The sequence below is a fragment of the Dendrobates tinctorius genome, unplaced genomic scaffold (genome assembly GCF_039654945.1).
Source record: "Dendrobates tinctorius isolate UK_male_01 unplaced genomic scaffold, ASM3965494v1 ptg000296l, whole genome shotgun sequence".
In the NCBI taxonomy this organism is placed as follows: Eukaryota; Metazoa; Chordata; class Amphibia; order Anura; family Dendrobatidae; genus Dendrobates; species Dendrobates tinctorius.
In genome coordinates, this window is record NW_027361963.1 from 5,802,280 (window position 1) to 6,086,706 (window position 284,427).

At 49.2% G+C, this 284,427-nt stretch overlaps 2 protein-coding genes across 6 annotated transcripts; one reads left to right on the forward strand and one right to left on the reverse strand.

The window, feature by feature from the left end:
- Nucleotides 1–26,737: 26,737 nt before the first annotated feature.
- LOC141073067 (uncharacterized) lies at nucleotides 26,738–211,375 on the forward strand. Of its 5 annotated transcripts, none has more exons than XM_073560389.1 (9): nucleotides 26,837–26,855; nucleotides 181,888–182,035; nucleotides 182,354–182,533; nucleotides 187,912–188,035; nucleotides 198,392–198,489; nucleotides 198,568–198,646; nucleotides 209,134–209,216; nucleotides 209,368–209,479; nucleotides 209,654–211,375. In XM_073560389.1, the coding sequence occupies exons 2-9, from the start codon at nucleotides 181,958–181,960 to the stop codon at nucleotides 211,231–211,233; spliced, it is 2,334 nt and encodes a 777-aa protein (XP_073416490.1). In that variant the 5' UTR covers nucleotides 26,837–26,855; nucleotides 181,888–181,957; the 3' UTR covers nucleotides 211,234–211,375. The 5 variants fall into 5 exon arrangements, with proteins under 5 accessions (XP_073416493.1, XP_073416490.1, XP_073416491.1 ...); XM_073560387.1 differs by lacking the exon at nucleotides 26,837–26,855 and adding an exon at nucleotides 166,388–166,532; XM_073560388.1 differs by lacking the exon at nucleotides 26,837–26,855 and adding an exon at nucleotides 172,546–172,566.
- A 45,269-nt stretch (nucleotides 211,376–256,644) lies between these two features.
- Nucleotides 256,645–270,440, reverse strand: LOC141073098 (gastrula zinc finger protein XlCGF66.1-like). The gene is made up of 5 exons (XM_073560436.1): nucleotides 270,324–270,440; nucleotides 269,432–269,579; nucleotides 268,934–269,113; nucleotides 266,863–266,986; nucleotides 256,645–259,007 (listed from the first exon to the last, which is right to left on the reverse strand). The coding sequence occupies exons 2-5, from the start codon at nucleotides 269,507–269,509 to the stop codon at nucleotides 258,223–258,225; spliced, it is 1,167 nt and encodes a 388-aa protein (XP_073416537.1). The 5' UTR covers nucleotides 269,510–269,579; nucleotides 270,324–270,440; the 3' UTR covers nucleotides 256,645–258,222.
- Nucleotides 270,441–284,427: the final 13,987 nt, after the last annotated feature.

Sequence of the window (284,427 nt, forward strand, 5' to 3'; positions counted from 1 at the left end):
GGATCCAGTAGGCGAGGATAGAGCTGGTCATGCAGCGGTTTGGTGGATCGGTGGTTACTGCAGGTTGTAGGCTTGTCGGAAGAGGTAGGTCTTCAGGTTCTTTTTGAAGGTTTCCATGGTAGGTGAGAATCTGATATGTTGTGGTAGAGAGTTCCAGAGTAGGGAGGATGCACGGGAGCAGTCTTGTATGTGATTGTAGGAAGAGGAGATAAGAGGGGAGTGTGGCGCCCCCAAGAGTATGGCCGCCACAGTGGCTTTGCCTTCTTCCAGGGGAGGGTAATGCCAGGCTTGGAGGCAATGATGGGTCTCTCTCGCAGTCAATCCATACATGCAACACAGTTCCACTCCTGGCCAGCAGGGGGAACTCTGAACCAGGATTAAGGGGAGGAGTGCTCTCTGAGGGCCAAGAGAAAGGAGTGGTAAGTCTGTGGAGGGTGAAGTGTGCAGACGTGTAGAGAGAAGCTGGAGGTTGAGCTAGGAAAGGAGAGCTCCCTCACAGTGAGAGCGCAAGAACTGGAGCCTGGTCTCCACGACTGTACGAATACTAACGGTCCTACAGCAGATACCAGAGGAGTAGGAGGCTGTAGATGCCCTACTCCTGTCTAAGACTTGAGGCACAACAGCAGCTTGGATAGAGAGCCAGGACTCAAGAGAGGAGTCCCCAAGAGAGGCTACAGCTGTCTGCCGTGCAAGTAAGTTTCTTGGGAACATCTGACAGGAGAAACTTCAGAGTAACTTAGTACTGGAGTACTTCATTCAAACAAGCGCTAGGAAGGAGACTGCACAGCCCATCTGCTGAGGGAGAATCCCTGAATTGCTTCCAGGCTAGCCTGCTCCGTTACCATCTGTAATCAGGACCCTGGACTGCAGTTATCAAGTAAAGGTACAGAAATTGCACCCGCTGTGTCTTGTCTGCTTCCTACCCTTACGGCACTGCTACATCACTGTGTCAACCACCTCTACACTGCCCTAGGACTATAGCTTCACCTGTGGGGAGCTTTTACACCCTTGCTGCACCCTACCATCAGTCCCAGCGGATCTGCATGCAGCGTCGGCTTAACACCTCCCTTGCCGAGCACCACAGGTGGCGTCACGAACTATTCCATTCCATTATCTACATTTCCCCATTACTTTGGCGCCCAGGGCCACGGACCGGGTCACCGCTGCTGTGACACATTCCCCTGACACCGGCCCGGTACCGAGTAACCCGCGGCCCTGGGAGGGCGACCCAATTTGGCATCACGAACAGGACTACGGAGCCCGGTACCCCCGGGTCCTGTGTGCCATAGACTGTGTTTGTGAAATTGGCGCCAATAGCCGCCATTACCGTGCTGCTTGGCGCGCGCGGGGTGAAGAAGGGGCAGGCCTTCATGGGCGGAGCCTGCCACAGAGCGCGAAGAAGTGAAGTGCCGCGCGGGAAGAGAGGACAGCGCGTGAGAGGAGGAGCTGAGGCCTACAGCCTGGAGCGTCGGGCCTGTGAAGCGGCTGCCGGTGAGCTCACCTAACCCCCGGCCCTGGCTAACGTTAACTGGGGGGGAAGAGGATGTCCGCGCCAAACGGCAATGCAGCGACAGGCGCCGTTGCCAACCCCGCAGCACCGCCAGGAGGAGCGCCCGCCACAGCGGTCTCCATAATGCCGCTGTCTATGCCCTACATACCGGGAGCGGCGTGGCTACCGCAGTACTCGGGTGAGTCGCATACCCTGAGTGAATTTAAAGAGAGACTGTGCAGTTTGTTTAAAGTATACCCCCCGTCTGAAAGCCAGGAAGTGAATATCCTGATTGGACAGCTAACAGGTGCAGCGCAGAGAGAAGTGAAAGCCTGGAAGAACACTGATACAGAGACTGTTGCAAAGATCCTGGCCAAGCTGAGAAGCACCTTTGCAACCCGCACTGCAGGTGAAATCAAGACGAGGTTCTTTGGCTGTAAACAGAAGGTGAGGCAAGTATCAGGGATTATGCTCTCAACCTGCAGGAGGCGCTGCGAGCAGTTAAGCAAGTTGATCCTGACAGTGTAAAGGAGGAAGATAAACTGTTAAAGGAGTTCATTGAAGGACTCCTATCCAATACCCACAGAGGACAGTTGCGTATCATAACCCTGATCTGGACTTTGCTGATTTTAAGGACAGGGCTATTTGGGTACTGCACGAATCCACTGACAGCCGTCCAGCTCCCCCTAGGCGCCCAGCGATCACCTACCATCAGGAAGCAACATCTTTCCCTTCCATCCCTGTGGAGGCTGATGCACAGACTCTGGATAAAGATCCAACTGAGGAGCTGCATCTTCAGGTCCAGGAGTTGACCAAAGGGATGGCTGCACTTACCAAAACCGTGCAGTCCCTGCAGGTGTCCTCCAAGGAAAAGATCCAGCTTGCTTCCAGTCCAGAGGATGTCCCGTGGCTCCGGAGGAGGAGAACCCCACCACTTCGAGGGAGGAACAACGATCACTATGACCAGGACGGACGTCCCATCTGTCGCCGCTGCTACAAGGCAGGTCATCTTGCAAGATTTTGTCCTTTAAACGAGCAACCCCCGGGGCAGAGGGACAACCCCCAAGAATTGGATCCCCAGGCCCAAACAACTGGAGAGCCAAGTATGTGGGAGGGAGACCAATCCTTCCTGTGGTGATTGACAGCATCCCCATGAACGCTTTGCTGGACACTGGCTCCCAGGTGACCACGATGTCGTACATTCTGTACAAGAGGTATTGGGCTGATTCAGAACTTACCCGTGGCCCAACTGATGAACTGACAGTAGTTGCTAGTAATGGTCAGTCTTTACCGCAGATAGGATGTAAAGAAATTACTGTCAAAGTGGGGCGGGTAGAGCTAAAGTCTCAAGGTCTGATAGTTGTTGATACTGATCAACGTGAATGTAATCCCATGATGACTCTTGGTACAAATGTAATTGAAAACTGTCTGTCCGAGGTTATTGTCTTGTTGCAACAGGTGGCTGAGACTGCTGGTTCCAGTGAACAATGAGTCCTGCAGAAGGAGATCTGTTGTGAGTTCATTCTCTGGTTCACCAGTTGTGAGTTCCCCTTCTGGACTCCCTCTGATGGTGACGGGAGGTGGTGCGGCTGGTTTGATCGGTGGAGATCTGCCACCTGAGAATAAGGATGACGATTGGATCTCAGGATTCTCAGATTCGATTTAAGACAGCCGACGCCCTATTCAGTTGCTGGTGATTCCTTCTGGCTTGTCAGCTCTTGGCTTTCAGCTCTGATCCAGTCATCTAAAGCTAAGTTTTTCTGCTTGATTTTGTTGGTCTATTCAGTTTTTTTGTGTGGTCTGCCAGCCCCGGCTGGGGGCTGAGCTGAATTTCCACTCTTATTTATCAGTATTTTGCCATTGGCTTTTTGTCCCTTACTAGTTCGATCTCTTTTTGCTCTGTCTCAGAATATTTCAGAGTGCTGATATAGTGGGAGATGTCTAGTGATTTCAGGGTTAATTTTGCTATCAGAAGTGTTGGACATTATTTTTGTAGGGTTTTTTGCAGGTTGCAGACAGTGTCTTCCCTTTCCTTTCCTGTCTAGTTAGTTTGGGCCCCATCATTTGCTCAGCCTATTTTCCTGCCTGTGTTTGTGCCTTCATCTTGTTTCACCGTCAATACATGTGTGGGGGCTATCTATTCCTTTGGGGTCTGCTCTGGGGCAGTTAGTTTTCCCTTTTCTTGCTTTAGGCTTATGTAGTCCTCCGGCCGTGACGAGGCATCTAGGTTCATCGTAGGCACGCTCCACGGCTACTGCTAGTTGTGTGGTAAGATCAGGGATCTGCAATCTGCATAGTTACCAACCACTCTGGTTTTCTGTGGCTTAGCTTGTTTTGCCTTTTTCTCCTCGGTGACCCATTCATAACAGAATCACCAGCCATACCGCAGATTCTAGGGTACTCAAAAGCAGGAAAGAATTGTAAAAAGAAAAAAAAAAGTGTCAATTTTTTTTTTATATGTATATTTTTTCCTCTTTTCTGGGGCCGTAGGAGAATTTTTTTTTTTAATGGAGATTAAGCCATTGTCTGATCGTGTGCAGCAGCTCACTGCTGAAGTGCAGGGAATTTCCACCTATCATGCTGCTGAACCAAGGATCCCTACTCCTGATGTGTTTTTTGGGGATCGGTCTAAATTTCTGAATTTTAAGAATAATTGTAAATTATTTCTGGCCTTGAAGCCTAACTCATCGGGGAGCTCTGTGCAGCAGGTTAAAATTGTCATCTCCTTGCTGCGCGGCGATCCCCAGGATTGGGCGTTTTCTCTGACACCTGAAAATCCTATTCTGACTAATGTGGATGCATTTTTTCAGGCCTTGGGGTTGTTGTATGATGAACCTAATGCCGTTGATCAAGCTGAGAGAACCCTGTTGGCATTAAACCAGGGTCAGGATCCTGCAGAGTTATACTGTCAAAAATTCCGAAAGTGGGCGGTCCTTACTACATGGAATGATAGTGCATTGGCAGCTCTCTTTCGGAACGGTTTATCAGAGACTGTAAAAGATACTATGGTGGGATTTCCTGTTCCCTCTGGTCTGGATGATTCTATGTCATTAGCCATTCAAGTTGATCAGTGTTTACGTGAACGTAAAACTACACGGGAGGCGCTGCCACCTTTTGAACAAATGTCAGAACCTATGCAATGAGATGGGGTTTTGTCTAGGGCGCAACGTCAGGAGTTTAGAAGGCGTAATCAGCTGTGTTTTTTCTGTGGAGACGCCTCTCATACTATTTCTGTCTGCCCTAAACGAGAGAAACGTTTTGCACACACATTTGCTGTGGGCAGTATACAACCTAAGTTTCTTTTGGCAATTACTCTGATCTGCTCCTTGTCCACATTTTCCACTACGGCTTTTGTGGATTCAGAAGCAGCTCTGAATCTGATGGATTTGGACTTTGCTAAACGTTGTGGTTTGTCCATGACGCCTCTGCAGATGCCTATTCCTTTGAGGGGTATTGATGCTACTCCTTTGGCAGAGAATAAACCTCAGTTTTGGACCCAGGTGATAATGCGAGTTGCCCCAGACCACCAAGAAAATTGTAAATTTTTGGTGCTGCATAATTTACATGATACTATTGTTCTGGGTTTCCCCTGGTTGCAAACTCATAACCCAGTTTTGGATTGGAAATCTGGGTCTGTGGTGAGTTGGGGTAGTCAATGTGTTCTTAGGAACACTCCTGTTTTCTCCACCTCTCCTCAGTCTCATGATATTCCTGATTATCTGGCTGATTTCTCTGATGTATTTAGTGAGAGTAAGTCTGCGTCTGTCTCCTCATAGGAGTTATGACTGTGCAATTGAGTTGATGCCTGGGTGTAAATTTCCCAAGGGTCGGCTTTTCAACTTATCTGTACCCGAACATGATGCTATGTGATTCTATATTAAGGAGTCATTGGAGAAGGGTCATATTAGACCATCCTCGTCACCTTTAGGTGCTGGGGGTTTTTTTGTGGCCAAGAAAGATGGTTCATTAAGACCGTGTATTGATTATCGTTCCCTTAACAAGATGACGGTTAAATATCAGTACCCGTTACCTCTGTTGTCTGACTTATTCTCCAGAGTTAAGAATGCCTGTTAGTTTACTAAGCTTGACCTCAGGGGGGCGTATAATCTTATTCTCATCAAGCACGGGGATGAATGGAAGACGTCGTTTAATACTCCGGAGGGACATTTTGAGTACCTGGTGATGCCTTTTGGGCTCTCTAATGCCCCTTCTGTCTTCCAGTCCTTTATGAATATTTTCCGAGACTTTGTGGATAAGTTTTTGATCATCTATCTGGATGATATTTTGATCTTTTCTAGTGATTGGGATTCCCATGTGGAACATGTCCGGACTGTGTTCCGGATTTTGAGGGAGAATTCCCTGTTTGTTAAGGGATCGAAATGCCTCTTTGGTGTACAGAGGATTTCATTTTTGGGATTTATCTTGTCTCCATCGACTATTGAAATGGACCCGGCCAAGGTACAGGCCATTTATGATTGGGTTCAGCCTACTTCTTTGAAGGCTCTCCAGAAGTTTTTGGGTTTTGCTAATTTCTATCGTAAATTTATAGGTAATTTTTCTAATATTGTCAAACCACTGACTGATCTTACCAAGAAGGGAGCTGATGTGCTGAATTGGTCTCCTGAGGCTGTCTCAGCATTTCAGGAGCTTAAGCGGAGATTTACTTCAGCTCCAGTTTTACAGAAACCTGATGTCTCACTTCCATTTCAAGTGGAGGTAGACGCTTCTGAGATTGGTGCTGTCATGGCTCCAGGCTCTGCTTTTTCCCCTGCGAGCTCTGGCCGGCGCGCTCCTGCTTCTCGGCGCGTCCCCGCACCCGGCCTCCGGCTCCCCCGCGTCAGGCACCCAGCGCGCAGCCTCCTGGGTAGTCTGACGCGCTGGTCCCGCCCCCAACATGGCGGTGCCCACCGCTATTTATGCTCAGCGTCTCCTCAGGTAAGACGCCTGGTTATCGTATGCGGTGACGCCTGTCTTGTGCAGTGATCACTGTGTCCTCAGGCCCCTCTCATTATCTCTGTCTGCACTGCCCTTTTTACCTCTGTGCTCCTCGCCCTGGTCCTCTGTCTGCTGCCTTGGTACTCTGCCCTCCGTGCTTCCCTGAGTCTTCCTGCCTCGCTACCCTGTCCCTGCCACCTTTTCTATCACACCGTTCCCTTCCTGCCGTTTGTCTTCCCTTTTTGCCGTGTACTTCATTGTACTTCTTTTTATTGCAGCCTCCAGTCCTGGTCTTCCCCCTGGCTCTCCAGTCCGGTGTCTTGTAAGGTCTCCGTGTGTCTCGGTGTCCAACTAGTCTGATACACCTGTGCCTCCTCACCTGTCTACTACTCCCTGTCGACCCTTTGGTTCCGGCTGTCGCGGTTCTACCCCCTGGGGGTCTGTCCCTAATGCTCCCTGTATAGGGGGCGGTCCTCACCTGGGCACTCGCCCTCGGGGGCTCTGGAGCCGTGACCCAGAGGGTCCACTCTCAGGTAAATCTGTCTTTCCTCTTTTGCACACGTAACATCGCAACAGGTGCAGGAGCTGTTTTGTCCCAAAAAGACCCTGTGACTTCTAAGATGAATCCCTGTGCCTTCTTTTCTCGAAAGTTCTCCCCATCTGAACACAACTATGACGTGGGAAATCGGGAATTGTTGGCCATGAAATGGGCATTTGAGGAGTGGAGACATTGGTTGGAGGGAGCTAGACATCAATTTGTGGTCCTCACCAATCACAAGAATCTGACTTATCTGGAGTCGGCCAAACGCTTGAATCCTAGACAGGCTAGATGGGCCTTGTTTTTCACGCGTTTTAATTTTGTGGTCTCTTTTCTTCCGGGCACTAAGAATGTTAAGGCAGACGCCCTTTCTAGGAGTTTCTTTGCTGATTCTCTTAATGTGACCGAGCCGACTACTATCCTAGGTGAGGGGGTAGTTCTTTCTGCCATTTTGCCCGATTTGAGACGCGCCCTGGAGGAATTTCAGGAGGATAAACTTGAACGTTGCCCTATGGGAAGATTGTATGTTCCTGACCAGTGGAGAAAGAGAGTGATGTCTGAAGTCCATTGCTCCGCATTGGCTGGTCATCCAGGTATTTTTGGTACCAGAGATTTGGTGAGTCGGTCGTTTTGGTGGCCTGCCTTATCTCGTGATGTCAGGAATTTTGTACAGTCCTGTGGGACTTGTTCTCAGTCTAAACCTTGTTCTAGTGGGTTGCTGATGCCCCTGCCGGTACCCAAGAGGCCATGGACCCATATCTCAATGGATTTTATTTCTGATCTTCCTGTCTCTCAGAGAATGACTGTTATCTGGGTGATTTGTGATAGATTTTCGAAGATGGTCCATCTTGTACCACTCCCAAAGTTGCCATCTTCCGCTGAGTTGGTACCCTTGTTTTTACAACAGGTGGTTCGGTTACACGGGATTCCTGAGAACATTGTGTCCGATAGAGGGGTCCAGTTTGTTTCCAGATTTTGGAAAACCTTTTGTTCCAATCTGGGAATTCAGTTATCCTTCTCCTCCGCGTTTCATCCCCAGACCAATGGGCAGACTGAGAGAACAAACCAGACCCTGGAGTCTTATTTAAGATGTTTTATATCTGCTGATCAAGATGATTGGGTCTCATTTTTGCCCTTGGCCGAATTTGCGCTGAACAATAGAGCTAGTTCTGCCACTTTGATGTCACCCTTTTTCTGTAATTTTGGGTTTCATCCTCGATTCTCTTCAGGGCAAGTGGAATCTTCGTCCTGCCCAGGTGTGGACACTGTGGTTGTGAGAATGCAGCAGATATGGGACCAAGTGGTGGATAAATTGTCACTCTCTCAGGAAAAGGCCCAGCGTTTTTCCAACCGGCATAGGACCATTGGTCCCCGGTTTAAAGTGGGTGATATGGTTTGGTTGTCGTCTAAAAATATTCCTATGAAGGTTGCATCTCCAAAATTTAAGCCAAGATTTATTGGACCTTATAGGATTTTGGAGATTCTTAATCCTGTTTCTTTTCGATTGGCTCTTCCAGTTATGTTCAAAATCCATAACGTATTTCACAAATCACTGTTGAAGAGGTTTGTTGAGCAAGTAGTTCCTGTGGCGGCACCTCCTGACCCTGTATTGGTTAAAGGCAATATGGAATATGAGGTAGAGAAAATATTGGATTCTCGTTTGGTTAGACGGAGACTCCAGTATTTGGTCAAATGGAAGGGTTATGGCCAAGAGGATAATTCTTGGGTCTCTGCCTCTGATATTCATGCCAATAAATTGGTTCGTGCTTTTCACCGGGCCCATCCTGATCGGCCTGGTGGCATGGATGAGGGTTCAGTGACCCTCCTCAAGGGGGGGTACTGTTATGAGCTCATTTTCTGCTCCACCAGTTGAGATTTCTCCTTCCGTTCTCCCTCTGGTGGTGACAGGAGGTAGTGAGGTTGGTTTAATTGGTAGTGATCTGCCACCTGGTAAGGAAGATAACGATTGGATCTCTGGAGTATCAGACTGGATATAAGACAGCCGACGCCCTATCCTGGTGCTGGTGATTCAGTCTGCTTCTCATGTCTTGGACTCAGCTCTGTTCCAGTCTTCTCAAGTTAAGTTTGTTTTTGCTAATGTTCACACTAGCTCTTGTTGGTCAATTCAGTTTTTTGTGTGGTCAGCCAGCTCGGCTGGGCTGTGCTGAATTTCCACTCTTATTTATCTGTATTTGCCAATTTGCCTTTTTTTGTCCCTTATTAGATTGGCCTCTTTTTGCTCTGTCTCAGAATATTTCAGAGTGCTGATATAGTGGGAGAAATCTAGTGACTTCAGGGTTAATTTTGCTATCAGTTGTGTTGGACATTATTTTTGGTAGGGTTTTTGGCAGATTGCAGACAGTGGCTTTCCTTTCCTGTCCTTTCTAGTTAGTTTGGCCCCATCGTTTGCTCAGCCTATTTTCCTGCCTTTGTTTGTGTTTTCATCTTGTTTCACCGTCAATACATGTGGGGCGCTGTCTTTCCTTTGGGGTCTGCTCTGGGGCAGTTAGTTTTCCTCTTTTCCTGCTTTAGGCTTATTTAGCTCTCCAGTTGTAATGAGGCGTCTAGGACCACCGTAGGAACGCTCCACGACTGCTGCTAGTTGCGTGTTAGGATCAGGGGTCTGCAGTCTGCATAGTTACCAACCTCTTTGGTTTTCTGAGACTTAGCTTGTGTTGTTTTTTTTATTTCCTCCTCAGTGACCCATTCATAACAGGAGTGGTTAGTTAATCTGCGGAGGGTGAAGTGTGCAGACGTGTAGAGAGAAACTGGAGGTTGAGCTAGGAAAGGAGAGCTCCCTCGCAGTGAGAGCGCAAGAACTGGAGCCTGGTCTCCACGGCTGTACGGATACTAACGGTCCTACAGCAGATACCAGAGGAGTAGGAGGCTGTAGATGTCCTACTCCCATCTAAGACTTGAGGCACAACAGCAGCTTGGATAGAGATCCAGGACTCAAGAGAGGAGTCCCCGAGAGAGGCTACAGCTGTCTGCCATGCAAGTAAGGTTCTTGCGAACATCTGACAGGAGGAACTTCAGAGTAACTTAGTACTGGAGTACTTCATTCAAACAAGTGCTAGGACGGAGAGTGCACAGCCCATCTGCTGAGAGAGAATCCCTGAATTGCTTCCAGGCTAGCCTGCTCCGTTACCATCAGGACCCTGGACTGCAGTTATCAAGTAAAGGTACAGAAATTGCACCCCGCTGTGTCTTGTCTGCTTCCTACCCTTACAGCACTGCTACATCACCGTGTCAACCACCTCTACACTGCCCTGGGACTATAGCTTCACCTGTGGGGAGCTTTTAAACCCTTGCTGCACCCTACCATGAGTCCCAGTGGATCTGCATGCAGCGTCAGCTTAACACCTCCCTTGCCGAGCACCACAGGTGGCGTCACAAACTATTCCATTCCAGTAACTACATTTCCCTATTACTTGGGCGCCCAGGGCCATGGACCGGGTCACCGCTGCTGTGACACATTCCCCTGACACCGGCCCTGTACCGAGTGTTAGGAGTGACGGAAGAGAGTAAATAAAAAATATAAATAAAGTGCCTTCGCCACTCGGGGTCCACCATGCGGTGGATGGAAAAACCGCAGCTAGAAGATGCAGAGCACTATGGCGGTAATGTGCACAGGGTTGGATATCACCAAGGTGCAAATTAGCAGTCTCTGTTATGGGCACAGAGCTGCAATGGCAGACAATGGAACTGAAAACGCTGAGCCTGTTAACAGCACAGGTACTCAGCGGCACACATGCGGTAATCGGTCACCCGAGTAGTTATAAAAATAACGTCACTACATCCGAAAGGACCTACCGTAACTGGACGTGTGCACGGGGTCGCAACTGCGAACGCCGGGCAAGACTGCAAGCGCAGCGCGGCGTAAACTGTGCCGCAGAGATTGCACCGCTATATCACAAGCGCGATGCAGGATGCTAGCTGCTGAGGTAGATGGAGCATAGGCGCGCTGGCGCTAGCGCTGCTACTGGCTGAACCCAAACACTCACTCAATCGTATTATCAGAGGGAAGGGGTTTCTTAATAAGTCAGTCACCAGTCCAAGCATCCATCAACAAACATACAGCAGCAAGTATGAAAAATACTAGCGCATGGCGGAACAGCCATGCGCACTTTTTATAGTGAACGGGACCTTCCGGAAGCCCTGGGCTGAACCAATGGAATCAGGAGCAGGACCTGAGCACCTGACTCCTGGACTCCAATGGGAGCTTATCCCATGAGCATGCTCAGAAGAAGGGACGAAGGACTTAGCCTCCGGAGAGAGTTGCTGTAAAGCAATCTCCTCTGCAATCTCCTTTGCATTAAACACAGAACAGGAGACTGCAGCATGTGAGGGTCTAGATTCCTGCCTGGCAATGGCCGGAATCTGACTCCTAACATTACCCCCCTCCTAGGGCCCCCCTCGCTGAACCCTCCGATCCACCAGCCTGTGCCCGACAGCGGCACAGACCTCAAACTTGCCCAAAAGCGAGTCTGATGTCCTGGTAGGTGAAACAGTGAACCGGGATACACGACAGGCATCAGCGGAGGCCAGATCGCCGGGTTTGAGGAGGGACACCCGAGAGACAATGGGAGCGGGAGTTTCAGGGACATGCCGCTGTGTGTCGACAGCCGTCGCCACACCCCGTCTGGGTAGGCTATCCCGAGCACAAAAAGTGCATGCCCGAATAAACCTCTTCACATCCCGAGCCCTGTGCGGCCACCAATACGAACCGGCCAGAGACTTCATGGTCTGCATATAGCCACGGTGGCCGTCCGTATTGGGCGCATGTTCCCACGTGAGAATTTTAGACCGCTGGCGAGGAGGGACAAAAGTCTCGCCGACTGACTCACAGACCATTGCGGGGCACTGTCATCCTGGGAAGCGAGTAGATGGTGACAACCGCACATGGACTCTTGAGCCGGGCGTGTCTCCGATATGGTGCGAGACACCTCCATGGGCTCGGGGGGTAGAACCTCTGGCTCGGGCAGCTCCAGAGGCTCAAAAAAGTTGGGAGCCGGAGTACTCCTCCGTTTGGAGTGAGCACACTCCATACCACGCTCCAAAAAATGGAGGTTAATACGGGAGGAAATAGAGATTAGCTCCTCCAGAGTGGTAGGGATCTCTCTAGTGGAGAGAGCATCCTTAACGTGCTCCGCTAATCCTCGCCAAAAAACAGGGATCAGTGCCTTGTCAGACCACTCCAACTCGGACGCCAGTGTCCAAAAACGGACGGCGTATTGACTAACTGGGAGTGATCCCTGAGACAAGGCGAGCAATTGGAGAGAGGTATCATGGGTGACCCGTGGACCAAGAAAAACTTGCTTGATGGCAGTTAGCAAGTGAGCAGCAGTCCGAATCTCGGGGTCACCGCGCTCCCACAGAGGCGTAGCCCACTCCAACACCTTACCCGACAGTAGGGAAATGATAAAGGCCACCTTGGCCCATTCTGTAGGGAACTGCGCAGCCACCAGCTCCAGGTGTATCGAGCACTGGCTGATGAAACCCCTGCAGGAGGCGCCATCCCCACAGTATTTTTCGGGCAACGGGAGGCGGGTAACTGTCGGCGCAAGGGCGGACATGTACATACGCCCTACCGCATCTGTGAGTGCCTGAACAGCAGCATCCGTGGCCTGCGCAGCTGCGAGAGCCCTCTCAAGGGTAGCCAAGCGAGCCTCGAGCTGTCGCACACACTGCAATAGTTGCTGCTGATCTGCCATCTCTAGCCAGACCCTGGCGCTAGTATTATGTTATGAGTGGCGGAAGACACTAAATAAAAAATATAAATAAAGTGCCTTCGCCACTCGGGGTCCACCGTGCGGTGGATGGAAAAACCGCAGCTAGAAGATGCAGAGCACTATGGCGGTAATGTGCACAGGGTTGGATATCACCAAGGTGCAAATTAGCAGTCTCTGTTATGGGCACAGAGCTGCAATGGCAGATAATGGAACTGAAAACGCTGAGCCTGTTAACAGCACAGATACTCAGCGGCACATATGCGGTAACCGGTCACCGGAGTAGTTATAAAAATGACGTCACTACATCCGAAAGGACCTACCGTAACTGGACGTGTGCATGGGGTCGCAACTGCGAACGCCGGGCAGGACTGCAAGCGCAGCGCGGCGTAAACTGCCACAGAGATGGCACCGCTATATCGCAAGCGCAATGCAGGACGCTAGCTGCTGAGGTAGATGGAGCATAGGCGCGCTGGCGCTAGTGCTGCTACTGGCTGAACCCAAACACTCACACAATCGTATTATCAGAGGGAAGGGGTTTCTTAATAAGTCAGTCACCAGTCCAAGCATCCATCAGCAAACATACAGCAGCAAGTATGAAAAATACTAGCGCATGGCGGAACAGCCATGCGCACTTTTTATAGTGAACGGGGCCTTCCGGAAATCTCCAGAGCCCTGGGCTGAACCAATGGAATCAGGAGCAGGACCTGAGCACCTGACTCCTGAACTCCAAATGGAGCTTATCCCATGAGCATGCTCAGAAGAAGGGACGAATGACTTAGCCTCTGGAGAGAGTTGCTGTAAAGCAATCTCCTCTGCAATCTCCTTTAAATTAAACACAGAACAGGAGACTGCAGCATGTGAGGGTCTAGATTCCTGCCTTGCAATGGCCGGAATCTGACTCCTAACACCGAGTACCCCGCGGCCCTGGGAGGGCGACCCAGGAGTACAGAAGGAGGTCTTGTGAGGATCGGAGGTTGTGTGCAGGTAAGTACCGGGAGACGAGGTCACAGATGTATGGAGGACTCAGGTTGTGGATGGCTTTGTATGTCATGGTTAGGGTTTTGAACTGGAGTCTTTGGGTAATGGGGAGCCAGTGCAGGGATTGACAGAGGGGAGAGGCCGGGGAATAGCGGGGGGACAGGTGGATTAGTCGGGCAGCAGAGTTTAGAATAGATTGGAGGGCTGTTAGAGGGGAGGCCACAGAGCAGGAGATTGCAGTAGTCAAGGCGGGAGATGATGAGGGCATGGACTAGGGTTTTTGCAGATTCTTGGTTGAGGAATGTACGGATCCGTGAAATATTTCTGAGTTGAAGTCGGCAGGAAGCTGAAAGGGCTTGGATATGTGGTTTGAAAGAGAGACAGTGTCAAGGATAACCCTGAGACAGCGAGCTTGTGGGACTGGAGAGAGTGGGCAGTCATTTACTTTAATGGATAGGTCTGTTGGGGGGGTCACGTGAGATGGGGAAAAGATTATTAATTCTGTTTTGTCCATATTAAGTTTTAGAAATATAGCGGAGAAGGATGAAACAGCAGACAGACATTGTGTGATTCTGATTAGTAGGGAGGTGATATCTGGTCCAGAGATGTACAGTCATGGCCAAAAGTTTTGAGAATGACACAAATATTACATTTTCACATGATCTGCTGGCCTCTGGTTTTTATGTGTTTGTCAGATGTTTTTATCACATACAGAAATATAATTGCAATCATATTATGAGTAACAGAAGGTTATATTGACAGTTAGAATGAGTTAATGCAGCAAGTCAATATTTGCAGTGTTGACCTTTCTTCTTCAGGACCTCAGCAATTCTCCCTGGCACGCTCTCAATCAACTTCTGGATCAAATCCTGACTGATAGCAGTCCATTCTTGCAAAATCAATGCTTTTATTTTGTCTGAATTTGAAGGTTTTTGTTTGTCCACCCGTCTCTTGATGATTGACCACAAGTTCTCAATGGGATTAAGATCTGGGGAGTTTCCAGGCCATGGTCCCAAAATCTCTATGTTTTGTTCCCTGAGCCATTTAGTTATCACCTTTGCTTTATGGCAAGGTGCTCCATCATGTTGAAAAAGGCATTGTTGATCGCCAATCTGCTCTTGGACGGTTGGGAGAAGTTGCTCTTGGAGGACATTCTGGTACCATTCTTTATTCATGGCTGTGCTTTTAGGCAAGACTGAGAGAGAGCCCATTCCCTTGGCTGAGAAGCCACCCCACACATGAATGGTTTCAGGATGCTTGACAGTTGGCATGAGACAAGACTGGTGGTAGCGCTCACCTGGTCTTCTCCGAATAAGCCGTTTTCCAGATGTCCCAAACAATCGAAAAGGGGATTCATCAGAGAAAATGACTTTACCCCAGTCCTCAGCAGTCCACTCCATGTACCTCTTGCAGAATATCAGTCTGTCCATGATGTTTTTTCTGGAGAGAAGTGGCTTCTTTGCTGCCCTCCTTGAGACCAGGCCTTGCTCCAAGAGTCTCCGCCTCACAGTGCGTGCAGATGCACTCACACCTGCCTGCTGCCATTCCTGAGCAAGCTCTGCACTGCTAGTAGCCTGATCCCGCAGCTGAAACACTTTTAAGAGACGGTCCTGGTGCTTGCTGGTCTTTCTTGGGCGCCCTGGAGCCTTTTTGGCAAGAAGGGAACCTCTCCTTGAAGTTCTTGATGATGCGATAGATTGTTGACTGAGGTGCAATCTTTCTAGCTGCGATACTCTTACCTGTTAGGCCATTTTTGTGCAGTGCAATGATGACTGCACGTGTTTCTTTAGAGATAACCATGGTTAACAGAAGAGAAACAATGATGCCAAGCACCAGCCTCCTTTTAAAGTGTCCAGTGGTGTCATTCTTACTTAATCATGACAGATTGATCTCCATCCCTGTCCTCATCAACACCCACACCTGTGTTAATGGAGCAATCACTGAAACGATGTTAGCTGGTCCTTTTAAGGCAGGGCTGCAATGATGTTGAAATGTGTTTTGGGGGATAAAGTTAATTTTCTAGGCAAATATTGACTTTGCAAGTAATTGCTGTTAAGCTGATCACTCTTTATAACATTCTAGAGTATATGCAAATTGACATTAAAAAAAATTAAGCAGTAGACTTTGTAAAAATTAATATTTGTGTCTCTCTCAAAACTTTTGGCCATGACTGTAGATCTGTGTGTCATCAGCATAGAGATGATACTGAAAGCCATGAGATTCTATGAGCTGTCCGAAGCCGAAGGTGTAAATGGAGAAGAGAAGGGGCCCTAGGACTGAACCTTGTGGGACTCCAATGGATAGGGGGGTGCGGTGAGGAGGTGGTGTGTGAGTGGGAGACACTGAATGTCCGGTCTGTTAGGTATGATGCGATCCAAGATAGGGCCAAGTCTGTGATACCAAGAGATGAGAGGGTCTGTAGTAATAGGGAATGGTCCACTGTGTTAAAGGCAGAGGACAGGTTCAGGAGGAGGAGGACAGAGTAGTGTCGCTTGGCCTTGGCGGCTAGTAGGTCATTGGTGACCTTAGTTAGGGCAGTTTCAGTGGAGTGGTGTGGCCGGAAGCCAGATTGTAATTGGTCAAGGAGGGAGCATGAAGAGAGGTGGGAGGATAGTTCAAGATGGACGTGTTGTTCCAGTAGTTTTGAGGCATAGGGGAAAAGTGATATAGGGCGATAGCTAGATACAAAGGATGGGTCTAGAGAGGGCTTTTTGAGGATAGGTGTGACTGAGGCATGTTTAAAGCTTGAGGGGAAAACAGTTGTTAGTGATAGGTTGAAGAGATGGGTTAGGGTTGGGATAAAGACTGTGGTGAGGTTTGGCATGAAGTGGGATGGGATCGGGTCAAGTGCACAGGTAGTGAGATGTGATCTTGAGAGTAGAGTGGAGAGTCGATCTTCTGTGATGGTTGAGAAGTTGGTTTTGGAGGAGGAGGGCAGGGCAGGTAGGAGGAAGGGCTCTGGGGGTTGTTGACCAAAACTGTCTCTGATGTTATCAATCTTCTCCTTGAAAATTGAGGCAAAGTCTTCAGCTGAAATGAGTGGGGAGGGAGGAGGTGCTGGGGGGTGGAGGAGAGAATTGAAGGTGTTGAGTAACTGTCTAGGGTTGGGAGACAGGGAGGATATGAGAGATGAAAAGTAGGTTTGTTTTGCTGCAGCGAGTGTGGCCTAGAAAGTAGTGAGGGACTGTTTAAATGTGATGAAGTCCTCATTGGAGTGGGATCTTTTCCATCTCCGCTCAGCAGCCCTGAAAGCCCGCCTCAGTTCTTTGGTCAGACTGGTGTGCCAGGGCTGTCTGTTGATTTTGCAAGCTTTGGTATGTTTGAGAGGGGCAACGGATTCCAAAGCTACAGCTATTGTGGTGTTATATAGAGCGGCAGCGGCATCCGCATTGGGTAGGGAACTTGCATCTGTAAGAGGGAGGAGGGATTCAGACAGTGAGTGCAGATCAAGGTGTAGATTTCTACTTTACAGTTTTGTGGTCCTGGGTTAAAATCCCACCAAGAACAACAACTGCTAGGAGTTTGCATATTCTTGTCTTGCTTGAGTAGGTTTCTTTTGCATACACCCGCTTCCTTCCACAGTTCAAAGGGCACATATCCATTTGCGACATAAAAAACGGTCCGATTTCCGGACCGAAAAAACGGACGAGTGCTATGCGAGTGTAATGCAATTTCCATGCGATTTTTCCACGTAACATCCGTATGACATGCGTATGCAATCCATATGCAATGCGATTTTAACATAAGCTTTTACATACAGCAGTTCTCTCTATGTAAAAACTCATGTTAAAATAGCATTGTAAAACACAACTCTCTCTCTCTCTCTCTATATATATATATATATAAATACAGTACAGTATAGAGTAGAATAGGTTAGAATAAATATATGCATGTAGAATAGGTATATATACAGTATATATATATATATATATATATATATATACAGTATGTCAGTGACACACACATATTCTGTATATATATCTTTATATTTCACTAGCTGAAGAGCCCGACATTGCCCGGGCATAGTAACTAACTACGGTTATAACAAATTATAATGATTATATCTATATACTGTATATATATAGATATATATATAAAGCTGAATGTAGAGCCCCGCCCACTCCGCACAGCCACATTCACTATAATATCCCACATCATCCCGTCAGCCAGAGCCACCGGACTACTACCTCTAATATCCCACATCATCCCGTCAGCCAGAGCCACCGGACTACTACCCCTAATATCCCACATCCTCCCGTCAGCCAGAGCCACCGGACTACTACCCCTAATATCCCACATCATCACTACTACCCCTAATATCCCACATCATCCCGTCAGCCAGCGCCACCGGACTACTACCCCTAATATCCCACATCATCCCGTCAGCCAGCGCCACCGGACTACTACCCCTAATATCCCACATCATCCCATCAGCCAGAGCCACCGGACTACTACCACTAATATCCCACATCATCCCATCAGCCAGAGCCACCGGACTACTACCCCTAATATCCCACATCATCCCGTCAGCCAGAGCCACCGGACTACTACCACTAATATCCCACATCATCCCATCAGCCAGAGCCACCGGACTACTACCCCTAATATCCCATCAGCCAGAGCCACCGGACTACTACCCCTAATATCCCACATCATCCCGTCAGCCAGAGCCACCGGACTACTACCACTAATATCCCACATCATCCCATCAGCCAGAGCCACCGGACTACTACCCCTAATATCCCACATCATCCCGTCAGCCAGAGCCACCGGACTACTTCCCCCTAATATCCCACATCATCCCATCAGCCAGAGCTACCGGACTACTACCCCTAATATCCCGCATCATCCCGTCAGCCAGAGCCACCGGACTACTACCCCTAATATCCCACATCATCCCGTCAGCCAGAGCCACTGGACTACTTCCCCCTAATATCCCACATCATCCCATCAGCCAGAGCCACCGGACAACTACCACTAATATCCCACATCATCCCGTCAGCCAGAGCCACCGGACTACTACCCCTAATATCCCACATCATCCCGTCAGCCAGAGCCACTGGACTACTTCCCCCTAATATCCCACATCATCCCATCAGCCAGAGCCACCGGACAACTACCACTAATATCCCACATCATCCCGTCAGCCAGAGCCACCGGACTACTACCACTAATATCCCACATCATCCCATCAGTCAGAGCCACCAGACTACTACCCCTAATATCCCACATCATCCCATCAGAGCCACCGGACTACTACCCCTAATATCCCACATCATCCCGTCAGCCAGAGCCACCGGACTACTACCCCTAATATCCCACATCATCCCGTCAGCCAGAGCCACCGGACTACTCCCCCTAATATCCTACATCATTCCGTCAGCCAGAGCCACCAGACTACTCCCCCTAATATCACAAATCATCCCGAGCCACCGGACTACTACCCCTAATATCCCACATCATCCCATCAGCCAGAGCCACCGGACTACTACCCCTAATATCCCACATCATCCCGTCAGCCAGAGCCACTGGACTACTACCCCTAATATCCCACATCATCCCGTCAGCCAGAGCTGCCGGACTACTACCCCTAATATCCCACATCATCCCGTCAGCCAGAGCCACTGGACTACTACCCCTAATATCCCACATAATCCCATCAGCCAGAGCTACCGGACTACTACCCCTAATATCCCACATCATCCCGTCAGCCAGAGCCACGAGACTACTACCCCTAATATCCCACATCATCCCGTCAGCCAGAGCCACCGGACTACTACCCCTAATATCCCACATCATCCCGTCAGCCAGAGCCACTGGACTACTACCCCTAATATCCCACATCATCCCATCAGCCAGAGCCACCGGACTACTACCCCTAATATCCCACATCATCCCATCAGCCAGAGCCACCGGACTACTACACCTTATATCCCACATCATCCCGTCAGCCAGAGCTACCGGACTACTACCCCTTATATCCCACATCATCCCGTCAGCCAGAGCCACCGGACTACTACCCCTAATATCCCACATCATCCCGTCAGCCAGAGCCACCGGACTACTACCCCTAATATCCCACATCATCCCGTCAGCCAGAGCCACCGGACTACTACCCCTAATATCCCACATCATCCCGTCAGCCAGAGCCACCGGACTACTCCCCCTAATATCCCAGATCATCCCATCAGCCAGAGCCACCGGACTACTACCCCTAATATCCCACATCATCCCGTCAGCCAGAGCCACAAGACTACTACCCCTAATATCCCACATCATCCCGTCAGCCAGAGCCACCGGACTACTACCCCTAATATCCCACATCATCCCATCAGCCAGAGCCACCGGACTACTACCCCTAATATCCCACATCATCCCGTCAGCCAGAGCCACTGGACTACTACCCCTAATATCCCACATCATCCCGTCAGCCAGAGCCACCGGACTACTACCACTAATATCCCACATTATCCCGTCAGCCAAAGTCACCGGACTACTACCTCTAATATCCCACATCATCCCGTCAGCCAGAGCCACCGGACTACTACCCCTAATATCCCACATCATCCCGTCAGCCAGAGCCACCGGACTACTACCCCTTATATCCCACATCATCCCGTCAGCCAGAGCCACCGGCCTACTCCCCCTAATATCCCACATCATCCCGTCAGCCAGAGCCACCGGACTACTACCCCTAATATCCCACATCATCCCGTCAGCCAGAGCTACCGGACTACTACCCCTAATATCCCACATCATCCCGTCAGCCAGAGCCACCGGACTACTACCCCTAATATCCCACATCATCCCGTCAGCCTGGGGTCAGAACCAGAGTGCTGAGTGGAACGGTCCTAACTTCCATACCAATGATCCCTTTAATAGAAGGCTGGGGTGAGAATCAGAACGCTGAATGCAGAAAAGGATTTCCAGTTTGTCAAGGAGCGCTTCCAGATGATTCATTAATTACTCCAAATATTTCAAGGAACATCCAATTTATTGTTAGACATAAAAAACAATGCATTTCGGCTATACATAAAAGTAGCCTTCATCAGGTAAAATCATGATGATTTTTGGAAGCTCTCCTTGACAAACTGGAAATCCTTTTCTGCAGTCTCTAACGAATCTCCTACAAGGTAGTTCGTTCCACCTGTTTTGAGCTGCAGGCCAGCAGATTCAGACGATTACTCCAGTACCCAAACACAGGGTTATACGCTGAGCAACAAGACACCAGAAAGGTGAGAATTTTTTATTTCGATCTGATATAATTAAAACTCTGCACTTAGATCTGCACCACCCTTCTTTTTCTGGATATTCCTTGAAATACTCGGAGTAATTAATAATTCAGCCGGCAGCGCTCCTTGACAAACTAGAAATCTTTCTCTGCAATCAGAGCGCTGAGGGATTTACCCTAACTTCCATACCGGCGATCCCTTTAAGAGAGGCCTGGGGTCAGTACTAAAGCGCAGAGTGGATTTGCCCTCACTTCCATACCGGGGATCAATTTAAGAGGGGCTTGGGGTCAGGACCAGAGCACTGAGTGGAATTGCTCTAACTTCCATACCAATGATCCCTTTAAGAGAGACTGGGGTCAGAACCAGAGCCCTGATTGGATTTGCCCTGACTTCCATACCAATGATCCCTTTAATAGAATCCAGGGGTCAGAATCAGAGTGCTGAGGGATTTGCCCTAACTTCCATACATGAGATCCCTTTAAGAGAGCCTGGGGTCAGTACCAGAGCATTTGAAGGCAATTGCCCTGACTTCCATACCGGTGATCCCTTTAAGAGAGCCTGGAGTCAGAACCAGAACGCTGAGTAGAATTGCCCTAATTTCCATACCGGGGATCCCTTTAAGAGACACTGGGGTCAGAACTACAACTGAGTGGAACGGTCCTAACTTCCATACCGTGATCTCTTTAAGAGAGGCCTGGGGTCAGAACCAAAGTGCTGGATGGATTTGCCTTGACTTCCATACCAATGATCCCTTTAATAGAAGCCTGGGGTTAGAATCAGAGCACTGAGGGATTTGCCCTGACTTCCATACCAATGATCCCTTTAAGAGGGAAGATGTACCTATGGGATGGAGGATGTATGATGTGTATATGCGCATGGAGGGAGGGATTCATTGTCATGTGCTCTCTGCTCCTTTCTGGGGGCAGACAATGGCTGGGAGCTTATGTTCCCGGGGATGCTAGATTTCTCCCACCCACTATCTGCTGACGTGTTGTGGAGTGGAAAAACTGTTGCTCATAGCAACCAATCAGCTCAGCTTTTTTTAAACAGCTCTGGTGAAATTAAAGATGCTTTGTGATTGGTTGGTGATACACACATCCATTCAATTTTATATATTTATATAGAGAGTTACATAGAATAGCCGGTAATTCATTTATCGGCTTTTGTAAAATCATTGCAGAAGCCGACAGGATTGGAGACATGGTTTACATACAGTAAACCATTGAAGAAAAGTTAGATCTATATATGTCAGTGACTGATATTGTTAGTAGTGTGTGTAAAATTTGGGACCTGTATGTATTTAATAAAAGAATGTATTCACGGGAAAAAATTGCATGGGCTCCTGCGCAATTTTCTGTGCCAAAGAGGGAAAGTCAGTGACTGAGGGCAGATATTAATAGCCTAGAGAGGGACCATGGTTATTGCCCCCCCGTTTAAAAACATCTGCTCCCAGCCTCCCCAGAAAAGGCACATCTGTAAGATGAGCCAATTCCGCCACTTACCCTCTCTCTTCCCATTGCCCTTTAGCGGTGGCATATGGAGTAATAATGGGTTAATGTCACGTTTGTATTGTAAGGTAACATTAAGCCCGGTTAATAATGGAGGTGTTAATAAGGCACCTGTTACTAATCCTAAAGTTTGTAAAGGGTTAAGTAAACACACACACAGGCATACTGACCTGCCCACGGCGTCCTGGAGCAGGTGCGCATCACCTGGCATCCACTCCTCGGGTCTTGTGGCCGGCTCATGGCTCCCGTCGGGTGCACATGCGCACCTCGTGCCGGGCTCAGCAGCACATGCGCACATCACCTTGCCTGACCACGGCCGCTCCTTCCCGTCCTCTCTATGCCCCGGGAGGACCCTGACCCAGAAGTCCCGTGGCACGCTCTGCATATCAGGCAGCCTCTTCCTCTAGGCTGTGCCTATTTGTGCCTCACTCTTGATTCGTACCCCTTGCTTTCCTGCAGTTCCCTGTGCTCTGGCTACCTGCTCTGTCTTGCGCTGTTGCTACCTTCCCTCAGTCCTCACCCAAGTCTCTCTATGATCTCTCCTAGTGCCCGCCTGCCAGTGTCTCTGTCCTGCCCGTGTCCTTGTGTTTCAGCCGTGCCCGCCTGTCAATGTCTCGGCCGTGCTTCCCTGCCAGTGTCTCAGCCATGCCCGCCTGCCAGTGTCTCAACTGTACCAGCCTCCCTGCTTGTGTCTCCTATTGTCTGTCCCTGGGTACCAGCTGTTGCGGTGATAGTCTCCCCTGGGCCTGCCCCTGATGCTCCTTGTATAGGGGGTGGTTCACTTGGTCAGCTCGCCCGAAGGAGGTTCGTTGTCGCGGCCCAGTGGGTTCACTGTAGGAGCTCCACAAGTCCTCACACTATTTAACCCCCAGATATGGATTACTGTGTGGTCTTTCATTTCATTAAAATACTTTATTCTGCTTGTGTGTGTGTTTTTGCCCTGGGGGGGTCAATAACCATGGTCCCTTTCTAGGCTATGAATATCTGCCCTTAGTCACTGGCTTTCCCTCTCTGGTGCAGAAAATTGTGAGGGAGCCCACGCCAGTTTTTTCCTTAAATACATTCTTTTATTAAATAGTACTAACAGTATTAACATAGTTAGCAAGGCCAAAAAAGCCCTGTGTCCATCCAGTTAAGCCTATATTGCGTCAGAATAGACCCCCAGATCTACGTCCTTCTAAAGAACCTAATCACTGTAAGATACAATATTGTTACGCTCCAGGAAGACAGCCAAACCTCTCTTGAAACCCTCGACTGAGTTCGCCATCCTATCCTGTCGGGTTCTGCATTGATTTTACAGAAGCCGACAAATGAATTAATGGCTATTCTACTATGTATCTCTATGAAATATAAAGAAACACCTGGAAACATCCACAAAAGTTAGTCTAATATGGTGTAGGTCCACCTTTTGCGGCGATTGCAGCCTCGATTCTCCGAGGTATGGATTCATACAAGGTGTGAGTTGTTTCCTAAGGAATTGTAGCCCATTCTTCAGGTACAACACCCTCCAGTTCTTTGAGCGATGATGGCGGTGGAAATCGACGTCTAACTTGAATCTCTGAAATCGGCCATAAATGCTCAATAATGTTGAGGTCTGGGGACTGTGGGGGCCAGATGAGATGCTCAACTTCATTACAATGTTCCTCGTACCATGCTTGAACGATTCTAGCTGTAGGAATTGGTGCATTATCATCCTGAAAGATGGCGCTCCCCTCCCGGACAATCAAAAGCAACATAAGCCAGCTCACCACACTTCCACCGCAGACCTCGGAACTCCGTCTGGACTGACGTGAGACAAGTAGGAGAGAGCAATTAGTTCCAGCTGCGTGTAAAATTCTTTCTTTATTCCTTCAATAAAAATACATAAATCTTCATAATGTGTGCCCCAACATGGACAACGGCAACGCGTTTCGATCTAAAAGATCTTTGTCAAAGCCATGACTTTGACAAAGATCTTTTAGATCGAAACGCGTTGCCGTTGTCCATGTTGGGGCACACATTATGAAGAAAGAATTTTACACGCAGCTGGAACTAATTGCTCTCTCCTGCTCCCCTCCCGGAACAGTGCTTGCACCATAGGATGCACTTGGTCGCCCAAAATGCCTAAATAATCGCAGCTGTTAATTCTTCCATGAAGGGATATCATTGGCCCGGTGGATCTCCATGAAATAGCACCCCAGATCATCACAGAACCTCCGCCATGTTTTACGGTTGGGAGAAGGCAGTCTGGATGGAATGCTTCTTTCGTCTGTCTTCAAGCTTACACTCGGCCGGAGGTCGGAAATAGGGTAAACGATGATTCGTCTGAGAATATCACATGTTTCCACTGCTCGAGGGACCAATTCTGGAGGTTTCTACACCACGCTAAACTCTTGGAAACATTTGTCATTGAGAGCAGCGGTTTTCGAATTGCAGCTTTTCCGTGGAATCCAGATTTGTGCAGCTCCCGACGAAGTTTTCATGGAAACTGTGTTCTGTAGGTGTTCATTGAGCTCAGCAGTGATTTTCGGAGCCGTGGTCTTGCGATCCTCTCTCACAATTCGCTTTAGAGTCCGACGGTCTCTCTCAGTCAACTTCGACTTTTGGTCGGACCTGTGCTTTGCTGCGGTCGTTTTTCCTTCTCTTTCAAACGCAGTCATTACTTTGGAGACAGGACCTCGTGACAGGCCAAGCATTCGGGCACTTTCTGTTACACTAGCGCCTGCCATACCAGCACCAACAATTTGGCCTCTTTGAAAATCCGAGAGGTCTGCCATTGGTATCAGGTTCTCATCAATGTTCTTACAATTCTGCAGAACAGTTAATTTACATACACATAACACATAACACAAATAATCAACTACAAAACATTACCATGTGTCACGGTTTGCATGTTTATAACATGTTCGAAGATTATGATGTCAAAGCGTTAGGTGTTTCCATTATTTTGTCCAACCCCTGTATCTACAGTATATATGTAGTAATTAAAATCCAGAAGGAAAGAATGCAGCACTCTTCAGCTCCGTGTGAGAGCAGGCACGAGGAAGCCTGTGCAGCGCCTGTCAGATCGCTGATCTGACACAAGACAGTTATGTCCCCCCTGGGACAATGTGATAAAGTAAAAAAAAAAAAGTAAAAATTTCGAAAAAAAAAATCACTAGATAAATTTGAAAAAAAACCAAAATAAACAATTCCTAATAAATTCATTTTTTGGAAATAAAAAAACCAAACAATAAAAGAACACATATTTGGTATCGCCGCGTCCGTAACGACCCGCCCTATAAAACTGTCCCACTAGTTAACCCCTTAAAAAACAAAAATGAAAAACAAAGCAAAAAACAATGCGTTATCATCATATCGCCAAACAAAAAGTGCAATAACGCGCGATCAAAAAGACGCATATAAATAATCATGGTACCGCTGAAAACGTCATCTTGTCCCACAAAAAATGAGCCGCCACACAGCGTCATCAGCGAAAAAATAAAAAAGTGACAGCAGCGCTTTATCTCCTGATGGCGGCGCTCCTCCCAGCGCCACACGAGCAGCCGACTTGTCCGCACTGGGTCAGCGCTGAGCTTTAACAGGATTGTTTCTCTGAAGAACGTCCATTACAGCGACCGAAACGCTCCGTCTGTATGGAACGTGCGGATCACTAAGCTGCGAATAATAACAAGGATCCGCTGCTGCTGCTCTTTGCATTTGGGAGCGCGGATGTTTCCTATAAGGACCCGCAGCACAGGGCCACACTGCACCCGCTCCACTGCTGCCGAGGCTGGAGCTTCCCTCAGGATCAACAACGGACAACGTATTCCTGCAGAGAGACCCCGAGCACCACAGCCGCCTCCTCCCCGGGGCCAGAGAGACATCCGGGAGAGCGGCACAGCTAGCGGCGGCACAGCCCCGCCCCGGGTCACATGACGGTGACGTCACCACAGGCCCTTCACCACTTCCCTCCTGAGCCCCGCCCTCTGGTCACATGACGGTGACGTCACCACAGGTCCTTCACCACTGCTCTCCTGAGCCCCGCCCCTGGTCACATGACGGTGACGTCACCACAGGCCCTTCACCACTTCCCTCCTGAGCCCCGCCCTCTGGTCACATGACGGTGACGTCACCACAGGTCCTTCACCACTGCTCTCCTGAGCCCCGCCCCTGGTCACATGACGGTGACGTCACCACATGCACTTCACCACTTCCCTCCTGAGCCCCGCCCTCTAGTCACATGACGGTGACGTCACCACAGGTCCTTCACCTCGTCTCTCCTGAGCCCCGCCCTCTGGTCACATGACGGTGACGTCACCACAGGTCCTTCACCTCTTCTCTCCTGAGCCCCGCCCCCTGGTCACATGACGCTGACGTCACCACAGGTCCTCCCGCGCTCAGTGCAGCCGCTCCGTCCCGGGTGTGCGCAGCTCGTGTTCTCTGGGGTCAGCCAGCAGCAGATTTCCGGTTCCCGCCATTCCGGTGAGATGACAGGAGGGTTTGTGGTGAATCTGTGAGAGGAGAGTGTGGGGGGAGATCAGAGCTGTTCCTGTGGAGGCTCCTGCTCCATGTGACTGCGGCTCCTCAGTGTTGGGGACGGGCAGCATTGTATGGGGGATGTGCAGCGTCTCCTCCTCACCTCACGGCCCCAGCTGGCGGTGTAGTTACCACGGTGACCGTCCCCCGCTGGCGGTGTAGTTACCACGGTGACCGTCCCCCGCTGGCGGTGTAGTTACCACGGTGACCGTCCCCCGCTGGCGGTGTAGTTACCACGGTGACCGTCCCCCGCTGGCGGTGTAGTTACCACGGTGACCGTCCTCCAGATGAGTCACAGCTGTAATATTATTCTATATTCCTCCTCTCGGGTGACAGACAGAAGATGCATACACCCCATATCACTGATATTTCTTCAGCTATGTGCACACGTAGTTTTTTGTCTCTACGGATTTTGGAGAGAAAACCGCAGGTAAATCCACAAGATAAAAGTCCTGCGGTTTATCTGCGGTTTTGCTCTGCGGCTTTACACATCATAATGGATGAGGTGTAAAACTGCAGCGTTTCTGCACCAAACAATTGACATGCTGCGGATTCTAAGGCTGTGTGCACACGCTGCGGATTTTGCTGCGGTGTACAGTAGCATGATTCCCTATGGGAATCAAAAACCGCAGTGCAAACGGTGCGGAATTTTCCGCGCGGATTATCTGCGGTTTTCAATCCGCAGAAAGAATTGACATGTCAATTCTTTCTGCGGATTCTCCTGCAGTTTGCCATCTCCTCCATTGAGGAGATGAAAAACCGCAGGGCAAAACCGCAGAGCAATCCGCAGGTAAAACCGCAGGTCTTTTGACCTGCGGTTTCACCTGCGGATTGTACAAAATCCGCGCGGATGAATCCGCACCTTTTCCGCAGCGTGTGCACACAGCCTTAACTGCAGCAAAACCGTGCGGAAAAATCTGCAGCATGTGCACAGCGTTTTTTTATTTCCATAGGAAATAAAGGTGCTGTACAACGCAGCAGAATCCGCACCGTGTGCATACAGCCTTCTTGTCTGGATGAGAAGGAGGCGCAGTGACAGCCGCGGACGGTCCAGCCTGACAGGCGGCCTCACCCTGTACCCGACCTGCCCTGGTGCTGGTCCGCGCACGGCTGCTCAGCGAGGTGAAGCTGTAAACGTGGTGCTGTCACCACCCGGCCCTGGGAGAGCGTTAGCTCTTCTGCAGAATTTCCGCCTCATAATCCCGCACTAGACTCTTCCAGGTCCCTTCCATTGTAAAGATTCATGTCGCCGTTCACACATTTAGGCTTTTGAGGTTTTTTTTTCCATTTCACGTTTTGAGGATGTGAGAAAAGCAAGTGCCGTGAGTTCTAGGATGCAGCTCCTGACAAAACGCTCCAAACCGTCCTCTCAGAAGGCTGCAAGCGCCGCCCGTGCTCCTCCAGAATCGGCTGCCGGAAGCTGCTTCTTTCTCTTTTCCTTAAACAGTTTTTGAATATTTTTTTCCGTCTTGCAGCCTCCGGATTGGAGCGGTTTCCACCTCTTCTCAGGACTGGCTGCACTTCTTGTTCGGCTTTTATCAAAACTAGAGAATTCTCCAAAGGACGAACAGGGAAGGGACAATCAGTGATTTCACTTTCCTCACGCTGAGGACGGGAAGGCGCGGCGTCACCTAGCCGACATCTGCTGCGTGCCTGCGGAGTCATCGCCGATCGCTGCATTTTAACCATTTAAATTCCACTGTCAATCTCAACAGAGCAATCATTTTAAATAATGACCCTCCAGCGCTCGCCCCGGCTCCCGTCAGCCCCTCATCACCCAATGGGTTACATTGGCACAAGGGGCCTAATGAAGACCCCACACAGCCATCTGAGTCCTGTTCAAGGGAATCTGTCACTGGAAGTTGGAGGCCTATGTAAATGGCCTGTGTCCAGTCCGATGGGCGGTGCTTCTTCTTTCTCCACCCCATCCGTGGACCCCGTCCGCGAGCTTTGCCGATATAAGAGAAGTTCCACTCCATAGTTCGCGCGTGCGCAAAGCAATCCCGGAAGCATTGCGCTGTGTTCCGGGACATAGTGTATCGGCGCATGCGCAGTAATGATTTTCGGCTTTGCCCGCAGTTGAGCAAAGCATACTGCGCATGCGCGAAGCAAACCTTCTTTTGTTCCCCAAAATGGTATCAGTATGGCTGGCAGCGTGACACGCAATGAAACGCACGGCTCCCAGTGACAGAAAAATAAATAAGTCCCATCCACGTCTTTGTTCCAAGACAGAGCCCCTGAGTCCTCCAATTTTTCAAGGTGAAGGAAAACACCTGCAATCTTTTTCCTGCAGCGGCGCCTCTTTTGTAATTTTTCTCTATATTTTACACTATAATAGTCAGCTGCTATCTAGCAAAAGCTGCCCAGAGAGTGAACGCGCTGCTTCCTTTAGCCGCTTCACAGTTTTCAAAACATGAAGTGGTTGAAAGTAGCAACAAAAGACTGAAGCTGTGCACATGGTCGTTTTTACATTTCTATGCCTAGTATTCATTTTTGCACCCCTTTCCCAGGAATCCATTGATAAAGGCGTCATTTACACCTACCCTTTCGGAATTAAGGGAGTATTCTCACGTTTTTAAATTGGTTTAATTTGACAGCATGAAAGTAAGCAAGTTTGAAATGTCCTCCCTTTTTCTGCTGTATTCTCCTGCAATTAGAGCCTTTATGTTCTATAGTGTACAGCTGGTCTCCAGTGACCCTGGCCAGGAGTGCACAGTAGTTAGATCCCAGGAGTTAACTCCTAACATTACAGTCGGCTCTCTCCATTCCTTCGATATCTATACAGCAGTTATCTGCTCACTTCCCTCCTCTTCCTCTCACCTTCTGAAGAGATACATTTATAAATCACCATCCTGGCAGCTTTCTCTATGTCTACGTACAAAAATAACAGTGTACACTCGGATCAGACCACTGACAGCTCAATGTGTTACAGAAGAATTTGTGCTGAGCTTTATAGTTCTACCATGAGTCATAACTCATGGAAGAGAGACCGCCCTGCCAGAAACCTGGAAGTAAGGAGACTGCATGGCTCTCAACTTATTGTCACGTTGTCTCTTGAGTAGCTAAGTGTTTTTGCTGAGTTTTTGGAACACGCAATGTGCAGAAATTCAAAGTATTTTATGAGATTTGTGGATTTTCTGCTGTGTGGCTGTCTGTCTGTTCATATGCGTTTTCGTGCGCATGCGTTTTTTTGTAGTGTGTGCCTAGGCACGCCAGACGCAACCTGTTGCATTTTTGGGTCTGTCCAACTGTGTCAAAAAAACGCTTGCGCACGGAATGCGACAAAATAACACATTACAGTCTATGGGAACGCAGGCATGTGCATGGACAGGCGCACGCCTGTGTTTAAAATCGCATGCGTTATAAGAGTTAACATGGCTAGAAACTGGTTAAAACGCTTGCGCCTAAAAAACGCAATCGCATGCAAAACGCAAGCTGCGTTTTTTTTGCATGCGTTTCTATTGCACAGCGCTAAAAAAACGTTAATGTGAAAGTAGCCTTAAATCACTGGCACAATCGCTTTAGGAATAAAGCTGCCGACCTTGTCCTGAAGCAGCTTCGAGTGGGAAAATTCAATCACTGCGCTGGCGTCAAAAGGTGCAACGTGTGCGCACAGCCACATTCTTCTCCAAAAACTTAGGGATCCCATAACCTTATGAGATGAAAAACGCCTGGTGTAGTAAAAGGGGGCATGTTCCTTCTTTGATGCAGATCCCAAAGGATCCGCTGTCAGCTGCGCACCGTCCAATCAAAAGGCTGTCGAAAAATCTTCAGGGAAAGAAAACCTCCCCCATTGCTCCCCAGAAAAGGAACGTTCCTTAAAGGTTTCTACTTGAAAAACTCATCTTTTTTGGCCTGAGCGTCGCCTTAATTCACCCCACATACCACCTTCTACCAAAATTTAAATTGGGAAATTTAAGTAAGAAAACATTAACCCTTCCCTACAGAGCCAGCTTCCATTTTTTGCATTTTCATTTTTCTTTCTTCCAAGAGCTATAACGTGTTCATGTTTCCATCCACACAGACATACGAGGGCTTGGTTTTTGCAGGACGAGTTGTAGTTTTGATTTTGAATGACACCATTTATGTTATCATATAAAGTACTGGAAAATGGGGGGAAAAATCCAAGTGCAGTAAAAATTTGTAAAAAAAAAAAAAATGCAATTCCGACATTGTTGGTTTTTTTTTTGTTTCGAATTGTTTTACCTACTTACCATTGTCTGGTAAAAATGACCTCGCGATACGATTCTCCTCATCAGTACAATTACTGCAATTTATTTTCTTTAGCAACACAAAAAAGCCCAGTACTTTACACAGCATAAATGGCGGTAACCTAGGATAATAACCCGCCATGGTAGTAAATAGTTCCACTCCATAAGCATATATATATATATATATATATATATATACACATACACGGAGAAGAGAAGAGTGATTGAATCCAAACTAAATTAGAAAAATATCAAACTTTATTGTAACAGATACGCACATTACTCATCCATAGCAAAATTGCACATAAATAATTGACACCAGAAGCCTGGAGGGAAGGCAAGGGGGGTTAACACACAACCCACTGCACCAGAAGCTACACCACACTCTGTATGGAGCCCAAAGGACATGGCGTCACTGCCTATATTGATTATAATTACAACCATAACAGGTATAAACAGACAGAGATCCCGCAAGGCTGGCTAATCATGATGAGGAGGAGTAGCGGTAAACAGTCCCATAAAAGACATTATCGCACCATAACGGCAGAAAGTGAAGCAGAGGGAGAATTTACCTAATGGTGCCCAGGTACCCAAGACAGTAGGACAATCCCCGACGCGCGTTTCGCGCTACCAAGGAGCGCTTTCTCAAGGAGATAAAGCTTAATCAGCCGAAGGACCTTTTTTATCCATGGTAGCGGTCACATGTCTGAACATGTGACATGGATGAATCAATCAGAGTTGCCATAGTGACGCATGCGCCGCTGCCTGGTCCTCCAACATGCAGACAAGCGCCCAGCACTGGAGCGCATGCGCGGGGGTGATTAGCCACAGCACCTGCGTCACAGGCTCAGAGGGCGCCGGCTCCATGGGGAGGACACATGGAGGGCACATACCGCATGCGCACAGCCACTATTAAAGCGCCGATGTTCACAAGAATCCTGATGCATATAAAAGCACAATTGCATATATGAAAGTTTAAAAGACCAACCAATCAGGCGCAATTAGAACCCTATTGTCCAGTATAAAATAGCAGCAAAAACAGGAAAATAATTACATATGCATATATGGCTCGTAAATACAAATCCCCCTCTATGCCCATACTGATAATTATAGGACCATTAATCATCAAACACCTCTCACAAGAAAGGAAGTGGGAAAAGTGGGGAGGAGAATTGTTTTGAATCACATAGAGGAGTCCAGCTCAGAATTAAATCTTCATAGAAATCCTATTCTATTGCCGCTACATGGCTGGAACAAAGGATGGCAGTACTGATGGGAAAAAAAGTGCAATAAAAAATACAATTTGTAATACAGCGGTGTCCACGCTGTGCAGTGATGAGGCAGTGACCCAAGCAAGTTCAAAACAATACGTGTTGAATGTTCAAAAACTCACGCAGTGCACAGCACGCTGTATCCTCCGGATTGCAGCCGGGAAAACAAAAGACAGTCCGGGACCGGTTGCTTCGAGCAACAGCACTGCCGTGTACACAGGGGTGCCAGACCTTTTGGCTCTGCTTGGCCCTGTGTTGCCTCACAGAGGGAGTGCTCTGCAGAAGAACTGCTCTGTCTCCTTGCAAGACCAAAACTGACACACCCAAACTCTTCCTGCAGGGTTTCCCCCACCCCCCCCCCCACCCCCACCCCCTCCCCCCCCACCCCCACCCCCTACTGTGTGGCCATGGGCCACTTTTAAGATCTGGGCTGGAGGAAACGGACCGGACCCCACTACCTTCCTGCAGTCCGTTTAAAAATAAAAGCCCATGCCGGGTTTTCCTGAACAAGCTCCTTGGTCAAAATAACTTGACCAGGTTCACACTCACTTTTATTCTGCCTTGTGTCTCACAGGCTCGCTGCTGTGACCACAAGGCACTCCAGCGGATCTAATACGCTTCTGAGTGCATCCTGGGGGACGCACAGCGACCCTCACATATGACTCCGGTCACTGCCTCCCATTCCTCTCTTTTGCGTTTATCATCCAAATGAGGGGTGAATGGTCCGTTACCAAATGAAACTGACACCCGAGTAAATAATAGCATAGAGACTGCAAGACCCATTTAATCGCCAAGCACTCCTCCACTACACTATAATTTTTCTCTGCCGGGGTCAGTTTCCTGCTCAAGTAGGTGACTGGATGCTGATTCCCGACACCTCTTGTGACAGTACCGCTTCTAGGCCTACTGCTCTGAGGCATCGGTTTGTACAATAAAGGTCTTCTTGAAGTTGGGGCTGATGAGGACCGGCTGTTCACAGACACAACGCCGATTTCAGGGACTGGAATGCTTCCTCCTTTTGAGGATTCCACCGGACCATCACCATCTTCTTCCCTTTTAACAGGTCCGTACTAACTGGCGGTAGTACCCAATGATGCCAAGGAATGCCCTTACCAGTTTGGTATTTAAAGGCTTGGGACAGTTTTGCATGGCCTCGATTTTGTTTACTTGGGGTTTGATCACTCCATGGCCGATCACGTAACCTAAGTACCGAGATTCCGTGAGTCCTATCGCGCATTTCTTTGGGTTTGCTGTTAACCCCGCGATTCTAAGCGACTCTAGCACAGCTTGTACCTGGGACAGGTGGGACTCCCAGTTGGTACTAAAGATGACTATGTCATCTAAATAGGCCGATGCGTATTTCCGATGAGGTTCTAACTCTATGTCTATCAGCCTCTGGAATGTGGCCGGAGCCTCATGTAACGCAAAGGGCAAGACGACATAGTGAAATAGACCCTCTGGTGTGATAAATGCGGTCTTCTCTTTAGCTGATTCTGTCTGGGGGACCTGCCAGTATCCTTTGGTGAGATCGAGCCTTCCCCAGTCTCTTAAGTAGCTCGTCCACCCAAAGTATTGGATTGAGGTCAAATTTTGACACCTCATTTAACTTCCTGAAGTCATTACAGAAGCGTAACTACCCGTCCGGTTTAGGTATTAACACAGTGGGGCTAGCCCACTTATTCCAGGACTCTTCAATGACTCCCAATTGAAGCATTTGCTTCACTTCACCCGCTATGGCTTGCCTCCGGGCTTCTAGCACTCAGTATGGTTTCATCCTTACCCTAACCTGGGGCTCGGTGACAATGTCATGCTGAATCACCGAGGTTCGCCCCGGCAGCTCTGAGAATACATCCGTATTCTGCTGCACCAAAGCACGAGCCTCCCGTCGCTGCTGTTTTGTGAGGGCCTCATTTACTTTTACTTCACACCCAGCTGTGTCCTTGGCCAGTGCCAGAGGAACCCCGTTGGTATGACCGGAGTTGCCTCTGTAACCAAACATTCTCGGTCCTTCCAGGCCTTTAGCAGGTTTACATGGTACAGTTGCTCAGGTTTCCTTTTTCCAGGTTGGTACACTCTATAATTTATTTTCCCCCTCTTTCACCCGTATCTCATAAGGCCCTTGCCACTTAGCCATGAGCTTACTCTCTCAGGTGGGTACTAGTACCAACACCCGGTCTCCTTTTTTAAATGTCCTGACAGTGGCCCTTTTATTATAGGTGCGGCTCTGAGCGGCCTGGGCATCCAACAGATGCTCCTTTACTATGGGCCGCACGACTTTAATCTGATCCTGCATATTTGACGCATACTCGATGACACTGGTATGTGGAGTGGGCTCCTGTTCCCACGTCTCTTTGGCTACATCCAGCAGTCCCCTCGGGTGTCTGCCATATAATAGCTCAAATGGGGAGAACCCCATGGGTGCCTGCGGTACCTCGCGGATGGCGAACATTAGATAGGGCAATAACTTGTCCCAATCCCTCCCATCCTTGGCGACCACCTTTTTTAACAATGCTTTGAGGGTCTTATTAAACCCCTCTACCAACCCGTTGGTTTGTAGATGATACATCGACGTTCATAGCTGTTTAATCTGGAGCAGTTTACATAGCTCCCTGGTCACCTTAGACATAAAAGGGGTTCCCTGATCTGTAAGGATCTCCTTGGACAGCCCAAGGCGACAAAACATGGCAAATAGTTCGTGGGCTATTAGTTTAGCCCAAGTGTGGCGGAGAGGTATCGCCTCTGGGTACCGAGTGGCGTAGTCTACAACTACTAATATGTGCTGGTGGCCCGGAGCGGATTTTACTATGGGTCCTACCAGATCCATCACAGTCCACTTAAAAGGTACCTCTATAATGGGCAGAGGTACCAATGGACTCCGGTAGTTTGTGGTGGGTGAGGTTAGTTGGCACTCTGGACACGTTTCACAGTAACTTTAGACCTCAGTGTAGACACCAGGCCAACAAAAAGCTGCAGTATGCGCTCCAGTGTCTTTTTGGCCCCCAAATGCCCTCCTAACATGTAAGTGTGAGCCATGTCGAGCACCGCCCGACAATAGAATTGGGGCACTACCAGTTGCTCTACCCCCTCACCCCGGATTTTATCAACCCTGTACAATAACTCCTGGTTGGTCATCATCCGGGGAAACTCCTCCGCACTCGGTCGTTGAGCCACCCCATTCACCTTGATTACTCTTTCCCGGGTCAAAGTGGGATCCTGGATCTGGGCAGTCCCAAACTTACCAGGTGACACCTCCAACTCCGAGATCGGTGGAGTCTCTTCAATGTCTCCTGCCAATACCTCTAGGGGAAACCTATTGGGGTTACACTCTGTCCCTATGTTGGCGACCCCTATGGCAGGTATCCCTGATTCGGGATCTTTGGGTTCTGCTCCCGGAATACTATTTACCCTGAGAGGGTTAGCCCTGGACTCCAAGAGGGACCAGAACAGGGGAAAGTCTCTTCCCAAAACAGTCCCATACGGAAAAGTCTTTCTCACTTTCACCACATGTTTTATCTCTCCACACGGGATGGAAAACATAAGATCCGCGGTCGGGTACTCTCGGAGATCCTCATGTATGCACACTATCCCCACCTTCCATCCATTAGGACTGTCCCCAGCAACCAGGGACCCGTGTACCAGGGTCCACCATGCTACCCGAGTCCAAAAGAGCATCCGTCTGGTACCCATTAGTGAGTACCTCGCACAGCTGAGGTTCGGTACCGGCATGGTCTGTAGTGGCAGTGCAGACTGGCTGGGCATACATAGATATGCGGCGGGTATACCCGCAGACCATGGGTTCGGTTGTTAGGGGGCAGTTAGCAACCACATGCCCAGGCTCTTGGCATCGTCAACACTTAACAACTGTGGCACGAGGTAACCTTGGGGCCAATTTAGGGGACACAGGTCTATTATTCTCTTTCTGAGATATCCCCTTGGTACGGGCACGATCTGTATTGGCCCCGGTAGAGGGTCGGGGACTTTTCCCAGGCCCCTGGGCTGGCGGGGCCTTACATGGCAGCCGCAGTGGAGCAGTGTCCCGTTTAAAGTCCTGAGTGGCTGTATACCACTCTATCAGTCCTACTACCTGGTTCAGAGTGCCCAGGTCCCCTTGCCTCACCCAGCACTGTATGGCTGCTGGCAGGGCCCTCACCAGCCCGTTGACCACCACCCTCTCTACCATTTGGAATGGGGTTAAGGTCTCTGGCTGGAGCTATTTTATAACCAGTTGCAAAGGCAGGGCAGGGCGAGACTCTTAAAACCACTGGAACACCCGTTGGGCCCGCATGTATGTATTAACCCCCAGTCTGGCAAGGATCTCGCCTTTCAGCTTCCCATAGTCCAGGCCATCTTCCCGATTGAGGTCCAGACAGGCCTTCTGGGCATCTCCCATCAGAAAGGGGGCCACCACTTCAGCCCACTGGGTCACTGGCAACCTCTTCCGCTACGCAGTTCGTTCGAAGATGGTGAGGAAGGCCTCCATGTCTTCCTCAGGCGCCACCTTCCTCAGTGCTGACCGGACTCCTACCCGGGCATCTGACCGGTACGGGATCGCTGGAGTAGATGCCTCTTGTAGAGTCGCGATCTGCTGCAACAACAGATTATTTGCCTGCTGCCATTGGTTCTGCTCCTGCTGCCATAGCTGCTGCTCCTGCTGCTCTTGCTGCCTTTGCTCATGCTCTTCCTGCTGGAGCTGCAGCAGCTGCTGCTGCGTGAGGGTCAACTGCTTAAGTATTTCCTCCATCTTGTCAGCCGGCTTGAGTTGCAGCGTTGCATGCTTAAAAAAACGACATGCAGCACGTTTTGTGGTATGCCTCAGTTCACACTGCCCGCATTCTCCAACCAAATGTAATTCAGCGGTGTCCACGCTAGGCAGTGACCCAAGCCAGTTCAAAACAAAACGTGTTTAATGTCCAAAAACTGACACAGTGCACAGCATGCTGTATCCTCCGGATCGCAGCCGGGAACACAAAAGACAGTCTGGGACCGGTTGCCCTGAGCCACCGCACTGCCATGTACATGGGTGTCAGACCTTTTGGCTCCGCTTGGCCCTGTGTTGCCTCACACAGAGAGTGCTCTGCAGACCAACTGCTCTGTCTCCTTGCAAGACCAAAACTCTTCCTGCAGGGTCCCCCCCCCGCCCCGTGCCCACTCTGTGGCCATGGACCACTTTTAAGATCTGTGCTGGAGGAAACGGACCAGACCCCACTACTTCCTGCAGTCCCTTTCAAAAATAAAAGCCCATACCTGGTTTTCCTAAACAAGTTCCTTGGTCAAAAATAATTTGACCAGGTTCAAACTTACTTTTATTCCTCCCTGTGAGTCACAGGCACGCTGCTGTGACCACAAGGCACTCCAGCGGATCTAATATGCTTCTGAGCGCATCCTGGGGGACACATAGCGACCCTCACCTATGACTCCGGTCACTGCCTCACAAATTGTAAATAAGAATAGGATTGCTGAAAGCGACATCTTGCCCTGCAAAAACAAAAAAACGAGCCACCATACTGCTCCATCAGTGGAAAAATGAAAGTTACAGCTCTCAGAATAAAGCGATGCAAAAACAAAAAAATTTTTCAATGAAATTGTTTTTCTTGTGCAGAAGTGACAAGACATAAAATAATAATGTAAATGAGGCATCGCTGTAATCGTACTGACCTGAAAATTAAAGCTGTCGTGTCAATTTTACCACAAGCGTAACGGCGTAAAAAAACCTAACAATTCCTGAATTCCTGGTGTTTGCTCATTCTGCCTCCCAAAAATTGGAATAGAAAGCGATCAAAAAATGTCATGTGCCCAAAAATGGCACCAATAAAAACGTCAGCTGCACAAACCCACATTCAAAAAGTTTATTAACCCTTCAGGTGCTTCACTGGAACTAAAGCAACGTGGAAGGAAAAAAATGAATATTTTACGTTTTTCACAAAAATTTTACTTTATCCTCAAATTATTTTTATTTTCGCAAAGATCGTAGGAAAGACTGGACCACAAAATGTGTTGTGCAATGTCTCTTGAGCATGCCGATACCCCATATGTGGGGGAAAACTACTCTTTGAATGGATGGCAGAGCTTAAAAGGAAAGGAAAGGAGCACCGTGTGACTTTTTGAACGCAAAAATAGCTGAAATCGAGAGCGGGTGCCATGGCGAGAATGGACGCCATGTCGCGTTTGGAGAGCCATGATGTGCCTAAACAGCAGAAACCCTCCACAAGGGAACAGGCTGCCACGAGAAGTGGTGAGTTCTCCTTCAATGGAAGTCTTCAAACAGAGGCTGGACAGACATCTGACTGGGATGATTTAGCGAATCCTGCTTTGAGCAGGGTGTTGAACCAGATGGCCCAGGAGGTCCCTTCCAACTCTATGATTCTATGATTCTATGACTCCAAGGAATTTATCTAAATGTGTGGTGAACACCTTAAATACCCCCATGTGCTCCACAGAAATGTATACTTGGTTAATTTCCTGTCCTGGGACATTTTTTCACATGTGGTGTGTGAGTGTTTGGTGTAAACTTTTTTATTTAGAAGACAAAAAAAAGAAAAGAATCTAGAAAGAAAAAGATAAAAATAAAAAGAACATCAAATTTGGTAAAATAAAAAAACAAACTCAATAAATTGACTTCCATAAAAAGAAATTACTGAGTGCACTCAATTATCTGACACTCACCCTGGTGATATTCAGTAAAGACGCCGGTCACTATAGTTTATTTTTACTGTCCCTAATCTAGTCCTATCGACTAATCTAAATAACTTTTTATTCAGTTCTTTTTTCACACAAAAAGCCACCAGATGCCAATCGGTGATTTGTGTCACTGACCAGCACTCAGCAGCTGTAGGATGCATGCACGGAGGTGGTGCAAAAAGGGGATTAATAATAATAATACATTTTATTTTTATAGCGCCGACATATTCCGCAGCACTTTACATTTCAGAGGGGATTTGTACAGACAATAGACATTACAGCATAACAGTAATCACATACAGTAGATTATAACAAATACCAAGAGGAATGAGGGCCCTGCTCGCAAGCTTACAGTCTATGAGGAAAGAGGGAGACACGAAAGGTGGGTGGTAACAGTTGCCCTGATTGTATGGACCAGCCATAATGTTAAGTGTGTAACAGTACAGACGCAGAGGGCTAATGGATGCATAAAGCATGTGGGAGAATGATGCGGGGAGCCTGGTTATGGTAAAACTTTTGGCTCTGCCACACAGGGATAGGTTAGGTTAATGTGTTGAGGCGGTAGGCCAGTCTGAATAAATGCGTTTTCAGGACACGCTTAAAATTGTGGGGATTGGGGACTAATCGTATTGACCTGGGAAGTGCATTCCAAAGAATTGGCGCGGCACGTGTAAAGTCTAGACAATAGGATTAGACAATAGGGATTAGACAATAGGCAGGAAACAATAGAATCCTGGCCAAAAGTGAGCTCCTATGCGTATCGGCGGTGGTCTGTGTTACTAATCGGCGACTGTAATATGCATGCACGGAGGTGGTGCAAAGGCGGGATGGGGGAGAAAAAATAAACAGGGAAAAAAGGTCCTGGAAAAACGCGGCCACAGGGGCCGATCAGTGAAATGTGGCGCTGACTAGTTCTCAACGGCTGAAGCATGCGTGTAGGTGGTGCAAAGGTCAGATGGGGGAGAAAAATAGCTAAAAAAGGACCTGGAAGAAGCAAGCACAGGTGCTGATCAGCGATTCCCATCACTGATCAGTGCTTAGTGGCTTCAGGACGCATGCACAAGAAAAAAACGGCCAATAATCGAATGATCGAGTACTGATCAGCTCTCGGCAGAACGTGGGGTGAGGAAGTGGATTGGGAGAGAGGGAAAAGGAAGGAATGGGGCAAGAAGGGGATATGGGTTGTTTAGGAAAATTCAGGGAACGTGAACAGGACAGGATTGGATCAGGAAAGTCTTCTTACAGGAACAGCAGCAGTGATGGCACAGGCTTGGAAAAGTATGTGGCACCACAAAGCCCAGCACAATAGAACAACCCCGTTACTGCTCTGCAATGTCCGCAAGCTGCACTGAGGGCGTGCAGAGCAGTCTCTGAGATTTCAGACCGCATCTCTGCACACTGGTGCAATGGGCGCCATCGTCTGATCGCACCAGTCAGTGCAGGGTCTGGTGATGCCGGCGTTGCGGGGCTTCAGCCTGGGATCGGTGCGGTTACAGACTGAACATCAGTGTTTCAGACAATGTCATCATCTGAAACACGGAAATCGTTGTGATTGGCTGTTTAGAATTGAACACCCAATCAGAGCGATCACAGTTGCGGGGGAGGGGAGCAATGAAACTCCGCCCCCGTGGCAATGCTGACCTGCTATAAGGAGCAGCAGGCACCCTGATGCGATCACCATGACTCAGGTCGCAGTGCTGTATTTTCACCATGACGTACCTCATACGTGAAAGGTTGAGAAGGGGTTAAGTGCATAAAAATTAAAAGTTTAAAAACCGCTACATTTTCTAATTGTTTGTCAAATGTTTGATATTTTCATAAACGCAAAAAATATCTACCAAAATTTACAACAAACATGAAGCCCAATATGTCACAGAAATCCAATCCCAGAATCACCGGGATCCGTGGAAGTTATAACCTCATAAAGGGGCAGCGCTCAGAAAGGAGGCCGGGTCATTCACCTGCAAAGTGTCTCAGTCCTTAGGGGGTTAAAGATGTGTTTGTATCTCAGACATTTATGACAAAATCTCCCAGAGTGCATCTCACACTTATGAGGGTCGCGCTGCGTCTACCTGGAGAGATGGCAGAGAATGGAGATGATAGAGGGGGCTGCAAAAGTCCACAGCCCCCTCCACTACTACAGCAGATACATCTCAGCACCCGGAGGGAACCACATCTACCCTATAGTTATGGGTTATTCTGTGACCTAAATGTCCCGCCTATAATCCATGTGGTGACGGCTCTGAGGACCTGCTCCTCTCACTGCTCAGTGACTGCGGTTCTGGATCTCACATTATATTGTCCCTTATATTTTCCATCTTCTCCTTTTATCATACAGACGCCGGCAGGACAAGATCCCTCCAGCTGATCCAGTGCTCATCCCTCCTCCTCCTGAATGACCCCCGAGGATGGACGAGGACAGGGATGAGACCACCAGGAGATTATTCCACTGCGCCCTGGAGATCATCTCCCTGCTGAGCGGAGAGGTAACTCCTCTACATTTCTATCAGCTTTATTGTGTGATGTGACGAGTCCGACACCGGGAAGAGGAAATCCAGAATAGGAGGAGAAGGATTCTTTACTGTAAGAGCAGGGATTCTGTGGAGCTCTCTGCCCGGAGGAGTTGTCATGGGGATTCCCTATAAGAGCTGTAGAGGGGCCGGGATGTCTGTCCGGAGTGTAATAATATTCCCGGTTATGGCCCCAGATTACTGGAGACGGTTATTGATCCCGGGATTTCTACTGATTGTCAGATCTGGAGTCGGGAAGGAATTCTTCTCCCTAAGTGTCTCTCTCCATACACAGGATTACACCATAGTGAGGAAGACACCGGGGGACTGTGTGACTCCCATCATCCATCTCCAGGAGTCAGGAGGGCGGAGCCCGGGCCCCATCACAGAGCCTCCCCCGCACTCCCCGATACATGAGAGGAACAAGAAGATCCTGGAGCTCAGCAACAAGATGATCGAGCTGCTGAGCGGAGAGGTGACTGCTGGGACATTATACAGGACGGCACTGGAGGATTCTGGGTGATGAGCGGAGAGGTGACTGCTGGGACATTATACAGAACGGCACTGGAGGATTCTGGGTGATGAGCGGAGAGGTGACTGCTGGGACATTATACAGGACTGGAGGATTCTGGGTGATGAGCGGAGAGGTGACTGCTGGGACATTATACAGGACGGCACTGGAGGATTCTGGGTGATGAGCGGAGAGGTGACTGCTGGGACATTATACAGGACGGCACTGGAGGATTCTGGGTGATGAGCGGAGAGGTGACTGCTGGGACATTATACAGGACGGCACTGGAGGATTCTAGGTGATGAGCGGAGAGGTGACTGCTGGGACATTATACAGGACGGCACTGGAGGATTCTGGGTGATGAGCGGAGAGGTGACTGCTGGGACATTATACAGGACGGCACTGGAGGATTCTGGGTGATGAGCGGAGAGATGACTGCTGGGACATTATACAGGACGGCACTGGAGGATTCTGGGTGATGAGCGGAGAGGTGACTGCTGGGACATTATACAGGACGGCACTGGAGGATTCTGGGTGATGAGCGGAGAGATGACTGCTGGGACATTATACAGGACGGCACTGGAGGATTCTGGGTGATGAGCGGAGAGATGACTGCTGGGACATTATACAGGATGGCACTGGAGGATTCTGGGTGATGAGCGGAGAGATGACTGCTGGGACATTATACAGGACGGCACTGGAGGATTCTGGGTGATGAGCGGAGAGGTGACTGCTGGGACATTATACAGGACGGCACTGGAGGATTCTGGGTGATGAGCGGAGAGGTGACTGCTGGGACATTATACAGGACGGCACTGGAGGATTCTGGGTGATGAGCGGAGAGGTGACTGCTGGGACATTATACAGGACGGCACTGGAGGATTCTGGGTGATGAGCGGAGAGGTGACTGCTGGGACATTATACAGGACGGCACTGGAGGATTCTGGGTGATGAGCGGAGAGGTGACTGCTGGGACATTATACAGGACGGCACTGGAGGATTCTGGGTGATGAGCGGAGAGGTGACTGCTGGGACATTATACAGGACGGCACTGGAGGATTCTGGGTGATGAGCGGAGAGGAGACTGCTGGGACATTATACAGGACAGCACTGGAGGATACTGGGTGATGAGCGGAGAGGTGACTGCTGGGACATTATACAGGACGGCACTGGAGGATTCTGGGTGATGAGCGGAGAGGTGACTGCTGGGACATTATACAGGACGGCTCTGGAGGATTCTGGGTGATGAGAGGAGAGGTGACTGCTGGGACATTATACAGGACGGCACTGGAGGATTCTGGGAGATGAGAGGTGACTGCTGGGACATTATACAGGACGGCACTGGAGGATTCTGGGTGATGAGCGGAGAGGTGACTGCTGGGACATTATACAGGACGGTACTGGAGGATTCTGGGTGATGAGCGGAGAGGTGACTGCTGGGACATTATACAGGAGGGCACTGGAGGATTCTGGGTGATGAGTGGAGAGGTGACTGCTGGGACATTATACAGCACTGGAGGATTCTGGGTGATGAGCGGAGAGGAGACTGCTGGGACATTATACAGGAGGGCACTGGAGGATTCTGGGTGATGAGCGGAGAGGAGACTGCTGGGACATTATACAGGAGGGCTCTGGAGGATTCTGGGTGATGAGCGGAGAGGTGACTGCTGGGACATTATACAGGACGGCACTGGAGGATTCTGGGTGATGAGTGGAGAGGTGACTGCTGGGACATTATACAGGGCGGCACTGGAGGATTCTGGGTGATGAGCGGAGAGGTGACTGCTGGGACATTATACAGGACGGCACTGGAGGATTCTGGGTGATGAGCGGAGAGGTGACTGCTGGGACATTATACAGGACGGCACTGGAGGATTCTGGGTGATGAGCGGAGAGGTGACTGCTGGGACATTATACAGGACGGCACTGGAGGATTCTGGGTGATGAGCGGAGAGGTGACTGCTGGGACATTATACAGGACGGCACTGGAGGATTCTGGGTGATGAGCGGAGAGGTGACTGCTGGGACATTATACAGGACGGCACTGGAGGATTCTGGGTGATGAGCGGAGAGGTGACTGCTGGGACATTATACAGGACGGCACTGGAGGATTCTGGGTGATGAGCGGAGAGGAGACTGTTGGGACATTATACAGGACGGCACTGGAGGATTCTGGGTGATGAGCGGAGAGGTGACTGCTGGGACATTATACAGGACGGCACTGGAGGATTCTGGGTGATGAGCGGAGAGGTGACTGCTGGGACATTATACAGGACGGCACTGGAGGATTCTGGGTGATGAGCGGAGAGGTGACTGCTGGGACATTATACAGGACGGCACTGGAGGATTCTGGGTGATGAGCGGAGAGGTGACTGCTGGGACATTATACAGGACGGCACTGGAGGATTCTGGGTGATGAGCGGAGAGGTGACTGCTGGGACATTATACAGGACGGCACTGGAGGATTCTGGGTGATGAGCGGAGAGGTGACTGCTGGGACATTATACAGGAAGGCTCTGGAGGATTCTGGGTGATGAGCAGAGAGGAGACTGCTGGGACATTATACAGGACTGGAGGATTCTGGGTGATGAGCGGAGAGATGACTGCTGGGACATTATACAGGAGGGCACTGGAGGATTCTGGGTGATGAGCGGAGAGGTGACTGCTGGGACATTATACAGGACGGCACTGGAGGATTCTGGGTGATGAGAGGAGAGGTGACTGCTGGGACATTATACAGGACGGCTCTGGAGGATTCTGGGTGATGAGAGGAGAGATGACTGCTGGGACATTATACAGGAGGGCACTGGAGGATTCTGGGTGATGAGCGGAGAGGTGACTGCTGGGACATTATACAGGACGGCTCTGGAGGATTCTGGGTGATGAGAGGAGAGGTGACTGCTGGGACATTATACAGGACGGCACTGGAGGATTCTGTGTGATGAGCGGAGAGGTGACTGCTGGGACATTATACAGGACTGGAGGATTCTGGGTGATGAGCGGAGAGATGACTGCTGGGACATTATACAGGAGGGCACTGGAGGATTCTGGGTGATGAGCGGAGAGGTGACTGCTGGGACATTATACAGGACTGGAGGATTCTGGGTGATGAGCGGAGAGGTGACTGCTGGGACATTATACAGGACGGCACTGGAGGATTCTGGGTGATGAGCGGAGAGGTGACTGCTGGGACATTATACAGGACGGCACTGGAGGATTCTGGGTGATGAGCGGAGAGGAGACTGCTGGGACATTATACAGGATGGCACTGGAGGATTCTGGGTGATGAGCGGAGAGGTGACTGCTGGGACATTATACAGGACGGCACTGGAGGATTCTGGGTGATGAGAGGAGAGGTGACTGCTGGGACATTATACAGGACTGGAGGATTCTGGGTGATGAGCGGAGAGATGACTGCTGGGACATTATACAGGACGGCACTGGAGGATTCTGGGTGATGAGCGGAGAGGAGACTGCTGGGACATTATACAGGACAGCACTGGAGGATTCTGGGTGATGAGCGGAGAGGTGACTGCTGGGACATTATACAGGACGGCACTGGAGGATTCTGGGTGATGAGAGGAGAGGTGACTGCTGGGACATTATACAGGACGGCACTGGAGGATTCTGGGTGATGAGCGGAGAGGTGACTGCTGGGACATTATACAGGATGGCACTGGAGGATTCTGGGTGATGAGCGGAGAGGTGACTGCTGGGACATTATACAGGACAGCACTGGAGGATTCTGGGTGATGAGCGGAGAGGTGACTGCTGGGACATTATACAGGACGGCTCTGGAGGATTCTGGGTGATGAGAGGAGAGGTGACTGCTGGGACATTATACAGGACGGCACTGGAGGATTCTGGGTGATGAGCGGAGAGGTGACTGCTGGGACATTATACAGGACAGCACTGGAGGATTCTGGGTGATGAGCGGAGAGGTGACTGCTGGGACATTATACAGGACAGCACTGGAGGATTCTGGGTGATGAGCGGAGAGGTGACTGCTGGGACATTATACAGGAGAGCACTGGAGGATTCTGGGTGATGAGCGGAGAGGTGACTGCTGGGACATTATACAGGACGGCACTGGAGGATTCTGGGTGATGAGCGGAGAGGTGACTGCTGGGACATTATACAGGACGGCTCTGGAGGATTCTGGGTGATGAGAGGAGAGGTGACTGCTGGGACATTATACAGGACGGCACTGGAGGATTCTGGGTGATGAGCGGAGAGATGACTGCTGGGACATTATACAGGACTGGAGGATTCTGGGTGATGAGCAGAGAGGTGACTGCTGGGACATTATACAGGACTGGAGGATTCTGGGTGATGAGCGGAGAGGAGACTGCTGGGACATTATACAGGACTGGAGGATTCTGGGTGATGAGAGGAGAGGTGACTGCTGGGACATTATACAGGAGGGCACTGGAGGATTCTGGGTGATGAGCGGAGAGGTGACTGCTGGGACATTATACAGGACGGCACTGGAGGATTCTGGGTGATGAGCGGAGAGGAGACTGCTGGGACATTATACAGGACGGCTCTGGAGGATTCTGTGTCATGAGCGGAGAGGAGACTGCTGGGACATTATACAGGACTGGAGGATTCTGGGTGATGAGAGGAGAGGTGACTGCTGGGACATTATACAGGAGGGCACTGGAGGATTCTGGGTGATGAGCGGGGAGGTGACTGCTGGGACATTATACAGGACTGGAGGATTCTGGGTGATGAGCGGAGAGGTGACTGCTGGGACATTATACAGGACGGCACTGGAGGATTCTGGGTGATGAGCGGGGAGGTGACTGCTGGGACATTATACAGGACTGGAGGATTCTGGGTGATGAGCGGAGAGGTGACTGCTGGGACATTATACAGGACGGCACTGGAGGATTCTGGGTGATGAGAGGAGACTGCTGGGACATTATACAGGACGGCACTGGAGGATTCTGGGAGAAGAGCGGAGAGGTGACTGCTGGGACATTATACAGGACGGCACTGGAGGATTCTGGGTGATGAGCGGAGAGGTGACTGCTGGGACATTATACAGGAGGGCACTGGAGGATTCTGGGTGATGAGAGGAGACTGCTGGGACATTATACAGGACGGCACTGGAGGATTCTGGGTGATGAGCGGAGAGGTTACATTATACATTATACATTATACATTATACATTATCATGGGACATTATACAGGACGGCACTGGAGGATTCTGGGTGATGAGCGGAGAGGTGACTGCTGGGACATTATACAGGACGGCACTGGAGGATTCTGGGTGATGAGCGGAGAGGTGACTGCTGGGACATTATACAGGACGGCACTGGAGGATTCTGGGTGATGAGCGGAGAGGAGACTGCTGGGACATTATACAGGACGGCACTGGAGGATTCTGGGAGAAGAGCGGAGAGGTGACTGCTGGGACATTATACAGGACGGCACTGGAGGATTCTGGGTGATGAGAGGAGACTGCTGGGACATTATACAGGACGGCACTGGAGGATTCTGGGAGAAGAGCGGAGAGGTGACTGCTGGGACATTATACAGGACGGCTCTGGAGGATTCTGGGTGATGAGAGGAGAGTTGACTGCTGGGACATTATACAGGACGGCACTGGAGGATTCTGGGTGATGAGCGGAGAGGTGACTGCTGGGACATTATACAGGACGGCACTGGAGGATTCTGGGTGATGAGCGGAGAGGAGACTGCTGGGACATTATACAGGACGGCACTGGAGGATTCTGGGTGATGAGCGGAGAGGTGACTGCTGGGACATTATACAGGACGGCACTGGAGGATTCTGGGTGATGAGAGGAGAGGTGACTGCTGGGACATTATACAGGACGGCACTGGAGGATTCTGGGTGATGAGCGGAGAGGTGACTGCTGGGACATTATACAGGACGGCACTGGAGGATTCTGGGTGATGAGCGGAGAGGTGACTGCTGGGACATTATACAGGACGGCACTGGAGGATTCTGGGTGATGAGCGGAGAGGTGACTGCTGGGACATTATACAGGACGGCACTGGAGGATTCTGGGTGATGAGGGGAGAGGTGACTGCTGGGACATTATACAGGACTGGAGGATTCTGGGTGATGAGCGGAGAGATGACTGCTGGGACATTATACAGGACTGGAGGATTCTGGGTGATGAGCAGAGAGGTGACTGCTGGGACATTATACAGGACTGGAGGATTCTGGGTGATGAGCGGAGAGGAGACTGCTGGGACATTATACAGGACTGGAGGATTCTGGGTGATGAGAGGAGAGGTGACTGCTGGGACATTATACAGGAGGGCACTGGAGGATTCTGGGTGATGAGCGGAGAGGTGACTGCTGGGACATTATACAGGACGGCACTGGAGGATTCTGGGTGATGAGCGGAGAGGAGACTGCTGGGACATTATACAGGACGGCTCTGGAGGATTCTGTGTCATGAGCGGAGAGGAGACTGCTGGGACATTATACAGGACTGGAGGATTCTGGGTGATGAGAGGAGAGGTGACTGCTGGGACATTATACAGGACTGGAGGATTCTGGGTGATGAGAGGAGAGGTGACTGCTGGGACATTATACAGGAGGGCACTGGAGGATTCTGGGTGATGAGCGGGGAGGTGACTGCTGGGACATTATACAGGACTGGAGGATTCTGGGTGATGAGCGGAGAGGTGACTGCTGGGACATTATACAGGACGGCACTGGAGGATTCTGGGTGATGAGCGGGGAGGTGACTGCTGGGACATTATACAGGACTGGAGGATTCTGGGTGATGAGCGGAGAGGTGACTGCTGGGACATTATACAGGACGGCACTGGAGGATTCTGGGTGATGAGAGGAGACTGCTGGGACATTATACAGGACGGCACTGGAGGATTCTGGGAGAAGAGCGGAGAGGTGACTGCTGGGACATTATACAGGACGGCACTGGAGGATTCTGGGTGATGAGAGGAGACTGCTGGGACATTATACAGGACGGCACTGGAGGATTCTGGGTGATGAGCGGAGAGGTGACTGCTGGGACATTATACAGGACGGCACTGGAGGATTCTGGGTGATGAGCGGAGAGGTGACTGCTGGGACATTATACAGGACGGCACTGAAGGATTCTGGGTGATGAGCGGAGAGGAGACTGCTGGGACATTATACAGGACGGCACTGGAGGATTCTGGGAGAAGAGCGGAGAGGTGACTGCTGGGACATTATACAGGACGGCACTGGAGGATTCTGGGTGATGAGAGGAGACTGCTGGGACATTATACAGGACGGCACTGGAGGATTCTGGGAGAAGAGCGGAGAGGTGACTGCTGGGACATTATACAGGACGGCTCTGGAGGATTCTGGGTGATGAGAGGAGAGTTGACTGCTGGGACATTATACAGGACGGCACTGGAGGATTCTGGGTGATGAGCGGAGAGGTGACTGCTGGGACATTATACAGGACGGCACTGGAGGATTCTGGGTGATGAGCGGAGAGGAGACTGCTGGGACATTATACAGGACGGCACTGGAGGATTCTGGGTGATGAGCGGAGAGGTGACTGCTGGGACATTATACAGGACGGCACTGGAGGATTCTGGGTGATGAGAGGAGAGGTGACTGCTGGGACATTATACAGGACGGCACTGGAGGATTCTGGGTGATGAGCGGAGAGGTGACTGCTGGGACATTATACAGGACGGCACTGGAGGATTCTGGGTGATGAGCGGAGAGGTGACTGCTGGGACATTATACAGGACGGCACTGGAGGATTCTGGGTGATGAGCGGAGAGGTGACTGCTGGGACATTATACAGGACGGCACTGGAGGATTCTGGGTGATGAGGGGAGAGGTGACTGCTGGGACATTATACAGGACTGGAGGATTCTGGGTGATGAGCGGAGAGGAGACTGCTGGGACATTATACAGGAGGGCACTGGAGGATTCTGGGTGATGAGCGGAGAGGTGACTGCTGGGACATTATACAGGAGGGCACTGGAGGATTCTGGGTGATGAGCGGAGAGGTGACTGCTGGGACATTATACAGGACGGCACTGGAGGATTCTGGGTGATGAGCGGGGAGGTGACTGCTGGGACATTATACAGGACTGGAGGATTCTGGGTGATGAGCGGAGAGGTGACTGCTGGGACATTATACAGGACGGCACTGGAGGATTCTGGGAGAAGAGCGGAGAGGTGACTGCTGGGACATTATACAGGACGGCACTGGAGGATTCTGGGTGATGAGCGGAGAGGTGACTGCTGGGACATTATACAGGACGACACTGGAGGATTCTGGGAGAAGAGCGGAGAGGTGACTGCTGGGACATTATACAGGACGGCACTGGAGGATTCTGGGTGATGAGTGGAGAGGTGACTGCTGGGACATTATACAGGAGGGCACTGGAGGATTCTGGGTGATGAGCGGAGAGGTGACTGCTGGGACATTATACAGGAGGGCACTGGAGGATTCTGGATGATGAGCGGAGAGGTGACTGCTGGGACATTATACAGGAGGGCACTGGAGGATTCTGGGTGATGAGCGGAGAGGTGACTGCTGGGACATTATACAGGACGGTACTGGAGTATTCTGGATGATGAGCGGAGAGGTGACTGCTGGGACATTATACAGGACGGCACTGGAGGATTCTGGATGATGAGCGGAGAGGTGACTGCTGGGACATTATACAGGAGGGCACTGGAGGATTCTGGGTGATGAGCGGAGAGGTGACTGCTGGGACATTATACAGGACGGCACTGGAGGATTCTGGATGATGAGCGGAGAGGTGACTGCTGGGACATTATACAGGAGGGCACTGGAGGATTCTGGGTGATGAGCGGAGAGGTGACTGCTGGGACATTATACAGGAGGGCACTGGAGTATTCTGGATGATGAGCGGAGAGGTGACTGCTGGGACATTATACAGGACAGCACTGGAGGATTCTGGATGATGAGCGGAGAGGTGACTGCTGGGACATTATACAGGAGGGCACTGGAGGATTCTGGGTGATGAGCGGAGAGGTGACTGCTGGGACATTATACAGGACGGCACTGGAGGATTCTGGGTGATGAGCGGAGAGGTGACTGCTGGGACATTATACAGGACGGCACTGGAGGATTCTGGATGATGAGCGGAGAGGTGACTGCTGGGACATTATACAGGAAGGCACTGGAGGATTCTGGATGATGAGCGGAGACGTGACTGCTGGGACATTATACAGGACTGGAGGATTCTGGGTGATGAGCGGAGAGGTGACTGCTGGGACATTATACAGGACGGCACTGGAGGATTCTGGGTGATGAGCGGAGAGGTGACTGCTGGGACATTATACAGGACGGCACTGGAGGATTCTGGGTGATGAGCGGAGAGGTGACTGCTGGGACATTATACAGGACTGGAGGATTCTGGGTGATGAGCGGAGAGGTGACTGCTGGGACATTATACAGGACTGGAGGATTCTGGGTGATGAGCGGAGAGGTGACTGCTGGGACATTATACAGGACGGCACTGGAGGATTCTGGGTGATGAGCGGAGAGGTGACTGCTGGGACATTATACAGGACGGCACTGGAGGATTCTGGGTGATGAGCGGAGAGGTGACTGCTGGGACATTATACAGGACGGCACTGGAGGATTCTGGGTGATGAGCGGAGAGGTGACTGCTGGGACATTATACAGGACGGCACTGGAGGATTCTGGGTGATGAGCGGAGAGGTGACTGCTGGGACATTATACAGGACGGCACTGGAGGATTCTGGGTGATGAGCGGAGAGGTGACTGCTGGGACATTATACAGGACGGCACTGGAGGATTCTGGGTGATGAGCGGAGAGGTGACTGCTGGGACATTATACAGGACGGCACTGGAGGATTCTGGGTGATGAGCGGAGAGGTGACTGCTGGGACATTATACAGGACGGCACTGGAGGATTCTGGGTGATGAGCGGAGAGATGACTGCTGGGACATTATACAGGACGGCACTGGAGGATTCTGGGTGATGAGCGGAGAGGTGACTGCTGGGACATTATACAGGACGGCACTGGAGGATTCTGGGTGATGAGCGGAGAGATGACTGCTGGGACATTATACAGGACGGCACTGGAGGATTCTGGGTGATGAGCGGAGAGATGACTGCTGGGACATTATACAGGACGGCACTGGAGGATTCTGGGTGATGAGCGGAGAGATGACTGCTGGGACATTATACAGGACGGCACTGGAGGATTCTGGGTGATGAGCGGAGAGGTGACTGCTGGGACATTATACAGGACGGCACTGGAGGATTCTGGGTGATGAGCGGAGAGGTGACTGCTGGGACATTATACAGGACGGCACTGGAGGATTCTGGGTGATGAGCGGAGAGGTGACTGCTGGGACATTATACAGGACGGCACTGGAGGATTCTGGGTGATGAGCGGAGAGGTGACTGCTGGGACATTATACAGGACGGCACTGGAGGATTCTGGGTGATGAGCGGAGAGGTGACTGCTGGGACATTATACAGGACGGCACTGGAGGATTCTGGGTGATGAGCGGAGAGGTGACTGCTGGGACATTATACAGGACGGCACTGGAGGATTCTGGGTGATGAGCGGAGAGGAGACTGCTGGGACATTATACAGGACAGCACTGGAGGATACTGGGTGATGAGCGGAGAGGTGACTGCTGGGACATTATACAGGACGGCTCTGGAGGATTCTGGGTGATGAGAGGAGAGGTGACTGCTGGGACATTATACAGGACGGCACTGGAGGATTCTGGGAGATGAGAGGTGACTGCTGGGACATTATACAGGACGGCACTGGAGGATTCTGGGTGATGAGCGGAGAGGTGACTGCTGGGACATTATACAGGACGGTACTGGAGGATTCTGGGTGATGAGCGGAGAGGTGACTGCTGGGACATTATACAGGAGGGCACTGGAGGATTCTGGGTGATGAGTGGAGAGGTGACTGCTGGGACATTATACAGCACTGGAGGATTCTGGGTGATGAGCGGAGAGGTGACTGCTGGGACATTATACAGGAGGGCACTGGAGGATTCTGGGTGATGAGCGGAGAGGAGACTGCTGGGACATTATACAGGACGGTACTGGAGGATTCTGGGTGATGAGCGGAGAGGTGACTGCTGGGACATTATACAGGAGGGCACTGGAGGATTCTGGGTGATGAGTGGAGAGGTGACTGCTGGGACATTATACAGGACGGTACTGGAGGATTCTGGGTGATGAGCGGAGAGGTGACTGCTGGGACATTATACAGGAGGGCACTGGAGGATTCTGGGTGATGAGTGGAGAGGTGACTGCTGGGACATTATACAGCACTGGAGGATTCTGGGTGATGAGCGGAGAGGTGACTGCTGGGACATTATACAGGAGGGCTCTGGAGGATTCTGGGTGATGAGCGGAGAGGTGACTGCTGGGACATTATACAGGACGGCACTGGAGGATTCTGGGTGATGAGTGGAGAGGTGACTGCTGGGACATTATACAGGGCGGCACTGGAGGATTCTGGGTGATGAGCGGAGAGGTGACTGCTGGGACATTATACAGGACGGCACTGGAGGATTCTGGGTGATGAGCGGAGAGGTGACTGCTGGGACATTATACAGGACGGCACTGGAGGATTCTGAGTGATGAGCGGAGAGGTGACTGCTGGGACATTATACAGGACGGCACTGGAGGATTCTGGGTGATGAGCGGAGAGGTGACTGCTGGGACATTATACAGGACGGCACTGGAGGATTCTGGGTGATGAGCGGAGAGGTGACTTCTGGGACATTATACAGGATGGCACTGGAGGATTCTGGGTGATGAGCGGAGAGGTGACTGCTGGGACATTATACAGGACGGTACTGGAGGATTCTGGGTGATGAGCGGAGAGGTGACTGCTGGGACATTATACAGGACGGCACTGGAGGATTCTGGGTGATGAGCGGAGAGGTGACTGCTGGGACATTATACAGGACGGCACTGGAGGATTCTGGGTGATGAGCGGAGAGGTGACTGCTGGGACATTATACAGGACGGCACTGGAGGATTCTGGGTGATGAGCGGAGAGGTGACTGCTGGGACATTATACAGGACGGCACTGGAGGATTCTGGGTGATGAGCGGAGAGGTGACTGCTGGGACATTATACAGGACGGCACTGGAGGATTCTGGGTGATGAGCGGAGAGGTGACTTCTGGGACATTATACAGGATGGCACTGGAGGATTCTGGGTGATGAGCGGAGAGGTGACTGCTGGGACATTATACAGGACGGTACTGGAGGATTCTGGGTGATGAGCGGAGAGGAGACTGTTGGGACATTATACAGGACGGCACTGGAGGATTCTGGGTGATGAGCGGAGAGGTGACTGCTGGGACATTATACAGGACGGCACTGGAGGATTCTGGGTGATGAGCGGAGAGGTGACTGCTGGGACATTATACAGGATGGCACTGGAGGATTCTGGGTGATGAGCGGAGAGGTGACTGCTGGGACATTATACAGGACGGCACTGGAGGATTCTGGGTGATGAGCGGAGAGGTGACTGCTGGGACATTATACAGGACGGCACTGGAGGATTCTGGGTGATGAGCGGAGAGGTGACTGCTGGGACATTATACAGGACGGCACTGGAGGATTCTGGGTGATGAGCGGAGAGGTGACTGCTGGGACATTATACAGGACGGCTCTGGAGGATTCTGGGTGATGAGCGGAGAGGAGACTGCTGGGACATTATACAGGACTGGAGGATTCTGGGTGATGAGCGGAGAGATGACTGCTGGGACATTATACAGGAGGGCACTGGAGGATTCTGGGTAATGAGCGGAGAGGTGACTGCTGGGACATTATACAGGACGGCACTGGAGGATTCTGGGTGATGAGAGGAGAGGTGACTGCTGGGACATTATACAGGACGGCTCTGGAGGATTCTGGGTGATGAGAGGAGAGATGACTGCTGGGACATTATACAGGAGGGCACTGGAGGATTCTGGGTGATGAGCGGAGAGGTGACTGCTGGGACATTATACAGGACGGCTCTGGAGGATTCTGGGTGATGAGAGGAGAGGTGACTGCTGGGACATTATACAGGACGGCACTGGAGGATTCTGTGTGATGAGCGGAGAGGTGACTGCTGGGACATTATACAGGACTGGAGGATTCTGGGTGATGAGCGGAGAGATGACTGCTGGGACATTACACAGGAGGGCACTGGAGGATTCTGGGTGATGAGCGGAGAGGTGACTGCTGGGACATTATACAGGACTGGAGGATTCTGGGTGATGAGCGGAGAGGTGACTGCTGGGACATTATACAGGACGGCACTGGAGGATTCTGGGTGATGAGCGGAGAGGTGACTGCTGGGACATTATACAGGACGGCACTGGAGGATTCTGGGTGATGAGCGGAGAGGAGACTGCTGGGACATTATACAGGACGGCACTGGAGGATTCTGGGTGATGAGCGGAGAGGTGACTGCTGGGACATTATACAGGACGGCACTGGAGGATTCTGGGTGATGAGAGGAGAGGTGACTGCTGGGACATTATACAGGACTGGAGGATTCTGGGTGATGAGCGGAGAGATGACTGCTGGGACATTATACAGGACGGCACTGGAGGATTCTGGGTGATGAGCGGAGAGGAGACTGCTGGGACATTATACAGGACAGCACTGGAGGATTCTGGGTGATGAGCGGAGAGGTGACTGCTGGGACATTATACAGGACGGCTCTGGAGGATTCTGGGTGATGAGAGGAGAGGTGACTGCTGGGACATTATACAGGACGGCACTGGAGGATTCTGGGTGATGAGCGGAGAGGTGACTGCTGGGACATTATACAGGATGGCACTGGAGGATTCTGGGTGATGAGCGGAGAGGTGACTGCTGGGACATTATACAGGACAGCACTGGAGGATTCTGGGTGATGAGCGGAGAGGTGACTGCTGGGACATTATACAGGACGGCTCTGGAGGATTCTGGGTGATGAGAGGAGAGGTGACTGCTGGGACATTATACAGGACGGCACTGGAGGATTCTGGGTGATGAGCTGAGAGGAGACTGCTGGGACATTATACAGGACAGCACTGGAGGATTCTGGGTGATGAGCGGAGAGGTGACTGCTGGGACATTATACAGGACGGCACTGGAGGATTCTGGGTGATGAGCGGAGAGGTGACTGCTGGGACATTATACAGGACAGCACTGGAGGATTCTGGGTGATGAGCGGAGAGGTGACTGCTGGGACATTATACAGGACAGCACTGGAGGATTCTGGGTGATGAGCGGAGAGGTGACTGCTGGGACATTATACAGGAGAGCACTGGAGGATTCTGGGTGATGAGCGGAGAGGTGACTGCTGGGACATTATACAGGACGGCACTGGAGGATTCTGGGTGATGAGCGGAGAGGTGACTGCTGGGACATTATACAGGACGGCTCTGGAGGATTCTGGGTGATGAGAGGAGAGGTGACTGCTGGGACATTATACAGGACTGGAGGATTCTGGGTGATGAGCGGAGAGATGACTGCTGGGACATTATACAGGACTGGAGGATTCTGGGTGATGAGCAGAGAGGTGACTGCTGGGACATTATACAGGACTGGAGGATTCTGGGTGATGAGCGGAGAGGTGACTGCTGGGACATTATACAGGAGGGCACTGGAGGATTCTGGGTGATGAGCGGAGAGGTGACTGCTGGGACATTATACAGGACGGCACTGGAGGATTCTGGGTGATGAGCGGAGAGGAGACTGCTGGGACATTATACAGGACGGCTCTGGAGGATTCTGTGTCATGAGCGGAGAGGAGACTGCTGGGACATTATACAGGACTGGAGGATTCTGGGTGATGAGAGGAGAGGTGACTGCTGGGACATTATACAGGAGGGCACTGGAGGATTCTGGGTGATGAGCGGAGAGGTGACTGCTGGGACATTATACAGGACGGCACTGGAGGATTCTGGGTGATGAGCGGAGAGGAGACTGCTGGGACATTATACAGGACGGCTCTGGAGGATTCTGTGTCATGAGCGGAGAGGAGACTGCTGGGACATTATACAGGACTGGAGGATTCTGGGTGATGAGAGGAGAGGTGACTGCTGGGACATTATACAGGAGGGCACTGGAGGATTCTGGGTGATGAGCGGGGAGGTGACTGCTGGGACATTATACAGGACTGGAGGATTCTGGGTGATGAGCGGAGAGGTGACTGCTGGGACATTATACAGGACGGCACTGGAGGATTCTGGGTGATGAGCGGGGAGGTGACTGCTGGGACATTATACAGGACTGGAGGATTCTGGGTGATGAGCGGAGAGGTGACTGCTGGGACATTATACAGGACGGCACTGGAGGATTCTGGGTGATGAGAGGAGACTGCTGGGACATTATACAGGACGGCACTGGAGGATTCTGGGAGAAGAGCGGAGAGGTGACTGCTGGGACATTATACAGGACGGCACTGGAGGATTCTGGGTGATGAGCGGAGAGGTGACTGCTGGGACATTATACAGGAGGGCACTGGAGGATTCTGGGTGATGAGAGGAGACTGCTGGGACATTATACAGGACGGCACTGGAGGATTCTGGGTGATGAGCGGAGAGGTGACTGCTGGGACATTATACAGGACGGCACTGGAGGATTCTGGGTGATGAGCGGAGAGGTGACTGCTGGGACATTATACAGGACGGCACTGGAGGATTCTGGGTGATGAGCGGAGAGGTGACTGCTGGGACATTATACAGGACGGCACTGGAGGATTCTGGGTGATGAGCGGAGAGGAGACTGCTGGGACATTATACAGGACGGCACTGGAGGATTCTGGGAGAAGAGCGGAGAGGTGACTGCTGGGACATTATACAGGACGGCACTGGAGGATTCTGGGTGATGAGAGGAGACTGCTGGGACATTATACAGGACGGCACTGGAGGATTCTGGGAGAAGAGCGGAGAGGTGACTGCTGGGACATTATACAGGACGGCTCTGGAGGATTCTGGGTGATGAGAGGAGAGGTGACTGCTGGGACATTATACAGGACGGCACTGGAGGATTCTGGGTGATGAGCGGAGAGGTGACTGCTGGGACATTATACAGGACGGCACTGGAGGATTCTGGGTGATGAGCGGAGAGGAGACTGCTGGGACATTATACAGGACGGCACTGGAGGATTCTGGGTGATGAGCGGAGAGGTGACTGCTGGGACATTATACAGGACGGCACTGGAGGATTCTGGGTGATGAGAGGAGAGGTGACTGCTGGGACATTATACAGGACGGCACTGGAGGATTCTGGGTGATGAGCGGAGAGGTGACTGCTGGGACATTATACAGGACAGCACTGGAGGATTCTGGGTGATGAGCGGAGAGGTGACTGCTGGGACATTATACAGGACGGCACTGGAGGATTCTGGGTGATGAGCGGAGAGGTGACTGCTGGGACATTATACAGGACGGCACTGGAGGATTCTGGGTGATGAGGGGAGAGGTGACTGCTGGGACATTATACAGGACTGGAGGATTCTGGGTGATGAGCGGAGAGGAGACTGCTGGGACATTATACAGGAGGGCACTGGAGGATTCTGGGTGATGAGCGGAGAGGTGACTGCTGGGACATTATACAGGAGGGCACTGGAGGATTCTGGGTGATGAGCGGAGAGGTGACTGCTGGGACATTATACAGGACGGCACTGGAGGATTCTGGGTGATGAGCGGGGAGGTGACTGCTGGGACATTATACAGGACTGGAGGATTCTGGGTGATGAGCGGAGAGGTGACTGCTGGGACATTATACAGGACGGCACTGGAGGATTCTGGGAGAAGAGCGGAGAGGTGACTGCTGGGACATTATACAGGACGGCACTGGAGGATTCTGGGTGATGAGCGGAGAGGTGACTGCTGGGACATTATACAGGACGGCACTGGAGGATTCTGGGAGAAGAGCGGAGAGGTGACTGCTGGGACATTATACAGGACGGCACTGGAGGATTCTGGGTGATGAGTGGAGAGGTGACTGCTGGGACATTATACAGGAGGGCACTGGAGGATTCTGGGTGATGAGCGGAGAGGTGACTGCTGGGACATTTTACAGGAGGGCACTGGAGGATTCTGGATGATGAGCGGAGAGGTGACTGCTGGGACATTATACAGGAGGGCACTGGAGGATTCTGGATGATGAGCGGAGAGGTGACTGCTGGGACATTATACAGGACGGTACTGGAGTATTCTGGATGATGAGCGGGGAGGTGACTGCTGGGACATTATACAGGAGGGCACTGGAGGATTCTGGATGATGAGCGGAGAGGTGACTGCTGGGACATTATACAGGAGGGCACTGGAGGATTCTGGGTGATGAGAGGAGAGGTGACTGCTGGGATATTATACAGGATGGCACTGGAGGATTCTGGGTGATGAGCGGAGAGGTGACTGCTGGGACATTATACAGGACGGCACTGGAGGATTCTGGATGATGAGCGGAGAGGTGACTGCTGGGACATTATACAGGAGGGCACTGGAGGATTCTGGGTGATGAGCGGAGAGGTGACTGCTGGGACATTATACAGGACGGCACTGGAGGATTCTGGGTGATGAGCGGAGAGGTGACTGCTGGGACATTATACAGGACGGCACTGGAGGATTCTGGATGATGAGCGGAGAGGTGACTGCTGGGACATTATACAGGAAGGCACTGGAAGATTCTGGATGATGAGCGGAGACGTGACTGCTGGGACATTATACAGGACGGCACTGGAGGATTCTGGGTGATGAGCGGAGAGGAGACTGCTGGGACATTATACAGGACGGCACTGGAGGATTCTGGGTGATGAGCGGAGAGGTGACTGCTGGGACATTATACAGGGCGGCACTGGAGGATTCTGGGTGATGAGAGGAGAGGTGACTGCTGGGACATTATACAGGAGGGCACTGGAGGATTCGGGGTGATGAGAGGAGACTGCTGGGACATTATACAGGACGGCACTGGAGGATTCTGGGTGATGAGCGGAGAGGTGACTGCTGGGACATTATACAGGACGGCACTGGAGGATTCTGGGAGAAGAGCGGAGAGGTGACTGCTGGGACATTATACAGGACGGCACTGGAGGATTCTGGGAGAAGAGCAGAGAGGTGACTGCTGGGACATTATACAGGACGGCACTGGAGGATTCTGGGTGATGAGAGGAGAGGTGACTGCTGGGACATTATACAGGACAGCACTGGAGGATTCTGAGTGATGAGCGGAGAGGTGACTGCTGGGACATTATACAGGAGGGCACTGGAGGATTCTGGGAGAAGAGCAGAGAGGTGACTGCTGGGACATTATACAGGACAGCACTGGAGGATTCTGGGTGATGAGAGGAGAGGTGACTGCTGGGACATTATACAGGACAGCACTGGAGGATTCTGAGTGATGAGCGGAGAGGTGACTGCTGGGACATTATACAGGAGGGCACTGGAGGATTCTGGGTGATGAGCGGAGAGGTGACTGCTGGGACATTATACAGGAGGGCACTGGAGGATTCTGGGTGATGAGAGGAGAGGTGACTGCTGGGACATTATACAGGACGGCACTGGAGGATTCTGAGTGATGAGCGGAGAGGTGACTGCTGGGACATTATACAGGAGGGCACTGGAGGATTCTGGGTGATGAGAGGAGACTGCTGGGACATTATACAGGACGGCACTGGAGGATTCTGGGTGATGAGCGGAGAGGTGACTGCTGGGACATTATACAGGACGGCACTGGAGGATTCTGGGTGATGAGTGGAGAGGTGACTGCTGGGACATTATACAGGACGGCACTGGAGGATTCTGGGTGATGAGCGGAGAGGTGACTGCTGGGACATTATACAGGAGGGCACTGGAGGATTCTGGGTGGTGAGAGGAGACTGCTGGGACATTATACAGGACGGCACTGGAGGATTCTGGGTGATGAGCGGAGAGGTGACTGCTGGGACATTATACAGGACGGCACTGGAGGATTCTGGGTGATGAGCGGAGAGGTGACTGCTGGGACATTATACAGGAGGGCACTGGAGGATTCTGGGTGATGAGAGGAGACTGCTGGGACATTATACAGGAGGGCACTGGAGGATTCTGGGTGATGAGCGGAGAGGTGACTGCTGGGACATTATACAGGAGGGCACTGGAGGATTCTGGGTGATGAGCGGAGAGGTGACTGCTGGGACATTATACAGGACGGCACTGGAGGATTCTGGGTGATGAGCGGAGAGGTGACTGCTGGGACATTATACAGGACTGCATTGGAGGATTCTGGGTGATGAGCGGAGAGGTGACTGCTGGGACATTATACAGGACGGCACTGGAGGATTCTGGGAGAAGAGCGGAGAGGTGACTGCTGGGACATTATACAGGATGGCACTGGAGGATTCTGGGTGATGAGCGGAGAGGTGACTGCTGGGACATTATACAGGACTGCACTGGAGGATTCTGGGTGATGAGCGGAAAGGTGACTGCTGGGACATTATACAGGACGGCACTGGAGGATTCTGGGAGAAGAGCGGAGAGGTGACTGCTGGGACATTATACAGGACGGCACTGGAGGATTCTGGGTGATGAGTGGAGAGGTGACTGCTGGGACATTATACAGGACGGCACTGGAGGATTCTGGGTGATGAGTGGAGAGGTGACTGCTGGGACATTATACAGGACGGCACTGGAGGATTCTGGGTGATGAGGGGAGAGGTGACTGCTGGGACATTATACAGGACGGCACTGGAGGATTCTGGGTGATGAGCGGAGAGGAGACTGCTGGGACATTATACAGGACGGCACTGGAGGATTCTGGGTGATGAGGGGAGAGGTGACTGCTGGGACATTATACAGGACGGCACTGGAGGATTCTGGGTGATGAGGGGAGAGGTGACTGCTGGGACATTATACAGGACGGCACTGGAGGATTCTGGGTGATGAGGGGAGAGGTGACTGCTGGGACATTATACAGGACGGCACTGGAGGATTCTGGGTGATGAGCGGAGAGGTGACTGCTGGGACATTATACAGGACAGCACTGGAGGATTCTGGGTGATGAGCGGAGAGGTGACTGCTGGGACATTATACAGGACAGCACTGGAGGATTCTGGGTGATGAGCGGAGAGGTGACTGCTGGGACATTATACAGGAGAGCACTGGAGGATTCTGGGTGATGAGCGGAGAGGTGACTGCTGGGACATTATACAGGACGGCACTGGAGGATTCTGGGTGATGAGCGGAGAGGTGACTGCTGGGACATTATACAGGACGGCTCTGGAGGATTCTGGGTGATGAGAGGAGAGGTGACTGCTGGGACATTATACAGGACTGGAGGATTCTGGGTGATGAGCGGAGAGATGACTGCTGGGACATTATACAGGACTGGAGGATTCTGGGTGATGAGCAGAGAGGTGACTGCTGGGACATTATACAGGACTGGAGGATTCTGGGTGATGAGCGGAGAGGTGACTGCTGGGACATTATACAGGAGGGCACTGGAGGATTCTGGGTGATGAGCGGAGAGGTGACTGCTGGGACATTATACAGGACGGCACTGGAGGATTCTGGGTGATGAGCGGAGAGGAGACTGCTGGGACATTATACAGGACGGCTCTGGAGGATTCTGTGTCATGAGCGGAGAGGAGACTGCTGGGACATTATACAGGACTGGAGGATTCTGGGTGATGAGAGGAGAGGTGACTGCTGGGACATTATACAGGAGGGCACTGGAGGATTCTGGGTGATGAGCGGAGAGGTGACTGCTGGGACATTATACAGGACGGCACTGGAGGATTCTGGGTGATGAGCTGAGAGGAGACTGCTGGGACATTATACAGGACGGCTCTGGAGGATTCTGTGTCATGAGCGGAGAGGAGACTGCTGGGACATTATACAGGACTGGAGGATTCTGGGTGATGAGAGGAGAGGTGACTGCTGGGACATTATACAGGAGGGCACTGGAGGATTCTGGGTGATGAGCGGGGAGGTGACTGCTGGGACATTATACAGGACTGGAGGATTCTGGGTGATGAGCGGAGAGGTGACTGCTGGGACATTATACAGGACGGCACTGGAGGATTCTGGGTGATGAGCGGGGAGGTGACTGCTGGGACATTATACAGGACTGGAGGATTCTGGGTGATGAGCGGAGAGGTGACTGCTGGGACATTATACAGGACGGCACTGGAGGATTCTGGGAGAAGAGCGGAGAGGTGACTGCTGGGACATTATACAGGACGGCACTGGAGGATTCTGGGTGATGAGCGGAGAGGTGACTGCTGGGACATTATACAGGAGGGCACTGGAGGATTCTGGGTGATGAGAGGAGACTGCTGGGACATTATACAGGACGGCACTGGAGGATTCTGGGTGATGAGCGGAGAGGTGACTGCTGGGACATTATACAGGACGGCACTGGAGGATTCTGGGTGATGAGCGGAGAGGTGACTGCTGGGACATTATACAGGACGGCACTGGAGGATTCTGGGTGATGAGCGGAGAGGTGACTGCTGGGACATTATACAGGACGGCACTGGAGGATTCTGGGTGATGAGCGGAGAGGAGACTGCTGGGACATTATACAGGACGGCACTGGAGGATTCTGGGAGAAGAGCGGAGAGGTGACTGCTGGGACATTATACAGGACGGCACTGGAGGATTCTGGGTGATGAGAGGAGACTGCTGGGACATTACAGGACGGCACTGGAGGATTCTGGGAGAAGAGCGGAGAGGTGACTGCTGGGACATTATACAGGACGGCTCTGGAGGATTCTGGGTGATGAGAGGAGAGGTGACTGCTGGGACATTATACAGGACGGCACTGGAGGATTCTGGGTGATGAGCGGAGAGGTGACTGCTGGGACATTATACAGGACGGCACTGGAGGATTCTGGGTGATGAGCGGAGAGGAGACTGCTGGGACATTATACAGGACGGCACTGGAGGATTCTGGGTGATGAGCGGAGAGGTGACTGCTGGGACATTATACAGGACGGCACTGGAGGATTCTGGGTGATGAGAGGAGAGGTGACTGCTGGGACATTATACAGGACGGCACTGGAGGATTCTGGGTGATGAGCGGAGAGGTGACTGCTGGGACATTATACAGGACAGCACTGGAGGATTCTGGGTGATGAGCGGAGAGGTGACTGCTGGGACATTATACAGGACGGCACTGGAGGATTCTGGGTGATGAGCGGAGAGGTGACTGCTGGGACATTATACAGGACGGCACTGGAGGATTCTGGGTGATGAGGGGAGAGGTGACTGCTGGGACATTATACAGGACTGGAGGATTCTGGGTGATGAGCGGAGAGGAGACTGCTGGGACATTATACAGGAGGGCACTGGAGGATTCTGGGTGATGAGCGGAGAGGTGACTGCTGGGACATTATACAGGAGGGCACTGGAGGATTCTGGGTGATGAGCGGAGAGGTGACTGCTGGGACATTATACAGGACGGCACTGGAGGATTCTGGGTGATGAGCGGGGAGGTGACTGCTGGGACATTATACAGGACTGGAGGATTCTGGGTGATGAGCGGAGAGGTGACTGCTGGGACATTATACAGGACGGCACTGGAGGATTCTGGGAGAAGAGCGGAGAGGTGACTGCTGGGACATTATACAGGACGGCACTGGAGGATTCTGGGTGATGAGCGGAGAGGTGACTGCTGGGACATTATACAGGACGGCACTGGAGGATTCTGGGAGAAGAGCGGAGAGGTGACTGCTGGGACATTATACAGGACGGCTCTGGAGGATTCTGGGTGATGAGTGGAGAGGTGACTGCTGGGACATTATACAGGAGGGCACTGGAGGATTCTGGGTGATGAGCGGAGAGGTGACTGCTGGGACATTTTACAGGAGGGCACTGGAGGATTCTGGATGATGAGCGGAGAGGTGACTGCTGGGACATTATACAGGAGGGCACTGGAGGATTCTGGGTGATGAGCGGAGAGGTGACTGCTGGGACATTATACAGGACGGTACTGGAGTATTCTGGATGATGAGCGGAGAGGTGACTGCTGGGACATTATACAGGAGGGCACTGGAGGATTCTGGATGATGAGCGGAGAGGTGACTGCTGGGACATTATACAGGAGGGCACTGGAGGATTCTGGGTGATGAGAGGAGAGGTGACTGCTGGGATATTATACAGGATGGCACTGGAGGATTCTGGGTGATGAGCGGAGAGGTGACTGCTGGGACATTATACAGGACGGCACTGGAGGATTCTGGATGATGAGCGGAGAGGTGACTGCTGGGACATTATACAGGAGGGCACTGGAGGATTCTGGGTGATGAGCGGAGAGGTGACTGCTGGGACATTATACAGGACGGCACTGGAGGATTCTGGGTGATGAGCGGAGAGGTGACTGCTGGGACATTATACAGGACGGCACTGGAGGATTCTGGATGATGAGCGGAGAGGTGACTGCTGGGACATTATACAGGACGGCACTGGAGGATTCTGGGTGATGAGCGGAGAGGTGACTGCTGGGACATTATACAGGATGGCACTGGAGGATTCTGGGTGATGAGCGGAGAGGTGACTGCTGGGACATTATACAGGACGGCACTGGAGGATTCTGGATGATGAGCGGAGAGGTGACTGCTGGGACATTATACAGGAGGGCACTGGAGGATTCTGGGTGATGAGCGGAGAGGTGACTGCTGGGACATTATACAGGACGGCACTGGAGGATTCTGGGTGATGAGCGGAGAGGTGACTGCTGGGACATTATACAGGAAGGCACTGGAGGATTCTGGATGATGAGCGGAGACGTGACTGCTGGGACATTATACAGGACGGCACTGGAGGATTCTGGGTGATGAGCGGAGAGGAGACTGCTGGGACATTATACAGGACGGCACTGGAGGATTCTGGGTGATGAGCGGAGAGGTGACTGCTGGGACATTATACAGGGCGGCACTGGAGGATTCTGGGTGATGAGAGGAGAGGTGACTGCTGGGACATTATACAGGAGGGCACTGGAGGATTCGGGGTGATGAGAGGAGACTGCTGGGACATTATACAGGACGGCACTGGAGGATTCTGGGTGATGAGCGGAGAGGTGACTGCTGGGACATTATACAGGACGGCACTGGAGGATTCTGGGAGAAGAGCGGAGAGGTGACTGCTGGGACATTATACAGGACGGCACTGGAGGATTCTGGGAGAAGAGCAGAGAGGTGACTGCTGGGACATTATACAGGACGGCACTGGAGGATTCTGGGTGATGAGAGGAGAGGTGACTGCTGGGACATTATACAGGACAGCACTGGAGGATTCTGAGTGATGAGCGGAGAGGTGACTGCTGGGACATTATACAGGAGGGCACTGGAGGATTCTGGGAGAAGAGCAGAGAGGTGACTGCTGGGACATTATACAGGACAGCACTGGAGGATTCTGGGTGATGAGAGGAGAGGTGACTGCTGGGACATTATACAGGACAGCACTGGAGGATTCTGAGTGATGAGCGGAGAGGTGACTGCTGGGACATTATACAGGAGGGCACTGGAGGATTCTGGGTGATGAGCGGAGAGGTGACTGCTGGGACATTATACAGGAGGGCACTGGAGGATTCTGGGTGATGAGAGGAGAGGTGACTGCTGGGACATTATACAGGACGGCACTGGAGGATTCTGAGTGATGAGCGGAGAGGTGACTGCTGGGACATTATACAGGAGGGCACTGGAGGATTCTGGGTGATGAGAGGAGACTGCTGGGACATTATACAGGACGGCACTGGAGGATTCTGGGTGATGAGCGGAGAGGTGACTGCTGGGACATTATACAGGACGGCACTGGAGGATTCTGGGTGATGAGTGGAGAGGTGACTGCTGGGACATTATACAGGACGGCACTGGAGGATTCTGGGTGATGAGCGGAGAGGTGACTGCTGGGACATTATACAGGAGGGCACTGGAGGATTCTGGGTGGTGAGAGGAGACTGCTGGGACATTATACAGGACGGCACTGGAGGATTCTGGGTGATGAGCGGAGAGGTGACTGCTGGGACATTATACAGGACGGCACTGGAGGATTCTGGGTGATGAGCGGAGAGGTGACTGCTGGGACATTATACAGGAGGGCACTGGAGGATTCTGGGTGATGAGAGGAGACTGCTGGGACATTATACAGGAGGGCACTGGAGGATTCTGGGTGATGAGCGGAGAGGTGACTGCTGGGACATTATACAGGAGGGCACTGGAGGATTCTGGGTGATGAGCGGAGAGGTGACTGCTGGGACATTATACAGGACGGCACTGGAGGATTCTGGGTGATGAGCGGAGAGGTGACTGCTGGGACATTATACAGGACTGCATTGGAGGATTCTGGGTGATGAGCGGAGAGGTGACTGCTGGGACATTATACAGGACGGCACTGGAGGATTCTGGGTGATGAGGGGAGAGGTGACTGCTGGGACATTATACAGGACGGCACTGGAGGATTCTGGGTGATGAGGGGAGAGGTGACTGCTGGGACATTATACAGGACGGCCCTGGAGGATTCTGGGTGATGAGGGGAGAGGTGACTGCTGGGACATTATACAGGACGGCACTGGAGGATTCTGGGTGATGAGCGGAGAGGTGACTGCTGGGACATTATACAGGACGGCACTGGAGGATTCTGGGTGATGAGGGGAGAGGTGACTGCTGGGACATTATACAGGACGGCACTGGAGGATTCTGAGTGATGAGGGGAGAGGTGACTGCTGGGACATTATACAGGACGGCACTGGAGGATTCTGGGTGATGAGGGGAGAGGTGACTGCTGGGACATTATACAGGAGGGCACTGGAGGATTCTGGGTGATGAGGGGAGAGGTGACTGCTGGGACATTATACAGGACGGCACTGGAGGATTCTGGGTGATGAGCGGAGAGGAGACTGCTGGGATATTATACAGGACGGCACTGAAGGATTCTGGGTGATGAGCGGAGAGGAGACTGCTGGGACATTATACAGGACGGCACTGGAGGATTCTGGGTGATGAGGGGAGAGGTGACTGCTGGGACATTATACAGGACGGCACTGGAGGATTCTGGGTGATGAGTGGAGAGGTGACTGCTGGGACATTATACAGGACAGCACTGGAGGATTCTGGGTGATGAGCGGAGAATTGACTGCTGGGACATTATACAGGACGGCACTGAAGGATTCTGGGTGATGAGCGGAGAGGTGACTGCTGGGACATTATACAGGACGGCACTGGAGGATTCTGGGTGATGAGTGGAGAGGTGACTGCTGGGACATTATACAGGACAGCACTGGAGGATTCTGGGTGATGAGCGGAGAAGTGACTGCTGGGACATTATACAGGACAGCACTGAAGGATTCTGGGTGATGAGTGGAGAGGAGACTGCTGGGACATTATACAGGACAGCACTGGAGGATTCTGGGTGATGAGCGGAGAAGTGACTGCTGGGACATTATACAGGACAGCACTGAAGGATTCTGGGTGATGAGTGGAGAGGAGACTGCTGGGACATTATACAGGACAGCACTGGAGGATTCTGGGTGATGAGCGGAGAGGTGACTGCTGGGACATTATACAGGATAGCACTGGAGCATTCTGGGTGATGAGCGGAGAGGTGACTGCTGGGACATTATACAGGACGGCACTGGAGGATTCTGGGTGATGAGTGGAGAGGTGACTGCTGGGACATTATACAGGACGGCACTGGAGGATTCTGGGTGATGAGCGGAGAGGTGACTGCTGGGACATTATACAGGACGGCACTGGAGGATTCTGGGTGATGAGCGGAGAGGAGACTGCTGGGACATTATAGAGGACGGCACTGGAGGATTCTGGGTGATGAGGGGAGAGGTGACTGCTGGGACATTATACAGGAGGACGGCACTGGAGGATTCTGGGTGATGAGTGGAGAGGAGACTGCTGGGACATTATAGAGGACGGCACTGGAGGATTCTGGGTGATGAGGGGAGAGGTGACTGCTGGGACATTATACAGGATGGCACTGGAGGATTCTGGGTGATGAGTGGAGAGGTGACTGCTGGGACATTATACAGGACGGCACTGGAGGATTCTGGGTGATGAGAGGAGAGGTGACTGCTGGGACATTATACAGGACGGCACTGGAGGATTCTGGGTGATGAGCGGAGAGGAGACTGCTGGGACATTATAGAGGACGGCACTGGAGGATTCTGGGTGATGAGGGGAGAGGTGACTGCTGGGACATTATACAGGATGGCACTGGAGGATTCTGGGTGATGAGTGGAGAGGTGACTGCTGGGACATTATACAGGACGGCACTGGAGGATTCTGGGTGATGAGTGGAGAGGTGACTGCTGGGACATTATACAGGACGGCACTGGAGGATTCTGGGTGATGAGCGGAGAGGTGACTGCTGGGACATTATACAGGACGGCACTGGAGGATTCTGGGTGATGAGAGGAGAGGTGACTGCTGGGACATTATACAGGACGGCACTGGAAGATTCTAGGTGATGAGCGGAGAGGAGACTGCTGGGACATTATACAGGATGGCACTGGAGGATTCTGGGTGATGAGCGGAGAGGAGACTGCTGGGACATTATACAGGATGGCACTGGAGGATTCTGGGTGATGAGCGGAGAGGTGACTGCTGGGACATTATACAGGACGGCACTGGAGGATTCTGGGTGATGAGAGGAGAGGTGACTGCTGGGACATTATACAGGACGGCACTGGAGGATTCTGGGTGATGAGCGGAGAGGAGACTGCTGGGACATTATAGAGGACGGCACTGGAGGATTCTGGGTGATGAGGGGAGAGGTGACTGCTGGGACATTATACAGGACGGCACTGGAGGATTCTGGGTGATGAGCGGAGAGGTGACTGCTGGGACATTATACAGGATGGCACTGGAGGATTCTGGGTGATGAGAGGAGAGGTGACTGCTGGGACATTATACAGGACGGCACTGGAGGATTCTGGGTGATGTGCGGAGAGGTGACTGCTGGGACATTATACAGGACGGCACTGGAGGATTCTGGGTGATGAGTGGAGAGGTGACTGCTGGGACATTATACAGGACGGCACTGGAGGATTCTGGGTGATGAGCGGAGAGGAGACTGCTGGGACATTATACAGCACTGGAGGATTCTGGGTGATGAGTGGAGAGGTGACTGCTGGGACATTATAGAGGACGTCACTGGAGGATTCTGGGTGATGAGGGGAGAGGTGACTGCTGGGACATTATACAGGACGGCACTGGAGGATTCTGGGTGATGAGCGGAGAGGTGACTGCTGGGACATTATACAGGACGGCACTGGAGGATTCTGGGTTATGAGCGGAGAGGTGACTGCTGGGACATTATACAGGGCGGCACTGGAGGATTCTGGGTGATGAGCGGAGAGGTGACTGCTGGGACATTATAAAGGAGGGCACTGGAGGATTCTGGGTGATGAGACGAGAGGTGACTGCTGGGACATTATACAGGGCGGCACTGGAGGATTCTGGGTGATGAGCGGAGAGGTGACTGCTGGGACATTATAAAGGAGGGCACTGGAGGATTCTGGGTGATGAGCGGAGAGGAGACTGCTGGGACATTATACAGTACGGCACTGGAGGATTCTGGGTGATGAGCGGAGAGGTGACTGCTGGGACATTATAGAGGACGGCACTGGAGGATTCTGTGTGATGAGGGGAGAGGTGACTGCTGGGACATTATACAGGAGGGCACTGGAGGATTCTGAGTGATGAGCGGAGAGGTGACTGCTGGGACATTATACAGGACGGCACTGGAGGATTCTGGGTGATGAGCGGAGAGGTGACTGCTGGGACATTATACAGGACGGCACTGGAGGATTCTGGGTGATGAGCGGAGAGGTGACTGCTGGGACATTATACAGGACGGTACTGGAGGATTCTGGGTGATGAGCGGAGAGGTGACTGCTGGGACATTATACAGGGCGGCACTGGAGGATTCTGGGTGATGAGCGGAGAGGTGACTGCTGGGACATTATACAGGACGGTACTGGAGGATTCTGGGTGATGAGCGGAGAGGTGACTGCTGGGACATTATACAGGGCGGCACTGGAGGATTCTGGGTGATGAGCGGAGAGGTGACTGCTGGGACATTATACAGGAGGGCACTGGAGGATTCTGGGTGATGAGTGGAGAGGTGACTGCTGGGACATTATACAGCACTGGAGGATTCTGGGTGATGAGCGGAGAGGAGACTGCTGGGACATTATACAGGAGGGCACTGGAGGATTCTGGGTGATGAGCGGAGAGGTGACTGCTGGGACATTATACAGGACGGCACTGGAGGATTCTGGGTGATGAGCGGAGAGGAGACTGCTGGGACATTATACAGGACGGTACTGGAGGATTCTGGGTGATGAGCGGAGAGGTGACTGCTGGGACATTATACAGGAGGGCACTGGAGGATTCTGGGTGATGAGCGGAGAGGTGACTGCTGGGACATTATACAGGAGGGCACTGGAGGATTCTGGGTGATGAGCGGAGAGGTGACTGCTGGGACATTATACAGGACGGTACTGGAGGATTCTGGGTGATGAGCGGAGAGGTGACTGCTGGGACATTATACAGGACGGCACTGGAGGATTCTGGGTGATGAGCGGATAGGTGACTGCTGGGACATTATACAGGACGGTACTGGAGGATTCTGGGTGATGAGCGGAGAGGTGACTGCTGGGACATTATACAGGGCGGCACTGGAGGATTCTGGGTGATGAGCGGAGAGGTGACTGCTGGGACATTATACAGGAGGGCACTGGAGGATTCTGGGTGATGAGTGGAGAGGTGACTGCTGGGACATTATACAGCACTGGAGGATTCTGGGTGATGAGCGGAGAGGAGACTGCTGGGACATTATACAGGAGGGCACTGGAGGATTCTGGGTGATGAGCGGAGAGGTGACTGCTGGGACATTATACAGGACGGCACTGGAGGATTCTGGGTGATGAGCGGAGAGGAGACTGCTGGGACATTATAGAGGACGGCACTGGAGGATTCTGGGTGATGAGGGGAGAGGTGACTGCTGGGACAATATACAGGACGGCACTGGAGGATTCTGGGTGATGAGAGGAGAGGTGACTGCTGGGACATTATACAGGACGGCACTGGAGGATTCTGGGTGATGAGCGGAGAGGTGACTGCTGGGACATTATACAGGAGGGCACTGGAGGATTCTGGGTGATGAGCGGAGAGGTGACTGCTGGGACATTATACAGGACGGCACTGGAGGATTCTGGGTGATGAGCGGAGAGGTGACTGCTGGGACATTATACAGGAGGGCACTGGAGGATTCTGGGTGATGAGCGGAGAGGTGACTGCTGGGACATTATACAGGACGGCACTGGAGGATTCTGGGTGATGAGCGGAGAGGTGACTGCTGGGACATTATACAGGACGGCACTGGAGGATTCTGGGTGATGAGCGGAGAGGTGACTGCTGGGACATTATACAGGACGGCACTGGAGGATTCTGGGTGATGAGCGGAGAGGTGACTGCTGGGACATTATACAGGAGGGCACTGGAGGATTCTGGGTGATGAGCGGAGAGGTGACTGCTGGGACATTATACAGGACGGCACTGGAGGATTCTGGGTGATGAGCGGAGAGGTGACTGCTGGGACATTATACAGGACGGCACTGGAGGATTCTGGGTGATGAGCGGAGAGATGACTGCTGGGACATTATACAGGACTGCACTGGAGGATTCTGGGTGATGAGCGGAGAGGTGACTGCTGGGACATTATACAGGACGGCACTGGAGGATTCTGGGAGAAGAGCGGAGAGGTGACTGCTGGGACATTATACAGGATGGCACTGGAGGATTCTGGGTGATGAGCGGAGAGGTGACTGCTGGGACATTATACAGGACTGCACTGGAGGATTCTGGGTGATGAGCGGAAAGGTGACTGCTGGGACATTATACAGCACTGGAGGATTCTGGGTGATGAGGGGAGAGGTGACTGCTGGGACATTATACAGGACGGCACTGGAGGATTCTGGGAGAAGAGCGGAGAGGTGACTGCTGGGACATTATACAGGACGGCACTGGAGGATTCTGGGTGATGAGTGGAGAGGTGACTGCTGGGACATTATACAGGACGGCACTGGAGGATTCTGGGTGATGAGTGGAGAGGTGACTGCTGGGACATTATACAGGACGGCACTGGAGGATTCTGGGTGATGAGGGGAGAGGTGACTGCTGGGACATTATACAGGACGGCACTGGAGGATTCTGGGTGATGAGCGGAGAGGAGACTGCTGGGACATTATACAGGACGGCACTGGAGGATTCTGGGTGATGAGTGGAGAGGTGACTGCTGGGACATTATACAGGGCGGCACTGGAGGATTCTGGGTGATGAGCGGAGAGGTGACTGCTGGGTCATTATACAGGACGGCACTGGAGGATTCTGGGTGATGAGCGGTGAGGTGACTGCTGGGACATTATACAGGACGGTACTGGAGGATTCTGGGTGATGAGCGGAGAGGTGACTGCTGGGACATTATACAGGGCGGCACTGGAGGATTCTGGGTGATGAGCGGAGAGGTGACTGCTGGGACATTATACAGGAGGGCACTGGAGGATTCTGGGTGATGAGTGGAGAGGTGACTGCTGGGACATTATACAGGACGGCACTGGAGGATTCTGGGTGATGAGCGGAGAGGTGACTGCTGGGACATTATACAGGAGGGCACTGGAGGATTCTGGGTGATGAGGGGAGAGGTGACTGCTGGGACATTATACAGGACGGCACTGGAGGATTCTGGGTGATGAGCGGAGAGGAGACTGCTGGGACATTATAGAGGACGGCACTGGAGGATTCTGGGTGATGAGGGGAGAGGTGACTGCTGGGACAATATACAGGACGGCACTGGAGGATTCTGGGTGATGAGAGGAGAGGTGACTGCTGGGACATTATACAGGACTGCACTGGAGGATTCTGGGTGATAAGCGGAGAGGTGACTGCTGGGACATTATACAGGACGGCACTGGAGGATTCTGGGTGATGAGCGGAGAGGTGACTGCTGGGACATTATACAGGACGGCACTGGAGGATTCTGGGTGATGAGGGGAGAGGTGACTGCTGGGACATTATACAGGAGGGCACTGGAGGATTCTGGGTGATGAGCGGAGAGGAGACTGCTGGGACATTATAGAGGACGGCACTGGAGGATTCTGGGTGATGAGGGGAGAGGTGACTGCTGGGACATTATACAGGACGGCACTGGAGGATTCTGGGTGATGAGTGGAGAGGTGACTGCTGGGACATTATACAGCACTGGAGGATTCTGGGTGATGAGCGGAGAGGAGACTGCTGGGACATTATACAGGAGGGCACTGGAGGATTCTGGGTGATGAGGGGAGAGGTGACTGCTGGGACATTATACAGGACGGCAGTGGAGGATTCTGGGTGATGAGCGGAGAGGAGACTGCTGGGACATTATAGAGGACGGCACTGGAGGATTCTGGGTGATGAGCGGAGAGGTGACTGCTGGGATATTATACAGGACGGCACTGGAGGATTCTGGGTGATGAGAGGAGAGGTGACTGCTGGGACATTATACAGGACTGCACTGGAGGATTCTGGGTGATAAGCGGAGAGGTGACTGCTGGGACATTATACAGGACGGCACTGGAGGATTCTGGGTGATGAGCGGAGAGGTGACTGCTGGGACATTATACAGGAGGGCACTGGAGGATTCTGGGTGATGAGCGGAGAGGTGACTGCTGGGACATTATACAGGACGGCACTGGAGGATTCTGGGTGATGAGCGGAGAGGTGACTGCTGGGACATTATACAGGACGGCACTGGTGGATTCTGAGTGATGAGCGGAGAGGTGACTGCTGGGACATTATACAGGACGGCACTGGAGGATTCTGGGTGATGAGCGGAGAGGTGACTGCTGGGACATTATACAGGACTGCACTGGAGGATTCTGGGTGATGAGCGGAGAGGTGACTGCTGGGACATTATACAGGACGGCACTGGAGGATTCTGGGAGAAGAGCGGAGAGGTGACTGCTGGGACATTATACAGGATGGCACTGGAGGATTCTGGGTGATGAGCGGAGAGGTGACTGCTGGGACATTATACAGGACTGCACTGGAGGATTCTGGGTGATGAGCGGAAAGGTGACTGCTGGGACATTATACAGGACGGCACTGGAGGATTCTGGGAGAAGAGCGGAGAGGTGACTGCTGGGACATTATACAGGACGGCACTGGAGGATTCTGGGTGATGAGTGGAGAGGTGACTGCTGGGACATTATACAGGACGGCACTGGAGGATTCTGGGTGATGAGTGGAGAGGTGACTGCTGGGACATTATACAGGACGGCACTGGAGGATTCTGGGTGATGAGGGGAGAGGTGACTGCTGGGACATTATACAGGACGGCACTGGAGGATTCTGGGTGATGAGCGGAGAGGTGACTGCTGGGACATTATACAGGAGGGCACTGGAGGATTCTGGGTGATGAGCGGAGAGGTGACTGCTGGGACATTATACAGGACGGCACTGGAGGATTCTGGGTGATGAGCGGAGAGGTGACTGCTGGGACATTATACAGGACGGCACTGGTGGATTCTGAGTGATGAGCGGAGAGGTGACTGCTGGGACATTATACAGGACGGCACTGGAGGATTCTGGGTGATGAGCGGAGAGGTGACTGCTGGGACATTATACAGGACTGCACTGGAGGATTCTGGGTGATGAGCGGAGAGGTGACTGCTGGGACATTATACAGGACGGCACTGGAGGATTCTGGGAGAAGAGCGGAGAGGTGACTGCTGGGACATTATACAGGATGGCACTGGAGGATTCTGGGTGATGAGCGGAGAGGTGACTGCTGGGACATTATACAGGACTGCACTGGAGGATTCTGGGTGATGAGCGGAAAGGTGACTGCTGGGACATTATACAGGACGGCACTGGAGGATTCTGGGAGAAGAGCGGAGAGGTGACTGCTGGGACATTATACAGGACGGCACTGGAGGATTCTGGGTGATGAGTGGAGAGGTGACTGCTGGGACATTATACAGGACGGCACTGGAGGATTCTGGGTGATGAGCGGAGAGGTGACTGCTGGGACATTATACAGGACGGCACTGGAGGATTCTGGGTGATGAGCGGAGAGGTGACTGCTGGGACATTATACAGGACGGCACTGGTGGATTCTGAGTGATGAGCGGAGAGGTGACTGCTGGGACATTATACAGGACGGCACTGGAGGATTCTGGGTGATGAGCGGAGAGGTGACTGCTGGGACATTATACAGGACTGCACTGGAGGATTCTGGGTGATGAGCGGAGAGGTGACTGCTGGGACATTATACAGGACGGCACTGGAGGATTCTGGGAGAAGAGCGGAGAGGTGACTGCTGGGACATTATACAGGATGGCACTGGAGGATTCTGGGTGATGAGCGGAGAGGTGACTGCTGGGACATTATACAGGACTGCACTGGAGGATTCTGGGTGATGAGCGGAAAGGTGACTGCTGGGACATTATACAGGACGGCACTGGAGGATTCTGGGAGAAGAGCGGAGAGGTGACTGCTGGGACATTATACAGGACGGCACTGGAGGATTCTGGGTGATGAGTGGAGAGGTGACTGCTGGGACATTATACAGGACGGCACTGGAGGATTCTGGGTGATGAGTGGAGAGGTGACTGCTGGGACATTATACAGGACGGCACTGGAGGATTCTGGGTGATGAGGGGAGAGGTGACTGCTGGGACATTATACAGGACGGCACTGGAGGATTCTGGGTGATGAGCGGAGAGGAGACTGCTGGGACATTATACAGGACGGCACTGGAGGATTCTGGGTGATGAGTGGAGAGGTGACTGCTGGGACATTATACAGGGCGGCACTGGAGGATTCTGGGTGATGAGCGGAGAGGTGACTGCTGGGACATTATACAGGACGGCACTGGAGGATTCTGGGTGATGAGCGGAGAGGTGACTGCTGGGACATTATACAGGACGGTACTGGAGGATTCTGGGTGATGAGCGGAGAGGTGACTGCTGGGACATTATACAGGGCGGCACTGGAGGATTCTGGGTGATGAGCGGAGAGGTGACTGCTGGGACATTATACAGGAGGGCACTGGAGGATTCTGGGTGATGAGTGGAGAGGTGACTGCTGGGACATTATACAGGACGGCACTGGAGGATTCTGGGTGATGAGCGGAGAGGTGACTGCTGGGACATTATACAGGAGGGCACTGGAGGATTCTGGGTGATGAGGGGAGAGGTGACTGCTGGGACATTATACAGGACGGCACTGGAGGATTCTGGGTGATGAGCGGAGAGGAGACTGCTGGGACATTATAGAGGACGGCACTGGAGGATTCTGGGTGATGAGGGGAGAGGTGACTGCTGGGACAATATACAGGACGGCACTGGAGGATTCTGGGTGATGAGAGGAGAGGTGACTGCTGGGACATTATACAGGACAGCACTGGAGGATTCTGAGTGATGAGCGGAGAGGTGACTGCTGGGACATTATACAGGAGGGCACTGGAGGATTCTGGGAGAAGAGCAGAGAGGTGACTGCTGGGACATTATACAGGACAGCACTGGAGGATTCTGGGTGATGAGAGGAGAGGTGACTGCTGGGACATTATACAGGACAGCACTGGAGGATTCTGAGTGATGAGCGGAGAGGTGACTGCTGGGACATTATACAGGAGGGCACTGGAGGATTCTGGGTGATGAGTGGAGAGGTGACTGCTGGGACATTATACAGGAGGGCACTGGAGGATTCTGGGTGATGAGAGGAGAGGTGACTGCTGGGACATTATACAGGACGGCACTGGAGGATTCTGAGTGATGAGCGGAGAGGTGACTGCTGGGACATTATACAGGAGGGCACTGGAGGATTCTGGGTGATGAGAGGAGACTGCTGGGACATTATACAGGACGGCACTGGAGGATTCTGGGTGATGAGCGGAGAGGTGACTGCTGAGACATTATACAGGAGGGCACTGGAGGATTCTGGGTGATGAGAGGAGACTGCTGGGACATTATACAGGACGGCACTGGAGGATTCTGGGTGATGAGAGGAGAGGAGACTGCTGGGACATTATACAGGAGGGCACTGGAGGATTCTGGGTGATGAGAGGAGACTGTTGGGACATTATACAGGACGGCACTGGAGGATTCTGGGTGATGAGCGGAGAGGTGACTGCTGGGACATTATACAGGACGGCACTGGAGGATTCTGGGTGATGAGTGGAGAGGTGACTGCTGGGACATTATACAGGACGGCACTGGAGGATTCTGGGTGATGAGCGGAGAGGTGACTGCTGGGACATTATACAGGAGGGCACTGGAGGATTCTGGGTGGTGAGAGGAGACTGCTGGGACATTATACAGGACGGCACTGGAGGATTCTGGGTGATGAGCGGAGAGGTGACTGCTGGGACATTATACAGGACGGCACTGGAGGATTCTGGGTGATGAGCGGAGAGGTGACTGCTGGGACATTATACAGGAGGGCACTGGAGGATTCTGGGTGATGAGAGGAGACTGCTGGGACATTATACAGGAGGGCACTGGAGGATTCTGGGTGATGAGCGGAGAGGTGACTGCTGGGACATTATACAGGAGGGCACTGGAGGATTCTGGGTGATGAGTGGAGAGGTGACTGCTGGGACATTATACAGGACGGCACTGGAGGATTCTGGGTGATGAGCGGAGAGGTGACTGCTGGGACATTATACAGGACTGCATTGGAGGATTCTGGGTGATGAGCGGAGAGGTGACTGCTGGGACATTATACAGGACGGCACTGGAGGATTCTGGGAGAAGAGCGGAGAGGTGACTGCTGGGACATTATACAGGATGGCACTGGAGGATTCTGGGTGATGAGCGGAGAGGTGACTGCTGGGACATTATACAGGACTGCACTGGAGGATTCTGGGTGATGAGCGGAAAGGTGACTGCTGGGACATTATACAGGACGGCACTGGAGGATTCTGGGAGAAGAGCGGAGAGGTGACTGCTGGGACATTATACAGGACGGCACTGGAGGATTCTGGGTGATGAGTGGAGAGGTGACTGCTGGGACATTATACAGGACGGCACTGGAGGATTCTGGGTGATGAGTGGAGAGGTGACTGCTGGGACATTATACAGGACGGCACTGGAGGATTCTGGGTGATGAGGGGAGAGGTGACTGCTGGGACATTATACAGGACGGCACTGGAGGATTCTGGGTGATGAGCGGAGAGGAGACTGCTGGGACATTATACAGGACGGCACTGGAGGATTCTGGGTGATGAGGGGAGAGGTGACTGCTGGGACATTATACAGGACGGCACTGGAGGATTCTGGGTGATGAGGGGAGAGGTGACTGCTGGGACATTATACAGGACGGCACTGGAGGATTCTGGGTGATGAGCGGAGAGGAGACTGCTGGGACATTATACAGGACGGCACTGGAGGATTCTGGGTGATGAGGGGAGAGGTGACTGCTGGGACATTATACAGGACGGCACTGGAGGATTCTGGGTGATGAGGGGAGAGGTGACTGCTGGGACATTATACAGGACGGCACTGGAGGATTCTGGGTGATGAGCGGAGAGGTGACTGCTGGGACATTATACAGGACGGCACTGGAGGATTCTGGGTGATGAGGGGAGAGGTGACTGCTGGGACATTATACAGGACGGCACTGGAGGATTCTGGGTGATGAGCGGAGAGGTGACTGCTGGGACATTATACAGGACGGCACTGGAGGATTCTGGGTGATGAGGGGAGAGGTGACTGCTGGGACATTATACAGGACGGCACTGGAGGATTCTGAGTGATGAGGGGAGAGGTGACTGCTGGGACATTATACAGGACGGCACTGGAGGATTCTGGGTGATGAGGGGAGAGGTGACTGCTGGGACATTATACAGGAGGGCACTGGAGGATTCTGGGTGATGAGGGGAGAGGTGACTGCTGGGACATTATACAGGACGGCACTGGAGGATTCTGGGTGATGAGCGGAGAGGAGACTGCTGGGATATTATACAGGACGGCACTGAAGGATTCTGGGTGATGAGCGGAGAGGAGACTGCTGGGACATTATACAGGACAGCACTGGAGGATTCTGGATGATGAGCGGAGAGGTGACTGCTGGGACATTATACAGGACGGCACTGGAGGATTCTGGGTGATGAGTGGAGAGGTGACTGCTGGGACATTATACAGGACAGCACTGGAGGATTCTGGGTGATGAGCGGAGAAGTGACTGCTGGGACATTATACAGGACGGCACTGAAGGATTCTGGGTGATGAGTGGAGAGGAGACTGCTGGGACATTATACAGGACAGCACTGGAGGATTCTGGGTGATGAGCGGAGAGGTGACTGCTGGGACATTATACAGGATAGCACTGGAGGATTCTGGGTGATGAGCGGAGAGGTGACTGCTGGGACATTATACAGGACGGCACTGGAGGATTCTGGGTGATGAGTGGAGAGGTGACTGCTGGGACATTATACAGGACGGCACTGGAGGATTCTGGGTGATGAGCGGAGAGGTGACTGCTGGGACATTATACAGGACGGCACTGGAGGATTCTGGGTGATGAGCGGAGAGGAGACTGCTGGGACATTATAGAGGACGGCACTGGAGGATTCTGGGTGATGAGGGGAGAGGTGACTGCTGGGACATTATACAGGAGGACGGCACTGGAGGATTCTGGGTGATGAGTGGAGAGGAGACTGCTGGGACATTATAGAGGACGGCACTGGAGGATTCTGGGTGATGAGGGGAGAGGTGACTGCTGGGACATTATACAGGATGGCACTGGAGGATTCTGGGTGATGAGTGGAGAGGTGACTGCTGGGACATTATACAGGACGGCACTGGAGGATTCTGGGTGATGAGAGGAGAGGTGACTGCTGGGACATTATACAGGACGGCACTGGAGGATTCTGGGTGATGAGCGGAGAGGAGACTGCTGGGACATTATAGAGGACGGCACTGGAGGATTCTGGGTGATGAGGGGAGAGGTGACTGCTGGGACATTATACAGGATGGCACTGGAGGATTCTGGGTGATGAGTGGAGAGGTGACTGCTGGGACATTATACAGGACGGCACTGGAGGATTCTGGGTGATGAGTGGAGAGGTGACTGCTGGGACATTATACAGGACGGCACTGGAGGATTCTGGGTGATGAGCGGAGAGGTGACTGCTGGGACATTATACAGGACGGCACTGGAGGATTCTGGGTGATGAGAGGAGAGGTGACTGCTGGGACATTATACAGGACGGCACTGGAAGATTCTAGGTGATGAGCGGAGAGGAGACTGCTGGGACATTATACAGGATGGCACTGGAGGATTCTGGGTGATGAGCGGAGAGGTGACTGCTGGGACATTATACAGGACGGCACTGGAGGATTCTGGGTGATGAGCGGAGAGGAGACTGCTGGGACATTATACAGGATGGCACTGGAGGATTCTGGGTGATGAGCGGAGAGGTGACTGCTGGGACATTATACAGGACGGCACTGGAGGATTCTGGGTGATGAGAGGAGAGGTGACTGCTGGGACATTATACAGGACGGCACTGGAGGATTCTGGGTGATGAGCGGAGAGGAGACTGCTGGGACATTATAGAGGACGGCACTGGAGGATTCTGGGTGATGAGGGGAGAGGTGACTGCTGGGACATTATACAGGACGGCACTGGAGGATTCTGGGTGATGAGCGGAGAGGTGACTGCTGGGACATTATACAGGATGGCACTGGAGGATTCTGGGTGATGAGAGGAGAGGTGACTGCTGGGACATTATACAGGATGGCACTGGAGGATTCTGGGTGATGTGCGGAGAGGTGACTGCTGGGACATTATACAGGACGGCACTGGAGGATTCTGGGTGATGAGTGGAGAGGTGACTGCTGGGACATTATACAGGACGGCACTGGAGGATTCTGGGTCATGAGCGGAGAGGAGACTGCTGGGACATTATAGAGGACGGCACTGGAGGATTCTGGGTGATGAGGGGAGAGGTGACTGCTGGGACATTATACAGGACGGCACTGGAGGATTCTGGGTGATGAGCGGAGAGGTGACTGCTGGGACATTATACAGGACGGCACTGGAGGATTCTGGGTGATGAGCGGAGAGGTGACTGCTGGGACATTATACAGGGCGGCACTGGAGGATTCTGGGTGATGAGCGGAGAGGTGACTGCTGGGACATTATAAAGGAGGGCACTGGAGGATTCTGGGTGATGAGAGGAGAGGTGACTGCTGGGACATTATACAGGGCGGCACTGGAGGATTCTGGGTGATGAGCGGAGAGGTGACTGCTGGGACATTATAAAGGAGGGCACTGGAGGATTCTGGGTGATGAGCGGAGAGGAGACTGCTGGGACATTATAGAGGACGGCACTGGAGGATTCTGGGTGATGAGGGGAGAGGTGACTGCTGGGACATTATACAGGACGGCACTGGAGGATTCTGGGTGATGAGCGGAGAGGTGACTGCTGGGACATTATACAGGACGGCACTGGAGGATTCTGGGTGATGAGCGGAGAGGTGACTGCTGGGACATTATACAGGACGGCACTGGAGGATTCTGGGTGATGAGCGGAGAGGTGACTGCTGGGACATTATACAGGGCGGCACTGGAGGATTCTGGGTGATGAGCGGAGAGGTGACTGCTGGGACATTATAAAGGAGGGCACTGGAGGATTCTGGGTGATGAGTGGAGAGGTGACTGCTGGGACATTATACAGGGCGGCACTGGAGGATTCTGGGTGATGAGTGGAGAGGTGACTGCTGGGACATTATACAGGACGGCACTGGAGGATTCTGGGTGATGAGTGGAGAGGTGACTGCTGGGACATTATACAGGGCGGCACTGGAGGATTCTGGGTGATGAGAGGAGAGGTGACTGCTGGGACATTATACAGGACGGCACTGGAGGATTCTGGGTGATGAGCGGAGAGGTGACTGCTGGGACATTATACAGGACGGCACTGGAGGATTCTGGGTGATGAGCGGAGAGGTGACTGCTGGGACATTATACAGGACGGTACTGGAGGATTCTGGGTGATGAGCGGAGAGGTGACTGCTGGGACATTATACAGGGCGGCACTGGAGGATTCTGGGTGATGAGCGGAGAGGTGACTGCTGGGACATTATACAGGGCGGCACTGGAGGATTCTGGGTGATGAGTGGAGAGGTGACTGCTGGGACATTATACAGGACGGCACTGGAGGATTCTGGGTGATGAGTGGAGAGGTGACTGCTGGGACATTATACAGGGCGGCACTGGAGGATTCTGGGTGATGAGAGGAGAGGTGACTGCTGGGACATTATACAGGACGGCACTGGAGGATTCTGGGTGATGAGCGGAGAGGTGACTGCTGGGACATTATACAGGACGGCACTGGAGGATTCTGGGTGATGAGCGGAGAGGTGACTGCTGGGACATTATACAGGACGGTACTGGAGGATTCTGGGTGATGAGCGGAGAGGTGACTGCTGGGACATTATACAGGGCGGCACTGGAGGATTCTGGGTGATGAGAGGAGAGGTGACTGCTGGGACATTATACAGGAGGGCACTGGAGGATTCTGGGTGATGAGTGGAGAGGTGACTGCTGGGACATTATACAGCACTGGAGGATTCTGGGTGATGAGCGGAGAGGAGACTGCTGGGACATTATACAGGAGGGCACTGGAGGATTCTGGGTGATGAGGGGAGAGGTGACTGCTGGGACATTATACAGGACGGCACTGGAGGATTCTGGGTGATGAGCGGAGAGGAGACTGCTGGGACATTATAGAGGACGGCACTGGAGGATTCTGGGTGATGAGAGGAGAGGTGACTGCTGGGACATTATACAGGACGGCACTGGAGGATTCTGGGTGATGAGAGGAGAGGTGACTGCTGGGACATTATACAGGACGGCACTGGAGGATTCTGGGTGATGAGCGGAGAGGTGACTGCTGGGACAATATACAGGACGGCACTGGAGGATTCTGGGTGATGAGAGGAGAGGTGACTGCTGGGACATTATACAGGACGGCACTGGAGGATTCTGGGTGATGAGCGGAGAGGTGACTGCTGGGACATTATACAGGAGGGCACTGGAGGATTCTGGGTGATGAGCGGAGAGGTGACTGCTGGGACATTATACAGGACGGCACTGGAGGATTCTGGGTGATGAGCGGAGAGGTGACTGCTGGGACATTATACAGGAGGGCACTGGAGGATTCTGGGTGATGAGCGGAGAGGTGACTGCTGGGACATTATACAGGACGGCACTGGAGGATTCTGGGTGATGAGCGGAGAGGTGACTGCTGGGACATTATACAGGAGGGCACTGGAGGATTCTGGGTGATGAGCGGAGAGGTGACTGCTGGGACATTATACAGGACGGCACTGGAGGATTCTGGGTGATGAGCGGAGAGGTGACTGCTGGGACATTATACAGGACGGCACTGGAGGATTCTGGGTGATGAGCGGAGAGGTGACTGCTGGGACATTATACAGGACTGCACTGGAGGATTCTGGGTGATGAGCGGAGAGGTGACTGCTGGGACATTATACAGGACGGCACTGGAGGATTCTGGGAGAAGAGCGGAGAGGTGACTGCTGGGACATTATACAGGATGGCACTGGAGGATTCTGGGTGATGAGCGGAGAGGTGACTGCTGGGACATTATACAGGACTGCACTGGAGGATTCTGGGTGATGAGCGGAAAGGTGACTGCTGGGACATTATACAGCACTGGAGGATTCTGGGTGATGAGGGGAGAGGTGACTGCTGGGACATTATACAGCACTGGAGGATTCTGGGTGATGAGCGGAGAGGTGACTGCTGGGACATTATACAGCACTGGAGGATTCTGGGTGATGAGCGGAGAGGTGACTGCTGGGACATTATACAGCACTGGAGGATTCTGGGTGATGAGCGGAGAGGTGACTGCTGGGACATTATACAGGACGGCACTGGAGGATTCTGGGAGAAGAGCGGAGAGGTGACTGCTGGGACATTATACAGGACGGCACTGGAGGATTCTGGGTGATGAGTGGAGAGGTGACTGCTGGGACATTATACAGGACGGCACTGGAGGATTCTGGGTGATGAGTGGAGAGGTGACTGCTGGGACATTATACAGGACGGCACTGGAGGATTCTGGGTGATGAGGGGAGAGGTGACTGCTGGGACATTATACAGGATGGCACTGGAGGATTCTGGGTGATGAGCGGAGAGGAGACTGCTGGGACATTATACAGGACGGCACTGGAGGATTCTGGGTGATGAGTGGAGAGGTGACTGCTGGGACATTATACAGGGCGGCACTGGAGGATTCTGGGTGATGAGCGGAGAGGTGACTGCTGGGACATTATACAGGACGGCACTGGAGGATTCTGGGTGATGAGCGGAGAGGTGACTGCTGGGACATTATACAGGACGGTACTGGAGGATTCTGGGTGATGAGCGGAGAGGTGACTGCTGGGACATTATACAGGGCGGCACTGGAGGATTCTGGGTGATGAGCGGAGAGGTGACTGCTGGGACATTATACAGGAGGGCACTGGAGGATTCTGGGTGATGAGTGGAGAGGTGACTGCTGGGACATTATACAGGACGGCACTGGAGGATTCTGGGTGATGAGCGGAGAGGTGACTGCTGGGACATTATACAGGAGGGCACTGGAGGATTCTGGGTGATGAGGGGAGAGGTGACTGCTGGGACATTATACAGGACGGCACTGGAGGATTCTGGGTGATGAGCGGAGAGGAGACTGCTGGGACATTATAGAGGACGGCACTGGAGGATTCTGGGTGATGAGGGGAGAGGTGACTGCTGGGACAATATACAGGACGGCACTGGAGGATTCTGGGTGATGAGAGGAGAGGTGACTGCTGGGACATTATACAGGACTGCACTGGAGGATTCTGGGTGATAAGCGGAGAGGTGACTGCTGGGACATTATACAGGACGGCACTGGAGGATTCTGGGTGATGAGCGGAGAGGTGACTGCTGGGACATTATACAGGAGGGCACTGGAGGATTCTGGGTGATGAGGGGAGAGGTGACTGCTGGGACATTATACAGGAGGGCACTGGAGGATTCTGGGTGATGAGGGGAGAGGTGACTGCTGGGACATTATACAGGAGGGCACTGGAGGATTCTGGGTGATGAGGGGAGAGGTGACTGCTGGGACATTATACAGGAGAGCACTGGAGGATTCTGGGTGATGAGGGGAGAGGTGACTGCTGGGACATTATACAGGACGGCACTGGAGGATTCTGGGTGATGAGAGGAGAGGTGACTGCTGGGACATTATACAGGAGGGCACTGGAGGATTCTGGGTGATGAGGGGAGAGGTGACTGCTGGGACATTATACAGGACGGCAGTGGAGGATTCTGGGTGATGAGCGGAGAGGAGACTGCTGGGACATTATAGAGGACGGCACTGGAGGATTCTGGGTGATGAGTGGAGAGGTGACTGCTGGGACATTATACAGGAGGGCACTGGAGGATTCTGGGTGATGAGCGGAGAGGTGACTGCTGGGACATTATACAGGACGGCAGTGGAGGATTCTGGGTGATGAGCGGAGAGGAGACTGCTGGGACATTATACAGGGCGGCACTGGAGGATTCTGGGTGATGAGCGGAGAGGTGACTGCTGGGACATTATACAGGAGGGCACTGGAGGATTCTGGGTGATGAGTGGAGAGGTGACTGCTGGGACATTATACAGGACGGCACTGGAGGATTCTGGGTGATGAGCGGAGAGGTGACTGCTGGGACATTATACAGGAGGGCACTGGAGGATTCTGGGTGATGAGGGGAGAGGTGACTGCTGGGACATTATACAGGACGGCACTGGAGGATTCTGGGTGATGAGCGGAGAGGAGACTGCTGGGACATTATAGAGGACGGCACTGGAGGATTCTGGGTGATGAGGGGAGAGGTGACTGCTGGGACAATATACAGGACGGCACTGGAGGATTCTGGGTGATGAGAGGAGAGGTGACTGCTGGGACATTATACAGGACTGCACTGGAGGATTCTGGGTGATAAGCGGAGAGGTGACTGCTGGGACATTATACAGGACGGCACTGGAGGATTCTGGGTGATGAGCGGAGAGGTGACTGCTGGGACATTATACAGGAGGGCACTGGAGGATTCTGGGTGATGAGGGGAGAGGTGACTGCTGGGACATTATACAGGAGGGCACTGGAGGATTCTGGGTGATGAGGGGAGAGGTGACTGCTGGGACATTATACAGGAGGGCACTGGAGGATTCTGGGTGATGAGGGGAGAGGTGACTGCTGGGACATTATACAGGAGAGCACTGGAGGATTCTGGGTGATGAGGGGAGAGGTGACTGCTGGGACATTATACAGGACGGCACTGGAGGATTCTGGGTGATGAGAGGAGAGGTGACTGCTGGGACATTATACAGGAGGGCACTGGAGGATTCTGGGTGATGAGGGGAGAGGTGACTGCTGGGACATTATACAGGACGGCAGTGGAGGATTCTGGGTGATGAGCGGAGAGGAGACTGCTGGGACATTATAGAGGACGGCACTGGAGGATTCTGGGTGATGAGTGGAGAGGTGACTGCTGGGACATTATACAGGAGGGCACTGGAGGATTCTGGGTGATGAGTGGAGAGGTGACTGCTGGGACATTATACAGGAGGGCACTGGAGGATTCTGGGTGATGAGCGGAGAGGTGACTGCTGGGACATTATACAGGACAGCAGTGGAGGATTCTGGGTGATGAGCGGAGAGGAGACTGCTGGGACATTATAGAGGACGGCACTGGAGGATTCTGGGTGATGAGCGGAGAGGTGACTGCTGGGACAATATACAGGACGGCACTGGAGGATTCTGGGTGATGAGAGGAGAGGTGACTGCTGGGACAATATACAGGACGGCACTGGAGGATTCTGGGTGATGAGAGGAGAGGTGACTGCTGGGACATTATACAGGAGGGCACTGGAGGATTCTGGGTGATGAGGGGAGAGGTGACTGCTGGGACATTATACAGGACGGCAGTGGAGGATTCTGGGTGATGAGCGGAGAGGAGACTGCTGGGACATTATAGAGGACGGCACTGGAGGATTCTGGGTGATGAGCGGAGAGGTGACTGCTGGGACAATATACAGGACGGCACTGGAGGATTCTGGGTGATGAGAGGAGAGGTGACTGCTGGGACAATATACAGGACGGCACTGGAGGTTTCTGGGTGATGAGAGGAGAGGTGACTGCTGGGACATTATACAGGACGGCACTGGAGGATTCTGGGTGATGAGCGGAGAGGTGACTGCTGGGACATTATACAGGACTGCACTGGAGGATTCTGGGTGATAAGCGGAGAGGTGACTGCTGGGACATTATACAGGACGGCACTGGAGGATTCTGGGTGATGAGCGGAGAGGTGACTGCTGGGACATTATACAGGAGGGCACTGGAGGATTCTGGGTGATGAGCGGAGAGGTGACTGCTGGGACATTATACAGGACGGCACTGGAGGATTCTGGGTGATGAGCGGAGAGGTGACTGCTGGGACATTATACAGGACGGCACTGGAGGATTCTGGGTGATGAGCGGAGAGGTGACTGCTGGGACATTATACAGGACTGCACTGGAGGATTCTGGGTGATGAGCGGAGAGGTGACTGCTGGGACATTATACAGGACGGCACTGGAGGATTCTGGGAGAAGAGCGGAGAGGTGACTGCTGGGACATTATACAGGATGGCACTGGAGGATTCTGGGTGATGAGCGGAGAGGTGACTGCTGGGACATTATACAGGACTGCACTGGAGGATTCTGGGTGATGAGCGGAAAGGTGACTGCTGGGACATTATACAGGACGGCACTGGAGGATTCTGGGAGAAGAGCGGAGAGGTGACTGCTGGGACATTATACAGGACGGCACTGGAGGATTCTGGGTGATGAGTGGAGAGGTGACTGCTGGGACATTATACAGGACGGCACTGGAGGATTCTGGGTGATGAGTGGAGAGGTGACTGCTGGGACATTATACAGGACGGCACTGGAGGATTCAGGGTGATGAGGGGAGAGGTGACTGCTGGGACATTATACAGGACGGCACTGGAGGATTCTGGGTGATGAGCGGAGAGGAGACTGCTGGGACATTATACAGGACGGCACTGGAGGATTCTGGGTGATGAGCGGAGAGGTGACTGCTGGGACATTATACAGGGCGGCACTGGAGGATTCTGGGTGATGAGCGGAGAGGTGACTGCTGGGACATTATACAGGACGGCACTGGAGGATTCTGGGTGATGAGCGGAGAGGTGACTGCTGGGACATTATACAGGACGGTACTGGAGGATTCTGGGTGATGAGCGGAGAGGTGACTGCTGGGACATTATACAGGGCGGCACTGGAGGATTCTGGGTGATGAGCGGAGAGGTGACTGCTGGGACATTATACAGGACGGCACTGGAGGATTCTGGGTGATGAGAGGAGAGGTGACTGCTGGGACATTATACAGGACGGCACTGGAGGATTCTGGGTGATGAGTGGAGAGGTGACTGCTGGGACATTATACAGGACGGCACTGGAGGATTCTGGGTGATGAGCGGAGAGGTGACTGCTGGGACATTATACAGGAGGGCACTGGAGGATTCTGGGTGATGAGGGGAGAGGAGACTGCTGGGACATTATACAGGACGGCACTGGAGGATTCTGGGTGATGAGCGGAGAGGAGACTGCTGGGACATTATAGAGGACGGCACTGGAGGATTCTGGGTGATGAGGGGAGAGGTGACTGCTGGGACAATATACAGGACGGCACTGGAGGATTCTGGGTGATGAGAGGAGAGGTGACTGCTGGGACATTATACAGGACTGCACTGGAGGATTCTGGGTGATAAGCGGAGAGGTGACTGCTGGGACATTATACAGGACGGCACTGGAGGATTCTGGGTGATGAGCGGAGAGGTGACTGCTGGGACATTATACAGGAGGGCACTGGAGGATTCTGGGTGATGAGGGGAGAGGTGACTGCTGGGACATTATACAGGAGGGCACTGGAGGATTCTGGGTGATGAGCGGAGAGGAGACTGCTGGGACATTATAGAGGACGGCACTGGAGGATTCTGGGTGATGAGGGGAGAGGTGACTGCTGGGACAATATACAGGACGGCACTGGAGGATTCTGGGTGATGAGAGGAGAGGTGACTGCTGGGACATTATACAGGAGGGCACTGGAGGATTCTGGGTGATGAGGGGAGAGGTGACTGCTGGGACATTATACAGGACGGCACTGGAGGATTCTGGGTGATGAGCGGAGAGGAGACTGCTGGGACATTATAGAGGACGGCACTGGAGGATTCTGGGTGATGGGGGGAGAGGTGACTGCTGGGACAATATACAGGACGGCACTGGAGGATTCTGGGTGATGAGCGGAGAGGTGACTGCTGGGACATTATACAGGACGGCACTGGAGGATTCTGGGTGATGAGGGGAGAGGTGACTGCTGGGACAATATACAGGACGGCACTGGAGGATTCTGGGTGATGAGCGGAGAGGTGACTGCTGGGACAATATACAGGACGGCACTGGAGGATTCTGGGTGATGAGGGGAGAGGTGACTGCTGGGACATTATACAGGACGGCACTGGAGGATTCTGGGTGATGAGGGGAGAGGTGACTGCTGGGACATTATACAGGACGGCACTGGAGGATTCTGGGTGATGAGCGGAGAGGTGACTGCTGGGACATTATACAGGACGGCACTGGAGGATTCTGGGTGATGAGGGGAGAGGTGACTGCTGGGACATTATACAGGACGGCACTGGAGGATTCTGGGTGATGAGCGGAGAGGTGACTGCTGGGACAATATACAGGACGGCACTGGAGGATTCTGGGTGATGAGGGGAGAGGTGACTGCTGGGACATTATACAGGACGGCACTGGAGGATTCTGGGTGATGAGGGGAGAGGTGACTGCTGGGACAATATACAGGACGGCACTGGAGGATTCTGGGTGATGAGCGGAGAGGTGACTGCTGGGACATTATACAGGACGGCACTGGAGGATTCTGGGTGATGAGTGGAGAGGTGACTGCTGGGACAATATACAGGACGGCACTGGAGGATTCTGGGTGATGAGGGGAGAGGTGACTGCTGGGACAATATACAGGACGGCACTGGAGGATTCTGGGTGATGAGCGGAGAGGTGACTGCTGGGACAATATACAGGACGGCACTGGAGGATTCTGGGTGATGAGGGGAGAGGTGACTGCTGGGACAATATACAGGACGGCACTGGAGGATTCTGGGTGATGAGGGGAGAGGTGACTGCTGGGACAATATACAGGACGGCACTGGAGGATTCTGGGTGATGAGCGGAGAGGTGACTGCTGGGACATTATACAGGAGGGCACTGGAGGATTCTGGGTGATGAGGGGAGAGGTGACTGCTGGGACATTATACAGGACGGCACTGGAGGATTCTGGGTGATGAGCGGAGAGGAGACTGCTGGGACATTATAGAGGACGGCACTGGAGGATTCTGGGTGATGAGGGGAGAGGTGACTGCTGGGACAATATACAGGACGGCACTGGAGGATTCTGGGTGATGAGAGGAGAGGTGACTGCTGGGACATTATACAGGACTGCACTGGAGGATTCTGGGTGATAAGCGGAGAGGTGACTGCTGGGACATTATACAGGACGGCACTGGAGGATTCTGGGTGATGAGCGGAGAGGTGACTGCTGGGACATTATACAGGAGGGCACTGGAGGATTCTGGGTGATGAGCGGAGAGGTGACTGCTGGGACATTATACAGGACGGCACTGGAGGATTCTGGGTGATGAGCGGAGCGGTGACTGCTGGGACATTATACAGGAGGGCACTGGAGGATTCTGGGTGATGAGCGGAGAGGTGACTGCTGGGACATTATACAGGACTGCACTGGAGGATTCTGGGTGATGAGCGGAGAGGTGACTGCTGGGACATTATACAGGACGGCACTGGAGGATTCTGGGAGAAGAGCGGAGAGGTGACTGCTGGGACATTATACAGGACGACACTGGAGGATTCTGGGTGATGAGCGGAGAGGTGACTGCTGGGACATTATACAGGACTGCACTGGAGGATTCTGGGTGATGAGCGGAAAGGTGACTGCTGGGACATTATACAGGACGGCACTGGAGGATTCTGGGAGAGGAGCGGAGAGGTGACTGCTGGGACATTATACAGGACGGCACTGGAGGATTCTGGGTGATGAGTGGAGAGGTGACTGCTGGGACATTATACAGGACGGCACTGGAGGATTCTGGGTGATGAGTGGAGAGGTGACTGCTGGGACATTATACAGGACGGCACTGGAGGATTCTGGGTGATGAGGGGAGAGGTGACTGCTGGGACGTTATACAGGACGGCACTGGAGGATTCTGGGTGATGAGCGGAGAGGAGACTGCTGGGACATTATACAGGACGGCACTGGAGGATTCTGGGTGATGAGGGGAGAGGTGACTGCTGGGACATTATACAGGACGGCACTGGAGGATTCTGGGTGATGAGGGGAGAGGTGACTGCTGGGACATTATACAGGACGGCACTGGAGGATTCTGGGTGATGAGGGGAGAGGTGACTGCTGGGACATTATACAGGACGGCACTGGAGGATTCTGGGTGATGAGCGGAGAGGTGACTGCTGGGACATTATACAGGACGGCACTGGAGGATTCTGGGTGATGAGGGGAGAGGTGACTGCTGGGACATTATACAGGACGGCACTGGAGGATTCTGGGTGATGAGGGGAGAGGTGACTGCTGGGACATTATACAGGACGGCACTGGAGGATTCTGGGTGATGAGCGGAGAGGTGACTGCTGGGACATTATACAGGACGGCACTGAAGGATTCTGGGTGATGAGCGGAGAGGAGACTGCTGGGACATTATACAGGACAGCACTGGAGGATTCTGGGTGATGAGCGGAGAGGTGACTGCTGGGACATTATACAGGACGGCACTGGAGGATTCTGGGTGATGAGCGGAGAGGTGACTGCTGGGACATTATACAGGACGGCACTGGAGGATTCTGGGTGATGAGCGGAGAGGTGACTGCTGGGACATTATACAGGATAGCACTGGAGGATTCTGGGTGATGAGCGGAGAGGTGACTGCTGGGACATTATACAGGACGGCACTGGAGGATTCTGTGTGATGAGTGGAGAGGTGACTGCTGGGACATTATACAGGACGGCACTGGAGGATTCTGGGTGATGAGCGGAGAGGAGACTGCTGGGACATTATAGAGGACGGCACTGGAGGATTCTGGGTGATGAGGGGAGAGGTGACTGTTGGGACATTATACAGGAGGACGGCACTGGAGGATTCTGGGTGATGAGCGGAGAGGTGACTGCTGGGACATTATACAGGATGGCACTGAAGGATTCTTGGTGATGAGTGGAGAGGTGACTGCTGGACATTATACAGGACGGCACTGTAGGATTCTGGGTGATGAGCGGAGAGGTGACTGCTGGGACATTATACAGGATGGCACTGGAGGATTCTGGGTGATGAGTGGAGAGGTGACTGCTGGGACATTATACAGGACGGCACTGGAGGATTCTGGGTGATGAGTGGAGAGGTGACTGCTGGGACATTATACAGGGCGGCACTGGAGGATTCTGGGTGATGAGTGGAGAGGTGACTGCTGGGACATTATACAGCACTGGAGGATTCTGGGTGATGAGCGGAGAGGTGACTGCTGGGACATTATACAGGAGGGCACTGGAGGATTCTGGGTGATGAGCGGAGAGGAGACTGCTGGGACATTATACAGGAGGGCTCTGGAGGATTCTGGGTGATGAGCGGAGAGGTGACTGCTGGGACATTATACAGGACGGCACTGGAGGATTCTGGGTGATGAGTGGAGAGGTGACTGCTGGGACATTATACAGGGCGGCACTGGAGGATTCTGGGTGATGAGCGGAGAGGTGACTGCTGGGACATTATACAGGACGGCAGTGGAGGATTCTGGGTGATGAGCGGAGAGGTGACTGCTGGGACATTATACAGGACGGCACTGGAGGATTCTGGGTGATGAGCGGAGAGGTGACTGCTGGGACATTATACAGGACGGCACTGGAGGATTCTGGGTGATGAGCGGAGAGGTGACTGCTGGGACATTATACAGGACGGCACTGGAGGATTCTGGGTGATGAGAGGAGAGGTGACTGCTGGGACATTATACAGGACGGCACTGGAGGATTCTGGGTGATGAGCGGAGAGGTGACTGCTGGGACATTATACAGGACGGCACTGGAGGATTCTGGGTGATGAGCGGAGAGGTGACTGCTGGGACATTATACAGGACGGTACTGGAGGATTCTGGGTGATGAGCGGAGAGGAGACTGCTGGGACATTATACAGGACGGCACTGGAGGATTCTGGGTGATGAGCGGAGAGGTGACTGCTGGGACATTATACAGGACGGCACTGGAGGATTCTGGGTGATGAGCGGAGAGGTGACTGCTGGGACATTATACAGGACGGTACTGGAGGATTCTGGGTGATGAGCGGAGAGGAGACTGCTGGGACATTATACAGGACGGCACTGGAGGATTCTGGGTGATGAGCGGAGAGGTGACTGCTGGGACATTATACAGGACGGCACTGGAGGATTCTGGGAGATGAGCGGAGAGGTGACTGCTGGGACATTATACAGGATGGCACTGGAGGATTCTGGGTGATGAGCGGAGAGGTGACTGCTGGGACATTATACAGGACGGCACTGGAGGATTCTGGGTGATGAGCGGAGAGGTGACTGCTGGGACATTATACAGGATGGCACTGGAGGATTCTGGGTGATGAGCGAAGAGGTGACTGCTGGGACATTATACAGGATGGCACTGGAGGATTCTGGGTGATGAGCGAAGAGGTGACTGCTGGGACATTATACAGGACGGCACTGGAGGATTCTGGGTGATGAGCGAAGAGATGACTGCTGGGACATTATACAGGACGGCACTGGAGGATTCTGGGTGATGACCGGAGAGGTGACTGCTGGGACATTATACAGGATGGCACTGGAGGATTCTGGGTGATGAGCGGAGAGGTGACTGCTGGGACATTATACAGGACGGCACTGGAGGATTCTGGGTGATGAGTGGAGAGGTGACTGCTGGGACATTATACAGGATGGCACTGGAGGATTCTGGGTGATGAGCGAAGAGGTGACTGCTGGGACATTATACAGGATGGCACTGGAGGATTCTGGGTGATGACCGGAGAGGTGACTGCTGGGACATTATACAGGACGGCACTGGAGGATTCTGAGTGATGAGCGGAGAGGTGACTGCTGGGACATTATACAGGAGGGCACTGGAGGATTCTGGGTGATGAGCGGAGAGGTGACTGCTGGGACATTATACAGGACGGCACTGGAGGATTCTGGGTGATGAGCGGAGAGGTGACTGCTGGGACATTATACAGGACGGCACTGGAGGATTCTGGGTGATGAGCGGAGAGGTGACTGCTGGGACATTATACAGGACGGCACTGGAGGATTCTGGGTGATGACCGGAGAGGTGACTGCTGGGACATTATACAGGACGGCACTGGAGGATTCTGGGTGATGAGCGGAGAGGTGACTGCTGGGACATTATACAGGAGGGCACTGGAGGATTCTGGGTGATGAGCGGAGAGGTGACTGCTGGGACATTATACAGCACTGGAGGATTCTGGGTGATGAGCGGAGAGGTGACTGCTGGGACATTATACAGGACGGCACTGGAGGATTCTGGGTGATGAGCGGAGAGGTGACTGCTGGGACATTATACAGGACGGCACTGGCGGATTCTGGGTGATGAGAGGAGAGGTGACTGCTGGGACATTATACAGGAGGGGACTGGAGGATTCTGGGTGATGAGCGGAGAGGTGACTGCTGGAACATTATACAGGACGGCACTGGAGGATTCTGGGTGATGAGCGGAGAGGAGACTGCTGGGACATTATACAGGACGGCACTGGAGGATTCTGGGTGATGAGCTGAGAGGTGACTGCTGGGACATTATACAGGACGGCACTGGAGGATTCTGGGTGATGAGCGGAGAGGTGACTGCTGGGACATTTTACAGGACGGCACTGGAGGATTCTGGGTGATGAGAGGAGAGGTGACTGCTGGGACATTATACAGGACGGCACTGGAGGATTCTGGGTGATGAGCGGAGAGGAGACTGCTGGGACATTATACAGGACGGCACTGGAGGATTCTGGGTGATGAGAGGAGAGGTGACTGCTGGGACATTATACAGGACGGCACTGGTGGATTCTGGGTGATGAGCGGAGAGGTGACTGCTTGGACATTATACAGGACGGCACTGGAGGATTCTGGGTGATGAGCGGAGAGGTGACTGCTGGGACATTTTACAGGACGGCACTGGAGGATTCTGGGTGATGAGCGGAGAGGAGACTGCTGGGACATTATACAGGACGGCACTGGAGGATTCTGGGTGATGAGCCGTGAGGAGACTGCTGGGACATTATACAGGACGGCACTGGAGGATTCTGGGTGATGAGCGGAGAGGAGACTGCTGGGACATTATACAGGACGGCACTGGAGGATTCTGGGTGATGAGCGGAGAGGTGACTGCTGGGACATTATACAGGATGGCACTGGAGGATTCTGGGTGATGAGCGGAGAGGAGACTGCTGGGACATTATACAGGACGGCACTGGAGGATTCTGGGTGATGAGCGGAGAGGTGACTGCTGGGACATTATACAGGACGGCACTGGAGAATTCTGGGTGATGACCGGAGAGGTGACTGCTGGGACATTATACAGGACGGCACTGGAGGATTCTGGGTGATGACCGGAGAGGTGACTGCTGGGACATTATACAGGACGGCACTGGAGGATTCTGGGTGATGAGCGAAGAGGTGACTGCTGGGACATTATACAGGATGGCACTGGAGGATTCTGGGTGATGAGCGAAGAGGTGACTGCTGGGACATTATACAGGACGGCACTGGAGGATTCTGGGTGATGAGCGAAGAGGTGACTGCTGGGACATTATACAGGACGGCACTGGAGGATTCTGGGTGATGACCGGAGAGGTGACTGCTGGGACATTATACAGGATGGCACTGGAGGATTCTGGGTGATGACCGGAGAGGTGACTGCTGGGACATTATACAGGACGGCACTGGAGGATTCTGGGTGATGAGCGGAGAGGTGACTGCTGGGACATTATACAGGATGGCACTGGAGGATTCTGGGTGATGAGCGAAGAGGTGACTGCTGGGACATTATACAGGATGGCACTGGAGGATTCTGGGTGATGACCGGAGAGGTGACTGCTGGGACATTATACAGGACGGCACTGGAGGATTCTGAGTGATGAGCGGAGAGGTGACTGCTGGGACATTATACAGGAGGGCACTGGAGGATTCTGGGTGATGAGCGGAGAGGTGACTGCTGGGACATTATACAGGACGGCACTGGAGGATTCTGGGTGATGAGCGGAGAGGTGACTGCTGGGACATTATACAGGACGGCACTGTAGGATTCTGGGTGATGAGCGGAGAGGTGACTGCTGGGACATTATACAGGACGGCACTGGAGGATTCTGGGTGATGACCGGAGAGGTGACTGCTGGGACATTATACAGGACGGCACTGGAGGATTCTGGGTGATGAGCGGAGAGGTGACTGCTGGGACATTATACAGCACTGGAGGATTCTGGGTGATGAGCGGAGAGGTGACTGCTGGGACATTATACAGGACGGCACTGGAGGATTCTGGGTGATGAGCGGAGAGGTGACTGCTGGGACATTATACAGGACGGCACTGGAGGATTCTGGGTGATGAGAGGAGAGGTGACTGCTGGGACATTATACAGGAGGGGACTGGAGGATTCTGGGTGATGAGCGGAGAGGTGACTGCTGGAACATTATACAGGACGGCACTGGAGGATTCTGGGTGATGAGCGGAGAGGAGACTGCTGGGACATTATACAGGACGGCACTGGAGGATTCTGGGTGATGAGCTGAGAGGTGACTGCTGGGACATTATACAGGACGGCACTGGAGGATTCTGGGTGATGAGCTGAGAGGTGACTGCTGGGACATTTTACAGGACGGCACTGGAGGATTCTGGGTGATGAGAGGAGAGGTGACTGCTGGGACATTATACAGGACGGCACTGGTGGATTCTGGGTGATGAGAGGAGAGGTGACTGCTGGGACATTATACAGCACTGGAGGATTCTGGGTGATGAGCGGAGAGGTGACTGCTGGGACATTATACAGGACGGCACTGGAGGATTCTGGGTGATGAGCGGAGAGGTGACTGCTGGGACATTATACAGGACGGCACTGGAGGATTCTGGGTGATGAGAGGAGAGGAGACTGCTGGGACATTATACAGGACGGCACTGGAGGATTCTGGGTGATGAGCTGAGAGGTGACTGCTGGGACATTATACAGGACGGCACTGGAGGATTCTGGGTGATGAGCGGAGAGGTGACTGCTGGGACATTTTACAGGACGGCACTGGAGGATTCTGGGTGATGAGAGGAGAGGTGACTGCTGGGACATTATACAGGACGGCACTGGAGGATTCTGGGTGATGAGCGGAGAGGAGACTGCTGGAACATTATACAGGACGGCACTGGAGGATTCTGGGTGATGAGCGGAGAGGAGACTGCTGGGACATTTTACAGGACGGCACTGGAGGATTCCGGGTGATGAGGGGAGAGGTGACTGCTGGGACATTATACAGGACGGCACTGGAGGATTCCGGGTGATGAGAGGAGAGGTGACTGCTGGGACATTATACAGGAGAGCACTGGAGGATTCTGGGTGATGAGCGGAGAGGTGACTGCTGGGACATTATACAGGACGGCACTGGAGGATTCCGGGTGATGAGGGGAGAGGTGACTGCTGGGACATTATACAGGACGGCACTGGAGGATTCTGGGTGATGAGAGGAGAGGTGACTGCTGGGACATTATACAGGACGGCACTGGTGGATTCTGGGTGATGAGCGGAGAGGTGACTGCTGGTACATTATACAGGACGGCACTGGAGGATTCTGGGTGATGAGCGGAGAGGTGACTGCTGGGACATTTTACAGGACGGCACTGGAGGATTCTGGGTGATGAGCGGAGAGGAGACTGCTGGGACATTATACAGGACGGCACTGGAGGATTCTGGGTGATGAGGGGAGAGGTGACTGCTGGGACATTATACAGGACGGCACTGGAGGATTCTGGGTGATGAGGGGAGAGGTGACTGCTGGGACATTATACAGGACGGCACTGGAGGATTCTGGGTGATGAGGGGAGAGGTGACTGCTGGGACATTATACAGGACGGCACTGGAGGATTCTGAGTGATGAGGGGAGAGGTGACTGCTGGGACATTATACAGGACGGCACTGGAGGATTCTGGGTGATGAGGAGAGAGGTGACTGCTGGGACATTATACAGGAGGGCACTGGAGGATTCTGGGTGATGAGGGGAGAGGTGACTGCTGGGACATTATACAGGACGGCACTGGAGGATTCTGGGTGATGAGCGGAGAGTAGACTGCTGGGATATTATACAGGACGGCACTGAAGGATTCTGGGTGATGAGCGGAGAGGAGACTGCTGGGACATTATACAGGACAGCACTGGAGGATTCTGGATGATGAGCGGAGAGGTGACTGCTGGGACATTATACAGGACGGCACTGGAGGATTCTGGGTGATGAGTGGAGAGGTGACTGCTGGGACATTATACAGGACAGCACTGGAGGAATCTGGGTGATGAGCGGAGAAGTGACTGCTGGGACATTATACAGGACGGCACTGAAGGATTCTGGGTGATGAGTGGAGAGGAGACTGCTGGGACATTATACAGGACAGCACTGGAGGATTCTGGGTGATGAGCGGAGAGGTGACTGCTGGGACATTATACAGGATAGCACTGGAGGATTCTGGGTGATGAGCGGAGAGGTGACTGCTGGGACATTATATAGGACGGCACTGGAGGATTCTGGGTGATGAGTGGAGAGGTGACTGCTGGGACATTATACAGGACGGCACTGGAGGATTCTGGGTGATGAGCGGAGAGGTGACTGCTGGGACATTATACAGGACGGCACTGGAGGATTCTGGGTGATGAGCGGAGAGGAGACTGCTGGGACATTATAGAGGACGGCACTGGAGGATTCTGGGTGATGAGGGGAGAGGTGACTGCTGGGACATTATACAGGAGGACGGCACTGGAGGATTCTGGGTGATGAGTGGAGAGGAGACTGCTGGGACATTATAGAGGACGGCACTGGAGGATTCTGGGTGATGAGGGGAGAGGTGACTGCTGGGACATTATACAGGATGGCACTGGAGGATTCTGGGTGATGAGTGGAGAGGTGACTGCTGGGACATTATACAGGACGGCACTGGAGGATTCTGGGTGATGAGAGGAGAGGTGACTGCTGGGACATTATACAGGACGGCACTGGAGGATTCTGGGTGATGAGCGGAGAGGAGACTGCTGGGACATTATAGAGGACGGCACTGGAGGATTCTGGGTGATGAGGGGAGAGGTGACTGCTGGGACATTATACAGGATGGCACTGGAGGATTCTGGGTGATGAGTGGAGAGGTGACTGCTGGGACATTATACAGGACGGCACTGGAGGATTCTGGGTGATGAGTGGAGAGGTGACTGCTGGGACATTATACAGGACGGCACTGGAGGATTCTGGGTGATGAGCGGAGAGGTGACTGCTGGGACATTATACAGGATGGCACTGGAGGATTCTGGGTGATGAGAGGAGAGGTGACTGCTGGGACATTATACAGGACGGCACTGGAAGATTCTAGGTGATGAGCGGAGAGGAGACTGCTGGGACATTATACAGGATGGCACTGGAGGATTCTGGGTGATGAGCGGAGAGGTGACTGCTGGGACATTATACAGGACGGCACTGGAGGATTCTGGGTGATGAGCGGAGAGGAGACTGCTGGGACATTATACAGGATGGCACTGGAGGATTCTGGGTGATGAGCGGAGAGGTGACTGCTGGGACATTATACAGGACGGCACTGGAGGATTCTGGGTGATGAGAGGAGAGGTGACTGCTGGGACATTATACAGGACGGCACTGGAGGATTCTGGGTGATGAGCGGAGAGGAGACTGCTGGGACATTATAGAGGACGGCACTGGAGGATTCTGGGTGATGAGGGGAGAGGTGACTGCTGGGACATTATACAGGACGGCACTGGAGGATTCTGGGTGATGAGCGGAGAGGTGACTGCTGGGACATTATACAGGATGGCACTGGAGGATTCTGGGTGATGAGAGGAGAGGTGACTGCTGGGACATTATACAGGATGGCACTGGAGGATTCTGGGTGATGTGCGGAGAGGTGACTGCTGGGACATTATACAGGACGGCACTGGAGGATTCTGGGTGATGAGTGGAGAGGTGACTGCTGGGACATTATACAGGACGGCACTGGAGGATTCTGGGTCATGAGCGGAGAGGAGACTGCTGGGACATTATAGAGGACGGCACTGGAGGATTCTGGGTGATGAGGGGAGAGGTGACTGCTGGGACATTATACAGGACGGCACTGGAGGATTCTGGGTGATGAGCGGAGAGGTGACTGCTGGGACATTATACAGGACGGCACTGGAGGATTCTGGGTGATGAGCGGAGAGGTGACTGCTGGGACATTATACAGGGCGGCACTGGAGGATTCTGGGTGATGAGCGGAGAGGTGACTGCTGGGACATTATAAAGGAGGGCACTGGAGGATTCTGGGTGATGAGAGGAGAGGTGACTGCTGGGACATTATACAGGGCGGCACTGGAGGATTCTGGGTGATGAGCGGAGAGGTGACTGCTGGGACATTATAAAGGAGGGCACTGGAGGATTCTGGGTGATGAGCGGAGAGGAGACTGCTGGGACATTATAGAGGACGGCACTGGAGGATTCTGGGTGATGAGGGGAGAGGTGACTGCTGGGACATTATACAGGACGGCACTGGAGGATTCTGGGTGATGAGCGGAGAGGTGACTGCTGGGACATTATACAGGACGGCACTGGAGGATTCTGGGTGATGAGCGGAGAGGTGACTGCTGGGACATTATACAGGACGGCACTGGAGGATTCTGGGTGATGAGCGGAGAGGTGACTGCTGGGACATTATACAGGGCGGCACTGGAGGATTCTGGGTGATGAGCGGAGAGGTGACTGCTGGGACATTATAAAGGAGGGCACTGGAGGATTCTGGGTGATGAGTGGAGAGGTGACTGCTGGGACATTATACAGGGCGGCACTGGAGGATTCTGGGTGATGAGTGGAGAGGTGACTGCTGGGACATTATACAGGACGGCACTGGAGGATTCTGGGTGATGAGTGGAGAGGTGACTGCTGGGACATTATACAGGGCGGCACTGGAGGATTCTGGGTGATGAGAGGAGAGGTGACTGCTGGGACATTATACAGGACGGCACTGGAGGATTCTGGGTGATGAGCGGAGAGGTGACTGCTGGGACATTATACAGGACGGCACTGGAGGATTCTGGGTGATGAGCGGAGAGGTGACTGCTGGGACATTATACAGGACGGTACTGGAGGATTCTGGGTGATGAGCGGAGAGGTGACTGCTGGGACATTATACAGGGCGGCACTGGAGGATTCTGGGTGATGAGCGGAGAGGTGACTGCTGGGACATTATACAGGAGGGCACTGGAGGATTCTGGGTGATGAGTGGAGAGGTGACTGCTGGGACATTATACAGCACTGGAGGATTCTGGGTGATGAGCGGAGAGGAGACTGCTGGGACATTATACAGGAGGGCACTGGAGGATTCTGGGTGATGAGGGGAGAGGTGACTGCTGGGACATTATACAGGACGGCACTGGAGGATTCTGGGTGATGAGCGGAGAGGAGACTGCTGGGACATTATAGAGGACGGCACTGGAGGATTCTGGGTGATGAGGGGAGAGGTGACTGCTGGGACAATATACAGGACGGCACTGGAGGATTCTGGGTGATGAGAGGAGAGGTGACTGCTGGGACATTATACAGGACGGCACTGGAGGATTCTGGGTGATGAGCGGAGAGGTGACTGCTGGGACATTATACAGGAGGGCACTGGAGGATTCTGGGTGATGAGCGGAGAGGTGACTGCTGGGACATTATACAGGACGGCACTGGAGGATTCTGGGTGATGAGCGGAGAGGTGACTGCTGGGACATTATACAGGAGGGCACTGGAGGATTCTGGGTGATGAGCGGAGAGGTGACTGCTGGGACATTATACAGGACGGCACTGGAGGATTCTGGGTGATGAGCGGAGAGGTGACTGCTGGGACATTATACAGGACGGCACTGGAGGATTCTGGGTGATGAGCGGAGAGGTGACTGCTGGGACATTATACAGGAGGGCACTGGAGGATTCTGGGTGATGAGCGGAGAGGTGACTGCTGGGACATTATACAGGACGGCACTGGAGGATTCTGGGTGATGAGCGGAGAGGTGACTGCTGGGACATTATACAGGACGGCACTGGAGGATTCTGGGTGATGAGCGGAGAGGTGACTGCTGGGACATTATACAGGACTGCACTGGAGGATTCTGGGTGATGAGCGGAGAGGTGACTGCTGGGACATTATACAGGACGGCACTGGAGGATTCTGGGAGAAGAGCGGAGAGGTGACTGCTGGGACATTATACAGGATGGCACTGGAGGATTCTGGGTGATGAGCGGAGAGGTGACTGCTGGGACATTATACAGGACTGCACTGGAGGATTCTGGGTGATGAGCGGAAAGGTGACTGCTGGGACATTATACAGCACTGGAGGATTCTGGGTGATGAGGGGAGAGGTGACTGCTGGGACATTATACAGCACTGGAGGATTTTGGGTGATGAGCGGAGAGGTGACTGCTGGGACATTATACAGCACTGGAGGATTCTGGGTGATGAGCGGAGAGGTGACTGCTGGGACATTATACAGCACTGGAGGATTCTGGGTGATGAGCGGAGAGGTGACTGCTGGGACATTATACAGGACGGCACTGGAGGATTCTGGGAGAAGAGCGGAGAGGTGACTGCTGGGACATTATACAGGACGGCACTGGAGGATTCTGGGTGATGAGTGGAGAGGTGACTGCTGGGACATTATACAGGACGGCACTGGAGGATTCTGGGTGATGAGTGGAGAGGTGACTGCTGGGACATTATACAGGACGGCACTGGAGGATTCTGGGTGATGAGGGGAGAGGTGACTGCTGGGACATTATACAGGATGGCACTGGAGGATTCTGGGTGATGAGCGGAGAGGAGACTGCTGGGACATTATACAGGACGGCACTGGAGGATTCTGGGTGATGAGTGGAGAGGTGACTGCTGGGACATTATACAGGGCGGCACTGGAGGATTCTGGGTGATGAGCGGAGAGGTGACTGCTGGGACATTATACAGGACGGCACTGGAGGATTCTGGGTGATGAGCGGAGAGGTGACTGCTGGGACATTATACAGGACGGTACTGGAGGATTCTGGGTGATGAGCGGAGAGGTGACTGCTGGGACATTATACAGGACGGCACTGGAGGATTCTGGGTGATGAGCGGAGAGGTGACTGCTGGGACATTATACAGGACGGTACTGGAGGATTCTGGGTGATGAGCGGAGAGGTGACTGCTGGGACATTATACAGGAGGGCACTGGAGGATTCTGGGTGATGAGTGGAGAGGTGACTGCTGGGACATTATACAGGACGGCACTGGAGGATTCTGGGTGATGAGCGGAGAGGTGACTGCTGGGACATTATACAGGAGGGCACTGGAGGATTCTGGGTGATGAGGGGAGAGGTGACTGCTGGGACATTATACAGGACGGCACTGGAGGATTCTGGGTGATGAGCGGAGAGGAGACTGCTGGGACATTATAGAGGACGGCACTGGAGGATTCTGGGTGATGAGGGGAGAGGTGACTGCTGGGACAATATACAGGACGGCACTGGAGGATTCTGGGTGATGAGAGGAGAGGTGACTGCTGGGACATTATACAGGACTGCACTGGAGGATTCTGGGTGATAAGCGGAGAGGTGACTGCTGGGACATTATACAGGACGGCACTGGAGGATTCTGGGTGATGAGCGGAGAGGTGACTGCTGGGACATTATACAGGAGGGCACTGGAGGATTCTGGGTGATGAGGGGAGAGGTGACTGCTGGGACATTATACAGGAGGGCACTGGAGGATTCTGGGTGATGAGGGGAGAGGTGACTGCTGGGACATTATACAGGAGGGCACTGGAGGATTCTGGGTGATGAGGGGAGAGGTGACTGCTGGGACATTATACAGGAGAGCACTGGAGGATTCTGGGTGATGAGGGGAGAGGTGACTGCTGGGACATTATACAGGACGGCACTGGAGGATTCTGGGTGATGAGTGGAGAGGTGACTGCTGGGACATTATACAGCACTGGAGGATTCTGGGTGATGAGCGGAGAGGAGACTGCTGGGACATTATACAGGAGGGCACTGGAGGATTCTGGGTGATGAGCGGAGAGGTGACTGCTGGGACATTATACAGGACGGCAGTGGAGGATTCTGGGTGATGAGCGGAGAGGAGACTGCTGGGACATTATAGAGGACGGCACTGGAGGATTCTGGGTGATGAGTGGAGAGGTGACTGCTGGGACAATATACAGGACGGCACTGGAGGATTCTGGGTGATGAGAGGAGAGGTGACTGCTGGGACAATATACAGGACGGCACTGGAGGATTCTGGGTGATGAGAGGAGAGGTGACTGCTGGGACATTATACAGGAGGGCACTGGAGGATTCTGGGTGATGAGGGGAGAGGTGACTGCTGGGACATTATACAGGACGGCAGTGGAGGATTCTGGGTGATGAGCGGAGAGGAGACTGCTGGGACATTATAGAGGACGGCACTGGAGGATTCTGGGTGATGAGCGGAGAGGTGACTGCTGGGACAATATACAGGACGGCACTGGAGGATTCTGGGTGATGAGAGGAGAGGTGACTGCTGGGACAATATACAGGACGGCACTGGAGGATTCTGGGTGATGAGAGGAGAGGTGACTGCTGGGACATTATACAGGACTGCACTGGAGGATTCTGGGTGATAAGCGGAGAGGTGACTGCTGGGACATTATACAGGACGGCACTGGAGGATTCTGGGTGATGAGCGGAGAGGTGACTGCTGGGACATTATACAGGAGGGCACTGGAGGATTCTGGGTGATGAGCGGAGAGGTGACTGCTGGGACATTATACAGGACGGCACTGGAGGATTCTGGGTGATGAGCGGAGAGGTGACTGCTGGGACATTATACAGGACGGCACTGGAGGATTCTGGGTGATGAGCGGAGAGGTGACTGCTGGGACATTATACAGGACTGCACTGGAGGATTCTGGGTGATGAGCGGAGAGGTGACTGCTGGGACATTATACAGGACGGCACTGGAGGATTCTGGGAGAAGAGCGGAGAGGTGACTGCTGGGACATTATACAGGATGGCACTGGAGGATTCTGGGTGATGAGCGGAGAGGTGACTGCTGGGACATTATACAGGACTGCACTGGAGGATTCTGGGTGATGAGCGGAAAGGTGACTGCTGGGACATTATACAGGACGGCACTGGAGGATTCTGGGAGAAGAGCGGAGAGGTGACTGCTGGGACATTATACAGGACGGCACTGGAGGATTCTGGGTGATGAGTGGAGAGGTGACTGCTGGGACATTATACAGGACGGCACTGGAGGATTCTGGGTGATGAGTGGAGAGGTGACTGCTGGGACATTATACAGGACGGCACTGGAGGATTCTGGGTGATGAGGGGAGAGGTGACTGCTGGGACATTATACAGGACGGCACTGGAGGATTCTGGGTGATGAGCGGAGAGGAGACTGCTGGGACATTATACAGGACGGCACTGGAGGATTCTGGGTGATGAGTGGAGAGGTGACTGCTGGGACATTATACAGGGCGGCACTGGAGGATTCTGGGTGATGAGCGGAGAGGTGACTGCTGGGACATTATACAGGACGGCACTGGAGGATTCTGGGTGATGAGCGGAGAGGTGACTGCTGGGACATTATACAGGACGGTACTGGAGGATTCTGGGTGATGAGCGGAGAGGTGACTGCTGGGACATTATACAGGAGGGCACTGGAGGATTCTGGGTGATGAGGGGAGAGGTGACTGCTGGGACATTATACAGGAGGGCACTGGAGGATTCTGGGTGATGAGCGGAGAGGAGACTGCTGGGACATTATAGAGGACGGCACTGGAGGATTCTGGGTGATGAGGGGAGAGGTGACTGCTGGGACAATATACAGGACGGCACTGGAGGATTCTGGGTGATGAGAGGAGAGGTGACTGCTGGGACATTATACAGGAGGGCACTGGAGGATTCTGGGTGATGAGGGGAGAGGTGACTGCTGGGACATTATACAGGACGGCACTGGAGGATTCTGGGTGATGAGCGGAGAGGAGACTGCTGGGACATTATAGAGGACGGCACTGGAGGATTCTGGGTGATGAGGGGAGAGGTGACTGCTGGGACAATATACAGGACGGCACTGGAGGATTCTGGGTGATGAGCGGAGAGGTGACTGCTGGGACATTATACAGGACGGCACTGGAGGATTCTGGGTGATGAGGGGAGAGGTGACTGCTGGGACAATATACAGGACGGCACTGGAGGATTCTGGGTGATGAGGGGAGAGGTGACTGCTGGGACATTATACAGGACGGCACTGGAGGATTCTGGGTGATGAGCGGAGAGGTGACTGCTGGGACAATATACAGGACGGCACTGGAGGATTCTGGGTGATGAGGGGAGAGGTGACTGCTGGGACATTATACAGGACGGCACTGGAGGATTCTGGGTGATGAGGGGAGAGGTGACTGCTGGGACAATATACAGGACGGCACTGGAGGATTCTGGGTGATGAGCGGAGAGGTGACTGCTGGGACATTATACAGGACGGCACTGGAGGATTCTGGGTGATGAGTGGAGAGGTGACTGCTGGGACAATATACAGGACGGCACTGGAGGATTCTGGGTGATGAGGGGAGAGGTGACTGCTGGGACAATATACAGGACGGCACTGGAGGATTCTGGGTGATGAGCGGAGAGGTGACTGCTGGGACAATATACAGGACGGCACTGGAGGATTCTGGGTGATGAGGGGAGAGTTGACTGCTGGGACAATATACAGGACGGCACTGGAGGATTCTGGGTGATGAGGGGAGAGGTGACTGCTGGGACAATATACAGGACGGCACTGGAGGATTCTGGGTGATGAGCGGAGAGGTGACTGCTGGGACATTATACAGGAGGGCACTGGAGGATTCTGGGTGATGAGGGGAGAGGTGACTGCTGGGACATTATACAGGACGGCACTGGAGGATTCTGGGTGATGAGCGGAGAGGAGACTGCTGGGACATTATAGAGGACGGCACTGGAGGATTCTGGGTGATGAGGGGAGAGGTGACTGCTGGGACAATATACAGGACGGCACTGGAGGATTCTGGGTGATGAGAGGAGAGGTGACTGCTGGGACATTATACAGGACTGCACTGGAGGATTCTGGGTGATAAGCGGAGAGGTGACTGCTGGGACATTATACAGGACGGCACTGGAGGATTCTGGGTGATGAGCGGAGAGGTGACTGCTGGGACATTATACAGGAGGGCACTGGAGGATTCTGGGTGATGAGCGGAGAGGTGACTGCTGGGACATTATACAGGACGGCACTGGAGGATTCTGGGTGATGAGCGGAGCGGTGACTGCTGGGACATTATACAGGAGGGCACTGGAGGATTCTGGGTGATGAGCGGAGAGGTGACTGCTGGGACATTATACAGGACTGCACTGGAGGATTCTGGGTGATGAGCGGAGAGGTGACTGCTGGGACATTATACAGGACGGCACTGGAGGATTCTGGGAGAAGAGCGGAGAGGTGACTGCTGGGACATTATACAGGACGACACTGGAGGATTCTGGGTGATGAGCGGAGAGGTGACTGCTGGGACATTATACAGGACTGCACTGGAGGATTCTGGGTGATGAGCGGAAAGGTGACTGCTGGGACATTATACAGGACGGCACTGGAGGATTCTGGGAGAGGAGCGGAGAGGTGACTGCTGGGACATTATACAGGACGGCACTGGAGGATTCTGGGTGATGAGTGGAGAGGTGACTGCTGGGACATTATACAGGACGGCACTGGAGGATTCTGGGTGATGAGTGGAGAGGTGACTGCTGGGACATTATACAGGACGGCACTGGAGGATTCTGGGTGATGAGGGGAGAGGTGACTGCTGGGACGTTATACAGGACGGCACTGGAGGATTCTGGGTGATGAGCGGAGAGGAGACTGCTGGGACATTATACAGGACGGCACTGGAGGATTCTGGGTGATGAGGGGAGAGGTGACTGCTGGGACATTATACAGGACGGCACTGGAGGATTCTGGGTGATGAGGGGAGAGGTGACTGCTGGGACATTATACAGGACGGCACTGGAGGATTCTGGGTGATGAGGGGAGAGGTGACTGCTGGGACATTATACAGGACGGCACTGGAGGATTCTGGGTGATGAGCGGAGAGGTGACTGCTGGGACATTATACAGGACGGCACTGGAGGATTCTGGGTGATGAGGGGAGAGGTGACTGCTGGGACATTATACAGGACGGCACTGGAGGATTCTGGGTGATGAGGGGAGAGGTGACTGCTGGGACATTATACAGGACGGCACTGGAGGATTCTGGGTGATGAGCGGAGAGGTGACTGCTGGGACATTATACAGGACGGCACTGAAGGATTCTGGGTGATGAGCGGAGAGGTGACTGCTGGGACATTATACAGGACTGCACTGGAGGATTCTGGGTGATGAGCGGAGAGGTGACTGCTGGGACATTATACAGGACGGCACTGGAGGATTCTGGGTGATGAGCGGAGAGGTGACTGCTGGGACATTATACAGGACGGCACTGGAGGATTCTGGGTGATGAGCGGAGAGGTGACTGCTGGGACATTATACAGGATAGCACTGGAGGATTCTGGGTGATGAGCGGAGAGGTGACTGCTGGGACATTATACAGGACGGCACTGGAGGATTCTGGGTGATGAGTGGAGAGGTGACTGCTGGGACATTATACAGGACGGCACTGGAGGATTCTGGGTGATGAGCGGAGAGGAGACTGCTGGGACATTATAGAGGACGGCACTGGAGGATTCTGGGTGATGAGGGGAGAGGTGACTGTTGGTACATTATACAGGAGGACGGCACTGGAGGATTCTGGGTGATGAGCGGAGAGGTGACTGCTGGGACATTATACAGGATGGCACTGAAGGATTCTTGGTGATGAGTGGAGAGGTGACTGCTGGACATTATACAGGACGGCACTGTAGGATTCTGGGTGATGAGCGGAGAGGTGACTGCTGGGACATTATACAGGATGGCACTGGAGGATTCTGGGTGATGAGTGGAGAGGTGACTGCTGGGACATTATACAGGACGGCACTGGAGGATTCTGGGTGATGAGTGGAGAGGTGACTGCTGGGACATTATACAGGGCGGCACTGGAGGATTCTGGGTGATGAGTGGAGAGGTGACTGCTGGGACATTATACAGCACTGGAGGATTCTGGGTGATGAGCGGAGAGGTGACTGCTGGGACATTATACAGGAGGGCACTGGAGGATTCTGGGTGATGAGCGGAGAGGAGACTGCTGGGACATTATACAGGACGGCACTGGAGGATTCTGGGTGATGAGCGGAGAGGTGACTGCTGGGACATTATACAGGGCGGCACTGGAGGATTCTGGGTGATGAGTGGAGAGGTGACTGCTGGGACATTATACAGCACTGGAGGATTCTGGGTGATGAGCGGAGAGGTGACTGCTGGGACATTATACAGGAGGGCACTGGAGGATTCTGGGTGATGAGCGGAGAGGAGACTGCTGGGACATTATACAGGACGGCACTGGAGGATTCTGGGTGATGAGTGGAGAGGTGACTGCTGGGACATTATACAGGACGGCACTGGAGGATTCTGGGTGATGAGCGGAGAGGTGACTGCTGGGACATTATACAGGACGGCACTGAAGGATTCTGGGTGATGAGCGGAGAGGAGACTGCTGGGACATTATACAGGACAGCACTGGAGGATTCTGGGTGATGAGCGGAGAGGTGACTGCTGGGACATTATACAGGACGGCACTGGAGGATTCTGGGTGATGAGCGGAGAGGTGACTGCTGGGACATTATACAGGACGGCACTGGAGGATTCTGGGTGATGAGTGGAGAGGTGACTGCTGGGACATTATACAGGACGGCACTGGAGGATTCTGGGTGATGAGCGGAGAGGAGACTGCTGGGACATTATAGAGGACGGCACTGGAGGATTCTGGGTGATGAGGGGAGAGGTGACTGTTGGGACATTATACAGGAGGACGGCACTGGAGGATTCTGGGTGATGAGCGGAGAGGTGACTGCTGGGACATTATACAGGATGGCACTGAAGGATTCTTGGTGATGAGTGGAGAGGTGACTGCTGGACATTATACAGGACGGCACGGTAGGATTCTGGGTGATGAGCGGAGAGGTGACTGCTGGGACATTATACAGGATGGCACTGGAGGATTCTGGGTGATGAGTGGAGAGGTGACTGCTGGGACATTATACAGGACGGCACTGGAGGATTCTGGGTGATGAGTGGAGAGGTGACTGCTGGGACATTATACAGGGCGGCACTGGAGGATTCTGGGTGATGAGTGGAGAGGTGACTGCTGGGACATTATACAGCACTGGAGGATTCTGGGTGATGAGCGGAGAGGTGACTGCTGGGACATTATACAGGAGGGCACTGGAGGATTCTGGGTGATGAGCGGAGAGGAGACTGCTGGGACATTATACAGGAGGGCTCTGGAGGATTCTGGGTGATGAGCGGAGAGGTGACTGCTGGGACATTATACAGGACGGCACTGGAGGATTCTGGGTGATGAGTGGAGAGGTGACTGCTGGGACATTATACAGGGCGGCACTGGAGGATTCTGGGTGATGAGCGGAGAGGTGACTGCTGGGACATTATACAGGACGGCACTGGAGGATTCTGGGTGATGAGCGGAGAGGTGACTGCTGGGACATTATACAGGACGGCACTGGAGGATTCTGGGTGATGAGCGGAGAGGTGACTGCTGGGACATTATACAGGACGGCACTGGAGGATTCTGGGTGATGAGCGGAGAGGTGACTGCTGGGACATTATACAGGACGGCACTGGAGGATTCTGGGTGATGAGAGGAGAGGTGACTGCTGGGACATTATACAGGACGGCACTGGAGGATTCTGGGTGATGAGCGGAGAGGTGACTGCTGGGACATTATACAGGACGGCACTGGAGGATTCTGGGTGATGAGCGGAGAGGTGACTGCTGGGACATTATACAGGACGGTACTGGAGGATTCTGGGTGATGAGCGGAGAGGAGACTGCTGGGACATTATACAGGACGGCACTGGAGGATTCTGGGTGATGAGCGGAGAGGTGACTGCTGGGACATTATACAGGACGGCACTGGAGGATTCTGGGTGATGAGCGGAGAGGTGACTGCTGGGACATTATACAGGACGGTACTGGAGGATTCTGGGTGATGAGCGGAGAGGAGACTGCTGGGACATTATACAGGACGGCACTGGAGGATTCTGGGTGATGAGCGGAGAGGTGACTGCTGGGACATTATACAGGACGGCACTGGAGGATTCTGGGAGATGAGCGGAGAGGTGACTGCTGGGACATTATACAGGATGGCACTGGAGGATTCTGGGTGATGAGCGGAGAGGTGACTGCTGGGACATTATACAGGACGGCACTGGAGGATTCTGGGTGATGAGCGGAGAGGTGACTGCTGGGACATTATACAGGATGGCACTGGAGGATTCTGGGTGATGAGCGAAGAGGTGACTGCTGGGACATTATACAGGATGGCACTGGAGGATTCTGGGTGATGAGCGAAGAGGTGACTGCTGGGACATTATACAGGACGGCACTGGAGGATTCTGGGTGATGAGCGAAGAGATGACTGCTGGGACATTATACAGGACGGCACTGGAGGATTCTGGGTGATGACCGGAGAGGTGACTGCTGGGACATTATACAGGATGGCACTGGAGGATTCTGGGTGATGAGCGGAGAGGTGACTGCTGGGACATTATACTGGACGGCACTGGAGGATTCTGGGTGATGAGTGGAGAGGTGACTGCTGGGACATTATACAGGATGGCACTGGAGGATTCTGGGTGATGAGCGAAGAGGTGACTGCTGGGACATTATACAGGATGGCACTGGAGGATTCTGGGTGATGACCGGAGAGGTGACTGCTGGGACATTATACAGGACGGCACTGGAGGATTCTGAGTGATGAGCGGAGAGGTGACTGCTGGGACATTATACAGGAGGGCACTGGAGGATTCTGGGTGATGAGCGGAGAGGTGACTGCTGGGACATTATACAGGACGGCACTGGAGGATTCTGGGTGATGAGCGGAGAGGTGACTGCTGGGACATTATACAGGACGGCACTGGAGGATTCTGGGTGATGAGCGGAGAGGTGACTGCTGGGACATTATACAGGACGGCACTGGAGGATTCTGGGTGATGACCGGAGAGGTGACTGCTGGGACATTATACAGGACGGCACTGGAGGATTCTGGGTGATGAGCGGAGAGGTGACTGCTGGGACATTATACAGCACTGGAGGATTCTGGGTGATGAGCGGAGAGGTGACTGCTGGGACATTATACAGGACGGCACTGGAGGATTCTGGGTGATGAGCGGAGAGGTGACTGCTGGGACATTATACAGGACGGCACTGGAGGATTCTGGGTGATGAGCGGAGAGGTGACTGCTGGGACATTATACAGGACGGCACTGGAGGATTCTGGGTGATGACCGGAGAGGTGACTGCTGGGACATTATACAGGACGGCACTGGAGGATTCTGGGTGATGAGCGGAGAGGTGACTGCTGGGACATTATACAGCACTGGAGGATTCTGGGTGATGAGCGGAGAGGTGACTGCTGGGACATTATACAGGACGGCACTGGAGGATTCTGGGTGATGAGCGGAGAGGTGACTGCTGGGACATTATACAGGACGGCACTGGCGGATTCTGGGTGATGAGAGGAGAGGTGACTGCTGGGACATTATACAGGAGGGGACTGGAGGATTCTGGGTGATGAGCGGAGAGGTGACTGCTGGAACATTATACAGGACGGCACTGGAGGATTCTGGGTGATGAGCGGAGAGGAGACTGCTGGGACATTATACAGGACGGCACTGGAGGATTCTGGGTGATGAGCTGAGAGGTGACTGCTGGGACATTATACAGGACGGCACTGGAGGATTCTGGGTGATGAGCGGAGAGGTGACTGCTGGGACATTTTACAGGACGGCACTGGAGGATTCTGGGTGATGAGAGGAGAGGTGACTGCTGGGACATTATACAGGACGGCACTGGAGGATTCTGGGTGATGAGCGGAGAGGAGACTGCTGGGACATTATACAGGACGGCACTGGAGGATTCTGGGTGATGAGAGGAGAGGTGACTGCTGGGACATTATACAGGACGGCACTGGTGGATTCTGGGTGATGAGCGGAGAGGTGACTGCTGGGACATTATACAGGACGGCACTGGAGGATTCTGGGTGATGAGCGGAGAGGTGACTGCTGGGACATTTTACAGGACGGCACTGGAGGATTCTGGGTGATGAGCGGAGAGGAGACTGCTGGGACATTATACAGGACGGCACTGGAGGATTCTGGGTGATGAGCCGTGAGGAGACTGCTGGGACATTATACAGGACGGCACTGGAGGATTCTGGGTGATGAGCGGAGAGGAGACTGCTGGGACATTATACAGGACGGCACTGGAGGATTCTGGGTGATGAGCGGAGAGGTGACTGCTGGGACATTATACAGGATGGCACTGGAGGATTCTGGGTGATGAGCGGAGAGGAGACTGCTGGGACATTATACAGGACGGCACTGGAGGATTCTGGGTGATGAGCGGAGAGGTGACTGCTGGGACATTATACAGGACGGCACTGGAGAATTCTGGGTGATGACCGGAGAGGTGACTGCTGGGACATTATACAGGACGGCACTGGAGGATTCTGGGTGATGACCGGAGAGGTGACTGCTGGGACATTATACAGGACGGCACTGGAGGATTCTGGGTGATGAGCGAAGAGGTGACTGCTGGGACATTATACAGGATGGCACTGGAGGATTCTGGGTGATGAGCGAAGAGGTGACTGCTGGGACATTATACAGGACGGCACTGGAGGATTCTGGGTGATGAGCGAAGAGGTGACTGCTGGGACATTATACAGGACGGCACTGGAGGATTCTGGGTGATGACCGGAGAGGTGACTGCTGGGACATTATACAGGATGGCACTGGAGGATTCTGGGTGATGACCGGAGAGGTGACTGCTGGGACATTATACAGGACGGCACTGGAGGATTCTGGGTGATGAGCGGAGAGGTGACTGCTGGGACATTATACAGGATGGCACTGGAGGATTCTGGGTGATGAGCGAAGAGGTGACTGCTGGGACATTATACAGGATGGCACTGGAGGATTCTGGGTGATGACCGGAGAGGTGACTGCTGGGACAATATACAGGACGGCACTGGAGGATTCTGAGTGATGAGCGGAGAGGTGACTGCTGGGACATTATACAGGAGGGCACTGGAGGATTCTGGGTGATGAGCGGAGAGGTGACTGCTGGGACATTATACAGGACGGCACTGGAGGATTCTGGGTGATGAGCGGAGAGGTGACTGCTGGGACATTATACAGGACGGCACTGGAGGATTCTGGGTGATGAGCGGAGAGGTGACTGCTGGGACATTATACAGGACGGCACTGGAGGATTCTGGGTGATGACCGGAGAGGTGACTGCTGGGACATTATACAGGACGGCACTGGAGGATTCTGGGTGATGAGCGGAGAGGTGACTGCTGGGACATTATACAGCACTGGAGGATTCTGGGTGATGAGCGGAGAGGTGACTGCTGGGACATTATACAGGACGGCACTGGAGGATTCTGGGTGATGAGCGGAGAGGTGACTGCTGGGACATTATATAGGACGGCACTGGAGGATTCTGGGTGATGAGAGGAGAGGTGACTGCTGGGACATTATACAGGAGGGGACTGGAGGATTCTGGGTGATGAGCGGAGAGGTGACTGCTGGAACATTATACAGGACGGCACTGGAGGATTCTGGGTGATGAGCGGAGAGGAGACTGCTGGGACATTATACAGGACGGCACTGGAGGATTCTGGGTGATGAGCTGAGAGGTGACTGCTGGGACATTATACAGGACGGCACTGGAGGATTCTGGGTGATGAGCTGAGAGGTGACTGCTGGGACATTTTACAGGACGGCACTGGAGGATTCTGGGTGATGAGAGGAGAGGTGACTGCTGGGACATTATACAGGACGGCACTGGTGGATTCTGGGTGATGAGAGGAGAGGTGACTGCTGGGACATTATACAGCACTGGAGGATTCTGGGTGATGAGCGGAGAGGTGACTGCTGGGACATTATACAGGACGGCACTGGAGGATTCTGGGTGATGAGCGGAGAGGTGACTGCTGGGACATTATACAGGACGGCACTGGAGGATTCTGGGTGATGAGAGGAGAGGTGACTGCTAGGACATTATACAGGACGGCACTGGAGGATTCTGGGTGATGAGCGGAGAGGTGACTGCTGGGACATTATACAGGAGGGGACTGGAGGATTCTGGGTGATGAGCGGAGAGGTGACTGCTGGAACATTATACAGGACGGCACTGGAGGATTCTGGGTGATGAGCGGAGAGGAGACTGCTGGGACATTATACAGGACGGCACTGGAGGATTCTGGGTGATGAGCTGAGAGGTGACTGCTGGGACATTATACAGGACGGCACTGGAGGATTCTGGGTGATGAGCGGAGAGGTGACTGCTGGGACATTTTACAGGACGGCACTGGAGGATTCTGGGTGATGAGAGGAGAGGTGACTGCTGGGACATTATACAGGACGGCACTGGAGGATTCTGGGTGATGAGCGGAGAGGAGACTGCTGGGACATTATACAGGACGGCACTGGAGGATTCTGGGTGATGAGCGGAGAGGAGACTGCTGGGACATTTTACAGGACGGCACTGGAGGATTCCGGGTGATGAGGGGAGAGGTGACTGCTGGGACATTATACAGGACGGCACTGGAGGATTCCGGGTGATGAGAGGAGAGGTGACTGCTGGGACATTATACAGGAGAGCACTGGAGGATTCTGGGTGATGAGCGGAGAGGTGACTGCTGGGACATTATACAGGACGGCACTGGAGGATTCCGGGTGATGAGGGGAGAGGTGACTGCTGGGACATTATACAGGACGGCACTGGTGGATTCTGGGTGATGAGCGGAGAGGTGACTGCTGGTACATTATACAGGACGGCACTGGAGGATTCTGGGTGATGAGCGGAGAGGTGACTGCTGGGACATTTTACAGGACGGCACTGGAGGATTCTGGGTGATGAGCGGAGAGGAGACTGCTGGGACATTATACAGGACGGCACTGGAGGATTCTGGGTGATGAGCGGAGAGGTGACTGCTGGGACATTATACAGGACGGCACTGGAGGATTCTGGGTGATGAGCGGAGAGGTGACTGCTGGGACATTATACCGGACGGCACTGGAGGATTCTGGGTGATGAGCGGAGAGGAGACTGCTGGGACATTATACAGGACGGCACTGGAGGATTCTGGGTGATGAGCGGAGAGGTGACTGCTGGGACATTATACCGGACGGCACTGGAGGATTCTGGGTGATGAGCGGAGAGGAGACTGCTGGGACATTATTCAGGACGGCACTGGAGGATTCTGGGTGATGAGCGGAGAGGTGACTGCTGGGACATTATACATCACTGGAGGATTCTGGGTGATGAGCGGAGAGGTGACTGCTGGGACATTATACAGGACGGCACTGGAGGATTCTGGGTGATGAGCGGAGAGGTGACTGCTGGGACATTATTCAGGACGGCACTGGAGGATTCTGGGTGATGAGCGGAGAGGTGACTGCTGGGACATTATACAGGACGGCACTGGAGGATTCTGGGTGATGAGTGGAGAGGTGACTGCTGGGACATTATACAGGACGGCACTGGAGGATTCTGGGTGATGAGCGGAGAGGTGACTGCTGGGACATTATACAGGAGAGCACTGGAGGATTCTGGGTGATGAGAGGAGAGGTGACTGCTGGGACATTATTCAGGACGGCACTGGAGGATTCTGGGTGATGAGAGGAGAGGTGACTGCTGGGACATTATTCAGGACGGCACTGGAGGATTCTGGGTGATGAGCGGAGAGGTGACTGCTGGGACATTATACAGGACGGCACTGAAGGATTCTGGGTGATGAGCGGAGAGGTGACTGCTGGGACATTATACAGGACGGCACTGGAGGATTCTGGGTGATGAGCGGAGAGGTGACTGCTGGGACATTATTCAGGACGGCACTGGAGGATTCTGGGTGATGAGCGGAGAGGTGACTGCTGGGACATTATACAGGACGGCACTGGAAGATTCTGGGTGATGAGCGGAGAGGTGACTGCTGGGACATTATACAGGAGAGCACTGGAGGATTCTGGGTGATGAGAGGAGAGGTGACTGCTGGGACATTATACAGGACGGCACTGGAGGATTCTGGGTGATGAGAGGAGAGGTGACTGCTGGGACATTATTCAGGACGGCACTGGAGGATTCTGGGTGATGAGCGGAGAGGTGACTGCTGGGACATTATACAGGACGGCACTGAAGGATTCTGGGTGATGAGCGGAGAGGTGACTGCTGGGACATTATACAGGACGGCACTGGAGGATTCTGGGTGATGAGCGGAGAGGTGACTGCTGGGACATTATACAGGACGGCACTGGAGGATTCTGGGTGATGAGCGGAGAGGTGACTGCTGGGACATTATACAGGACGGCACTGGAAGATTCTGGGTGATGAGCGGAGAGGTGACTGCTGGGACATTATACAGGACAGCACTGGAAGATTCTGGGTGATGAGGGGAGAGGTGACTGCTGGGACATTATACAGGACGGCACTGGAGGATTCTGGGTGATGAGCGGAGAGGTGACTGCTGGGACATTATACTGGAGGATTCTGGGTGATGAGCGGAGAGGTGACTGCTGGGACATTATACAGCACTGGAGGATTCTGGGTGATGAGCGGAGAGGTGACTGCTGGGATATTATACAGGACTGGAGGATTCTGGGTGATGAGCGGAGAGGTGACTGCTGGGACATTACACAGGACGGCACTGGAGGATTCTGGGTGATGAGAGGAGAGGGGACTGCTGGGACATTATATAGCACTGGAGGATTCTGGGTGATGACGGTGTCGTTGTTGTCAGGTTCCTATAAGGTGTCAGGACGTCGCTGTCTATCTCTCCATGGAGGAGTGGGAGTATCTAGAAGGACACCAGGATCGGTACCTGGAGGTGATGATGGAGGAGTGCCGGCCTCTTACACCACGAGGTGAGTGACACATTTCTATAGATATTTGCTATCTCTGATCTCTGTAGTGTTTCTAAGTATACAATGATCTGGAGTGACATACAATAAACATTTAGAGCAGTGTAAGGAAGGTCAGGTTCGCATCGCGTTATTGCCATCCATTTAATGGATCCAGTAATCAGATGCGCTAACGATGATGCCCAAAATCTATTCTTTTGTATGATCGTGTTAGCGCATGGTAGCAGTGCATCGGCGTGCGTTAGTAATGGAGGTCTATGCACAGTGAACACGTCCGTTTGCTGTGCGTTCGACCTAACGTTCCCGAAAACGCAGTAGAGCGCATTTGAAGGTGCCTCACAAAGTAATGGGCCATCGCTAACACTTGCCGATTTTGACATGCGTTAGGATGTGTTAGGATAATGGATGGGAACGGGTGCGTTACATTGCGTTAGTGCCGCTTAGTAACGGATCCGTGAACCCAGCCCAGCTGCTGGTGGATCTCGCCCTCCCGCTCCTCATTCCTTTCTTATCAGTCTTGGTTTCTACTTCAGAATGGCAACGTAGGTTACTACGTCCCGACCGTCAGCAGGACCCCGCTCCGCTGCCTGTCGGCGCTGCCACATGCACTATTCCTGGCTGCAGTCTGGGCTTATGGACCTTTATGGAGGAGAAGAGGGCGGCTGCCTCTGTTGTCCGATTATTGGTGGATGCAGATTTCTGCCCTTCTCTTCCACTCCTGCTGTCAGCTGAGCCCAGACTCCACTGCTCAGGGCGCTTTACATAAATGATGTCCGATATGTCATCTCAGCAGTGTTAACCCCTGTAAAGAAGCACTCCCATCAAACTTAATATGGAAAAGAGAAGACAACTGGGTAGAAGGTAAAATTAGCAATTATGTAAGTACACAGTGCTAGATAATAATAATTTTGATAGGAGCGTTTCTTTAAAGAGTTTGTCCAAAGTGATTTTTCTCCTAAATCCCTATCTATTTAGTGCCATTTTTTAAAAACTATTTTCTAATATACTTGCATTAAAAGTTCCCTCTCTTTCCCTCCTTACACCATCTAACTTCTTTTTTATGACACTTTGTTTCCTACAGATGGATCCAGGAGGAGAAATCCACCAGAGAGATGTCCCCGTCCTCTGTATCCCCTGGACTGTGCGGAGGAGAATCACAGCATCCCGGAGGATCAACAGGTAGACGGCGCTGAGCCCTGTACCGGATCTGTATATGGGGGGAAATTTCTAATGAGGTAATAGGTTTTGGCGTTTTCTTATTAGTTAGATCTTTCCACCCTAGACCATATTGTGTCTCAGTGATGAGAAGAGCCTCTACGTCTTTCCAGCAGTGACCACATCCAGCGTGGTCTTAGATCCAGCAGTATAATCATAGAATGTTAGCGTTGGAAGGGCCCTACATCGTGTCTGATCTCCAGCTCAATGCGGGATTCACCGAACCATCTCAGACAGATGTCTGTCCAGCCTCTGTTTGAGGACTTCCATTGATGGAGAACTCACCACCTCTCGTGGCCGCCTGTTCCACTCATTGATCACCTTCACTGTCAAAGAGGTTTTCCTAATACCTAACTTGTATCTTCTCCCTTTCAGTTTCATTCCATTGCTTCTCGTGTTTCCATGTGCACATGAGGATAATGATCCCTCTACACTGTGACAGCCCTTCAGCTATTTGTAGACAGCTATTAAGTCTCCTCTTAGTCTTCTTTTTTGCAAGCTAAACATTCCCAGATCCTATAACCGTTCCTCGTACTTTGCAGTCCGCTCAGCATCTTGGTTGCTCTTCTCTGTACTTGCTCCAGGTTTTCAATGTCACGGTGTGACCTGTCCTCTATGCCACGACTCGCAGGACGGCACTAATACCAGGACAAACAAGGGGAACACCGGGGAAATCAGGTACAACGGTGGGCCCTGCACTAGGGAACGGGGACGTGGAGACCTCCTGCACTCCCCTGAGCCAGTGTCCCTGCACTCCTCACGTTCCCTATACAGGCTCTTCACCTGTCGCCGAGCTGGATACCTTAACCCCTAGCTCACCCTGCACCTATCCCTTACTAGTGAGCTGGATGGTGCAGAGACTAATCCCACCGCTGCACTAATACACACACAAGGAAAAATATACAAACAGGGAAAACACCACTTAGCTTTGCTCTGTTGCTATTGCTCCCAGCAACAGAGTCCGGCACTCGAATACAGCTTTCCTCCTGAATCGCTGTTAATCCAAAGCTCTTACTGAGCTGCAAGGAACTCCTCTCTATAACTCCTTTCACCACCCATGGTTGGTTGGGAATAAACAATATCACCAACAGTGATTGCAACCACCTGACACACCTTTATAGGTAGGAGCCAGGGCTATCACACCTGCTAGTAATTCACGTGTAATAACGTTAGCGGCCACCCGGGGGCAAAACTAGAACTAAAACTACAATGTAATAACGCTAGCGGCCACCGGGGGCAAAATTAACTTTAAGCCAAAAGCTTAAAGGAAAAGAAAAGGTTACTTGTGCTAAATCTGTCACAATCCAGCATGGATCGTGACAGTACCGTCCCTCAATGAGGGGCCTCTGGACTCTGAAGACCGCTCCTCATCAGAAAACCACCTACAGTGGGGACGCCCAGGTCCAGAGTTCACTCCAGCAACTACCTGATCTTCAGGTTTATGACAAACGTGCGCCGCTGGTAGTGGCAATGTATGCTCCGGAGGCACCACACATCTCCAAAGTGCCGACCTGGGGAACGAGTTGGGTATGGGCAAGTTTGGAGGTAACTCCAGCTGGTAAGTCTCCGGGCCAAGGATGGCCGACACCAGATATGGCCCAATCACCTGAAAATTCCAGACCCCCGCAACACACTTCCACTGGATGTTTTTGGTGGCCACCCATACATACTCGTTCACACACAGGTCCGGACCTGAACGTTTATTGCCACACATTCGTTTGCCATCAGATGGTGAACTCATTATGGAACTGACAACAGAGGCGTCCCCCTGTATCATCACACTCACACCCCCCGCAATTCACAGAGGGTACCACCACCCTCCGACCCCTCCTACTACGAGGCCTGCGCCTCTCAGGGTTCGCTATTGGCGAGGGTTGAGACTTGACCCTACTCTCCAGCAGCACCTCTGCTGACCTCACTGGAGAGGAAGGGGACATATGCAGAGAGACGGCAGAGACAGTAGCCCCCAGGCAGCAGCTCTAAATAAAGTACAATGTAATAACGCTAGCGGCCACCGGGGGCAAAACTAACTTTAAGCTAAAAGCTTAAAGGAAAAAAAAGGTTACTTGTGCTAAATCTGTCACAATCCAGCATGGATCGTGACATTCAATGTCTTTTTCACAATGTGGTGCCCAGAACTGGACACAGTATTCCAGATGAGGCCTGACCAAGGAGGAGTAGAGGGGGATAATGAGTTCACGTGATCTAGACTCTATGCTTCTCTTAATACATCCTAGAACTGTCTTTGCCTTTTTTGCTGCTGCGTCACGCTGTTGACTCGTGCAGTCTGCGATCTATTAGCATACCCAAGTCTTTTCACATGTGCTGTTGCTTAGTTCTATTCCACCCATCCTATAGATGTAATTTTTGTTTTTCTTGCCAAGATAAAAAAAAAAGCAAACACAAAGATTGAGCTTGACTTGAGTTGGTACACAAAAAAGTGAGCAAAAACCCTGCTGTAACTGAGTAAATAAAAGGCAAAAAGTGCATTTAAATAACAGTTTTTAGTAATACTTTTTTTTATTAAAAATATAGCATAAAAGCCATCCCACCACCTCAAGGTAACTCTGATTGGGACAGTCCTACAGCACTTTTTGTTTTTTATTTACTTAGTTACAGCAGGGCTTTTGCGCACTTTTTCTCTTGTAGGTTTTCTTGCCAAGATGTAGAATCTTGCATTTCTCCATATTAAATACCATTCTATTAGTTGCTGCCTATTGTTCAAGCTTATCTAGATCCTTCTGAATCATTTCTGTCTTCTCTAGTGTACACTATCCCTCCTACCTTTGCATCGTCTACAAATTTGATTAGTTTACCTTCAGTTCCCTTATCTAGATCATTTATAAAAATATTGAACAAGACCAGGGCCAGGACAGAGCCTTGTGGTACCCCACTTTAAATATTCTTTCAATTGGAGGTGCAACTATTTATTACCACTTTTTGCCGATGTCGAGATATACTATAACTACCACATTTCCCTGATCCACCCAGTCAGTGATTTCATCATAGAAGGAAATTAGATTAATCTGGCATGACTTGTTTTCTACAAACCCATGCTGGCTCTGGTTAATTACTGTGTTCTTATCCAGGTACTTACATACATGCTGTTTAATAATTTGTTCACATATCTTTCCTGGTATAGTACTAAGACCCACTAGCCTGTAATGTAATTTCCTGGCTCTATCTTCTTTCCTTTTTTAAAGATGGGGACAACATTTGCCCTTCTCTAATCTTCTGGGACTTCTCCTGTTCTCCAGGATTTTTCAAAGATTCTGGATGGTGGTTCTGCAGTTTCCTCTGCTAACTCAGCACCCTAGGACGTAATTCATCTATACCAGATTTTTATTCATTTAAATTAGCCAAGTGTTCCCTCAGCATCTCTCTAATGTCCATATTTTGTGGAGTTTATGGCTCCAACAGAGTAATACAGGTAAGAGGCAAATATGGACACAATAGTGATATCCACCAATACAAACTATTAAGTGAGGAAGCCATTCTAATCAACATTTTTATGACATTTATGTGTAAGACTTACTCTTGACACGTTCACATTTTGACATCATTCTTTGAGTGAGAAATGGACTAAATATACAGCGATGAGCGTAACAAATAATCAAGTCTCCTACGAAGTAGAAACTGTCAGTGAGCCCTTACTTTTGCCAAAAAAGTGGAGTCTGAGTTAGGAATCCACCTGGAAAGATGGCAGAACGGTAGGCTGCTAATAGAACAAGTTATGTACGTGGCGGCTTCTGAGGATGTTTGTTGCTTGGATTTAGTGACCTTTGAAGATCCTTTGGTGATAGTGGAAGATTCCCTTTGTTCTGGCCAGGCAGTCACTGACCGGTCGGCACACAGCGGTGTTCTTGTATTTGTGGCTGTGTACGATATTTGAGAAATGCGTCTTTTTAATGATCAATGTGAAGGCAGGTCCTCGCGTCTTTACGGACTCATTGGTTCGTCTTTTACTCATCATTTTTTTTCTGTTTTTACACAAAGTAAGTTATTTTCATCAGTGCTACGAATCCGATTTCTTCCTTATTTTTTCCTTGTCTGTTTGTACAATCCGTACGTCGTTCCATTAGCTGGAATGGGCAGTTTCCTAATCTGTGCGTCGTCTTCTGCTCAGTGATAAATATTGCCATTTCAACCAAACTCTCAGATGTCTTAGTTTTTCAGGGGGGTGACGGAAGGTTTCTGACCACTCGTCCCCTAAAGATATGGATAGAACACACGCGTGAAACTCAGACATGTGACTGTGACTTTGCCTCCTTATCTCCATTATTGTACTGAATTGTTACATCTATATATCAAATCAGGAGGAAGAGCTGACGATTATTAAAGTGGAAGAAGTAGAAGTGGAAGACGACGACGAAGAAGAAGAAGAAAGGATGAATGATGGAGAAGAGGAAACTCTAGCAGATGTTGCCACTGGTATGTAATTGTGACGGCGTTTGCGGATGGTGACTGGGCAGTGTGATGATGACCATAGAAAGAAAGGTCAGAGCTTTCTGGAGGAGAGGTTACACGTTGGAGCTTATGTTAAAGTAACGCATTAAAGGGTTTTTGTGTTCTGTAGTGAAGAACCTTAGCTGAATGTAAAAGCCTCAGGTGTTCTGTGTATTCTGTCCTGAAGGATTCTCTGCTAAGTGTTTTCCTCCGAGTAACCAATTCACAGCAATAACCCTTACAGTTATCATAAAATCCAAAAACTTTATTACAAAATATATTTATTTAAAAATTACCCTTAGATACTATTACTATTGCATCACACCACCACCAGCAGATTGATAACCATAGGGAGGTGCCTATCCCTACACTGACCTGCTTTACCCTGCCTAGCATGCGGAGGTTGGCACCCTATGACCTGCGCAGTGGCGCCCCCGGTGCACAGCGGCTCTCCCTGCTATCCCTATAAATCCCTCATAGGCGGGGATGTGAAAAAGGCAGGACAAGTAGAAAGTTGAAGAAGGAATTGAATGTCTTCGTTGTAATAAATTCTAAATGAAAAAATTGTTGGCTTCTTGATACTTAATTTGTATTGGTCACCTGCATAACTCTTTCTATACAGAAGATCCTACTTGGTCTTGAATGGATCTACAGACTATTCTTCCTCTAGGTCTGCTTATATACTGACTATGGACAATGTTACTATAGTTCTTTCTGCTTACTATAACAAAAATATTGCCAGTATACCCTAAATTATCGAGTTCATGTAGCCTCCTGGGACCATAGAGATAGAGGTTTTTCAGTCGATATATATGAGGAAGAGAGAAGCCTACAGGGACCACTATGTTCATATATCCATGTATCGTGGTGTTTTCACAAAATAACCCTGAGTAGATCTGCTGAGGATAGATTAATAATTTCTATTGATTTTTATGATAGATTTATAATCCATAATAAATATATTTTGTAATAAAGTTTTTTGGGTTTTGTGATAACTGTGAGGGTTTTTGCTGTGAATTGGTTACTTAAATTGCCCCTACGATAATACTTTAAAGGGAATCTGTCACCCATATTTAGTGATATCATATATTGTGCGTCCCATAAGGATTCTATGAGGGCGTTTGACTCCCCCCGACCCCGCACCTTTGAGGCATAAATACCTTTTTAGCTGGTTGGAGATGCATGCAAATCGCCACGGTCCGGTCCGATGGGCGTGTATTTTCCAACTCGGCCTATGCCCCGGAAGTCTTCACATGCAGGACACACTTCCGGGGCATAGACCGTGCTGGAAAATACCGGCGCTTGCGCAGTAGCGATTATAGGCATCGCCCACAGTCGGGCAAAGCATACTGCGCAGGCGCCGGGGGCCTTTACCTTGCACAAGCGCGGAAACCAACGGTGTCTGTGGTATTCACAGACAAGGATGACGTGAAGCAAGCCGAGGGGGGGGGGGGGGGGAGACCACTAAGCCACGCCCATCGGACCGGACCGCGGCGATTTGCATGCATCCCCAACAAGCTAAAAAAAAGTATTTATGCCTCAAAGGTGCGGGGTCGGGGGGAGAGTCAAAGGCCTGAATAGAATCCTTATGGGATGCACAATTTAGTGATATCTTTACATGATATCACTAAATATGGGTGACAGATTCCCTTTAAAACTGTGAATAAAGTGTTTGTCTCCGAGGCAGCAGTTGTGGTGAACACTAATAAACGCTACCATTAATGGCTGCGTTCTGAAAAGAAAGTTACCACTGATCGGCAGCTCCCTTACAGTTTTACGCTTCCAGCCATAAAAATGTAAGGAGAAATCCCACCGGCCCCACTCATCAGGGTTCACAGAACCAGGCTCCTCAGATGGCTGGAGGTCATCTACAGCCGCAGGCAGTTTTGCAGTATGTTGTTGTGTGAGTTAAAGAGGTTTTCCAGTTTTAGAAGGCAGCTCTTCCCTACTGGGTTTTACACACCCTTCCCGAGTCCGGAGCGGAACCTCTGCCACTGCTCCCGGTGTCCGGCCAGTAACCGAGCTGAGCAGCTTGTGCCGTCAGGTTGCTGCTGAGCTCAGTTATTGGCTGCAGCGGTATCAGAGTGAAGATGGTGCTACAGACACCAGAGAACCAGCGCTGGGCCCAGGGAGGGTGAGTAAGGCAGAGGCTTTTTGGTGTTGTTTTTTTATAGACAAACTGCTGTTTCCGAAATTGAAAAACCTCTTTAAGATCAGAGACGCGACAGATGGATGATGTCCAGTTCTGAGCTCCTGTTGTGTCGATCTCTCAGCGTATTGTCTGAGAAAGCTCCAAATCCAGAAGTCTGCATTAAACAAATAATCTGAGCAAACCTGTTGGGGTCTGTGCACACGTTACTTGCTGCAGAAATTTCTGCACCAGTTCTGCTTCTCCGGGAAGGAAACGCGTGGCATAAAATCAGCACATTTTTGCAGCAGATTTTTCCCTACTTATTAGTATAAATGAAATCTTGTAGCAAAGATGCTGAAAGAATTGACAATGCAGATCTAAAAGTGCAAGGAAACAATAAGCAATGTGTGCATGAGCCTTCCGGATTCTCATTCATTAGCGGGTTCTAGGAAATCCTTCAGGCTTTGTAATAGTCAGATGTTGGTTCAATGCACGTGCTACATTAGTGTCTAAAGCAAAACTGTATTACACAGTCCAGCCTCTGCCTGCAAGGTAGATCTGATCCTGGCAATTTAACCCCTTAGGTGCCGCTATCAATAACCAACCAATTCTGTGTCTTAGACCACGCCAGATGTCATGTAACTTAGGTGGGCTGTAATGCCTTGCAATGCTCCGTTCCATGGCAACCTTGTAAGCAATCAATCAATGCTTCATTTTTGGGACCATTACAGATTCTGATTGATCCCCTGACTGTCTGATCCGCTCCATCCTTAGGACACTGTATAATAACATGGAGAGCTGGTGGCGGTCTGGTTATGGGTCCTTATGGATTCAGCCGGAGATGTGCGCTTTGCCTCGGATCACATTATCTTGTTCAAAGTAGTCTATGCCCATGATTAATCCAAAATTAATAATTAATTATTTAATATTAATATCGTTAGTGAAAATCTGAAGTGATGGGGCCGCACGAGTTGGCAGAAAATAGACCTGATTGCTATATAGGGTTGTGCTTTTCACATAGTTTAGTTCTGTCAAGTCATGGTGTAGACTAGAGCCATGCTTTTTTTTCCATTTACACATTTTACATTGTTATACAAAGCTTCATAAGTCTGAAATCATACCTGCAGTTTTATTTGTGGTAGCACTTGATGCAGTGTTTTGCAGCAAACAGGAACGGCATGTACATCACCTTCTTGCAGAATCCACTTTTGGTTTAGTTGAAAATAACTCCATAAAATACTGCATGTGTGTTTCCAGCCTAATAAGAACAGTTACAAAAGTGCTTATTCTGTCATTTTTTATTTATAAATTACAATTATTATTTTTTTTTTTTTTTTTTTTTACATTTTTCACAGAAAATTCCAGTAAGAATTCAAAAGGGAATGTAATGTCATTGGCCAATTATATAAGAGAAGATGAAGATGCCATACAAGAAAGCTTCATTACCTTTAATGTACATGCAGGGGAGAAGCCATACTCATGTTCAGAATGTGGGAAATGTTTTAGAGATAAATCAAGTCTTGTTATTCATATACGAATCCATACAGGAGAGAAGCCATTTTCATGTTCACAATGTGAGAAATGCTTTATTTCTAATGCTAGACTTCGGGATCATCACAAAAGTCACACAGGAACAAAGCCTTTCTCCTGTTTAGAATGCGGTAAATGTTTTAGAGATAAATCAAGTCTTCTTATACATAAAAGAATTCACACAGGGGAGAAACCCTTCTCCTGTTCAGAATGTGGGAAATGCTTTACATATAAATCAGCTGTAGTTAAACATAAAAGAACACACACAGGGGAGAAACCGTTTTCCTGTTCATTATGTCAAAAGTCCTTTACAGATCAGTCAGATTTTGTTAAGCATGAGAGAGGTCACACTTCTGCAAAAATTTATTGTTCAGAATGTGGAAAATGTTTTGCACATAAATCAAGCCTTGTTAAACACCAGAGACTTCATACAGGAGATAAGCTGTATTCATGTTCAGAATGTGGAAAACGTTTTATAAGTAAATCGATTCTTCTTAAACATCAGAGATTTCATACAGGCGAGAAGCCATTTTCGTGTTCACATTGTGGGAAATGTTTTGCACAAAAATCAGACCTTGTTAGACACCAGAGAAGTCACACAGGGGAGAAACCATATTCATGTTTAGAATGTGGGAAATGTTTTAGAAACAAGTCAAATCTTGTTATACATGAGAGAATTCACACCGGAAAGAAGCCATATTCATGTTCAGAATGTGGGAAATGTTTTACACAGAAAACAGAACTTGTTACACACCAGAGAATTCACACAGGGGAGAAACCCTATTCATGTACTGAATGTGGGAGTTGTTTTAGCGTTAAATCAGATCTTGTTAAACACCAGAAAATTCACACAGGAGAGAAGATTTATTCATGTTCAGAATGTGGGAAATGTTTTATAAGTAAATCAAATCTTGGTAGACATGAGAGAGTTCACACAGGGGAGAAGCCGTTTCCATGTAAAGAATGTGGGAAGTGTTTTACCAGTAAATCAGATCTCATTACACATCAGAGAATTCACACAGGGGAGAAACCGTACTCATGTTCACAATGTGCAAAGTGTTTTACAGATAAATCATATCTTATTAAACATGAGAGAATTCATACTGGGGAGAAGCCATATTCATGTTCACATTGTGAGAAGTGCTTTACTGTTAAATCAGATCTAGTTAAACACGAGAGAATTCACACAGGAGAGAAGCCATATTCATGTTTAGAATGTGGAAAGTCTTTTAAAGTTAAATCAGATCTTGTGAAACATCAGAGAATTCACACAAGAGAGAAGCCATATTCTTGTTCAGAATGTGGGAAATGTTTTATTTCTAAAGTCAAACTTTTAAATCACGAGAAAAGTCACACACTGAAGTTATTTTAACGTTGTGTAGGGTCTTTTTTTTCAATAAAAATATTTAACATATCAGGTTTTATCAGTTTATCAAATCCTTTTAAAAGTTCAATTCTCCATTGCTCTCGTACCCCACACGTTTGCTGTATCTGCCATCTTGCCGTTTTTCAATTGCATCTTTGTTTCTTATAGCACATTGGCACTTCTATTCTCACCTTTCCTCTTCACCCAACCTTGTCAGCTATGAAATGTACCCACCGATATTTCACTTTTGTAACCGGAATGGTGGAACCACTGTGCCATTGTCTGAGGATAGCCTGGAGGGGTGTGCCTAGGTGAGCACCTGGCTTTTCAGCTTGGCTCTCAATGAACATCAGGTATTACTCCAGGACAGACCACAGACGCACGGCAGCTGACCACCTAGGGACTGACAGCTGGAATGGCCTGGAAATAACAGCTGATGCAGTCAGGCAGTGGCAGGTGCGGACTGGGACGGCTGATATACAGACTGGCACAGCAAGTGCTGGCGGATCTAGCTAATGTACAGAGTGGCACGGCAGGTGCAGGTGGGTCCAGCTGTAATACAAATTGGCATGGCTGGTGCAGGCAGGTCCGGCTTTTGTACAGATTGGCACAGCTGGTGCAGGCGGGTCCAGCTGTTGTACAAGTTGGTACAGCAAATACAGGTGGATAAGGCTGTAATACAGACTGACAAGGCAAGTACTAGCAAGGTGGTTAGGAACAAACAGATACTAGTGGGACTAGCGGACAGGGACCTGAGAAAATTAGCAAGCGTATTTAGGAAGACAACTTTGCATAGGCACCTTCATGCAGGTGGAGGTGCCTTAAATAACAACTGTCTCCCAGCTATTGGCTGGAGACACTTTAGGACGGGGGCAACAGGTGCCCTAAGCACAGTGCCCTTGAATCAACCTACTACGAAGGTGGGGCAGGGGTCTTTTGGGTGAGTGAATGTGCATGTGGTTCCAGGGGTTGGTGTACACATGTTAAAAGTAGTTTTGGGGGGCAAATACAGTAGTGACCAAAAGTTTGGACACACCTTCTCATTCAAAATGTTTTCTTTATTTTCATGACTATGAAAATTGTAGATTCACTCTGAAGGCATCAAAACTATGAATTAACACATGTGGAATTATATAATTAACAAAAAAGTGTGAAACAACTGAAAATATGTCTTATATTCTAGGTTCTTCAAAGTAGCCACCTTTTGCTTTGATTACTGCTTTGCACACTCTTGGCATTCTCTTGATGAGCTTCAAGAGGTAGTCACCGGAAATGGTCTTCCAACAGTCTTGAAGGAGTTCCCAGAGATGCTTAGCACTTGTTGGCCCTTTTGCCTTCACTCTGCGGTCCAGCTCAGCCCAAACCATCTCGATTGGGTTCAGGTCTGGTGACTGTGGAGGCCAGGTCATCTGGCGTAGCACCCCATCACTCTCCTTCTTGGTCAAATAGCCCTAACACAGCCTGGAGGTGTGTTTGAGGTCATTGTCCTGTTGAAAAATAAATGCTGGCCCAACTAAACACAAACCGGATGGAATAGCATGCCGCTGCAAGATGCTGTGGTAGCCATGCTGGTTCAGTATGCCTTCAATTTTGAATAGATCCCCAACAGTGTCACCAGCAAAGCACCCCCACACCATCTCACCTCCTCCATGCTTCACAGTGGGAACCAGGCATGTAGAGTCCATCCGTTCACCTTTTCTGCATCGCACAAAGACATGGTGGTTGGAACCAAAGATCTCAAATTTGGACTCATCAGACCAAAGCACAGATTTCCACTGGTCTAATGTCCATTCCTTGTGTTCTTTAGCCCAAACAAGTCTCTCCTGTCTGTGGCCTGTCCTTAGCAGTGGTTTCATAGCAGCTATTTTACTATGAAGGCCTGCTGCACAAAGTCTCCTCTTAACAGTTGTTGTAGAGATGTGCCTGCTGCTAGAACTCAGTGTGGCATTGACCTGGTCTCTAATCTGAGCTGCTGTTACCTGCGATTTCTGAGGCTGGTGACTCGGATGAACTTATCCTCCGCAGCAGAGGTGACTCTTGGTCTTCCTTTCCTGGGGCGGTCCTCATGTGAGCCAGTTTCTTTGTAGCGCTTGATGGTTTTTGCCACTGCACTTGGGGACACTTTCAAAGTTTTCCCAATTTTTCAGACTGACTGACCTTCATTTCTTAAAGTAATGATGGCCACTCGTTTTTCTTTACTTAGCTGCTTTTATCTTGCCATAACAAAAATTCTAACAGTCTATTCAGTAGGACTATCAGCTGTGTATCCACCAGACTTCTGCACAACACAACTGATGGTCCCAACCCCACTTATAAGGCAAGAAATCCCACATTAAACCTGACGGGGCACACCTGTGAAGTGAAAACCATTTCCGGTGACTACCTCTTGAAGCTCATCAAGAGAATGCCAAGAGTGTGCAAAGCAGTAATCAAATCAAAAGGTGGCTACTGTGAAGAACTTAGAATATAAGACATACAGTATTTTCAGTTGTTTCACCCTTTTTTGTTAATTATATAATTCCACATGTGGTAATTCATAGTTTTGATGCCTTCAGAGTGAATCTACAATTTTCATAGTCATGAAAATAAAGAAAAGTCTTTGAATGAGAAGGTGTGTCCAAACTTTTGGTCTGTACTGTACGTGCGATGAGGGGGCTCTAAGCATGGAAGTGAGTAGCATGTCGAGCAGTTGAGGGTAGTACAGTGTGCTCTCTGACGAGGGGAAGGAGGTTTGAATGCATGTGACTGTGGTCCCTGGCCTGTGGGATTGTGTAATGGTACAGTGGCATGTAAAAGTTTGGGCACCCCTGGTTAAAATGACTTTTATTGTGAACAGTTAAGCAAGCTGAATATTAAATGATCTCTAAAAGGGCTAGAGTTATAGATGACACTACTTTGTATTTTAAGCAAAAATATATATTTTCATATTTTTTACATTTTAAAAATCACAAAAAGGAAAATGGGCAGATGCAAAGGTTTGGGCACCCTGCATGGTTAGTACCTAGTTGCACCATCTTTTTGAAGTATTTCGGCTTGTAATCACTTACTGTAATCAGACAAGAGTCTTTCAATCCCTCTCTGAGGGATTTTCATTCATTCTTCCTTGGATAATCCCTTCAGTGTTGTGAGATTCCTGGGGCGTCTTGCTTCCTCTGCTATTTTGAAGTTTAGCCACAGATTTTCAATGATGTTCTGATCAGGGGACTGTGAGGGCCATTGTAAAACCTTCAGCTTGCGCCTTTTGAGGTCGTCTTGTGGATTTTGACTTGTGTTTAGAATCATTATCCATTTGTAGAAGCCGTCCTCTATTCAGCTTAAGCTTTTTTACAGCTCGTGTTATTTGTGCATCAAGAATTTGCTGAAATTTCATTGAATATATTCTTCCTTCTACCTGTGAAATTTTCCCCGTGCCATTGGCTGCAACACAACCCCAAAGCATGATTGCTCCACCCTCATGCTTAATGGTTGGTGAGATGTTCTTTTCCTGAAATTCTGTGCCCTTTTTAATCCACACATACAAGTGCTTCTCACTAAATTAGAATATCATAGAATCGTAGAGTTGGAAGGGACCTCCTGGGCCATCTGGTCCAACCCCCTGCTCAAAGCAGGATTCACTAAATCATCCCAGTCAGATGTCTGTCCAGCCTCTGTTTGAAGACTTCCAATGAAGGAGAACTCACCACCTCTCGTGGCAGCCTGTTCCACTCATTGATCACTCTAACTGTCAAAAAGTTTTTTCTAATATCTAATCTGTGTCTCCTCCCATTCAGTTTCATCCCATTGCTCCTAGTCTTTCCTTGTGCAAATTAAAATAAAGATTATCCTTCTACAATGTGACAGCCCTTGAGATATTTGTAGGAAACTGGGTATACCCGGTCCACAGGAGCACAAAGGACAGGGATCTGCTTTAAAAAAATAAAATCTTCATTTATTGTAATATTATAGTCCACAACGCGTTTCGACAGATTAGTTTGTCTTCATCAGGTAGATATTGCCACCTGATGAAGACAGACTAATCTGTCGAAACGCGTTGTGGACTATAATATTACAATAAATGAAGATTTTTTTTAAAGCAGATCCCTGTCCTTTGTGTTCCTGTGGATCGGGTATACCCAGTTTCCTACCTTAATCTTTCCTCATCCGAGGTACCCGGCTGGATCAGCATTGGTCTTCTACCCCTCACCTAGAAATGTGCAGCTGGCGCTCCCTCTGACCGTCTCTTCCACAGTCTGCATTGAGATATTTGTAGACAGCTATTTAGTCTCCTCTCAGTCTCCATTTCTGCAAGCTAAACATTCCCAAATCCTGTAACTTCCTCACAGGACATGGTTGCAAACTAGTCACCATTTTGGTAGCTCTTCTCTGAACTTGCTCCAGTTTCTTGATGTCTTTTTTAAAATGTGGTGCCCAGAACTGGACACAGTATTCCAGATGAGGTCTGACCAAAGAGGAGTAGAGGGCAATAATGACTTCACGTGATCTAGACTGTATGCTTCTGTTAATACATCCTAGAATTGCATTTGCCTTTTTTGCTGCTGCATCACACTGTTGACTCATATTCAGTCTGTGATCTATTAGTATACCCAAGTCTTTTTCACATGTGCTGTCACTTGGCCCTATTCCTCCCATTCTGTATATGTTTTTTTCATTTTTATTGCCCAAATGTAGTTCTTTGCATTTTTCCCTGTTAAAAACCATTCTGTTAGTTGCTGCCCACTGCTCCAGTTTATTTATATCTTTTTGAATCCTCTCTTTTCTCTAGTATTAGCTATCCCTCCTAGCTTTGTGTCATCAGCAAATGTAATCAGTTTACCCTCAATTCCTTCCTCGAAATCATTGCTAAAGATTTCGAACAATACAGGGCCCAGGGCAGAGCCCTGTGGTACCCCACTTGAGACATTCTTCCAACTGGATGTGCAGCCATTTACGACCAGTCTTTGGGTCCGATCACTAAGCCAGTTACGAATCCAGCTAACAGTTGCCTTGTCCATTCCATACTTAGTCATTTTTTCAATAAGGATTGTGTGAGATAACTTTGTCAAATGCTTTGCTGAAGTCAAGATATACTATATCTACAGCATTTCCCTCATCCACCCAGTCAGTGATTCTGTCATAGAAGGAAATTAAGTTAGTCTGACATGACCTATCAGTTACATACCCATGCTGACTCTGATTAATCACTTTATTCTTATCCAGGTACTTACATACATGTTTAATAATTTGTTCAAAGATCTTTCCTGGTATAAAAGTCAGACTCACCGGCCTATAGTTGCCTGGGTCCACCTTCTTCCCCTTTTAGAAAATAGGAACATTTGCTCTTCTCCAGTCTTCTGGGACTCCTGTTCTCCAAGAATTTTATGGAGAGTGGTTCAAAAATTTCTTCTGCTATCTCCTTCACTACCCTGGGGTGTAATTCATGTGGACCTGGAGACTTGAATTCATTTAGGTTAGCTAAGTGTTTCCTCACTATCTTTCTGTTTATAGATATCCTGGATTCTTCTATTCCTTTAACAGGACAGTGAAGATTAGTTGATGTTACATTTCCGTTCTGAGAGAAAACGGATGCAAAATAGGAATTTAAAAGTTCGGCCTTCTCAACATCCTTTCTTACCATTTCATCATTTTCATCCTGTAAAAATCCTATAGCATCTTTGACTTTTCTTTTACTTTTGACATATCCCCAAAATCCTTTTTTATTGCTTTCAATGACTTGCAAACCTTAATTCATTGTCAGCTTTAGATAATCTGATGTGTCCCCTGCAGGTTCTGCAGACAGCATTACATTTCTTCCTTTTTAGAACGTGTTTAAGTTTTGTGTTCATCCATCCTGGTTTCCTTAAATGCTTCCTATTCTTCCCTCTTTTCGGAATTGTTAACAATTTTGCTTTGAGAATCTAATTTTTCAAGATTTCCCATCCTTCCCGGACATTTTTGTCCTTAAGGATATTCAGCAATTGGATCCCACCGAGTCTCTTTCTGAGTCCCTTGAAATCTGCCTTTCTGAAATCTAACCTTGACGTCTGAGTCTTCACAGGTCTTCCTCCTCTAGTTATCCAAAATTCTAAAATAGCATGGTCGCTACCTCCTAGGGTCCCAGCCACTTTTACCTCCTCAACCATTTCCTCCCTGTTTATAAGGATTAGATCCAAGGTAGCAGTTCCCCTTGTTTTCTCCTTTACCTTTTGGAAGATAAAGTTGTCAGCAAGAGAGGATAAGAATTTCCTTGACCTGATAGTTTTGTCTGAGAGAGATTCCCAACAAATGTCTGGGTAGTTGAAATCTCCCATGACAACTATGTCATATTTTTTGGAGAACTTGGCCATTTGATGCATAAAGAGTTCATCCATATCTTCAGCTTGCACAGGCGGCCTGTAGTAAATGCCTACAATGGTGTCCTTTCCATTGTTCTGTCCTTGTATTCTTACCCAAACAGTTTCCACAGAACTCCCAGTCTCTGAAGCTTCAATCTCTGTGCAGATATACGCGTTTCTAACATACAATGCGACACCTCCTCCTCGTTTATCAAGTCTGTTTCTTGCAAATAAGTTGTATCCTTCTAGTCTTGTATTCCAATCATGTGTATCGTCCCACCAAGTTTCAGTGATTCCAATGACATCATATTTCTTTTCCTGTGTTAGTAGTTCCAGTTCTCCTTGTTTGTTGCCCATGCTTTGTGCATTAGTATAGAAACATTTTAGTTTGTGATTGGTTTCTCTTTCTCCAATATTTTTATTAATTAGATTCTTTCGTCTTTGTTCTTCCTTTCCACTTCTAATAGCAGAGTTCTCAATAGCATTTGTCAGGTGTATGGCTTTTTCTGGTCTTTTGCTTCCCTTCCCAGGTTGTTCTAGTTTAAAGCTCTCCTTACAAGTGTAGCAATGCGACTTCCAAATACATGCTTTCCAGTCTTCGTAAGGTGCACCCCATCTCTAGCAAGTAGTCCATTCGTAAAGGTAATTCACTCCGTGATCCAGAAATCCAAATCTTTGCTGACGGCACCATCGACGCAGCCAGTTGTTCACCTGCAGAATCTTATTCCACCTCCTTGTTCCATGGCCATCCACTGGGAGGATGGAAGAGAAGACCACCTGCGCTCCCAGTTATTTCACTTTCTTGCCTAAGTCTTCAAAGTCTCTGCAGATGGTTTCCAGGTCGTTTCTTGCGGTGTCATTTGTCCCCACATGTAGTAGCAGGAATGGGTAGTCATCTGTAGGTCTGAAGAGTCCTGATATCCTGTCAGACACATCTTTAATTTTTGCACCTGGAAGACACCACATTTCTCTTGGGGTTATATCCGGTCTGCAGATAGCGGCCTCTGTTCCTCTCAACAGGGAATTCCTCATGACCACCACTCTCCGTTTCTTCTTTATAATTTTCTTTCTCCATCCAGGAGGACTCTGAAGGCGTACAAGGTTGCTGTTTGTGGGCAAAGTCTTATCCTGATGTGTTTCTTCATCGTTCTATGTGAGAGCCTGGTACTGGTTCCTGAGCGGAATGGGCGCTGACCTCCTCCCGATCCTCCTGCTTCTCTGAGTCACATCCATTTCTCTGTTTCTTTAGGTGCACTTCGAATTTCTTCTCTTTCTGTAACAGTTAATTTATTTCAGTTCTTCAATACAAAAATTGAAACTCATATACAGTGAGGAAAAAAAGTATTTAGTCAGCCACCAATTGTGCAAGTTCTCCTACTTAAATAGATGAGAGGCCTGTAATTGACATCATTGGTAGACCACAACTATGAGAGACAAAATGAGAAAACAAATCCAGAAAATCACCTTGTCTGATTTGGGAAGATTTATTTTGTAAATTATGGTGGAAAATAAGTATTTGGTCATTAACAAAAGTTCATCTCATTATTTTGTTATATATCCTTTGTTGGCAATGACAGAGGTCAAATGTTTTCTGTAAGTCTTCACAAGGTTGCCACACACTGTTGGTGGTATGTTGGCCCATTCCTCCATGCAGATCTCCTCTAGAGAAGTCATATTTTGGGCCTGTCGCTGGGCAATATGGACTTTCAAATCCCTCCAAAGGTTTTCTATGGGGTTGAGATCTGGGGACTGGCTAGGCCACTCCAGGACCTTCATATGCTTCTTACAAAGCCACTCCTTCATTGCCCTGGCGGTGTGCTTGGGGTCATTATCATGCTGAAAGACCCATCCACGTTTCATCTTCAATGCCCTTGCTGATGGAAGGAGGTTTGCACTCAAAATCTCACGATACATGGCCCCATTCATTCTTTCATGTACACGGATCAGTCGTCTGGTCCCTTTGCAGAGAAACAGCCCCAAAGCATGATGTTGCCACCCCCATGCTTCACAATACAGTAGGTATGGTGTTCTTTGGACGCAACTCCGCATTCTATTTCCTTCAAACATAACGAGTTTTATTTCTCACAAACAGTTCTACTTTGGTTTCATCAGACCATATGGCATTCTTCCAATACTCTTCTGGATATTCCAAATGCTCTCTAGCAAACTTCAGACGGGCCCGGACATGTACTGGCTTAAGCAGGGGGACATGTCTGGCACTGCAGGATCTGAGTCCTTCCCGGCGTAGTGTTACTGATGGTAGCCTTTGTTACGGTGGTCCCAGCTCTCTGCAGGTCATTCACTAGGTCCCCCCGCGTGGTTCTGGGATTTTTGCTTACCGTTCTTGTTATCATTTTGACCCCACGGGGTGAGATCTTGCGTGGAGCCCCAGATTGAGGGAGATTATCAGTGGTCTTGTATGTCTTCCATTTTCTTATTATTGCTCCCACAGTTGATTTCATCACACCAAGCTGCTTGCCTGTTGCAGATTCAGTCTTCCCAGCCTGATGCAGGGCTACAATTTTGTTTCTGGTGTCCTTCGACAGCTCTTTGGTCTTCACCATAGTGGAGTTTGGAGTGTGACTGTTGGAGGTTGTGGACAGGTGTCTTTTATACTGATAACAAGTTCAAACAGGCGCCATTACTACAGGTAATGAGTGGAGGACAGAGGAGCCTCTTAAAGAAGAAGTTACAGGTCTGTGAGAGCCAGAAATCGTGTATGTTTTTAGGTGACCAAATAATTATTTTCCGCCATAATTTCCAAAATAAATCTTCCCAAATCAGACAAGGTGATTTTCTGGATTTGTTTTCTCATTTTGACTCTCGTAGTTGTGGTCTACCTATGATGTCAATTACAGGCCTCTCTCATCTTTAGAAGTGGGAGAACTTGCACAAACGGTGGCTGACTAAATACATTTTTCCCCCCACTGTATTATAAAGTGATTACACACAGAGTGATCTATTTCAAGTGGTTAATGTTGATGATTATGGCTTACAGCCAATGAAAACCCAAAAGTCATTATCTCAGTAAATTTAGAATAATTAAAAGAACACCCACAAAGGCTTCTAAGTGTTTATAAAGGTCCCTTAGTTTGTCTCAGTAGCTCCACAATCATGGGGAAGACTGCTGACCTGACAGATGTCCACAAGGCAGTTATTGACACACTCCACAAGGAATGGAAGCCACGAAAGGTCATTGTTAAAGAAGCCGGCTGTTCACAGAGTGCTGGATCCAAGAATATTAATGGAAAGTTGAGTGGAAGGAGAAAGTGTGGTATAAAAAATGTGCACAAGCAACCGGGGGTAACCTCAGGATTGAAATGATTGTTAGGAAAAGGCCATTGAAATATTTGGGGGCAGATTCACAAGGAGTGGACTGCTGCTGGAGTCATTGCTTCAAGAGCCACCACATACAGATGTATTCAGGACGTGGGCTACAAGTGTCACATTCCTTGTGTCAGCCACTCATGACCAATAAGCAAACACCAGAAGCGTCTTACCTGGGCCAAGGAGAAACAGAACTGGACTGTTGTCAGTGGTCCAAGGTGTTGTTTTCAGATTAAAGTAAATTTTGCATTTCATTTGGAAATCGCGGTCCCAGAGTCTGAAGGAAGAGTGGAGAAGCCACAATCCAAGCTGCTGGAGGTCTAGTAGTAATAATAATACTACAGTCGGTACGGAAACTATTCAGACCCCTTTACATTTTTCACACTTTGTTTCATTGCAGCCATTTGGTTAATTTCAAAAAGGTTCATTTTTTCCCATTAATGTACACTCTGCACCCCATCTTGACTGAAAAAAACAAATGTAGAAATTTTTGCAAACTTATTAAAAAAGAAAAATCACATGGTCATAAGTAGTGTTGAGCCTTCCGATACCGCAAGTATCGGGTATCGGCCGATATTCACTGTATCGGAATTCCGATACTGAGTTCCGATACTTTTAGCATATCGAATACTGGAATCGGAAGTTCCCATAATGCTATGAGCCAGTTTGATTTGATTCAGCCAATGACAATCCTCAGAAGTGTGGGCACATCCTGTTAGGCATGTAGGCATGTTAACTATTGGCATGGCTGTGATTGGCTCCTGAAATGATGTCATGATGCACTATAAAAGCCACTGCCGCCGCCATTTCGGGTTCACTCTGCTGTGAATTCAGTTAGGGACAGGCTGCTGTTCAAGGCTGTGAGGGACAGTTAGAAATAGCGATTTTCAAAATCATATTGTGCTTTATCCAGGCTACATAATAAACCACCACTGTAGCTTTCTTTTGCCTTGCAGCAGTGTTCACAGCTGTCTGCAAGGGCTGTGTGAGTGCAGCTCACGCTGAGTAGTGTGTCCTGCAGCCACGTCTGGTTGTAGGCAGCTCAGCGTGTGTCACTGCCTCATACATATTTTTCTTTTTTTGCTGCTCATTTTTCATTCTCCTATTAGTGTGCACTGTGCATCCATCCGTATCCATATACGTTGGATGCAAACACTATAGTAGACAGCGGAGCCTCTCTGCAGCCTTTCAGTGCTAGTGCCCAGTTTGCTGCACTGTTCACGGCTGTCTGAGAGGTCTCTGTGTGTGAGTGCAGCTCACGCCGAGTAGTGTGTCCTGCAGCTACGTCTGGTTGTAGGCCGCTCAGCGTGCGTCACTGCCTCACACATTTTTCTTTAATTGCAGCTCATTTTTTATTCTATTAGTGTGCATCCATCCGTATCCATATACGGTGGTTGCAAACACTATAGGAGTAGACAGCGGACCCTCTCTGCGGCCTTTCAGTGCTAGTGCCCACTTATCTGCACTGTTCACGGCTGTCTGAGATGTCTCTGTGTGTGAGTGCAGCTCACGCTGAGTAGTGTGTCCTGCAGCTACATATGCTTGTAGGCCGCTCAGCGTGCGTCACTGCCTCACACATATTTTTCTTTTATTGCAGCTCCTTTTTTTTTCTCCTATTAGTGTGCATCCATCCATATCCATCTACATTGGTTGGTTGCAAACACTATATAGGAGTAGATAGAGGAGCCTTTTTTCTGGCTTGTGCCCTTCAGCTGCAGCCAGGTTAGTATTACCCTATTTTTTGGAGTCACATCTTTTGCATTGTAGGTTACCTTCCTGCATTGTAATAGCTCCAAAAAGGTTGTGATACTATCTCTTTCAAATCTTTGGTCACATCCTTTTAGTTTTTAAAAAAAAACAAAAAAAAACAAAATAAAGTTCACCAAACACTCCATTTGACAGTTGTGCAGGCCACATTAGCTCCTATTAAAGTGTAGTCCACACACACACTTCATAAAATTAGTGTTTCTTATAGCTGTTACCAGCTGTTCAGGAATAAGCACACTAAGCCCCCCCCCCCTTTGTACTTTTCTGCCTATCTTTATCAGTCTACCAAGATGATGAAGGCAGGGAGTAAGGCACGTGGGCGTGGAGTTTCAGCAGGGAGAGGACGTGGGGATTCTGCAGGGAGAGGACGTGGGGATTCTGTGCCTGCTGCGGGCACCAGTGAGTCAGCATCCCCCAGTTTTAGCAGGCAACAGTCCTTTATGCCCAGCTTTGTAGGACCTCGCCGTACCCCACTGCTGCGGGAGGAACAAATTGAAGCCGTTGTCGAATGGATGGCAGCTAACGCATCGACTTCAATGACTTCCACGTCCTCTCAGGCCAGAGCACTGAAGAGCAACCATCTGTCTCTTCACCACCTGCCAAAGTGCCCAGGCAGTCAGAGAGCCCTGGACAGGAGCCATCACAGTCTCTACTTCTGTTCTCTGAATCTATTGGCTTGGAAAGAGGGGGCCAGCCAAGCAGCATTCCAGAATGTGAAGAAGAGGGAGTATGCAGTGATGTGCAACTTCTTTGTCCCTCTGAATCTGAAGAGGTGGGTGGGCCAGTGCCTATGGTCAGAACACCTCAGTACGCATCAGATGATGACGAGACTCAGGTGCCACTTTCTGGTGTGTACGGTGCTGGCGAGACAACCCAGGAGAAGCAGGTGTTTGAAGAGGGGAGTGTAGATGATGAGGTCCTTGTGGTGGGAGCAGCTCTGAGGAAGAGATTCCCCGAACGGCCAAAACAGGAGGGAGAGGGAGGGGGCAGACTTGGTTGCCTGTAGCCTCCACTTCGGCACCCGTTAGGAGCATTCCTCTTTCAAAAGCCAAAACGGGCGCTCCCAAGACTTGCAGTGCATGGTCCTTTTTTTGACACAGTTGCAGATGACATTTGCTCTGTCAAATGCAAGCTGTGTCATCAGAAAGTCAAAAGAGGGAAAAATGTCAGCAACCTCAATACCACAAATATGTGGAAACATGTGCGGACCAAGCACGAGGTGGAGTTACACAGACACACTGAAGACTTAGGCCAACGTACAGCACCACCTACCACCTCTTCAGCTCGTGTTGGGGCCTCTTCCTCCAGCTCACACACAGCTGGTTCGGCTTCCTCACAGGATCGCCAAGGAAGAACCTCTGGCACTGTTGTCCGGAGACCCAGTGACATTCCACCCACAGCACCATGTTCCCAGTCATCCTCACACTCCCATGCCACTCTACAGCCATCGGTAATCGGTAGCACAGGCATGGGATAAAAGGTGGCCATACTCGGCAAACCATCCCCGAGCACAGGCTCTGAATGCTTGCATCGCCAAACTACTGGCCCTTGAAATGCTGTCATTCAGGCTGGTGGAGACTGACACCTTCCGGGACTTCATGGCATTGGCAGTCCCACAATACACTGTGCCCAGCCGCTTTTATTTCAGCAGGCAAGCCGTCCCTGCCCTGCAAAAACATGTGTAGGGAAAAATAAAACATGCGCTACTAAACGCCGTCAGTAGCAAGGTCCACCTGACCACCGATGCGTGGACCAGTAACCATGGACAGTGACGATACCTTTCCCTCACTGCCCATTGGGTCAATGTTGTGGAGCCGGGTACAGATCTGGAGAGTGGCGCTGTACGTGTTCTGCCAACTCCACAGATTGCAAGAATCCAGTCTGTACACATTGACTCCTCCTCCTACTCAAGTTCCTCAGAAACAGCAGAGCAGAAGCCTGTTACGACCGATATGAGCACAGCCTGGCCAAACGTCAACAGGCCGTACTGAAATTAATTTCTTTCGAGAATCGAAGCCATACAGTGCAGGAGCTCTGGAATGCCATCAAGCAGGAGAGCGACGTGTGGTTTGTGCCAGCGAATCTCCAGCCGGGCTTGGTAGTGTGTGACAATGGCCGAAATCTGGTGGCAGCTCTGGGCTTAGGCAACCTCACTCACATCCCATGTCTGGCACATGTGCTGAACTTGGTCGTGCAGAGCTTTCTGAGGGACTATCCGGATATTGATGCACTGCTGCACAAAGTCCGCATAGAGTGCGCTCACTTGCGGCGTTCCAGCACGGCAAAATCGCGCCTTGCTGCTCTGCAGCGTCGATTACGCCTTCCGGAACATCGCATCATATGTGACCTACCCACAAGGTGGAATTCAACGTTACATATGTTAGAGCGGTTGTGTCATGGAGTACCAGCTGCATCAGGCGCAAACAAGTCGCACTGTGCGCCGGTCACACTTCAGCACCACTGAGTGGGCCTCTATGGAGGACATCTGCCTCGTTTTGCGTGCCTTCGATGATTCCACGTGGATGGCGAGTGCAGATGATGCACTAGTCAGCATGACTGTCCCCCTTATCTGCCTGCTTCAAAAACACTGCAAGCACTAAGGGAGGAGGTTTTTCAAGAGGTGGAGGATGAGGAGTCACAAATGCCATCTGCTTCTGGACAGTCTGCGCTACGTGCTTCCTCACAAAGGCCTAGGCAGGGGACACTTTGTGAGGAGGAGTCGATGGAGGAGGAAGACATCTCTCCAGAGGAGGGAGGTACACAAAGCTCTAGTCAGTATGTACAGCGAGGGTGGGGTGATGCAGAGCAGGCAGAGATGACGACTCAAGCAGGGGACAGCGTTTCTTTGGCAGTTGGGAGTCTGCAGCACATGGTTGATTTCATGCTGCAGTGCCTGAGAAACGACCGCCGCATTGCCCACATTCTCAACACGACTGATTATTGGGTGTACACCCTCCTAGATCCCCGCTACCGGGACAACTTACAAAGCCTCATACCACCGTTGAACCGGGAGCGTAAATTGCGGGAGTACCAAGACACACTGGTGCAGTCCATCATGTTCTCCATTCCACCCGACAGCAGTGCTGCTAGTGCTTTACAAAGCAGCTCTGTGCGTCGAGCCAGTGGAGGAAACTCGGCACAAAGAGGGAGCAGAGGCAGCGCCTCAGCACAAGGCAAGACCACTATGGCCCAAATGTGGCAAAGTTTTGTGTGTCCGCACAAATGTCTACACCATCACAGACGGCTCCAGTCAGCAGGAGGCAACGTTTCCGTCAGATGGTGACAGACTACATGTCTTGCCCTGTCAGTGTACTCCCAGATGGCTCTTCCCCCTTCAAGTTTTGGGTCTCAAAGCTGGATACATGGCCAGAGCTTAGCCAGTATGCATTGGAGGTGCTGGCTTGCCCTGCTGCCAGTGTATTATCGGAACGCGTCTTTAGTGCCGCAGGTGGTGTACTAACAGACCGTCGCACGCGACTTTCTTCCGATAACGTTGACCGGCTGACTTTTCTGAAAATGAACAAGGCCTGGATCTCACCAGAATTTGCCAGTCCTCTACCAGAATAAATAATTGGTTGGCAACATTATCCAGGTCTCCTGTTGTGTTCATGTTTCTACCACCTGAACTGTAATCCCTGGGCTTCAACACAGCCAGTTGTCGCTCAGATGTGTCGTCTGCACAGAGAAAAATACTAGCTCCTGTGTTAGTGGGGTTCAGTAACGCCAGCTGATCCCCTGCTGTGTGGACGGCAAAGTCTCCTGCTCCCACCACAATCGAACTACTACTGATTTTTAACCGTGCGCCACTTAGGCCTCTGGCTCCACTGTCTCTAGTATTTCCCCTGGCCTCCAACCCCCCAAGTTGCTGCTCTGAAGTGGCATCTGCACAATCCACACTCGTTCCTGTGTTACTGGGGCTCAGTCTCATCAGTGGATACCCTGATGTGTGTCTGGCAATGTCTCCTGCTCTGTCCACATTCCCATTACTAGTAGTGTGAATGAGGAAAGAGCAGGAGACCTTGCTGGACACACATCAGGGGATCAACTGACGTGACTGAGCCCATGTAACCCAGGAACAAGTGTGTATTGTGCAGACGCCACTTCAGAGCAGCAACTGGCAAGGTTGGAGGCCAGGGGAAATACTAGAGTCAGTAGAGCCAGAGGCCTAAGTGGAGCATGGTTACAATCAGTAGTAGTGTACAACCGATATAAAATTTGCTTCAAGTAGGCCTCTGCCTGCTCCATAATTGATCCTGGGCTTCAACACAGCCAGTTGTTGCTCGTAAGTGCCGTCTGGACAGAGAAAAACACATGCTCCAGTGTTAGTGGGGTTCAGTAACGCCAGCTGCTCCCCTGCTGTGTGGAAGACAAAGTCTCCTGCTGCCTCCAAAATCACACTACATCTTATTTACTACTCGCTCCAAGTAGGCCTCAGCCTGCTGCATGATTGACCCTGGGCTCCAACATCGCCAGTTGCTGCTCAGAAGTGTCTTTGGCACGGGTACTCCCTCCTGCCCAGCCTGGTTCCAGCACGCCTGCTGTTTCCTGGTAGTGTCAACGTCACTTTGCCACCAATACGTTGTCCTGTCATGTTGCGGTCGGGTTAGCCGAGTCTATGGTGCCTGCAGTTTAGGTGCTTCCTATGTGGGCTGCGGGTTCTGGTAATAAAGGCTGGTTCCGTAGTGCCAATAGGACAAGCACCCCCTGTTGGACTGTGGGTTTCGGTAACTGCGTCCTGCTCGCGGCCTTGCAACTTTGTTTATTATGGGTACCTTGTGCTACCCATCCGTGTTCCAGCACCGTCAGCTGGTTCTCGGCAGTGCCTTTGGCCTAGGTGCCTCCTTCTCTGTATCCGAGTTCCAGCAACGTCTGCTGGTCCTTGGTAGTGCTTTGTAGCACAGGTACCTCCTGCTTAGTAACCGTGTTCCAGCACCGTCAGCTGGTCCACGGTTGTGCCATTGGCTCTTGTTCCTTCTGCTGCCCCTCCGGGTTCCAGCACCGTCAGCTGGTCCTCGCTAGTTTCATTTGCTCTTGCAGCTTCTGCTACCCATCCGGGTTCCAGCACCGTCAGCTGGTTCTCGGCAGTGCCTTTGGCCTAGGTGCCTCCTTCTCGGTATCTGAGTTCCAGCAACGTCTGCTGGTCCTTGGTAGTGCTTTGTAGCAAGGTACCTCATGCTTAGTAACCATGTTTCAGCACCGTCAGCTGGTCCACGGTTGTGCCATTGGCTCTTGTTCCTTCTGCTGCCCCTCCGGGTTCCAGCACCGTCAGCTGGTCCTCGCTAGTTTCATTGACTCTTGTAGCTTCTGCTACCCATCCGGGTTCCAGCACCGTCAGCTGGTTCTCGGCAGTGTCTTTGGCACGGGTACTCCCTCCTGCCCAGCCTGGTTCCAGCACGCCTGCTGTTTACGGGTAGTGTCAACGTCACTTTGTCACCAATACGTTGTCCTGTCGTGTTGCGGTCGGGTTAGCAGAGTCTATGGTGCCTGCAGTTTAGGTGCTTCCTATGTGGGCTGCGGGTTCTGGTAATAAAGGCTGGTTCCGTAGTGCCAATAGGACAAGCACCCCCTGTTGGACTGTGGGTTTCGGTAACTGTGTCCTGCTCGCGGCCTTGCAACTTTGTTTATTATGGGTACCTTGTGCTACCCATCTGAGTTCCAGCACCGTCAGCTGGTTCTCGGCAGTGCCTTTGGCCTAGGTGCCTCCTTCTCGGTATCCGAGTTCCAGCAACGTCTGCTGGTCCTTGGTAGTGCTTTGTAGCACAGGTACCTCCTGCTTAGTAACCGTGTTCCAGCACCGTCAGCTGGTCCACGGTTGTGCCATTGGCTCTTGTTCCTTCTGATGCCACTCCGGGTTCCAGCACCGTCAGCTGGTCCACGGTTGTGCCATTGGCTCTTGTTCCTTCTGCTACCCATCCGGGTTCCAGCACCGTCAGCTGGTTCTCGGCAGTGCCTTTGGCCTAGGTGCCTCCTTCTCGGTATCCGAGTTCCAGCAATGTCTGCTGGTCCTTGGTAATGCTTTGTAGCACAGGTACTTCCTGCTTAGTAACCGTGTTCCAGCACCGTCAGCTGGTCCACGGTTGTGCCATTGGCTCTTGTTCCTTCTGCTGCCCCTCCGGGTTCCAGCACCGTCAGCTGGTCCTCGCTAGTTCCATTTGCTCTTGTTCCTTCTGCTACCCATCCGGGTTGTAGTACCGTCAGCTAGTTCTCGGCAGTTCCTCAGCCTTCTTGTACCTTCTGCTACTTTTCCAAGTTCAAGCTTGTGGAAATGGTTTTTGGTTCTCACTCTGGATCTCCCTGACGACGACCCTGAAGACGACGACCCTGAAGACCACACCGAAGAAGACCAAAAAGATGACCCTGAAGAAGATGACCAAGAGGACAAAGAACATGAAGACAACCACCAAGATGCAGAACAACAAGAGACAGAAGACCAAGAAGCAGAAAAACCAAAAGCAGAAGAACATTAAGCATAAGACTAAAAATCAGAGCAAATGATATTATCTAAATTATAAGCAGAAGAAGAGTAAGCAGTGTATGGGGGTGAGTCCGTTCCTCCTCGTGGTGCCCCTGGAAAATGCCTGCTGCTGCAGGCCAAACTGAACGCGGACAAATCCTGTTGTAAATCTTTTGTGACAGGCAGAACGGAAGGTGTAATCTTATAACTTTTATAGATAAATACTACAGGAATGCCTGTCACCATAAGAAAATGATGAAGAAGAATAGGAAGAAGATGAAGAAGTAGAATATGAAGAAGAATAAAAGAAGAAGAAGATGCTGCTGCTGAGGATCATGAAGGAGAAAGTGTGGGAGAAGTAAAAATGAAGGTGAAGAGCATGGAAGTAGTGAAACATACATATCTGACAAAATATAAAAGAGGTTAACATAGTCAATATCTTTGTAACTCCGAGCGTCTTTAAAAAAAATTATATATAATTTCTGCTATTCCATTTGATTGGGCTAAACCTCTGTGGCTTTAATGTCTCCTCCACCTCCCACAATACATTCTACATTATTATTAGTTATTTTTCTTCATGCAGAATTAACCGACAGGGAAAGAAAGGGGTTTATTTATTTCTGATATTTCTGTTCCATTGACTTGAATGGGACTTCCGGGATCGGAATCGGCGATACCCGATACTTTTTTTATATCGGCCGATCCATTACGACATTACGATACGATATTTTTCAATATCGGGTGGTATCGCTCAACACTAGCCATAACGCTAACTGGCTAATTAAAGTCTGAAACCTTCTCCAAGGTTATCTGAGCACACACATCTCCAAGGGTGACCAAACGTTTGCACCGGCTCATTTTCCTTTTTGTAATTTTTAAAATGTTTTGCCTAAAATACAAAGAAAACATGTCATCTTTAAATTTAGGCCTTTTAGAGATTATTTAATCTTCAGCTTGCTTAAATGTTCACAATTACTGTAATTTTGATGAGGAGTGCCAAAACTTTTACATTACACTGTACGTCCTAGAGAAGACATGTGCTAAGGGTCGATCGTCAATATTCTAAACCTTGGATAGAGCATTAATGTTTGCAGGGTAGGAATGACTGATCTACTACCTCACAAAAAGTCTAACTCCGTGCCCCCAAACTCCTGGATGACTCCTGCCCAGACACTTTACACATGGTCTCCATACTGACAACTAATAACACAACAAGAGGCTCCATACTGACAACTACCGACACAATAAGGGCCCTATACTGACAATACTGACACAATAAGGACCTTATACTGACAACTCTCACATATTCTGGACCATTACACCTCCATACTAAAAGATAACTGTAAGGCGTACTGGTTTGTTGCTTAATATTTCCCTATTAGGGACACTTCATCTCTTACAGTCCATCACATCAATGTCTGCCCTGTGTCCTGGTGCTGAACAGCTGATAAGGGCTCATTGTGCACTGTGTGAGAAGCCCACTCCCCCAGACCTGGAGGAACAGCATTAGGACTGACTCCTCTATGTAATAATATGGCACGTGATGAAATGTGAAGATCTACGAGTCGAGGAACTCTCCTGTGTATGTCCAGTGGAGGCCAAGGATGGATATAGTCAGTGTTGTTGCTTTCCTAAGACTCCAATGTGGCCGCCGGCCTGAGGCTTTGATGTGAACGCCAGAAGATCTGATGTGATCGGCCTGAGACTTTGATGTGAACGTCAGAGGGTCCGATGTGATCTAGTGACCTCAGCCTTTTCTCAATTGTCTGAAGTAACAGATGAAAAGTACAAAGATGTCCAGCAGTGAGACAGAGATCGAAACTGGATGGGTTATAGAGCCTTATGGATGCACCCAGGAGACAGATACCACAAATGGCATGTTGCACTCACCTGCTAATAGGTAGTGTCTCCAAAACTTATCTGTGAAACATATAATTCCTATAAAATTAGTAATTTATAAAATATATTTAAAATACGCCGAAAAAACACTGTGCAGCACATAAGAACTCAGATAGTTGGTCTTAGTGAATCTATGATATGATATCGTAGTTCAGAGAAATGTAGATATAGATGGCATGAGCTGTCCCTTTAGGTCTTAGAAGTGTCGTGCTGCCCTGCCGCTAGCGTCTTTACTGCCGCAGATGGGGGAGTCATTAACAGATAGACGTCTTCGCCTGTCAACAGAAAATGCTGACAGGCTCACTCTGATAAAAAATGACAAAGCCCGGTTTAGCCCTGACTTTTCCACACAACCAGATGGCAGCATCACATAAAGCATAAAGTGTTTTTAATGTTCAATATTTGAATGAATCCTGACAATTGTTACATCCAAGGTTCTATGGATGACCCTCCTTATATTTTTTTTTCATGTCTTTGCACTGTGTGAATAGCCTCCATTAATATAGAAGTACCACAACTACACTTTTACCATACACCATACATTTTACCATATAGTGTACTGGAAAACAGGAAAAAAAAATAGCAAGTGTGTTGAAATTGCAAAAAAAGTGCAATTACACATTGTGATGGTGTGATATGTTATGTGGGTACCATTTTGTGTCTATTTATATTTTACAGATTTCCATAGTGTTCTCTTGTTGCCCTGTATCATTCTGTGTATTCCCATATTGTCTAGACTAGTCTCAATTACCTTCCAAAAGTCTGACAATTGAATTAGCTCACTTACTGTCTGTATCTATGCCTCTTGATGAACCCCCTGTAGTGCCTTAATCCCCAAGGCACCTTTGACAGGTCTGGGAAGCCTGAAAACCGCCCCAACCTGTCTGACTACCCCTGGACAGAAGGAGGGGGCTGAGGAGGACAGGAGCTGTACAAGTCAGACCCTGTGTGGTGATGATCGTGTGAAGACAGCACGTCAGAGAGAAGGGGAAGCATATGGACCCATTTTATCCTCTGTCTGCTGGATTATTGGACTCTCATCTCCTTGGACATTCATCCTGTTACTGAACTGCATTCGTGTTCTGGACTATTGTATCCTCAGTGTGGTGGATTGTTTATGGACCTTTTAGTTTTGCCTATAATAAAGGTCTTGGGATTGTTCACACTTCCCTCGCTCTGTTGAATGTGTGATCTCGGAGAAGGACCCCATGACAACTGGTGGCAGCATTGGGATCAGCAGAGTGTAACCCAATGGAGAACCACCCACAGAGTGAGTACAGAAATTGGACTGTATCCAGTTTACAGGAGAGAGCCAGAGACCTGGGCCTGAACTACCAGGGACTGACTAAAGTAGCCTTAATTGACCTACTGGTGGGTGCTAGCCCGGCCACCTCTTTCCAGATGTCTGAAGGACAAGCACTGGAGACAGGGATCCCTACCCCAAAAAGCTAGTGGTTGGTGTGGTGCGAAGAAGAGATGGCGGTTCTGGGTCCAGGAGTCTCTCAGGAGTACGAGGAGGAGGCTGCCCGCCGGGCACAGCAGACAGGAAGCAATGGAGCTTGAAAGTGGGAGTAATGCAATGTGGAGTGTAACCCCAACGATGCGGGAGCCTATACGGATCACCCGGACAGAGTTTAAGCCATTTCATGAGGCTTCCGGAGATGTGGAGGGGTTCTTAAAGGAATTTGAGCAGCAGTGTGCTGTGATGGAGGTGCCCCACTCTAGCTGGATGTGTTTGTTAGTGGGACTCCTGAACGGAAGCATGGCGGAGGCTTGCCGAACCATTGATGCACCGCGGAATCAGGATTATAACATTGTAAAGCGGACTATCCTGGATTACCATGCTATCACCCCAGACTCATATAGGGCCAAGTTCCGAGACCTCCCATGCACCACGGGGGGATCGTTTAGGATGTATGCACATAAGATGTCCGAGGCATGTCGGAGATGGCTGGAAGCAGAAAATGCCTTTACTGTGGAAGATGTTATACAGGCGTTCCTTATAGGACAATTTCTTGCCAAGTGCCACGCAGAGGTACGGGATTGGGTCCGGGAGCGCACGCCGTGTACCGTGGATAGAGCTGCAGCCCTGGCCGATGAAGCCCTTACTATCCGGCCGCAATGGAGGAGGCTTCTGGACAATGAACCACGGCCTGCTCCCGCGCCCCATCCCCCTCCGATTATATCTGCCCTTCCTCCTAGTCGCAAGCCGATGACAATCACGCCTCACAATCCTGGCCCCCAACAGTTCCGACCACGACCCGGGGGTATCACAGAGAGGAGATGTTATGGGTGTGGGCAACCTGGACATTTGCAGTTTGGCTGTCCCTCAAGAATTCGGAGGGAGACCCACACAGCCCCACCTCGTCCAGTGCATCTTGTGCACTCCACCACGCCTGAGGAAGAGCTACCACCACCCCCACCAGAGTGGACCACCGACCACGGCACCATAGATACTCCTCCTGGAGTGTACGGACTCCGGCCTCTGTCCTTTAGCTACTCAGAGCAACGGCAACGCCACCTGCAGGATGTCTTAATTGATGAATACAAAGTGTCAGGATTTAGAGACACGGGGGTATTCCTGACTATCGCTGACCCCCGTGTGGTTTGACCCGAGGCAATTCACCAGGGTCCGGGAATTCCCATTGTCCTGGCGGGGGGTGCCCGCAAATATATAAAGTGAGCTTCTGTGCGTTTGGATTATGGTTGTGGAGAAAAACTGTGTTGGATTGGAGTTATGGGAGGACTTCCTGCAGATATCCTCCTTTGGAACGACATTGGGGAGTTACAGTGCCAATTTGTGGGAGCAGTCACCCGACTACAGGCCCTTCAAGCACTAAGTCATCCGGACCTCACTGGGGATCAACTACCACGAACCGCATCAGAGTTGGTAAGCTATACGTTCACTGCTACCACATTGGGAGAGTCTTGGGACAGAGAGGAGTTTAGGAGAGAAATAGAGGGTGACACCACCGCAGTGAAGGCCTGGCAGAGCATCAAAAAGGAGGAAACGCAGCGTGTGGTGATGTCCATGAGTCCAAGACTTCAGGCAGTCATTGCCAACAAAGGGTTTTCAACCAAGTACTAGAAATGAACATTTTATTTAATCTGTCCAATTACTTTTGGTCCCTTTAAAAACAGGGTGGCACATGTTAAGGAGCTGAAACTCCTAAACCCTTCATCCAATTTTAATGTGGATACCCTCAAATGAAAGCTGAAAGTCTGAACTTCAACTGCATCTGAATTGCTTTGTTTAAAATTCATTGTGGTAATGTCTACAACCAAAATTATAAAACATGTTGTCTCTGACCAAATATATATGGACCTAACTGTAGTTTTTGCCCTGGACTCTAGTGGTCGACGACAGAAACCGTCCACATTAACATGCTGAAAGAATACCACGACCGATGTCTGTCTGTTGTAGCCATCTGCCACCCCCCTAGTGATACCGCCGCAGACGAGTATCTCCCCGATCTTCTCAAGGTCGCCCAAGCGGGAGGGTCACTGGAACAAGTGCCCCATGGCTCCCATTTATCGGATATACAAAAGGACGATACTGTCGCCGTACTAAGGCCGAGGGCTGCTGCTTTCTCCTCAAAGCTGGGGAAGACTACTCTCACCAGCCACCATGTGGAAACCCCTGGACAACGCCCCATCCAGCAGGCTGCCTACCGGGTTCCAGAGACTGTTCAAGGCATGATAAAGGACGAACTGGAGGAGATGAAACGACTGTGAGTTATTCAGCCATCTCACAGTTCTTGGGCCTCTCCTGTCGTCCTGGTCCCCAAGAAGGATGGTACGACATGATTCAGCGTTGATTACAGGCGATTAAATGATGCCACCAAGAGTGATGCCTTACCCCATGCCCAGGATTGATGATCTATTGGATCATCTGGCCAGTGCCCAATTTGTGACCACGTTATACTTGAGCAAGGGGTACTGGCAGATACCCCTAACGGAGGACGCTCGGGAGTGCTCGGCCTTCATTGCTCCATTTGGGCTTTTTTGAGTTCCTGGGAATGCCCTTTGGGATGAAAACTGCCCCCCGCTACTTTCCAGAGACTGGTGGATCGACTGTTACAACAATGTCAGGACTTTGCCTGTGCTTCCTTAGACGACATCGCCATTTAGCACAACCTGGAAGGAACATCTTAAACACTTGGGCATAGTGCTAGACTGTATCCTTACTGCAGGACTGACCATTCACCCTGATAAATGCCAAATAGGGATGGCTGAGGTGCAGTACCTCGGGCATAGAGTAGGGGGTGGGACCCTAAGGCCTGAGCCTGCCAAGGTGGAAGCCATTAGCAACTGGTGTAGACCCCAGACTAAAAAGCAGGTACTTGCATTTTTAGGAACTGCTGGTTACTATCGAAAATTTGTCTCTAATTTCAGCACCTTGGCCAAGCCCCTAACCGACCTGACCCGCAAGAACATGCCTAGGAATGTGACGTGGATGACTGCATGTGAGGATGCCTTTTCAGCGTTAAAGACCGCCCTCGTCACTGCTCCTGTCTTGGCTGCCCCGGATTATAAACGCAGGTTCCTCGTGCAGACGGATGCATCCACCTTTGGGATTGGGGCAGTACTTGGCCAAGTGAACGCCACCGGAGAAGAACATCCTGTTGCTTTTGAAAGTTGGAAACTACTGGATCGGGAAGTTGCCTATGCCACTATTGAAAAGGAGTGCCTTGCCATCGTATGGGCGCTAAAAAATTGCAGCCCTACTTGTATGGCAGAGACTTTACAATTGTTACAGACCACAACCCCCTCACATGGCTGAACCGTGTATCAGGGGACAATGGAAGATTGCTGCGGTGGAGCTTGTCCTTACAACCCTACAGCTTCTCCATCCAATACAAGCGGGGAAGCCAACACCAGAACGCCGATGGTCTGTCTCGACAAGAAGAACCATAGGCTCCCCAGGCCGACCTACCCCTGCCACTGTACAAGGAACTATAAATAACTGAGCAATGTGGACTAAAGTGAGCAGGCCAGAGGCCTGTGTAGACCTCATGCTCACTTATTATGGGGGGGAGAGGTTGTGATGGTGTGATATGTTATGTGGATGTCATTTTGTGTCTATATATATTTTACGGATTTCCATAGTGTTCTCTTGTTGCCCTGTATCATTCTGTGTATTCCCCATATTGTCTAAAGACTCAATTACCTTCCAGCTAACATAGAAAAAAAGTCAACCAAACCCTCCATGGTCTGGTAGGTGTGGGGTGGTTGTTTTTATCAGTAGTTTGCACCTGTGCTGCCCCTTGCCTTTATTAGTGGAGGCCCGCTGCATCCTGCTATATGTGCATTTGTCATCAGACAGGGTTTTGGGAAGGCCATATCTTGTGGTATGAGTTTTTTTCTCAATTACCTTCCACAAGTCTGATAATTGAATTAGCTCACTTACTGTCTGCAGCCTGACTGTATCTATGTCTCTTGATGAACCCCCTGTAGTGCCTTAATCCCCAGGGCATCTTTGTCAGGTCTGGGAGGCCTGAAATCCCCCCCAACCTGTCTGACTACCCCTGGACATAATGAGGGGGCTGGGGAGGACAGGAGCTGCTCAAGTCAGACCCTGTGTGGTGATGATCAGGTGAAGACAGCACGTCAGAGAGAAGGGGAAGCATATGGACCCATTTTATCCTCTGGCTGCTGGATTTTTGGACTCTCATCTCCTTGGACATTCATCCTGTTACTGAACTGAATTCGTGTCCTGGACTATTGTATCCTCAGTATGGTGGATTGTTTATGGATCTTTTAGTTTTGCCTATAATAAAGGTCTTGGGCTTGTTCACACTTCCCTCGCTCTGTTGATTGTGTGGTATCGGAGAAGGACCCCGTGACACACATTTTTTTTTACCATGCTGACTAAATGCTAAATCTGACCTGCCATTATGAATTTCCAGGTGATTACAAGCTTGTAGATTCCAAACATGTATAGGTTCTTTTTAAATCTAGGGAGAGCCATCATCTGAGCGGGACGCCACATCTCGTCCTATAGAGGGCGCCAAACCTCCGCACTAGGCAGTGCCAGCTTAGGCCACCAGATCAGCGACTCTCAGGGTCTTTGGAGTCGCCTGTGGTTTCCCGGTGGATTGCTCTATATCCCATTTCTCTGAAGTACGATATCGCAGGAGCACTAACGCCAACGGTTTTTAGATCTTTCTCTTTACATCTATTTGCTGCACGCTCTTTTTTTGTTGTATTATAAACAGATTTAATAAATTTATCATTTCAGAGGAATTATACGTTTCACGGAATTATATTCCCTCTTGGGTATCAGTTACGCTAAATACTTCTCCAAAGGCTACCAAAATAGAAAATCATCGAACCTCAGCGCTAAGGAGAAAAGAAAACAAAAACCACCAGAAGTGCGATGACTCGGCCTCCGCTGCTCCAGGAGATAGGAGAACAAGCCATGAAAACCTGCAGATAAGGGCGATAAAACCTCAGATCTGAAAAATAAAACCGCAAATCAGGAAAATAAAACCGCAAATCAGGAGAATAAAACCGCAGATCCGGAGAATAAAACCGCAGATCCGGAGAATAAAACCGCAGATCCGGAAAATAAAACCGCAGATCCGGAAAATAAAACCGCAGATCGGGAAAATAAAACCGCAGATAGGGAGAATAAAACCGCAGATCAGGAAAATAAAACCGCAGATCGGGAAAATAAAACCGCAGATCAAGAGAATAAAACCGCAGATCAGGAAAATAAAACCGCAGAGAAGTAAAATAAATCCGCAGACAAGGAGAATAAAACCGCAGATCAGGAAAATAAAACTGCAGACAAGGAGAATAAAACCGCAAATCAGGAAAATAAAACGACAGAGAAGGAAAATAAAACCGCAGACAAGGAGAATAAAACCGCAGACAAGGAGAATAAAACCGCAGATCAGGAGAATAAAACCGCAGACAAGGAGAATAAAACCGCAGATCAGGAGAATAAAATTGCAGATCCGGAAAATAAAACCGCAGATCGGGAGAATAAAACCGCAGATCGGGAAAATAAAACCGCAGATCGGGAAAATAAAACCGCAGATCGGGAGAATAAAACCGCAGATCGGGAGAATAAAACCGCAAATCGGGAGAATAAAACCGCAGATCGGGAGAATAAAACCGCAGATCGGGAGAATAAAACCGCAGATCGGGAGAATAAAACCGCAGATCGGGAGAATAAAACCGCAGATCGGGAGAATAAAACCGCAGATCAGGAAAATAAAACCACAGAGAAGGAAAATAAAACCGCAGATCGGGAAAATAAAACCGCAGATCGGGAGAATAAAACCGCAGATCAGGAAAATAAAACTGCAAATCAGGAAAATAGAACTGCAAATCAGGAAAATAAAACCGCAGGACAGGAGAATAAAACCGCAGACAAGGAGAATAAAACCGCAGATCAGGAGAATAAAACTGCAGACAAGGAAAATAAAACCGCAGATCAGGAGAATAAAACCGCAGACAAGGAGAATAAAACCGCAGATCAGGAGAATAAAACCGCAGATCAGGAGAATAAAACCGCAGATCAGGAGAATAAAACCGCAGATCCGGAAAATAAAACCGCAGATCGGGAAAATAAAACCGCAGATCGGGAGAATAAGGGTACGTGCACACGCTGCGGAATCCGCTGCGTTTCCGCAGCGGTTTTGGCCGCTGCGGACCCGCAGCAGTTTTAGCTGCGGTGTACAGTACCATTCAAATGAATGGGAAAAAAAACCCGCTGTGCCGACGCTGCGGAAAAATCCACGCGGATTTGCTATGGTTTTAAATCCGCAGAAAGAATTGCATGTCAATTCTTTCTGCGGAAACCGCTGTGGGTTCCTATCTCCACCATTGTGGACCAAACCGCAGGCAAAACCGCAGATAATCCGCAGGTCTGCGGTTTTTGCAAAATCCGTGCGGATTAATCCGCAGCGGATTCCGCAGCGTGTGCACGTACCCTAAAACCGCAGATCAGGAAAATAAAACCGCAGATCGGGAAAATAAAACCGCAGATCAAGAGAATAAAACCGCAGATCAAGAGAATAAAACCGCAGAGAAGGAAAATAAATCCACAGACAAGGAGAATAAAACCGCAGATCAGGAAAATAATACTGCAGACAAGGAGAATAAATCCGCAGATCAGGAAAATAAAACCGCAGATCCGGAAAATAAAACCGCAGATCCGGAAAATAAAACCGCAGATCGGGAGAATAAAACCGCAGATCGGGAAAATAAAACCGCAGATCGGGAGAATAAAACCGCAGATCCAGAAAATAAAACCGCAGATCGGGAGAATAAAACCGCAGATCGGGAAAATAAAACCGCAAATCAGGAGAATAAAACCGCAAATCGGGAGAATAAAACCGCAGATTAGGAGAGTAAAACCGCAGATCTGGAAAATAAAACCGCAGATCAGGAGAATAAAACCGCAGATCTGGAAAATAAAACCGCAAATCAGGAGAATAAAACCGCAGATCGGGAAAATAAAACCGCAGATCGGGAGAATAAAACCGCAGATCGGGAGAATAAAACCGCAGATCGGGAGAATAAAACCGCTGATCGGGAAAATAAAACCGCAGATCGGGAAAATAAAACCGCAGATCGGGAAAATAAAACCGCAAATCGGGAGAATAAAACCGCAGATCTGGAAAATAAAACCGCAAATCAGGAGAATAAAATCGCAGACAAGGAAAATAAAACCGCAAATCAGGAAAATAAAACCGCAGAGAAGGAAAATAAATCCGCAGACAAGGAGAATAAAACCGCAGATCAGGAAAATAAAACTGCAGACAAGGAAAATAAAACCGCAGATCGGGAAAGTAAAACCGCAAATCGGGAGAATAAAACCGCAAATCAGGAGAATAAAACCGCAGACAAGGAAAATAAAACCGCAGATCGGGAGAATAAAACCGCAGACAAGGAAAATAAAACCGCAGATCGGGAGAATAAAACCGCAGACAAGGAGAATAAAACCGCAGATCAGGAGAATAAAACCGCAGATCGGGAGAATAAAACCGCAGATCGGGAGAATAAAACCGCAGATCGGGAAAATAAAACCGCAGATCGGGAAAATAAAACCGCAAATCAGGAGAATAAAACCGCAGATCGGGAAAATAAAACCGCAGACAAGGAGAATAAAACCGCAGACAAGGAAAATAAAACCGCAGACAAGGAGAATAAAACAGCAGATCGGGAGAATAAAACCGCAGACAAGGAAAATAAAACCGCAGATCGGGAGAATAAAACCGCAGATCAGGAGAATAAAACCGCAGATCAGGAGAATAAAACCGCAGATCGGGAGAATAAAACCGCAGATCAGGAGAATAAAACCGCAGACAAGGAAAATAAAACCGCAGATCGGGAGAATAAAACCGCAGATCAGGAGAATAAAACCGCAGACAAGGAAAATAAAACCGCAAATAGGGAGTATAAAACCGCAGATCAGGAGAATAAAACCGCAGATCCGGAAAATAAAACCGCAAATCAGGAGAATAAAACCGCAGATCAGGAGAATAAAACCGCAGATCGGGAAAATAAAACCGCAGACAAGGAGAATAAAACCGCAGACAAGGAAAATAAAACCGCAGACAAGGAGAATAAAACAGCAGATCGGGAGAATAAAACCGCAGACAAGGAAAATAAGACCGCAGATCGGGAGAATAAAACCGCAGATCAGGAGAATAAAACCACAGATCAGGAGAATAAAACCGCAGATCGGGAAAATAAAACCGCAGATCAGGAGAATAAAACCGCAGACAAGGAAAATAAAACCGCAGATCGGGAGAATAAAACCGCAGATCAGGAGAATAAAACCGCAGACAAGGAAAATAAAACCGCAAATAGGGAGAATAAAACCGCAGACAAGGAAAATAAAACTGCAAATCAGGAAAATAAAACCGCAGACAAGGAGAATATAACCGCAAATCAGGAGAATAAAACCGCAGACAAGGAAAATAAAACCGCAAATCAGGAAAATAAAACCGCAGAGAAGGAAAATAAATCCGCAGACAAGGAAAATAAAACCGCAAATCAGGAAAATAAAACCGCAGACAAGGAGAATAAAACCGCAGACAAGGAGAATAAAACCGCAGACAAGGAGAATAAAACCGCAGATCAGGAGAATAAAACTGCAGACAAGGAAAATAAAACCGCAAATCAGGAAAATAAAACCGCAGACAAGGAGAATAAAACCGCAGACAAGGAGAATAAAACCGCAGATCAGGAGAATAAAACCGCAGATCAGGAGAATAAAACTGCAGACAAGGAGAATAAAACCGCAGATCAGGAGAATGAAACCGCAGATCCGGAAAATAAAACCGCAGATCCGGAAAATAAAACCGCAGATAGGGAGAATAAGGGTACGTGCACACGCTGCGGAATCCGCTGCGTTTCCGCAGCGGTTTTGGCCGCTGCGGACCCGCAGCAGTTTTAGCTGCGGTGTACAGTACCATTCAAATGAATGGGAAAAAAAACCCGCTGTGCCGACGCTGCGGAAAAATCCACGCGGATTTGCTGCGGTTTTAAATCCGCAGAAAGAATTGCATGTCAATTCTTTCTGCGGAAACCGCTGTGGGTTCCTATCTCCACCATTGTGGAGATAGTGAATCCGCAGGACCAAACCGCAGGCAAAACCGCAGATAATCCGCAGGTCTGCGGTTTTTGCAAAATCCGTGCGGATTAATCCGCAGCGGATTCCGCAGCGTGTGCACGTACCCTAAAACCGCAGATCAGGAAAATAAAACCGCAGATCGGGAAAATAAAACCGCAGATCAAGAGAATAAAACCGCAGATCAAGAGAATAAAACCGCAGAGAAGGAAAATAAATCCACAGACAAGGAGAATAAAACCGCAGATCAGGAAAATAATACTGCAGACAAGGAGAATAAATCCGCAGATCAGGAAAATAAAACCGCAGATCGGGAGAATAAAACCGCAGATCCGGAAAATAAAACCGCAGATCGGGAGAATAAAACCGCAGATCGGGAGAATAAAACCGCAGATCGGGAAAATAAAACCGCAGATCGGGAAAATAAAACCGCAGATCGGGAAAATAAAACCGCAGATCGGGAAAATAAAAACGCAAATCAGGAGAATAAAACCGCAAATCGGGAGAATAAAACCGCAGATTAGGAGAGTAAAACCGCAGATCTGGAAAATAAAACCGCAAATCAGGAGAATAAAACCGCAGATCGGGAGAATAAAACCGCAGATCGGGAGAATAAAACCGCAGATCGGGAGAATAAAACCGCAGATCGACCGCAGATCGGGAAAATAAAACCGCAAATCGGGAGAATAAAACCGCAGATCTGGAAAATAAAACCGCAAATCAGGAGAATAAAATCGCAGACAAGGAAAATAAAACCGCAAATCAGGAAAATAAAACCGCAGAGAAGGAAAATAAATCCGCAGACAAGGAGAATAAAACCGCAGATCAGGAAAATAAAACCGCAGATCAGGAGAATAAAACCGCAGATCAGGAGAATAAAACCGCAGATCAGGAGAATAAAACCGCAGATCAGGAGAATAAAACCGCAGATCAGGAGAATAAAACCGCAGACAAGGAGAATAAAACCGCAGACAAGGAGAATAAAACCGCAGACAAGGAGAATAAAACCGCAGATCGGGAAAATAAAACCGCAAATCAGGAGAATAAAACCGCAGATCGGGAGAATAAAACCGCAGATCGGGAGAATAAAACCGCACATCGGGAGAATAAAACCGCAGATCGGGAGAATAAAACCGCAGATCGGGAGAATAAAACCGCAGATCAGGAGAATAAAACCGCAGATCAGGAGAATAAAACCGCAGATCAGGAGAATAAAACCGCAGATCAGGAGAATGAAACCGCAGATCAGGAGAATAAAACCGCAGATCCGGAGAATAAAACCGCAGACAAGGAGAATATAACCGCAGATCAAGAGAATAAAACCGCAGATCAAGAGAATAAAACCGCAGATCGGGAAAATAAAACCGCAGATCGGGAGAATAAAACCGCAGATCGGGAAAATAAAACCGCAAATCAGGAGAATAAAACCGCAGATCGGGAGAATAAAACCGCAGATCAGGAGAATAAAACCGCAAATCAGGAGAATAAAACCGCAAATCAGGAGAATAAAACCGCAGATCAAGAGAATAAAACCGCAGATCAAGAGAATAAAACCGCAGATCAGGAGAATAAAACCGCAGATCAAGAGAATAAAACCGCAGATCAAGAGAATAAAACCGCAGATCCGGAGAATAAAACCGCAGATCAAGAGAATGAAACCGCAGATCAAGAGAATAAAACCGCAGATCAGGAGAATAAAACCGCAGATCAAGAGAATAAAACCGCAGATCAGGAGAATAAAACCGCAGATCAGGAGAATAAAACCGCAGATCAGGAGAATAAAACCGCAGATCAAGAGAATAAAACCGCAGATCCGGAGAATAAAACCGCAGATCAGGAGAATAAAACCGCAGATCAAGAGAATAAAACCGCAGATCAGGAGAATAAAACCGCAGATCAGGAGAATAAAACCGCAGATCAGGAGAATAAAACCGCAGATCAGGAGAATAAAACTGCAGATCAGGAGAATAAAACCGCAGATCCGGAGAATAAAACCGCAGATCAAGAGAATAAAACCGCAGATCGGGAGAATAAAACCGCAGATCGGGAGAATAAAACCGCAGATCAGGAGAATAAAACCGCAGATCAGGAGAATAAAACCGCAGATCAGGAGAATAAAACCGCAGATCGGGAGAATAAAACCGCAGATCAGGAGAATAAAACTGCAGATCAGGAGAATAAAACCGCAGATCAGGAGAATAAAACCGCAGATCAGGAGAATAAAACCGCAGATCAAGAGAATAAAACCGCAGATCAGGAGAATAAAACCGCAGATCGGGAGAATAAAACCGCAGATCGGGAGAATAAAACCGCAGATCAGGAGAATAAAACCGCAGATCAAGAGAATAAAACCGCAGATCGGGAGAATAAAACCGCAGATCAGGAGAATAAAACCGCAGATCAGGAGAATAAAACCGCAGATCAAGAGAATAAAACCGCAGATCGGGAAAATAAAACCGCAGATCGGGAAAATAAAACCGCAAATCAGGAGAATAAAACCGCAAATCGGGAGAATAAAACCGCAGATTAGGAGAGTAAAACCGCAGATCTGGAAATAAAACCGCAGATCGGGAGAATAAAACCGCAGATCAGGAGAATAAAACCGCAGATCGGGAGAATAAAACCGCAGATCAGGAGAATAAAACCGCAGATCGGGAGAATAAAACCGCAGATCAGGAGAATAAAACCGCAGATCCGGAAAATAAAACCGCAGATCGGGAGAATAAAACCGCAGATCGGGAGAATAAAACCGCAGATCGGGAAAATAAAACCGCAGATCGGGAAAATAAAACCGCAGATCGGGAAAATAAAACCGCAGATCGGGAAAATAAAACCGCAAATCAGGAGAATAAAACCGCAAATCGGGAGAATAAAACCGCAGATTAGGAGAGTAAAACCGCAGATCTGGAAAATAAAACCGCAGATCAGGAGAATAAAACCGCAGATCTGGAAAATAAAACCGCAAATCAGGAGAATAAAACCGCAGATCGGGAGAATAAAACCGCAGATCGGGAGAATAAAACCGCAGATCGGGAGAATAAAACCGCAGATCGACCGCAGATCGGGAAAATAAAACCGCAAATCGGGAGAATAAAACCGCAGATCTGGAAAATAAAACCGCAAATCAGGAGAATAAAATCGCAGACAAGGAAAATAAAACCGCAAATCAGGAAAATAAAACCGCAGAGAAGGAAAATAAATCCGCAGACAAGGAGAATAAAACCGCAGATCAGGAAAATAAAACCGCAGATCAGGAGAATAAAACCGCAGATCAGGAGAATAAAACCGCAGATCAGGAGAATAAAACCGCAGATCAGGAGAATAAAACCGCAGACAAGGAGAATAAAACCGCAGACAAGGAGAATAAAACCGCAGACAAGGAGAATAAAACCGCAGATCGGGAAAATAAAACCGCAAATCAGGAGAATAAAACCGCAGATCGGGAGAATAAAACCGCAGAACGGGAGAATAAAACCGCACATCGGGAGAATAAAACCGCAGATCGGGAGAATAAAACCGCAGATCGGGAGAATAAAACCGCAGATCAGGAGAATAAAACCGCAGATCAGGAGAATAAAACCGCAGATCAGGAGAATGAAACCGCAGATCAGGAGAATAAAACCGCAGATCCGGAGAATAAAACCGCAGACAAGGAGAATATAACCACAGATCAAGAGAATAAAACCGCAGATCAAGAGAATAAAACCGCAGATCGGGAAAATAAAACCGCAGATCGGGAGAATAAAACCGCAGATCGGGAGAATAAAACCGCAGATCGGGAAAATAAAACCGCAAATCAGGAGAATAAAACCGCAAATCAGGAGAATAAAACCGCAGATCAAGAGAATAAAACCGCAGATCAAGAGAATAAAACCGCAGATCAGGAGAATAAAACCGCAGATCAAGAGAATAAAACCGCAGATCAAGAGAATAAAACCGCAGATCCGGAGAATAAAACCGCAGATCAAGAGAATGAAACCGCAGATCAAGAGAATAAAACCGCAGATCCGGAGAATAAAACCGCAGATCCGGAGAATAAAACCGCAGATCAGGAGAATAAAACCGCAGATCAGGAGAATAAAACCGCAGATCAGGAGAATAAAACCGCAGATCAAGAGAATAAAACCGCAGATCCGGAGAATAAAACCGCAGATCAGGAGAATAAAACCGCAGATCAAGAGAATAAAACCGCAGATCAGGAGAATAAAACCGCAGATCAGGAGAATAAAACCGCAGATCAGGAGAATAAAACCGCAGATCAAGAGAATAAAACCGCAGATCAGGAGAATAAAACCGCAGATCCGGAGAATAAAACCGCAGATCAAGAGAATAAAACCGCAGATCGGGAGAATAAAACCGCAGATCGGGAGAATAAAACCGCAGATCGGGAGAATAAAACCGCAGATCAGGAGAATAAAACCGCAGATCAGGAGAATAAAACCGCAGATCGGGAGAATAAAACCGCAGATCAGGAGAATAAAACCGCAGATCAGGAGAATAAAACCGCAGATCAGGAGAATAAAACCGCAGATCAGGAGAATAAAACCGCAGATCAAGAGAATAAAACCGCAGATCAGGAGAATAAAACCGCAGATCGGGAGAATAAAACCGCAGATCAAGAGAATAAAACCGCAGATCAGGAGAATAAAACCGCAGATCCGGAGAATAAAACCGCAGATCCGGAGAATAAAACCGCAGATCGGGAGAATAAAACCGCAGACAAGGAGAATAAAACCGCAGATCAGGAGAATAAAACCGCAGATCAAGAGAATAAAACCGCAGATCAGGAGAATAAAACCGCAGATCAGGAGAATAAAACCGCAGATCCGGAGAATAAAACCGCAGATCGGGAGAATAAAACCGCAGATCCGGAGAATAAAACCGCAGACAAGGAGAATAAAACCGCAGATCAGGAGAATAAAACCGCAGATCAAGAGAATAAAACCGCAGATCAGGAGAATAAAACCGCAGATCAGGAGAATAAAACCGCAGATCCGGAGAATAAAACCGCAGATCAGGAGAATAAAACCGCAGATCCGGAGAATAAAACCGCAGATCAGGAGAATAAAACCGCAGATCAGGAGAATAAAACCGCAGATCAGGAGAATAAAACCGCAGATCAGGAGAATAAAACCGCAGACAAGGAGAATAAAACCGCAGATCAGGAGAATAAAACCGCAGATCAGGAGAATAAAACCGCAGACAAGGAGAATAAAACCGCAGATCAGGAGAATAAAACCGCTGGACCAGAGGACAAAACAGCTCAAAGAACAGAGCCATAACGCGGCATCGGGTGATGACACCGCACCACGGGGGCTGAGAGAACCGCAGTACGGTGGGATGGAGCCGATCACCAACGCTCCTGGTGCGAACGGCGTCACTCAGAACTAAAAACAAGTGAAAGAGAGGAGAGAGGAGGAGGAATGGCTGCTGGAAGAAGAGGAGGAAACACGGAATCTCGCCAGGAGCGGAGCGGGTAATGGGGTCCATGGAAGGGTCGCCCCTCAGACACAGGAGACGCAGAGCAGCAGCCCCTCCCCCGCGGCCTCTGAGGAAGCGACATGTAGTCAGAGCCTGAGGAGCCGCGCTCAGCGCCTCACAGAACCCAACACAAAACTTTATCAACAAATATGCGTCAGACAAAAGCAGGAAACTAATCACAGCAACAACCCGGACAGACTGCACCAAGAACCGCAGGACCTGTGGTGACGTCACCGCCATGTGATCAGGGGGCGTCAGTGTTAAGCTCCGCCTCCTGACACTCTGATCACGTGGTGCGGATGACATCATTGCAGGTCCTGGTTTTATGTGGATACAGCGCTCTGACATCAGCCACAATCCGGGAAATTACAGAGAAAGCAGTAAGGTGAGAGACCAGGAGACGGGGGCGACGTACGGGATCCATCGGTCGTGGTCGGTGACGTCTTGTAGATGTGATCGGAGCCTTAGTTACAGGATCCATCGGTCGTGGTCGGTGACGTCTTGTAGATGTGATCGGAGCCTCAGTTACAGGATCCATCGGTCGTGGTCGGTGACGTCTTGTAGATGTGATCGGAACCTCAGTTACAGGATCCATCGGTCGTGGTCGGTGACGTCTTGTAGATGTGATCGGAGCCTTAGTTACAGGATCCATCGGTCGTGGTCGGTGTCGTCTTGTAGATGTGATCGGAGCCTTAGTTACAGGATCCATCAGTCGTGGTCGGTGACGTCCTGTAGGTGTGATCGGAGCCTTAGTTACAGGATCCATCGGTCGTGGTCGGTGACATCTTGTAGATGTGATCGGAGCCTCAGTTACAGGATCCATCGGTCGTGGTCGGTGACGTCTTGTAGATGTGATCGGAGCCTCAGTTACAGGATCCATCGGTCGTGGTCGGTGACGTCTTGTAGATGTGATCGGAGCCTTAGTTACAGGATCCATCGGTCGTGGTCGGTGTCGTCTTGTAGATGTGATCGGAGCCTTAGTTACAGGATCCATCAGTCGTGGTCGGTGACGTCCTGTAGGTGTGATCGGAGCCTTAGTTACAGGATCCATCGGTCGTGGTCGGTGACGTCTTGTAGATGTGATCGGAGCCTTAGTTACAGGATCCATCGGTCGTGGTCGGTGACGTCTTGTAGATGTGATCGGAGCCTTAGTTACAGGATCCATCGGTCGTGGTCGGTGACATCTTGTAGATGTGATCGGAGCCTTAGTTACAGGATCCATCGGTCGTGGTCGGTGACGTCTTGTAGATGTGATCGGAGCCTTAGTTACAGGATCCATCGGTCGTGGTCGGTGACGTCTTGTAGATGTGATCGGAGCCTTAGTTACAGGATCCATCGGTCGTGGTCGGTGACTCCTTGTAGATGTGATCGGAGCCTTAGTTACAGGATCCATCGGTCGTGGTCGGTGACGTCTTGTAGATGTGATCGGAGCCTCAGTTACAGGATCCATCGATCTTGTAGATGTGATCGGAGCCTTAGTTACAGGATCCATCGGTCGTGGTCGGTGACGTGTTGTAGATGTGATCGGAGCCTTAGTTACAGGATCCATCGGTCGTGGTCGGTGACGTCTTGTAGATGTGATCGGAGCCTTAGTTACAGGATCCATCGGTCGTGGTCGGTGTCGTCTTGTAGATGTGATCGGAGCCTTAGTTACAGGATCCATCGGTCGTGGTCGGTGACGTCTTGTAGATGTGATCGGAGCCTTAGTTACAGGATCCATCGGTCGTGGTCGGTGACATCTTGTAGATGTGATCGGAGCCTTAGTTACAGGATCCATCGGTCGTGGTCGGTGACGTGTTGTAGATGTGATCGGAGCCTTAGTTACAGGATCCATCGGTCGTGGTCGGTGACGTCTTGTAGATGTGATCGGAGCCTTAGTTACAGGATCCATCGGTCGTGGTCGGTGACGTCTTGTAGATGTGATCGGAGCCTTAGTTACAGGATCCATCGGTCGTGGTCGGTGACGTCTTGTAGATGTGATCGGAGCCTCAGTTACAGGATCCATCGGTCGTGGTCGGTGACGTCCTGTAGATGTGATCGGAGCCTTAGTTACAGGATCCATCGGTCGTGGTCGGTGACGTCTTGTAGATGTGATCGGAGCCTTAGTTACAGGATCCATCGGTCGTGGTCGGTGACGTCTTGTAGATGTGATCGGAGCCTTAGTTACAGGATCCATCGGTCGTGGTCGGTGACGTCTTGTAGATGTGATCGGAGCCTCAGTTACAGGATCCATCGGTCGTGGTCGGTGACGTCTTGTAGATGTGATCGGGGCCTTAGTTACAGGATCCATCGGTCGTGGTCGGTGACGTCTTGTAGATGTGATCGGAGACTTAGTCTCAGGATCCATCGGTCGTGGTCTGTGACGTCTTGTAGATGTGATCGGAGCCTTAGTTACAGGATCCATCGGTCGTGGTCGGTGACGTCTTGTAGATGTGATCGGAGCCTTAGTTACAGGATCCATCGGTCGTGGTCGGTGACATCTTGTAGATGTGATCGGAGCCTCAGTTACAGGATCCATCGGTCGTGGTCGGTGACGTCTTGTAGATGTGATCGGGGCCTTAGTTACAGGATCCATCGGTCGTGGTCGGTGACGTCTTGTAGATGTGATTGGGGCCTTAGTCTCAGGATCCATCGGTCGTGGTCGGTGACGTCTTGTAGATGTGATCGGAGCCTTAGTTACAGGATCCATCGGTCGTGGTCGGTGACATCTTGTAGATATGATCGGAGCCTTAGTTACAGGATCCATCGGTCGTGGTCGGTGACGTCTTGTGGATGTGATCGGAGCCTTAGTCTCAGGATCCATCGGTCGTGGTCGGTGACGTCTTGTAGATGTGATCGGAGCCTTAGTTACAGGATCCATCGGTCGTGGTCGGTGACGTCTTGTAGATGTGATCGGGGCCTTAGTTACAGGATTCATCGGTCGTGGTCGGTGACGTCTTGTAGATGTGATTGGGGCCTTAGTCTCAGGATCCATCGGTCGTGGTCGGTGACGTCTTGTAGATGTGATCGGAGCCTTAGTTACAGGATCCATCGGTCGTGATCGGTGACATCTTGTAGATGTGATCGGAGCCTTAGTTACAGGATCCATCGGTCGTGGTCGGTGTCGTCTTGTAGATGTGATCGGAGCCTTAGTTACAGGATCCATCGGTCGTGGTCGGTGACGTCTTGTAGATGTGATCGGAGCCTTAGTTACAGGATCCATCGGTCGTGGTCGGTGACATCTTGTAGATGTGATCGGAGCCTCAGTTACAGGATCCATCGGTCGTCGTCGGTGACGTGTTGTAGATGTGATCGGAGCCTTAGTTACAGGATCCATCGGTCGTGGTCGGTGACATCTTGTAGATGTGATCGGAGCCTTAGTCTCAGGATCCATCGGTCGTGGTCGGTGACGTCTTGTAGATGTGATCGGAGCCTTAGTTACAGGATCCATCGGTCGTGGTCGGTGACATCTTGTAGATGTGATCGGAGCCTTAGTTACTGGATCCATCGGTCGTGGTCGGTGACGTCTTGTGGATGTGATCGGAGCCTTAGTTACAGCATCCATCGGTCGTGGTCGGTGACATCTTGTAGATGTGATCGGAGCCTTAGTTACAGGATCCATCGGTCGTGGTCGGTGACGTCTTGTAGATGTGATCGGAGCCTTAGTTACAGGATCCATCGGTCGTGGTCGGTGTCGTCTTGTAGATGTGATCGGAGCCTTAGTTACAGGATCCATCGGTCGTGGTCGGTGACGTCTTGTAGATGTGATCGGAGCCTTAGTTACAGGATCCATCGGTCGTGGTCGGTGACATCTTGTAGATGTGATCGGAGCCTTAGTTACAGGATCCATCGGTCGTGGTCGGTGACGTGTTGTAGATGTGATCGGAGCCTTAGTTACAGGATCCATCGGTCGTGGTCGGTGACGTCTTGTAGATGTGATCGGAGCCTTAGTTACAGGATCCATCGGTCGTGGTCGGTGACGTCTTGTAGATGTGATCGGAGCCTTAGTTACAGGATCCATCGGTCGTGGTCGGTGACATCTTGTAGATGTGATCGGAGCCTCAGTTACAGGATCCATCGGTCGTGGTCGGTGACGTGTTGTAGATGTGATCGGAGCCTTAGTTACAGGATCCATCGGTCGTGGTCGGTGACATCTTGTAGATGTGATCGGAGCCTTAGTCTCAGGATCCATCGGTCGTGGTCGGTGACGTCTTGTAGATGTGATCGGAGCCTTAGTTACAGGATCCATCGGTCGTGGTCGGTGACATCTTGTAGATGTGATCGGAGCCTTAGTTACTGGATCCATCGGTCGTGGTCGGTGACGTCTTGTGGATGTGATCGGAGCCTTAGTTACAGCATCCATCGGTCGTGGTCGGTGACATCTTGTAGATGTGATCGGAGCCTTAGTTACAGGATCCATCGGTCGTGGTCGGTGACGTCTTGTAGATGTGATTGGGGCCTTAGTCTCAGGATCCATCGGTCGTGGTCGGTGACGTCTTGTAGATGTGATCGGAGCCTTAGTTACAGGATCCATCGGTCGTGATCGGTGACATCTTGTAGATGTGATCGGAGCCTTAGTTACAGGATCCATCGGTCGTGGTCGGTGTCGTCTTGTAGATGTGATCGGAGCCTTAGTTACAGGATCCATCGGTCGTGGTCGGTGACGTCTTGTAGATGTGATCGGAGCCTTAGTTACAGGATCCATCGGTCGTGGTCGGTGACGTCTTGTAGATGTGATCGGAGCCTTAGTTACAGGATCCATCGGTCGTGGTCGGTGACGTCTTGTAGATGTGATCGGAGCCTTAGTTACAGGATCCATCGGTCGTGGTCGGTGACGTCTTGTAGATGTGATCGGAGCCGTAGTTACAGGATCCATCGGTCGTGGTCGGTGACGTCTTGTAGATGTGATCGGAGCCTCAGTTACAGGATCCATCGGTCGTGGTCGGTGACGTCTTGTAGATGTGATCGGAGCCTTAGTTAAAGGATCCATCGGTCGTGGTCGGTGACATCTTGTAGATGTGATCGGAGCCTCAGTTACAGGATCCATCGGTCGTGGTCGGTGACGTGTTCTAGATGTGATCGGAGCCTCAGTTACAGGATCCATCGGTCGTGGTCGGTGACGTCTTGTAGATGTGATCGGAGCCTTAGTTACAGGATCCATCGGTCGTGGTCGGTGACATCTTGTAGATGTGATCGGAGCCTTAGTTACAGGATCCATCGGTCGTGGTCGGTGACGTGTTGTAGATGTGATCGGAGCCTTAGTTACAGCATCCATCGGTCGTGGTCGGTGACGTCTTGTAGATGTGATCGGAGCCTTAGTTACAGGATCCATCGGTCGTGGTCGGTGACATCTTGTAGATGTGATCGGCGCCTCAGTTACAGGATCCATCGGTCGTGGTCGGTGACGTCTTGTAGATGTGATCGGAGCCTTAGTTACAGGATCCATCGGTCGTGGTCGTGACATCTTGTAGATGTGATCGGAGCCTTAGTTACAGGATCCATCGGTCGTGGTCGGTGACGTCCTGTAGATGTGATCGGAGCCTTAGTTACAGGATCCATCGGTCGTGGTCGGTGACGTCTTGTAGATGTGATCGGAGCCTTAGTTACAGGATCCATCGGTCGTGGTCGGTGACGTCTTGTAGATGTGATCGGAGCCTTAGTTACAGGATCCATCGGTCGTGGTCGGTGACGTCGGTGGCGTCTTGTAGATGTGATCTGGGCCTTAGTTACAGGATCCATCGGTCGTGGTCGGTGACGTCTTGTAGATGTTATCGGAGCCTCAGTTACAGGATCCATCGGTCGTGGTCGGTGATGTCTTGTAGATGTGATCGGAGCCTCAGTTACAGGATCCATCGGTCGTGGTCGGTGATGTCTTGTAGATGTGATCGGAGCCTCAGTTACAGGGTCCATCGGTCTTGGTTGTTGTTTGTCTTGTAGCTTGTACATGCAGCATTTTCCTCCTGTCCCTTAGACAATGAAGGGAGTGGATGTATACATCTGCTTCATTTGTGGAAGGCTTTGCAGAGCCCGGGACTTTAGTGATAACTTCATTACTTAGCACAAACCTTTTAATCTCTTAAAGAAGTTGTCCACTATTTGGATAACTTCTTGTCATATCCCTCGCTTGGCCACCATAAAATAAAAAAGCTTATACTCGCTTTCTGCGCTGGTGCCGTTCCCTCAGTGTCGGTACTCACTTTTTCCTGGGGCTCCCATGTTGATGTTTTGACACGTGATGCCGTCACCCAAATTGCTTCGGCATCACTTTCCCCGCCTCCTGTTTAAATTGAACATTAACTGGAAGTCCGAGGTCAGCTGCAGCCCAGGAGGAGACAGTGACGCCATCGCTGATTGGTCTCCAGCATCACGTTTGACAACAATCGCACAGGAGCCCCGTGATAGCGAATGCCGGCACTGCGGGAACGATGTCGATACTGGAGGTGAATATAAACTTTATTATTTTATGGGGGCCAACATTTTGATTAAGAAGTGGTTTTCCTAGTACTGGACAACCCCTGTAATCATGATGCCTATTATTTACGTCCGGACCCAGCCCCATTTTTCAAATCTGACATGTTTCTATATTTGGTGATAACATTTGTATGCTTCTACATATTAGTATTCCCGAGCTTGATTTGTAGGGCACATTGCACTTTATGTTAAAGGGAACCTGTCACCTCGTTTTTCAGCTATGTGCTGCGGCCACTGCCTTCCGGAGCTTATATACAGCACAGATGTACAGATAAGCAGGTCCGGCGCCTCCCATCTTCATGCGATGTCGTCATCTTCCTTGCTTCGTGCCGCTGCTACTGCGCAGGCGTACTGGTCTGTCCTGTTGAGGGCAGAGCAAAGTACTGCAGTGTGCAGGCGCTGGGCCTCTCTGACCTTTCCCTGCGCACTCCAGTACTTGGCTCTTCCCTCAACAGGACAGATCAGTACGCCTGCGCAGTAGCAGCGGCACTAAGCAAGCAGGATGGCGACATCGCATGAAGATGGGAGGCGCCGGAATCTGCGACGCCCATTGGACCTGACCGACCCCGGGTGAGTATAATAAAACTTGTTTTTCTTTCAGGTTAGATCTGGGGCTTATCTAAGCCCTGAAAGGCAGTGGCCACTGTGATGTACAATGTCTGTGAGGTATGGGGTTTTGTCCACAAAATATGATGTTTTCTGTTGTAACTTTCCAGAAAGATCCGGCAGATATGACAATCCAGGCTGCTAGCTCTGCAGCTTCATCCCTCCTCCCTTCACACACACACAGAGCAGTGCCACCCCCCCTCCTCTACAGCCTGTGTTCGCACTAGTAATAGGAGACCCCCCTGCTGTTACAACCATTTGTTTCCTTCTCTCCTCTTCAGAGCGGGAAAAACTTCTTTGTTTGAAACGAATAAAACTATGAGAGACTATACCATAAGAACCAAATACCCTAGAGATATGAAAATCACATTTTTGTAATCCGGGCGGTCACAGCGTCGCTGCCGTGGTTCTGGCGAAGCGTAATCCTTTCAGAACCTGAGATATGTGTTCCAGCTAAACGGTGTATCAGAACTACTGCATATTTGGTCTTGAATTATTGTACTCAACAAATCACAACCAATGATGCCCTATATGTGTCTGTGCGGGCTGCCCCCACGGAGTTATGATTAGTATAAGTTTTCTAGTGTAATTCTACATCCAAAAGAGAGAGGTGGGATTAACCCAGCATGCATCTCTCCGTGATGTCACATAGCAAGTCTATAAAGCATTTCCTGGACAAAACCAGGGCAGAACAGCTCAAGTCGTCGTGCTAGAAAGATCCCCAGATGAGCGGAGAAGTGCAGCTCCGCCTCCACCCACCTTAGCCGCATGGTCTGCCTAAGGAACAATATGGAACTGTGAGTGTAATCTCTTTGTTTTCTCCACTTTTATTTTATACCTGTACTGTATATATTTTATGTCTCAATTTTATAGCAACTTTTATCTGTAATCACTGTCCTCTTTCGGAAAATAAATGAAATAATTATTTAGATCTGTCTCCATGCTCTAAGACTCGAACTATACGCCTTTGATAGATAATCGCTACTAATTCAAGGGGTTTGCCACGGACCCTCTTAATTTAACACTGTGAATTAAGTAACCGTGACTGGTGGCAGCGCGTTGTGTACGGCTATTGCGGCTCGCTGGCAGTCTAGAAGGGTCTTATATTGCTGAATGAGGGGCTGAGGCCACAGCATTAATAATTCCCTTACTGCAGAAGCCTGATTGCCGGTTCACAACAGTCAGCCCGTCCGGCGACCATTTATCCTAGGTGCAGTTCCCTGACTGACCTGAGGGTAAGGGGGGGCGCCGGAGAGCTGCAAGTTCCAAAGTGGAACTGAGAAAGTGGGATATACATAAATCCCCTCAGTACTTGGAAGATTGATAGCAGTGGTGGGGCATCCAAATTAAACTCCCCCTGCGGCAAATTGTAGAGCGAGATTAGCTTGCTGGATATTTTTGGTCACATGGTGCCAGTGTTGGGATAACTAAGATAAGCCCCACTGCGCCTGTGATAGCCGTGTGCCGGCATTGTGTCACGCCCCTCCGTCCGCTGATACACCGGTGTCAGTGGTGGGATTGTGACAGTGGTGACACAGGGTCCGCTGTCCGTCGCGTTTTGGTGGCAGCGGGACCCCCGTTAGTGTCACCCGTAAGTGGACGAACGGCGGTGGGCTGTTCGTCACAGCCACTGCATCGGAGCTTCGATATAGTTAAACTCTGTGGCAGAGCAGGGAGACACAAACTCTGCACTGCCACGTGACCACTACGAGGCCCCTGAGCCGAAGGGGCCAACACCAGACCCCCCGCTCATCATCACAAGTTCAAATGTATCGGCTTGATGCCGATACAGTTGAAAACAGTGATGGCAGAGAGAGCGTCACACTCCCTTTCCCATTATTCCCCCTCTGCATCTGACGTCACTAGATGGCGCCCATTGTGCTGAGATTTGCGGGCGCTCAGAGCTCTCGCCGCAGAGACTGGAGCAGAGGAGGAATGAGGTGAATATTCTATTTTCTTATTTTTTTATGCGGCTGCATTATACTATATAGAGTCTGCCTATGGGGAGTGCTTTATAAAATATGGAGGACTATGGGAGTGCATTATACTATATAGAGGCCTATGGGGGAGTGCATTATACTATATAAAGGCCTATGCGGGAGTGGTTTCTACTATATAGAGTCTGCCTATGGGGAGTGCATTATACAATATAGAGGACTATGGGGAGTGCATTATACTATATAGAGGCCTATGGGGGAGTGCATTATACTATATAAAGGACTATGCGGGAGTGGTTTCTACTATATAGAGTCTGCCTATAGGGGAGTCCATTATACTATATAGTGTCCTATGGGGGAGTGAATTATACTATATAGAGGCCTATGGGGGAGTGCATTATACTACATAAAGGCCTATGTGGGAGTCGTTTATACTATATAGAGGCTTATGGGGGAGTGCATTATACTATCTAGAGGCCTATGCGGGAGTGGTTTATACTATATAGAGCCTTTTGGGAGAGTTCTTTATACTATATAGAGGCCTATGGGGGAGTGCATTATACTATGTAGATGCCTATGGGGGAGTTCATTATACTATACAGAGTCTGCCTATAGGGGAGTCCATTATACTATATAGTGGCCTATGGGGGAGCGCATTATACTATAATAGATGGATGCCCGATGCTATCGCATCGGGAGGGCACAGTGCTCTGCACGCGAGATTTCCGTTACAAACAGAGAGATAAACTCACCTTCCGACGGCCCCCAATCTCCTCTCCACGCTCCCGGCATCTTCCAGTCCCAGTAATACTTAGCGCGAAGGACCGGGGATAACGTCACTCTCGCGAGAGCGCAACGTCATCGGCGGTCTTCGCGTAAAGCATTACTGGGACCAGAAGATGCCGGGCGCGTGGTGAGAGGAGGGAAAGAGTCCGGGGGCCGTCGGAAGGTGAGTATATCACTTTTTTTTTTTATTTTAATTCTATTTTTTACAGGTTTATGGTACCCAGGGCCTGGAGGAGAGTCTCCTCTCCTCCGAACACTGGGTACCATCCGCACATTGAGCGCTGCGCCGGTCATCTCCCGGCTGCGTCGCCGCTGACCTCTGTGCGGCAGGAGATGACCCGCGGCAACCGTCGGGAGATCAGCGGCTAGAGGCGCAGATCTCCCAACGGTATCGGTGGCGTGCATCGTTTGAATGCCATGCCAATTCCGGGCGCGACCAATCAGCGACGCGGGATTTCTGTGACAGACAGAATTAGACGATTATATAGTAGATAGTGGCCTATGGGGGAGTGCATTGTACTATATAGAGGCCTATGAGGAGTGCTTTATACTATATAGTGGCCTATGCGGTAGTGCATTGTACTATATAGAGGCCTATGAGGAGTGCATTATACTATATAGTGGCCTATGGGGTAGAGCATTGTACTATATAGAGGCCTATGAGGAGTGCATTATACTATATGGAGGCCCATGGGCAGAGCATTATACTATATGGAGTACTATGGGGTGCATTATACTTCATGAAGGCTATTTAGGGGACCATCATACAGTGTGGAAGCTGTTGTGGGGTCATTATACAGTGTTGGGACTGTCAAACAGTTTGGGGGCTATTAAGGTGTCAGTATACTGTAATGGAGGTACTATACAGGATCATAATACAGGGGAGCATCATACTTTGTAGAAGGGAGCTGTGATGTCATACTGTGTATAGGGCAGCTGTACAGGGGGAGACTCGGGACATTACTAAATGTTAGCTGGTCACTTATTGTTATAGGGGAACTAAGGTTTTTGTGACTGTCAAAGGGGCCCACAGGCCATTGTAGCTTTCTAGGAGCAAAATGTTGGCACTGTTTTCTAGGGCAGTTGCATAGGGCGTTAATATATTCTAGAGGGTTGTTTTACCATGTAGAGGACATAGAGGACCACACAGCAGGTGCAGTAATAGGGACACATATGTCAGTGGCTCAGTATTATGGTATGTGCAGATTCAGGATAGATGGGGACGGTGCTTGAAGTGTGAGAAGTCAGATATGTCTGTGTTGTAATCTCTGCAGACGAGTACTGGCCGGAGAAGTCGTCATGTCGGTCTGGGCCAGATGGAAAAGGCGAGAAAAGTGAATGACTCCACCAGAAAGACCGTCAGCGGTAAGTCACCAACTATAACTGTGCTGTAATCTGTTATATGTTCTGCAGGACTGGTATCTACCGCCACTGTATTGTCACTAGATGGCGGTAATATCAGTGTTGGTCTTTGTATAGAGATTATTTCTTAATAACAATGCAGTCATCTGCTGAGGTTCTCCTACATCCACTATTAGGGTGCATCACCAAACTGTAATCAGGGTTACATGGTTAGGGGCCCAACCACCAAACACACCCCGAACCAAAGCCCCAGCTGCGCCTCTGGCTGCGATACAAGTCTCCGAAGGATCTCCAATGGATTTTGCACAGATTGTTTTGCAGCACTTTGGCACATTTGTAAAGGCACCGGGGTACAAGTGGAGGTGACCTCATTGTGAGATTTCACACCACGAGGCGTTGACTGTATCTCGGGTGTAGTCCGCTTGTTTGATCCCAGCCTTTCTTCTCCTGACTTTAATGCTTGGTGTCTGGTACAGAGCGAACATTTTTACACCAAAGAGAAAAGTGTTTGGCACAGTGTGAGCCATCTCTAAGTCTTCTTGCTCTCAGCCAGAGGAACAGAAGAGAGAGTTTCCCGTTATTAATCTGCTGCCAGCACATTATATCCATTATATGCCAGGGTAGTACGGTACCTGTCCATCAGACCCCATGGCTCGCCAGGTTGAAGGGGCGCAGAAAACGGATTGTGAGGATCCTCAAATATTGGAGTCTTTATAACTACATGTAAGAGCAACAGAAATGCCTGACTCTAGTGCACAACGATGAATGACGAATGCTCTGTATAATGCCGTCTGTACAATGTTTCTTCTATACCCTGCATTCCACATAGAATCCTAGAATGTTAGAGTTGGACGAGACCTCCTGGGTCATCGTGTCCAACCCCCGGCTCAATGCAGGAGTCCCTAAACCATCCCAGTCAGATGTCTGTCCAGCCTCTGTTTGAGGACTTCCATTGAAGGAGAACTCACCACCTCCCGGGGCAGCCTGTTCCACTCATTGCTCACCCTCACTGTCAAAAAGTGTTTTCTAATGTCTAATCTGTGTCTCCTCCCATTCAGTTGCATTCCATTGCTTCTCGTGTTTCCATGTGCGAATGAGAATAATGATGATCCTTCTACAAGGTGACAGCCCTTCAGATATTTGTAGACAGCTATTAAGTCTCCTCTTAACCTTCTTTTTTGGAAGCTAAACATTCCCAGATCCTTTAACCGTTCCTCGTAGGACACACTTTGCAGTCCACTCACCATCCTGGTAGCTTTTCTCTGAACTTGCTTCAATTTTTCAATGTCTGTTTTTAAAATGTGGTGCCCAGAACTGGACACAGTATTCCAGATGAGGCCTGATCAAGGTGGAGTAGAGGGGGATAATGTCTTCACGTGATCAAGACTGTATGCTTCTGTTATACATCCTAGAACTGTGTTTGCCATTTTTGATGCTGCATCACACTGTTGACTCATATTCAGTCTGTGATCTATTAGTATACCCAAGTCTTTTTCACATGTGCTGCTGCTTAGTTCTATTCCTCCCATTCTCTAGATGTAATTTTCGTTTTTCTTGCCTTATATGGAATCTTGTATTTCTTTCTGTTAAATGCCATTCTGTTAGTCCCTTCCCATTGTTCAAGCTTATCTAAATCCTTCTGATTCCTTTCTCTGTCTTCTCTAGTATTAGCTATCCCTCCTAGCTTTGCATTGTCTGCAAATTTGATTAGTTTACCTTCAGTTCCCTTATCTAGATTATGTATAAAAATGTTGGACAACACTGGTGCCAGGATAGAGCCTTGTGGTCCCCATTTGTAACACTGGTGCCAGGATAGAGCCTTGTGGTCCCCATTTGTAACACTGGGGCTAGGACAGAGCCCTGTGGTACCCCACTTGAAACACTCTTCCAATTGGATGTGCAACCATTTATCACCACTATTTGAGTACGATCACTGAGCCAGTTATGAATCCACCTAGCCGTAGCCTTGTCAGTTACATTCTTGGTCATTGTTTCAATAAGGATAGTATGAGATATTTTATCAAATGCTTTCCTGAAATCGAGGTATACTATATCTACCGTATGTCCCTGATCAACCCAGTCAGTGATTCCATCATAGAAGGAAATTAGATTAGTCTGGCATGACTTGTTTGCTACAAACCCATGCTGACTCTGGTTAATTACATGATGCTGTAGAGCCTCAACATCTGGTTTGACAAATCCACCATTTCCCCAGTTATGGCACATTCTGGCATGAGGGTCTCTGTACTGGTTCCTGCTACTGTGACGCCTCTATGGCCATGTATTGTCAACACAGGGACACGATTCTTGTCCTTCATACTTGCAACTCTCGCATCTTCTGAGTATTTGCCCTAACAGCGACCTAGGGAGGATTCATTCAATCGTTCTCACCATGCCACATGCCGCTGTCTTTATAGAAATAACACACTTAAATATGCTTGTATAAAAATGATCCGGGGCATTCTTGGAGGTCATTTCTAGTGTCCCTCCTTCATCAACCCTGATCTTGTGGGTTTATTGGAGGTCATTTCTAGTGTCCCTCCTTCAGCCACCCTGATCTTGTGGGTTTCTTGGAGGTCATTTCTAGTGTCCCTCCTTCAGCCACCCTGATCTTGTGGGTTTATTGGAGGTCATTTCTAGTGTCCCTCCTTCAGCCACCCTGATCCTGTGGGTTTATTGGAGGTCATTTCTAGTGTCCGTCCCTTCAGCCACCCTGATTTTGTGGATTTATTGGAGGTCATTTCTAGTGTCCATCCCTTTAGCCACCCTGATCCTGTGGGTTTCTTGGAGGTCATTTCTAGTGTCCTTCCCTTCAGCCACCCTGATCTTGTGGGTTTCTTGGAGGTCATTTCTAGTGTCCTTCCCTTCAGCCACCCTGATCCTGTGGGTTTCTTGGAGGTCATTTCTAGTGTCCGTCCCTTCAGCCACCCTGATCCTGTGGGTTTCTTGGAGGTCATTTCTAGTGTCCTTCCCTTCAGCCACCCTGATCCTGTGGGTTTCTTGGAGGTCATTTCTAGTGTCCTTCCCTTGAGCCGCCCTGATCCTGTGGGTTTCTTGGTGGTCATTTCTAGTGTCCTTCCCTTCAGCCACCCTGATCCTGTGGGTTTCTTGGATATCATTTCTAGTGTCCCTTCTTCAGCCACCCTGATCCTGTGGGTTTCTTGGAGGTCTTTTCTAGTGTCCTTCCCTTCAGCCACCCTGATCCTGTGGGTTTCTTGGAGGTCATTTCTAGTGTCCTTCCCTTGAGCCGCCCTGATCCTGTGGGTTTCTTGGAGGTCATTTCTAGTGTCCTTCCCTTCAGCCGCCCTGATCCTGTGGGTTTCTTGGAGGTCATTTCTAGTGTCCTTCCCTTCAGCCGCCCTGATCCTGTGGGTTTCTTGGAGGTCATTTCTAGTGTCCTTCCCTTCAGCCACCCTAATCCTGTGGGTTTCTTGGAGGTCATTTCTAGTGTCCTTCCCTTCAGCCACCCTGATCCTGTGGGTTTCTTGGAGGTCATTTCTAGTGTCCTTCCCTTCAGGTACACTGATCCTGTGGCCCATATATTGCCCTCTTACTTCGCGGGTACTGGATATATAAACGTAACCCTTTAAAAGTACCAAGGCTCGTCTTTGGAAAGGTACTTCTCAGGGGTGCAATCAAGAAACTGGAAAGATCAATGAGAGCCAGAATTTGGTACCATCCATAATATTTGGGGTCATCTCTGGACGGTCACTGTGTGTTATCATCATCATGTAAAAAATCTAAGGATCAACCTTTAAAACGAACCAGGACCATCAGGATATGGTGTCGGACATCCGTGCCCCATTAGGCCTTAATTTCATTGATAAACTGTAATTAATACGAGACACTACGATTTTACAATCCTCACTGCGCCTACTGCGGTGAGAACTTCGCCTCCCCTGCGGAATATTACCTATGAGTTTACTAAGAATTTACTTTTGGAATACCAATTACTTACTTAAAGGGAATCTGTCACAAGGTGTTTACCCCCTAATCAGAGAGCAACAAAATTTAAACGGAGGCCCTGATGCCAGCGATGTGTCACTTGCAGGGCTACTTATTGTAGTTTTGATGAAATAACAGTTTTATCAGCAGAAGATTATCACGGGAGGACTTGTAATCCTGCTGACAGGTAGTCGTTCATATTTATGAGGTCTGTAGAACTCTGCCCCCAACACTGGCAGCGTTCTGCCTGAGCACAGTGTACAGAGGGCTGCCAATCAGTGGTGTGGGCGGGGTTATACAGAGCTCAGCAGTCAGAGAACTGCTAGATCTGCAGCCATAGGGATTTTATCAGAATTGCAGCAAGCAACCCAGTAAGTGACACATCAGGGTCTCGGTCCCAACATCATGCTGCTTTCAGATTCTATAGCAAAAACCTGCCGACACATTCCCTTTAATAGGAAGTACTAGAAAATCTGGACTACTGTTAAGGTTTATGGTGATCACACGACGGCTTTGATCAGCACAAAAACAGCCATGGTCACTGAATGACTCCACGGTCCACCTACTAGACTCCTAGACTTAGAAAAACTACAGATTTAACCCCTTAACGTTTTGTAATGTCTCTGATTTGCATCTTCTCCTTTTATCATACAGACGCCGGCAGGACGAGATCCCTCCAGCTGATCCAGTGCTCATCCCTCCTCCTCCTGAATGACCCCCGAGGATGGACGAGGACAGGAATGAGACCACCAGGAGATTATTCCACTGCGCCCTGGAGATCATCTCCCTGCTGAGCGGAGAGGTAACTCCTCTACATTTCTATCAGCTTTATTGTGTGATGTGACGAGTCCGACACCGGGAGGAGGAAATCCAGAATAGAAGAGAAGGATTCTTTACTGTAAGAGCAGGGATTCTGTGGAGCTCTCTGCCCGGAGGAGTTGTCATGGGGATTCCCTATAAGAGCTGTAGAGGGGCCGGGATGTCTGTCCGGAGTGTAATAATATTCCCGGTTATGGCCCCAGATTACTGGAGACGGTTATTGATCCCGGGATTTCTACTGATTGTCAGATCTGAAGTCGGGAAGGAATTCTTCTCCCTAAGTGTCTCTCTCCATACACAGGATTACACAATAGTGAGGAAGACACCGGGGGACTGTGTGACTCCCATCATCCATCTCCAGGAGTCAGGAGGGCGGAGCCCGGGCCCCATCACAAAGCCTCCCCCGCACTCCCCGATACATGAGAGGAACAAGAAGATCCTGGAGCTCAGCAACAAGATGATCGAGCTGCTGAGCGGAGAGGTGACTGCTGGGACATTATACAGGACGGCACTGGAGGATTCTGGGTGATGAGCGGAGAGGTGACTGCTGGGACATTATACAGGAGGGCACTGGAGGATTCTGGGTGATGAGCGGAGAGGTGACTGCTGGGACATTATACAGGACAGGACTGGAGGATTCTGGGTGATGAGCGGAGAGGTGACTGCTGGGACATTATACAGGACGGCACTGGAGGATTCTGGGTGATGAGCGGAGAGGTGACTGCTGGGACATTATACAGGACAGCACTGGAGGATTCTGGGTGATGAGCGGAGAGGTGACTGCTGGGACATTATACAGGAGGGCACTGGAGGATTCTGGGTGATGAGCGGAGAGGTGACTGCTGGGACATTATACAGGACAGGACTGGAGGATTCTGGGTGATGAGCGGAGAGGTGACTGCTGGGACATTATACAGGACGGCACTGGAGGATTCTGGGTGATGAGCGGAGAGGTGACTGCTGGGACATTATACAGGACAGCACTGGAGGATTCTGGGTGATGAGCGGAGAGGTGACTGCTGGGACATTATACAGGAGGGCACTGGAGGATTCTGGGTGATGAGCGGAGAGGTGACTGCTGGGACATTATACAGGAGGGCACTGGAGGATTCTGGGTGATGAGCGGAGAGGTGACTGCTGGGACATTATACAGGACAGCACTGGAGGATTCTGGGTGATGAGCGGAGAGGTGACTGCTGGGACATTATACAGCACTGGAGGATTCTGGGTGATGAGAGGAGAGGTGACTGCTGGGACATTATACAGGACGGTACTGGAGGACTCTGGGTGATGAGCGGAGAGGTGACAGCTGGGACATTATACAGGACAGGACTGGAGGATTCTGGGTGATGAGCGGAGAGGTGACTGCTGGGACATTATACAGCACTGGAGGATTCTGGGTGATGAGAGGAGAGGTGACTGCTGGGACATTATACAGGACGGTACTGGAGGACTCTGGGTGATGAGCGGAGAGGTGACAGCTGGGACATTATACAGGACAGGACTGGAGGATTCTGGGTGATGAGCGGAGAGGTGACTGCTGGGACATTATACAGGACAGGACTGGAGGATTCTGGGTGATGAGTGGAGAGGTGACTGCTGGGACATTATACAGGACGGCACTGGAGGATTCTGGGTGATGAGCGGAGAGGTGACTGCTGGGACATTATACAGGACAGCACTGGAGGATTCTGGGTGATGAGCGGAGAGGTGACTGCTGGGACATTATACAGGAGGGCACTGGAGGATTCTGGGTGATGAGCGGAGAGGTGACTGCTGGGACATTATACAGGAGGGCACTGGAGGATTCTGGGTGATGAGCGGAGAGGTGACTGCTGGGACATTATACAGGACAGCACTGGAGGATTCTGGGTGATGAGCGGAGAGGTGACTGCTGGGACATTATACAGGACGGCACTGGAGGATTCTGGGTGATGAGCGGAGAGGTGACTGCTGGGACATTATACAGGACGGCACTGGAGGATTCTGGGTGATGAGCGGAGAGGTGACTGCTGGGACATTATACAGGACGGCACTGGAGGATTCTGGGTGATGAGGGGAGAGGTGACTGCTGGGACATTATACAGGACAGCACTGGAGGATTCTGGGTGATGAGCGGAGAGGTGACTGCTGGGACATTATACAGGAGGGCACTGGAGGATTCTGGGTGATGAGCGGAGAGGTGACTGCTGGGACATTATACAGGACAGCACTAGAGGATTCTGGGTGATGAGCGGAGAGGTGACTGCTGGGACATTATACAGGAGGGCACTGGAGGATTCTGGGTGATGAGCGGAGAGGTGACTGCTGGGACATTATACAGGACTGGAGGATTCTGGGTGATGAGAGGAGAGGTGACTGCTGGGACATTATACAGGAAGGCACTGGAGGATTCTGGGTGGTGAGCGGAGAGGTGACTGCTGGGACATTATACAGGACGGCACTGGAGGATTCTGGGTGATGAGCGGAGAGGTGACTGCTGGGACATTATACAGGATGGCACTGGAGGATTCTGGGTGATGAGCGGAGAGGTGACTGCTGGGACATTATACAGGAAGGCACTGGAGGATTCTGGGTGATGAGCGGAGAGGTGACTGCTGGGACATTATACAGGACGGCACTGGAGGATTCTGGGTGATGAGCGGAGAGGTGACTGCTGGGACATTATACAGGACGGCACTGGAGGATTCTGGGTGATGAGCGGAGAGGTGACTGCTGGGACATTATACAGGACGGCACTGGAGGATTCTGGGTGATGAGCGGAGAGGTGACTGCTGGGACATTATACAGGACGGCACTGGAGGATTCTGGGTGATGAGCGGAGAGGTGACTGCTGGGACATTATACAGGACGGCACTGGAGGATTCTGGGTGATGAGCGGAGAGGTGACTGCTGGGACATTATACAGGATGGCACTGGAGGATTCTGGGTGATGAGCGGAGAGGTGACTGCTGGGACATTATACAGGAAGGCACTGGAGGATTCTGGGTGATGAGCGGAGAGGTGACTGCTGGGACATTATACAGGACGGCACTGGAGGATTCTGGGTGATGAGCGGAGAGGTGACTGCTGGGACATTATACAGGACGGCACTGGAGGATTCTGGGTGATGAGCGGAGAGGTGACTGCTGGGACATTATACAGGACGGCACTGGAGGATTCTGGGTGATGAGCGGAGAGGTGACTGCTGGGACATTATACAGGACGGCACTGGAGGATTCTGGGTGATGAGCGGAGAGGTGACTGCTGGGACATTATACAGGACGGCACTGGAGGATTCTGGGTGATGAGCGGAGAGGTGACTGCTGGGACATTATACAGGACGGCACTGGAGGATTCTGGGTGATGAGCGGAGAGGTGACTGCTGGGACATTATACAGGAGGGCACTGGAGGGTTCTGGGTGATGAGCGGAGAGGTGACTGCTGGGACATTATACAGGACGGCACTGGAGGATTCTGGGTGATGAGAGGAGAGGTGACTGCTGGGACATTATACAGCACTGGAGGATTCTGGGTGATGAGCGGAGAGGAGACTGCTGGGACATTATACAGGACGGCACTGGAGGATTCTGGGTGATGAGAGGAGAGGTGACTGCTGGGACATTATACAGGACGGCACTGGAGGATTCTGGGTGATGAGAGGAGAGGTGACTGCTGGGACATTATACAGCACTGGAGGATTCTGGGTGATGAGCGGAGAGGAGACTGCTGGGACATTATACAGGACGGCACTGGAGGATTCTGGGTGATGAGCGGAGAGGTGACTGCTGGGACATTATACAGGACGGCACTGGAGGATTCTGGGTGATGAGAGGAGAGGTGACTGCTGGGACATTATACAGCACTGGAGGATTCTGGGTGATGAGCGGAGAGGAGACTGCTGGGACATTATACAGGACGGCACTGGAGGATTCTGGGTGATGAGCGGAGAGGTGACTGCTGGGACATTATACAGGACGGCACTGGAGGATTCTGGGTGATGAGAGGAGAGGTGACTGCTGGGACATTATACAGCACTGGAGGATTCTGGGTGATGAGTGGAGAGGTGACTGCTGGGACATTATACAGGACTGGAGGATTCTGGGTGATGAGCGGAGAGGTGACTGCTGGGACATTATACAGCACTGGAGGATTCTGGGTGATGAGCGGAGAGGTGACTGCTGGGACATTATACAGGACGGCACTGGAGGATTCTGGGTGATGAGCGGAGAGGTGACTGCTGGGACATTATACAGGACGGCACTGGAGGATTCTGGGTGATGAGCGGAGAGGTGACTGCTGGGACATTATACAGGACGGCACTGGAGGATTCTGGGTGATGAGCGGAGAGGTGACTGCTGGGACATTATACAGGACGGCACTGGAGGATTCTGGGTGATGAGCGGAGAGGTGACTGCTGGGACATTATACAGGACGGCACTGGAGGATTCTGGGTGATGAGCGGAGAGGAGACTGCTGGGACATTATACAGGACGGCACTGGAGGATTCTGGGTGATGAGCGGAGAGGAGACTGCTGGGACATTATACAGGACGGCACTGGAGGATTCTGGGTGATGAGCGGAGAGGAGACTGCTGGGACATTATACAGGACGGCACTGGAGGATTCTGGGTGATGAGCGGAGAGGAGACTGCTGGGACATTATACAGGACGGCACTGGAGGATTCTGGGTGATGAGCGGAGAGGTGACTGCTGGGACATTATACAGGACGGCACTGGAGGATTCTGGGTGATGAGCGGAGAGGAGACTGCTGGGACATTATACAGGACGGCACTGGAGGATTCTGGGTGATGAGCGGAGAGGAGACTGCTGGGACATTATACAGGACGGCACTGGAGGATTCTGGGTGATGAGGGGAGAGGAGACTGCTGGGACATTATACAGGATGGCACTGGAGGATTCTGGGTGATGAGGGGAGAGGTGACTGCTGGGACATTATACAGGACGGCACTGGAGGATTCTGGGTGATGAGCGGAGAGGAGACTGCTGGGACATTATACAGGACGGCACTGGAGGATTCTGGGTGATGAGCGGAGAGGAGACTGCTGGGACATTATACAGGACGGCACTGGAGGATTCTGGGTGATGAGCGGAGAGGAGACTGCTGGGACATTATACAGGACGGCACTGGAGGATTCTGGGTGATGAGCGGAGAGGAGACTGCTGGGACATTATACAGGATGGCACTGGAGGATTCTGGGTGATGAGCGGAGAGGTGACTGCTGGGACATTATACAGGACGGCACTGGAGGGTTCTGGGTGATGAGCGGAGAGGTGACTGCTGGGACATTATACAGGACGGCACTGGAGGATTCTGGGTGATGAGCGGAGAGGAGACTGCTGGGACATTATACAGGATGGCACTGGAGGATTCTGGGTGATGAGCGGAGAGGTGACTGCTGGGACATTATACAGGACGGCACTGGAGGGTTCTGGGTGATGAGCGGAGAGGTGACTGCTGGGACATTATACAGGACGGCACTGGAGGATTCTGGGTGATGAGGGGAGAGGTGACTGCTGGGACATTATACAGGACGGCACTGGAGGATTCTGGGTGATGAGCGGAGAGGAGACTGCTGGGACATTATACAGGACGGCACTGGAGGATTCTGGGTGATGAGCGGAGAGGTGACTGCTGGGACATTATACAGGACGGCACTGGAGGATTCTGGGTGATGAGAGGAGAGGTGACTGCTGGGACATTATACAGGACGGCACTGGAGGATTCTGGGTGATGAGCGGAGAGGTGACTGCTGGGACATTATACAGCACTGGAGGATTCTGGGTGATGAGCGGAGAGGTGACTGCTGGGACATTATACTGGAGGATTCTGGGTGATGACGGTGTCGTTGTTGTCAGGTTCCTATAAGGTGTCAGGACGTCGCTGTCTATCTCTCCATGGAGGAGTGGGAGTATCTAGAAGGACACCAGGATCGGTACCAGGCGGTGATGATGGAGGAGCGCCGGCCTCTTACACCAGGAGGTAAAATAAATAAGGCTTCTCGAATCCCATACTTGGAGTACGGATATAGTAAGGAGCACACTGATGTTGCTTACATACAATAGGAGCGACCTGAAAGGTGTCTAGAACCCTAAACTCATCAGAGATCCCCCATGTGCTGAAGCTGGTGTCGTTATGGCCATAAGGCCGGGGGGGAAGTGTATATCCCGTGAAGGAGATCCAGCCAATCCCAGTCAATTTCTGACAATATCGGCCAGTCCATCTGTCCATAAACAGGGTAATCCTAGCTCCCTGTATTTAGGCTTCACACAGATGTCATAAATTTTGCTCATTATATTTATAAACATGAAACTTATAGTAAGGAAACTAGAACAAAGGCTGCGTGCCGGATGACAAATGTTCTAGATGCAAAATCCATGTTTTCAATTGATCTGCAAAAACAATAAATATTTTTTTTACACCGTATCCTATCAAGAAAGAGGCCTGGCCGAACAAGAAGAATAGCTGAATGGCGTGTAGGTTAAAATCTACATTTAACCCATTAGGCGCTACTGTATTGAGTCTATCTCCCGGTCTCCTCAATGGTGGTATCTGGTTTATATTGCGGAATTTCAATATTTTTTCCGTGTTCACAAAATGTTTAGAGAGCTACATCCATTGCTTTTTCTGATGGTGATTTATTTGTGTTTTAGAATCCCACGTCGCCTCCTCTATACTGTATACCAGAGGTGACAGGGAGACGAACAACTTCATTATCTGATTCACAGGTTAATAATGTTTGGTAAATAATGACCCCGTGATAAGAGGCTCACAGTGGCCGCCTCCTAATATGTTTATTCACTTACCACAAGTCATACACGGAGAACCTCGCCATCTGCGTCTGTTACAGCGGATCGAGTATAGAGCCAGTGTCTGAGTGCACCAATCTATCCTTAATGTTTTAGTCTCGTTTATAGGAAAAGAGGGACGGATTATATTCTAGAAATTCAGGCAAACATTTGTCTAATATCAACCAGTGATGTTTAGTAATGTTGGTAAATTCCGGACGTTCAATCCTATTGGACAACCCAATTTTTTTTGCTTTTACAGAGGAGACGATCTCGCTTCTATACAGTAACTTTCTGTTCACACTTCACCAATAGGTTTTGGGATAATTTCTCCTGAATTTTTCAGTCGTATCTTTAAGGGTTACATTTAAGTAATTTTGTTCCCTGACTATTATTTTTGCCCGTAATAGTTGACTATAGAGCAACAATTCTATCATTTATCTTACGCTGTACAATACAAAATAATATTGTGGTACCGTGTTAGCCAGAAAAATAGATGTAAATTCTTATGTCCCCCCAAAAAAATTGAGAAAAGTATTTAAACAGTGATACCTTAATTGGCTAACCAGAGAAATTATATTTGCAAGCAAGCTTTCAGGGCTCAGGCGGCCCCTTCATCAGGCAAGATTACTAGTGAATTACTCATAAGAGACGGCAACATTTAAATAGCAATTACAACAGGACATGAGGTGATACAGGCCAAGGAAATCAAATTAAGGTTTTTGTTACACATGTAAATGAGGTGGCAGTGTTCTATTAGAGAGCGGAGGACCTTCTTGTGGAGGTGTGAACTGTGTCCATGTAGTGAGTCATGAATCCAGGTGTCACATTGAGTCCTATTGTTAGAGATTGAAACATATTTATAAATTTATACTCCCAAATTTTCCTTTCTCTGTCACTATTAAAATGACCTTTCAATATTAGGACTTTTAGATCTGCCAAGCTGTGTCCAGGTCTAGAGAAGTGTATCCCTACAGGTGTGTCCAGCTCATTTTCTATCGTATGTCTATGCAGATTCATCCTTGTTTGTAGTTTTTGTTTAGTTTCCCCGATGTATGTCCCTGCATTGCACCTTGTACATTGTATCATGTACACTACATTGGAGGATGTACATGAGTCTATGATCTTATAGTCCTGATATGTGTTGGGTATGGGCACTTTATCTGTTGGTGATGTGTGGGTGCAGGTCTTGCATTTCTTACTGTTACAGGGGACTGTGTCCGTCTCTGATGGTGATGCGAGAGCACTTCTGACAAGGACATTCCTTAGGTTGGGAGGCTGTTTGTAGGAGAGCAGTGGCAGTTCTGGGAATATTGCTTTCAGTCTGTGGTCTCTGTGGAATATGGTTTGAGGTCAGTGCCAATTTTCCTTAAAATGTTCATGTGAGGGTTGTACGTGACCACAAGCGGCACTCTGTTGTTATCCTCCTTCTGTCTGTAATCCAGGAGGCTTCTTGGGATCCTTGTAGCTCTGTGGATTTGTTCATCAATTACAAGTGGATGACATCCTTGGTGTAGGAATGTTTTCCTAAGTGATAGTAGTTGTAATTTTCTATCCTCGTTGTCTGAACAGATCCGAATGTACCTTAGATCTTGACTGTAGATTATTGATTGTTTTGTGTGTCTCGGATGAAAGCTGCTCCATCTCAGGTATGCCGGACGTCCTGTGGGTTTATGGTAAACTAGATTAAGGCCCGATGCTATCGCATCGAGAGGATAGTGACACACCTCTTGCCATGTTAACCCTCAATACACACACACCTCCTCAACACACACTCCTCTCACCTTTCACCATCTCCACTCACATCCACTCACTCTTTCACTCCACATACGACCCTTTCTCTCACTCCGTCTCTCATACTCACACTGTCATCGTCGCTGCTCCATGATCCCCGACATCTTCTTCCGCCGGCGCCATCCTGGATCCCGACGTTGTCCACGCCGGCGATATGTTCTTGCGGCCATGCCATCTTGAGTATTCTGAAATCCTGCGAGTGGACATTAGTGGAGATAGTGAAAGGTGAGAGGAGTGTATGTTGAGGAGTGGTGTGTTGAGGGTTAACATGGCAAGAGGTGTGCTGTAACGTCACCAGTTACAACTGGACGGAAGTTGTTACAACCCGGAAGCTGCTTAGCGCATTTATTATAGTAGATTAAGGCCCGATGCTATCGCATCGAGAGGATAGTGACACACCTCTTGCCATGTTAACCCTCAATACACACACACCTCCTCAACACACCACACCGCCTCAACACACACTCCTCTCACCTTTCACCATCTCCACTCACGTCCATTCACTCTTTCACTCCACATACGTCCCTTTCTCTCACTCCGTCTCTCATACTCACACCGTCATCGTCGCTGCTCCACGATCCCCGACATCTTCTTCCGCCGGCGCCATCCTGGATCCTGACATTGTCCACGCCGGCGACATGTTCTTGCGGCCATGCCATCTTGAGTATTCTGAAATCCTGCGAGTGGACATTAGTGGCTCACCATTGTCATTTTGAAACACGACTGCTACTTCACTGACAGTGGGATTATTGTAGCGTCGAGGGTCTTGAGTACGATCTTGTTTAATAGCCATAGTGATGTTTGGCATGACAGTTCCGTTTTGTAGAGATTTAATTTTTTCTTGTTCTTCCACATCACATAACATTTGATAAGCTTCCACAAAAGGATTAATAGTTTGGATTTGAAGGGCAATAATGTTCATCAATGTAGGATGACATTTTTGATTTTCTTTACATCGTAAGCGTTGTTCGTTTGCGGTAGCGGTATCGAGAATGTAAAGTTGGGCAAATGCGCGTTGCTGGTCATCTGAGGGATGTAGTGTTTCAGTTCTATGATAGATCTGGCCATGTATGCGGAAACAGTATGGGTCATATCCAGGAGGTGGTGAAATATTTGCACCCATGGAGGCAAAAGCAAAGGAACTGTTAATACTTCGAATATTATCCATGAAATTTTTGCTAAATTCACTTTGCCCTTTCAGCAAACGTGTAAAGACATCAGGATATTGTAGTATGGGTACATGGACTTTACCCTTCTGACAGCAGAGCGTAAAGTTGTTATCAGAAGGTATCTTCGCTACAAAATGCAAAGCTTCGCAATGCTCACATACATGGGTCATGTCACCACAGCTGTGTTCGGTAATACTATTTTCATCATTAGTGAAAATGTGAGGTTGTAGTAGAAGTGCATGTCCAACCGATGGGGTGCGCCTAGTTTTGAGACCAACGTATATTTGTCTTGGTTGCACTTTCTGCGGACTAACTGCAGCTTGTATGTGAAGAAACTGTGCGTTGGTATTGAATGGTGGTATTGATAGGGCAGAAACAGATTGCTGATTAGTTATGTCAGTGAACGGCATATAGGATGAAGTGTGGTAGTAACTTGTTCCACATGCTGATGTGGAAGCATCCTGTTGTGAGTCTACTAATAATGATGAGGAAGAAGCTGTCTGTTGTTGGCGGTGATGGCGTGTAGAGGCTTCTTCAGCCAATGTAATAGATTTAGAGTTAGGGGATTCGTGTGTGAGACGACGGCGTTTATAAGCCTTAATCTTGTCAAGTCGATGCTGTTTTTCCTCAGGAGTCTCATTAGCACGGCGTTGTTTTTGTCGTAGTGCTAAAGCTGCTTTCCTTTCACTGGCATTGGCATACTGTGCATCGGTATTGAATGGTGGTATTGATAGGGCAGAAACAGATTGCTGATTAGTTATGTCAGTGAACGGCATATGGGATGAAGTGTAGCAGTAAATTGTTCCACATGCTGATGTGGAAGCATCCTGTTGTGAGTCTAATAATAATGATGAGGAAGAGGCCGTCTGTTGTCGGCGGTGACGGCGTGCAGAGGCTTCTTCAGCCAATCTTATGGATTTAGAGTTAGGGGATTCGTGTGTGAGGCGACGGCGTTTATAAGCCTTAATCTTCTCAAGGCGATGGTGTTTTTCCTCAGGAGTCTCATTAGCACGGCGTTGTTTTTGTCGTAGTGCTAAAGCTGCTTTCCTTTCACTGGCATTGGCATACTTTTTGTTATGACTCATGTTGGCACAGGTAAAGGAGTCTATTTGGCAGTTATCTGGCAGTGAAGAAGGCGTCCTGGAGTATTGTAGAGTAAACAGATACTAATTGACCCTGTAATTGCCCAGCAGTAGTTATGAAGTGGTAGTGGCAAATTGGCCCTGTAGTTAGACACCGGCAGAGGAGCAAGGCAGCAGTAGTTATGGCGGTAGAGGCAAATTGGCCCTGTAATTTGACACCGGCAGAGGAGCAAGGCAGCAGTAGTTATGGCGGTAGAGGCAAATTGGCCCTGTAATTAGACACAGGCAGTGAACAGTCAGAGGAGCAAGGCAGCAGTACTTATGGCGGTAGAGGCAAATTGGCCCTGTAATTAGACACCGGCAGAGGAGCAAGGCAGCAGTAGTTATGGCGGTATTGGCAAATTGGCCCTGTAATTAGACACCAGCAGAGGAGCAATGCAGCAGTAGTTATGGCGGTAGAGGCAAATTGGCCCTGTAATTAGACACCGGCAGAGGAGCAAGGCAGCAGTAGTTATGGCGGTAGAGGCAAATTGGCCCTGTAATTAGACACCGGCAGAGGAGCAAGGCAGCAGTAGTTATGGCGGTAGAGGCAAATTAGCCCTGTAATTAGACACAGGCAGAGGAGCAAGGTAGCAGTAGTTATGGCGGTAGAGGCAAATTGGCCCTGTAATTAGACACCGGCAGAGGAGCAAGGTAGCAGTAGTTATGGCGGTAGAGGCAAATTAGCCCTGTAATTAGACACCGGCAGAGGAGCAAGGCAGCAGTAGTTATGGCGGTACAGGCAAATTGGCCCTGTAATTAGACACCGGCAGAGGAGCAAGGCAGCAGTAGTTATGGCGGTAGAGGCAAATTGATCCTGTAATTAGACACCGGCAGAGGACAAAGGCAGTAGTTATGGCGGTATAGGCAAATTGGTCCTGTAATTAGACACCGGCAGAGGAGCAAGGCAGCAGTAGTTATGGCGGTACAGGCAAATTGGTCCAGTAATTAGACACCGGCAGTAAACAGGCATAGGACCAAGGCAGCAGTAGTTATGGTGGTACAGGCAATGCCAAGCGTCCGCGTCGCGTGAAGTCCCGCGATATTCAAGATGGCGTCGCCGCAACAACATGTCGCTGGCATGGGCGACATCGGGATCCAAAATGGCGTCGGCGTAATCTCGCGAGATTTCGCCGACGCCATCTTTTTGGATCCCGATGTCGTCCACGCCAGCGACATATTGTTGCGGCGACGCCATCTTGAATCTCGTGGGATTTCACGACATCCAAGATGGCGTCCCTCAAGAACATGTCGGCGGCCTGGAGAACGTCTGGATCCTGGATCGCGGCGGCGGAGGAAGATGTCGGGGCAGCGACGATGACGGTGTGAGTATGAGAAACGGAGTGAGAGAAAGGAACGTATGTGGAGTGAAAGAGTGAGTGGACATGAGTGGAGGTGAAAGGTGAGAGGAGTGTGTGTTGAGGCGGTGTGGTGTGTTGAGGGTTAACATGTGCGTGTGTGTGTGGTGACGTCACCGGTTACAACTAGACGGAAGTTGTTACAACCGGAAGCAGGTTAGGGCATTTATTATTATAGATAGTCGTTTGTACGGTATTGTCTCTGCTGTATATAGTTGTGTCTAGAAAATGGATTTGGGATTTTGAAAAGATGAGGGTGAGCTTGATGGTTGGGTGGAACTTGTTGAAGTTTTTGTGAAGGTAAGCAGGTCCTCCTTTGAGCCTTTCCAGATTATTAGTAGGTGATCAATGTAGCGGAAGTATGCTAGAGGTTTGATAGTGCAGGATGCCACTTGTAATTGATGAACAAATCCACAGAGCTACAAGGATCCCAAGAAGCAGCCTCCTAGATTACAGACAGAAGGAGGATAACAACAGAGTGCCGCTTGTGGTCACGTACAACCCTCACATGAACATTTTAAGGAAAATTGCCGCTGACCTCCAACCTATATTCCACAGAGACCACAGACTGAAAGCAATATTCCCAGAACTGCCACTGCTCTCCTACAAACAGCCTCCCAACCTAAGGAATATCCTTGTCAGAAGTGCTCTCGCATCACCATCAGAGACGGACACAGTTCCCTGTAACAGTAAGAAATGCAAGACCTGCACCCACATATCACCAACAGATAAAGTCCCCAACACAAATCAGGACTATAAGATCATGGACTCTTTTTCATGTACATCCTCCAATGTCGTGTACATGATACAATGTACAAGGTGCAATGCAGGGACATACATCGGGGAAACGAAGCTAAAACTACAAACAAGGATGAGTCTGCATAGACATACGATAAAAAATGAACTGGACACACCTGTAGGAATACACTTCTCTAGACCTGGACACAGCTTGGCAGATCTAAAAGTCCTAATATTGAAAGGTCATTTTAATAGTGACAGAGAAAGGAAAATTTGGGAGTATAAATTTATAAATATGTTTCAATCTCTAACAATAGGACTGAATTTGACACCTGGATTCATGACTCATTACATGGACACAGTTCACACCTCCACACGAAGGTCCTCAGCTCTCTAATAGAACACTGCCACCTCATTTACATGTGTAACAAAAACCTTAATTTAATTTCCTTGGCCTGTATCACCTCGTGTCCTGTTGTAATTTCTATTTAAATGTTGCCATCTCTTCTCAGTAATTCACTTGTAATCTAGCCTGATGAAGGGGCCTTTTGAGCCCTGAATGCTTGCTTGCAAATATAATTTCTCTGGTTAGCCAATAAAGGTATCCCTGCTTAAATACTTTTCTCAATTTTTTGGGGGGACATAAGTATTTACATCTATCATTTTTCTTGAGTGATGACGCTCATATTTCAAAATGTTATACTTATCTCCAAGGTTAGTGTATAATTTAGTAAAAAGGTACATCTAGAAATTGGATTTCCATTTCGGCGTATACCAAGGTAAATTTAATTTAGTCCTCTAGATTATTCAAAAATTCATGGAAATAATTCAATTCAGTCACAGTATCTCAGACCAAAGGAGGAAGATGTCATCTCTTTATCTCCACCTCCTGACCACATACGTGAAGTGGTGAGACAAGTCCTCCAAGTTAAACATTATCAAATTTACATAAAATGGTGCCATATTAGCACCCATCGCGGTCCCCCCGCAGTTAGATATAAAATTAATTTCCAAACAGAAAGTAGTTATTGTTATCCTGTGGCGACGGAATCGCCGCGATTCCGCAAAAAAAATGCGCGTGCTGCGTATTTTTCCGCTGTGTGATTCCGCAGGAGAAAAATCCGCAACATTAGCACAGCATTGTGGAATCCCGTAGGATTGCATGGGATGCGTCTTCGCGGTGATTCCGCGCGTAAAAAAAATGCCGCGAAAACGCAAAAAAAAGCTACGTGTGCACAAAGCCTTAATGTCCCCATCCTGGTCCTTATCTTGTAGTAAAGTCCTATCCTGGTCGTCATCTTGAGTAATACCCCATGCTGGTCCCCTTCTTATAGTAATGCCCCATCATGGTCCTCATCTTATAGTCATGCCACATTCTAGTCCCCCCATTTTTTGTGTTTTGCTACCTCACATCCTGGAATTTCACAGGTTTTTTTGACAGCCTGCTTCAGTTTATGTACAGAACATGCCCACAGCTGTGAACATTTGTTTTTTTTTTAATGTGAAGCAAACAACAAATAGGACAAAATTGCTGAAAACCTTAGTGTGCATAATTTTTCACCCCTGAAAAGTCAGTACTTTGTAGAGCCTCCTTTGGCGGCAATTACAGCTGGAAGTCGCTTTGGATAAGTCTCTATGAGCATTCCATATCTGGTCACTGGGATTTTTGCCAATTCCTCAACACAAAAGTTCTCCTGCTCCTTCACGTTTGATGATTTCCTCTGATGAACATCAGCCTTCAAGTCTGACCACAGATTCTCAATTGGATTATGATCTGGGCTTTGACTTGGCCTCTCCAAAACATTTACATATTTCCTATTAAACCACTCGAGTGTTGCTTTAGCAGTATACTTTGGTTCATTGTTTTGTTGGAAGGTCAACCTCTGTCCCAGTCTCAAATTACTGACAGACTGAAACAGGTTTTGCTCAAGTACTTCGCACCATCCATCTTCCCTTCGACTCAGACTATTTTCCCATTTTCCTTGTCCCTGCTGCCGAAAAACATCCCCACAGCATGATGCTGCAACCACCATGTTTCACTGTGGGGATAAAGTTTTTGGGATGATGAGCTGTGTTGGTTTGGCGCCAGACATAGCATATAACTTGGAGGTCAAAAAGTTCAATTTTGGTCTCATCTGAAAACCGCACCCTCCTCCATACATTTGGGGACTCTCCAACATGTCTTTTGACAAAACAAGCCTTACATAAAGGCCACCACTATGGAGTGTACGGCTTATTGTGGTCGTATGGACAGATACTCCAGTCTGTACTTGGGAACTGAAACACAAAAAGAAAACACAGAATGACAAACGTGCAAAAATAGTCAGCTAGTGCTGGTAAAAAGATGATAAATACAGGGTATTTAGTCGATATGTTTTTGGCAAAAAATGCATACTAAGCCACTCCACCACGTCACTGTAACCCTATCTAATGTATTTAAAACCTGAACATGTGAACAGTACCTAAATGAGCAGGATTCAGACAGGCGCTTCCTAATGTGGGCATGTGGTGTAAGACCGCTCTTTATGTGCATGCCACACAAGAGAGGGGTGGGGATCTCCCAAACCATGCATAAGCAAGGAAATAATGGATTAAAAACGTATCGACTAAATACCCTGTATTTATCATATTTCTACTAGCACTAGCTGACTACTGTTATACTTTTTACTACAGAGTATTTTTGCACGTTTGTCATTCTGTGTTTTCTTTTTGTGTTTCAGTCAGTGGGTGGTGTGAACACTGTCCGACCGGCCTGTTCACATTTGTGAATGTCACATGTGTTTTTAATCCATTATTTCCTTGCTTATGCATGGTTTGGGAGATCTCCCACCCCTCTCTTGTGTGGCGATTACACAAATATTTACACCCAGGTTGTAATGTTACAAAATAGGTAAAAAGTCAACGGGGTGAAAACATTTGTAAGCCACTGTATGTTGGGAAGGGGTTAAAGAACTCTCAGAGATTCCTGTCTATACGGGAGGCCAACTCTCCGCTGCAGTCATGGCCTCACAGAAAATCAATCATCTTTGAAAATATTATTTTTTTATGACGTATCTTACCTGCATCATAGGGGAGGAATTGCTGAAAGGGAATTTGGGGGTTTATAAATGTAGATCTTTGTCACCTCAGTTGTTTCCATACCTGGAGAAAAGGAAAATTTGGAGGACAAAATGGCCTTATTGTAGATTCTTTATCTGATGGGGTCACAGACTGCGAAGTGCCATCAACCTGCAAGACATTTGCAGCTCAGCACAAGTGGTGGTGAGGACCACAACAATGACTCTTGGACCCTGTTAAAAAAACAAAACAGAGCTAATGGTGTTGAGAGACATGTAAGAGAGAGTCAGTCAGCAAGGTTGTGTTTCCACAGATGGATCCAGGAGGAGAAATCCACCAGAGAGATGTCCCCGTCCTCTGTGTCCCCAGGACTGCCCAGAGGAGAATCACAACATCCCGGAGGATCATCAGGTAGATGACACTGAAGCCCCCACAACATCTGACCATGAAGTGATGGGACCTGAGCTCATCTTACATTTTACTTTTTAGGATGAAGATCTGATTGATATTAAGGTTGAGGTCATAGATGATGCAGAAGAGACAATGGATGAATGGGCCGATCAGCAGGGTGAGGAGGGGAGACTGTCATGTCTGTTCTGTGGTCACCTACTACTACTCCCATCATCTCATCATCACATGACACAATCTATTTCAGGGGTCTCAAACTCGGTGGGTATATGGGTCACACGTAGAAAACATTTCAATTTGGGTGGCCATATTCTTTTCAGGACAAAGTGACATTTAGTGATACCTTTTTCCCCGATGGCTAGAATAAGGGTGAACAGAGAGAGATCGGATAAATTTGATCTTACCAGAGGGACGCGGCAGGGATGTCCCCTCTCTCCATTGCTGTTCGCCCTCGTGATTGAGCCACTTGCTTCTCATATTCGGAGAGCAGCTGGAGTTAAAGGCTTTAAGTATGGCCCAGTGGAGGAAAAGATTGCATTATATGCAGATGACGTTCTTTTGTTTTTGGAGGATCCCCTCGAGTCATTGAGTCAGGCGGTAGCTATTGTGCAGTTTAGGGTTTTGTCTGGATTGAAGATAATTTGGGATAAATCCAATCTTATGATGGTAGACAGGCATAGACTAGGCGAGTTGGGAGAGTTTGGATGTACTAAACTTAGAGTTGTTGACCAGTTTAAATATCTAGGAATTCAGATTGCTTTACCGATCAAGGAATATTCCAGGCTGAATGTGCTTCCACTTCTTTCAAAATTTAAAGGCCCAGACTTGGTGCAAGCTGCCTCTTTCGGTGGTGAGTAGGACGAACCTGTCTAAAATGATACTTATGCCGAAACTCCTGTATGTGCTTCATAATTCTCCGATCTGGCTCCCGATGGGTTTATTCCAAAGACTTAATTCCATATTTCGAGACTTGTTTTGGGGTGGACATCAACCGAGGATAAAACTAGAGATCTTGCAGAGACCTGAAGATGGGGTGGTCTGGCTTTGCCAAATCCTTGGATATACTTCCTGGCGTCCCAAGGCCAACATATTAAAGGTTGGGTATCAGGAGTCGGTGGGAGTTCAGTGCAGACTGTCCTTGGGTATGTGGTTCGGAGGGTTCCTTTGGTGCAGGGGTTGAAGGATGGGAGTTTTGGGTGGTTGGGTAAGAGGTTCCCCACTCTAGGTCTTGTGCAGAAGACGTGGTCCAGGATAAAAAAAAATATTAGAATCATAGAATCATAGAATCGTAGAGTTGGAAGGGACCTCCTGGGCCATCTGGTCCAACCCCCTGCTCAAAGCAGGATTCGCTAAATCATCCCAGTCAGATGTCTGTCCAGCCTCTGTTTGAAGACATCCATTGAAGGAGAACTCACCACTTCTCGTGGCAGCCTGTTCCACTCATTGATCACTCTAACTGTCAAAAAGTTTTTTCTAATATCTAATCTGTGTCTCCTCCCATTCAGTTTCATCCCATTGCTTCTAGTCTTTCCTTGTGCAAATGAGAATAAAGATGATCCTTCTACAATGTGACAGCCCTTGAGATATTTGTAGACAGCTATTAAGTCTCCTCTCAGTCTTCTCTTTTGCAAACTAAACAATCCCAAATCCTGCAACCTTTCCTCATAAGACAGGGTTTGCAGACCGGTCACCATTCTGGTTGCTCTTTTCTGAACTTGCTCCAGTTTGTTGATGTCTTTTTTAAAATGTGGTGCCCAAAACTGGACACAATATTCCAGATGAGGTCTGACCAAAGAGGAGTAGAGGTAAATAATGACTTCACGTGATCTAGACTGTATGCTTCTGTTAATACATCCTAGAATTGCATTTGCTTTTTTTGCTGCTGCATCACACTGTTGACTCATATTCAGTTTGTGATCTATTAGTATACCCAAGTCTTTTTCACATGTGCTGTTGCTTAGGCCTATTCCTCCCATTCTGTATATGCTTTTTTCATTTTTATTGCCCAGATGTAGTACTTTGCATTTTTCCCTGTTAAAAACCATTCTGTTAGTTGCTGCCCACTTCTCCAGTTTATTTATATCTTTTTGAATCCTCTCTCTCTCTTCTCTAGTATTAGCTATCCCTCCTAGCTTTGTGTCATCAGCAAATTTAATCAGTTTACCCTCAATTCCTTCATCTAAATCATTGATAAAGATGTTGAACAATAAAGGGCCCAGGACAGAGCCCTGTGGTACCCCACTTGAGACATTCTTCCAACTGGATGTGCAGCCATTTACGACCACTCTTTGGGTCCGATCACTAAGCCAGTTATGAATCCACCTAACAGTTGCCTTGTCCATTCCATACTTAGTCATTTTTTCAATAAGGATTGTATGAGATACTTTGTCAAATGCTTTGCTGAAGTCAAGATATACTATATCTACAGCATTTCCTTGATCCACCCAATCAGTGATTCCGTCATAGAAGGAAATTAAGTTAGTCTGACATGACTTATTAGTTACAAACCCATGCTGACTCTGTTTAATCACTTCATTCTTATCCAGGTACTGACATACATGTTGTTTAATAATTTGTTCAAAGATCTTTCCTGGTATAGAAGTCAGACTCACTGGCCTATAGTTGCCTGGGTCCACCTTCTTCCCCTTTTTGAAGATAGGAACAACATTTGCTCTTCTCCAGTCTTCTGGGACTTCTCCTGTTCTCCAAGAATTTTCAAATATTATGGAGAGGGGTTCAAAAATTTCTTCTGCTATCTCCTTCAGTACTCTGGGGTGTAATTCATCTGGACCTGGAGACTTGAATTCATTTAGGTTAGCTAAGTGTTTCCTCACTATCTTTCTGTTTATAGATATCCTGGATTCTTCTATTCCCTTAATAGGACAGTGAAGAACAGTTGATGTCACATTTCCTTTCTGAGAGAAAACAGATGCAAAATAGGAATTTAAAAGTTCGGCCTTCTCAACATCCTGTCTTACCATTTCATCATTTTCATCCTGTAAAAATCCTATAGCATCTTTGACTTTTCTTTTACTTTTGACATATCCCCAAAATCCTTTATTATTGCTTTTGACATCTCTTGCAAGCCTCAATTCATTGTCAGCTTTAGCTAATCTGATTTGTGCCCTGCAGGTTCTGCAGACAGCATTATATTCTTCTTTAGATATGCCTCCCTCTTTCCATTTTATAAACATTTTTTTCTTCCTTTTTAGCATGTGCTTAAGTTCTGTGTTCATCCATCCTGGCTTCCTTAAATGCTTCCTATTCTTCCCTCTTTTTGGAATTGTTAACAATTGTGCTTTGAGAATTTCATTTTTAAAGATTTCCCATCCTTCCTGGACATTTTTGTCTTTAAGGATATCCAGCCATTGGATCCCTCCAATTCTCTTTCTGAATCCCTTAAAATCTGCCTTTCTGAAATCTAACCTTGACGTCTGAGTCTTCACAGGTCTTCCTCTTCTAGTTATCCAAAATTCTAAAATAGCATGGTCGCTACCTCCTAGGGTCCCAGCCACTTTTACCTCCTCAACCATTTCCTCCCTGTTTATAAGGATTAGATCCAAGGTAGCAGTTCCCCTTGTTTTCTCCCTTACCTTTTGGAAGATAAAGTTGTCAGCAAGAGAGGATAAGAATTTCCTTGACCTGTTAGTTTTGCCTGAGAGAGATTCCCAACAAATGTCTGGATAGTTGAAATCTCCCATGACAACTATGTCATATTTTTGGGAGAACTTGGCCATTTGATGCATAAAGAGTTCATCCATATCTTCAGCTTGCACAGGTGGCCTGTAGTAAATGCCTACAATGGTGTCCTTTCCATTGTTCTGTCCTTGTATTCTTACCCAAACAGTTTCCACAGAACTCCCAGTCTCTGAAGCTTCAATCTCTGTGCAGATATACGCGTTTCTAACATACAATGCGACATCCCCTCCTCGTTTATCAAGTCTGTTTCTTGCAAATAAGTTGTATCCTTCTAGTCTTGTATTCCAATCATGTGTATTGTCCCACCAAGTTTCAGTGATTCCAATGACATCATATTTCTTTTCCTGCGTTAGTAGTTCCAATTCTCCTTGTTTGTTGCCCATGCTTTGTGCATTAGTATAGAAACATTTTAGTTTGTGATTGGTTTCTCTTTCTCCAATATTTTTTTTAATTAGATTCTTTCGTCTTTGTTCTTCCTTTCCACTTCTAATAGCAGAGTTCTCAATAGCATTTGTCAGGTGTATGGCTTTTTCTGGTCTTTTGCTTCCCTTCCCATGTTGTTCTAGTGTAAAGCTCTCCTTACAAGTGTAGCAAGGCGACTTCCAAATACCTGCTTTCCAGTCTTCGTAAGGTGCACCCCATCTCTAGCAAGTAGTCCATCGTATAAGTAGTTCACTCCGTGATCCAGAAATCCAAATCGTTGCTGACGGCACCATCGACGTAGCCAGTTGTTCACCTGCAGAATCTTATTCCACCTCCTTGTTCCATGGCCATCCACTGGGAGGATGGAAGAGAAGACCACCTGCGCTCCCAGTTCTTTCACTTTCTTGCCTAAGTCTTCAAAGTCTCTGCAGATGGTTTCCAGGTCGTTTCTTGCGGTGTCATTAGAGAGATTTCTAAAATGACAATCTATACTCCTGCCTGGATGAATGAAAATTTCGGGTGAATTTCATAAATTGGGGGAACAGAAAGCCTGGTCGCGTAAAGGGATATGTTATATATCGCAACTATTGGTGAAACAGGATTTGAGGTCATTTGAGTCGTTACAAGAATTTCAGGTGCCATATACGGATCAGTTTCTTTATATAAGGGTTCAACATGCCTATAGGCTGCAGAGGCGGGTTTGCAGTTTGGGGGTCCAGAAAAACATTTTGTTAGACTATATTTGTATGGAAGGGACCACGAAAAGGGTTATTTCCACAATCTATGAAGACCTGTTACACTCCTATTCAGGCATGAGACAAATGGGAGGAAGAATTGGGAGTATTGGATGATGAAGTCTGGGAGTCTATTTTAGAATATATTCCAAAATTGTCACTTAGCGAGCCGGGTCGTATGTCGCAATTATTTACCGTACATAGAGCTTACAGATCACCTGAGTTTTTATGTAGGGTTGGCGTGAGAAGCACTTCTGAATGTCCGAGATGGTGGGTATTTTGCATATGTTATGGGAGTGTCCGCGTTTACAAGCTTTTTGGATTATGGTGATTAGTCTGATTGAGGGGAGGTATGGATGTGTAGTGCCTTGGACTCCGTTAGTTTATGTGTTGGGGTATGTTGAACAAATTGTAATTACTATCTCAATGAAGTTGGCCGTGGCGAGGCTACTTTACATGTCCAGGAAATTATTTGCCAGATATTGGGTGTGGGCTGAACCACCCTCTAGAAAGTAATATATTCAGCTAGTGGATTATACAATTTGTATGGAATAAAGTATATATCATTCTCGGACGTAGCCCATGCTAGTCCCCGTCTCACAGTAATTCCCCATCCTAGACTCTTCTTCTTATAGTAATGCACCATTCTGGTCCTCCTCTTACAGTAATGCCTCAATCTGGTCTCCTTCTTATACTGTAGTAATGCCACATCCTCCTCCTTATTTTATAATAATGCCCCATCCTGGACCCCTTCTAAGGCCAGGGTCAGACTAGCGAGAAACTTGGACAAGTCTTGCATGTCAATACCCAGCACCGCATAGAAAAAGAAATATGTGCAGCTGAACCCTCCGATCTGAGTGCTGGGTATTGACGTGCGAGACTCGTCCAAGTTTCTCGCAAGTCTGACCCCGGCCTTATAGTAATGTCCCATCTTGGTCCCCTTCTTATAGTAATGTCCCATAAAATAGTAATGTCCCATTATCGTTCCCTTCTTTTAGTAATATCCCATCCTGGTCCCCTTCTTATAGTAATGTCCCATCCTGGTCCCCTTCATATAGGAATGTCCCATCCTGGTCCCCTTCTTATAGGAATGTCCCATCTTGGTCCCCTTCTTATAGGAATGTCCCATCCAGGTCCTCACCTTATAGTAATGCCCCGTCCTAATCCTCCTCTTATAGTAATGTCCCGTCCTAGCCCTCATCTTATAGTATTGTCCCATCCTGGTCCCCTTCTTATAGTAATGTCCCATCCTAGCCCTCATCTTATAGTATTGTCTCATCCTGGTCCCCTTCTTATAGTAATGTCCCATCCTAGCCCTCATCTTATAGTATTGTCTCATCCTGGTCCCCTTCTTATAGTAATGTCCAATCCTAGCCCTCATAGTAATGTCCCATCCTGATCCCCGTCTTATAGTAATGTCCCATCCTGAGCCCCCTGTTATAATAATGTCCCATCCTTGTCCTCATCTTATAGTAATGCCCCATCCTAGCCCTCATCCTAGTATTGTCCCATCCTGATCCTTATCTTATAGTAATGTCCCATCCTAGCCCTCATCTTATAGTAATGTCCCATCCTGATCCCCGTCTTATAGTAATGTCCCATCCTGAGCCCCCTGTTATAGTAATGTCCCATCCTTGTCCTCATCTTATAGTAATGCCCCATCCTAGCCCTCATCCTAGTATTGTCCCATCCTGATCCTTATCTTATAGTAATGCCCCATCCTAGCCCTCATCTTATAGTAATGTCCCATCCTGAGCCTTATCTTAAAGTAATGTCCACATAAGAGGGGACATTACTATAAGATCTGACGATCTGGCTAATTATTTCAAAGAAAAAATTGACCATATCCGACAGGAAATTATCTCCCAATCCGCTCATACCATGCACTGTCCACCCTCCTCCATTACATCTAGCTCACTCTCTGATTTTGAACCAGTCACAGAGGAAGAAGTAATCAGGCTCCTTGCATCTTCTTGCCCTACCACTTGCACCAGTGACCCCATTCCATCACATCTCCTCCAGTCCCTTTCCCCTGCTGTCACCACTCACCTAACTAAAATATTTAACCTCTCTCTCTCTTGTGGTATCTTTCCTTCCTCATTTAAGCATGCCATCATCCAGCCATTACTTAAAACCATCCCTCGACCAAAACTGTGCCGCTAACTATAGACCTGTCTCTAATCTTCCCTTCATCTCTAAACTCCTGGAACGCCTGGTCCACTCCCGTCTTATCTGCTATCTCTCAGATAACTCTCTCCTCGACCCTCTCCAATCTGGTTTCCGCTCTCGACACCCTACTGAAACTGCCCTCACTAAAGTCTCTAATGATCTAACAGCTAAATCTAATGGTTACTACTCCATGCAAATTCTCTTGGATCTCTCTGCAGCATTCGACACTGTGGGTCATCAGCTCCTCCTCACTATGCTCCGTTCCATTGGCCTCAAGGACACCGTTCTTTCTTGGTTCTCCTCCTATCTCTCTGACCTCTCCTTTACTGTATCGTTTGCTGGCTCTTCCTCCTCTCATCTTCTCCTTACTGTTGGGGTTCCTCAAGGATCGGTTCTAGGCCCCCTCCTCTTCTCTTTGTACACTGCCCCTATTGGGCAAACAATCAGTAGATTTGGTTTCCAGTACCATCTCTATGCTGATGACACACAATTATATGCTTCTTCTCCTGATATCACTCCTTCCTTTTTGGAAAACACCAGTGATTGTCTTACCGCTGTCTCTAACATCATGTCCTCACTATATCTGAAACTGAACCTGTCAAAAACTGATCTCCTCGTGTTTCCTCCCTCTACTAACCTACCTATGCCCAAAATTGCCATTTCTGTGTGTGGTTCCACTATTACTCCCCAGCAACATGCCCGCTGTCTTGGGGTCATACTTGATTCTGAGCTTTCATTCGCCCCCACATCCGATCACTGGCTCGCTCTTCTTATCTGCACCTCAAAAACATTTCTAGAATTCGACCTTTTCTTACTTTCGAATCTGCAAAAACTCTTACTGTTTCTCTTATTCATTCTCGTCTGGATTATTGTAACCCTCTACTAATCCGTCTCCCTCTAACCAAACTCTCCCCTCTCCAATCCGTCCTGAATGCTGCAGCCAGGATCATATTCTTCACCAATCGTTACACCGATGCCTCTACCTTGTGCCAGTCATTACACTGGCTACCCATCCACTCCAGAATTCAGTATAAACTTATTACCCTCACCCACAAAGCACTCCATGGCTCAGCACCATCCTACATCTCCCTCGTCTCAGGTAACATCCTCATTAATCACAACCTCCCACTCCCGTCTCCTAGACTTTTCACGTGCCACGCTAATTCTTTGGAATGCACTTCCCAGGCTAGTACGATTAATCCCCAATCCCCACAGTTTTAAGCGTGCCTTAAAAACGCATTTGTTCAGACTGGCCTATCGCCTCAACGCATTAACCTAAATATCCCTGTGTGGCTCATTTCAAAAATTTTTACCATATCCAGGTTCCTCGCATCATGTTCTCACATGCTTTTTGCATTTAATAGCCCTCTGTGTCTGTACTGTTACATATTTAGACTGTTAACTGGTTCATGCAGTAACAGGAACACCCGATTCTTACACTATGGCTGGTCCAAACAATAAAAGCAATTGTTACCATCCTCCTTTCGTGTCTCCCCTTTTTCCTTATAGATTGTAAGCTTGCGAGCAGGGCCCTCATTCCTCTTAGTATCTGTTTTGAACTGTGTTTATTGCTATGCTGTAATGTCTATTGTCTGTAGAAGTCCCCTCTATAATGTAAAGTGCAGCGGAATATGTTGGCGCTATAGAAATAAAATTATTATTATTATTATTATTATTATTGTCCCATCCCAGCCCTCATCTTATAGTATTGTCCCATCCTGATCCTCTTCTTATTGTAATGCCCCATTTTAGTAATGCCCTATCCTGGTACCCTTCTTATAGTAATGTTCCTTCCTGATCCCTTTCTTATACTAATGCCTCATTCTAGACCTCACCTTATAGTAATGTCCCATCCAGGTCCCCTTCTTATTGTAATGTCCCATCCTGGTTCCCTTCTTAGGCCGGGGTTAGACTTGCAAGAAACTCGGATGAGTCTCGCACGTCAATACCTGGCACAGAAATAGAAATACATGCAGCTGAACGCTCCGATCCTAGTGCTGGCGGCAGTGCCGGGTATTGACGTGCGAGACTCGGCCGAGTTTCTCGCAAGTCTGACCCTGGCCTTATAGTAATGGTCCATACTGGTCCTCTTATAGTAATGCCCCATTCTGGTCCCCTTAAAATAATGCCCTATCATGGTCCCGTTCTTATAGCAATGTCCCATCCTGGTTCCCTTCTTATAGTAATGTCCCATCTTAGTCCCCTTCTTATAGTAATGTCCCATCCTCGTTCCCTGCTTATTGTAATGCCCCATTCTGGTCCCCTTATATTAATGCCCCATCTAGGTCCCCTTCTAATATTAATATCTCATCTTGGTCCCCCTCTTATAGTAATGTCCCATCCAGGTCTTTTTATTATAGTGATGCCCCATGCTAGTCCCCGTCTTATAGTAATGCCACATCCTGGTCTCCCTATTATAGTAATGTCTCATCCTGGTCCCCCTCTTATAGTAATGTCTCATCCTGGTCCCCCTCTTATAGTAATGTCTCATCCTGGTCCCCCTCTTATAGTAATGTCCCATCCTGGTCCCCCTCTTATAGTAATGTCCCATCCTGGTCCCCCTCTTATAGTAATGTCCCATCCTGGTCCCCCTCTTATAGTAATGTCCCATCCTGGTCCCCCTCTTATAGTAATGTCTCATCCTGGTCCCCCTCTTATAGTAATGTCCCATCCTGGTCCCCGTCTTATAGTAATGTCTCATCCTGGTCCCCCTCTTATAGTAATGTCCCATCCTGGTCCCCTTCTTATAGTAATGTCCCATCCTGGTCCCCTTCTTATAGTAATGTCCCATCCTGGTCCCCTTCTTATAGTAATGTCCCATCCTGGTCTCCCTATTATAGTAATGTCCGATTCTGATCCCCATATTATAGTAATGTCCCATCCTGGTCTCCCTATTATAGTAATGCCCGATTCTGATCCCCATATTATAGTAATGCCCGATTCTGATCCCCATATTATAGTAATGTCCCATCCTGGTCTCCCTATTATAGTAATGCCCGATTCTGAGCCCCATATTATAGTGATGCTAGTCCCCGTCTTATAGTAATGCCACATCCTGGTCCCCCTCTTATTGAAATCCCCTGTTCTGGTCCCCATATTATAGTAAAAGTCCCCTATTATGCCGTTCTTCACATACACACACAAAAAAACATTTTTTGCACCTGTCCTCTGTGACCTTAGCTTTCATTCTGCACATGCGGCCCGCAGGCACTGTAAACCCCTTTACGATCGCGGCCTGGTCCAGGGTCCACCGACGTTAGTGCTCTATTTTAGTTGAATGTGCGTCCTTGGAATAGCAGTGCCAGCCGCCAGCTAATCAGAGGCCAGCAGCTGACATCAGCGTGCCGGGGCATGGTAGTGACGTCGTGAGCGTCTGATTGGCTGGCAACTGGCATTGGTATTTCTGTGCAGAGAGCTCGTCTCCGCACGGCAACACATTTCAATTGAATGTGCATCCATGGACGCTCATTCAACTGATATAAAGCGCTAACGGTGGTTAGCCCTGGACCAGGCCGTGATCGTCAAGGGGTCTACAATGCCTGTGTGCCACGTGAAGCAGCCTCAGGGCCGCAGGTCACGTGTTTAGGACCCCTGATCTATTCCGTAACTGTGTTTCATACAGATGGACTCAAGGAAAGAAGTCCCCGTCCTCCGAATTCGCAGGACTGCCCAGAGGAAAGTCACAATGTCCCGGAAAGTCATCAGGTATGTGGCTCAGAGCCCTGCACCAGATCTGTATAGGAGGGTGTGATCCAGTCATCGATGTTCTAAACTTTTGGTTGTTTCTTATTTGAATGTGATTTTTGTTTTTAAACCGTTTTCTGTATGGTACTGAATTGTTTTATTAATAAATCAGGGTGAAGATCTGACTAATATAAAAGCAGAGTTTGAAGCAGAAGACACCATGAGTGGCAGTCGGTTGTGTATGAGAGACATGAAGGAGGAGATTCCAGTTGATACCATTACAGGTATGTCATAATGCATTTTAAAAGTGAATTCAGGTGATTTTTTTTTTTTCAAAGTTAATAAAATGTTCTATATTCACAATTATAATTATTTAGAATGACGTATTTCACATTTATGTAATTTCTATGCAGTCGTTTCAGTTTACAATTTACATAATCTATTTTTAATGTTAACAGAAAATTTCTGGGGGACTTCTGAGGAAAACTTCATGTCATTACTAAATAATAAAATGGAAGATGAACATATCAATCTGCTCACTTTAGAAGAAAACCTCATTACCACTGATGTAAATTCAGGACATCACAGTTCAAATCTGTTATATAATCCCCCTAATCGTGAGGAAACTTGTCCTGACCAATCTCAGGTTGATACTGTAAGCACAGATCTGAAGTGTGGTAATATGTTTCAGGGTGATAATCAGTTCATAAAAAGCTCATGTCTTTTTACTCATGAAGGAGCACAAACAGGTGAGAAGCCATACTCCTGTTCAGAATGTGGGAAATGCTTTACAAATAAATCAAGTCTTGTTAAACATGAGAGAATACATACAGGGGAGAAGCCATATTCATGTTTAGAATGTGGAAAGTGTTTTGCACATCAATCAGGTCTTGTTAAACATCAGAGAAGTCATACAGGTGAGAAGCCATACTCTTGTTCAGAATGTGGGAAATGTTTTTCAGATCAATCAAGTTTTGTTAAACATAGGAGAATTCACACAGGAGAGAAGCCATATTTATGCTCAGAATGTGGAAAGTGCTTTGCGTATCATTCAGATCTTGTTAAACATCAAAGAATCCATACAGGGGAGAAACCATACACCTGTTCTGAATGTGGGAAATGTTTTTCAGATCAGTCAAGTCTTGCTAGACATGAGAGAAGTCAAACAGGAGACAAGTTATATTCATGTTCAGAATGTGGGAAATGTTTTACTAATAAATCAAGTCTTCTTAGACATGAGAGAAGTCACAAAGAGAAAAAGACGCATTCATGTTCAGAATGTGGAAAGTGTTTTGCACGTGAATTAGCTCTTGTTAAACATCAGAGAATCCACACAGGGGAAAAGCCATACTCCTGTTTAGAATGTGGGAAATGTTTTTCAGATAAATCAAGTTTTGTTAAGCACAGGAGAATTCATACAGGAGAGAAGCCGTATTCATGTTCAGAATGTGGGAAAAGCTTTACAGATAAATCAAGTTTTGTTAATCATCAGAGAATTCACACAGGAGAGAAGCCGTACTCATGTTCAGAATGTGGAAAGTGCTTTATTACAAAAACCAAGCTTCGAGATCATCATCGTAGTCACACAGGAGAGAAGCCATTTTTATGTTCACTGTGTGGAAAATGTTTTCTGAGTAAATCAAATCTTCTTACACATCAGAGACTTCATAAGAGAATTCTGACTGGAGAGAAACCATATTCATGTTCAGAATGTGGGAAGTGTTTTACGCATAAATCAAGTTGTGTTACTCATCAGCGAATTCACACAGGAGACAAGCCGTTTTCATGTACAGAATGTGGAAAATGCTTTATTACTAAAACAAAACTTAGGGATCATCAACGTAGTCACACAGGTGAGAGACCGTATTTGTGTTCACAATGTGGAAAATGCTTTCTAAGTAAACCAAATCTTCTTACACACAAGAGAATTCACACAGGAGAGAAGCCGTATTCGTGTTCACAATGCGAAAAGTGTTTTACCGATAAATCAAATCTTGTTAAGCATCAACGAATCCACACAGCAGAGAAGCCATTTTGATCATTATGTGTGAAATATTTAAATAAAAATCCAATTTTAAGACTCATTAGGTAAATTATAAAGAATAAACCCTGTAATTGTTTCTCGTGGAAAATTCTGTAAGAGCAAAAAAAAAACCATTAAATTTTATCATGTGATTTAACGACTTGAAGTTATGTCTTTTATTTACCTTTAGAACCCAATTTGTTTTTTCATTATCATATTAAAACAGCCAAAAGTTTTTGTAATTTTCTGTGTCTACAGTTCAACTTTTATTAATTTTGGAGTGAATTTGATAAACAACATAAAATCCGTCTTTGATTTTTACATATTATATCTGACTGTTTTAACATGCAGGAAAGATTACATCTTCTATGCATTGGTGCTTTTCAGGCAATACCAAATATATATTTTTTTACTATTCATTTCTACTTTAATTTTATGTTACTTTTTAACATTTTTTTTTTGCAATGGTGCCATTTTGTTGTACGTAGAATTTAATGTCTAAGCGTCATTTAAATAATTTTTTGTGGGGTTCTCCACTGTTTCTGCATTTTTGTTACAAACTGAGCCATGCAGACTAACTAAAAGGTTTTCTGTTTTCCATGTGTTGCTTTGATTATTATTTAAGGTGAAAAAATATTATCTAACGTTTTTAAAGAAATGTGGTAGAGATGAGGGAATTGATTCGCAGGACCCTTGTCTAGCAGCCATGTGAATATGCTAAGGCTGCTGGATGGGAACCCTGCAAACAGTCTCCTACTTGCCGGCATCCCTGGCATCACTTTTTATTAGTAGACCCAGTGTGATGTCGTGTGTGAGTCATTCTGCAACGAGAACGTAACGGCGGGCCAACAAATCAGGAGAGGAGTCGGAAGAGAAGAGATTACAGTAGGTAGGAAGTACACAGAGCTCCTGTCCAATAGCTACTATTATGGTTGATATTTTATACCTTGCTTTGATATTCACAACCTGTCTCCTCCATACATCTGTGACATGGTCTCCCGGTACTTACCCACACGCAACCTTCGATCCTCTCAAGATCTCCTGCTCTACTCCCCTCTTATCTCTTCTTCCCACAACCGCATACAAGACTTCTCCCGTGCTTCCCCCATACTCTGGAACTCTTTACCCCAACACATCAGACTCTCGCCTACCATGGAAACCTTCAAAAAGAACCTGAAGACCCACCTGTTCCGACAAGACTGATCCTCAGTCTACTGAACCACCGCACGACCAACTCCACCCTCTCCCATCCCTGTAGACTGTGAGCCCTCGCGGGCGGGGTCCCCTCTCCTTATGTACTTGTGTGCCTTGTCTTAGGCTAGTTTCACATTTGCGCTTTTTGGTGTGCGCTGCGCACTTTTGAAGGTGCGCCCGTGTGCGCCGAACGCAGCATGTTGCATTTCGGCGCGCATGGCGCACCTTCAAGAGTGCGCAGCACACGGCAAAATCCTGCTAGCGCACGATCTGCGCACCCTATGCTAAAGATAGGGTGCGCAGATCGCAAGCGCCCATGTGCGCTAGTAGGCGGCGATGACCGGATGGGGCGGGCAGGGAGTCGGGAGGAGGCGGGGCTTAGCGGCGGCCGTGCACAGGCCATCGCTGCGCTATAAAGCGCAAATGTGAAACTAGCCTTACACATGTTTACTATACTTGTCTATATTTGCCCCTTTTCACATGTAAAGCGCCATGGAATAAGTGGCGCTATATAAATGCATAATAATAATCATTTGAACAATTTAGGTTTAATATCTGTGTTTTTGTATACTCAGCATTGCTTTGATTTTAGCAATAAACTGAGAAGTTGCTTAAGGCTATGTGCCCACGTTAGCGTTTTTAAACGCTCAGAAAACCGGACTTCTACCCAGAAACCGCGCGTTTTATTTCCGGGCGTTTTTGATGCGTTTTTTTTCCGCGCAGTTTCTGGGAACATTGGAAATAGCTAAAAACGTGGAGCTATGCGGAAAATAATAAGCATGCTGCGATTTTAGCCGCTCAGCGTTTTCTGAGCGGGAAAAAACACATGCATTGGCACAAAAAGCCAAAAATGCATTAAATTGAATGGGATGCTTCTTTTAAGCGTTTCTGAAGCGTCTGATCCGGCACAAACGCTTCAAAAACGCCACGTGGACACACAGCCTTAAACCATTGGCAACCAGTTTAGACAGGATTTGAGGGAACATGTGCCTTCTGCTGATATGCCGACTTTTATTTTGTAATTTACTGTAACATCTCTCTTTGTCTGAAACATAATAAAACCCTCCGTGACGCCGAGGGTTCAGCACAAAGCTTTATTCTCAATATAACAAAATTTGAACCAAATAACGGGTCGAATATCGAAGAGATCCATGCTAAAAATGTATTGTTATTTAAACTATTAAAATCCAATTTTAAGATAAGCAGAGATGTCACAATAGGGGGCGCACAGAGGTGGCCCTCACAGTAAGTAGGATGGAACATGCAGGATTTGATCAATATGGTATTATATTAAATTCCAATTCTTTAGGGAGCAGCAAATTGTTTAAATGATACTGATAATGTACAAAAGATAAATGAACACTAGAGTGTTATTATTTCATATTTATACTAACTTTGGCAAAAATGGTGCTGTCATTAAGAACAGGGTTCCCCAACTCCAGTCCTCAAGGCCCACCAACAGGTCATGCTTTCAGGATTTCCCTTCTATTGCACAGGTGAAGCAATTATCACCTGAGCAATACTAAGGAAATCCTGAAAACATGATCTGTTGGTGGGCCTTGAGGACTGGAGTTGGGGAACCCTGATTTAGAATATATAGTTGCAGCAGTGTGAGGAAGTCAAAATAAAGACCTGACCCATATGCTAATCATACAGAAAAATAAAATTTATGTGTGTCAGTATTCTACCATAAAAGAGACTGGGTAATATTGTCAGTAGTAAAGTGCTTTGTGCCGTTTCGTTACCTGAATGTAGAGAGGCTTTGGAAGCTCCACTAATGGAGGTCACCTTGGCGTCCCCTCACCCCGATGCGTGTTTCGTCGCCATCTTCTTCCGGGGGCGTGTTGGAGCGAGCGGCAGCAGGGTTCTTAACAGCTGAATGGACCTATTGTTGTGGGGACACTGAGCGTGGCATAATCGACGCATGTCGTTGCCGCCCATTTCACGTAAGTAATCTTCCTGACAGCACTCCCGAAACCGTGTCAGTGAGTACACAGACACTGTACTAATGTGCCCAAACACAGTGCTAGAGTCCTCAGAAACAGTGACCAGGAGTCTCATAACTGTATCGCTGTGCCAACACACAGTGACCGTGTCCCATAACCAGTGTCTGTAGTGTGTGTGTACAGTATATGTATGTACAGTGTGTGTGTACAGTATATGTATGTACAGTGTGTGTGTACAGTATATGTATGTACAGTGTGTGTGTACAGTATATGTATGTACAGTGTGTGTGTGTAGTGTGTACAGTGTGTTGGTACGGTGTGTACAGTGTGAGTGTGCGTGTACGGTGTGTGTACAGTGTGTATGGTGTGTGTTGGTACAGTGTGTGTAGTGTGTACGATGTGTGTTGGTATGGTGTGTACAGTGTGAGTGTGTGTAGTATGTATACAGTGTGTGTTAGTACAGTGTTGCAACATGCCTTTATTTTTACGAATTATAAATTATAATCTTATAAAGTGCTAACACATATCACAGCCCTTAGTAATTCAGAAAAGACGTACAAAAAACGCCACATATAAGAAAGCAATACATGTTAGGACAACTGAGGAGCAGAGGCCTGATCACAAGAGCTGACAATCTGAGGAAGCAGCAATGCTGAATAACAGTCTACACTGCGTCACTAGATCCTTATACAGGGGTATAATGAGGCCTCACTGTACAGGAGAGACCGGAGCGAGGAGCAGAGGCCTGATCACAAGAGCTGACAATCTGAGGACACAGCAATGCTGAATAACAGTCTACACTGCGTCACTAGATCCTTATACAGGGGTATAATGAGGTCTCACTGTACAGGAGAGACCGGAGCGAGGAGCAGGGGCCTGATCACAAGAGCTGACAATCTAAGGAGACAGCAATGCTGAATAACAGTCTACACTGCGTCACTAGATCCTTATACAGGGGTATAATGAGGCCTCACTGTACAGGAGAGACCGGAGCGAGGAGCAGAGGCCTGATCACAAGAGCTGACAATCTGAGGAAACAGCAATGCTGAATAACAGTCTACACTGCATCACTAGATCCTTATACAGGGGTATAATGAGGCCTCACTGTACAGGAGAGACCGGAGCGAGGAGCAGGAGCCTGATCACAAGAGCTGACAATCTGAGGAGACAGCAATGCTGAATAACAGTCTACACTGCGTCACTAGATCCTTATACAGGGGTATAATGAGGCCTCACTGTACAGGAGAGACCGGAGCGAGGAGCAGAGGCCTGATCACAAGAGCTGACAATCTGAGGAAACAGCAATGCTGAATAACAGTCTACACTGCGTCACTAGATCCTTATACAGGGGTATAATGAGGCCTCACTGTACAGGAGAGACCGGAGCGAGGAGCGGGGGCCTGATCACAAGAGCTGACAATCTGAGGACACAGCAATGCTGAATAACAGTCTACACTGCGTCACTAGATCCTTATACAGGGGTATAATGAGGCCTCACTGTACAGGAGAGACGGGAGCGAGGAGCCGGGGCCTGATCACAAGAGCTGACAATCTGAGGAAACAGCAATGCTGAATAACAGTCTACACTGCGTCACTAGATCCTTATACAGGGGTATAATGAGGCCTCACTGTACAGGAGAGACCGGAGCGAGGAGCAGGGGCCTGATCACAAGAGCTGACAATCTGAGGACACAGCAATGCTGAATAACAGTCTACACTGCGTCACTAGATCCTTATACAGGGGTATAATGAGGCCTCACTGTACAGGAGAGACCGGAGCGAGGAGCAGAGGCCTGATCACAAGAGCTGACAATCTGAGGAAACAGCAATGCTGAATAACAGTCTACACTGCGTCACTAGATCCTTATACAGGGGTATAATGAGGCCTCACTGTACAGGAGAGACCAGAGCGAGGAGCAGGGACCTGATCACAAGAGCTGACAATCTGAGGACACAGCAATGCTGAATAACAGTCTACACTGCGTCACTAGATCCTTATACAGGGGTATAATGAGGCCTCACTGTACAGGAGAGACCAGAGCGAGGAGCAGGGGCCTGATCACAAGAGCTGACAATCTGAGGACACAGCAATGCTGAATAACAGTCTACACTGCGTCACTAGATCCTTATACAGGGGTATAATGAGGCCTCACTGTACAGGAGAGACCGGGGCGAGGAGCAGGGGCCTGATCACAAGAGCTGACAATCTGAGGAGACAGCAATGCTGAATAACAGTCTACACTGCGTCACTAGATCCTTATACAGGGGTATAATGAGGCCTCACTGTACAGGAGAGACGGGAGCGAGGAGCCGGGGCCTGATCACAAGAGCTGACAATCTGAGGACACAGCAATGCTGAATAACAGTCTACACTGTGTCACTAGATCCTTATACAGGGGTATAATGAGACCTCACTGTACAGGAGAGACCGGAGCGAGGAGCAGAGGCCTGATCACAAGAGCTGACAATCTGAGGACACAGCAATGCTGAATAACAGTCTACACTGCGTCACTAGATCCTTATACAGGGGTATAATGAGGCCTCACTGTACAGGAGAGACCGGAGCGAGGAGCAGGGGCCTGATCACAAGAGCTGACAATCTGAGGACACAGCAATGCTGAATAACAGTCTACACTGCGTCACTAGATCCTTATACAGGGGTATAATGAGACCTCACTGTACAGGAGAGACCGGAGCGAGGAGCAGAGGCCTGATCACAAGAGCTGACAATCTGAGGAAACAGCAATGCTGAATAACAGTCTACACTGCGTCACTAGATCCTTATACAGGGGTATAATGAGACCTCACTGTACAGGAGAGACCGGAGCGAGGAGCGGGGGCCTGATCACAAGAGCTGACAATCTGAGGAAACAGCAATGCTGAATAACAGTCTACACTGCGTCACTAGATCCTTATACAGGGGTATAATGAGACCTCACTGTACAGGAGAGACCGGAGCGAGGAGCAGAGGCCTGATCACAAGAGCTGACAATCTGAGGAAACAGCAATGCTGAATAACAGTCTACACTGCGTCACTAGATCCTTATACAGGGGTATAATGAGGCCTCACTGTACAGGAGAGACCGGAGCGAGGAGCAGGGGCCTGATCACAAGAGCTGACAATCTGAGGAGACAGCAATGCTGAATAACAGTCTACACTGCGTCACTAGATCCTTATACAGGGGTATAATGAGGCCTCACTGTACAGGAGAGACCGGAGCGAGGAGCAGGGGCCTGATCACAAGAGCTGACAATCTGAGGAGACAGCAATGCTGAATAAGTCTACACTGCGTCACTAGATCCTTATACAGGGGTATAATGAGGCCTCACTGTACAGGAGAGACCGGAGCGAGGAGCAGAGGCCTGATCACAAGAGCTGACAATCTGAGGACACAGCAATGCTGAATAACAGTCTACACTGCGTCACTAGATCCTTATACAGGGGTATAATGAGGCCTCACTGTACAGGAGAGACCGGAGCGAGGAGCAGGGGCCTGATCACAAGAGCTGACAATCTGAGGAGACAGCAATGCTGAATAACAGTCTACACTGCGTCACTAGATCCTTATACAGGGGTATAATGAGGCCTCACTGTACAGGAGAGACCGGAGCGAGGAGCGGGGGCCTGATCACAAGAGCTGACAATCTGAGGAGACAGCAATGCTGAATAACAGTCTACACTGCGTCACTAGATCCTTATACAGGGGTATAATGAGGCCTCACTGTACAGGAGAGACCGGAGCGAGGAGCAGGGGCCTGATCACAAGAGCTGACAATCTGAGGAGACAGCAATGCTGAATAACAGTCTACACTGCGTCACTAGATCCTTATACAGAGGTATAATGAGGCCTCACTGTACAGGAGAGACCGGAGCGAGGAGCAGAGGCCTGATCACAAGAGCTGACAATCTGAGGAGACAGCAATGCTGAATAACAGTCTACACTGCGTCACTAGATCCTTATACAGGGGTATAATGAGACCTCACTGTACAGGAGAGACCGGAGCGAGGAGCAGAGGCCTGATCACAAGAGCTGACAATCTGAGGAGACAGCAATGCTGAATAACAGTCTACACTGCGTCACTAGATCCTTATACAGGGGTATAATGAGGCCTCACTGTACAGGAGAGACCGGAGCGAGGAGCAGAGGCCTGATCACAAGAGCTGACAATCTGAGGAGACAGCAATGCTGAATAACAGTCTACACTGCGTCACTAGGTCCTTATACAGGGATATAATGAGACCTCACTGTACAGGAGAGACCGGAGCGAGGAGCAGAGGCCTGATCACAAGAGCTGACAATCTGAGGAGACAGCAATGCTGAATAACAGTCTACACTGCGTCACTAGATCCTTATACAGGGGTATAATGAGGCCTCACTGTACAGGAGAGACCGGAGCGAGGAGCAGAGGCCTGATCACAAGAGCTGACAATCTGAGGAGACAGCAATGCTGAATAACAGTCTACACTGCGTCACTAGATCCTTATACAGGGGTATAATGAGGCCTCACTGTACAGGAGAGACTGGAGCGAGGAGCAGGGGCCTGATCACAAGAGCTGACAATCTGAGGAGACAGCAATGCTGAATAACAGTCTACACTGCGTCACTAGATCCTTATACAGGGGTATAATGAGGCCTCACTGTACAGGAGAGACCGGAGCGAGGAGCAGAGGCCTGATCACAAGAGCTGACAATCTGAGGAGACAGCAATGCTGAATAACAGTCTACACTGCGTCACTAGGTCCTTATACAGGGATATAATGAGACCTCACTGTACAGGAGAGACCGGAGCGAGGAGCAGAGGCCTGATCACAAGAGCTGACAATCTGAGGAGACAGCAATGCTGAATAACAGTCTACACTGCGTCACTAGATCCTTATACAGGGGTATAATGAGGCCTCACTGTACAGGAGAGACTGGAGCGAGGAGCAGGGGCCTGATCACAAGAGCTGACAATCTGAGGAGACAGCAATGCTGAATAACAGTCTACACTGCGTCACTAGATCCTTATACAGGGGTATAATGAGGCCTCACTGTACAGGAGAGACTGGAGCGAGGAGCAGGGGCCTGATCACAAGAGCTGACAATCTGAGGAGACAGCAATGCTGAATAACAGTCTACACTGCGTCACTAGATCCTTATACAGGGGTATAATGAGGCCTCACTGTACAGGAGAGACCGGAGCGAGGAGCAGAGGCCTGATCACAAGAGCTGACAATCTGAGGAGACAGCAATGCTGAATAACAGTCTACACTGCGTCACTAGGTCCTTATACAGGGATATAATGAGACCTCACTGTACAGGAGAGACCGGAGCGAGGAGCAGAGGCCTGATCACAAGAGCTGACAATCTGAGGAGACAGCAATGCTGAATAACAGTCTACACTGCGTCACTAGATCCTTATACAGGGGTATAATGAGGCCTCACTGTACAGGAGAGACTGGAGCGAGGAGCAGGGGCCTGATCACAAGAGCTGACAATCTGAGGAGACAGCAATGCTGAATAACAGTCTACACTGCGTCACTAGATCCTTATACAGGGGTATAATGAGACCTCACTGTACAGGAGAGACCGGAGCGAGGAGCAGGGGCCTGATCACAAGAGCTGACAATCTGAGGAGACAGCAATGCTGCATAATAGTCTACACTGCGTCACTAGATCCTTATACAGGGGTATAATGAGACCTCACTGTACAGGAGAGACCGGAGCGAGGAGCAGGGGCCTGATCACAAGAGCTGACAATCTGAGGAGACAGCAATGCTGAATAACAGTCTACACTGCGTCACTAGATCCTTATACAGAGGTATAATGAGACCTCACTGTACAGGAGAGACCGGAGCGAGGAGCAGGGGCCTGATCACAAGAGCTGACAATCTGAGGAGACAGCAATGCTGAATAACAGTCTACACTGCGTCACTAGATCCTTATACAGGAGTATAATGAGGCCTCACTGTACAGGAGAGACCGGAGCGAGGAGCAGAGACCTGATCACAAGAGCTGACAATCTGAGGAGACAGCAATGCTGAATAACAGTCTACACTGCGTCACTAGATCCTTATACAGGGGTATAATGAGGCCTCACTGTACAGGAGAGACTGGAGCGAGGAGCAGGGGCCTGATCACAAGAGCTGACAATCTGAGGAGACAGCAATGCTGAATAACAGTCTACACTGCGTCACTAGATCCTTATACAGGAGTATAATGAGGCCTCACTGTACAGGAGAGACCGGAGCGAGGAGCAGGGGCCTGATCACAAGAGCTGACAATCTGAGGAGACAACAATGCTGAATAACAGTCTACACTGCGTCACTAGATCCTTATACAGGAGTATAATGAGGCCTCACTGTACAGGAGAGACCGGAGCGAGGAGCAGAGACCTGATCACAAGAGCTGACAATCTGAGGAGACAGCAATGCTGAATAACAGTCTACACTGCGTCACTAGATCCTTATACAGGGGTATAATGAGGCCTCACTGTACAGGAGAGACCAGAGCGAGGAGCAGAGGCCTGATCACAAGAGCTGACAATCTGAGGAGACAGCAATGCTGAATAACAGTCTACACTGCGTCACTAGATCCTTATACAGGGGTATAATGAGGCCTCACTGTACAGGAGAGACCGGAGCGAGGAGCAGAGACCTGATCACAAGAGCTGACAATCTGAGGAGACAGCAATGCTGAATAACAGTCTACACTGCGTCACTAGATCCTTATACAGGGGTATAATGAGGCCTCACTGTACAGGAGAGACCAGAGCGAGGAGCAGAGGCCTGATCACAAGAGCTGACAATCTGAGGAGACAGCAATGCTGAATAACAGTCTACACTGCGTCACTAGATCCTTATACAGGGGTATAATGAGGCCTCACTGTACAGGAGAGACCGGAGCGAGGAGCAGAGACCTGATCACAAGAGCTGACAATCTGAGGAGACAGCAATGCTGAATAACAGTCTACACTGCGTCACTAGATCCTTATACAGGGGTATAATGAGGCCTCACTGTACAGGAGAGACCGGAGCGAGGAGCAGGGGCCTGATCACAAGAACTGACAATCTGAGGAGACAGCAATGCTGAATAACAGTCTACACTGCGTCACTAGATCCTTATACAGGGGTATAATGAGGCCTCACTGTACAGGAGAGACCGGAGCGAGGAGCAGAGGCCTGATCACAAGAACTGACAATCTGAGGAGACAGCAATGCTGAATAACAGTCTACACTGCATCACTAGATCCTTATACAGGGGTATAATGAGGCCTCACTGTACAGGAGAGACCGGAGCGAGGAGCAGGGGCCTGATCACAAGAACTGACAATCTGAGGAGACAGCAATGCTGAATAACAGTCTACACTGCGTCACTAGATCCTTATACAGGGGTATAATGAGGCCTCACTGTACAGGAGAGACCGGAGCGAGGAGCAGAGACCTGATCACAAGAGCTGACAATCTGAGGAGACAGCAATGCTGAATAACAGTCTACACTGCGTCACTAGATCCTTATACAGGGGTATAATGAGGCCTCACTGTACAGGAGAGACCGGAGCGAGGAGCAGGGGCCTGATCACAAGAACTGACAATCTGAGGAGACAGCAATGCTGAATAACAGTCTACACTGCGTCACTAGATCCTTATACAGGGGTATAATGAGGCCTCACTGTACAGGAGAGACCGGAGCGAGGAGCAGAGGCCTGATCACAAGAACTGACAATCTGAGGAGACAGCAATGCTGAATAACAGTCTACACTGCATCACTAGATCCTTATACAGGGGTATAATGAGGCCTCACTGTACAGGAGAGACCGGAGCGAGGAGCAGAGGCCTGATCACAAGAACTGACAATCTGAGGAGACAGCAATGCTGAATAACAGTCTACACTGCGTCACTAGATCCTTATACAGGGGTATAATGAGGCCTCACTGTACAGGAGAGACCGGAGCGAGGAGCAGAGACCTGATCACAAGAGCTGACAATCTGAGGAGACAGCAATGCTGAATAACAGTCTACACTGCGTCACTAGATCCTTATACAGGGGTATAATGAGGCCTCACTGTACAGGAGAGACCAGAGCGAGGAGCAGAGGCCTGATCACAAGAGCTGACAATCTGAGGAGACAGCAATGCTGAATAACAGTCTACACTGCGTCACTAGATCCTTATACAGGGGTATAATGAGGCCTCACTGTACAGGAGAGACCGGAGCGAGGAGCAGAGACCTGATCACAAGAGCTGACAATCTGAGGAGACAGCAATGCTGAATAACAGTCTACACTGCGTCACTAGATCCTTATACAGGGGTATAATGAGGCCTCACTGTACAGGAGAGACCGGAGCGAGGAGCAGGGGCCTGATCACAAGAGCTGACAATCTGAGGAGACAGCAATGCTGAATAACAGTCTACACTGCGTCACTAGATCCTTATACAGGGGTATAATGAGGCCTCACTGTACAGGAGAGACCGGAGCGAGGAGCAGAGGCCTGATCACAAGAACTGACAATCTGAGGAGACAGCAATGCTGAATAACAGTCTACACTGCATCACTAGATCCTTATACAGGGGTATAATGAGGCCTCACTGTACAGGAGAGACCGGAGCGAGGAGCAGGGGCCTGATCACAAGAACTGACAATCTGAGGAGACAGCAATGCTGAATAACAGTCTACACTGCGTCACTAGATCCTTATACAGGGGTATAATGAGGCCTCACTGTACAGGAGAGACCGGAGCGAGGAGCAGAGGCCTGATCACAAGAGCTGACAATCTGAGGAGACAGCAATGCTGAATAACAGTCTACACTGCGTCACTAGATCCTTATACAGGGGTGTAATGAGGCCTCACTGTACAGGAGAGACCGGAGCGAGGAGCGGGGGCCTGATCACAAGAGCTGACAATCTGAGGAGACAGCAATGCTGAATAACAGTCTACACTGCGTCACTAGATCCTTATACAGGGGTATAATGAGGCCTCACTGTACAGGAGAGACCGGAGCGAGGAGCAGAGGCCTGATCACAAGAGCTGACAATCTGAGGAGACAGCAATGCTGAATAACAGTCTACACTGCGTCACTAGATCCTTATACAGGGGTATAATGAGGCCTCACTGTACAGGAGAGACCGGAGCGAGGAGCAGAGGCCTGATCACAAGAGCTGACAATCTGAGGAGACAGCAATGCTGAATAACAGTCTACACTGCGTCACTAGATCCTTATACAGGGGTATAATGAGGCCTCACTGTACAGGAGAGACCGGAGCGAGGAGCAGAAGCCTGATCACAAGAGCTGACAATCTGAGGAGACAGCAATGCTGAATAACAGTCTACACTGCGTCACTAGATCCTTATACAGGGGTATAATGAGGCCTCACTGTACAGGAGAGACCGGAGCGAGGAGCAGGGGCCTGATCACAAGAGCTGACAATCTGAGGAGACAGCAATGCTGAATAACAGTCTACACTGCGTCACTAGATCCTTATACAGGGGTATAATGAGGCCTCACTGTACAGGAGAGGCCGGAGCGAGGAGCAGGGGCCTGATCACAAGAGCTGACAATCTGAGGAGACAGCAATGCTGAATAACAATCTACACTGCGTCACTAGATCCTTATACAGGAGTATAATGAGGCCTCACTGCACAGGAGAGACCGGAGTGAGGAGCAGGGGCCTGATCACAAGAGCTGACAATCTGAGGACACAGCAATACTGAATAACAGTCTACACTGCGTCACTAGATCCTTATACAGGGGTATAATGAGGCCTCACTGTACAGGAGAGACCGGAGCGAGGAGCAGGGGCCTGATCACAAGAGCTGACAATCTGAGGACACAGCAATGCTGAATAACAGACTACACTGCGTCACTAGATCCTTATACAGGGGTATAATGAGACCTCACTGTACAGGAGAGACCGGAGAGAGGAGCAGGGGCCTGATCACAAGAGCTGACAATCTGAGGAGACAGCAATGCTGAATAACAGTCTACACTGCGTCACTAGATCCTTATACAGGGGTATAATGAGGCCTCACTGTACAGGAGAGACCGGAGCGAGGAGCAGGGGCCTGATCACAAGAGCTGACAATCTGAGGAGACAGCAATGCTGAATAACAGTCTACACTGCGTCACTAGATCCTTATACAGGGGTATAATGAGGCCTCACTGTACAGGAGAGACCGGAGCGAGGAGCAGGGGCCTGATCACAAGAGCTGACAATCTGAGGACACAGCAATGCTGAATAACAGTCTACACTGCGTCACTAGATCCTTATACAGGGGTATAATGAGGCCTCACTGTACAGGAGAGACCGGAGCGAGGAGCGGGGGCCTGATCACAAGAGCTGACAATCTGAGGAGACAGCAATGCTGAATAACAGTCTACACTGCGTCACTAGATCCTTATACAGGGGTATAATGAGGCCTCACTGTACAGGAGAGACCGGAGCGAGGAGCAGGGGGCCTGATCACAAGAGCTGACAATCTGAGGACACAGCAATGCTGAATAACAGTCTACACTGCGTCACTAGATCCTTATACAGGGGTATAATGAGGCCTCACTGTACAGGAGAGACCGGAGCGAGGAGCAGAGGCCTGATCACAAGAGCTGACAATCTGAGGAGACAGCAATGCTGAATAACAGTCTACACTGCGTCACTAGATCCTTATACAGGGGTATAATGAGGCCTCACTGTACAGGAGAGACCGGAGCGAGGAGCAGGGGGCCTGATCACAAGAGCTGACAATCTGAGGAGACAGTAATGCTGAATAACAGTCTACACTGCGTCACTAGATCCTTATACAGGGGTATAATGAGGCCTCACTGTACAGGAGAGACCGGAGCGAGGAGCAGGTGCCTGATCACAAGAGCTGACAATCTGAGGACACAGCAATGCTGAATAACAGTCTACACTGCGTCACTAGATCCTTATACAGGGGTATAATGAGACCTCACTGTACAGGAGAGACCGGAGCGAGGAGCAGGGGGCCTGATCACAAGAGCTGACAATCTGAGGACACAGCAATGCTGAATAACAGTCTACACTGCGTCACTAGATCCTTATACAGGGGTATAATGAGGCCTCACTGTACAGGAGAGACCGGAGCGAGGAGCAGAGGCCTGATCACAAGAGCTGACAATCTGAGGACACAGCAATGCTGAATAACAGTCTACACTGCGTCACTAGATCCTTATACAGGGGTATAATGAGGCCTCACTGTACAGGAGAGACCGGAGCGAGGAGCAGGGGCCTGATCACAAGAACTGACAATCTGAGGAGACAGCAATGCTGAATAACAGTCTACACTGCGTCACTAGATCCTTATACAGGGGTATAATGAGGCCTCACTGTACAGGAGAGACCGGAGCGAGGAGCAGGGGCCTGATCACAAGAGCTGACAATCTGAGGAGACAGCAATGCTGAATAACAGTCTACACTGCGTCACTAGATCCTTATACAGGGGTATAATGAGGCCTCACTGTACAGGAGAGACCGGAGCGAGGAGCAGGGGCCTGATCACAAGAGCTGACAATCTGAGGAGACAGCAATGCTGAATAACAGTCTACACTGCGTCACTAGATCCTTATACAGGGGTATAATGAGGCCTCCTTGTACAGGAGAGACCGGAGCGAGGAGCGGGGGCCTGATCACAAGAGCTGACAATCTGAGGAGACAGCAATGCTGAATAACAGTCTACACTGCGTCACTAGATCCTTATACAGGAGTATAATGAGGCCTCACTGTACAGGAGAGACCGGAGCGAGGAGCAGGGGCCTGATCACAAGAGCTGACAATCTGAGGAGACAGCAATGCTGAATAACAGTCTACACTGCGTCACTAGATCCTTATACAGGGGTATAATGAGGCCTCACTGTACAGGAGAGACCGGAGCGAGGAGCAGGGGCCTGATCACAAGAGCTGACAATCTGAGGAAACAGAAATGCTGAATAACAGTCTACACTGCGTCACTAGATCCTTATACAGGGGTATAATGAGGCCTCACTGTACAGGAGAGACCGGAGCGAGGAGCAGGGGCCTGATCACAAGAGCTGACAATCTGAGGAGACAGCAATGCTGAATAACAGTCTACACTGCGTCACTAGATCCTTATACAGGAGTATAATGAGGCCTCACTGTACAGGAGAGACCGGAGCGAGGAGCAGGGGCCTGATCACAAGAGCTGACAATCTGAGGAGACAGCAATGCTGAATAACAGTCTACACTGCGCCACTAGATCCTTATACAGGAGTATAATGAGGCCTCACTGTACAGGAGAGACCGGAGCGAGGAGCAGGGGCCTGATCACAAGAGCTGACAATCTGAGGAGACAGCAATGCTGAATAACAGTCTACACTGCGTCACTAGATCCTTATACAGGAGTATAATGAGGCCTCACTGTACAGGAGAGACCGGAGCGAGGAGCAGGGGCCTGATCACAAGAGCTGACAATCTGAGGAGACAGCAATGCTGAATAACAGTCTACATTGCGTCACTAGATCCTTATACAGGGGTATAATGAGGCCTCACTGTACAGGAGAGACCGGAGCGAGGAGCAGGGGCCTGATCACAAGAGCTGACAATCTGAGGAGACAGCAATGCTGAATAACAGTCTACACTGCGTCACTAGATCCTTATACAGGGGTATAATGAGGCCTCACTGTACAGGAGAGACCGGAGTGAGGAGCAGGGGCCTGATCACAAGAGCTGACAATCTGAGGAGACAGCAATGCTGAATAACAGTCTACATTGCGTCACTAGATCCTTATACAGGAGTATAATGAGGCCTCACTGTACAGGAGAGACCGGAGCGAGGAGCAGAGGCCTGATCACAAGAGCTGACAATCTGAGGAGACAGCAATGCTGAATAACAGTCTACACTGCGTCACTAGATCCTTATACAGGGGTATAATGAGGCCTCACTGTACAGGAGAGACCGGAGTGAGGAGCAGGGGCCTGATCACAAGAGCTGACAATCTGAGGAGACAGCAATGCTGAATAACAGTCTACATTGCGTCACTAGATCCTTATACAGGGGTATAATGAGGCCTCACTGTACAGGAGAGACCGGAGCGAGGAGCAGAGGCCTGATCACAAGAGCTGACAATCTGAGGAGACAGCAATGCTGAATAACAGTCTACACTGCGTCACTAGATCCTTATACAGGGGTATAATGAGGCCTCACTGTACAGGAGAGACCGGAGCGAGGAGCAGGGGCCTGATCACAAGAGCTGACAATCTGAGGAGACAGCAATGCTGAATAACAGTCTACATTGCGTCACTAGATCCTTATACAGGGGTATAATGAGGCCTCACTGTACAGGAGAGACCGGAGCGAGGAGCAGAGGCCTGATCACAAGAGCTGACAATCTGAGGAGACAGCAATGCTGAATAACAGTCTACACTGCGTCACTAGATCCTTATACAGGGGTATAATGAGGCCTCACTGTACAGGAGAGACCGGAGCGAGGAGCAGGGGCCTGATCACAAGAGCTGACAATCTGAGGAGACAGCAATGCTGAATAACAGTCTACACTGCGTCACTAGATCCTTATACAGGGGTATAATGAGGCCTCACTGTACAGGAGAGGACGGAGCGAGGAGCAGGGGCCTGATCACAAGAGCTGACAATCTGAGGAAACAGCAATGCTGAATAACAGTCTACACTGCGTCACTAGATCCTTATACAGGGGTATAATGAGGCCTCACTGTACAGGAGAGACCGGAGCGAGGAGCAGAGGCCTGATCACAAGAGCTGACAATCTGAGGACACAGCAATGCTGAATAACAGTCTACACTGCGTCACTAGATCCTTATACAGGGGTATAATGAGGCCTCACTGTACAGGAGAGACCGGAGCGAGGAGCAGAGGCCTGATCACAAGAGCTGACAATCTGAGGACACAGCAATGCTGAATAACAGTCTACACTGCGTCACTAGATCCTTATACAGGGGTATAATGAGGCCTCACTGTACAGGAGAGACCGGAGCGAGGAGCAGAGGCCTGATCACAAGAGCTGACAATCTGAGGAGACAGCAATGCTGAATAACAGTCTACACTGCGTCACTAGATCCTTATACAGGGGTATAATGAGGCCTCACTGTACAGGAGAGACCGGAGCGAGGAGCAGGGGCCTGATCACAAGAACTGACAATCTGAGGAGACAGCAATGCTGAATAACAGTCTACACTGCGTCACTAGATCCTTATACAGGGGTATAATGAGGCCTCACTGTACAGGAGAGACCGGAGCGAGGAGCAGAGGCCTGATCACAAGAACTGACAATCTGAGGAGACAGCAATGCTGAATAACAGTCTACACTGCGTCACTAGATCCTTATACAGGGGTATAATGAGGCCTCACTGTACAGGAGAGACCGGAGCGAGGAGCAGGGGCCTGATCACAAGAGCTGACAATCTGAGGAAACAGCAATGCTGAATAACAGTCTACACTGCGTCACTAGATCCTTATACAGGGGTATAATGAGGCCTCACTGTACAGGAGAGACCGGAGCGAGGAGCAGGGGCCTGATCACAAGAGCTGACAATCTGAGGAAACAGCAATGCTGAATAACAGTCTACACTGCATCACTAGGTCCTTATACAGGGATATAATGAGACCTCACTGTACAGGAGAGACCGGAGCGAGGAGCAGAGGCCTGATCACAAGAACTGACAATCTGAGGAGACAGCAATGCTGAATAACAGTCTACACTGCGTCACTAGATCCTTATACAGGGGTATAATGAGGCCTCACTGTACAGGAGAGACCGGAGCGAGGAGCAGAGGCCTGATCACAAGAACTGACAATCTGAGGAGACAGCAATGCTGAATAACAGTCTACACTGCGTCACTAGATCCTTATACAGGGGTATAATGAGGCCTCACTGTACAGGAGAGACCGGAGCGAGGAGCAGGGGCCTGATCACAAGAACTGACAATCTGAGGAGACAGCAATGCTGAATAACAGTCTACACTGCGTCACTAGATCCTTATACAGGGGTATAATGAGGCCTCACTGTACAGGAGAGACCGGAGCGAGGAGCAGAGGCCTGATCACAAGAGCTGACAATCTGAGGAGACAGCAATGCTGAATAACAGTCTACACTGCGTCACTAGATCCTTATACAGGGGTGTAATGAGGCCTCACTGTACAGGAGAGACCGGAGCGAGGAGCGGGGGCCTGATCACAAGAGCTGACAATCTGAGGAGACAGCAATGCTGAATAACAGTCTACACTGCGTCACTAGATCCTTATACAGGGGTATAATGAGGCCTCACTGTACAGGAGAGACCGGAGCGAGGAGCCGGGGCCTGATCACAAGAGCTGACAATCTGAGGAGACAGCAATGCTGAATAACAGTCTACACTGCGTCACTAGATCCTTATACAGGGGTATAATGAGACCTCACTGTACAGGAGAGACCGGAGCGAGGAGCAGAGGCCTGATCACAAGAGCTGACAATCTGAGGAGACAGCAATGCTGAATAACAGTCTACACTGCGTCACTAGATCCTTATACAGGGGTATAATGAGGCCTCACTGTACAGGAGAGACCGGAGCGAGGAGCGGGGGCCTGATCACAAGAGCTGACAATCTGAGGAGACAGCAATGCTGAATAACAGTCTACACTGCGTCACTAGATCCTTATACAGGGGTATAATGAGGCCTCACTGTACAGGAGAGACCGGAGCGAGGAGCGGGGGCCTGATCACAAGAGCTGACAATCTGAGGAGACAGCAATGCTGAATAACAGTCTACACTGCGTCACTAGATCCTTATACAGGGGTATAATGAGGCCTCACTGTACAGGAGAGACCGGAGCGAGGAGCAGGGGCCTGATCACAAGAACTGACAATCTGAGGAGACAGCAATGCTGAATAACAGTCTACACTGCGTCACTAGATCCTTATACAGGGGTATAATGAGGCCTCACTGTACAGGAGAGACCGGAGCGAGGAGCAGGGGCCTGATCACAAGAGCTGACAATCTGAGGAGACAGCAATGCTGAATAACAGTCTACACTGCGTCACTAGATCCTTATACAGGGGTATAATGAGGCCTCACTGTACAGGAGAGACCGGAGTGAGGAGCAGGGGCCTGATCACAAGAGCTGACAATCTGAGGACACAGCAATACTGAATAACAGTCTACACTGCGTCACTAGATCCTTATACAGGGGTATAATGAGGCCTCACTGTACAGGAGAGACCGGAGCGAGGAGCAGGGGCCTGATCACAAGAGCTGACAATCTGAGGAGACAGCAATGCTGAATAACAGTCTACACTGCGTCACTAGATCCTTATACAGGGGTATAATGAGGCCTCACTGTACAGGAGAGACCGGAGAGAGGAGCAGGGGCCTGATCACAAGAGCTGACAATCTGAGGAGACAGCAATGCTGAATAACAGTCTACACTGCGTCACTAGATCCTTATACAGGGGTATAATGAGGCCTCACTGTACAGGAGAGACCGGAGAGAGGAGCAGGGGCCTGATCACAAGAGCTGACAATCTGAGGAGACAGCAATGCTGAATAACAGTCTACACTGCGTCACTAGATCCTTATACAGGGATATAATGAGACCTCACTGTACAGGAGAGACCGGAGAGAGGAGCAGGGGCCTGATCACAAGAGCTGACAATCTGAGGAGACAGCAATGCTGAATAACAGTCTACACTGCGTCACTAGATCCTTATACAGGGGTATAATGAGGCCTCACTGTACAGGAGAGACCGGAGCGAGGAGCAGGGGCCTGATCACAAGAGCTGACAATCTGAGGAGACAGCAATGCTGAATAACAGTCTACACTGCGTCACTAGATCCTTATACAGGGGTATAATGAGGCCTCACTGTACAGGAGAGACCGGAGCGAGGAGCAGGGGCCTGATCACAAGAGCTGACAATCTGAGGACACAGCAATGCTGAATAACAGTCTACACTGCGTCACTAGATCCTTATACAGGGGTATAATGAGGCCTCACTGTACAGGAGAGACCGGAGCGAGGAGCAGAGGCCTGATCACAAGAGCTGACAATCTGAGGAGACAGCAATGCTGAATAACAGTCTACACTGCGTCACTAGATCCTTATACAGGGGTATAATGAGGCCTCACTGTACAGGAGAGACCGGAGCGAGGAGCAGGGGCCTGATCACAAGAGCTGACAATCTGAGGACACAGCAATGCTGAATAACAGTCTACACTGCGTCACTAGATCCTTATACAGGGGTATAATGAGGCCTCACTGTACAGGAAAGACCGGAGCGAGGAGCAGAGGCCTGATCACAAGAGCTGACAATCTGAGGACACAGCAATGCTGAATAACAGTCTACACTGCGTCACTAGATCCTTATACAGGGGTATAATGAGGCCTCACTGTACAGGAGAGACCGGAGCGAGGAGCAGGGGCCTGATCACAAGAGCTGACAATCTGAGGACACAGCAATGCTGAATAACAGTCTACACTGCGTCACTAGATCCTTATACAGGGGTATAATGAGGCCTCACTGTACAGGAAAGACCGGAGCGAGGAGCAGGGGCCTGATCACAAGAGCTGACAATCTGAGGAGACAGCAATGCTGAATAACAGTCTACACTGCGTCACTAGATCCTTATACAGGAGTATAATGAGGCCTCACTGTACAGGAGAGACCGGGGCGAGGAGCAGGGGCCTGATCACAAGAGCTGACAATCTGAGGAGAAAGCAATGCTGAATAACAGTCTACACTGCGTCACTAGATCCTTATACAGGGGTATAATGAGGCCTCACTGTACAGGAGAGACCGGAGCGAGGAGCAGGGGCCTGATCACAAGAGCTGACAATCTGAGGAGACAGCAATGCTGAATAACAGTCTACACTGCGTCACTAGATCCTTATACAGGGGTATAATGAGGCCTCACTGTACAGGAGAGACCGGGGCGAGGAGCAGGGGCCTGATCACAAGAGCTGACAATCTGAGGAGACAGCAATGCTGAATAACAGTCTACACTGCGTCACTAGATCCTTATACAGGGGTATAATGAGGCCTCACTGTACAGGAGAGACCGGAGCGAGGAGCAGGGGCCTGATCACAAGAGCTGACAATCTGAGGAGACAGCAATGCTGAATAACAGTCTACATTGCGTCACTAGATCCTTATACAGGGGTATAATGAGGCCTCACTGTACAGGAGAGACCGGAGCGAGGAGCAGAGGCCTGATCACAAGAGCTGACAATCTGAGGAGACAGCAATGCTGAATAACAGTCTACACTGCGTCACTAGATCCTTATACAGGGGTATAATGAGGCCTCACTGTACAGGAGAGACCGGAGCGAGGAGCAGAGGCCTGATCACAAGAGCTGACAATCTGAGGAGACAGCAATGCTGAATAACAGTCTACATTGCGTCACTAGATCCTTATACAGGGGTATAATGAGGCCTCACTGTACAGGAGAGACCGGAGTGAGGAGCAGGGGCCTGATCACAAGAGCTGACAATCTGAGGAGACAGCAATGCTGAATAACAGTCTACACTGCGTCACTAGATCCTTATACAGGGGTATAATGAGGCCTCACTGTACAGGAGAGACCGGAGCGAGGAGCAGAGGCCTGATCACAAGAGCTGACAATCTGAGGAGACAGCAATGCTGAATAACAGTCTACACTGCGTCACTAGATCCTTATACAGGGGTATAATGAGGTCTCACTGTACAGGAGAGACCGGAGCGAGGAGCAGGGGCCTGATCACAAGAGCTGACAATCTGAGGAGACAGCAATGCTGAATAACAGTCTACACTGCGTCACTAGATCCTTATACAGGGGTATAATGAGGCCTCACTGTACAGGAGAGACCGGAGCGAGGAGCAGGGGCCTGATCACAAGAGCTGACAATCTGAGGAGACAGCAATGCTGAATAACAGTCTACACTGCGTCACTAGATCCTTATACAGGGGTATAATGAGGCCTCACTGTACAGGAGAGACCGGAGCGAGGAGCAGGAGCCTGATCACAAGAGCTGACAATCTGAGGAAACAGCAATGCTGAATAACAGTCTACACTGCGTCACTAGATCCTTATACAGGGGTATAATGAGGCCTCACTGTACAGGAGAGACCGGAGCGAGGAGCAGAGGCCTGATCACAAGAGCTGACAATCTGAGGAGACAGCAATGCTGAATAACAGTCTACACTGCGTCACTAGATCCTTATACAGGGGTATAATGAGGCCTCACTGTACAGGAGAGACCGGAGCGAGGAGCAGGGGCCTGATCACAAGAGATGACAATCTGAGGAGACAGCAATGCTGAATAACAATCTACACTGCGTCACTAGATCCTTATACAGGGGTATAATGAGGCCTCACTGTACAGGAGAGACCGGAGCGAGGAGCAGAGGCCTGATCACAAGAGCTGACAATCTGAGGACACAGCAATGCTGAATAACAGTCTACACTGTGTCACTAGATCCTTATACAGGGGTATAATGAGGCCTCACTGTACAGGAGAGACCGGAGCGAGGAGCAGGGGCCTGATCACAAGAGCTGACAATCTGAGGAGACAGCAATGCTGAATAACAGTCTACACTGCGTCACTAGATCCTTATACAGGGGTATAATGAGGCCTCACTGTACAGGAGAGACCGGAGCGAGGAGCAGGGGCCTGATCACAAGAGATGACAATCTGAGGAGACAGCAATGCTGAATAACAATCTGCACTGCGTCACTAGATCCTTATACAGGGGTATAATGAGGCCTCACTGTACAGGAGAGACCGGAGCGAGGAGCAGAGGCCTGATCACAAGAGCTGACAATCTGAGGACACAGCAATGCTGAATAACAGTCTACACTGCGTCACTAGATCCTTATACAGGGGTATAATGAGGCCTCACTGTACAGGAGAGACCGGAGCGAGGAGCAGAGGCCTGATCACAAGAGCTGACAATCTGAGGACACAGCAATGCTGAATAACAGTCTACACTGCGTCACTAGATCCTTATACAGGGGTATAATGAGGCCTCACTGTACAGGAGAGACCGGAGCGAGGAGCAGGGGCCTGATCACAAGAGCTGACAATCTGAGGAAACAGCAATGCTGAATAACAGTCTACACTGCATCACTAGATGCTTATACAGGGGTATAATGAGGCCTCACTGTACAGGAGAGACCGGAGCGAGGAGCGGGGGCCTGATCACAAGAGCTGACAATCTGAGGAAACAGCAATGCTGAATAACAGTCTACACTGCGTCACTAGATCCTTATACAGGGGTATAATGAGGCCTCACTGTACAGGAGAGACCGGAGCGAGGAGCGGGGGCCTGATCACAAGAGCTGACAATCTGAGGAGACAGCAATGCTGAATAACAGTCTACACTGCGTCACTAGATCCTTATACAGGGGTATAATGAGACCTCACTGTACAGGAGAGACCGGAGCGAGGAGCAGAGGCCTGATCACAAGAGCTGACAATCTGAGGAGACAGCAATGCTGAATAACAGTCTACACTGCGTCACTAGATCCTTATACAGGGGTATAATGAGGCCTCACTGTATAGGAGAGACCGGAGCGAGGAGCAGAGGCCTGATCACAAGAGCTGACAATCTGAGGAGACAGCAATGCTGAATAACAGTCTACACTGCATCACTAGATCCTTATACAGGGGTATAATGAGGCCTCACTGTACAGGAGAGACCGGAGCGAGGAGCGGGGGCCTGATCACAAGAGCTGACAATCTGAGGAAACAGCAATGCTGAATAACAGTCTACACTGCGTCACTAGAGCCTTATACAGGGGTATAATGAGGCCTCACTGTACAGGAGAGACCGGAGCGAGGAGCGGGGGCCTGATCACAAGAGCTGACAATCTGAGGACACAGCAATGCTGAATAACAGTCTACACTGCGTCACTAGATCCTTATACAGGGGTATAATGAGGCCTCACTGTACAGGAGAGACCGGAGCGAGGAGCGGGGGCCTGATCACAAGAGCTGACAATCTGAGGAAACAGCAATGCTGAATAACAGTCTACACTGCGTCACTAGATCCTTATACAGGGGTATAATGAGGCCTCACTGTACAGGAGAGACCGGAGCGAGGAGCGGGGGCCTGATCACAAGAGCTGACAATCTGAGGACACAGCAATGCTGAATAACAGTCTACACTGCGTCACTAGATCCTTATACAGGGGTATAATGAGGCCTCACTGTACAGGAGAGACCGGAGCGAGGAGCGGGGGCCTGATCACAAGAGCTGACAATCTGAGGAAACAGCAATGCTGAATAACAGTCTACACTGCGTCACTAGATCCTTATAGAGGGGTATAATGAGGCCTCACTGTACAGGAGAGACGGGAGCGAGGAGCCGGGGCCTGATCACAAGAGCTGACAATCTAAGGAGACAGCAATGCTGAATAACAGTCTACACTGCGTCACTAGATCCTTATACAGGGGTATAATGAGGCCTCACTGTACAGGAGAGACCGGAGCGAGGAGCAGGGGCCTGATCACAAGAGCGGACAATCTGAGGAAACAGCAATGCTGAATAACAGTCTACACTGCGTCACTAGATCCTTATACAGGGGTATAATGAGACCTCACTGTACAGGAGAGACCGGAGCGAGGAGCAGGGGCCTGATCACAAGAGCTGACAATCTGAGGAGACAGCAATGCTGAATAACAGTCTACACTGCGTCACTAGATCCTTATACAGGGGTATAATGAGGCCTCACTGTACAGGAGAGACCGGAGCGAGGAGCAGGGGCCTGATCACAAGAGCTGACAATCTGAGGAAACAGCAATGCTGAATAACAGTCTACACTGCGTCACTAGATCCTTATACAGGGGTATAATGAGGCCTCACTGTACAGGAGAGACCGGAGCGAGGAGCAGAGGCCTGATCACAAGAGCTGACAATCTGAGGAGACAGCAATGCTGAGTAACAGTCTACACTGCGTCACTAGATCCTTATACAGGGGTATAATGAGGCCTCACTGTCCAGGAGAGACCGGAGCGAGGAGCAGGGGCCTGATCACAAGAGCTGACAATCTGAGGAGACAGCAATGCTGAATAACAATCTACACTGCGTCACTAGATCCTTATACAGGGGTATAATGAGGCCTCACTGTACAGGAGAGACCGGAGCGAGGAGCAGGGGCCTGATCACAAGAGCTGACAATCTGAGGAGACAGCAATGCTGAATAACAATCTACACTGCGTCACTAGATCCTTATACAGGGGTATAATGAGGCCTCACTGTACAGGAGAGACCGGAGCGAGGAGCAGAGGCCTGATCACAAGAGCTGACAATCTGAGGAGACAGCAATGCTCAATAACAGTCTACACTGCGTCACTAGATCCTTATACAGGGGTATAATGAGGCCTCACTGTACAGGAGAGACCGGAGCGAGGAGCAGAGGACTGATCACAAGAGCTGACAATCTGAGGAAACAGCAATGCTGAATAACAGTCTACACTGCGTCACTAGATCCTTATACAGGGGTATAATGAGGCCTCACTGTACAGGAGAGACCGGAGCGAGGAGCAGAGGCCTGATCACAAGAGCTGACAATCTGAGGACACAGCAATGCTGAATAACAGTCTACACTGCGTCACTAGATCCTTATACAGGGGTATAATGAGGCCTCACTGTACAGGAGAGACCGGAGTGAGGAGCAGGGGCCTGATCACAAGAGCTGACAATCTGAGGAAACAGAAATGCTGAATAACAGTCTACACTGCGTCACTAGATCCTTATACAGGGGTATAATGAGGCCTCACTGTACAGGAGAGACCGGAGCGAGGAGCAGGGGCCTGATCACAAGAGCTGACAATCTGAGGAGACAGCAATGCTGAATAACAGTCTATACTGCGTCACTAGATCCTTATACAGGGGTATAATGAGGCCTCACTGTACAGGAGAGACCGGTGTGAGGAGCAGGGGCCTGATCACAAGAGCTGACAATCTGAGGAAACAGAAATGCTGAATAACAGTCTACACTGCGTCACTAGATCCTTATACAGGAGTATAATGAGGCCTCACTGTACAGGAGAGACCGGAGCGAGGAGCAGGGGCCTGATCACAAGAGCTGACAATCTGAGGAAACAGCAATGCTGAATAACAGTCTACACTGCGTCACTAGATCCTTATACAGGGGTATAATGAGGCCTCACTGTACAGGAGAGACCGGAGCGAGGAGCAGAGGCCTGATCACAAGAGCTGACAATCTGAGGACACAGCAATGCTGAATAACAGTCTACACTGCGTCACTAGATCCTTATACAGGAGTATAATGAGGCCTCTCTGTACAGGAGAGACCGGAGTGAGGAGCAGAGGCCTGATCACAAGAGCTGACAATCTGAGGAAACAGCAATGCTGAATAACAGTCTACACTGCGTCACTAGATCCTTATACAGGAGTATAATGAGGCCTCACTGTACAGGAGAGACCGGAGCGAGGAGCAGAGGCCTGATCACAAGAGCTGACAATCTGAGGAAACAGCAATGCTGAATAACAGTCTACACTGCGTCACTAGATCCTTATACAGGGGTATAATGAGGCCTCACTGTACAGGAGAGACCGGAGCGAGGAGCAGAGGCCTGATCACAAGAGCTGACAATCTGAGGACACAGCAATGCTGAATAACAGTCTACACTGCGTCACTAGATCCTTATACAGGAGTATAATGAGGCCTCTCTGTACAGGAGAGACCGGAGTGAGGAGCAGGGGCCTGATCACAAGAGCTGACAATCTGAGGACACAGCAATACTGAATAACAGTCTACACTGCGTCACTAGATCCTTATACAGGGGTATAATGAGGCCTCACTGTACAGAAGAGACCGGAGCGAGAAGGGGCCTGATCACAAGAGCTGACAATCTGAGGAAACAGCAATGCTGAATAACAGTCTACACTGCGTCACTAGATCCTTATACAGGGGTATAATGAGGCCTCACTGTACAGGAGAGACCGGAGCGAGGAGCAGGGGCCTGATCACAAGAGCTGACAATCTGAGGAAACAGCAATGCTGAATAACAGTCTACACTGCGTCACTAGATCCTTATACAGGAGTATAATGAGGCCTCACTGTACAGGAGAGACCGGAGCGAGGAGCAGAGGCCTGATCACAAGAGCTGACAATCTGAGGACACAGCAATGCTGAATAACAGTCTACACTGCGTCACTAGATCCTTATACAGGGGTATAATGAGGCCTCACTGTACAGGAGAGACCGGAGCGAGGAGCCGGGGCCTGATCACAAGAGCTGACAATCTGAGGAGACAGCAATGCTGAATAACAGTCTACACTGCGTCACTAGATCCTTATACAGGGGTATAATGAGGCCTCACTGTACAGGAGAGACCGGAGCGAGGAGCAGAGGCCTGATCACAAGAGCTGACAATCTGAGGAGACAGCAATGCTGAATAACAGTCTACACTGCGTCACTAGATCCTTATACAGGGGTATAATGAGACCTCACTGTACAGGAGAGACCGGAGCGAGGAGCAGGGGCCTGATCACAAGAGCTGACACTCTGAGGACACAGCAATGCTGAATAATAGTCTACACTGCGTCACTAGATCCTTATACAGGGGTATAATGAGGCCTCACTGTACAGGAGAGACCGGAGCGAGGAGCAGAGGCCTGATCACAAGAGCCGACAATCTGAGGAGACAGCAATGCTGAATAACAGTCTACACTGCGTCACTAGATCCTTATACAGGGGTATAATGAGGCCTCACTGTACAGGAGAGACCGGAGCGAGGAGCAGGGGCCTGATCACAAGAGCTGACAATCTGAGGACACAGCAATGCTGAATAACAGTCTACACTGCGTCACTAGATCCTTATACAGGGGTATAATGAGACCTCACTGTACAGGAGAGACCGGAGCGAGGAGCGGGGGCCTGATCACAAGAGCTGACAATCTGAGGAAACAGCAATGCTGAATAACAGTCTACACTGCGTCACTAGATCCTTATACAGGGGTATAATGAGGCCTCACTGTACAGGAGAGACCGGAGCGAGGAGCAGAGGCCTGATCACAAGAGCTGACAATCTGAGGAGACAGCAATGCTGAATAACAGTCTACACTGCGTCACTAGATCCTTATACAGGGGTATAATGAGGCCTCACTGTACAGGAGAGACCGGAGCGAGGAGCAGGGGCCTGATCACAAGAGCTGACAATCTGAGGACACAGCAATGCTGAATAACAGTCTACACTGCGTCACTAGATCCTTATACAGGGGTATAATGAGGCCTCACTGTACAGGAGAGACCGGAGCGAGGAGCAGAGGCCTGATCACAAGAGCCGACAATCTGAGGAGACAGCAATGCTGAATAACAGTCTACACTGCGTCACTAGATCCTTATACAGGGGTATAATGAGGCCTCACTGTACAGGAGAGACCGGAGCGAGGAGCAGGGGCCTGATCATAAGAGCTGACAATCTGAGGACACAGCAATGCTGAATAACAGTCTACACTGCGTCACTAGATCCTTATACAGGGGTATAATGAGACCTCACTGTACAGGAGAGACCGGAGCGAGGAGCAGGGGCCTGATCACAAGAGCTGACAATCTGAGGTCACAGCAATGCTGAATAACAGTCTACACTGCGTCACTAGATCCTTATACAGGGGTATAATGAGGCCTCACTGTACAGGAGAGACCGGAGCGAGGAGCAGAGGCCTGATCACAAGAGCTGACAATCTGAGGAGACAGCAATGCTGATAACAGTCTACACTGCGTCACTAGATCCTTATACAGGGGTATAATGAGGCCTCACTGTACAGGAGAGACCGGAGCGAGGAGCAGAGGCCTGATCACAAGAGCTGACAATCTGAGGAGACAGCAATGCTGAATAACAGTCTACACTGCGTCACTAGATCCTTATACAGGAGTATAATGAGACCTCACTGTACAGGAGAGACCGGAGCGAGGAGCCGGGGCCTGATCACAAGAGCTGACAATCTGAGGACACAGCAATGCTGAATAACAGTCTACACTGTGTCACTAGATCCTTATACAGGGGTATAATGAGACCTCACTGTACAGGAGAGACCGGAGCGAGGAGCCGGGGCCTGATCACAAGAGCTGACAATCTGAGGAGACAGCAATGCTGAATAACAGTCTACACTGTGTCACTAGATCCTTATACAGGAGTATAATGAGACCTCACTGTACAGGCGAGACCGGAGCGAGGAGCCGGGGCCTGATCACAAGAGCTGACAATCTGAGGAAACAGCAATGCTGAATAACAGTCTACACTGCGTCACTAGATCCTTATACAGGGGTATAATGAGGCCTCACTGTACAGGAGAGACCGGAGCGAGGAGCAGAGGCCTGATCACAAGAGCTGACAATCTGAGGAGACAGCAATGCTGAATAACAGTCTACACTGCGTCACTAGATCCTTATACAGGGGTATAATGAGGCCTCACTGTACAGGAGAGACCGGAGCGAGGAGCAGAGGCCTGATCACAAGAGCTGACAATCTGAGGAGACAGCAATGCTGAATAACAGTCTACACTGTGTCACTAGATCCTTATACAGGGGTATAATGAGACCTCACTGTACAGGAGAGACCGGAGCGAGGAGCCGGGGCCTGATCACAAGAGCTGACAATCTGAGGAGACAGCAATGCTGAATAACAGTCTACACTGTGTCACTAGATCCTTATACAGGAGTATAATGAGACCTCACTGTACAGGCGAGACCGGAGCGAGGAGCCGGGGCCTGATCACAAGAGCTGACAATCTGAGGAAACAGCAATGCTGAATAACAGTCTACACTGCGTCACTAGATCCTTATACAGGGGTATAATGAGGCCTCACTGTACAGGAGAGACCGGAGCGAGGAGCAGAGGCCTGATCACAAGAGCTGACAATCTGAGGACACAGCAATACTGAATAACAGTCTACACTGCGTCACTAGATCCTTATACAGGGGTATAATGAGGCCTCACTGTACAGGAGAGACCGGAGCGAGGACTGAGGAAAACGGATTTCTATTTAAAAAAGAGCAGTTTTTTGAGTCGAAAGAGCCGGCTCTTTATGGTGAGCAGAGCCAAATTAGCCGGATCACCAAAAAGAGACGGACTCCCCATCACTATTCCATGCAGACTCTGGCCCAGGCACGCTGGGTCCTAGTGCCCTCCTCGCATTAAACTGGACAGTGGACACTTCCTGGTCCTGCCTCACAGTGCATGCAAACTTCATCAGTAAGTGGGGATGGAATTGATTAGATTCATTTAGTTTGGGCATGTCATGGTCACTGTGGGTTGAATGTGAGAGTAAATGTGAGAGGATGGGGTATTATGGGGGAGAGGAGACGGCACTGGGATGAATGTGAGAAGATGGGGGTATTGTGGAGGCTGAAGTGGGGGACAGAGCACTGGGGGGTTAATGTGTGAGGATGGAGGTATTGTGGGAGCTAGGGCACTGGGGGGTTAATGTAAGAGGATGGGGGTATTGTGGGGGCTAGGGCACTGGGGGGTTAATGTGAGAGAATGGGGGTATTGTGGGGGAGAGGAGACAGGACACGGGGTGAATGTGAGGATGGGGGTATTGTGGGGGAGGGGAGACGGCACTGGGGTGAATGTGAGAGGATGGGGGTATTGTGGGGGACAGAACACTGGGGGGTTAATATGAGAGGATGGGGGTGTTGGGGCTAGGGCAGTGGGGGGTTAATGTGTGACGATGGAGGTACTGTGGTGGCTAGGGCACTGGGGGGTTAATGTAAGAGGATGGGGGTATTGTGGGGGCTAGGGCACTGGGGGTTAATGTGAGGATGGGAGTATTGTGGGGGAGAGGAGACAGGACACTGGGGGTGAATGTAAGAGGATGAGGGTATTATGGGGAGAGGAGCCAGGGCACTGGGGGTGAATGTAAGAGGATGGGGTTATGGGGTCTAAAGAGGGGGACAAGGCACTGGGGGGGTTAATGTGAGAGGATGGGGGTATTGTGGGGGCTAGGGCATTGAAGGTGAATGTAAGAGGATGGGGGTATTATGGAGGAGAGGAGATAGGGCACCGTGGGGTTAATGTGAGAGTATGGGGTATTGTGGGGGCTAGGGCACTGGGGAGTTAATGTGAGAGGATGGGGTATTGAGGGGGCTAGGGCACTGGGGGGGGTTAATGTAAGAGGATATACACTATTTTGCGGTAAAAACAAAAAAAAAATACAGGTCATATATTTAACAGTGTGGTATCTCCGTCAGACGCCTCTTCTATCTGTGGGCTAAAAATGATGGCATTTGAGGCCTCCATTCAACTGTTTTTGCTGTGTGTTACCCTAGTTCTATACACTATTTTGCTAAAAAAAAATACAGGCCACATATTCAACAGTCAGACGCCTCATCTATCTGTGGGCTACAAATTTGGGCATTTCAGACCTACATTCACCTTTTTTTGCTGTGTCTTACCCTAGTTATTGACACCTGTTAGCTGAAAAATTGTTACCTACAGGCCAGATATTTTAAACTGTGATTTTCCCACCCTCGGATCACATATAAGTTTGCTCCAAATTCAGCTATTTGCAGTGAACGTGGAAAGTATTGTGGTCCATTTAAAATGGGCACGGCACATGGCAAGGGACGGGGAAGTGGACGTGATGGTGCATGCAGAGGCCAAGCTGAAATTAGGCCACAACAAACGCCCACATCTTCTCGCTCAACCTTCCTGTCCAAATTACTAGGGGACCGCAGCGAGACAGCACTATCGAAGGCAGAGCCGTGTCAGAAGGTCGCTGGCTGGATAGCGGATAATGCCTCCAGTCACTTTGCCACCACTGTCTACCACACGGTCAAGTCTGAGTAGCCGTGAGTGTGGACTCACCCAGATCCTCCTTCCTCCCACCATGCCGAGTGCCCGGAGACAACTGATCCCACACTTGGTATCAATAGAGAAAGAGAAAAGATATGTGGAACTAAAATGTAACCTTTATTCCACTAGTTAAAGTGATCTAATATATAAAGCTCAAAGTGTGTGTGTATGTCCGGGATATGTCCGCACCGTCGCAGCTACAGCCACAAAATTTGGCACAGTCACACGTCTGGACCCCGAGAGTGTCCTAGGCTATGTTGTGAGGCGAAATTTTATCCCCGCGCGTTCCAATTCACCAAACAATTTTGCTTCTATCTACATAATGGGGAAATTGTGTGCGTATCAAGCCCCGCCGCTCATTATGATGTCATAATGGTTGACCATGGGATGGAGAATATGTGACGGGTATATAGGCACGGGACTATGGGATGACGGATATGTATATGGGCACGGGACTATGGGATGGAGGATGTGTATGACGGGTATATGGGCACGGGACTATGAGATTGCGGATATGTATGATGGATATATGGGCACGGGACTATGGGATGGAGGATATGTATGATGGGTATATGGGCACGGGACTGTGGGATGGCGAATATGTATGACGGGTATATGGGCACTGGACTGTGGGATGGCAAATATGTATGATGGGTATATGGGCACGGGACTGTGGGATGGCGAATATGTATGATGGGTATATGGGCACTGGACTATGAGATTGCGGATATGTATGATGGGTATATGGGCACTGGACTGTGGGATGGAGGATATGTATGATGGGTATATGGGCACTGGACTATGAGATTGCGGATATGTATGATGGGTATATGGGCACGGGACTGTGGGATGGCGAATATGTATGACGGGTATATGGGCACTGGACTGTGGGATGGAGGATATGTATGATGGGTATATGGGCACTGGACTATGAGATTGCGGATATGTATGATGGATATATGGGCACGGGACTATGGGATGGCGAATATGTATGATGGGTATATGGGCACTGGACTGTGGGATTGCGAATATGTATGACGGGTATATGGGCACTGGACTGTGGGATGGAGGATATGTATGATGGGTATATGGGCATAGGACTATGAGATGGAGGATGTGTGATGGGTCTATGGGTACTCGACTATGGGATGGAGGATGTGTATGACGGGTATATGGGCACGGGACTATGGGATGGAGGATGTGTATGATGGGTATATGGGCACTGGACTATGGGATGGAGGATATGTATGATGGGTATATGGGCATAGGACTATGAGATGGAGGATGTGTGATGGGTCTATGGGTACTCGACTATGGGATGGAGGATATGTATGACGGGTATATGGGCACGGGACTATGGGATGGAGGATGTGTATGATGGGTATATGGGCACTGGACTATGGGATGGAGGATATGTATGATGGGTATATGGGCACTGGACTGTGGGATGGAGGATAATTATAATTTGTTATAACTAACCACAGTTAGTTACTATGCCCGGGCAGCGCTGGGCTCTTCAGCTAGTTATTATATAAAAACATATACATACGTATATTGGGTCATGACATTACGCATGACCCACTAATCCCCAAGGTAGAACAATCAAAGAAAAAGAATTATTATAGTAGACTAGCTGAAGAGCCCGGCGCTGCCCGGGCATAGTAACTAACTGTGGTTAGTTATAGCAAATTATAATTATCCTCCATCCCATAGTCCCGTGCCCATATACCCATCATACATATCCTCCATCCCATAGTCGAGTGCCCATATACCCATCACACATCCTCCATCCCATAGTCCCATGCCCATATACCCATCATACATATCCTCCATCCCATAGTCGAGTGCCCATATACCCATCATACACATCCTCCATCCCATAGTCTTGTGCCCATATACCCATCACACATCCTCCATCCCATGGTCAACCATTTTGACATCATAATGAGCGGCGGGGCTTGACGTGCACACACTTTTTCCCCAGTATGTAGACGGGGGCAAAATTGTTTGGTGAATTGGAACGCGCGGGGTTAAAATTTCGCCTCACAACATAGCTTAGGACGCTCTCGGGGTCCAGACATGTGACTGTGCCAAATTTTGTGGCTGTAGCTGCGACGGTGCGGATGCCTATCCCGGACATACACACACACATACATAAACACTTTGAGCTTTATATATTAGATGATGTCCCCACTGCTCCTCCAATACACAGTATAACAGTTAATAGTGTTCTGACACTGCGGCGCCTCAACTGAGAACCCCTCTGCCAGGAGCAAATTAACTTTTTTCCCGGCAGCCTTGCTCTTCCAGTCATAGGGGTTGCGCTGGCACGATTTCCGTCACCGCTCCGTGTATAGAAAGTGGCGGCTGTAATAGCACCACAGCACTGACTGACAGCCGCCTCAGCACCGTCTGCCATCCAGTAACTACCCTACCTGTGCCCCTATAAATAATAATGCTTCTTAAGTGCCCACATAATATTTAACTGAGTCCCCCTATGTACAGTAGTAATGGCCCCGGCATCGCTGATGTGAGCAGGGGGTGGTGTGATGACCGCTTCGGCTTCTCCCAATTATCTTCTATTGAGGGAAGTCAAACTTATCTAGTCGACATGTGCAAATAGGGAACGTGGTCGCATGACCGCCTGATCACACCAGTGGTCTTGGGGTCTCATGACAGCAGGTGCACCATATCATGATTTTGCAGTGTGTAGTCTCAGAGTGACTGCAGACAATTATCCCGAGCCTTTAATAACTTTATAATAATAAATTATGAAATTATTAAATAGAATGCAGCTTGTGGTTACTGTACGGTTATACTTGTTAAGGGGCGGACAGACGAACATATTTCTTGTGCGAGGATTGTATTCCCCGCTCTTCTGCCACTATGGGTTTCACCCTCACTTTGGTGAGTTTTCCCAGCTGGATTCATGGTGTCAGGGGCTGATTCGGCCTTTTTGCAGTTGGGGGAGGTCTGGGGGGAGGTTCAGAGAAACATTGGGGAGGCTCAGGGCAAGTTTTTTGCGGATAAACGACATTCTGTGGGGCCGGCCTACCAGGTGGGGGATAAGGTATGGTTATCCACCAAGAATAATGGATTGAGGATTCCTTCTGGCAAGTTGGGTCCCAAGTCTATTGGCCCTTATGAAATTTTAGAGGTGGTTAATCCTGTGGCCTTCCGCCTGCGCTGCATTGTATTCCATAAGGCGCTTCTGAAGCCGTCGGTGCCTTCCTATAGTGAGTCTCCCTCGCTCCCGCCACCTGTTGTGGTAGATGGCCAGACCGAGTATGAGGTGGAACAGGTGGTGGATTCTCATTTGCTCCGCCGTTCGCTTCAGTACTTGGTCCATTGGAAAGGTTACGGTCCTGAGGACCGGTCGTGGGTGCCGGCGCATTCTGTCCATGCGGACCAGTTGGTATAGGCCTTTCACACTCATGGTCCAGGGAAGCCTGGGGGTCATGTGGCCCCCCATTGAGAGAGGGGTACTGTCATGATCCAGTCCAGAGTTTGTTTTCTGCTGTCTTCTCTTTGGACTGGTCATGCGAGGGGGTTAATCCCCTCTGCCTCGTTCTGGAGCTGGCTGGGCTATTTCAGTCCTCTGAAGCCTACGGGCCAGCGTCAGCTATACTGCAAGCTTCCAATCTAGTGCCTCTGACCTGTATTTCTTTATTGTTCTTTCTGCCCCTTATTACCTGGACCTGTGTATGACCTGGCTTGATCTCTGGACTCTTCTGGTTTTTCCCTTTCTGATACCATGCTTTCCGACTGGCTTTTGACCCTCTTGCTTGTACCCTGACAACGGCTTACGTCTTACATTTCTGATACCACATTCCTGGTAGGTCCTGACTTCTCGCTCATCCCTGACTATGCACTTGCTGTCTCCCTTGGTACTTCTGCTCCTGACAGTTACTGCCTTTGGCTAGTCTGACTACTCTTTCATTACCTGTGACACCTGTGCTGTTGCTCTGTGTTACTACGCTGTGTGCGTGTTTGTGTGTGCAGCCTATTTCTCTCACCATCACCCCCTGGGGGAGGTTGCGCTGTATTACACTGCAGCAGCACGTTACAGTTACTATATCATCCACCACCTCGTCTTCCACTTCCGCACCCTGGTCCTCCTCCTGACTTTCTGGTAATTGTGTCTCATCATCGTCCACCTCTTGTGACACTTTCCCACCGTCGCCTTCATGTGACCGCAGCTGCTCAAATATTTGAGCATCGCTACATGCGATCTCATCTTACCCCGCTTCAAGTGGACCGGGCGAGGGGCCCGAATCTATAAATGGAAAAGTGAACAGTTCTTCGGAGTGTCAAAGTTTGGGATCAGATCTAGATTTAGACCATCCTCACGGGACAAAGTCACACATAGGTGTACACCACCATTATACTGGGAATCAATAGAGAAAGAGAAAAGATATGTGCAAATGTAACCTTTATGCCACTAATAATTTTTTTATATATAAAAACATATACAGACACCAATAGATGAATATTGGGTCATGACATTAAGCATGACCCCCTAATCCCCAAGGTAGAAAAATCAAAGAAAAAGAGTTATTATAGCAGATATAAAGGGATGGCGACCATTGTCCCTTTAAATTATTGGTCGAATATGTTCCCTATAAAAAATAGAATTGCAACAGGAAAAGCATATATCAAAAATAGAAAAAATATCATCAATTAGTTCATTTCCTATAGTCAGTCAACCACACAAAAAACTATTAAAGTGTGCTATTGGAGTTATAGGCTTCATATCCCAACCTATGCTCCTTGTCGGAGAATAATACTAATCATATGACATAGCACTCGCCAATAGTGTTAAATATATGACGCGCGTTTCGCCGGTATGCCGGCTTTTTCTAAGGGCAGGGTCGGCCGTACAAACAGGATATTTATAGCTCCTGTCATGATTGACAGGTGTAACAGCCAGCCACCACATGTTTTTAAATAAAAGAGAAATTCTTACAAAATTCTAATAAATTCATCCCTATTTTTAATAGGGAACATATTCGACCAATAATTAAAAGGGACAATGGTCGCCATCCCTTTATATCTAATATATAAAGCTCAAAGTGTGTATGTATGTATGTCCGGGATAGGCATCCGCACCGTCGCAGCTACAGCCACAAAATTTGGCAGTCACACGTCAGGACCCCAAGAGCGTCCGAAGCTATGTTGTGAGGCAAAATTGTAACCCCGCGCGTTCCAATTCACCAAACAATTTTGCCCTTATCTACATAATGGGGAAAAAGTGTGTGCACGTCAAGCCCCGCCGCTCATTATGTCAAAATGGTTGACCATGGGATGGCGGATATGTATGATGGGTATATGGGCACGGGACTATGAGATGAAGGATGTGTGATGGGTATATGGGCACTCGACTATGGGATGGAGGATATGTATGATGGGTATATGGGCACAGGCCTATGGGATGGAGGATGTGTGATGGGTATATGGGCATGGGACTATGGGATCGTGGATATGTATGATGGGTATATGGGCATGGGACTATGAGATGGAGGATGTGTGATGGGTATATGGGCATGGGACTATGGGATCGTGGATATGTATGATGGGTATATGGGCATGGGACTATGAGATGGAGGATGTGTGATGGGTATATGGGCATGGGACTATGGGATGGAGGATGTGTGATGGGTATATGGGCATGGGACTATGGGATGGAGGATGTGTGATGGGTATATGGGCATGGGACTATGGGATGGAGGATGTGTGATGGGTATATGGGCATGGGACTATGGGATCGTGGATATGTATGATGGGTATATGGGCATGGGACTATGAGATGGAGGATGTGTGATGGGTATATGGGCACTGGACTATGGGATCGTGGATATGTATGATGGGTATATGGGCATGGGACTATGAGATGGTGGATACGTATGATGGGTATATGGGCACGGGACTATGGGATGGAGGATAATTAAATTTGCTATAACTAACCACAGTTAGTTACTATGCCCGGGCAGCGCCGGGCTCTTCAGCTAGTCTACTATAATAATTCTTTTTCTTTGATTTTTCTACCTTGGGGATTAGTGGGTCATACTTAATGCTTAAACCCAATATACGTATGTATGTTTTTATATAATAACTAGCTGAAGAGCCCAGCACTGCCCGGGCATAGTAACTAACTGTGGTTAGTTATAGCAAATTATAATTATCCTCCATCGAATAGTCCCGTGCCCATATACCCATCACACATCCTCCATCCCATAGTCCCGTGCCCATATACCCGTCATACACATCCTCCATCCCATAGTCGAGTACCCATATACCCATCACACATCCTCCATCCCATAGTCCCGTGCCCACATACCCATCATACATATCCTCCATCCCACAGTCCAGTGCCCATATACCCATCATACATATTCGCCATCCCATAGTCCCGTGCCCATATACCCATCATACATATCCTCCATCCCATAGTCCCGTGCCCATATATCCATCATACATATCCGCAATCTCATAGTCCCGTGCCCATATACCCGTCATACATATCCTCCATCCCATAGTCCCGTGCCCATATACATATCCGCCATCCCATAGTCCCGTGCCTATATACCCGTCACACATATTCTCCATCCCATAGGCCCGTGCCCATATACCCATCACACATCCTCCATCCCATGGTCAACCATTATGACATCATAATGAGCGGCGGGGCTTGATACGCACACAGTTTCCCCATTATGTAGATAGGGGCATTAGGACATCATAATGAGGGGCGGGGCTTGACGCGCACACACTTTTTCCCCATTCTGTAGATAGAAGCAAAATTGTTTGGTGAATTGGAACGCGCGGGGTTAAAATTTCGCCTCACAACATAGCCTAGGACACTCTCGGGGTCCAGACGTGTGACTGTGCCAAATTTTGTGGCTGACGGTGCGGATGCCTATATTTATTTTCATTTTTCCATTAGGGTTAGAGTTAGGGTTGGAATTATGGTTAGGGTTTGGATTAGGGGTTTGTTGGTGTTAGGTTTGTGGTTAGGGTTGGGTTTAGGGTTGTGGATAAGGTTATGGTTAGGGTTGAGATTAGGAGTGTGTTGGGGTTAGGGTTGAGTTAGAATTGGGGGGTTTCCAATTTTTAGGCACATCAGGGGGTCTCCAAACGTGACATGGCGCCACCATTGATTCCAGCCAATTTTGCGTTCAAAAAGTCAAACGGTGCTTCCTCCCTTCCAAGCCCCGACGTGTGTCCAAACAGTGGTTTACCCCCACATATGGTGCATCAGCGTACTCAGGAAAAATTTCACACCAACTTTGGGGGTCTAATTTCTCCTGTTACCCTTGGGAAAATGAAAAATTAAGGGCAAAAAAATCATTATTGTGGAAAAAAAATTTTATTTTCACGGCTCTGCGTTATCAACTTCTGTGAAGCACTTGGGGGTTCAAAGTGCTCACCACACATCTAGACAAGTTCCTTAAGGGGTCTAGTTTCCAAAATGGGGTCACTTGTGTTTTTTTTCACTGTTTAGGCACATCAGGGGCTCTCCAAACGCGACATGGCGTCCGATCTCAATTCCAGCCAATTCTGCATTGAAAAAGTCAAACGGCGCTCCTTCCGTTCCGAGCTCTGCCATGTGCCCAATCAGTGGTTTACCCCCACATATGGGGTATCAGCGTATTCAGGAGAAATTGCACAACAAATTTTGTTGTTCACTTTCTCTTTTTACACTTGTGAAAATAAAAAAAATTGGTTCTGAAGTAAAACGTTTGTAAAAAAAAGTTAAATGTTTTTTTCCTTCCAAATTGCTTCAGTTGCTGTGAAGGGTTAATAAACTTCTTGAATGTGGTTTTGAGCACCTTGATGGGTGCGGTTTTTAGAATGGTGTCACTTTTGGGTATTTCCTGTCATGTACACCCCTCAAAGTGACTTCAAATGTGATGTGGTCCCTAAAAAAATGGTTTTGTAAATTTTGTTGTAAAAATGAGAAATCGCTGGTCAACTTTTAACCCTTATAACTTCCTAACAAAAAAAAAAAAAAATTTGGTTCCAAAATTGTGCTGATGTAAAGTAGACATGTGGGAAATGTTATTTATTAAGAAATTTGTGTGACACATCTCTCTGATTTAAGGGCATAAAAATTTAAAGTTTTAAAATTGCAAAATTTTCTAAATTTTCGCCATATTTCCGTTTTTTTTCCATAAATAAAAGCAAGTTATATCGAAGAAATTTTACCACTACCATGAAGGACAATATGTCACGAAAAAACATTCTCAGAATCACCGGGATCCATTAAAGCGCTCCTGAGTTATAACCTCATAAAGGGACAGTGGTCAGAATTGTAAGAATTGGCCTGGTCATTAAGCTGCAAATTGGCTCCGTTACTAAGGGGTTAAATAAAACATTTTTAGTTTATCTTTATTTTTGGTGATCCCTATTTTTCAGCATCTCTCTTTTCTTTTGTTCATATTGCACAAATAACATGCTGCAGGTGATCTCCTTCATCATTTAGTGTTGGTCTTTTTCGTGGTGCCCTCCTTTTTTCTCCTTGCACTTGAGTACAGATATATACAGTACAGGGACTTACCGCTGATGCTCTTTCTGGTGGAATCGTTCACTTTTCTTCTCTTTTCCATCTGGCCCAGACAGACATGACGACTTCTCCGACCAGGACTCTTCTCCAGAGATAACAGCACAGACACATCTGACTTCTCACCTTTCCTGCACCGTCCCCATCTATCCCCAACCTGCACAACACCCCCCATGCTGCCTGCTCTTCTAGCGTGTATAAGTGACCCCAATACGTCAAACATTTTGTCATTACTGTGATTACCCCTCCATAAACTAATGCTAGAGAATGTGCCAGATAGAGGGGGCCTATAAAAATAATAGCGTCCCATAGAAAGTAGTAAAGACCCTACTGTGCTACCTAGCAAGTAATAATAATGCCAGATATGCTTTTTTAAAAGTTATAATATCTGAAGTGTCCCCTCCAATTAACAAGTACCTTTTATTATCCCCTTTAATAACAATGCCCATCCCCAAAAGTAATAATGCCATCTCAAAATCATAATCAAAACTAATAATGCATCCATTTAAAAGAAATAATGCCCTGAGTGTCCCCATAGCCCCCCTATATAATGTGTGATAGTCCCACAGTTCCTTATATACTGTATGATGGCCCCCACAGCTCCCTACATACTGTATGATGGCCCCCACAGCTCCCTACACACTGTATGATGGCCCCCACAGTTCCTTATATACTGTATGATGGCCCCCACAGCTCCCTACATACTGTATGATGGCCCCCACAGCTCCTTATATACTGTATGATGGCCCCCACAGCTCCCTACATACTGTATGATGGCCCCCACAGCTCCCTACACACTGTATGATGGCTCCCACAGTTCCTTATTTACTGTATGATGGCCCCCACAGCTCCCTACATACTGTATCATGGCCCCCACAGCTCCCTACATACTGTATCATGGCCCCCACAGCTCCCTACATACTGTATCATGGCCCCCACAGCTCCCTACACACTGTACGATGGTCCTCACAGTTCCTTATTTACTGTATGATGGCCCCCACAGCTCCCTACATACTGTATCATGGCCCCCACAGCTCCCTACACACTGTACGATGGTCCTCACAGCTCCCTACATACTGTATGATGGCCGCCACAGCTCCCTACATACTGTATGATGACCCCCACAGCTCCCAATATACTGTGAAATGGTCCCCACAGCTCCCTACACACTGTATGATGGCCCCCACAGCTCCCTACATACTGTATGATGGCCCCCACAGCTCCCTACATACTGTATGATGGCCCCCACAGCTCCCTACATACTGTATGATGGCCCCCACAGCTCCCTACATACTGTATGATGGCCCCCACAGCTCCCTACATACTGTATGATGGCCCCCACAGCTCCCAATATACTGTGAAATGGTCCCCACAGCTCCCTACACACTGTATGATGGGCCCCACAGCTCCCTACATACTGTATGATGGCCCCCACAGCTCCCTACATACTGTATGATGGCCCCCACAGCTCCCTACATACTGTATGATGGCCCCCACAGCTCCCTACACACTGTATGATGACCCCCACAGTTCCCTACACACTGTATGATGGCCCCCACAGCTCCCTACATACTGTATGATGTCCCCCATAGCCCCCCTACACACTGTACGATGGCCCCCACAGCTCTCTACACACTGTACGATGGTCCCCACAGCTCTCTACATACTGTATGATGGCCCCCACAGCTCCCTACATACTGTATGATGACCCCCACAGCTCCCAATATACTGTGAAATGGTCCCCACAGCTCCCTACACACTGTATGATGGCCCCCACAGCTCCCTACATACTGTATGATGGCCCCCACAGCTCCCTATATACTGTATGATGACCCCCACAGTTCCCTACACACTGTATGATGGCCCCCACAGCTCCCTACATACTGTATGATGGCCCCCACAGCTCCCTACACACTGTACGATGGTCCTCACAGCTCTCTACACACTGTACGATGGCCCCCACAGCTCCCTACATACTGTATGATGGCCCCCACAGTTCCTTATATACTGTATGATGGCCCCCACAGCTCCCTACACACTGTATCATGGCCCCCACAGCTCCCTACACACTGTATGATGGCCCCCACAGCTCCCTACACACTGTATCATGGCCCCCACTGCTCCCTACACACTGTATGATGGCCCCCACAGCTCCCTACACACTGTATCATGGCCCCCACAGCTCCCTACACACTTTACGATGGTCCTCACAGCTCTCTACACACTGTACGATGGCCCCCACAGCTCCCAATATACTGTAAGATTGTCCCCACAGCTCCCTATATACTGTGTGATGGTCCCCACAGCTCCCTATATACTGTGTGATGGTCCCCACAGTTCCCAATATACTGTATGATGGTCCCCACAGCTCCCTATATACTGTGTGATGGTCCCCACGGCTCCAAATGCCCTGTATGATGACCCCCACAGCTCCCAACACACTGTATGTAGGCTGCTCTGCTCACTGAGGAAGGAGGATGCTATGCTCGGATTACGTCCGCCAGTCTGCAGGGCAGCCCGACTCCTCTCCCTCACAGCAAGGGAAAAGAAATCACAGACAGGGATTACGGTCAGTGAACAGAGTTACTCTCACCTGAGTCGCTGTGGCCCCACTGCAGTCTGGCAGGAGAGCCGAGGCTCTGGGCAAAATGTTCAGGACCGGAGCCCCGGATCTTTGACACGAGCGATGCCCCTGATGCCGAGTCACTACTCCCAAACAAGCCATGAGACAAGGTAGTCACTGCAGATTAAAGGTGAACTCAGTGACTTTTTTTCACGGTACTGAGGTCATCGCAGTTCTGCACGGCAGGGAACGCAGCCTCAGTGACCCGTGGTAACCTTGATGAGGTCACCGCAGCTCACTGATGCTCATTCATCAGTGATTCTCAGCCTGGACAGTCGCATCTTAGGCAAGTATAACTGTGTTTTCTATTTTTATATAAAAATGGAAAAGTGTGTTTGTTTTTTTTCTAATAAAGAACTTTATACTTGCTTTCACGAATCATCTAGCGAGGGCAGATATTATAGGGAAAGGGAGTGGCTAACCAAGCACAGCTGAATGCAGGAGTTTCCAACATGGCCGATTAACCGCCGGTTCTGCTGGAATAAACACGTTTAATACACTGAAGTGCTTCTTTTCAGCGGAGTAGGAGCAACCAGATTCTGCGTTCTGGCTCCACTCCGTTGTGGTAACCCCGTGACAGTACCCCCTCTGCTACGAGGGACCTCCGAAACCTCAGGGCCAGGTTTATCCAGGTGTGCAACATGAAAAGCCCGAACCAGTCTACCCACATCCTCTCTTCCAATGTACCATATATTGAAGTGACCGACGAACAAGACGAGAGTCTAAGATCTTTGCTATCTGGAACTCCAGATTACCATCGATGACAGGAGAAGGTGGTAGAGGCGAAGGTACTGCAGATGCCACATATTTTTTGAGAAGCGAACGGTGAAAAACGTTATGGATTATAAAGGTAGGTGGGGTAAAGCAAGGCGGAATGCTACCGGATTGACGATGGCAAAGATCCTATAAGAACCGATAAACCTGGGACCCAGTTTCCAAGACGGAACCTTCAGCTTAATGTTCATTGAGGACAGCCATACCAAGTCACCAACACACAGGTCGGGACCCACCAAACGTCTCCAATCAGCCACACTCTTATACACTGCTCAAAAAAATAAAGGGAACACTTAAACAATATAACTCCAAGTAAATCAAACATCTGTGAAATCAAACTGTCCACTTAGGAAGCAACACTGATTGACAATCAATTTCACATGCTGTTGTGCAAATGGAATAGACAACAGATGGAAATTATTAGCAATTATCAAGACACCCTCAATAAAGGAATGGTTCTGCAGGTGGGGACCACAAACCACATCTCAATACCAATGCTTTCTGGCTGATGTTTTGGTTACTTTTGAATGTTGGTTGTGCTTTCACACTCGTGGTAGCATGAGACGGACTCTACAACCCACACAAGTGGCTCAGGTAGTGCAGCTCATCCAGGAAGGCACATCAATACGAGCTCTGGCAAGGTTTGCTGTGTCTGTCAGCGTGGTGTCCAGAGGCTGGAGGCGCTACCAGGAGACAGGCCAGTACACCAGGAGATGTGGAGGGGGCAGGAGGGCAATAACCCAGAAGTACGACTGCTAGCTAAGCCTTTGTGCAAGGAGGAAAAAAGGGAGCACTGCCAGAGCCCTGCAAAATGACCTCCAGCAGGCCACAAATGTGCATGTGTCTGCACAAACGGTTAGAAACCGACTCCATGAGGATGGTCTGAGGGCCCGACGTCCACAGATGGGGTTGTGCTCACAGCCCAACACCATGCAGGACACTTGACATTTGCCACAGAACACCAGGATTGGCAAATTCGCCACTGGCGCCCTGTGCTCTTCACAGATGAAAGCAGGCTCACACTGAGCACATGTGACAGACGTGACAGAGTCTGGAGACGCCGTGGAGAGCGATCTGCTGCTTGCAACATCCTTCAGCATGACCGATTTGGCAGTGGGTCAGTAATGGTGTGGGGTGGCATTTCTTTGGAGGGCCGCACAGCCCTCCATGTGCTTGTCAGACGTAGCCTGACTGCCATTAAGTACCGAGATGAGATCCTCAGACCCCTTGTGACACCATATGCTGGTGCGGTTGGCCCTGGGTTCCTCCTAATGCAGGACAATGCCAGACCTTATGTGGCTGGAGTGTGTCAGCAGTTCATGCATGATGAAGGCATTGAAGCTATGTACTGGCCCGCCCATTCCCCAAACCTGAATCCGATTGAGCACATCTGGGACATCATGTCTCGCTCCATCCACCGTCATGTTGCACCACAGACTGTCCAGGAGTTGGGGGATGCTTTAGTCCAGGTCTGGGAGGAGATCCCTCAGGAGACCATCCGCCACCTCATCAGGAGCATGCCCAGGCATTGTAGGGAAGTCATACAGGCAGGTGGAGGCCACACACAATACTCAGCATCATTTTAATTTTTTTAAGGACATTACATTCCAGATGGTGTTTACACACTTTCAACATTCCACTTTACTTTTGTGTGGGACTCCAAATCCAGGCCTCCATTGGTTAATAAATTTGATTTCCATTGATGATTTTTGTGTCATTTTGTTGTCAGCACATTCAACTTTGTACAGAACAAAGTATTCAATGAGACTATGTCATTCATTCAGATCTAGGATGTGTTGAGTGTTCCCTTTATTTTTTTAGCAGTGTATTTAGAACCCTTCTTTCTCAAATTATTAGTCACCCCCTGCCATATGGTAAAAATGGAAGATGAAAAACATTCTTCCTCCGGTAATCCAGAAGGGTGAATACCATTGGGACTTACTGGTTGATTCCTGACGATTATTTACCAGCCAATGGTAAGTACTGTAGGTAACTCAGCTCTCCTGATTCTCAGACACAAAACATCTGAGATATGTCTCTAATTTCTGATTAACCCATTCAGTCGGCCCGTTAGACTGCGGGTGAAAAGACAAATGGAAGAAAGAAGAAAAAGACAAATGGATCCCCAGAAGGGTACAAAACGCCCTCCAAAATTTGGAGATAAACTGCACCCCCGATCAGAAACAATATCGGTAGTAATCCCATGCAATCTAATTTCCCTAACACAAATTTGCGTCAGAGATTTGGAGTTAGGCAAAGCTGGTAAAGCAATAAAATTAGACATTTTACTGAATCTGTCCATCACCACGAGGATTACAGTGCTCCCTGTGGACACGGGTAGGTCAGTAATAAAATCGACAGACAAATGAGTCCAAGGTCCACTGTTGCCACAAGTATTACCCGCATGGACATGGATATCTCTTTTAATGTTTTTTCCAGTACCGGAAATATCAGGATGTGTGAAACCGGCCTAAGTGTCTCATGCCTGTCGGTATATACACACCTTTTCTGAACGGCCACAGCGGCTGGAACACCATTAAGCAAGAAGCATTACTAACCAAACAACACCATGGGACCACAACAAACCAGCCAAGACAGGGCCGAACACCAAAATTCTTTGCTCAAGATACATAGGTTATGACCTTGTGAAGAGCTGTAGCCTAAAGAACAGATCATAGAATCATAGAATCGTAGAGTTGGAAGGGACCTCCTGGGCCATCTGGTCCAACCCCCTGCTCAAAGCAGGATTCGCTAAATCATCCCAGTCAGATGCTAATTTACTGGCGGTCATACATCGCCTACAAATACATATTTTCACTGAAGTTGCTTAGATGGAGCCTGATATTACAGGAATATGATTTTATAATTAAACATAGGAAAGGAATTGATCACAGCAACGCTGATGGCTTATCTCGCCAAGGCGGGGAGGAACCAGATACGCGCTCGGGAGCTGACCTGTAAGTCAACCCCCATGCACGTTCATATGGAGGGAAGTGTAGTGAAAATATGCATTTATAGGCGATGTATGACCGGCAGTAAATTAGCATCTGTTCTTAGGCTGCAGCTCTTCACAAAGGTCATAACCTATGTATGAGCAAAGGTAGCTAAAATTTTTCCACATTCTGAACATGTATACAGAGTCTATTTTGTATGAATTCTCTGATGTCTGAGACAACTTGATTTATACGTGAAGGATTTCCCACATTCCGAACATGAATACGGCTTCTCTCCTGTGTGAATTCTCTGATGTGTAATAAGACTCCCTTTATCTGTGAATGACTTCTCACATTCTGAACATGAGAATGGCTTCTCTCCTGTGTGAATTCTCTGATGTTTAATAAGATGCCCATTTTCTTTGAAGCCCTTCCCACATTCCGAACATGAAAATGGCTTTTCTCCTGTGTGAATCCTCTGATGTCTAACAAATTTTGATTTATCTGTTGAGCATTTCCCACACTCTGAACATGAATATGGATACGGCTGCTCTCCTGTATGAATTCTCTTATGTTTAATAAAATTCCCTTTATCTGTGAAGGCCTTCCCACATTCTGAACATGAAAATGGCTTCTCTCCTGTGTGAATTCTCTCATGAATAACAAAGTGTGATTTCTTTGTAAAGCATTTCCCACATTCTGAACAGCAGTATCTCTTTTTTCCTTTGTGCTTTCTTTGTGTTAAAAAATCTGACTTTTTAGTAAGTTGCTTTTCACCCTGAAATCTTGTATTCACTTTGTCTCCTGGAATTGTGGTAACAATGTGAGATTGCTCAGGAGAGGGTTCCTCATGATTAGGAGGAGTATAAGAAAGTGAAGTGCTGTGAAGTCCAGGAGGTCCATGAAGGGTATTGAGGGTTTCTCCATTAGACTGCTTCCTGATATCTTCTTTTTTACAATTTAGTGATAAACCATTATTCTCACAAGGATTTCCTATAAGGATGAAAAATAGATTGGGTGTGATCTTTTTTTGCAAAACAAAAAAGATTTCTATAATTATTTTATGGAGCTCAAAATGAAGACCCTGATCAGTGAAAGTACCGGTAATAAGGAAGACAACTACATGCCATAACATTAACACAATGACAGGTAAAGTGAATAACACAAGACAGCAAATAAAGAGTTCTTAAAGGGAGTGAAAATTGCAAACTGTCATTGTAGTGACCAGTACTTTGTAGTACCCAGTACGGTGTAGTGCCCAGCTTTTTCTACTGGAGACTCACACGTAAATTAGGTGGGTTCTCATCGCTACAGAAATTGCAAACATGTGGATGCTAAATGTGGTTTAGACACATTGTGGAGGCTCAGAAGGAAGGGAGGCACTTGGATTTGGAAGCAAAGAGTTGCTAAATTTCATTTGGGGGACAAGGGGCATTAGCACTTTTACAGAGACTTAATGCTACCAGTAACATGGAAGCCCTCTATATTTCTGTTAACAGATGACAGACCTGAGTTGGGACTTGCTTTTTTGTGGATTTAGCTGAAGCTTTCATTGGGAACATTTAACATAACATTTGGAATCACATTTATCCTGCACTCTATGTTGAGCACTAACCACGGGGTTTCCATCTTAATATCAAAGTGACGTGATTTGGATGAAACCTGTGAGTAATACACTCACAATAATGAGGCAGCAGAGTTACTATGGACTTAATTTGGCCTTATTTCAGCGCGGTCTTTCCTTTCAGAAGTGCAAAAATCTGTGAGGGTTTTGTAATGCCGTTCCACGTGTGGTAAAATTAACGAGGCAGCTTTATTCTTCGGGTCAGTTTGATTACAGCGCTACCACATTTATGGAGCAAAGCGCGATCAAAAAGACAAAAGTAAATAAAAATCGTCATCTTGTCCCACAAAAAACAAGCCGCCATACAGCTCCATCAGCAAAAAAATAAAAGTCATAGTTCTCAAAATAAAGTGAAGCAAAAATAGATATGGGATCCGTGGATATAATGGACAAGAGGGGATTAAATTTCTCTGGTGCGTTTTGGGGGGCCATGGTGGTCGAGCTCCTCCGAGGCACTGCCCTTGATGTCCTTGGAAGTGGCAGGCCTCCTAACCCGAGCTTTAAATCATAGGAGCTTTCAGCCTTCGACTTATATTTTACAGGTTAATAATTAATACCATTTATTTAATTCATACCTTGACATGTCGCCAGACAGTACTAAAGTTGTCGCACCTGACATGATATTTTGTTATTTTACAGTAGTTGTTTCTTAACTGCTAATTTGCCACTGTAAATTGATTGCTTTACTGAACCCACAGGTTTAATATCTATCCAATGAATCTTTTGTGATTCACTGAACTGTGAGTTTTGTTATACTATATTATTTCTAAAATTTGTAAAGAACAAAAAACAGTGAAGCAAAAATAATTATTTTGTCTACAAAATTGTTTTCATTGTGTAAAAGTGCCAAAACATAAAAAAAACTATATAAATGTGGTAACGCTGTAATCGTACTGACCTGAAGAAAAAAGCTGCATTATCAATTTTATCACACGGTGAACAGCATAAGAAAAAAAAAATCCTGAAATGCTGGTTTTTGTTTATTCTGCCTCCCAAAACTCGGACTAGAAAGCGATCGAAAACTGTTATATGCGCCTGAAAACGTTACCAATAAAAATGTCAACTTGTCCCACAAAAAACAAGCCCTCACATGACTCTTTCGGCAGAAATACACAAAAAAAAAATTACAAAAAAAGCGTCTTTAGTGTGTGACAGCAGCCAAACATAAAAAAATATATAATTATGGTATCGCTTTAATCGCACCGCCCCGAAGAATAAAGTTGTTTAATCACTTAAAGCACACGAGGAACAGAGTAAAAAATAAAACCAATTCTTCATCTGCTGTTGATTTATTAATTCTGCCTCCCAGAGTTCACAGTAAAGGTACTGTCACACTTAGCGATGCACCAGCGATCCCGACCAGCGATATGACGCGGTCAGGATCGCTGGTGCATCGCTAAGTGGTCGCTAGTGAGCTGCCACACAGGCAGATCTCACCAGCGACATCGCAGGGGTCGGGGGTTGCTACTTACCTGTCACACTAGGCAATCCTGCGTCCTCCCGCTCGGCTCCACGCTTGTCTCTCCACAGGAAGCGCCGCAGGAAGCTGACGACGAGAAACGGTCCTGGACGTTCTCGCGCGATCAGCGATAACCAGCGGGGGAGCGGGTCGTAGGTAAGTATCACACACAGCGATGTCGCTAGCAATATCGCTATAACGTCACAAGTTATAGCGATATTGCTAGCGATATCGCTAAGTGTGACAGTACCTTAAGGCTCGACTCACATTTATCCTGCGCTCTATGCTGAGCGCTTACACCGGAGTTTCCGTGTAAATCTCTGAAATACGGAATTCAGACGGAATTCCGGCAGAGGATTCCCTATAATAAAGGCAGATTGAGTCACTGTGGAAGCTGTCTGACCTGTGATCCGCTGGTGTCCGACTTTTTAGGTGTGCATAATAGCACAATCGTCCACAGTTTTGTACACGCCTGAAGAGAATGACAGCGCTGAACAGAGGCCTCATTATGGTGAATGGATCCCTCGGAGTTTCATCTGAATCACGTCACTTGGAGATTTAGATGGAAACACCGATGTAAGTGCTTAGCGTAGAGCGCAGGATAAATGTTATATCAAATGTTCCCAATAAAAGCTTCAACTAAATCCTCATTTTTATTATTATACATTTTTATAGTGCCATTTATTCCAAATATAGACAGGGGCAAATATAGACAAGTACGATAAACATGAGCAAAACAGGCACACACAAGTACAGAAGGAGAGAGGACCCTGCGCGCGAGGGCTCACAGTCTACAGGGGATGGTGTTATGTTTGCGGATTGCACTAAATATAAAATTTAAGAAAGTGCAATTGCAACCCAGGGTCCACCGTGCAGAGATGGTAAACTGCTGCTCGGTAATGGCGGAGTACTAAGTTACTAACTGAACACCGGCGGGTTAACCACTGACCCGGTGTGTGTAGGAGTGAACTCACAGAACCACTGGAACAAATGCCAGAGCCTGTTTATCTTCACAGGACACAGCAGGGGAGCGCTACTGTAGAGACACAGGACTCTGCCCCAAGGACACAGGGTTAGAGTCCCTCTGGCCCCACAAGTGTTCAGCACCACGACTGCGATGCCTGGACAGACGCTTATAGAATGCTGTGCCCTGTTAACAGTCACAGGGTGCAGCTGATAGTTGCTTACTGCACAAAGTGCGTACAGCACAGCTCAGGCAGACACCACTAACCAGCCTAAGATTAGGACTGGAAAACGCGTAAGACGAGCACGGCGCAGCTCTAACGGATGCTGCTGTACATGCGGTAGCATAGTGCCTTAGGTAGAGTGGCACACTATGGCGCTAGCATGTGTGAGGAGCTGGGAGCACTGTAGCGCTAGGCAGTGCCACAACTCGGCGCTGACTCTAAAACCCTATCTAATGCACAACCAAGGGAGGGAGCCATAATGAGTCAGTCACCTGTCACAAGCATCCATCATCACACACACACTTAGCCATATTAGTCTATATCAGTGCATGGTCGAGCGGCCATGCGAGCCTTTTATAGAAGCGTCCTTCCGGGACCTTCCTGAAGGTCCAATCCAAACTGCTTGAGGACCTGAGCATGTGACCTCCGACCTCCAATGAGAGGTCGTCCCAAGGGCATGCTCAGTGGGCTGCAAAAAGGACTTCGCCTCTGGAGCTGCTCGCTGCTGACTAGTGCGGATTGCTAAGGCTGAACCAGAGGTGGCAGCAGCAACCAACCTGACAGCACTAGCCTGAGCAAGACATCAGGATTGATGCCTTTGTTGAGCAGCCTTCTCTGCGGTCGGGACTGAATGGGAGACCACAGAAAGCGAGGCTGGGGATTCCTCCTGTGCAGAGGCCGGAACCAGACGCCTAACAGATGGGTGAGGATACACTAGGTAGGAGAGGGTGGAGTTGGTCGTGCGGTGGTTCAGCAGACTGAGGATCACTGCAGGTTGTAGGCTAGTCGGAAGAGGTGGGTCTTTAGTTCCCTTTTGAAGGTTTCCATGGTAGGCGAGAGTCTGATGTGTTGGGGTAGAGAGTTTCAGAGTATAGGGGAAGCATGGGAGAAGTCTTGTATGCGGTTGTGGGAAGAAGAGATAAGAGGAGAGTAGAGCAGGAGATCTTGAGAGGATCAAAGGTGGCGTGTAGGTAAGTACCGAGAGACCATGTCACAGATGTATGGAGGAGACAGGTTGTGGATGGCTTTGTATGTCATAGTTAGGGTTTTGAACTGGAGCCTCTGGACAATAGAAAGCCAGTGAAGGGCTTGGCAGAGGAGAGGATAAGGAATAACTGGGAGACAGGTGGATTAGTCGGGTAGCAGAGTGTAGGATGGATTGGAGTGGTGCAAGAGTGCTAGAGAGAAGGCCAGAGAGTAGGAAGATGCAATAGTCGAAGCTGGAGATGATGAGGGCGTGCACTAGCATTTTTGCTGTTTCTTGGTCAAGGAATGCAAGGATCCGGAGAATATTTTTGAGTTGGAGTCAGCAGGAGAAGGCAAGGACTTGGATATGTGGCTTGAAAGAGGGCAGAGTCGAGGATCACCTTGAGGCACCGAGCATGCAGGACTGGGGAAAGTGAGCAGCCATTGACATTGATGGATAGGTCTGGTGGAGGGGTAGAGTGAGGTGGAGAAAAGATGAATTCTGTTTTGACCATGTTCAGTTTTAGAAAGAGAGCAGAAAAGAAAGCTGAAATAGACAGACATTGAGGGATTTTGGTCAGTAGCGAGGTGACGTCAGGTCGAGATAGGTAGATCTGCGTGTCATCGGCGTAGAGTTGATACTGCAAACCGTGAGATTCTATGAGCTGTCCCAGGCCGAAGGTGTAGATGGAGAAGAGTAATGGTCCTAAAACTGAGCCTTGGGGAACACCGACAGACAGGGAGCGAGGTGAGGAAGTGGTGTGGAAGAGGGAGACACTGAATGTCTGGTCTGTTAGGTATGATGAGATCCAGGATAGGGCCAAGTCTGTGATGCCAAGAGATGAGAGAATCTGTAACAGGAGGGAATGGTCCACAGTGTCGAAGGCAGAAGACAGGACCAGGAGGAAGAGGACAGAGTAGTGTCGCTTGCGCTAGCGGATAGTAGGTCATTGGTGACTTTAGATAGGGCAGTTTCAGTTGAGTGATGCGGTCAGAAGCCAGATTGTAACCAGTCAAAGAAGGAGCAGGAGGAGAAGTGGGAGGACAATTCAAGTTGGACATGCTGTTCCAGTAGTTTGAGGCATAAGGGAGAAGTGACAGCAGGAGATAGCTAGAGACAGAGAATGGGTCAAGGGAGGGCTTTTTGAGGATGAGTGTGATTGAAGCATGTTTGAAGGATGAGGGGAAGACACCATTTGTAAGTGAGAGGTTGAAGAGATGTGTTAGGTTAGGGATGAGGTTGGACAGGAGCGGGTCAAGGGTGCAAGTGGTGAGATGTGATCTTGACAGAATGGTGTAGAGCTGATCTTCTGTCATGGTGGAGAAGCTGGTTTTGGAAGAACAGGGCTGAGCAGTCAAGAAGAGGAGCATTGGGGGCTGTGGGCCAAAGCTTTCTCTGATCGTGTCGATCTTCTGCTTAAAGAAAGAGGCAAAGTCTTCAGCAGAAATGAGAGGAGGCATGAGGTGTTGGGGGGACGGAGTAGAGAATTGAAAGTTTTGAAAAGCTGTTTAGGGTTGTGAGACAGGGAGGAAATGAGAGATGAGAACCAAGTTTGTTTTGTGGCAATGAGTGTGGAGTTGAAGCTGGTTAGGGACTGCTTGTATGCCATAAAGTGCTCGGCAGAACAGGATCTCTTCCATCTCCGCTCAGTGACCCTGGAAGCTCTTCTCAATTCTTTGATCAGGCTGGTCAGCCAGGGTTGCATGTTGATTGTACGTGTTTTGCTGAGCATGAGGTGGGCGGGTGAATCGACTGCTGCTTGATCCACAAAAAAAACAAGTCCACACTGAGCTTACAAGTTGCTGGTAGTACAAGAACTCTGAAAAAGCTCTAAGGCTCCTGTCACCCCACTACCAAAATAAATCCAGCTAATTCTGCCATCTCATTTCAATGCACTGGCATCTATTTAAATATTTGCTTTCTCTTTTATGCATTTATATTTGTTCCTCAGCTTTGGTTTCAGTATTTCTTGCATATACATCTTGTACTTTTTGTGCTCATTATCTTTGATGTGTCATTTTTTGTAGTGCCCTCACTTTTATAATTATTGTGAATTTTATATTCATGGTTTTAACTATATCCCAATAAAGATTATTACTTTTAAGCATTGCTTCTTTTTTCTTTTTGGATGATCCATTGTTGCTTCTTTCTGGAAAACACCCATGGAGTCAAAATCATCATTACACCTGTAGATACATCAATAGATGGATGTAATTTCCAAAATTCGGTCACTTTTAACCCTTCTTACTTCCTAACAAAAAAAAATTATGTTTTAAAAATGATCGACACCCCCATGAACTTACACTGACGAGCAAAAGGGTAACAGTGTTTTGAACTTTTGACTTTCAGGCTCCATTTCTCACCATCCACTACTGCTTTGATCGTGAGACCACCATCATTTCACAGACAATCATCTCAGCTATCTATTTATATAATTGCCTCGTAATGTTTTCATTTCCTGTTCTGTCCAGATGTCACCGGATCCCAGAATAACAAGCAGAGGAAGTTCACTGACCGCCATATTGGAACACCCAAGTGATGGGTGTCTCAATATGGAAACTGCTGCTGGTGCCAACCTATTGCGCGGTACAACCAGCGGAACACCGTCGCACCACACACACTCACTCTCTCACACACTCACGCAGCCTCTTGTGCGGTACCACCAGATGAACACCATCACACTGCGCATGTGCGAATTCCGCGCAGGCGCAGTGAATCATTCGGCTGATCCCAGCGGCAAATGCGCAACGTGTCTACAGGCAGAGGAAGCCGGTCACATTAAAGGGGTTTTCCCACGAACGAAAGTTCATTTTATAAAGTGTCTGTGTCTGACCGTGTACGGAGCATACCACATCTCCTGGGCAGGGGAGGAAGCAAAAGACAATACTGACATTACAGCAGGAGATCACAGAGGACTCATTTTATGAGGTAAAATATTTCACTAAGTGTTTTTAAACAATATTTTACCTCACAAAGTGTATTTTCACTCTTGTGTGGCCCGATGTCCCTGCAGGGCCAACACCTGCGTCACTTATGTCATTACCTGCGTCACTTATGTCATTCTGATCAGACCCCATGAAGAAGAGCGGACCCCCTGAAATTATTTGCCGTTGAGCCCTTGAGACTAGGACGCCCCGTCAGGAGCATTCTGACGTTATCTCATAAGGCTCTTTAACCCCCTCCCTGATATCTAGTGTTCATGCATGGAGGATGCAGGTGCAAGTATATAAAGTGAGGTCAGATTGCCGCCATTCAACCATTTCACTGACGCTGACAGTACCAGTGAGGGGATCCCATTTTCCTGCCAATCAGTCATTTGATCGTAGGGTTCTAACAGTGGGCTGCCATGACTGACGGCGGGGGGACGAAGACTAATTTCTCTCCAATGAGGTTTTCCTATGAAGCCCGGTATTTATAGGATCGAAGGTTCAAGACTGATGAAGATGAGACGACAACTCAGAAGAAAATAATCAGGGAAATGAAAGCTGTTGTCAGACGGAGAAAATGTAGAGAAAACCAGAGCAAGTCTGGAGAAAACTCATCTATTATAGGAGGACGCCGGAGAGACGTCATCACATCCACCGGAGCCAACAAGGAGCCGCGCTGCTCACCTCGTGGTGTAAGAGGCCGGAGCTCCTCCATCATCACGGCCTGGTACCGATCCTGGTGTCCTTCTAGATACTCCCACTCCTCCATGGAGAGATAGACAGCGACGTCCTGACACCTTATAGGAACCTGACAACAAAGACACCGTCATCACCCAGAATCCTCCAGCGCTGTATAATGTCCCAGCAGTCACCTCTCCGCTCATCACCCAGAATCCTCCAGTGCCGTCCTGTATAATGTCTCAGCAGTCACCTCTCCGCTCATCACCCAGAATCCTCCAGTGCCGTCCTGTATAATGTCCCAGCAGTCACCTCTCCGCTCATCACCCAGAATCCTCCAGTGCCGTCCTGTATAATGTCTCAGCAGTCACCTCTCCGCTCATCACTCAGAATCCTCCAGTGCCGTACTGTATAATGTCCCAGCAGTCACCTCTCCGCTCATCACCCAGAATCCTCCAGTGCCGTCCTGTATAATGTCCCAGGAGTCACCTCTCCGCTCATCACCCAGAATCCTCCAGTGCCATCCTGTATAATGTCCCAGCAGTCACCTCTCCGCTCATCACCCAGAATCCTCCAGTGCAGTCCTGTATAATGTCCCAGCAGTCACCTCTCCGCTCATCACCCAGAATCCTCCAGTGCCGTCCTGTATAATGTCCCAGCAGTCACCTCACCGCTCATCACCCAGAATCCTCCAGTGCCGTCCTGTATAATGCCCCAGCAGTCACCTCTCCGCTCATCACCCAGAATCCTCCAGTGCCGTCCTGTATAATGCCCCAGCAGTCACCTCTCCGCTCATCACCCAGAATCCTCCAGTGCCGTCCTGTATAATGTCCCAGCAGTCACCTCTCCGCTCATCACCCACAATCCTCCAGTGCCGTCCTGTATAATGTCCCAGCAGTCACCTCTCCGGTCATCAACCAGAATCCTCCAGTGCCGTCCTGTATAATGTCCCAGCAGTCACCTCTCCGCCCTTCACCCAGAATCCTCCAGTGCCCTCCTGTATAATGTCCCAGCAGTCTCCTCTCCGGTCATCACCCAGAATCCTCCAGTGCCCTCCTGTATAATGTCCCAGCAGTCACCTCTCCGCTCATCACCCAGAATCCTCCAGTGCCGTCCTGTATAATGCCCCAGCAGTCACCTCTCCGCTCATCACCCAGAATCCTCCAGTGCCGTCCTGTATAATGTCCCAGCAGTCACCTCTCCGCTCATCACCCAGAATCCTCCAGTGCCGTCCTGTATAATGTCCCAGCAGTCACCTCTCCTCTCATCACCCAGAATCCTACAGTGCCGTCCTGTATAATGCCCCAGCAGTCACCTCTCCGCTCATCACCCAGAATCCTCCAGTGCCGTCCTGTATAATGTCCCAGCAGTCACCTCTCCGCTCATCACCCAGAATCCTCCAGTGCCGTCCTGTATAATGTCCCAGCAGTCACCTCTCCGCTCATCATCCAGAATCCTACAGTGCCGTCCTGTATAATGTCCCAGCAGTCACCTCTCCGGTCATCAACCAGAATCCTCCAGTGCCGTCCTGTATAATGTCCCAGCAGTCACCTCTCCGCCCTTCACCCAGAATCCTCCAGTGCCCTCCTGTATAATGTCCCAGCAGTCTCCTCTCCGGTCATCACCCAGAATCCTCCAGTGCCCTCCTGTATAATGTCCCAGCAGTCACCTCTCCGCTCATCACCCAGAATCCTCCAGTGCCGTCCTGTATAATGTCCCAGCAGTCACCTCTCCGCTCATCACCCAGAATCCTCCAGTGCCGTCCTGTATAATGTCCCAGCAGTCTCCTCTCCGGTCATCACCCAGAATCCTCCAGTGCTCTCCTGTATAATGTCCCAGCAATCACCTCTCCGCTCATCACCCAGAATCCTCCAGTGCTCTCCTGTATAATGTCCCAGCTGTCACCTCTCCGCTCATCACCCAGAATCCTCCAGTGCCGTCCTGTATAATGTCCCAGCAGTCACCTCTCCGCTCATCACCCAGAATCCTCCAGTGCTCTCCTGTATAATGTCCCAGCAGTCACCTCTCCACTCATCACCCAGAATCCTCCAGTCCTGTATAATGTCCCAGCAGTCACCTCTCCGCTCAGCAGCTCGATCATCTTGTTGCTGAGCTCCAGGATCTTCTTGTTCCTCTCATGTATCGGGGAGTGCGGGGGAGGCTCTGTGATGGGGCCCGGGCTCCGCCCTCCTGACTCCTGGAGATGGATGATGGGAGTCACACAGTCCCCCGATGTCTTCCTCACTATTGTGTAATCCTGTGTATGGAGAGAGACACTTAGGGAGAAGAATTCCTTCCCGACTCCAGATCTGACAATCAGTAGAAATCCCGGGATCAATAACCGTCTCCAGTAATCTGGGGCCATAACCGGGAATATTATTACACTCTGGACAGACATCCCGGCCCCTCTACAGCTCTTATAGGGAATCCCCATGACAACTCCTCCGGGCAGAGAGCTCCACAGAATCCCTGCTCTTACAGTAAAGAATCCTTCTCTCCTATTCTGGATTTCCTCTTCCCGGTGTCGGACTCGTCACATCACACAATAAAGCTGATAGAAATGTAGAGGAGTTACCTCTCCGCTCAGCAGGGAGATGATCTCCAGGGCGCAGTGGAATAATCTCCTGGTGGTCTCATTCCTGTCCTCGTCCATCCTCGGGGGTCATTCAGGAGGAGGAGGGATGAGCACTGGATCAGCTGGAGGGATCTCGTCCTGCCGGCGTCTTCATGATGAAGGAGAAGATGGAAATCACAGGGGACGAGAGAACGACAATCACTAAATTCTGCCCAAATATCAACATTTATCAGGAAGAATCTGGAGGAAAAGCCACAAAACTCCACCGCGGCCTCCTCCACCGATCTGACCGCTCACTATCAGCCTCGCAGGTGGGGGACGGTCACCGTGGTAACTACACCTCCAGCGGGGGACGGTCACCGTGGTAACTCCACCTCCAGCGGGGGACGGTCACCGTGGTAACTACACCTCCAGCGGGGGACGGTCACCGTGGTAACTACACCTCCAGCGGGGGACGGTCACCGTGGTAACTACACCTCCAGCGGGGGACGGTCACCGTGGTAACTACACCTCCAGCGGGGGACGGTCACCGTGGTAACTACACCTCCAGCGGGGGACGGTCACCGTGGTAACTACACCTCCAGCGGGGGACGGTCACCGTGGTAACTACACCTCCAGCGGGGGACGGTCACCGTGGTAACTACACCTCCAGTGGGGGGGACGGTCACCGTGGTAACTACACCTCCAGCGGGGGACGGTCACCGTGGTAACTCCACCTCCAGTGGGGGCCGTGAGGTGAGGAGGAGACGCTGCACATCCCCCATACAATGCTGCCCGTCCCCAACACTGAGGAGCCGCAGTCACATGGAGCAGGAGCCTCCACAGGAACAGCTCTGATCTCCCCCCACACTCTCCTCTCACAGATTCACCACAAACCCTCCTGTCATCTCACCGGAATGGCGGGAACCGGAAATCTGCTGCTGGCTGACCCCAGAGAACACGAGCTGCGCACACCCGGGACGGAGCGGCTGCACTGAGCGCGGGAGGACCTGTGGTGACGTCACCGTCATGTGACCAGGGGGCGGGGCTCAGGAGAGGTGGTGAAGGACCTGTGGTGACGTCACTACCATGTGATCAGGGGGCGGGGCTCAGGAGAGAAGTGGTGAAGGACCTGTGGTTAGGATCTAGTCATGTGACAGTGATGACGTCACCTGTGCTCCTCCCCCTCCTCGCAGTGCAGCAGACTCTTCCTCTTGTTCTGTCTCCTGTGAGATTCCGGGGGCTCCGGTGTAGACGGCTCGGCGGTGACGGGAGGAGAATGGAGGAGATTCCGGCGGCTCCGGTGTAGACGGCTTGGCGGTGACCGGAGGAGAATGGAGGAGATTCCGGCGGCTCCGGTGTAGACGGCTCGGCGGTGACTGGAGGAGAATGGAGGAGATTCCGGCGGCTCCGGTGTAGGCGGCTCGGCGGTGACCGGAGGAGAATGGAGGAGATTCCGGCGGCTCCGGTGTAGACGGCTCGGCGGTGACGGGAGGAGAATGGAGGAGATTCCGGCGGCTCCGGTGTAGACGGCTCGGCGGTGACGGGAGGAGAATGGAGGAGATTCCGGCGGCTCCGGTGTAGACGGCTCGGCGGTGACGGGAGGAGAATGGAGGAGATTCCGGCGGCTCCGGTGTAGACGGCTCGGCGGTGACGGGAGGAGAATGGAGGAGATTCCGGCGACTCCGGTGTAGGCGCCTCGGCGGTGACGGGAGGAGAACGGAGGAGATTCCGGCGGCTCCGGTGTAGACGGCTCGGCGGTGACGGGAGGAGAATGGAGGAGATTCCGGCGGCTCCGGTGTAGACGGCTCGGCGGTGACTGGAGGAGAATGGAGGAGATTCCGGCGGCTCCGGTGTAGACGGCTCGGCGGTGACGGGAGGAGAATGGAGGAGATTCCGGCGGCTCCGGTGTAGACGGCTCGGCGGTGACGGGAGGAGAATGGAGGAGATTCCGGCAGCTCCGGTGTAGACGGCTCGGCGGTGACGGGAGGAGAATGGAGGAGATTCCGGCGACTCCGGTGTAGGCGGCTCGGCGGTGACGGGAGGAGAATGGAGGAGATTCCGGCGGCTCCGGTGTAGACGGCTCGGCGGTGACGGGAGGAGAATGGAGGAGATTCCGGTGGCTCCGGTGTAGACGGCTCGGCGGTGACGGGAGGAGAATGGAGGAGATTCCGGCGGCTCCGGTGTAGACGGCTCGGCGGTGACGGGAGGAGAATGGAGGAGATTCCGGCGACTCCGGTGTAGGCGCCTCGGCGGTGACGGGAGGAGAACGGAGGAGATTCCGGCGGCTCCGGTGTAGACGGCTCGGCGGTGACGGGAGGAGAATGGAGGAGATTCCGGCGGCTCCGGTGTAGACGGCTCGGCGGTGACGGGAGGAGAATGGAGGAGATTCCGGCGGCTCCGGTGTAGACGGCTCGGCGGTGACGGGAGGAGAATGGAGGAGATTCCGGCGACTCCGGTGTAGGCGCCTCGGCGGTGACGGGAGGAGAACGGAGGAGATTCCGGCGGCTCCGGTGTAGACGGCTCGGCGGTGACGGGAGGAGAATGGAGGAGATTCCGGCGGCTCCGGTGTAGACGGCTCGGCGGTGACGGGAGGAGAACGGAGGAGATTCCGGCGGCTCCGGTGTAGACGGCTCGGCGGTGACGGGAGGAGAATGGAGGAGATTCCGGCGGCTCCGGTGTAGGCGCCTCGGCGGTGACGGGAGGAGATTCCGGCGACTCCGGTGTAGGCGGCTCGGCGGTGACGGGAGGAGAATGGAGGAGATTCCGGCGGCTCCGGTGTAGACGGCTCGGCGGTGATGGGAGGAGAATGGAGGAGATTCCGGTGGCTCCGGTGTAGGCGCCTCGGCGGTGACGGGAGGAGAACGGAGGAGATTCCGACGGCTCGGCGGTGACGGGAGGAGAATGGAGGAGATTCCGGCGGCTCCGGTGTAGACGGCTCGGCGGTGACGGGAGGAGAATGGAAGAGATTCCGGTGGCTCCGGTGTAGACGGCTCGGCGGTGACAGGAGGAGTTTCCGGCGGCTCCGGTGTAGACGGCTCGGCGGTGACAGGAGGAGAGTCCGGCGGCTCCGGTGTAGACGGCTCGGCGGTGACGGGAGGAGAATGGAGGAGATTCCGGCGGCTCCGGTGTAGACGGCTCGGCGGTGACAGGAGGAGATTCCGGCGGCTCCGATGTAGACGGCTCGGCGGTGACAGGAGGAGATTCAGGCGGCTCCGGTGTAGACGGACTCGGCGGTGACAGGAGGAGATTCCGGTGTAGACGGCTCGGCGGTGACAGGAGGAGATTCCGGCGGCGATGGCTCGGCGGTGACAGGAGGAGAATGGAGATTTTGGCAGCTCCGGTGTAGACGGCTTAGTGGTGACAGGAGGAGTATAATTTTTGGGGCTAAAGCTAAACTGCTATGTGTGGTAGAATACTAACACTGTACATCACCCTAAGAATACCATTACATTACCTAAGAAAGTATTTTAGTTGGGAATAACAAGGTTGTAAATTATGGATTCTGCCAAATTTCTTTCAAATTGATTCGATCCAGCTTACTATGCCTTCTGTAACAAAGAAAGCTTAACACACAGACACATCTAAAACACGAAGTTATCAGAGATATGCAGGTATTTTTAATTGCCTAAATAATAAAGAAAGGTATAAATATTTTCCATAACATATGCCTCGATCACACCCATCCTCAAAAAGCCCACTCTTGACCCATCCTCTGTGTCTAGCTATTGCCCCATCTCACTTCTCCCCTACGCCTCAAAACTACAGGAACAACATGTCCATCTTGAACTGTCCTCCCACCTCTTCTGATCGCTCTTTGCTTACCATCTGGCTTCAGACCCCATCATTCCAATGAAACTGCGCTGACTAAAGGCTCTAATGACCTACTAACTGCCAAATCCAAGCGACACCAATCTGTCCTCCGCCTCCTGGAGCTTTCATCTTCTTTTGACACAGTCAACCAGTCCCACTTACTACAGGCCCATCTCATGAGAATCAAAAATAAAAGCAACACAATATGATCTACACAATATAATAGGGACAAAAACCCTATTAAGAATAACAGGACAAAAATGGTTCTACACCATAATATAGTGAATCCTATAGAAAAAAGAGGTACAGGTGAACCAAAACGCAAAAAATGTATAAAATATATACACTCACTGGCCACTTTATTAGGTACACCTGTCCAACTGTGTGTTAAGACTTAATTTCTAATCAGCCAATCACATGGCGGCAACTCAGTGCATTTAGGCATGTAGACATGGTCAAGACAATCTCCTGCAGTTCAAACCGAGCATCAGTATGGGGAAGAAAGGTGATTTGAGTGCCTTTGAACGTGGCATGATTGTTGGTGCCAGAAGGGCTGGTCTGAGAATTTCAGAAACTGCTGATCTACTGGGATTTTCACGCACAACCATCTCTAGGGTTTACAGAGAATGGTCCGAATAAGAAAAAAAATCCAGTGAGCGGCAGTTCTGTGGCCGGAAATGCCATGTTGATGCCAGAGGTCAGAGGAGAATGGGCAGACTGGTTCGAGCTGATAGAAAGGCAACAGTGACTCAAATTGCCACCCGTTACAACCAAGGTAGGCAGAAGAGCATCTCTGAACGCACAGTGCGTCGAACTTTGAGGCAGATGGGCTACAGCAGCAGAAGACCACACCGGGTACCACTCCTCTCAGCTAAGAACAGGAAACTGAGGCTACAATTTGCACAAACTCATCGAAATTGGACAGAAGATTGGAAAAACGTTGCCTGGTCTGATGAGTCTCGATTTCTGCTGCGACATTCGGATGGTAGGGTCAGAATTTGGCGTAAACAACTTGAAAGCATGGATCCATCCTGCCTTGTATCAACGGTTCAGGCTGGTGGTGGTGGTGTCATGGTGTGGGGAATTTTTTCTGGGCACTCTTTGGGCCCCTTGGTACCAATTGAGCATCGTTGCAACGCCACAGCCTACCTGAGTATTGTTGCTGACCATGTCCATCCCTTTATGACCACAATGTACCCAACATCTGATGGCTACTTTCAGCAGGATAATGCGCCATGTCATAAAGCTCGAATCATCTCAGATTGGTTTCTTGAACATGACAATGAGTTCACTGTACTCAAATGGCCTCCTCAGTCACCAGATCTCAATCCAATAGAGCATCTTTGGGATGTGGTGGAACGGGAGATTCGCATCAGGGATGTGCAGCCGACAAATCTGCGCCAACTGTGTGATGCCATCATGTCAATATGGTCCAAAATCTCTGAGGAATGCTTCCAGCACCTTGTTGAATCTCTGCCACGAAGAATTGAGGCAGTTCTGAAGGCAAAAGGGGTCCAACCCCTTACTAGCATGGTGTACCTAATAAAGTGGCCAGTGAGTGTATATCTTTATTAATACATGTAATCTCAATATAAAAATATTTTTCCTCACAATGGTAATACAAAATTAGCCACAAAATGGCGCCACAATTCAATAAATGGTAAAACAATACGTAGCCTGTGGGGTAAAAACCAAGCAACATATAAAAATAAAAAACGTGAATTTATGCAACAAACACATATATAAGTGAATCACCTTAAAATTCATTAAAGTGCATAAAACTACAAAAATATTGTGCAATATAATAGTAATTGTGCAATATAAGCCGTGAAGAGGTTAATGTCCTCAATATGCTATGAACTGCTCCAACTGCATCTCATCTCGGTACCTATTGGCAGTCAGGCTACCTCTGGCGAGCACATGGAGGGCTGTGCGACCCTCCAAAGAAATGCCACCCCACACCATTACTGACCCACTGCCAAACCGGTCATGCTAAAGGATGTTGCAGGCAGAAGATCGCTCTCCACGGCGTCTCCAGACTGTCACGTCTGTCACGTGCTGAATATGAACCTGCTGCCTGCAACATCCTTTAGCATGACCGGTTTGGCAGTGGGTCAGTAATGGTGTGGGGTGGCATTTCTTTGGAGGGCCACACAGCCCTCCATGCGCTCGCCAGAGGTAGCCCAACTGCCATTAGGTACCGAGATGAGATCCTCAGACCCCTTGTGAGACCATATTCTGGTGCCGTTGGCCCTGGGTTCCACCTAATGCAAGACAATGCCAGACCTCATGTGGCTGGAGTGTGGCAGCAGCTCCTACAAGATGAAGATATTGAAGCTATGGACTGGCCTGCCCGTTCCTCAAAACTGAATACGATTGAGCACATCTGGGACAGCATATCTCGCTCCATTCACCGATGTCACATTGCACCAGACTGTCCAGGAGTTGGCGGATGCTTTAGTCCAGGTCTGGGAGGAGATCCCTCAGGAGAACATCCGCAACCTCATCAGGAGCATGCCCAGGCATTGTAGGGAGGTCATACAGGCAGGTGGAGGCCACACACAATACTGAGCATCATTTTGACTTGTTTCCACTTTCATTTTGGGGGTCTCTCCAAATACAGACCTCCATTGGTTCAATAATTTGATTTCCATTGATGATTTTTGTGTGATTATGTTGACAGCACATTCAACTTAGAACAGAACAAAGTATTTAATAAGAATATTTCATTCATTTAGATCTAGGATGTGTTATTTGAGTCTTCCCTTTATTTTTTAAGCACTGTATAAAGGACAGGAAGGAGGTGTTAAAGATTACAGAAAATATTAATTGGTAGAAGGATTACAGTTGGCTGACAGGTGATGTGGTGCAAATAAAAATGTATTTAGAACCATTAACCCTTTCGTGTCCACCATCCACTGGTATGGACGTTTCATTAATGACATTCTCATCATGTGGGAGGACAATGCCACGTCCATACCACTGTCATATACATTAATGCAAATCATTGCCATCATACATTTACCCATAATATGCAGCCATCTTCCATAGGCTTTTTTGGGCATTCTCTTGAGGGAGACGGGGACATGACACGTATTCACACTACTATCTACAGAAATCCGATAGTTGGGTTTTCTATACCACATGCACTGATCTCTCCTCCCAGACATGTCATTCATAATTTACCTGCTAGTGAATACATTAAAGTAGAGCTACACGAATATGTAATGATGAAGATACGTGTGATCACGAATGTGACAATGTAGATCAGATATTAACCCAATGAGTATATAAACCTCACATCCTAAAGACGGCAAAAATCAAAGCTGATACAAAAACCAGATAGTTATCCTAGAGGGTTTTCTAAGAGATACTATACTGGAGTATCTGGAGAAGAATAACCTCATGACCCAATATCAATATGGGTTTACAAGGGACCGTTCCTGTCAGACTAATCTGATAAGCTTTTATGAAGAGGTATGTTCCGGACTGGACCAAGGGAATGCAGTGGACGTGGTGTACATGGACTTTTCAAAAGCTTTTGATACGGTGCCACACAAAAGGTTGATACATAAAATGAGAACAATGGGGATAGGGGAAAATATGTGTAGGTGGGTTAAGAGCTGGCTCAGGGATAGGAAACAAAGGGTGGATATTAATGGAGCACACTCAGACTGGGTCACGGTTAGCAGTGGGGTACCACAGGGGTCAGTTTTGGGCCCGCTTCTTTTTAACATATTTATTAATGACCTTGTAGGGGGCATAGAGAGTAGAATTTCAATATTTGCAGATGACACTAAACTCTGCAGGGTAATCAATACAGAGGACAATTTTATATTACAGGAGGATTTATGGAAACTAGAAGCTTGGGCTGATAAATGGCAAATGAGCTTTAATGGGGATAAATGTAAGGTCATGCACTTGGGTAGAACGAACAAGATGTATAATTATGTGCTTAATTGTAAAACACTGGGCAAAACTGTCACTGAAAAAGACCTGGGTGTATGGGTGGACGACAAACTCACATTTAGTGGCCAGAGTCAAGCAGCTGCTGCAAAGGCAAATAAAATAATGGGATGCATTAAAAGAGGCCTAGATGCTCATGAGGAGAACATAATTTTACCTCTATATAAGTCACTAGTGCGACCACACTTAGAATACTGTGTACAGTTCTGGTCTCCGGTGTATAAGAAAGACATAGCTGAACTGGAGCGGGTGCAGAGAAGAGCGACCAAGGTTATTAGGGAACTAGGGGGTCTGCAATACCAAGACAGGTTATTACACTTGGGGTTATTTAGTTTGGAGAATCCAAGGCTTAGGGGTGATCTTATTACAATGTATAAATATACGCGGGGACAATACAAAGACCTTTCTAATGATCTTTTTACTCGTAGACCTGTGACGGGGACAAGGGGGCATCCTCTACGTCTGGAGGAGAGAAGGTTTAAGCATACTCACAGACGCGGATTCTTTACTGTAAGAGCAGTGAGACTATGGAACTCTCTGCCATATGATGTTGTAATGAGTGATTCACTACTAAAATTTAAGAAGGGACTGGATGCCTTTCTGGAAAAGTATAATATTACAGGGTATATACACTAGTCTCCTTAATATTGCGTTGATCCAGTTAGCTAGTCTGATTGCCGTATGTGGAGTCGGGAAGGAATTTTTTTCCCCAATGTGAAGCTTACTGTTTGCCACATGGGGTTTTTTTGCCTTCCTCTGGATCAACATGTTAGGGCAAGTTAGGATAGGATATGGGTTGAACTAGATGGACTTAAAGTCTCCCTTCAACCTTAATAACTATGTTATCTGATGGTAAGAAACAAATAAAAACCTGCATCAATCTGGAGATAAATCCAATACTGGCTGCAGGGAAGATTCCTATAATAAAGTGAATATTATCAGAGAAGATTTACCTATTTTATACACTGACGAGGACCTAGCAGAGATTTTGACACCTGGTTGTTCCTTCATTGCTGAGAGGGACGTTATTATCAGTAACATCATTTCTCCAAGTTTATGTCTCTACAAGAAAGTCAACCGACACCTGGGTGACAAATACCAGAGGTTTCATTGGATGTGGTAGACCTAAATGTGGTTTGTGCAAGTATGTGCCCAAAGCAAAAAGGTTTCACCTACTTACCAGAATAATATAATATTGGACGTCTCATTAGTTGTAGCTCCACACGTCACTGACATCATATGGTGTGAAGCTTGTCCTCTGCAATATGTGGGGTGCACAGTCAGAACCTTAAGTCTCCGCATTGGGGACACATTAGGGACGTTATCAGCCCACAACACGTAATACATCTGCAGCATCACAACATGTCACACAACACAATAGGAATATCATCACTTTACAGTTGTGGATAGTGAAAAGGTTACCAGACCAGATAGGGGGGGTGATAGTTATAAAAAGTACACCCCAGAGAAGCCTCGTGGATTCTGGAATTTGACCTCGGATTCCCCAGTGGTATGAATCTTCGTTCAGACCTTACATCCATTTATTGAATTGTGTTTTTTCTTTTCTCCTTTCTCTTGTATAGTAATCCTACATAATATACACATTATAGATGGCGAACTCTTCATTCCTGTATAGTAATCATACATAATATACACATTATAGATGGCGCGCTCTTCATCCCTGTATAGTAATTCTACATAATATACACATTATAGATGGGGCGCTCTTCATTCCTGTATAGTAATCATACATAATATACACATTATAGATGGCGCGCTCTTCATTCCTGTATAGTAATTCTACATAATATACACATTATAGATGGGGCGCTCTTCATCCCTGTATAGTAATCCTACATAATATACACATTATAGATGGCGAACTCTTCATTCCTGTATAGTAATCATACATAATATACACATTATAGATGGCGCGCTCTTCATCCCTGTATAGTAATTCTACATAATATACACATTATAGATGGGGCGCTCTTCATTCCTGTATAGTAATCATACATAATATACACATTATAGATGGCGCGCTCTTCATTCCTGTATAGTAATTCTACATAATATACACATTATAGATGGGGCGCTCTTCATCCCTGTATAGTAATCCTACATAATATACACATTATAGATGGCACGCTCTTCATCCCTGTATAGTAATCCTACATAATATACACATTATAGATGGCGCGCTCTTCATCCCTGTATAGTAATTCTACATAATATACACATTATAGATGGCACGCTCTTCATCCCTGTATAGTAATCCTACATAATATACACATTATAGATGGCACGCTCTCATCCCTGTATAGTAATCCTACATAATATACACATTATAGATGGTGCGCTCTTCATCCCTGTATAGTAATTCTACATAACATACACATTATAGATGGCGCGCTCTTCATCCCTGTATAGTAATTCTACATAATATACACATTATAGATGGCGCGCTCTTCATCCCTGTATAGTAATTCTACATAATATACACATTATAGATGGCACGCTCTTCATCCCTGTATAGTAATCCTACATAATATACACATTATAGATGGCGCGCTCTTCATCCCTGTATAGTAATCCTACATAATATACACATTATAGATGGCGCGCTCTTCATCCCTGTATAGTAATCCTACATAATATACACATTATAGATGGCGCGCTCTTCATCCCTGTATAGTAATCCTACATAATATACACATTATAGATGGCGCGCTCTTCATCCCTGTATAGTAATTCTACATAATATACACATTATAGATGGCACGCTCTTCATCCCTGTATAGTAATCCTACATAATATACACATTATAGATGGCGCGCTCTTCATCCCTGTATAGTAATCCTACATAATATACACATTATAGATGGCGCGCTCTTCATCCCTGTATAGTAATCCTACATAATATACACATTATAGATGGCGCGCTCTTCATCCCTGTATAGTAATTCTACATAATATACACATTATAGATGGCACGCTCTTCATCCCTGTATAGTAATCCTACATAATATACACATTATAGATGGCGCGCTCTTCATCCCTGTATAGTAATCCTACATGATATACACATTATAGATGGCGCTCTCTTCATCCCTGTATAGTAATTCTTACATAATATACACATTATAGATGGCACGCTCTTCATCCCTGTATAGTAATCCTACATAATATACACATTATAGATGGCGCGCTCTTCATCCCTGTATAGTAATCCTACATAATATACACATTATAGATGGCGCGCTCTTCATCCCTGTATAGTAATCCTACATAATATACACATTATAGATGGCACGCTCTTCATCCCTGTATAGTAATCCTACATAATATACACATTATAGATGGCGCGCTCTTCATCCCTGTATAGTAATCCTACATAATATACACATTATAGATGGCGCGCTCTTCATCCCTGTATAGTAATCCTACATAATATACACATTATAGATGGCACGCTCTTCATCCCTGTATAGTAATTCTACATAATATACACATTATAGATGGCGCGCTCTTCATCCCTGTATAGTAATCCTACATAATATACACATTATAGATGGCGCGCTCTTCATCCCTGTATAGTAATCCTACATAATATACACATTATAGATGGCGCGCTCTTCATCCCTGTATAGTAATCCTACATAATATACACATTATAGATGGCGCGCTCTTCATCCCTGTATAGTAATTCTACATAATATACACATTATAGATGGCGCGCTCTTCATCCCTGTATAGTAATTCTACATAATATACACATTATAGATGGCGCGCTCTTCATCCCTGTATAGTAATCCTACATAATATACACATTATAGATGGCGCGCTCTTCATCCTGTATAGTAATCCTACATAATATACACATTATAGATGGCACGCTCTTCATTCCTGTATAGTAATCCTACATAATATACACATTATAGATGGCGCGCTCTTCATCCCTGTATAGTAATCCTACATAATATACACATTATAGATGGCACGCTCTTCATTCCTGTATAGTAATTCTACATAATATACACATTATAGATGGCGCGCTCTTCATCCCTGTATAGTAATTCTACATAATATACACATTATAGATGGCACGCTCTTCATCCCTGTATAGTAATCCTACATAATATACACATTATAGATGGCGCGCTCTTCATCCCTGTATAGTAATCCTACATAATATACACATTATAGATGGCGCGCTCTTCATCCCTGTATAGTAATCCTACATAATATACACATTATAGATGGCGCGCTCTTCATCCCTGTATAGTAATCCTACATAATATACACATTATAGATGGCGCGCTCTTCATCCCTGTATAGTAATTCTACATAATATACACATTATAGATGGCGCGCTCTTCATCCCTGTATAGTAATCCTACATAATATACACATTATAGATGGCGCGCTCTTCATCCCTGTATAGTAATTCTACATAATATACACATTATAGATGGCACGCTCTTCATCCCTGTATAGTAATCCTACATAATATACACATTATAGATGGCGCGCTCTTCATCCCTGTATAGTAATCCTACATAATATACACATTATAGATGGCGCGCTCTTCATCCCTGTATAGTAATCCTACATAATATACACATTATAGATGGCGACGCTCTTCATCCCTGTATAGTAATCCTACATAATATACACATTATAGATGGCGCGCTCTTCATCCCTGTATAGTAATCCTACATAATATACACATTATAGATGGCGCGCTCTTCATCCCTGTATAGTAATTCTACATAATATACACATTATAGATGGCGCGCTCTTCATCCCTGTATAGTAATCCTACATAATATACACATTATAGATGGCGCGCTCTTCATCCCTGTATAGTAATCCTACATAATATACACATTATAGATGGCGCGCTCTTCATCCCTGTATAGTAATTCTACATAATATACACATTATAGATGGCACGCTCTTCATCCCTGTATAGTAATTCTACATAATATACACATTATAGATGGCTCGCTCTTCATCCCTGTATAGTAATCCTACATAATATACACATTATAGATGGCGCGCTCTTCATCCCTGTATAGTAATCCTACATAATATACACATTATAGATGGCACGCTCTTCATCCCTGTATAGTAATCCTACATAATATACACATTATAGATGGCGCGCTCTTCATCCTGTATAGTAATATCTAACATAATATACACATTATAGTGCACGCTCTTCATTCCTGTATAGTAATTCTACATAATATACACATTATAGATGGCGCGCTCTTCATCCCTGTATAGTAATTCTACATAATATACACATTATAGATGGCACGCTCTTCATCCCTGTATAGTAACTCCTACATAATATACACATTATAGATGGCGCGCTCTTCATCCCTGTATAGTAATCCTACATAATATACACATTATAGATGGCGCGCTCTTCATCCCTGTATAGTAATCCTACATAATATACACATTATAGATGGCGCGCTCTTCATCCCTGTATAGTAATCCTACATAATATACACATTATAGATGGCGCGCTCTTCATCCCTGTATAGTAATTCTACATAATATACACATTATAGATGGCGCGCTCTTCATCCCTGTATAGTAATCCTACATAATATACACATTATAGATGGCGCGCTCTTCATCCCTGTATAGTAATCCTACATAATATACACATTATAGATGGCACGCTCTTCATCCCTGTATAGTAATTCTACATAATATACACATTATAGATGGCACGCTCTTCATCCCTGTATAGTAATACTACATAATATACACATTATAGATGGCGCGCTCTTCATCCCTGTATAGTAATTCTACATAATATACACATTATAGATGGCGCGCTCTTCATCCTGTATAGTAATTCTACATAATATACACATTATAGATGGCACGCTCTTCATCCCTGTATAGTAATCCTACATAATATACACATTATAGATGGCGCGCTCTTCATCTCTGTATAGTAATCCTTACATAATATACACATTATAGATGGCGCGCTCTTCATCCCTGTATAGTAATTCTACATAATATACACATTATAGATGGCACGCTCTTCATCCCTGTATAGTAATCCCTACATAATATACACATTATAGATGGCGCGCTCTTCATCCCTGTATAGTAATTCTACATAATATACACATTATAGATGGCGCGCTCTTCATCCCTGTATAGTAATTCTACATAATATACACATTATAGATGGCACGCTCTTCATCCCTGTATAGTAATCCTACATGATATACACATTATAGATGGCACGCTCTTCATCCCTGTATAGTAATCCTACATAATATACACATTATAGATGGCGCGCTCTTCATCCCTGTATAGTAATTCTACATAATATACACATTATAGATGGCACGCTCTTCATCCCTGTATAGTAAATTCTACATAATATACACATTATAGATGGCACGCTCTTCATCCCTGTATAGTAATCCTACATGATATACACATTATAGATGGCACGCTCTTCATTCCTGTATAGTAATCCTACATAATATACACATTATAGATGGCGCGCTCTTCATCCCTGTATAGTAATTCTACATAATATACACATTATAGATGGCACGCTCTTCATCCCTGTATAGTAATTCTACATAATATACACATTATAGATGGCACGCTCTTCATCCCTGTATAGTAATCCTACATGAATATACACATTATAGATGGCGCGCTCTTCATCCCTGTATAGTAATCCTACATAATATACACATTATAGATGGCGCGCTCTTCATCCCTGTATAGTAATCCTACATAATATACACATTATAGATGGCGTGCTCTTCATCCCTGTATAGTAATCCTACATAATATACACATTATAGATGGCGTGCTCTTCATCCCTGTATAGTAATTCTACATAATATACACATTATAGATGGCGTGCTCTTCATCCCTGTATAGTAATCCTACATAATATACACATTATAGATGGCGCGCTCTTCATCCCTGTATAGTAATTCTACATAATATACATATTATAGATGGCACGCTCTTCATCCCTGTATAGTAATTCTACATAATATACACATTATAGATGGCGCGCTCTTCATCCCTGTATAGTAATCCTACATAATATACACATTATAGATGGCGCGCTCTTCATCCCTGTATAGTAATCCTACATAATATACACATTATAGATGGCGCGCTCTTCATCCCTGTATAGTAATTCCTACATAATATACACATTATAGATGGCG

Coding starts and splice junctions, on each gene's coding strand:
- LOC141073067 (XM_073560392.1), top strand. CDS start 41,478: ATGGACGAGGACAGGGATGAGACCACCAGGAGATTATTCCACTGCGCC. Junction 119,633..120,710: donor CCGGCCTCTTACACCACGAG/GTGAGTGACACA, acceptor TGTTTCCTACAG/ATGGATCCAGGAGGAGAAAT. Junction 130,301..209,935: donor ACTTTTAAATCACGAGAAAA/GTCACACACTGA, acceptor CTCATGAAGGAG/CACAAACAGGTGAGAAGCCA.
- LOC141073098 (XM_073560436.1), bottom strand. CDS start 269,509: ATGGACGAGGACAGGAATGAGACCACCAGGAGATTATTCCACTGCGCC. Junction 269,114..269,431: donor TCTCCCTGCTGAGCGGAGAG/GTAACTCCTCTA, acceptor CTCCATACACAG/GATTACACAATAGTGAGGAA. Junction 266,987..268,933: donor TCGAGCTGCTGAGCGGAGAG/GTGACTGCTGGG, acceptor CTTTGTTGTCAG/GTTCCTATAAGGTGTCAGGA.